The 257322-nt window shown below is 39.1% G+C and overlaps 19 protein-coding genes and 6 gene segments (V, D, J or C); 12 read left to right on the top strand and 13 right to left on the bottom strand.

Moving 5' to 3' along the window:
• Positions 1 to 12681: 12681 nt before the first annotated feature.
• On the bottom strand, positions 12682 to 23093 carry LOC310959773 (immunoglobulin heavy constant mu; the record flags this gene model as incomplete). The annotated part of the gene is made up of 9 exons (XM_083931231.1): positions 12682 to 12787; positions 13482 to 13636; positions 14242 to 14580; positions 14709 to 15008; positions 15148 to 15432; positions 15593 to 15883; positions 20386 to 20712; positions 22878 to 22949; positions 23051 to 23093. 9 exons carry the CDS (start codon positions 23091 to 23093, stop codon positions 12773 to 12775), a joined length of 1827 nt encoding a protein of 608 aa, XP_083787357.1. The 3' UTR covers positions 12682 to 12772.
• A 6972-nt stretch (positions 23094 to 30065) lies between these two features.
• On the bottom strand, positions 30066 to 30511 carry LOC310960272 (Ig heavy chain V region 5A-like). The segment is given in 2 exons: positions 30469 to 30511; positions 30066 to 30367 (listed from the first exon to the last, which is right to left on the bottom strand).
• A 6910-nt stretch (positions 30512 to 37421) lies between these two features.
• Positions 37422 to 37896, bottom strand: LOC310959568 (immunoglobulin heavy variable 3-23-like). The segment is given in 2 exons: positions 37831 to 37896; positions 37422 to 37729 (listed from the first exon to the last, which is right to left on the bottom strand).
• An 8582-nt stretch (positions 37897 to 46478) lies between these two features.
• LOC310960222 (Ig heavy chain V region XIG14-like) lies at positions 46479 to 46959 on the bottom strand. The segment is given in 2 exons: positions 46888 to 46959; positions 46479 to 46786 (listed from the first exon to the last, which is right to left on the bottom strand).
• An 8861-nt stretch (positions 46960 to 55820) lies between these two features.
• Positions 55821 to 56255, bottom strand: LOC310959863 (Ig heavy chain V region XIG14-like). The segment is given in 2 exons: positions 56216 to 56255; positions 55821 to 56125 (listed from the first exon to the last, which is right to left on the bottom strand).
• Positions 56256 to 58710: 2455 nt separating this feature from the next.
• Positions 58711 to 59246, bottom strand: LOC310959772 (immunoglobulin heavy variable 3-11-like). The segment is given in 2 exons: positions 59198 to 59246; positions 58711 to 59108 (listed from the first exon to the last, which is right to left on the bottom strand).
• Positions 59247 to 59909: 663 nt separating this feature from the next.
• Positions 59910 to 60347, bottom strand: LOC310959566 (Ig heavy chain V region XIG14-like). The segment is given in 2 exons: positions 60308 to 60347; positions 59910 to 60217 (listed from the first exon to the last, which is right to left on the bottom strand).
• Positions 60348 to 65484: 5137 nt separating this feature from the next.
• On the top strand, positions 65485 to 70502 carry cabp5b (calcium binding protein 5b; the record flags this gene model as incomplete). Its single annotated transcript, XM_083931609.1, has 6 exons — positions 65485 to 65535; positions 68235 to 68265; positions 68374 to 68517; positions 69360 to 69469; positions 69633 to 69780; positions 70474 to 70502. The coding sequence occupies 6 exons, from the start codon at positions 65485 to 65487 to the stop codon at positions 70500 to 70502; spliced, it is 513 nt and encodes a 170-aa protein (XP_083787735.1).
• A 3333-nt stretch (positions 70503 to 73835) lies between these two features.
• On the bottom strand, positions 73836 to 78565 carry asphd1 (aspartate beta-hydroxylase domain containing 1; the record flags this gene model as incomplete). Its single annotated transcript, XM_083931230.1, has 6 exons — positions 78538 to 78565; positions 76242 to 76721; positions 75806 to 76012; positions 74823 to 75030; positions 74384 to 74497; positions 73836 to 73945 (listed from the first exon to the last, which is right to left on the bottom strand). The coding sequence occupies exons 2-6, from the start codon at positions 76692 to 76694 to the stop codon at positions 73836 to 73838; spliced, it is 1092 nt and encodes a 363-aa protein (XP_083787356.1). The 5' UTR covers positions 76695 to 76721; positions 78538 to 78565.
• A 138-nt stretch (positions 78566 to 78703) lies between these two features.
• Positions 78704 to 95171, top strand: sez6l2 (seizure related 6 homolog (mouse)-like 2). Its single transcript, XM_083930902.1, has 19 exons — positions 78704 to 78829; positions 79588 to 79668; positions 79872 to 80000; positions 80112 to 80327; positions 85384 to 85520; positions 86530 to 86722; positions 87934 to 88119; positions 88220 to 88403; positions 88938 to 89101; positions 89734 to 89928; positions 91086 to 91224; positions 92516 to 92712; positions 92887 to 93081; positions 93390 to 93584; positions 93689 to 93880; positions 94139 to 94177; positions 94586 to 94703; positions 94849 to 94960; positions 95103 to 95171. The coding sequence occupies exons 2-19, from the start codon at positions 79611 to 79613 to the stop codon at positions 95130 to 95132; spliced, it is 2679 nt and encodes an 892-aa protein (XP_083787028.1). The 5' UTR covers positions 78704 to 78829; positions 79588 to 79610; the 3' UTR covers positions 95133 to 95171.
• Positions 95172 to 97728: 2557 nt separating this feature from the next.
• kctd13 (potassium channel tetramerization domain containing 13) lies at positions 97729 to 105025 on the top strand. Its single transcript, XM_083931982.1, has 7 exons — positions 97729 to 98072; positions 99857 to 100117; positions 100611 to 100780; positions 100976 to 101065; positions 102392 to 102444; positions 102630 to 102825; positions 103627 to 105025. Exons 2-7 carry the CDS (start codon positions 99880 to 99882, stop codon positions 103861 to 103863), a joined length of 984 nt encoding a protein of 327 aa, XP_083788108.1. The 5' UTR covers positions 97729 to 98072; positions 99857 to 99879; the 3' UTR covers positions 103864 to 105025.
• Positions 105026 to 106181: 1156 nt separating this feature from the next.
• On the top strand, positions 106182 to 114736 carry antkmt (adenine nucleotide translocase lysine methyltransferase). Its single transcript, XM_083931229.1, has 14 exons — positions 106182 to 106288; positions 107001 to 107121; positions 107230 to 107383; positions 107985 to 108374; positions 108511 to 108680; positions 108912 to 109062; positions 109298 to 109396; positions 110145 to 110327; positions 110676 to 110819; positions 111940 to 112103; positions 112189 to 112293; positions 112377 to 112517; positions 112914 to 112964; positions 113476 to 114736. The coding sequence occupies exons 1-14, from the start codon at positions 106212 to 106214 to the stop codon at positions 113635 to 113637; spliced, it is 2112 nt and encodes a 703-aa protein (XP_083787355.1). The 5' UTR covers positions 106182 to 106211; the 3' UTR covers positions 113638 to 114736.
• A 279-nt stretch (positions 114737 to 115015) lies between these two features.
• On the top strand, positions 115016 to 130179 carry xpo6 (exportin 6). Of its 2 annotated transcripts, XM_083930717.1 has the most exons (25): positions 115057 to 115102; positions 115614 to 115657; positions 116699 to 116789; positions 117356 to 117468; positions 117799 to 117996; positions 119088 to 119247; positions 119541 to 119618; positions 119796 to 120327; positions 121267 to 121393; positions 121509 to 121618; positions 121795 to 121903; positions 122700 to 122792; positions 123012 to 123081; positions 123179 to 123338; positions 124110 to 124202; positions 124590 to 124734; positions 125227 to 125376; positions 125875 to 126064; positions 126194 to 126349; positions 127248 to 127362; positions 127524 to 127695; positions 127896 to 128057; positions 128222 to 128320; positions 128560 to 128790; positions 129499 to 130179. In XM_083930717.1, exons 2-25 carry the CDS (start codon positions 115655 to 115657, stop codon positions 129598 to 129600), a joined length of 3459 nt encoding a protein of 1152 aa, XP_083786843.1. In that variant the 5' UTR covers positions 115057 to 115102; positions 115614 to 115654; the 3' UTR covers positions 129601 to 130179. The 2 variants fall into 2 exon arrangements, with proteins under 2 accessions (XP_083786842.1, XP_083786843.1); XM_083930716.1 differs by having other exon boundaries at positions 115016 to 115657.
• Positions 130180 to 131544: 1365 nt separating this feature from the next.
• nme4 (NME/NM23 nucleoside diphosphate kinase 4) lies at positions 131545 to 134258 on the top strand (the record flags this gene model as incomplete). The annotated part of the gene is made up of 5 exons (XM_083931228.1): positions 131545 to 131695; positions 133374 to 133504; positions 133584 to 133685; positions 133903 to 134015; positions 134138 to 134258. 5 exons carry the CDS (start codon positions 131545 to 131547, stop codon positions 134256 to 134258), a joined length of 618 nt encoding a protein of 205 aa, XP_083787354.1.
• Positions 134259 to 136178: 1920 nt separating this feature from the next.
• Positions 136179 to 144385, bottom strand: eps8l1a (EPS8 signaling adaptor L1a). Its single transcript, XM_083932111.1, has 14 exons — positions 144290 to 144385; positions 143286 to 143403; positions 143089 to 143147; positions 142733 to 142868; positions 141564 to 141652; positions 141374 to 141448; positions 141146 to 141294; positions 140860 to 141069; positions 140503 to 140611; positions 140268 to 140408; positions 139700 to 139844; positions 138999 to 139161; positions 138386 to 138518; positions 136179 to 137051 (listed from the first exon to the last, which is right to left on the bottom strand). The coding sequence occupies exons 2-14, from the start codon at positions 143401 to 143403 to the stop codon at positions 136965 to 136967; spliced, it is 1614 nt and encodes a 537-aa protein (XP_083788237.1). The 5' UTR covers positions 144290 to 144385; the 3' UTR covers positions 136179 to 136964.
• An 8400-nt stretch (positions 144386 to 152785) lies between these two features.
• slc6a16a (solute carrier family 6 member 16a) lies at positions 152786 to 167906 on the top strand. Its single transcript, XM_083931861.1, has 12 exons — positions 152786 to 153018; positions 158354 to 158579; positions 159163 to 159320; positions 159939 to 160065; positions 160157 to 160332; positions 161378 to 161488; positions 161678 to 161919; positions 162337 to 162514; positions 163980 to 164181; positions 166006 to 166165; positions 166270 to 166432; positions 166802 to 167906. The coding sequence occupies exons 1-12, from the start codon at positions 153016 to 153018 to the stop codon at positions 167147 to 167149; spliced, it is 2094 nt and encodes a 697-aa protein (XP_083787987.1). The 5' UTR covers positions 152786 to 153015; the 3' UTR covers positions 167150 to 167906.
• Positions 167907 to 168860: 954 nt separating this feature from the next.
• Positions 168861 to 185718, top strand: slc17a7a (solute carrier family 17 member 7a; the record flags this gene model as incomplete). Its single annotated transcript, XM_083931700.1, has 13 exons — positions 168861 to 168922; positions 179512 to 179764; positions 180192 to 180310; positions 180615 to 180729; positions 180818 to 180905; positions 181669 to 181759; positions 182102 to 182240; positions 182398 to 182547; positions 183573 to 183705; positions 184263 to 184373; positions 185043 to 185170; positions 185261 to 185330; positions 185417 to 185718. 13 exons carry the CDS (start codon positions 168861 to 168863, stop codon positions 185716 to 185718), a joined length of 1761 nt encoding a protein of 586 aa, XP_083787826.1.
• Positions 185719 to 191485: 5767 nt separating this feature from the next.
• Positions 191486 to 197075, top strand: LOC310960047 (GTPase KRas). Its single transcript, XM_083931642.1, has 5 exons — positions 191486 to 191758; positions 192026 to 192138; positions 193999 to 194177; positions 194563 to 194722; positions 195239 to 197075. Exons 2-5 carry the CDS (start codon positions 192028 to 192030, stop codon positions 195350 to 195352), a joined length of 564 nt encoding a protein of 187 aa, XP_083787768.1. The 5' UTR covers positions 191486 to 191758; positions 192026 to 192027; the 3' UTR covers positions 195353 to 197075.
• Positions 197076 to 197701: 626 nt separating this feature from the next.
• Positions 197702 to 209786, bottom strand: pold1 (polymerase (DNA directed), delta 1, catalytic subunit). The gene is made up of 27 exons (XM_083930607.1): positions 209651 to 209786; positions 208491 to 208679; positions 207823 to 207936; positions 207514 to 207654; positions 207157 to 207282; positions 206783 to 206951; positions 205614 to 205728; positions 205335 to 205464; positions 205022 to 205188; positions 204796 to 204900; positions 204481 to 204621; positions 204270 to 204380; positions 203965 to 204156; positions 203796 to 203884; positions 203564 to 203680; positions 203131 to 203244; positions 202663 to 202810; positions 201835 to 201930; positions 201164 to 201301; positions 200779 to 200954; positions 200334 to 200486; positions 200118 to 200220; positions 199880 to 200012; positions 198888 to 199001; positions 198708 to 198760; positions 198031 to 198128; positions 197702 to 197902 (listed from the first exon to the last, which is right to left on the bottom strand). The coding sequence occupies exons 2-27, from the start codon at positions 208675 to 208677 to the stop codon at positions 197815 to 197817; spliced, it is 3318 nt and encodes a 1105-aa protein (XP_083786733.1). The 5' UTR covers positions 208678 to 208679; positions 209651 to 209786; the 3' UTR covers positions 197702 to 197814.
• Positions 209787 to 213413: 3627 nt separating this feature from the next.
• gys1 (glycogen synthase 1 (muscle)) lies at positions 213414 to 224045 on the top strand. Its single transcript, XM_083930582.1, has 16 exons — positions 213414 to 213564; positions 216043 to 216161; positions 216516 to 216697; positions 218137 to 218328; positions 218594 to 218779; positions 219108 to 219252; positions 219470 to 219587; positions 219824 to 219944; positions 220030 to 220136; positions 220260 to 220319; positions 220530 to 220722; positions 221234 to 221360; positions 221459 to 221554; positions 221660 to 221823; positions 221917 to 221997; positions 222639 to 224045. Exons 2-16 carry the CDS (start codon positions 216044 to 216046, stop codon positions 222912 to 222914), a joined length of 2166 nt encoding a protein of 721 aa, XP_083786708.1. The 5' UTR covers positions 213414 to 213564; position 216043; the 3' UTR covers positions 222915 to 224045.
• An 11-nt stretch (positions 224046 to 224056) lies between these two features.
• On the bottom strand, positions 224057 to 226467 carry aspdh (aspartate dehydrogenase domain containing; the record flags this gene model as incomplete). The annotated part of the gene is made up of 7 exons (XM_083930583.1): positions 224057 to 224273; positions 225085 to 225224; positions 225303 to 225526; positions 225646 to 225795; positions 225947 to 226031; positions 226165 to 226309; positions 226413 to 226467. 7 exons carry the CDS (start codon positions 226465 to 226467, stop codon positions 224236 to 224238), a joined length of 837 nt encoding a protein of 278 aa, XP_083786709.1. The 3' UTR covers positions 224057 to 224235.
• A 928-nt stretch (positions 226468 to 227395) lies between these two features.
• Positions 227396 to 228577, top strand: tmem86b (transmembrane protein 86B; the record flags this gene model as incomplete). Its single annotated transcript, XM_083930560.1, has 3 exons — positions 227396 to 227446; positions 227622 to 227865; positions 228120 to 228577. The coding sequence occupies 3 exons, from the start codon at positions 227396 to 227398 to the stop codon at positions 228575 to 228577; spliced, it is 753 nt and encodes a 250-aa protein (XP_083786686.1).
• Positions 228578 to 229396: 819 nt separating this feature from the next.
• On the bottom strand, positions 229397 to 234678 carry hspbp1 (HSPA (heat shock 70kDa) binding protein, cytoplasmic cochaperone 1). Its single transcript, XM_083931156.1, has 8 exons — positions 234563 to 234678; positions 234226 to 234349; positions 232763 to 232979; positions 232161 to 232385; positions 231885 to 232040; positions 230591 to 230687; positions 230371 to 230482; positions 229397 to 229552 (listed from the first exon to the last, which is right to left on the bottom strand). The coding sequence occupies exons 2-8, from the start codon at positions 234343 to 234345 to the stop codon at positions 229472 to 229474; spliced, it is 1008 nt and encodes a 335-aa protein (XP_083787282.1). The 5' UTR covers positions 234346 to 234349; positions 234563 to 234678; the 3' UTR covers positions 229397 to 229471.
• Positions 234679 to 235898: 1220 nt separating this feature from the next.
• Positions 235899 to 240253, top strand: tufm (Tu translation elongation factor, mitochondrial). Its single transcript, XM_083932049.1, has 10 exons — positions 235899 to 235958; positions 237089 to 237135; positions 237217 to 237355; positions 237559 to 237725; positions 237890 to 238159; positions 238388 to 238520; positions 238758 to 238862; positions 239048 to 239199; positions 239510 to 239629; positions 239853 to 240253. Exons 1-10 carry the CDS (start codon positions 235922 to 235924, stop codon positions 240021 to 240023), a joined length of 1341 nt encoding a protein of 446 aa, XP_083788175.1. The 5' UTR covers positions 235899 to 235921; the 3' UTR covers positions 240024 to 240253.
• A 6013-nt stretch (positions 240254 to 246266) lies between these two features.
• kcnj12b (potassium inwardly rectifying channel subfamily J member 12b) lies at positions 246267 to 254297 on the bottom strand. Its single transcript, XM_083931143.1, has 2 exons — positions 253835 to 254297; positions 246267 to 250765 (listed from the first exon to the last, which is right to left on the bottom strand). The coding sequence occupies exon 2, from the start codon at positions 250623 to 250625 to the stop codon at positions 249345 to 249347; it is 1281 nt and encodes a 426-aa protein (XP_083787269.1). The 5' UTR covers positions 250626 to 250765; positions 253835 to 254297; the 3' UTR covers positions 246267 to 249344.
• Between the last annotated feature and the right edge of the window lie 3025 nt (positions 254298 to 257322).

Here is a 257322-nt window from a genome sequence, read left to right as displayed (position 1 = left end):
CTGAAGATTTTATATTAAACAGTGTGATTATTACATTTTCAATATGAAGACAAATAAAGCATGTTTTACCTGATGTGACGGTCACCATTGTCCCTTTTCCCCAGTAGTCAAAGTAGTAGTCACAGTGATAGGTTTCACTTGCTCGTTAGTACAAAAATGTTTTATAGCTTCTATCATCTAAAAAATTATTATTTTTATGGTTTACTTATTCAATAAACTACTGTATATACCTAACATTTACCCCGATGCTTTGCTGCAGATTACATCCTAGTGTACGTGCAGTTGGAATCAACATGAATGGGATATACAAACCAGAAAAATATTGAATATTGTATAACCTACAAATATATGTAATTATTACTCACCAGAAGTTACTGTGACTTGTGTCCCTTTCCCCCAGTAGTCAAAGTAGCCGTCACAGTGATATATTACAATCTACCTCTATTACAAATACTAAAAAATGTTGTCCAACAACGAAAAAGATCTTTCACTGACAACACACAATTCCCACTGTAGTCTTTGGTTAGCACTTCCCTTGAGATATCAATTTTCTGTGGTCTGGGTTATATAAAATTAAGTGTGTTTGCCAACAGTTACTGAACACTTCCTCTTTATCAGACCCACTGTCAGCTCCAGTTCCTGCAGCATAGACATGCCTCAGCTGAATTGCTAATAAGCTTGATTTATAAGTTAATGCTATAGAACTCTGATGTCCACATTTGCACCCCTGAGATTAGAAATGAAAAAAGTGGAATTACTTGTATACATGTTTACTTGATCAATCATAGCTACTACAGCCAGTCATACATTTAAGATTAAAGACTAAACACCACTCAACAGTCATACTGTAGCTAAAATATGCCATATACTGTATAATGTGTTTGCATCTAGGAGTCGTTAGCAGATTCCACAAGATGTATTCACAGGAAGGTATGTGATCAGTAAATATTTGAGGAAAAAGTAATTTGACTTAGTATCATTATACAATTTTGCTGTTGCATATATTTATGTTAATGTCCATGGATGCGTGTGTGGTATCAGCCTGTAGAGTGGCCCCTTGACGAGCGATGTCAACGTGATAAGGCAAGTTGCGATGGAGACGTCCTTGATTGGGTCCGAGTCAACAATCAACAAGTGTCTGTGAGAGGAAGGGAGGGAGGAAGTGACCACTGTCACTGACAGCTCGATCCAAGATGGTTCCCAGGTTACAGTGTGAAATAACCGTCAAAGTATCCACAGCTCTATCCACGGTGGTATCCAAATAGCGGTTAATAGCCACAGTCTGAGCGCTAACAGCTCCACTCATTCCATCAATCATGACGGACAGCTTCATGGGGCTTTGGACTGCTGTCACTGGCTTCCAAATTTGCTGATACACCAAGGCAATACCTAATCCAATCAGCAGAAAGCCTGTTATCATGGTTATGAATATACAGATATCCTCAATGCCCTCCACGGAGAAAATTGGCAGGCACACGACCGTCCACTGCTCCCACGAGTCGATTGTGTAACCAGCTGCAAACGGTCCATCAGGGCAGATAGGTACCCCTGAACCCGAGCTTCTCGTCGAGAAGATTCTGTCAATTGCGTTGAGAGACCAGTTGACCAATTCCATGATTTTAAATTGGAGCGCAATATGGAGGGAGGCTCCCAAAGTATGAGACAAGACAGGAGAAGCAAAGCAGGGAAGATAAGGGAGGGAGCAGAGAATAAGCAGGGCAATGACATTCTACCAGATTTTAGTTTTATTTTAGTATTATGGCTTCTTGGCTCAAGATCAGCACTGACAGGAGGACACCCCCTATGAATGTGCTTCATTACCACCAGCTTGAAGACACTAATAATTTCATTATAACTGCGTGTGGCTATTAGCGGTCATTTTTGTGAATTGGAGCATTTTTGCATTAAGGTTAATTTGCAGCTCTTTTGTATAGATCTGGAAATTTTGTGCCTGCGATTCACACACTGTTTTTGTCTTATTTGTGCAGGTTTAGTGGCCTCAAAGCTGCACAATCCTTTTGTGATTTGGCTCCTGAGTCTTTTATCATTGCCAAAGCCACACCCACATTTAGACAGAAGTCAGTAAGTTATTCCATATTCCAAAGTAGCCTCCCTTAGCGAGTCTTGTAGAATTTACCAAAACAAATAACAGAGCTTAAGCAGCCTAAAGAGTGGCGCCTGCCTTCAACGTCTAGTTATGTGAGAGCACGCTTTATCACAAACCTACGGATTGCAATTCTGTGATTTCATGTTTGTTGTAGCCACAAAAGCGGCGTGGTTCTATTGATGGCAATGATGGTCTTTTGTTCGTTTGGTCCATCACTTTGGTCCTGAAATATCTCATCAGCCATTGAATGCATTTTAACAGAATTTTGTAAAGACACTCATGGTTTCCAAAGGATCAATCCAATGTAATTCGGTGATGCCTTGACTTTACTTCTATAATTTGCGGTTTTGAGTGAACTGTCTCACCTGCAGTGATTTCCATTAAGTATGGTACAGATATTCTTTTAAATCTAAAATCTAATTTAATTCTAATGACCTTGGTGATCAATTTACCTTTTTTTTTTTTAGCATCTAGCAGGTCAAAGTTGCTATTTCTTCTACTTTTCTTGACCAAATACCTTCAGCCGAAGCTATTTTTTGTGTTCAGTGCTAATTAAGATAAGAGATGTTAGAAATGTATTGTCATCTATCTATATACAGCACATTACAGTCCCCGGTGCAAAACAAAAGAATGAACCAAAGGTGCAAACAACAATACAAAACAGGGAGAATAAGATACAACACAAGCTACAAATATAGAGCAACTAGTGCAATACAAGTATATTAGTAAATGTAAATAAATTTAAACAAATGTAAAGTGATGATTAATTTTAGCGATGAATGATCTTCAAAGAATGGTCAAACAGTTCCCAGTGAATATTGAAATGATTTTTTTCTTGAAATGCCCATCTCTAATTAGTTTACCATTCTGACACGCTAAATTAAGCATTCGTCACAAAACAATCTTTTTTCTCCTTTTTCTTAAAAAGTTTTCAGTACACAGAAGGTTCTCAAGAATATCTGCGTACACACAAAACCATTGAAACCATCTTAAAACGCTGTTGGACACGTGCCAGGTCATATGTGGCACTGTAACCCTGCCCCATGTATATATACACTGTATACGAACCAAGTGCAAGATGAAGAAGAACGAGAATGGCAACATTTGTGTTGTTGTTCCCTGATGTGGCGGGGTTAGAGGGTCGACGGCTAGAGGTCGAAGACTATAGGGTCGAGAGGTGGCGTGATGATACCCCCACTTCATAAAATATGTAGATTAGCTATCGCGACAAAAACGCAAGGGCAGCATTCTGAGATTCATCCACTCTGGGACCTTTCCATCCATCCATCCGGCCCCTAAGATGGTGACGACGTAAACATTATAAATGCATAACATCAGCATATTAACATTGTCACAGCTGTGTCAAAGTACATACTCACAGAGCCAGTGTGGCTGTAGGCCCATAAGGTTTTATATAAAAAAGGAAGTTAATATCTATGATAACCAGCCTCTGCAGGACAGCTCCTGTCTTTGCAACCTTACCTGAACTGTTCATAAAGCTCAACAAATTAAAGTTGATCATTAGTCCTTCTGTTAAAAATCGGTTAATAATTGATCTAGGCACAGCTGAGATTTCATTGTAGACAACAGTCAAATGCTGCTTCTTTCTGACTGTAGTTCGACAGCCTTCCAAAAGTTAGCTATCCATCAGTAACCATCATTAGCACAATTTAGAAATTTACCACATTGAATATATACGTCTTAAGAGCCTTAAATCTTATTGTGAAAGCCATAGCTAACCTGCTACACAACAGCTTGTCAGTGGAATTCTTTGTTGCAGTTGGCTTGTGTGACGTGATGCATGACTGGTCCATACTAAATTAATAACTTAACTTATCCTCCTATATGGATTACATTTAGACTTTAAAATCCTAAAAATCAATTCCTTTTGAAATGTATTTTTATAGATTCCACAAAGGCTGCGATTTGAAGTCTGAACTAATGCTGCTAACTCAACTTTTCATGGTACTGCTCACGTGTACAGAATTAGGTTTTTTTGTGATGTTATGTGACATAGTCCCTATGTCTATGTCGTAGTGTAATTCCCTTTCTGATAATATGCTGTGTATTAAGCCCTTCTGGTTAATTGATTGATTGATAATAAACATACTTTTAGTACTCCTTATACTCATTTTCAAACAGTATTAGTCAATGGCACTGTGTTGGGGTGTATAGAAAAATGTCATCCGTTAGAATGAAGTGTTTTATATTTTTAATTTTCACGTTTTTATGTAATGTATTATCATGTACTATCAGTGCTGGTGTCTGAGCCTTTGGCTTTCAGTCTTAAGTTCCAGTTTGTTAGTTGGATGCGGAAGCACCTGTTGTGGTGAAGATAGTTTCCTCTGTCTTACATAAATATTAACCAATAAGGATGTTGATAACCACAAGTCCAAAATGTACGCACATTTCCATTTCTCTTTTGATAGTAACTTAGGTCTAACTGTAGCCTTTTTGAAGTGTGTTAGTGTAGAAGTACATTTAAAGGTGTTTAGCAATCTGCGACTGTTTATGTGAGAATTAAAAAAATGTTACATTCGCTGGTACAAAGCAAGTGAAAGTGCGTTCTTGAGGTGATATGATTTTTCTGTTTTTTAAGGGTATCATAGACAAATAGAACGCTGCATGAATGCAATTTACAATTCCGCTATATTCCATCGAATAGCACCTTAGAGGTTAGGGATTTTGCGAAATACCTGCTCTTTTTTTTTTTCCTTGAGGCATATTGACTGTATGCCTTAGTTTGTGACAGGTTTTTGTATTACCATATATCACTGTGGTTCCCCCCGTATACACAGTGGAACATACCAATACAAAAACCTTTAGATGACATGGTGCATTGCTTGTTTAATTTATCGTATGTGACCTACTCAGCAGATGCAATCGTGAGATGAAATTCCACCTTTTCTCTATTATATTTTTTATTGTACACTTTGAACTGTAATAATTCTGTTTTTGAAAGCTACATATATTACACTTTTGTGATGCTGGCAATGCTAGAGCCATACTTATGATGGCAAAATTGGTCAGACTATTGGATGATTTAGAATGAAATGTTTAACAGATTCGTGGTCTCCAGATGATGAATTCTAATGACAACTGTATGCTGATTTCCAACCCTTGCCTGATATGGTGCATGGTCAGTATTTTACACCCTGTACAGGAGTATTTGCAGTACAAAGTACAACTATTCTAGTTTTTCTCCGTTATTTTTATTGCTGTTCTTTACTTAGTGAATATTTACATTATATCCTCTGTGAGAGAGACTGTATCACTTTTAAGCTCCTGATATCCTAACATGACCCTTTGTGTAAGGACGCAATATTGTCAGTCTTATATCTTTAGCAACAGGAAGCAGAAAGCTGTCTCAGCTTCTGACTTGTTTGCTGTATCGGCACCATACACAGTATTTCCTTCTCAGTGGAAGGAGGTTTTTGTTATAGGATGTATCACTGTGGCCGCTGCTATATGCTGCACTGTGATATAACTCCATACAAAAACTCCACCCTATGTGACACACAAATTTTGTTAACTCTATTATTTTATTAGTTTAACAAGTAATGTTAAAATTTAATCATGTAAGAGGAATCAGCAGTGCAATATATATATATATATATATATATATATATATTTATATATATATATATATATATATATATATATATATATATATAAAGTAATTGTTGATGTTGCACACTCCTGAAAAGGGCTTCACAATAATGATAATATAAACACCTAAATATTGACACTGTGCAGTAAAACCAACAAACAAAACTGCTGTACCATGAAATAAGAACAATAAGCTCCGACAAGATGATGTATATTCCATACGCATATCATCCAAAGGGTGGGTGATCTAACACAAATGGGTTGTCATCTTTTGTTTAACACTGTATGCCTTGGTATAAAAGTACATTTAAAAGTATGGGTTTAAAAAAATATGGGTAGCAATAGTTTTTTGATAACTAAATATGCATTTGTGACCATTAGTTCACTTTCAAATAACTTGACATTAGATCAACTTTTTTTTTCTTTGCTGATACAAAGCATGAGAAAATGTGTTTTTGAGTTTTCATGATTTTCTGTTTTTCTTTTCATGTAAAAAAAACAAACCCCAAAGAAATATAATTCCTCATAGGCTAAACGTGATTTACCCTTCCACTATTCCATTAATTATCACCTTTCTTAAAAGGTCTACTGATTTTACAAATTTACCTGGTCCTGTTTTCCTGAGGCACAGTGACCTTGTGTCAGTTCAGGAAAGGTTTTTGTATTAGCTTATATCACTGTGGCCAGCCCCCCATCCACAATGTCTCATACTCATACAAAAACCTTTGCCTGCTATGGTGCATGGTCAGTCTTCCGTACTCTTTGTCTTCTGCAGGACTTGTTTTTTTTTTTTTTTATTGTAACTCACCTTTTTTCAATAAAACCTTTTTTTTTAATCCAAGATGAGCTTTGTTGGACACATACAAGCAGAAAGCAGTCTCACCTTCGGACTTGTTTTCTATATTAACACCATACACAGTATGTCCTAAGTGTAAGGAAGTTTTTGTAACATGATATATCACTGTGGTAGCTGCACTGTGATTTGACTCCATACAAAAACTCCACCTTGCACTAGCTGTCACGACACACAGATGCTTTTACTGTAGTGTTCTTTTTATATCAGTTCAACACGCAATCTTTAGATCTAATCATGTCATAAAAATCAGTGCAAAAGTTCCCTGATCATTTTTTTAAATAGTTATGTATCTTTTCAGTTGGTCTTGTTGTACACACAATTATCATAATGACACAGTAAACAGGGGTTTTTCATTATGTAAAATATATTGTATTAAAAAACAATTTGAACTATTCTGAGCTTCTTAGGGTAAAACTGAAACAAACAAACAACATCTACGTTAACGCAATTTACCCTTCCACTATTCCGTGTCATATTACATTACTTCAGTGCCGCTATATTGCACTGTGATATAGCGGCAAACAAAAACTCCACGCTGCATACTGGCTGTCACATCACACATCGTCTTCCTTTAACTAGAGTGTTAACAAATAATGTTTAATCATACGAAAGGAACCAGCAGTGAAAATGTTCCTTTATGATTGTTGTTTTTTATTTATTATTTTGTCATGTTATATACACTGCTATACCCATACAATAAAACAAATGTTATTGAGTTACTTTATGCAGTAAAACCATGGACAAATCACATCCACCTAATCTAAATGAGAAACAAAAGTATTGTAGCATACAAAAAGATCAATAGGCTTTGACATGATGTCACATATTTCATATCCAGTATATTTGTTCAGACGTATCATGCGAAGGTTGGTTGACTCAATGCAAAAGGGTTGTTAGCTTTAGTTTAAGAGCCGTGACATAGAAGTACATTCAAATTAACATGTTTAAAAAGTATGGGTAACAATACTGGTTATTTTGTTAGCTAAATATGCATTGGATACTTCATTTGTGACCATTAGCTCACATTTGAAAAAAATTAAATGATCTAAGTATTCACAAATCCTTTTATGTCTTTTTTCCCAGTATGAAGAGTATATTATCTTTGCTGATACAAAGCATGAGAGAAAAGTGAAGCTTTTTTTTTAGATGTCATGATTTCCTGTTTTTCTTTTCATGGTAAAAGTGAAGAGAACTACATTTGGAACTATGGGCACTTGGAGAGTGCAGACCAAGGCATGCCCTATCTATAAATGCAGTGTGAATATGCCCTTTCAGGAGCTAGTTTTTCTGATTTATCCAACACCACACGGATGCAGCACAAATGCCCTGTATCGCAGTGTTAAAGAGATACTTTATCCATTTTAATCCAGGTCTGTGTCATGGCAATGTTTGCATTGTACTCACATGAACAGTACTTGGTTAGCCCTGGATTAAAACAGGTAAAGTATCTCTTTAAAAAAGATAAACACATATTTGTCTATCAGCCCTACAGACAGTGATACAAACCAACAGACAGTCAATTTCACAAACAAATCAATTTACCCTTCCACCTCTTTTCCTAAGGTACAGTGACTTTGTGGTTCAGTTCAGTTCAGGAGAGGTTTTTGTATTACCACATATCACTGTGGCCCCCACTCCATACACAGTGCCACACGCTCGTACAAAAACTGTTGCCTGATATGGTGCATTGTTAGTTGTTAGGAAACTGTATCACTTTTAAGCTCATGTTGCCTGACGCACCCCCCTGTGTAAGATCACATTTACATCGATCTTTTAACATCTGTGCTCTTCATAAAAAAAGTTTTGTTGGACACATATCTCGCTTCTTGTTTTTCTGTATCAGCAGCATCACATTTCCCTCTCAGTGGAAGGAGGTTTTTGTCACATGATGTATCACTGTGGTTGTTATAGTATACACAGTGATGTGACTCCATACAAAAACTCTGCCCTGCACACTGGCTGTCATGTCACACAAATGTTTTTACCTGAAACTAAAGATTTTTCATTTTAACTTAGTAATGGTGCGATCAAATCATGTACATAGAATATGCAGTGCAAATGTCTCCTGATGAATTTTAAACTTTTTGTGGTAATGTGAGTGGTCATTTTGTATATATTTATAAAAAGGACTTCACGGTCAATAAAAACAATTATGTATGAAAACTATTATTTATCTATTTATTTGTCTACATTGTGCCTTAAAACTGCAATAATGGACAAAAAGACATCCCGCTAATGTGAATGAGAAATAAAACTGCTGCAACAATGAACAAGATCAATATGCTTTGACAATTATTTCATACTCAGAATATATTTTCAGGTATATCAACCAAAGGCTTGAGGCTACAAGTGGTAGAACTGCATCAGTGATACAATCATTACGCAGTGATTCTTAAGGTCTAATTTAAAATACTGACTATCCAGTATTTTAATTTTATTTCTAGTGAACAGACCCTTACCTCTCTTGAGAGGTTTTTGTAACTGTGTGAATCACTGTGCCCCCCCACCCAGCTAGGTATACACAGTGAAACACCATGATGTAAAAACCTGTGCCAGAGTGCAGCTGTCATACCCTTCTCCGCAAGACACAACACAACAGCTATTTATATTTATTAATTTTTTATTATAATTACCATTGTAAGTACTTGTTTATTGTTTTTATGTTTCCAGTATGCAACTTGTTCAATGGCAGGAACAATTAGTTGGATTTTGACTTATTATGCAACATGTGCCAATGATGAAAGTCTTTCAATACGTTTCTTATCATAGGGAATATTTGTGTGCTTCTTTACAGTGGCCCCAGAGACATTATACTATATTTATGGGGCTTTGTTATGTGAATGGTAAACTACTGTATTGTATGCATCCCACTTTTTACTATACTGATCACATTTACTAACCTTTCGCTAACTAACCGATCAAACTTCATTTTCTTACATAATCGTAGATGAAGATGTATTTTGTAGTTAAAATTTACATACATAGGAATTTTTTCAATTTTTAATTTAATGAATATGTTATGACTGTTTTTTTTCATCAAACTCACATGAACAGTTTTGAAGAGATGTGGAAGTAATATATAAATATAAATATAAATATATCAGATCTTACATGCAGGGGATTACATATTTGAAACACCTCTCAGTACAACACCACCACTATTGCTTCATACATTTATCACTGAGTTAAATCAGCACTGTCACAAGATCAACAGCATCATATTGCAGATGAATTATATGGCATTTTGTATCTGTGATGTTGAATTTGCCGATTCAATTTGCTTAAGCAAAGAATTCTGGATAGAGACACAGCCAGTGATTTTTTTTACAGCGCATTAATCACTGTGCTATTTTCATAATTGTAAGAAATGTAATTTATTAATACCATACATCCTTTGACAGAATTATAATAGTCATGGATTGTTCGTCTGGAGCTTTGCTCACTGGTTTTTGTTATGATGTGTACCACAGTGCTGTAACTCCAGCTGCTAGTAGCTAGTACCATAGTGACTCGAGCGCTTACCAAAAGCTTCCCACACTTGCAAGAGATCACATGCAAAACAGTGACTGACATGATTCCCCATAATTTAAGCCTCTAACGCAGTAGCTTCTACTAATGAAGTGAACACCAACTATGAGCACAATATCTGAATATTTTGTAACATTTTATAACATAATATGTGGTCATTACAAGTGAACTTTACCTTCACTGAACTACTACTTTATTATAATTAGTGGACTATTTTCCACAAGGATGCATTTGGAGGCAGCTAACCTTGGAATCATGGGCCAAATCAGTCATCTGCTTCCAGGTCTTCTCTTTTTGGGTTGGGTGCATTTGAATGTCATTACTGGTATTATTTTTATGAGAAGGCGAGAAGATGCAGATTTATTTCCTCAGTGCTAGATGAATCCTGGCCTTAATAAATGTTTTGAGATTTAGCAACAGTGTAATTTTGATTCCTCTTCTGAATCTGGAGACTTCAGACAAATCCCACCCCTAAAATTAAGCTTTTAAAAGATAAAGCCCACATTTAATATTCCACGGTAGATGTGCATTTTTGCACTGACCTCTGAGGGCTCAAGTCTTTTGCACTTGGGACCTCACATAGCTGAGATGTAGTGCACTTCAGGGCCTGTAGATGGCAGCATAAGTATTATTTTCAACCTGTATAGTTCATCTTCATATTCACTGTCACTGCACAATGCACCTAGAGGGCAGCCTAGCACTTGGGTTGCTTGTTATCAACTGCTGCCTAAATGTACATTAGACATTTATCAGATACATTTAAAGGGTTTAAACCAGCAAAAAGTGGTCTTACAATACTCATACATTATAAACTTTTTGCTATTGTATGCAAGAGGCAAATCTATTTTTCCTCTGCACTTTCTCTTTACTGCATACTGTATTTCTGTAATGCCGCTGCTCATGACCACATTTGAATACACTCCCCTCAGTTTCACTCAGATTCTATTTAATTTTACACAATATATAATATAATATAACATAATATATATTTGTTTTGTGTTCCAAAACACATCTTTTCCATGTCCTTGCAAAACATTTGCCACTAGAGGGCAGTCTTCACTAACTTTTCTGACTTCTGACCAGCTGCTATGTACAACAAAATATCCCTCTATCACGTCAACAAGCTGACATGATGAAACATTTCATTTGACAGTGCAGCTAGTAGCTCAATATTATTTGCAATGACACATTTTAAAGTATATATTTTTTCAAGTGAGTCTGAGGGACATAAATAACCCATCTATTATTTATTAGAATAATTTTTCTGTATCATTCAATAGCACTACCAAATTAGATATAGTTTTTATTAACAACTGATGGATACATAACAAAAAACTATATTGAATGAATGAATAAATACATACAAAAATACATACATTTATTGAATTAGTTATTAGAAGTAGATAATTTGTTAGACCCTTAATTCAAAATGTGCGAAGCTCATTTCACATGTGCATTAAGAGTAACCTTGCATATATTGGTATGTTGGTGTAATTCTTTACAAAAGCAAGAAACAAAAAATCAGACAACCTTTCAAAATTGCTTATTTGAGGAGATATAATGGAGTGAGTCACCTATGTTATAATGCACTAACGTGAGTAATGTTCAAATACTAAGAGCAGCATTAACAGTTATTCATGTTTCAGGTATCGGTACTACTATAAATGTGCCTGGTGACGATGTTGAGGGCATTCAACATCAGGAATCATATTTTAACTTCAATCTACGAGCTCCCTCTGGTGTGATGATGCCATTATGTTTGAGATACCAAGAAGAACACTTATATAAATATATATCTACATTCCAACCATGAACTTACAACTCTGCAGCATACAGCAAAACAAACATCACAATAAACACAAATATACTTGTACTGTATTTGGTATTCTCTGTATGTCCTGCATTTGCGGTTATATTTGATGAGCTTATAAAATTGTATGTATTTGATATCTCTGTTCATTTATTCTGATTTGAGTCTGCTGTATGCATGTTAGCCGCTTCACACATGGATACACGCTAATATGCAAATATTTGGAGTTTGGTCTCTTGTTTCGAGGAAGTTTAGGGCTTTTTGTAGCTCTGACGGTTTCCACTAAGTACAGGTGGTGTCCCAGAGGTGCAGAGAGCGGGGGGAAGTGACTTTCTAAATATGATATGTTTAGAAACGGCAGGGAACTGAAAAACCTTCAGTGCTTAACTGATAACAGAAGTTTCCGGTATGCTGACTTGATGTGGTGTTATCTTAGCTCCCTGTGTTGTGACTCAAATTAAAACAAAATCCTCAAAAGCTTTTGAATTGTGTCACACGCACAGTCATCACTCATTTTCATACTCCCTTTACTTTTATTATATGGCTATTATATATTATATTGACACTAAAAGTGTGCAAGAAAAGTAGTCAGTGACTTCTGTCCTTAAATATAACAACAGTATGCGTGTGTAGTGATATAAATTACTATGAATTTCAATTGTATATTTATTTTTCAACAGTTTACAGAGAATTCAATTTTCAATAACTTTATCATTAAAGGTGAATGAGGAGGTGAAGATCATTAAATTGAGCAGATATAGGGTAGATTATCAATTATGTACATGTTTTTTTACAGTAGATTAAAAAGACAAAAAACATCATAAGACCTGATGTAGTCCATGCTATGCATCACTCTCATCCTTCATGATCTCTTCATCTGAAAAACAAAAACAAAACATTTAAAAAAATGTAATGTTATAAACACTTGTCTAAAGCAGATTGTGAAACAGTTGGACTGGATTATTGGTTCATCTTAATATATGTACTTTTACTAGTTTATCCCCATACACCAGGACATTATAACTGCCTATGATTTGTTACTTTATTTGTAGTGTGTTTGATTCAATAAACTGTGGATATATTAGTATGAGCCGTGAAGCATTTAAAAAACACAAACCAGCACATTTTATGTGGTAGGAGAGCCTCTTCACTCTACATCTTCTCAGTATTGATCAGTCACACCTGTGCTAGCTGGCTGTAATATATATGTTTTTTCACTCTAACATAAGGTTTGTTATAGCCAGATAGAACAATTTACCATTTTTTTTGTGTCTTTTATCTAATTTTATCAAACTAAATTGATGCATTAATTTGCATTTGTGTCTTCATCAAAACTTTCACATTAATATCTTTCTTGTCACACTCAAAGTATGTCAAAATGGTCTTCTCTTAATCTGTGTCATTATTTATTATTTAAATTGTCTTTTATTTTAGAATAATTTATTTTATAGCTACTAATTGCCATAACTTGTAACATAGTCTGTCTGTCTGTCACTGAATGTATGAATCCTGTATTATATCTTATACAGTCTTTAGCAGAACTGAAATGCAGAGAGAGCCTGCATATTTACCTTTACCAGGCTGAATGTGAAGCTATAGAGGAGGGAGAATATGAAGAGGAATATGAAGGAGGAGGCTGTGGACCAAAGGCTGCTGTACTCATCCTCCTCGATGGTATCCTCTGTGCAGCTCAGAGCAATACTCAGTTTTGACTCTGGAGAAAAATCTAAGAAGAGGAAGGTATAGGCAGTTAGATGTGCGTGTGTATATATATGTGTGTGTGTGTGTGTGTGTGTGTGTGTGTGTGTGTGTGTGTGTGTGTGTGTGTGTGTGTGTGTGTGTGTGTGTGTGTGTGTGTGTGTGTGTGTGTGTGTGTGTGTGTGTGTGTGTGTGTGTGTGTGTGTGTGTGTGTGTGTGTGTGTTAAGTGAAAAGTACAAATGCCTTTCTCTCTTGAATAGTGCTCATAAACTGGAATGTCAACGTTAATCCAGTTGAACGGTGCAGTATACTATTGTGAGGTATCACTGGAAAACTACTCATACAAAGTTGATTGAAAACAACAAGTAATTCATGAACATGTAACAAACGTGTCTTCATGCAACATTTATTTGAAACAGTCAGCACACTTCTCAAGCTGTTAGACAATGGGACAAAGACAGATTGACACACAATATGATGACAAACAAAAGTGAATTGACATGTTGACTGTTATTTTTACAATCACACAGACGTGTTCCACAGTAGTACACACAGAGACTGAACAACACATTAGCACAAAATGCCACATTTATAGCTGAACCTACGATTTCTCACATGCAGTTATGACTCACAGGAGTTATTCTGGGCCTTAGACACTACTCTGGGTTTCATAGGCCCTCCGCCACCAGCAGGCCAGACGTTGCAGGAGAACATGTTGTGCTTGTTCCACTTTTCCTTGGTTGTGGTGTAAATACTTGTAACCGAGTAGCCATGTTGGGTCTTCTGCTGTGGGAAGTCGATGCCATCGGTATAGATGATGGGGTTCTGTCCATTATGTTCTGCCCAAGCGATGTAGTAATCCTGCAACACTCGACTGGAGACCAGACAAACCAGAGTGAGCTCAGCGGAGTCTCCTTTGCCGATGTCCTCCTCCGGGAGGATGGGGACCGTCACTTTTGGCTCGCTGCCATCTGAAAGAGATACTCTGTTCATCAAGGAGGTTTATATATACGTTATACATTGGCTTTAAGTTAAGACATATTTGTGAGTTGACTGCCTCCCCAGATTACCAATCTCTCTCCAACACTCAGTAACATACCTCCTTTGTGGACAGTCAGATCTTGAATAAATGGTGTCATATTGTCTCTAATGGCAGAACAGCGCACATTGTTGACACTTTGCCACTCAGTTCGATTAAGAGTCATCGTGCTAATTTTGCTGCCTCCAGACTTTGGTGTTACAACGTCATTGGTCACAGTTTCTCCATTGATTTTCCAAGTGATTTGAATTTTATTCACAACGTTTCGGTCCTCTCCAGTAATGATACACTCCAACTTTGCCTGGTTGTTGTTGAAAATGTCTTTGGGACTCGGTTGGTTCAGCTTCACTGTGATAGGAGCTACATAAAAGAGAACAGAAAAAAGCCTATTTAGTACAACTCTTTTGATGTTTGAGCATACTGTATACATAATGTCACAACCAGTTAACTACAAGTTACAGTGCAACAATTTAATGCAATGACTGTAGTCGTCCTTTACCTTTAGAGGCTATCTTTGTATATGGTGTTCCTTGGTGTGTCACCTCACATGTGTAAACCGCTTTACTATCCCAGTCTGTATTCTTCACCTTCAGGACACTGACAGCTGAATATACCTCCCCAGTTATTTTGGGGTCCCACTTAGTGAAGTCAGTTATATAGTTTGCATTCTTTTTCCATTTAACTGACAATTCTGGCGTTTGAAAATCTTCACTTGTGCAGACCAGAACCTGAGTGTCTCCTTCTGGTACTGCTAGCAAAGTTACCTTTGGAGGGAATGAGGCCTCTAAGCATGTTGAGAAAGGAGCAGGAGTAGAAATATTGTGAATAATTTACATCAACCTGTAATAATAATTCTTTTTAGAATCATGAATGCAAAATACCAGATGTACATATGTGTAGACGTAAAGACAGAGAGCCATGATAGGTAGTTAGAAATTACATACTTTTCACTTTCACGCTTTTGGGGCCTCCAGGGTGAGTCACAGAACAATTGAAAGACTTCAAAGAATCCCAGTCAGATTTTGCTACTTGGAGCAAACTGACCCCTGTATATTTGTTGTTTTTCTCAGCTGGAGGATATTGTACAGAAGTCAGGGCAGTCCCACTGCCATCGGTCCACTGGAAAGTAAGACTCTTTGGGTAGAAGCTATGTGCAAGACAGCCAACAGTGATTGTACCTGTAGACCCAGGTTTGCACTGAACCAAAGGGAACAGAGTCGGCGACTCAGCTGTTTCTGTGAAATATATTTTGTTTTGTCAAAACATGTAAGTACAAATGTAGGTCGATTGAAGAACACACTTATAAATATTATTATAATATTGCACATCATTGCATGATGAAACTGAAGACATCTGCCCAAAAGATCATTTTAATGAATAATGTGTTTTAATAAATAAATGTCCTATTGCTTATCTTTGTCCATCCGTTCAGCACAAAGATGCACAGACTGGATCGGACTTTATACAGTGGCACTAGTATTAAATACAGCACTGTTTTGTAAAATATAATCATCTATTTAAAACATTTTTGTGTACCCCCTGGTAGTACTCTTTGTGTCCAACACAATTGACTGTGCCCCCCCCCCCCGCCCCCCCCTCCTCTCAGTGATAATCAATTGCTCATCTAAAATATGGTGATTGGTTAAATTGTTTAACCCCAGGATTAAGATATGGAGATCCAAAGGGTGTTATATAAATAAAGGAGACAATATCACTAATAATCTTACAATACATAAACCCATGGAAGTTAACTAGGTGCATGTTTAAAACCCAGCCCATGTTTCTATATTATTTAATTGCAACATATTTTTATCGTGTCATTTTTATTTATTCAATTTATTCAATGCATTTTGGGTGTAATAATAAAATACATAATGCTTTTTGTTATTTCTTATAACTCTGTAGACTTAAAGATTGTCACTACAAAATCAGCATCATTGAAATTTTTCAAAATGTCACTTTTTAAAGGATATGAGCATTTCATAAACTGAAACCTGAATCCATCTTTACTTTTTTTGCAAGAACAAAGCAGGATTGTCTTAAAAAAGCTTTTTGCTTGTTTGCCTGTTCAGCACACAAGAAAACAGACTGGAGCTGGGCGTGTTAAACAATGTATCAAATAATAAGTATTATTATTATTATTATTATTATTATTATTATTAATAATAATAATGATACATTATATTATTTTGCCAGTATCTAAAAGCCTAAAGACGTTGTTGGGAAGAATTATAAATCACTTGATATGATATGATTTCTCTAAAAAAAAAAAGACAAACAATTGAACCTGAAGTGCAAATGCATACGACTCTAAAGCCCAGTGGTCCCTGTGGTATTTCAAAAGAAACTCTTACACTGCATACTATCTAAAAGTATGCACTTTATTTTGTCTCTGTTCGGCTGATTATTTGGAACAGATATGATCCTGTATTTAAACACAAATATAAAATATATTCCTATCTTCAGATTTACAGGAACTTCTCATTTTATAAATATTCAGGCACAGTATGGTGTATAATTAATATTCACAGTTAAACAAAACGCATGATTAATAAAATATGCAAACATTCACCAGTACCAATTACATTTCACCTAAAGAACTTTTCAAATGCTTTCTAAGAAAAGGCTGCATTGAAAACATCTGCCTGCTCTGTCTGCTCTGCTAGACCTAAATAAGACCATAAAATCCTTCAGCACCAATAATACAATTTTAAAATAATAAAATAAATGAATAAAATATGCTTTTCACTAAAAATATAAGGTTTAAATGTGACTTACCTGCAGATACTGTGACTTCAGTTCCACTGCCCCAGTAGTCAAAAAACACACAGTGCTGCGTCTCCACTCACTGCCTGAACAAAAACCTGACATACCAGGAAAAATGCTTTAAAACCTCATCAAGTGACTAAAATATACAAAAATCCTGGTCATTATTACACCTGGATGTCATCCGATGTGCACACGTTTTGCGCTGATTCTTAATCCGTTATTAAAGTTAGGATTTACTGGAATATAGCATTTATGTCTGTGCACTAACTGCAGCTTGAAACCACTAATCACCACATTTTTATCGGCAAATCTACTTAATAGAAATTATAAACACAGTAGTTACCTCATATTCCAATGAGAAATATTTTGTCCTGTCATTTTGTGTCATGCCAAGAATAGGAGGGTATTAGTTTATTGCTCTTGGGTTTTTGTATGGATCTATATGTCAGTGCCACCCAGCCAATCACTGTGATAAACCCTTAAACAAAAACCAAACACTGTCTGCTGCTCTGTAGGACAGGAGACTCCGTCAGCAGTGGGTGAGAACAAAAACAAAATGGATATCCAAATCAACAAAACTGTACTTTAGGTTGTAAGTTGCATAATTAGCATTTTGTGTATTTTTAATTAGTTTATCACAGTTTTAATTCAAATTTCTCATTTCATTCTTATCTTTTTTTTATTAATTACTAATACTATTTAATAATTACTATTAACAATATACACCAACATGGCTTATGTATATATTTAAATCTTTAAAAAAAACTTAAATGAAAAATAACTGGAAATCTTTCTCAACATTTTTAAAAAATACAATATGCTTTTAACACAAGCCCACTATATGGTGGTAAACATTGTTCATAAAATAGTAGCATTGGAATCTGTTTAAATAGTTACATTTAATTTAATAGCTTTATTGGCAAAACAATTTCTTAGTTATTTTATTCAAAATATATTTTAGAACTACTAGGAGCTTTTAAACTCACTTGCTAAGGGACTTCAATGACATGTCTATGTTGTCGGACAGCTGACTGTGAATGTTTAAATGTAATTAGAGCTGTTTAATGTGGTCTTTTTTGGCAAACATCAGTAGATGAGGGGTGAAGAAAGATTTGAATATTTTTTTATATTGTTTTCACAGTTAAAGAGCAGCTCAACCTTTGTTTCTGTTCAGGACAAGTTGTGAAGAAGCATATTGTTGGGGAAATGCAAAAATAATCTGAAACAGGGGCTGTTTTAAAAAAACAACTGTATGAAGTGGTATAACAGCACTTTATTGACTGTCACACTGACATCTGAAGTGTTTTTTGTACAGCTCTGTGGCTTCCTGTATCACTGTGGCTCTCGAGCACAATAATAAACAGCAGAGTCTGCAGTCGTCAGGCTGTTCATCTGCAGAAACACTTGGTCCACGTTGTTGTCTCTGGAAATGGTGAAATGATTCTGGACTGACGCGGAATAAAGTTTAGTGCTTCCACTTGGAGCAGAAATGTGGGCAACCCACTCCAGTCCTTTTCCTTCAGCTTGTCTGATCCAGCTGATATCAGCATTGTCATCTGATATTCCTGCATATGTACAAGTGAGTTTGTGTGATTCTCCAGGGTGCTTTGTCACCGATTCAGACTCAGTCAGAGTCTGGCTGCAAACACCTTTAGAGAAAAGCAGTTAGATCAAAAAAGAGTTTAAAACACAGAAAGATGATAATAATAACATGGCATACCTTAATTAGCATTACAAGAATTATAGTGAAAATCTTCACCTGCCCAGTAGACAGTTAAAAGCAGCAGTCCTGTCCTATAGTCCATCATGTTAAACTGTGTGTCCACTGTTCTCTGTCCTCCTCTCTGCAGTCAGATAAGTAGAGGTGGAAGACATCTGAGTTTTGCATTGACTCCTCCTCACAGGGAGGAGAGAACATAGATCATAGTTGACGTTCAGTTTTTATTTGGTAAAAATGTAATGTGAATAAATCCTGTGATTGACTCGGGACCTGTTCGTAATGAACCCACCTCTCACCAAAAAGTCACAGTGGATTTTCTCCAGCAACCCTCGAGAATACATTTACATATGGATTTATGAATGCAGTGTTGCATACCTCTATGTTGCCACATTTATGTCATTTCAATTAAATGTGTCTTAAATGTTTTACAAACACGGCCATGTTTAAATAGTTATGGCAGAAAGGCAGAAAGGCAGAATTTTACTATTTATTCTATAGGCTTTATACAGGTACAATATGGTATGAATTATTCAAGTCCATTCTTGCACCCCAGAAAATTATACATTTCCAAAAGATAGGATCTTTGTATTCCTTTTTTATTTAACTTTGATGGAGAGCTCCTTTGAGACCTGGTCAAGACAGGCAGCAGCACAAATGCAAACAGACAGTCACAGACAGAAAACAGAAAAAGAGACACAATCCATAGGAAGCAACCTGCAGCAAAGAGGAAACAAAAGAGTTAATTAGAATACTAGTTGAATTTAAAAAACAGACATATCAATAAAACTGCCTCCACATCTTTCATTTTGGATTTAAAAAGCATTTATAGCAGGACTTATTCCCCGAGTTTCAAAGCCCAGGGCAGACAAATGCCCTCTTTCCAATTGCTGCATGTGCATTTATGAGAGAAAGCAAGTCCTGAGAACACAAAGACCACAGGCCATCTGACACGAGAGTATAACTCACAGGCCAATAGAAATGAATATGAATACAGAAACGTAAATATCTCATTATTTATCTCTCAAATTACCATTTTTGTTTTACTTGTAAATTGTATGGTGAATGTCAAATGGCAGACGTTGAAATACTTTTGTCTTTCTTTGACTGAAGTATCTATAAATACAGTAAATAATTACAGACGATGTATATTTAAGTATAACTCTAACTATGCTTAAATGATTAACTCTCAGTATAAGCTGATCCCATTGCTGTTTGTTGTCTGTGGAGGTTTTTGTGCAGCTGCTTCACTGTCTTCAGTCACTGTGCTTTCTCGAGCACAGAAATAAACAGCAGAATCTTCTGCTGTCAGGCTCTTGACCTCCAGGTACTGAGTGCTGCTGGGAACATCTTCAGTCATGATGAAACGGCTTTGAAAGGAGCTGCCATAGCTAGCAGAGTTTGAACCTGCGTTCATCCACCCAATCCACTCCAGAGCTTTCCCTGGTCTCTGTCGTATCCAGGCAATATAGTAGCTTGTCATGTCAAAGCCTGATATGATACATGACATCTTCACTGTGTCTCCAGGTCTTTTGACCTCAGAGGGAGACTGGTCCATCTTTTCCTCGCTCCAAACGCCTGTAAATAAAGAAATTGTGATCACCATCCTTCACACTTATACAGTATACCACAGGTTAGATATTTTCAAAGAAGTGTCTTTGGTGTGTTAAAGCAGAAATTACGCTCACCGTGAAAAGTAACTATTAAGAATAAAATCCAGGAAATCATCTTTTCCATTCTGTTATAAACACTGTAATCAATTTCTTTCTGGATTGAATGTAAGATTTATGAAGTGCTCCCGCTGTTGTGCCATAAATGTTCTGAGGGCTGTTGATGGCGTCATTATAAGGAAGACAGAGTTTGCATGGACCGTCCTCCACAGGTTTAAAACACAGCATGGAAAGTAGATCACAAGAACAGGATGGAAATGTAAACATTCCTGTAAACTATTTATATTTTATTGTTTTAATATATTGTAAAATATACTTAGTAAAATAGTTGATACGGGGAGAGACAAAATATATATTTTTATTAAATTCAACTGAGAAATATTTCATGTACTATTGTTAAAGTGTAAATCAAAATGTTTATCTTCTTGGGTTCTAGTTTTGAAATCTCGAGAAAGCAGATAAGTTTTATTTTTCAGATATGTCACATGCACACTATAAGTTACGATGGTGTTTTAGGGCCAAGTATGAAAAAAAGAAATTATGGACCCGGTGGAGGGGGGTAATATTTAGAGAAAATACTTACACTACCTGTTGAATCGCTTCAGGATCAACACAGACGCTGCTGTATGCCGTGTAGGCTACATATTAGCAGCAAACTCTAAAAAAAATAATGTGATTTGAAGTTTAGACAGAATGAAGAACGCTACAAGGTCCGATGACATCATGTATAATACTGAAGTGGATGAGAGACTGTATTGTGGCGCTTATACCAAATTATTATTATTATTACCGTACAAAACAACCTGTACACATCTATAATTTTTTTAATTTGTGATTAATGCTGAAGTGAGCCGCAGCACACACTGCATGTAGACAGAGCAGCTGCAGTGTAAATGAAATGAGATCTACACAGATAAACATTAAAATACTCAACTCTCTCTCCCTGAACAAAATTCAATGAATTCCATAAACATACATTTTTTATCATCGTATCAGAAGGTGATGTCTCTATTAATGTTCAAATTTAGAATGTGTGTGTGTGTGTGGTAGGTTGAATCTTGCTCTTTGCTGGGTATTTGTGCAGATGTGTTGGTGGTTTGTGTCACTGCGGGCTGACGTACACAGTAATACACAGGTGTGTCCTCTGGCTGCAGATTCAGTTCTGTTAGTGTAACAGAGCTTGTAGAAGTGTGTGTTTGTGTGTGGGATAAAGGAACTTGTCATCTGACTGTTCAGTGTTTCTAATGTGTTTATTAGTGTGAATCCACTGAAAGTTCCTGAAAGGATCCAGCTGCCAGCAGCAACAGCAGAGCTACAGAGAACATGGTTGATGTTGAGCTCTTCTGCCCTCTCACAAAAACACACACACACACACACACACACACACACACAATTCAATTTCTTATGAGGCAACACACAAGGAGAGAAATTTACATACTGATGATAGTAAATCAGCTGACTGGAGTTTATTCAAATTAATATAAATGAAGATGAAATGTTCAGGTGTTTTTCTTCATCTCACACAAAGAGAAGGTGGAAGTGAAATCTCTGACAAACACTTTAGTTTGGTAATGAAAACCATGTTTAATTAACATCACTAATAAGTTGGTTGAAGTCTTTTGATCGAGCCACTAATGCCATCATGATTCAGATAATGATCCTTATGGAAGAGAAATAATTTAATTTTGATGATTAATTTAACTATATCCAAAAAAATATATAGAAATCAGTGAGCTGGTGTTGAAATCCTTAGTGGTCTGAGGGCTCCTCCTCTGGTGGCTTCATGTTACAAGTGTTCAGGCACTGAGGGGTTTTTGTTCAGGTCTACTGATGGTTTGTGTTATTGTGTCTGTCTGGCACAGTAATACACAGCAGTGTCTTCAGGCTGCACATTCTGTCCGTTTAGAGTCACTGTTTTACTGGAAGAGTCTAAGTCGATACTGAACTTGTTCTTGAGTGAATCTTTGTATTATGATGCTCCAGTATATTTCATTCCAATCCACTCCAGTCCTTTCCCTGCAGGCTGTCTGATCCAAGCTGTGTAGTAGCTGCCAAGATCATAAGAGACCTGACAGGTGATGGTCAGACGTTGACCTGGCTGCACAGTCACAGACGCTGGCTGTGTCAGTTGTTCACACTTCACACCTATGGAGGAAAACATGTTGAATGTTGAGTTAGTGTAATAACAGTGAACAGTCAGTGTGCTGTGATCATACTGTCAGTGTCTCTGCCTCAGTGAGACTCACAGGATCCAGCAGCCAGCAGCAGCAGCAGAGCTACAGAGAACATGGTTGGTATTGAAGGTGATCTGATGGGAGCTTCTCTTCTTCTGCTGCAACTGACAGCATGATATCAAGTCTTTATAGCAGACTGTGAGGAAGTTCACTTTGCATAGAGAAGGACACTGACAGGCTATAAAAGAGGGACGGACTCTCCTGTCACAAGGAGTCAAAGCTCCGAATTATGTTTTGACACATAGAAGAAAATATTTGTTATTTCATATATATATATGTATATATATATATATATATATATATATTTATATATATATATATATATATATATATATAGAAACTTGTCATCAGACAAATCAGACATGTCAGATTAACAGATTATTTAATGTCAGCTTCAACTACATATGGGGGAGCTGCATTAAAAACTTTATTGACACTATCTTTCTCTTAGTGTTTTGCTGATTTTGAACTGAAGTTTATTTTTTGAATGTGAAAAGCAGAAGTAAAGCTCTGACTTGTTTTGATATGTTGAGTTTTTGTACAGCGTTGCTGCTTCCTGTTTCACTGTGGCTCTCGAGCACAATAATAAACAGCAGAATCTTCCGTCTTCAGACTGTTCATCTGCAGATACACCTGCTTTCTGCTGTTGTCTCTGGAGATGGTGAACCGGCCTTTGACTGACTGAGAGTAGTAGATGCTGCCACTGCTATCACTGATAGTAGCGATCCACTCCAGTCCTTTTCCAGCAGCCTGTCTGATCCAAGCGTTCCAGTAATCACCACCAAACCCAGAATATGTGCAGGTCAGGCTGTGGGATTCTCCAGGCCTTTTAACCACTGGTTCAGACTGAGTCAGTGTTTGACCCTCAGTACCTGCAGAGATTTAAACAGCTCATTAGTTACTGTAATGAAGCCAGGTTGTCTTTGTAGCAGGAGGTTTAACAGAAAAACAGTCATTGTTCTGACCTGTCCAGTTAATTGACAGGATGAGAAAAACAACCAAACAGTCAGATGTGATCATTGTAAAAGCCAGTTGTTTCTGTCCAGTCTAGAGTGTGTGTGTCAGTGAGTCAGTGTCTGTCCTTCACTCTGCAACACATATGTAGAGATGGAAGAGTGGAGAGATTTGCATGGACTCCTCCTCAAAGAGAAACACGCCACAACTCACATCTCTGGGTAAAAATGGTTAACATGATCATATTACCTTTTTTATCAAAATTCTAAATATTATTCCTAAAATTATGGTAAATGTATTCAACCACCATATTTACTCATACTCAAATTAAGTGTTTTCTTTTTATCTGATCAGATGAATTTCGTGGGACATCCATATACGGGATACATCATGCATGAATGTCCAAATATATTTAAAAACAGTGATGATATTAGAACTTATTTAAATATAACACAAGAGAACAGGAAGTCAAAAACCAGAGCATTAGTTGTTTATTGTGTGTGTGTGTGTGTGTGTGTGTGTGTGTGTGTGTGTGTGTGTGTGTGTGTGTGTGTGTGTGTGTGTGTGTGTGTGTGTGTGTGTGTGTGTGTGTGTGTGTGTGTGTGCGTGTGCGTGCGTGTGTCTGTCTGTGTCTGTGTGTGTCTGTGTCTGTGTGTCTTCAGATTCTATGTCATGCCCTCCTTAGTGTGATCTGACTTCTTATGTTCTACTGCCGCCTGTAGGTGTAGCTGTCGTTGTGAAAAAAAAGTTTGATGTTTTTGTAAAGCCTCTCTGCTTCCTTTAACCAGTGTGTCTTTAGCACAGTAATACACAGCAGAGTCCTCTGGCTTTAAGTTGGACAGTCTCAGATACACCATGCTGTTGCTATCATCTCTACTGATTTCTGCACGTCCTTGCACACTGCTGGCATAAGTGTTACGACTTGCACTAGAGAAGCCTACTCCGATCCATTCCAGAGCTTTTCCTGCAGGTTGTCTGATCCAGTGCATAGTACAGCAGCTAAATGTGAAGCCAGATCCCCTGCAGGAGAGACTGAGAGTCTCCCCAGGCTTTTTCAACACTGAACTGGAAGGAATGGACTCCATTCTCTGACCTGTACAACCTGATGAGATGAAAGGAGAGAGGAACCACAGAAGAAAGTAAGTCAGTCATCTTGGAAGATTTCTGGTTTCACTGCCTGACCATCAGTCCATGTTGTCTGATAAAAGATAAAACAACAAGAAAGCAGGAGAACTCACAGAGCAGAGAGAGAGCAACCAGCAGAAGAGTGAGCGTGTTCATCATCGTGAGGCTGGAGATGTGACCTCTGATGCTCCACACAAAGTATAAGAGCAGTCAGCAGGACAGAAGTAACCTGCACACACTGAATATTTGCATCAGTATGTCATGGGGAGGGAGTGACTACTGCACAGGCAGTCTGTTGGAGTTTAATTTAGTTTACTTATGTATTATTATGTTATAGTTGCTTATTCTTCTATGTGAAATACAATATCACACGCAGAACACTTTTTCTATGTTGTGATGTTTTATCATGGAAATAACTATTAAACTATTAAAAATGTAAAGTTTGTGTTGTTGGGTGGTGGAGGGTGCCGGGATGGTTGGGAATTAAGGAGCTGAACAGCTGGGGACAAAGGTTGCCCTTCTCCTCTGAGTCCTGAGAGGAGCCATTCAAACACAGGAAACAGCATGTGAGGGGTCCTGTCCTGCTCACTGTCCTCAGATCTCAGGTCTGTTGGTGGTTTGTACCACTGTGGAGCGACACTGTGCTATTAATGCTAAAAATGTGTCTTATGCATGGTGTTGAGGGAAAAACCAGATACTTTACATATAGAGTAGGTATAGACCACACTCTATGACATAGTTATGATTTACAGAGACCCAAAAATTCCTCCATGAGTAGCAACAGCAATCTTGTGCACACAGTGTCAGTGAAAACCTTCCCTTCAACAGGCAGGAACGTTGAACAAACCCAGCTCTCTGGAGGACTGACATCTGTTGTTTGACCTGTTGGGGAGGAAGAAAAGAAGATAGAAATAGAGAAAAAACAGACAGACAGACTGACAGTGTGAGACAAAGACAGACAGTCTCAGAGATGCAAGCAACCACAAATGTCTATAGTAATGTTAATGTCACAGGGCTTGTTTAAGTGTGTGTGTGTGTGTGTGTGTGTGTGTGTGTGTGTGTGTGTGTGTGTGTGTGTGTGTGTGTGTGTGTGTGTGTGTGTGTGTGTGTGTGTGTGTGTCTGTGTGTGATGAAGGAACTTGTTCTTCAGAGCATCATTTTGTGAAAACTATCTTTCTGTTGATGAGAATACATTCTTTAACTACACAAATACTGTTGATTTTTCAGCTGATGTCTTCTATGAGAAGTTGTTTCAATGAAGCTGTGATGGAGAAATGACACAAATGACCTATTTAGTAATATGATTTCTATATTCATATCTTTGTTCAGAAATATATATATATATATATATATATAATTGATTTTTTTAACATTAGTGGTTGTCGTAAAGTGTTCACTGTATCTGTATTACATCTTTTCTTTGCCTGAAGTAAAGACGTTAATCATATGATTTAATTGTGATGAGAATGAATACTGTAGGATTTTGTACAGCTGCTCAACCAACTCCAGTCACTGTGAGTCTCGAGCACAATAATAAACAGCAGAATCTTCAGTCTTCAGACTGTTCATCTGCAGATACAGCTGCTCTCTGCTGTTGTCTCTGGAGACAGTGAACCGTCCTTGGACTGACTGAGAGTAGTATTTGCTGCTGCCAGTATCAGCAGCAGCGATCCACTCCAGTCCTTTTCCAGGAGCCTGTCTGATCCAGGCCATAGCATAGCTGCTGAACGTCAATCCAGAGGTTGTACAGGTCAATTTGTGGGTTTCTCCAGGTTTTTTAACTGCTGGTTCAGATTCTGTCAGAGTCTGACCATCAACACCTGCAAAAACAAGGAAAATAATTAGTTTCTTAAAGTTAAGTTGTTACATTTGACTTCAACTTGGGATCAGAGAAAATCTTCACCTGCCCAGCAGACAGTTAAAAGCAGCAGTCCTGTCCTATAGTCCATCATGTTAAACCGTGTGTCCACTGTTCTCTGTCCTCCTCTCTGCAGTCAGATAAGTAGAGGTGGAGGACATCTGAGTTTTGCATTGACTCCTCCTCATGGGGAGAATACAACCAGACTGGAGATAATGTCTAGCAGTCAACCCTCCAATTCAGTTGTTTTAATGTTTCTCTAGACGTGTTTTATTTAGTATAAAATATTTCATACACAAATATTTTTGTTAGGACAGACATCTGCTACATTAACATACAAACTTTATACAGATGTGTTAAATAATAATTCATCTTCGTCACTACGTCACTTTCAGCATAATGTGCTGTAAAGGAGATCAGTTGTAATCATAGTCTTATTCTGATCAACATCAAATATGATCAATTTATTATCTCACCATGTTTATCATAAACCAATGTTTTTATTTTTTGAATCAGGACAGTTCAACTTTTTTAATTCTCTTCTGATCCAGCTCAGTTCACTTGGATCAAATGTTTTCAAGCATGTTTCTCTTTTCTCACTAAATAAGTATAATTTATAATGTGTACCTGTGAGTGTGATTTCTCAATGTATTATTAAATAGTGGCGTGACAATTGAAAGTACTCTATAACTGTGAGGGATTATGATTAAAATACATAGAAATGTAATGTTGATATATGAAAGTGCTTTTGCAGGTGGTGAGAAAACTCAGATGTCTTTAAGATCACATTGCTGTTTGTTGTCTGTGGAGGTTTTTGTGCAGCTGCTTCACTGTCTTCAGTCACTGTGCTTTCTCGAGCACAGAAGTAAACAGCAGAATCTTCTGCTGTCAGGCTCTTGACCTCCAGGTACTGAGTGCTGCTGGGAACATCTTCAGTCATGATGAAACGGCTTTGAAAGGAGCTGCCATAGCTAGCAGAGTTTGAACCTGCGTTCATCCTCCCAATCCACTCCAGAGCTTTCCCTGGTCTCTGTCGTATCCACGCAATATAGTAGCTTGTCATGTCAAAGCCTGATATGATACATGACATCTTCACTGTGTCTCCAGGTCTTTTGACCTCAGAGGGAGACTGGTCCATCTTTTCCTCGCTCCAAACGCCTGTAAATAAAGAAATTGTGATCACCATCCTTCACACTTATACAGTATACCACAGGTTAGATATTTTCAAAAAAGTGTCTTTGGTGTGTTAAAGCAGAAATTACGCTCACCGTGAAAAGTAACTATTAAGAATAAAATCCAGGAAATCATCTTTTCCATTCTGTTATAAACACTGTAATCAATTTCTTTCTGGATTGAATGTAAGATTTATGAAGTGCTCCCGCTGTTGTGCCATAAATGTTCTGAGGGCTGTTGATGGCGTCATTATAAGGAAGACAGAGTTTGCATGGACCGTCCTCCACAGGTTTAAAACACAGCATGGAAAGTAGATCACAAGAACAGGATGGAAATGTAAACATTCCTGTAAACTATTTATATTTTATTGTTTTAATATATTGTAAAATATACTTAGTAAAATAGTTGATACGGGGAGAGACAAAATATATATTTTTATTAAATTCAACTGAGAAATATTTCATGTACTATTGTTAAAGTGTAAATCAAAATGTTTATCTTCTTGGGTTCTAGTTTTGAAATCTCGAGAAAGCAGATAAGTTTTATTTTTCAGATATGTTACATGCACACTATAAGTTACGATGGTGTTTTAGGGCCAAGTATGAAAAAAAGAAATTATGGACCCGGTGGAGGGGGGTAATATTTAGAGAAAACACTTACACTACCTGTTGAATCGCTTCAGGATCAACACAGACGCTGCTGTATGCCGTGTAGGCTACATATTAGCAGCAAACTCTAAAAAAAATAATGTGATTTGAAGTTTAGACAGAATGAAGAACGCTACAAGGTCCGATGACATCATGTATAATACTGAAGTGGATGAGAGACTGTATTGTGGCGCTTATACCAAATTATTATTATTATTACCGTACAAAACAACCTGTACACATCTATAATTTTTTTAATTTGTGATTAATGCTGAAGTGAGCCGCAGCACACACTGCATGTAGACAGAGCAGCTGCAGTGTAAATGAAATGAGATCTACACAGATAAACATTAAAATACTCAACTCTCTCTCCCTGAACAAAATTCAATGAATTCCATAAACATACATTTTTTATCATCGTATCAGAAGGTGATGTCTCTATTAATGTTCAAATTTAGAATGTGTGTGTGTGTGTGGTTGGTTGAATCTTGCTCTTTGCTGGGTATTTGTGCAGATGTGTTGGTGGTTTGTGTCACTGCGGGCTGACGTACACAGTAATACACAGGTGTGTCCTCTGGCTGCAGATTCAGTTCTGTTAGTGTAACAGAGCTTGTAGAAGTGTGTGTTTGTGTGTGGGATAAAGGAACTTGTCATCTGACTGTTCAGTGTTTCTAATGTGTTTATTAGTGTGAATCCACTGAAAGTTCCTGAAAGGATCCAGCTGCCAGCAGCAACAGCAGAGCTACAGAGAACATGGTTGATGTTGAGCTCTTCTGCCCTCTCACAAAAACACACACACACACACACACACACACACACACAATTCAATTTCTTATGAGGCAACACACAAGGAGAGAAATTTACATACTGATGATAGTAAATCAGCTGACTGGAGTTTATTCAAATTAATATAAATGAAGATGAAATGTTCAGGTGTTTTTCTTCATCTCACACAAAGAGAAGGTGGAAGTGAAATCTCTGACAAACACTTTAGTTTGGTAATGAAAACCATGTTTAATTAACATCACTAATAAGTTGGTTGAAGTCTTTTGATCGAGCCACTAATGCCATCATGATTCAGATAATGATCCTTATGGAAGAGAAATAATTTAATTTTGATGATTAATTTAACTATATCAAAAAAAATATATAGAAATCAGTGAGCTGGTGTTGAAATCATTAGTGGTCTGAGGGCTCCTCCTCTGGTGGCTTCATGTTACAAGTGTTCAGGCACTGAGGGGTTTTTGTTCAGGTCTCCTGATGGTTTGTGTTATTGTGTCTGTCTGGCACAGTAATACACAGCAGTGTCTTCAGGCTGCACATTCTGTCCGTTTAGAGTCACTGTTTTGCTGGAAGAGTCTAAGTCGATACTGAACTTGTTCTTGAGTGAATCTTTGTATTATGATGCTCCAGTATATTTCATTCCAATCCACTCCAGTCCTTTCCCTGCAGGCTGTCTGATCCAAGCTGTGTAGCTGCCAAGAGAATAAGAGACCTGACAGGTGATGGTCAGACGTTGACCTGGCTGCACGGTCACAGATGCTGGCTGTGTCAGCTGTTCACACTTCACACCTGTGGAGGAAAACATGTTGAATGTTGAGTTAATGTTATAACAGTGAACAGTCAGTGTGCTGTGATCATACTGTCAGTGTCTCTGCCTCAGTGAGACTCACAGGATCCAGCAGCCAGCAGCAGCAGCAGAGCTACAGAGAACATGGTTGGTATTGAAGGTGATCTGATGGGAGCTTCTCTTCTTCTGCTGCAACTGACAGCATGATATCAAGTCTTTATAGCAGACTGTGAGGAAGTTCACTTTGCATAGAGAAGGACACTGACAGGCTATAAAAGAGGGACGGACTGTCCTGTCACAAGGAGTCAAAGCTCCGAATTATGTTTTGACACATAGAAGAAAATATATATATATATATATATTTATATATATATATATATATATATATATAGAAACTTGTCATCAGACAAATCAGACATGTCAGATTAACAGATTATTTAATGTCAGCTTCAACTACATATGGGGGAGCTGCATTAAAAACTTTATTGACACTATCTTTCTCTTAGTGTTTTGCTGATTTTGAACTGAAGTTTATTTTTTGAATGTGAAAAGCAGAAGTAAAGCTCTGACTTGTTTTGATATGTTGAGTTTTTGTACAGCGTTGCTGCTTCCTGTTTCAGTGTGGCTCTCGAGCACAATAATAAACAGCAGAATCTTCCGTCTTCAGACTGTTCATCTGCAGATACACCTGCTTTCTGCTGTTGTCTCTGGAGATGGTGAACCGGCCTTTGACTGACTGAGAGTAGTAGATGCTGCCACTGCTATCACTGATAGTAGCGATCCACTCCAGTCCTTTTCCAGCAGCCTGTCTGATCCAAGCGTTCCAGTAATCGCCACCAAACCCAGAATATGTGCAGGTCAGGCTGTGGGATTCTCCAGGCCTTTTAACCACTGGTTCAGACTGAGTCAGTGTTTGACCCTCAGTACCTGCAGAGATTTAAACAGCTCATTAGTTACTGTAATGAAGCCAGGTTGTCTTTGTAGCAGGAGGTTTAACAGAAAAACATGAATTGTTCTGACCTGTCCAGTTAATTGACAGGATGAGAAAAACAACCAAACAGTCAGATGTGATCATTGTAAAAGCCACTTGTCTCTGTCCAGTCTAGAGTGTGTGTGTCAGTGAGTCAGTGTCTGTCCTTCACTCTGCAACACATATGTAGAGATGGAAGAGTGGAGAGATTTGCATGGACTCCTCCTCCTCAAAGAGAAACACGCCACAACTCACATCTCTGGGTAAAAATGGTTAACATGATCATATTACCTTTTTTATCAAAATTCTAAATATTATTCCTAAAATTATGGTAAATGTATTCAACCACCATATTTACTCATACTCAAATTAAGTGTTTTCTTTTTTTCTGATCAGATGAATTTCGTGGGACATCCATATACGGGATACATCATGCATGAATGTCCAAATATATTTAAAAACAGTGATGATATTAGAACTTATTTAAATATAACACAAGAGAACAGGAAGTCAAAAACCAGAGCATTAGTTGTTTATTTCATAGTGTGCGTGTGTGTGTGTGTGTGTGTGTGTGTGTGTGTGTGTGTGTGTGTGTGTGTGTGTGTGTGTGCGTGCGTGTGTCTGTGTGTGTCTGTGTGTGTCTGTGTCTGTGTGTCTTCAGATTCTATGTCATGCCCTCCTTAGTGTGATCTGACTTCTTATGTTCTACTGCCGCCTGTAGGTGTAGCTGTCGTGAAAAAAAAGTTTGATGGTTTTTGTAAAGCCTCTCTGCTTCCTTTAACCAGTGTGTCTTTAGCACAGTAATACACAGCAGAGTCCTCTGGCTTTAAGTTGGACAGTTTCAGATACACCATGCTGTTGCTATCATCTCTACTGATTTCTGCACGTCCTTGCACACTGCTGGCATAAGTGTTACGACTTGCACTAGAGAAGCCTTCTCCGATCCATTCCAGAGCTTTTCCTGCAGGTTGTCTGATCCAGTGCATAGTACAGCAGCTAAATGTGAAGCCAGATCCCCTGCAGGAGAGACTGAGAGTCTCCCCAGGCTTTTTCAACACTGAACTGGAAGGAATGGACTCCATTCTCTGACCTGTACAACCTGATGAGATGAAAGGAGAGAGGAACCACAGAAGAAAGTAAGTCAGTCATCTTGGAAGATTTCTGGTTTCACTGCCTGACCATCAGTCCATGTTGTCTGATAAAAGATAAAACAACAAGAAAGCAGGAGAACTCACAGAGCAGAGAGAGAGCAACCAGCAGAAGAGTGAGCGTGTTCATCATCGTGAGGCTGGAGATGTGACCTCTGATGCTCCACACAAAGTATAAGAGCAGTCAGCAGGACAGAAGTTACCTGCACACACTGAATATTTGCATCAGTATGTCATGGGGAGGGAGTGACTACTGCACAGGCAGTCTGTTGGAGTTTAATTTAGTTTACTTATGTATTATTATGTTATAGTTGCTTATTCTTCTATGTGAAATACAATATCACACGCAGAACACTTTTTCTATGTTGTGATGTTTTATCATGGAAATAACTATTAAACTATTAAAAATGTAAAGTTTGTGTTGTTGGGTGGTGGAGGGTGCCGGGATGGTTGGGAATTAAGGAGCTGAACAGCTGGGGACAAAGGTTGCCCTTCTCCTCTGAGTCCTGAGAGGAGCCACTCAAACACAGTAAACAGCATGTGAGGGGTCCTGTCCTGCTCACTGTCCTCAGATCTCAGGTCTGTTGGTGGTTTGTACCACTGTGGAGCGACACTGTGCTATTAATGCTAAAAATGTGTCTTATGCATGGTGTTGAGGGAAAAACCAGATACTTTACATATAGAGTAGGTATAGACATACACATACACTAACTATGACATATTTATGATTTACAGAAACCCAAAAATTCCTCCATGAGTAGCAACAGCAATCTTGTGCACACAGTGTCAGTGAAAACCTTCCCTTCAACAGGCAGGAACGTTGAACAAACCCAGCTCTCTGGAGGACTGACATCTGTCATTTGACCCGTTGGGGAGGAAGAAAAGAAGATAGAAATAGAGAAAAAACAGACAGACAGAATGACAGAGTCTCAGAGATGCAAGCAACCACAAATGTCTATAGTAATGTTAATGTCACAGGGCTTGTTTAAGTGTGTGTGTGTGTGTGTGTGTGTGTGTGTGTGTGTGTGTGTGTGTGTGTGTGTGTGTGTGTGTGTGTGTGTGTGTGTGTGTGTGTGTGTGTGTGTGTGTGTGTGTGTGTGTGTGTGTGTGTGTGTGTGTGTGTGTGTGTGTGATGAAGGAACTTGTTCTTCAGAGCATCATTTTGTGAAAACTATCTTTCTGTTGATGAGAATACATTCTTTAACTACACAAATACTGTTGATTTTTCAGCTGATGTCTTCTATGAGGAGTTGTTTCAATGAAGCTGTAATGGAGAAATGACACAAATGACCTATTTAGTAATATGATTTCTATATTCATATCTTTGTTCAGAAATATATATATATATATATATATTCTTTTTTTAACATTAGTGGTTGTCGTAAAGTGTTCACTGTATCTGTATTACATCTTTTCTTTGCCTCAAGTAAAGACGTTAATCATATGATTTAATTGTGATGAGAATGAATACTGTAGGATTTTGTACAGCTGCTCAACCAACTCCAGTCACTGTGAGTCTCGAGCACAATAATAAACAGCAGAATCTTCAGTCTTCAGACTGTTCATCTGCAGATACAGCTGCTCTCTGCTGTTGTCTCTGGAGACAGTGAACCGTCCTTGGACTGACTGAGAGTAGTAGATGCTGCTACTGCCACTGCTGATAGAAGCGATCCACTCCAGTCCTTTTCCAGGAGCCTGTCTGATCCAGGCCATATAGTAGCTACTGAATGACAATCCAGAGGTTGTACAGGTCAATTTGTGGGATTCTCCAGGTTTTTTAGCTGCTGGTTCAGATTCTGTCAGAGTCTGACCATCAACACCTGCAAAAACAAGGAAAATAATTAGTTTCTTAAAGCTATGTTGTTACATTTGACTTCAACTTGAGATCAGAGAAAATCTTCACCTGCCCAGCAGACAGTTAAAAGCAGCAGTCCTGTCCTATAGTCCATCATGTTAAACCGTGTGTCCACTGTTCTCTGTCCTCCTCTCTGAAGTCAGATAAGTAGAGGTGGAGGACATCTGAGTTTTGCATTGACTCCTCCTCATGGGGAGAATACAACCAGACTGGAGATAATGTCCAGCGGTCAACCCTCCAATTCAGTTGTTTTAATGTTTCTCTAGACGTGTTTTATTTAGTATAAAATATTTCATACACAAATATTTTTGTTAGGACAGACATCTGCTACATTAACATACAAACTTTATACAGATGTGTTAAATAATAATTCATCTTCGTCACTACGTCACTTTCAGCATAATGTGCTGTAAAGGAGATCAGTTGTAATCATAGTCTTATTCTGATCAACATCAAATATGATCAATTTATTATCTCACCATGTTTATCATAAACCAATGTTTTTATTTTTTGAATCAGGACAGTTCAACTTTTTTAATTCTCTTCTGATCCAGCTCAGTTCACTTGGATCAAATGTTTTCAAGCATGTTTCTCTTTTCTCACTAAATAAGTATAATTTATAATGTGTACCTGTGAGTGTGATTTCTCAATGTATTATTAAATAGTGGCGTGACAATTGAAAGTACTCTATAACTGTGAGGGATTATGATTAAAATACATAGAAATGTAATGTTGATATATGAAAGTGCTTTTGCAGGTGGTGAGAAAACTCAGATGTCTTTAAGATCACATTGCTGTTTGTTGTCTGTGGAGGTTTTTGTGCAGCTGCTTCACTGTCTTCAGTCACTGTGCTTTCTCGAGCACAGAAGTAAACAGCAGAATCTTCTGCTGTCAGGCTCTTGACCTCCAGGTACTGAGTGCTGCTGGGAACATCTTCAGTCATGATGAAACGGCTTTGAAAGGAGCTGCCATAGCTAGCAGAGTTTGAACCTGTTATCATCCACCCAATCCACTCCAGAGCTTTCCCTGGTCTCTGTCGTATCCAGGCAATATTGTAGCTTGTCATGCTATAACCGGATATGATACATGACATCTTCACTGTGTCTCCAGGTCTTTTGACCTCAGAGGAAGACTGGTCCAGTTTGATCTCACTCCAAACTCCTGTAAGCAAAATAAAATTGTGATCATTATCCAACACACTTGTAAATAACAGGTTGAACCTTTACAAAAGCAGTTAAGCAGAATAGATTTCCTCACCGTGAATAGTAATCACAAATAATAAACTCCAGATAACTATATTTTCCATTCTGTGAAAAACTGTAGTTCCGTGTTTAGGATCTAAGTGTTTCAGGAACGTTTAAAACTGTCCCAGTCTTCTGCCACAAGTTGCTGTTGGTGTGTTTATAAGAGAGGGAGAGTTTGCATAGACCTTCCTCTACAGGCTTAATAAGGGAATGACAGATACATTTCCATAAGTAGAATATCTAAAACTCTAAACGTCTGGGCTCATGGAGAATAATAAATGTTACGCAGCGTTCCAGAAATTAAACCTTTATGTTTCAAAGGTAGAATATTTAACTCTAGTGTAGCAGTTTAGAGATTGTTTTCATCTTGTAAAATAACAAATTAGAAATGCACATCCTATCTGTGAAGAGATTGCTCCTGTTAAAATTTAGTTAGTTATATGTTATTTTCTATCCCATTGCATAAAAACAGGCAAAATGTTTTCTTTATCTTTTATGGGCATTACATTGTTAAAAAAAACAAAAAAACTATACGCATTTATGTCTCTTATGCATAATGTGTTGAGGGAAAACAATCCTCTCTCAGTCTCTTTAGTACACATGTCAGCTGCAGTAGAAATCCACACAGATCTACACAGATTCATTAAAATACTCAACTGTCTTTACCTGAACAAAACCCTCCTATAACATTCAGTCAATTCCATAAACATTGTTTTTTTTAATCACCTGTGATGTCTTTTTTAATTTTGACAATGTGTGGTTGAATCTTGCTCGTTGCTGAGTATTTGTGCAGTTGTGTTGGTGGTTTGTGTCACTGTGGGCTGACGTACACAGTAATACACAGCTGTGTCCTCGGGCTGCAGATTCAGTCCTGTTAATGTGACAGAGCTTGTAGAAGTGTGTGTGTGATAAAGGAACTTGTTCTTCAGAGCGTTTTTTTGAGAAAAGCCACCTCCTCCCCACCGATGTAAAATCCAGTCCATCGGTTTTCCTTCACACTGTCTGATCCAACCTGTTGCATAGCTGTTATCAGTTAAAGAATAACCAGAGAGCTGACAGGTGATGGTCAACGACTGTCCAGGCTGCACAACCATTGAGTCTGGCTGGATGAGATCAATACTGTTCACACCTGTGGAAAAACAAATCAACATTATCTCCATCATTCATCTGACTGTTCAGTGTTTCTAATGTGTTTATTAGTGTGAATCCACTGAAAGTCCCTCACAGGATCCAGCAGCCAGCAGCAACAGCACAGCTACAGAGAACATGGTTGATGTTGAGCTGATGTGAGCTCTTCTGCCCTCTCACTGACACACACACACACACACACACACTTCACTTTCTTATGAGGCAACACTCTAGGAGAGAAATTTACATACTGATGATAGTAAATCAGCTGACTGGAGTTTATTCAAATAAATCAAAATGAAGATGAAATGTTCAGGTGTTTTTCTTCATCTCACACAAAGAGAAGGTGGAAGTGAAATCTCTGAAGAAACACTTTAGTTTGTTAATGAAAACCATATTTTATACTAATTAACATCACTAATAAGTTGGTTGAAGACTTTTGATCGAGCCACTAATTCCATCATGATTCAGATAATAATTGTTATGGAAGAGAAATTGACTTTTCATTATTCATTTTACTAGATCAAAAAAAAAAAATATATATATATATATATATATATATATATATATATATAAAAAGGCACTCTCTTTCCTGTAACAGTGATCTGGTGTTGAAATCATTAGTGGTCTGAGGGCTCCTCCTCTGGTGGCTTCATGTTACAAGTGTTCAGGCACTGAGGGGTTTTTGTTCAGGTCTCCTGATGGTTTGTGTTATTGTGTGTCTCTGGCACAGTAATACACAGCAGTGTCTTCAGGCTGCACATTCTGTCCGTTTAGAGTCACTGTTTTACTGGAAGATTCAAAGCTGATACTGAACTTGTTCTTCAGTGAATCTTTGATGTATGTGCTGTATCCAACACCTCCTCTTATAATCCACTCCAGTCCTTTCCCTGCAGGCTGTCTGATCCAAGCTGTAGGATAGCTGCCAAGACCATAAGAGACCTGACAGGTGATGGTTAGACGTTGACCTGGCTGCACGGTCACAGACGCTGGCTGTGTCAGTTGTTCACACTTCACACCTATGGAGGAAAACATGTTGAATGTTGAGTTAGTGTAATAACAGTGAACAGTCAGTGTGCTGTGATCATACTGTCAGTGTCTCTGCCTCAGTGAGACTCACAGGATCCAGCAGCCAGCAGCAGCAGCAGAGCTACAGAGAACATGGTTGGTATTGAAGGTGATCTGATGGGAGCTTCTCTTCTTCTGCTGCAACTGACAGCATGATATCAAGTCTTTATAGCAGACTGTGAGGAAGTTCACTTTGCATAGAGAAGGACACTGACAGGCTATAAAAGAGGGACGGACTGTCCTGTCACAAGGAGTCAAAGTTCAGAATTATGTATTGACTCATGAAAGAAAATATTTATTATATAAAACATTAACTTGAATTTTTTAACATTATTCTTGAAAACACAAATCAGACATGTCAGATGAACAGGTTATTTAATGTCAGCTTCAACTACATATAGGGCAGATGCAATAAAACCTTTTATTGAGACTTTGTTTTTCTGAATGTGATGATGTTGAACTGAAGTTTATTCTGTGAATGTGAAAAGCAGAAGCACTTTACATGGAGAAAAACACAGACAGACTTTAAAAGGATGAACTGTCCTGTCACAAGAAGTTCCTGATTTGAATTTTGTTTTGACACGTGGAAGAAATTGAATTCATTAACTAAAGTTTGTATTATTAATATTATTATTTATCTTCACAAAACGAACCCACGTCAGACATATTCATATACTGTATATATTCAGATCAATGGCATATTTAATGTCTGTTTCAGCTAAATGTGGGCGAGCTGAAATTAAACTTGTCTTGTTTTTTATTCAGTGAAACTGAGAGAACTGGATGTTCCCACTGGTGGAAAATAGAGGAAGTAGTTTTTGAATGACTCTCCTGTTACTGTCTGTCACTGTGTTTCTCTGGCACAGTAATACACTGCTGTGTCCTCGGTCTTCAGACTGTTCATCTGTAGGTAGACTTTACTGATGGAGTCATCTCTGGAGATGGTGAATCTACCCTGGACCGACTGGGAGTAATAAAAATGACTACTGCCTGTGTGTACAAAAGAGATCCACTCCAGTCCTTTTCCAGGAGCCTGTCTGACCCAGTTCATATGGTAGCTGCTGAGAGTGAATCCAGAGGTTGTACAGGTCAATCTGTGGGATTCTCCAGGTTTTTTAACGGCTGGTTCAGATTCTGTCAGAGTCTGACCATCAACACCTGTCAAGAGAACAAACAACATACAGTGAAATAAGCTAGTGACACAAATGAAGGAAATGTAATATTAACATCTGTGAATGTGAATGTTTCTACCTGCCCAGCAGACAGTTAAAAGCAGCAGTCCTGTCCTATAGTCCATCATGTTAAACTGAGTGTCCACTGTTCTCTGTCCTCCTCTCTGCAGTCAGATAAGTAGAGGTGGAAGACATCTGAGTTTTGCATTGGCTCCTCCTCACAGTGTGGAACTGGATCTGTTTTGGATCTCAGTTACTGTTTGATGAAGCTCAAGGATGAATGTTTATTGTACATGAGTCATTTCTCCAATAATCTCTGTTGCTTTTAAATCAGGAAAACAACAACAACAATAATAATCCTTAAAAACTGTTGTAATCCTGTTGATTTTCTCACATTGTTCAGAAGTCATAACTTTTTTCGTAAATCCCATGGATGACATGAACACCCATACTTTTCAGTCAATACAAAGAAATTCCATTATTAATGTTTAATGTCTTGATTGATGAAGAGCTTTTTAAAATACAGTTGTGATCTGAAATAATGTTGCCATTAATTTACACTAATATTTAAATTGAAACACAGAAGACAGTTTTTGGAAAATGTCTCCACTGTATTTTTGATCATATCATTATTATATATTCTAATTAAACTAAAGTGTATATTCACTTCACTTTTCATTTGTGGGTTTTTGTTAAATTATGCACTGGTAATGAAATCATTAGTGGTCTGAGGGCTCCTCCTCTGGTGGCTTCATGTTACAAGTGTTCAGGCACTGAGGGGTTTTTGTTCAGGTCTACTGATGGTTTGTGTTATTGTGTGTCTCTGGCACAGTAATACACAGCAGTGTCTTCAGGCTGCACATTCTGTCCGTTTAGAGTCACTGTTTTACTGGAAGAGTCTAAGTCGATACTGAACTTGTTCTTGAGTGAATCTTTGTAGTATGATGCTCCAGTATTTTTCATCCCAATCCACTCCAGTCCTTTCCCTGCAGGTTGTCTGATCCAAGCTGTGTAGTAGCCAAGATCATAAGAGACCTGACAGGTGATGGTCAGACGTTGACCTGGCTGCACATTCACGTAGGCTGGCTGTGTCAGCTGTTCACACTTCACACCTGTTAAAAAAAAGAAAAAGGTTTAAACAAGTGACCAAGGTATACTGCAATAGAAGACCTGTTGACTGTGACAGATCCAGAGAGACTCACATCCAGCTGCCAACAGCAGCAGCAGAGCTACAGAGAACATGGTTGATGTTGAAACTGATGAGCTGTGAACTCCACTGACAGCCTGATGTGATGTTTTTATAGCTGAGGAAAAAAGGAGTTTGCATAAAATCAAACATGTGGAACATCAATCTTAGTCTAACTGGAGCCAATAGAAGAGTCTGTTCAGTGTTATTATACCTGCAGAGTGAAAACGTGCCTGGAAATCACCTCTGCTTTATATTGATTTTAACCATATTACACTATTAATTGTAATGTTTAGAAACCATCCCTGCATTTACAGAATGAATTTGTTAACTTTGTTTTACTGTAAACTTAACTATTAAAGCCTAAATTATTGTAATAACCTTGATTAACTGCACTTATTGCATTTATTAATTCATTCATATGCTTACTTACTGTATTTACTGCTGTATTTGATGCCAATGGAATTACAGTGACAGTCGCAGGGTCATGAAGATACTTTGAACACTTGAGACTGATGCTGCTGTTCTGCAGGTTTGAATCCAAGACTCTTAAAGGTTTCAGTGTTTGCAGATGTTTGAGGAGACGGACATACAGAGAAACTTGGAGCCTCCCGAGGAAAACAGCTGCTCAGAAAATGTGACTATTTACAAAACTAAATTATTTAGCTAGACTTTTTATTTTCATAACATGTTTTATGCGTTATGGCACTTATATGTTACCTTTGGTTATAATTAACATGTTCTATCTCCATCTGTCAACGGTTGTGTCTGAAATGTTTCATACTTTTAAGCGAGTCATTCATCAGTGTTCCTCAGATTTCTTTGTGTTGTATCACTTTGAATGTTTCGATCTAAAGACATTAATTCTGTGGGACAGAGCAGAGTTCATCAGCCCAGGGAGGATGAGAAAGAAAATGTTTCTCACTGAAGGATTCGGAGTAATTTAATTTAAGCATCAAGACTGTTGTTTGGTCAGTGATCTTCATTTTTATCTGTTTAATATGATAATATTTCTCTGCTTTCTGATCTTTATATAATGGAGAGACAAATGTCAATTTATGATCTAAACATGTATATTTAATGTAATATTGTAGAATACAAATCAACGTAGAAAAATGTAATATGACTACATAAAACAGAACATATAATATAATTATGATGTTCATATGTCATCTCAACGTATTGATGAAAAGTTATGCACAAACTCTGTATGATATCTTATGACTTATGGCAGTTAAACAACAACCAGAAACAGAACAAGACGGTTACTTTTAGGAAACAAAAGGTGACGGTTAGGGAAAGGAATTAAAACGACTTGATGGGGTTCAGTAAATAAGTCGTGGTTTGCTTTAGTATTTCCGGGACATGTTCACCACCACGACTACGTCACCTAATTTCCTACTTTGCTCAGGACATATTTTCAACTGTGATAAATAGTTGAAATATTTATGAATTTTTGTGCATTACTTTGTATATGAATGAACAGATGCTAAGGACAGCCTGGTTATCTTCATGCTTTGGCTCTACCAGTCCAGTAAAAAGGAGTAGAGTAGGATTTTGTACAGCTGCTCAACCAACTCCAGTCACTGTGAGTTTCGAGCACAATAATAAACAGCAGAATCTTCAGTCTTCAGACTGTTCATCTGCAGATACAGCTGCTCTCTGCTGTTGTCTCTGGAGACAGTGAACCGTCCTTGGACTGACTGAGAGTAGTATTTGCCGCTGCCAGTATCAGCAGCAGCGATCCACTCCAGTCCTTTTCCAGGAGCCTGTCTGATCCAGTTCATATAGTAGCTACTGAATGTGAATCCAGAGGTTGTACAGGTCAATTTGTGGGATTCTCCAGGTTTTTTAACTGCTGGTTCAGATTCTGTCAGAGTCTGACCATCAACACCTGCAAAAACAAGGAAAATAATTAGTTTCTTAAAGTTAAGTTGTTACATCTGACTTAATCTTGAGATCAGAGAAGATTTTCACCTGCCCAGCAGACAGTTAAAAGCAGCAGTCCTGTCCTATAGTCCATCATGTTAAACTGTGTGTCCACTGTTCTCTGTCCTCCTCTCTGCAGTCAGATATGTAGAGGTGGAAGACAACGGTTTTACATTGACTCCTCCTTTTTGATTGAACAGTGTCCTCTGTTCTCTCCTCAAAACTTTTTTCTATGTTATGGCTTCCTCCTGACTGATCATTTTATGTTTTATTCTTTTAAAAAAACATCTCATATGTCTCTCTTACAATTTTGATTGTGTTTATATATTTACGTGGTGTTGATAATGTTCTAAAGTTAGTCACTTTGAACACCTCAGATGCTTTTGTCCAATGCAACTTACACATAACAGAATATTGCTACTGTTAATAAATGGAAGTTTCTAATATTATTATGACTTGGCAAACTGCTTTAATTTGCTCTAGTATGAAAATCACCTTGTTATTTAGGGCATCATTTTGACAAAGAGTACCTCCACTTCACTGATGGAAAATCCAGTCCATTGATTATCTCCATCAGTCACCTGACTACTACTCAGTGCTTCTATTGTGTTTATTAATGTGAAACACTTTAGATTGTTAAATGAAAACAAAGTTTTCGGTAGTTTGACTTTTTACAGCAACACCATCATCATGCTGGCTAATGACTTTTGATCAAGTGACTGATGTCGTTTTTATTCTGATTACTTTGGTTTGTTTTGTTATAATGAGAAACGGGCTTTTGAGGATTCATTCCTGTAGTTTGATCACTGAATTTAATCAGGGTCTTCTCATTCACTGTTCATACATATAACTATAAAAAGTAATGCTCAAATTTCTTTCATATGTAATCCACATATGAAAATCAGCGGACGTTTAAAACCTGTAATCTACACTTATGGAGGTAGGTTAATGACTTTTACCCGCGGACCGGAGTTCATGTCACAGCAGTGGTCCTGTCTCAGAAGTACTAACCCAAATAACAACCTTTATTTCTCATCCCATCTAAGTCGCTTTGATGCTTATGTTGTAAAAACTTCAACGTTCATGTACCTCTAGTTTTGGTTCCTAAACCAAACCAACAGCTTTTGTTTCCTACGCGTTACCATTGAGGTCCACCATTTCATGGCTTTAACAAGAGCTTCATCTGTCCTAAGATGTTATAGGAATTGGATGTATAATTTTTCGTTAAATATCATACAAACCTGTTGGTGAGAATATGTTGATTTATTCCATCAACTGAAAGGTTATATATACATTCAATGATGTCAATGATTGTAATTTCAAAGTATTTAAATGGAAGTAGAAAATGTAATCTCTCTCTTCTGTAACAGTGAGCTGGTGTTGAAATCATTAGTGGTCTGAGGGCTCCTCCTCTGGTGGCTTCATGTTACAAGTGTTCAGGCACTGAGGGGTTTTTGTTCAGGTCTACTGATGGTTTGTGTTATTGTGTCTCTCTCTGGCACAGTAATACACAGAAGTGTCTTCAGGCTGCACATTCTGTCCGTTTAGAGTCACTGTTTTGCTGGAAGAGTCTAAGTCGATACTGAACTTGCTCTTCAATGAATCTTTAAAGAATGAATCTCCAGTATATTTCATTCCAATCCACTCCAGTCCTTTCCCTGCAGGCTGTCTGATCCAAGCTGTGCGATAGCTGCCAAGAGAATAAGAGACCTGACATGTGATGGTCAGACGTTGACCTGGCTGCACAGTCACAGAGGCTGGCTGTGTCAGCTGTTCACACTTCACACCTGTTAAAAAAAAAAAAAAGGTTTAAACAAGTGACCAAGGTATACTGCAATAGAAGACCTGTTGACTGTGACAGATCCAGAGAGACTCACATCCAGCTGCCAACAGCAGCAGCAGAGCTACAGAGAACATGGTTGATGTTGAAACTGATGAGCTGTGAACTCCACTGACAGCCTGATGTGATGTTTTTATAGCTGAGGAAAAAAGGAGTTTGCATAAAATCAAACATATGAAGCACCATTGTTTTTTAACTGGAGCCAATAGAAGAGTCACTTTAAATATGATGTGTTTTTCTGAGAGAATATCTTCACTGTCATCACCTACATCACAGTCATGATCATCTTTACATGTATAAGAAAAATTTAAAAAATGAAAATAATAAGAATAACCTTTATACATTTTTATCACAGGTATGTGGTGATGTAAGGCATCAACACCTGCATGACAAGAAAGAACAGAACTTTAAATATTATTATTATTAATGTTTTAAATCTAGGCTTTCCCAGATTGTCTGCTGGTGTTTTGCTGATTTTAATTAAACAAGTAATAATTTCAGTGTTTGCAAATATTTAAATTGGAAAGTGGGGCAAAAAAGTGTAGTTTTAGTGGAATAGTGTAGTTTAGAAATTCATATAATTCTGGATTAATGCATGACAGAAAATCATTGGGTGTTGCAATTTTTGATCATACGATTTTAAGATCAGCAGCTGGATATAATAGTTTTATAGAGGTGGTTTTATTGCACTTCAATGGTCACTATGTGAAGGTAGCCCTATGCATAAAATGATGAGGGCCTCGAGTGTGGGAAAACAAAACGGCACATGCCCAAAGCCTTTGGCAATGAAAGTGGATTACATTCATTTGATGCCATGTGAGGCTGATTGCCTATTTCCCTGCAGCAAATCCACTAGCTATTTACCAAATACTGTTGTTGTCATTTGCTAGTAGTTAACAGACATTAATATTTTTTTTGAAAAAGAAGATAGTAGCTGACGTCACCGTGAACGATGTGGATTATTTTATTCTGAACAAATTTGAGCTCAAACCCCTCTGTGCCCACCAGACCGTGGGGTATTGTTAGCCAACTACTAGCTCTGGAGTGAAGACACTTGTCGTGTGTTATTTGTAATGGATGGTGCCTTGTCCAGAACAGGTTTTCAGGATCAAAATCATCTTTCTGAGAGGACTTTTAATAATGAAAGGACAACAGTATTTTGGGGCTTGCTGTGCAGACAAACAGAGCTACCCAAAAGAACAGTCCATGTACACAAGGAGTTAAGCAGTAGAGAGTCGAAGAGAACAAATATGTTCCCAGTGGGATTATCACCTGTGTGGGAAATGTGAAATAAAGAACTATGTCATACTGTAAAGTTCTACCTAAAACACTAATTAATAAAATGTAAGATATAAATAGTATGAAAAATAATACTTGGGCTCTACCAGTGTGGAAAATGAGCACTATAGATTTTGTACAGCTGCTCAACCGACTCCAGTCACTGTGAGTCTCGAGCACAATAATAAACAGCAGAATCTTCAGTCTTCAGACTGTTCATCTGCAGATACAGCTGCTCTCTGTTGTTGTCTCTGGAGACAGTGAACCGTCCTTGGACTGACTGAGAGTAGTAGATGCTGCTACTGCCACTGCTGATATAAGCGATCCACTCCAGTCCTTTTCCAGGAGCCTGTCTGATCCAGTTCATAGGATAGCTACTGAATGACAATCCAGAGGTTGTACAGGTCAATTTGTGGGATTCTCCAGGTTTTTTAACTGCTGGTTCAGATTCTGTCAGAGTCTGACCATCAACACCTGTCAAGAGAAACAAGAAGAAAGTCAGTTGCTGTGAGATGGCAAATTTTAAAAGACACATTCATCTATTGATCAGAGAATATCTTGACCTGCCCAGCAGACAGTTAAAAGCAGCAGTCCTGTCCTATAGTCCATCATGTTAAACTGAGTGTCCACTGTTCTCTGTCCTCCTCTCTGCAGTCAGATAAGTAGAGGTGGAAGACATCAGAGTTTTGCATTGACTCCTCCTCACAGTGTGGAACTGGATCTGATTTGGATCTCAGTAACTGTTTGATGAAGCTCAAGGATGAATGTTTATTGTACATGAGTCATTTCTCCAATAATCTCTGTTGCTTTTAAATCAGGAAAACAACAACAAATAATAATCCTTAAAAACTGTTGTGATGTAATCCTTTGATTTTCTCACATTGTTCAGAAGTCATAACTTTTTTCGTAGAACCCATGGATCACATGAACACCCATACTTTTCAGTCAATACAAAGTAATTCCATTATTAATGTTTAATGTCTTGATAGATGAAGAGCTTTTAAAATACAGCTGTGATCTGAAATAATGCTGCCATTAATTTACACTAAAATTTAAATTGAAACACAGAAGACAGTTTTTGGAAAATGTCTCCACTGTATTTTTGATCATATCATTATTATATATTCTAATTAAACTAAAGTGTATATTCACTTCACTTTTCATGTGTGGGTTTTTGTTAAATTATGCACTGGTAATGAAATCATCAGTGGTCTGAGAGCTCCTCCTCTGGTGGCTTCATGTTACAAGTGTTCAGGCACTGAGGGGTTTTTGTTCAGGTCTACTGATGGTTTGTGTTATTGTGTGTCTCTGGCACAGTAATACACAGCAGTGTCTTCAGGCTGCACATTCTGTCCGTTTAGAGTCACTGTTTTACTGGAAGAGTCTAAGTTGATACTGAACTTGTTCTTGAGTGAATCTTTGATGTATGTGGTGCATCCATCACAGCCGTACAAAATCCACTCCAGTCCTTTCCCTGCAGGCTGTCTGATCCAAGCTGTGTTGTAGCTGCTAAGACCATAAGAGACCTGACAGGTGATGGTTAGACGTTGTCCTGGCTGCACAGTCACAGATGCTGGCTGTGTCAGCTGTTCACACTTCACACCTATGGAGGAAAACATGTTGAATATAGAGTGAGTGTAATAACAGTGAACAGTCAGTGTGCTGTGATCATACTGTCAGCGTCTCTGCCTCAGTCAGACTCACAGGATCCAGCAGCCAGCAGCAGCAGCAGAGCTACAGAGAACATGGTTGGTATTGAAGGTGATCTGATGGGAGCTTCTCTTCTTCTGCTGCAACTGACAGCATGATATCAAGTCTTTATAGCAGACTGTGAGGAAGTTCACTTTGCATAGAGCAGGACACTGACAGGCTATAAAAGAGGGACGGGTCCTGTCACAAGGACTCAAAGTTCAGAATTATGTTTTGACACATGAAAGAAAATGTTCATTATTTAAAACATTAACTTGAATTTTTTTACATTATTCTTGAAAACACAAATCAGACATGTCAGATAAACAGGTTATTTAATGTCAACTTCAACTACACATGGGGCAGATGCAATAAAACCTTTTATTGAGACTTTGTTTTTCTGAATGTGATGATGTTGAACTGAAGTTTATTCTGTGAATGTGAAAAGCAGAAGCACTTTACATGGAGAAAAACACAGACAGACTTTAAAAGGATGAACTGTCCTGTCACAACAAGTTCATGATTTGAATTTTGTTTTGACACGTGGAAGAAATTGAATTCATTAACTAAAGTTTGTATTATTAATATTATTATTTATCTTCACAAAACGAACCCACGTCAGACATATTCATATACTGTATATATTCAGATCAATGGCATATTTAATGTCTGTTTCAGCTAAATGTGGGCGAGCTGAAATTAAACTTGTCTTGTTTTTTATTCAGTGAAACTGAGAGAACTGGATGTTCCCACTGGTGGAAAATAGAGGAAGTAGTTTTTGAATGACTCTCTTATTACTGTCTGTCACTGTGTTTCTCTGGCACAGTAATACACTGCTGTGTCCTCGGTCTTCAGACTGTTCATCTGTAGGTAGACTTTACTGATGGAGTCATCTCTGGAGATGGTGAATCTACCCTGGACCGACTGGGAGTAATAAAAATGACTACTGCCTGTGTGTACAAAAGAGATCCACTCCAGTCCTCTTCCAGGAGCCTGTCTGATCCAGTTCATATGGTAGCTGCTGAGAGTGAATCCAGAGGCTGTACAGGTCAATCTGTGGGATTCTCCAGGTTTTTTAACGGCTGGTTCAGATTCTGTCAGAGTCTGACCATCAACACCTGTGAAGAGAACAAACAACATACAGTGAAATAAGCTAGTGACACAAATGAAGGAAATGTAATATTAACATCTGTGAATGTGAATGTTTCTACCTGCCCAGCAGACAGTTAAAAGCAGCAGTCCTGTCCTATAGTCCATCATGTTAAACTGAGTGTCCACTGTTCTCTGTCCTCCTCTCTGCAGTCAGATAAGTAGAGGTGGAAGACATCTGAGTTTTGCATTGGCTCCTCCTCACAGTGTGGAACTGGATCTGATTTGGATCTCAGTTACTGTTTGATGAAGCTCAAGGATGAATGTTTATTGTACATGAGTCATTTCTCCAATAATCTCTCTTGCTTTTTAATCAGGAAAACAACAACAACAAATAATAATCCTTAAAAACTGTTGTAATCCTGTTGATTTTCTCAGATTGTTGAGAAGTCATAACATTTTTCGTAGAACCCATGGATGACATGAACACCCATACTTTTTGGTCATGTACAAAGTAATTCCATTATTCATGTTTAATGTCTTGATAGATGAAGAGCTTTTTAAAATACAGCTGTGATCTGAAATAATGCTGCTATTAATTTACACTAAAATTTTAATTGAAACACAGAAGACAGTTTTTGGAAAATGTCTCCACTGTATATTTGATCATATGATTATTATATATTTTAATTAACTAAAGTGTATATTCTGTTTACTTTTCATATGTGTTTCTTTTAAATTATGCACTGGTGTTGAAATCATTAGTGGTCTGAGGGCTCCTCCTCTGGTGGCTTCATGTTACAAGTGTTCAGGCACTGAGGGGTTTTTGTTCAGGTCTACTGATGGTTTGTGTTATTGTGTCTCTCTCTGGCACAGTAATACACAGCAGTGTCTTCAGGCTGCACATTCTGTCCGTTTAGAGTCACTGTTTTACTGGAAGAGTCTAAGTCGATACTGAACTTGTTCTTGAGTGAATCTTTGTAGTATGATGCTGAAGTATGTTTCATCCCAATCCACTCCAGTCCTTTCCCTGCAGGCTGTCTGATCCAAGCTGTGTGATAGCTGCCAAGAGAATAAGAGACCTGACATGTGATGGTCAGACGTTGACCTGGCTGCACAGTCACAGAGGCTGGCTGTGTCAGCTGTTCACACTTCACACCTGTTAAAAAAAGAAAAAGGTTTAAACAAGTGACCAAGGTATACTGCAATAGAAGACCTGTTGACTGTGACAGATCCAGAGAGACTCACATCCAGCTGCCAACAGCAGCAGCAGAGCTACAGAGAACATGGTTGATGTTGAAACTGATGAGCTGTGAACTCCACTGACAGCCTGATGTGATGTTTTTATAGCTGAGGAAAAAAGGAGTTTGCATGAAATCAAACATGTGGAGCATCATTGTTTTTTTCACTGGAGCCAATAGAAGAGTCACTTTAAATATGATGTGTTTTTCTGAGAGAATATCTTCACTGTTATCACCTACATCACAGTCATGATCATCTTTACATGTATAAGAAAAATTTAAAAATGAAAAGAATAAGAATAACCTTTATACATTTTTATCACAGGTGTGTGGTGATGTAAGGCATCAACACCTGCATGACAAGAAAAAACAGAACTTTAAATATTATCATTATTAATATTTTAAATCGAGGCTTTACCAGATTGTCTGCTGGTGTTTTGCTGATTTTAATTAAACAAGTAATAATTTCAGTGTTTGCAAATATTTAAATTGGAAAGTGGGGCAAAAAAGGGTAGTTTTAGGGGAATAGTGTAGTTTAGAAATTCATATAATTCTGGATTAATGCATGACAGAAAACAATCGGTTGTTGCAATTTTTGATCATACGATTTTAAGATCAGCAGCTGGATATAATAGTTTTATAGAGGTGGTTTTATTGCACTTCAATGGTCACTATGTGAAGGTAGCCCTATGCATAAAATGATGAGGGCCTCGAGTGTGGGAAAACAAAACGGCACATGCCCAAAGCCTTTGGCAATGAAAGTGGATTACGTTCATTTGATGCCATGTGGGGCTGATTGCCTATTTCCCTGCAGCATATCCACTAGCTATTTACCAAATACTGTTGTTGTCATTTGCTATTAGTTAGCAGACATTAATATTTTTTTTGAAAAAGAAGATAGTAGCTGACGTCACCGTGAACGATGTGGATTATTTTATTCTGAACAAATTTGAGCTCAAACCCCTCTGTGCCCACCAGACCGTGGGGTATTGTTAGCCAACTACTAGCTCTGGAGTGAAGACACTTGTCGTGTGTTATTTGTAATGGATGGTGCCTTGTCCAGAACAGGTTTTCAGGATCAAAATCATCTTTCTGAGAGGACTTTCAATAATGAAAGGACAACAGTATTTTAGAGCTTGCTCTGCAGACAAACAGAGCTACCCAAAAGAACAGTCCATGTACACAAGGAGTTAAGCAGTAGAGAGTCGAAGAGAACAAACATGTTCCCAGTGGGATTATCACCTGTGTGGGAAATGTGAAATAAAGTTATATGTCAAACTGTAAAGTTCTACCTAAAACACTGATTAATAAAATGTATGATATAAATAGTATGAAAAATAATGCTTGGGCTCTACCAGTGTGAAACATGAGCACTATAGATTTTGAAACATAACCTGTATCTGCATATTGAATAATCTCCTAAATTGTATTTGAATTAGTTCAAGGTGTAAACAGTGAGTTTCCTCAAGTGACCAAATTATATGGATGAATATGTTTTTATTCAAAGAACATAATTTTATGAGACCTTATATGGAAGTTAATGCCACCATCTATATGGTTGATTTAATTACATTTTAATTGAATGATATGAGGTTATTTCAAAGTATTTACAAGTTGTATTAATGTTGTAATCACAGTTAGGTTGTTTTGTTAGAAATGCAGACGTTTGAGTGCGTTTTGATAAAATTCCCCAACACAAATACATTGTTATCAATTAAATATGTTTCATTGTTAGTTGACCATCATTCAATGGAACATGTGTTTGGTCATGCTTTGGTGCTTTTCATCAAACCTCAGTGTTGTTCAGTTTTTGTACGGCTTTTTACTCTCCTGTGTCACTGTGGCTCTCGTGCACAATAATAAACTGCAGAGTCTTCCTGTTTCAGACTCTTCACCTCTAGGTACACAAGATTTGTGGAAGTGTCTTTGGTGATGGAAAACTGGCCTTGGAGACTTTGGGCAAATATCGTGCCAGTTCCGCTATCAATGCGTCCAATCCATTCCAGTCTGCTCCCTGGTTTCTGACGAATCCAGTGCAGCCAAGCTAAGGACAGTCCTTCCACCTTGCAGGACAGAGTGACTGATTCTCCGGGCCTGCTGACCACTGGCTCTGAGGAGGTGAGGGATTGGCCCTTCACAGCTGAAAGAGACACAGAGTTTAGATGACGGGGAGCCAGCCGATATCCAATGCTCCTTTTCTCCTCTTCCTCTGGACACCGACTTCACTCACCTGAAATGAGAGACAAGAGGAGGATACTTTGTACAACTGTCATGGTGGAAACTTGACTGAGTCTGGAACTGCAGTGGCTGTTATAAGGATATAATACAGGCAGAATGGGTGGGGCTTGTCCATCATAGTCTGAATTTGCATTCTCTCAGAGATATTGGAGATACAGTATTGATACATAAAGATTAAATCTGTCAGAGGAGTTAGAGACTCTGAGAGAGAGAGTGGGAACAAACTGACACACCAACAATAAAGTTGTTTAGTATTTCTCATTTTTTCAGTGTGTTTGGACAGTTTTTCACATGTGTGCATTTGTTGGAGACAGTAACTAAGACAACAGCTTCTCTGATCAAGGCCATATTATAGCTACTAAATTAAAATTATTTTTCATATCTGGTTCTGATTCTGTCGGAGTTTGACCATCAAACCAAAATTAAATCGCATTAAATTGAAAGGATAAATGAACTGATGTAAAAGTGAGCTGGTGTTGAAATCATTGGTGGTCTGAGGGCTCCTCCTCTGGTGGCTTCATGTTACAAGTGTTCAGGCACTGAGGGGTTTTTGTTCAGGTCTACTGATGGTTTGTGTTATTGTGTGTCTCTGGCACAGTAATACACAGCAGTGTCTTCAGGCTGCACATTCTGTCCGTTTAGAGTCACTGTTTTACTGGAAGAGTCTAAGTCGATACTGAACTTGTTCTTGAGTGAATCTTTGTAGTATGATGCTCCAGTATATTTCATCCCAATCCACTCCAGTCCTTTCCCTGCAGGCTGTCTGATCCAAGCTGTGTGATAGCTGCCAAGAGAATAAGAGACCTGACAGGTGATGGTCAGACGTTGACCTGGCTGCACAGTCAAAGAGGCTGGCTGTGTCAGCTGTTCACACTTCACACCTGTTAAAAAAAGAAAAAGGTTTAAACAAGTGACCAAGGTATACTGCAATAGAAGACCTGTTGACTGTGACAGATCCAGAGAGACTCACATCCAGCTGCCAACAGCAGCAGCAGAGCTACAGAGAACATGGTTGATGTTGAAACTGATGAGCTGTGAACTCCACTGACAGCCCGATGTGATGTTTTTATAGCTGAGGAAAAAAGGAGTTTGCATAAATCAAACATATGAAGCATCAATCTTGGTCTAACTGGAGCCAATAGAAGAGTCTGTTCAGTGTTATTATACCTGCAGAGTGAAAACGTGCCTGGAAATCACCTCTGCTTTATATTGATTTTAACTATATTACACTATTAATTGTAATGTTTAGAAACCATCCCTGCATTTACAGAATGAAATTGTTAACTTTGTTTTACTGTAAACTTAACTATTAATGTCTGAATTATTGAAACCTTGATTAACTGCACTTATTGCATTTATTAATTCATTTATATGCTTACTTACTGTATTTACTGCTGTATTTGATGCCAATGGAATTACAGTGACAGACGCAGGGTCATGAAGATACTTTGAACACTTGAGACTGATGCTGCTGGTCTGCAGGTTTGAATCCAAGACTCTTAAAGGTTTCAGTGTTTGCAGATGTTTGAGGAGACGGACATACAGAGAAACTTGGAGCCTCCCGAGGAAAACAGCTGCTCAGAAAATGTGACTATTTACAAAACTAAATTATTTAGTTAGACTTTTATTTTCATAACATGTTTTATGTGTTATAGCACTTATATGTTACCTTTGGTTATAATTAACATGTTCTATCTCCATCTGTCAACGGTTGTGTCTGAAATGTTTCATACTTTTTGAAGCGAGTCATTTTATCACTGGTACTTAGATTTCTTTGTGTTGTATCAATTTGAATGTTTCGATCTAAAGACATTAATTCTGTGGGACAGAGCACAGTTCATCAGCCCAGGGAGCATGAGAAAGAAAATGTTTCTCACTGAAGGATTCGGACTAATTTAATTTAAGCATCAAGACTGTTGTTTGGTCAGTGATCTTCATTTTTATCTGTTTAATATGATAATATTTCTCTGCTTTCAGATCTTTATATAATGGAGAGACAAATGTCAATTTATGATCTAAACATGTATATTTAATGTAATATTGTAGAATACAAATCAACGTAGAAAAATGTAATATGACTACATAAAACAGAACATATAATATAATTATGATGTTCATATGTCATCTCAACGTATTGATGAAAGGTTATGCACAAACTCTGTATGATATCTTATGACTTATGGCAGTTAAACAACAACCAGAAACAGAACAAGACGGTTACTTTTAGGAAACAAAAGGTGACGATTAGGGAAAGGAATTAAAACGACTTGATGGGGTTCAGTAAATAAGTCGTGGTTTGCTTTAGTATTTCCGGGACATGTTCACCACCACGACTACGTCACCTAATTTCCTGCTTTGCTCAGGACATATTTTCGACTGTGATAAATATTTGAAATATTTATGAATTTTTGTGCATTACTTTGTATATGAATGAACAGAAGCTAAGGACAGCCTGGTTATCTTCATGCTTTGGCTCTACCAGTCCAGTAAAAAGGAGTAGAGTAGGATTTTGTACAGCTGCTCAACCAACTCCAGTCACTGTGAGTCTCGAGCACAATAATAAACAGCAGAATCTTCAGTCTTCAGACTGTTCATCTGCAGATACAGCTGCTCTCTGCTGTTGTCTCTGGAGACAGTGAACCGTCCTTGGACTGACTGAGAGTAGTATTTGCTGCTGCCAGTATCAGCAGCAGCGATCCACTCCAGTCCTTTTCCAGGAGCCTGTCTGATCCAGTTCATATAGTAGCTACTGAATGTGAATCCAGAGGTTGTACAGGTCAATTTGTGGGATTCTCCAGGTTTTTTAACTGCTGGTTCAGATTCTGTCAGAGTCTGACCATCAACACCTGCAAAAAACAAAGGAAAATAATTAGTTTCTTAAAGTTACGTTGTTACATTTGACTTAATCTTGAGATCAGAGAAGATTTTCACCTGCCCAGCAGACAGTTAAAAGCAGCAGTCCTGTCCTATAGTCCATCATGTTAAACTGTGTGTCCACTGTTCTCTGTCCTCCTCTCTGCAGTCAGATAAGTAGAGGTGGAAGACAACGGTTTTACATTGACTCCTCCTTTTTGATTGAACAGTGTCCTCTGTTCGCTCCTCAAAACTTTTTCTATGTTATAGCTTCCTCCTGACTGATCATTTTATGTTTTATTCTTTTAAAAAAACATCTCATACGTCTCTCTTACAATTTTGATTGTGTTTATGTATTTACGTTGTGTTGATAATGTTCTAAAGTTAGTCACTTTGAACACCTCAGATGCTTTTGTCCAATGCAACTTACACTTAACAGAATATTGCTACTGTTAATAAATGTTTTCTAATATTATTATGAATTGGCAAACTGCTTTAATTTGCTCTAGTAAGAAAATCACCTTGTTATTTAGGGCATCATTTTGACAAAGAGTACCTCCACTTCACTGATGGAAAATCCAGTCCATTGATTATCTCCATCAGTCACCTGAGTACTACTCAGTGCTTCTAATGTGTTTATTAATGTGAAACACTTTAGATTGTTAAATGAAAACAAACTTTTCTGTAGTTTGACTTTTTACAGCAACACCATCATCATGCTGGCTAATGACTTTTGATCAAGTGACTGATGTTGTTTTTATGCTGATTACTTAGGTTTGTTTTGTTATAATGAGAAACAGGCTTTTGAGGATTCATTCCTGTAGTTTGATCACTGAATTTAATCAGGGTCTTCTCATTCACTGTTCATACATATAACTATAAAAAGTAATGCTCAGTAATTCATGTGTATCGCTCAAATTTCTTTCATATGTAATCCACATATGAAAATCAGTGGCCGTTTAAAACCTGTAATCTACACTTATGGAGGTAGGTTAATGACTTTTACCCGATGACCGAAGTTCATGTCACAGCAGTGTTCCTGTCTCAGAAGTACTAACCCAAATAACAACCTTTAATTCTAATCCCATCTGAGTCGTTTTGATGCTTATGTTGTAAAAACTTCACCGTTCATGTACCTCTAGTTTTGGTTCCTAAACCAAACCAACAGCTTTTGTTTCCTACGCGTTGCCATTGAGGTCCACCATTTCATGGCTTTAAAAAGAGCTTCATCTGTCCTAAGATGTTATAGGAAATGGGTGTATAATTTTTCGTTAAATATCATACAAACCTGTTGGTGAGAATATGTTGATTTATTCAATCACCTGAAAGGTTATATATACATTCAATGATGTCAATGATTGTAATTTCAAAGTATTTAAATGGAAGTAGAAAATGTAATCTCTCTCTTCTGTAACAGTGAGCTGGTGTTGAAATCATTGGTGGTCTGAGGGCTCCTCCTCTGGTGGCTTCATGTTACAAGTGTTCAGGCACTGAGGGGTTTTTGTTCAGGTCTACTGATGGTTTGTGTTATTGTGTCTCTCTGGCACAGTAATACACAGCAGTGTCTTCAGGCTGCACATTCTGTCCGTTTAGAGTCACTGTTTTGCTGGAAGAGTCTAAGTCGATACTGAACTTGCTCTTCAATGAATCTTTAAAGAATGAATCTCCAGTATATTTCATTCCAATCCACTCCAGTCCTTTCCCTGCAGGCTGTCTGATCCAAGCTGTGTGATAGCTGCCAAGAGAATAAGAGACCTGACATGTGATGGTCAGACGTTGACCTGGCTGCACAGTCACAGAGGCTGGCTGTGTCAGCTGTTCACACTTCACACCTGTTAAAAAAAAGAAAAAGGTTTAAACAAGTGACCAAGGTATACTGCAATAGAAGACCTGTTGACTGTGACAGATCCAGAGAGACTCACATCCAGCTGCCAACAGCAGCAGCAGAGCTACAGAGAACATGGTTGATGTTGAAACTGATAAGCTGTGAACTCCACTGACAGCCTGATGTGATGTTTTTATAGCTGAGGAAAAAAGGAGTTTGCATAAAATCAAACATATGAAGCACCATTGTTTTTTAACTGGAGCCAATAGAAGAGTCACTTTAAATATGATGTGTTTTTCTGAGAGAATATCTTCACTGTCATCACCTACATCACAGTCATTATCATCTTTACAGGTATAAGAAAAATTTAAAAAATGAAAAGAATAAGAATAACCTTTATACATTTTTATCACAGGTGTGTGGTGATGTAAGGCATCAACACCTGCATGACAAGAAAGAACAGAACTTTAAATATTATTATTATTAATGTTTTAAATCAAGGCTTTCCCAGATTGGCTGCTGGTGTTTTGCTGATTTTAATTAAACAAGTAATAATTTCAGTGTTTGCAAATATTTAAATTGGAAAGTGGGGCAAAAAAGTGTAGTTTTAGTGGAATAGTGTAGTTTAGAAATTCATATAATTCTGGATTAATGCATGACAGAAAATCATTGGGTGTTGCAATTTTTGATCATACGATTTGAAGATCAGCAGCTGGATATAATAGTTTTATAGAGGTGGTTTTATTGCACTTCAATGGTCACTATGTGAAGGTAGCCCTATGCATAAAATGATGAGGGCCTCGAGTGTGGGAAAACAAAACGGCACATGCCCAAAGCCTTTGGCAATGAAAGTGAATTACATAAAGTTGATGCCATGTGGGGCTGATTGCCTATTTCCCCGCAGCATATCCACTAGCTATTTGCCAAATACTGTTGTTTTCATTTGCTATTAGTTAGCAGACATTAATAATTTTTGAAGGAGAAGAGAGTAGCTGACGTCACCGTGAACGATGTGGATTATTTTATTCTGAACAAATTTGAGCTCAAACCCCTCTGTGCCCACCAGACCGTGGGGTATTGTTAGCCAGCTACTAGCTTTGGAGTGAAGACACTTGTCCTGTGTGTGTTATTTGTAATGGATGGTGCCTTGTCCAGAACAGGTTTTCAGGATCAAAATCATCTTTCTGAGAGGACTTTCAATAATGAAAGGACAACAGTATTTCGGGGCTTGCTCTGCAGACAAACAGAGCTACCCAAAAGAACAGACCATGTACACAAGGAGTTAAGCAGTAGAGAGTCGAAGAGAACAAACATGTTCCCAGTGGGATTATCACCTGTGTGGGAAATGTGAAATAAAGAACTATGTCATACTGTAAAGTTCTACCTAAAACACTGATTAATAAAATGTATGATATAAATAGTATGAAAATAATGCTTGGGCTCTACCAGTGTGAAACATGAGCACTATAGATTTTGTACAGCTGCTCAACCGACTCCAGTCACTGTGAGTCTCGAGCACAATAATAAACAGCAGAATCTTCAGTCTTCAGACTGTTCATCTGCAGATACAGCTGCTCTCTGCTGTTGTCTCTGGAGACAGTGAACCGTCCTTGGACTGACTGAGAGTAGTAGATGCTGCTACTGCCACTGCTGATATAAGCGATCCACTCCAGTCCTTTTCCAGGAGCCAGTCTGATCCAGTTCATATAGTAGCTACTGAATGTGAATCCAGAGGTTGTGCAGGTCAATTTGTGGGATTCTCCAGGTTTTTTAACTGCTGGTTCAGATTCTGTCAGAGTCTGACCATCAACACCTGTGAAGAGAACAAACAACATAAAGTGAAATAAGCTAGTGACACAAATGAAGGAAATGTAATATTAAGATCTGTGAATGTGAATGTTTCCACCTGCCCAGCAGACAGTTAAAAGCAGCAGTCCTGTCCTATAGTCCATCATGTTAAACCGTGTGTCCACTGTTCTCTCTTCTCTGCTGCAACTGACAGCATGATATCAAGTCTTTATAGCAGACTGTGAGGAAGTTCACTTTGCATAGAGGACACTGACAGACTGTCCTGTCACAAGGACTCAAAATTCAGAATTATGTTTTGACACATGAAAGAAAATGTTCATTATTTAAAACATTAACTTGAATTTTTTTTACATTATTCTTGAAAACACAAATCAGACATGTCAGATAAACAGGTTATTTAATGTCAGCTTCAACTACATATGGGGCAGATGCAATAAAACCTTTTATTGAGACTTTGTTTTTCTGAATGTGATGATGTTGAACTGAAGTTTATTCTGTGAATGTGAAAAGCAGAAGCACTTTACATGGAGAAAAACACAGACAGACTTTAAAAGGATGAACTGTCCTGTCACAAGAAGTTCCTGATTTGAATTTTGTTTTGACACGTGGAAGAAATTGAATTCATTAACTAAAGTTTGTATTATTAATATTATTATTTATCTTCACAAAACGAACCCACGTCAGACATATTCATATACTGTATATATTCAGATCAATGGCATATTTAATGTCTGTTTCAGCTAAATGTGGGCGAGCTGAAATTAAACTTGTCTTGTTTTTTTTTCAGTGAAACTGAGAGAACTGGATGTTCCCACTGGTGGAAAATAGAGGGAGTAGTTTTTGTATGACTCTCCTGTTACTGTCTGTCACTGTGTCTCTCCTGGCACAGTAATACACTGCTGTGTCATCGGTCTTCAGACTGTTCATCTGTAGGTAGATTTTACTGATGGAGTCATCTCTGGAGACGGTGAATCTACCCTGGACTGACTGGGAGTAATAGATAGGAGAACTTGATGTGCCTATGTAAGCAATCCACTCCAGTCCTTTTCCAGGAGCCTGTCTGATCCAGGCCATATAGTAGCTGCTGAGTGTGAATCCAGAGGTTGTACAGGTCAATCTGTGGGATTCTCCAGGCCTTTTGATCGTTGGTTCAGATTCTTTCAGAGTCTGACCATCAACACCTGTCAAGAGAAACAAGAAGAAAGTCAGTTGCTGTGAGATGGCAAATTTTAAAAGACACATTCATCTATTGATCAGAGAAAATCTTCACCTGCCCAGCAGACAGTTAAAAGCAGCAGTCCTGTCCTATAGTCCATCATGTTAAACTGAGTGTCCACTGTTCTCTGTCCTCCTCTCTGCAGTCAGATAAGTAGAGGTGGAAGACATCAGAGTTTTGCATTGACTCCTCCTCACAGTGTTCTCAGTAACTGTTTGATGAAGCTCAAGGATGAATGTTTATTGTACATGAGTCATTTCTCCAATAATCTCTGTTGCTTTTAAATCAGGAAAACAACAACAACAATAATAATCCTTAAAAACTGTTGTAATCCTGTTGATTTTCTCACATTGTTCAGAAGTCATAACTTTTTTCGTAGAACCCATGGATGACATGAACACCCATACTTTTTGGTCATGTACAAATTAATTCCATTATTAATGTTTAATGTCTTGATAGATGAAGAGCTTTTTAAAATACAGTTGTGATCTGAAATAATGTTGCCATTAATTTACACTAAAATTTAAATTGAAACGCAGAAGACAGTTTTTGGAAAATGTCTCCACTGTATTTTTGATCATATCATTATTATATATTCTAATTAAACTAAAGTGTATATTCACTTCACTTTTCATGTGTGGGTTTTTGTTAAATTATGCACTGGTAATGAAATCATTAGTGGTCTGAGAGCTCCTCCTCTGGTGGCTTCATGTTACAAGTGTTCAGGCACTGAGGGGTTTTTGTTCAGGTCTACTGATGGTTTGTGTTATTGTGTGTCTCTGGCACAGTAATACACAGCAGTGTCTTCAGGCTGCACATTCTGTCCGTTTAGAGTCACTGTTTTACTGGAAGAGTCTAAGTCGATACTGAACTTGTTCTTCAGTGAATCTTTGATGTATGTGCTGTATCCAACACGTCCTCTTATAATCCACTCCAGTCCTTTCCCTGCAGGCTGTCTGATCCAAGCTGTACCATAGCTGCCAAGAGAATAAGAGACCTGACAGGTGATGGTCAGACGTTGACCTGGCTGCACGGTAACTGAGGCTGGCTGTGTCAGCTGTTCACACTTCACACCTGTTAAAAAAAAGAAAAAGGTTTAAACAAGTGACCAAGGTATACTGCAATAGAAGACCTGTTGATTGTGACAGATCCAGAGAGACTCACATCCAGCTGCCAACAGCAGCAGCAGAGCTACAGAGAACATGGTTGATGTTGAAACTGATGAGCTGTGAACTCCACTGACAGCCTGATGTGATGTTTTTATAGCTGAGGAAAAAAGGAGTTTGCATAAAATCAAACATATGAAGCACCATTTTTTTTTTAACTGGAGCCAATAGAAGAGTCACTTTAAATATGATGTTCACTGTCATCACCTACATCACAGTCATTATTATCTTTACATGTATAAGAAAAATTAAAAAAAGAAAAGAACAAGAATAACCTTTATACATTTTTATCACAGGTGTGTGGTGATGTAAGGCATCAACACCTGCATGACAAGAAAGAACAGAACTTTAAATATTATTATTATTAATGTTTTAAATCTAGGCTTTCCCAGATTGTCTGCTGGTGTTTTGCTGATTTTAATTAAACAAGTAATAATTTCAGTGTTTGCAAATATTTAAATTGGAAAGTTGGGCAAAAAAGTGTAGTTTTAGTGGAATAGTGTAGTTTAGAAATTCATATAATTCTGGATTAATGCATGACAGAAAATCATTGGGTGTTGCAGTTATTGATCATTGTTCTACGATTTGAAGATCAGCAGCTGGATATAATAATTTTATAGAGGTGTTTTTATTGCACTTCAATGGTCACTATGTGAAGGTAGCCCTATGCATGAAATGACGAGGGCCTCGAGTGTGGAAAAACAAAACGGCACATGCCCAAAGCCTTTGGCAATGAAAGTGAATTACATAAAGTTGATGCCATGTGGGGCTGATTGCCTATTTCCCTGCAGCAAATTCACTAGCTATTTACCAAATACTGTTGTTTTCATTTGCTATTAGTTAGCAGACATTAATAATTTTTGAAGGAGAAGAGAGTAGCTGACGTCACCGTGAACGATGTGGATTATTTTATTCTGAACAAATTTGAGCTCAAACCCCTCTGTGCCCACCAGACCGTGGGGTATTGTTAGCCACCTACTAGCTTTGGAGTGAAGACACTTGTCCTGTGTGTGTTATTTGTAATGGATGGTGCCTTGTCCAGAACAGGTTTTCAGGATCAAAATCATCTTTCTGAGAGGACTTTTAATAATGAAAGGACAACAGTATTTTGGGGCTTGCTCTGCAGACAAACAGAGCTACCCAAAAGAACAGTCCATGTACACAAGGAGTTAAGCAGTAGAGAGTCGAAGAGAACAAATATGTTCCCAGTGGGATTATCACCTGTGTGGGAAATGTGAAATAAAGAACTATGTCAAACTGTAACGTTCTACCTAAAACACTAATTAATAAAATGTAAGATATAAATAGTATGAAAAATAATACTTGGGCTCTACCACAGTGAAAAATGAGCACTATAGATTTTGTACAGCTGCTCAACCGACTCCAGTCACTGTGAGTCTCGAGCACAATAATAAACAGCAGAATCTTCAGTCTTCAGACTGTTCATCTGCAGATACAGCTGCTCTCTGCTGTTGTCTCTGGAGACAGTGAACCGTCCTTGGACTGACTGAGAGTAGTATTTGCTGCTGCCACTGCCAGTATCAGCAGCGATCCACTCCAGTCCTTTTCCAGGAGCCTGTCTGATCCAGTGCATCCAGTAGCTGCTGAGTGAAAATCCAGATGTTGTACAGGTCAATTTGTGAGATTCTCCAGGTTTTTTAACTGCTGGTTCAGATTCTGTCAGAGTCTGACCATCAACACCTGCAAAAACAGGGAAAATAATTAGTTTCTTAAAGTTAAGTTGTTACATTTGACTTTAACTTGAGATCAGAGAAAATCTCCACCTGCCCAGCAGACAGTTAAAAGCAGCAGTCCTGTCCTATAGTCCATCATGTTAAACTGTGTGTCCACTGTTCTCTGTCCTCCTCTCTGCAGTCAGATAAGTAGAGGTGGAAGACATCAGAGTTTTGCATTGACTCCTCCTTTTTGAATAAACAGTGTTTTCTGTTCAGTCTCCTTATTTTCATGTCATGGCTTTCTCCTAACTACTCGTGTTGTGTTGTGTTTGTTTGTTTGTGTTTTTAAAGAATCATATCACCATATCTTAATTTTTTTTTTGGTTACATATTTAACCTATGCAATCTATAAATAGCGTCATATTGCTATTACTATAGATAAAGTCATTAATATTATCATCAACATCTTGTGTTTCCTAAAGTCATTATTTCAGTAAAACTTTGATCGTTTTTGTCACAATAATAAGATCAGAAAAAAATCCATCACATATTCAGTGTTTCAAAATTATTGGACCCTAAATGTATTTTGAAACAATTGAAATGAAGCGTAGAAATTTAAGTTCTGAAGACAATTCAGCCAAATTTATTTCATTATGGGGCGGCCTGTGGATGTGTGGTTAAAGCAGTCGCCCCTTGTAAAGAGGCTGAATGTCCTTGAGGCATCAGCCGCTGGTTTAAGTCCAACCTGCGGACCTTTGCTGCATGTCATCTGCCCTCTCTCTCACCCCATTTCCTGTCTGTCCTTTATAATTAAAAGGCTTGGAAAACTGCCAAAAAAGTATCAGCGCTACAGAGAACATGGTTGATGTTGAAGCTGATGTGATGAGAGCTTCTCTTCTTCAGCTGCAACTGACAGCATGATATCAAGTCTTTATAGCTGACTTTATATAAATTATTTAAAACATTATCTTAAAGCCTTTAACATAATAAGAAGACTTCCAACATATAATATTAGACCATATATATAGTATATATACAGTATATCCTCAAACCTGTGGAAAACAAGTAGGCTATAAATCCACATTTAATATAATATATATATATATATATATATATATATATATATATATATATATATATACTGTATATATATATGTATTATTCATACAATCAGTTATGTCCTTAACACCTGTTTTTCATTCATCATGTGTTAATTTGGGTCCTTTTAATCATTATTTAGCTAAAACATTTTCTTCTTTTTAAATTTTAAACATAACAATTACAGATGGGGATATTATTAACCAGTAATTTTTTGTAGAAAAATACGTTGGTAGAAACCATAAAAAGAGGAAGTTACAGACCAGCTGCTGCTTTCACGTTGTGTTTTTTTTCTCTTTGTATGATTCCAGACTTCTTTATCATAATATTTTACATTTAATATATTTTTGTCGCCCCCTCTTGGTGATTGTAAAAATAAGCAGTTTAATGTTTTTGTAAAGCCTCTCTGCTTCCTTTAACCAGTGTGTCTCTGGCACAGTAATACACAGCAGAGTCCTCTGGCTTTAAGTTGGACAGTCTCAGATACACCATGCTGTTGCTATTATCTCTGGTGATTCCTATACGTCCTTGCACACTGCTGGCATAATATGTTTTACTGGCATCATAGTAAATAAGCCCCATCCATTCCAGTGTTTTTCCTGCAGGTTGTCTGATCCAGTGCATTCCATACTGAGTGAAATCAAATCCAGTTCCCCTACAGGAGAGACTGAGGGCTTCCTCAGGCTTTTTCAACACTGTTGTAGAGGGAATGGACTCCAGAGCCTGGCCATTCAAACCTGCCAAAAAAACACAAGTAAAAAGATATGAGAACATGAGACCGAATGAATGACAATATGCATTTGTATTGCAGCATTAAGTAACATACAGGGTAGACAGAGCGCTGTCAGCAGAACAGACAGTTTGTCCATCATCTTGGGAATGAAGATACGCACTAACCAAGAAGTTGGTGGGAGGAGAGAAGTATACCCTCTGAAAACTCTAGATTTGCATCTGGATAAGGTGAGGGAGGGGCCAATACATTATTTGGCTCCGATATTGTTACAATACTGTCTATGGGCATTCTTTTAAAGCACCACTAACAAACAGATTGATTTGCTACAATCCTTTGAAGCGCTTATGATTCACGAGAATAAAAAAATTATATAATGTTTGACAAACTCAAGATATATGCATGCTTTTCACAGTTTTGTTTGGTTAGTATGCACTCCAGATTCTCATGTGTATGTGAACAAGCACTGGAAGAGTGAGTTTTTAATAATATGCCCCCTTTAAATGGACAAAGCCATTCAGCACTTTTTGAATAGTCCACGGATAAGGATGAGGCCAGAACATAAGATGCCACTTTCATGAACACTTGTTTTACAAAAGATGTCTGTAACTTACATAGCAAGAGAAATCCAATCTGTCTGCACGCAGTGTATGTATGAACAGGATCAATGCAGTTATGTAAAAAGATATAAAAAGTGATTTCATGGCATTATCTGGCACCCCGCTCATGATGTCAGATAATGCCATGTGTCGCTGTGTCATTCATGTGCTTCTCATGCAATGAACAAAGAATTCAGCTCTTAATGTGATCATTGCGTGTAGATTAAGAAAGTGTACTTTAATTGCACAGAACCTTTTTTTTTTTTACCAATGCATAAATGGTTATGTAAGAGGCTGAGAGTCTAATTTTCATATGGAAATTCAGAGAACAATAATCCTAAATGCTGCAAGGCGTTTAACCTTAATTGATAATCACATAACTTGCATGCTGAGATTTTTAAACATCATAATAAGAATATATATTTAGATTAATATTACATTTCAGAAGAATTAAAAAAAAATGACTGCATGTATTCAGTGGCATATGATTCACAATCATTATAATACTAGATTTCCCCCCTCTGCAATTTCCCATCTGTTCTGTTCTGCTTGGTTTCATTAAGTGATAATGGAAAGCTTGATCCAGACAGTGATTTACTTAACTACCAAAGTGTTGAAGGAGTCAACTGCAAACAATAGGCAAACACTTGATGATATACAGTATATTATACATGTTTCCTTTTCCCCTAATGAATAGGGATTGAAATCCAAAGACGAGGCTAGATACATATTTGGATCATGAAACAGTGTGGAATTACAAACATTTTTGTTTATGACATTTAGATGCATTTATTCTTTTGGGGGGGGGGCTTTTAAAATAACAGTAATGTTTGACTTTGTATATGGAATTCTGTATCTGTACACCATTAATCTTTCTTTTCTAGACCAAAGACCAAAGCTGCAGAGATAATCCATATGAGACCTCATCCCTACTCTCCGGCAGATCACTGCTTATCACTGTTTACAGACACATGCTGGCACAGAAAAAAAGGAAACTGAATAACATTATTTTTTAACAAAGATTTAGTAAATTTAGCAAAAGTAGCCCAGGATCTTGACTAAGGCTGTCATCATGAGTATTAAACAAGCCTGCATCTTTCTCAGGGGAGGAACTAGGAGACAGGTAAGAAAGCATGTTTTTATAGCTACAGCACAGTTTTTGATTTCATCTTTTTACTTTAACTCGACAGTTTTCTTAATGTCAAAATAATTAATTACATCTATATATCATTATCATCTTTTTCATTGGTTTGCCAGGAAGATACATCTTATCATCATCTGTTGATCATTCATGAAACAAATATTGTTTGTAAGAAGCATCAAAAAATATTCCTATAGTAGAGTAGAGGAGGGAGGGCAATTTTTTTAGCTGGTGCATTAGGTGGATGCTCAAAATCTTAATATTTTATATAAAAATTAAAACATATTTATACATGCTGCATTCTGTACTCCTCACTTACATACATTGTAGTTTTACCAGTAATTGCATTTGTTGTAATCTGAAAATTAAAACATAGTTGATCGATCAGATACTGTAAGATTTTTTTTTTAAATGTTTGGATATAAAAGGTTTTCAGTGACGATTTAACAAATGACATGTTTACAGATGTTAGACTCACACAAACAGAAATGTGCCCGGACATTATTGTTGACCCGTATTCACAGCACGTGTGTAAGCAGTGATCCAGCTTACAAATATAATAGATGAAAATGCATATTCAATCATCTGATAACATTTGAATCAGGTGTTCACAGAGTGTACAGAAATACACATTCAGAAGCAGAAGTTTGATTTATATATATATATATATATATATATATATATATATATGTATATATAAATACATACATATGATTTCATTTATAATTGTGTATCTAAAACGTGGATGCAAAAGTAAAAAGCTACTCAGATATTCAGAATTGTTCTTTGCTTTTCACTATTTTTCAATATTAAAGTATAATCCTCCTTTGGCAGGCATCAGTATAAAAGTATGTAAGTAACTTATTAGGCACTGAAAATTATATTCATGACACGTGCAAAACAACACTGCAGGGACACAAAAAAAATTATGAATCCATTGTGGATGGCGATGATACATCAGAGATGGTACATCAGAGAACTTTGAGGCAAGAATTTGTAATCCTAAAAAAAGAGGTGCAATTAAGTGCATTACTCTTGAACAAAAAAAAATAGCTCTGACATCTGTTGTGCAATATTAATTTGAGTGTGTGGTTTAATAAAACTGGTGAGAAAGAAATCATGTTAAACTCCCAACATATAATATTAGACAGTTATTTCCCTTTTTAAACTAGCTCCTGTCTTCAAAACAATCTAATGCATTAATATTTAGACTGCAATAAATGGGCAGTTCAACTGATTGCATATACATGTAAAACTCTCATTGACGTAGAGCACATAACTTCTTATTTCACAGCGACTTTATTTTTAATCTGAAATATATTTTATATGTGTGTGTGTGTGTGTGTGTGTGTGTGTGTGTGTGTGTGTGTGTGTGTGTGTGTGTGTGTGTGTGTGTGTGTGTGTGTGTGTGTGTGTTATACAATATACCACTGTTGTCCTAGTATGTTTCTTTAAATAATCAAGGCACTTCAACATAAACCTTTATTTTGTGAAAAAAAACAGTGAGCAAAATTAGACAGCTACCTTCCAGTTATTGGTTTTCATCTGGCACTTGGTACTTACTTAATTGTTGGAGTTGCTCGCCACTTCAGTGCTGGACAGGGCAACGATCTATCTCTGCACACAGTGTCTCGTCATTTAAGACTTTTTGGACTGAAAGCCCACTCTGCAGTGACCAAACCTCTCATCAGCAGAAAGAATAAAAAGGCAAGACTTGCCTTTGCTGAGGAGCATGTTGTGTGGACAGAGGAGAACTGGTCCAGAGTGACTTCACTGATGAGAGGACGTTTAATTTATTTGTGTCTGATGGGAAACATTATGTTCAGTGTAGGACGGGGAAAGACTGAACCCAAAGTGTGTGAAGAAGTCAGTTAAATTTGGAGGAGGAAAGGTCATGGTTTTGGGGATGTATTCTGCAGCAGGAGTTGGGCCTCTTGTACAGCTACATGGCTGAGTGAATGCAAATGTTTGTGTGAACCTCCTTCGGCAACATGCAATACATTCCCTGCAAATGTCTCGCAGTCAGCCGCAATTTTCATGCAAGACAATGGCCCCTGTCACACTGCAAAACAGGTTAAGCAGTTCCTTGAAGCTATTGAAACAATGAAAGGGCCGGCCCAGAGTCCAGATCTAAACCCCATAGAGAATCTCTGGAAAATCCATGGAGACAAAGTTATGTCTAAGAAACCAACTATATTTACTGAACTATAGAAGAGACTGTAAGAAGAATGGACGCATATGAAACCAGAGCAGTGTGAGAAACTAGTAATGTCCTGTGGGCGCAGATGTGCTGAAGATATTCAAAGCTGTGGCCTCTACACTTCCTGTTCATTTTTGAATCCTCTAGCCTGAAGACATCAGTGTTTAAATCTTCTCTTCTGACACAATAGTTACTGTTCTCTAATTTTGCTCACTGTTTTTTTTTCACAAAATAAAGGTTTTTGATGAAGTGCTTTGGTTATTTAAAAAAAAAAAGAATATAAAATATAATACAAAAATAACAGTATTTCAGAATAAATCAAATATTTCTAATTTGTACTTCAATTTTGATCTCCAGTGTATATGCATGTAACTCATGGGAGGCCATTGCTTTCACAAAATGTATAACAATAGCTATACATTGTATATAAATCATACTTACACCATGTCATATTTTCATTTATGCCATTATTATTTTGCAGACAAGAGCTCTTACACACGATGAGATTGACGGTAACTGATATTTTCATGCTTTCAGATATATTTGTGACAGTGCTGTATAATATTTTTCACCACAATTTTGGTCACACCATCTCAATGGTTTGTCTGTACGCTCTCTAGAATTACGTGAAGCTTTTGTAGAGTTTGATAAAGACAAGGATGGTTTCATAAGCTGTAAGGACTTGGGGAACCTGATGAGGACCATGGGTTACATGCCGACTGAGATGGAGCTCATAGAACTGAGTCAGAACATCAACATGAATTGTGAGTAATGTTCTCTAATTTATTGAGTAAAAAGTTCTGTTAATGCAGTCATGTTGGGCTGATGAACTGACAATATACTGTATAATTCATTGTTTTAAAAATCTCCCTTTGTTAATGCATTATGAAGACAAATGTAACAAAATCATTTTTGGATGCCTTGTTTTGGAGAATTTTCAATTCCTCTGTGCTGTGGGTTTAAAAACTTGAACATGTTAATCTTTTTTCTTTTTTTGTTTAGCAAGAACATGTTTCACAATATAGTTTCGGGAAATCTGTCTTTCACCCTCTACTTCACAATGGTCTCCTGAGACACAGAGCATATTTGAATGTTTCTATAAATTCAGTTCACTTAAGCCGCTACTCCTGTGACGAAGTGAAGCGTAACAGTGTAATTTAAAGAAAATAAAAATTGTTTTTAGGGAAAGTAGCCAGCCCAAGTGTGGGTAGGAACAATCCTGTTCTATATATAAAGTGTGCCATCGTATTTCACACAGCACAGGTAACATAGTTATACTATAACTTCACTCCACTGAGATTTTGAATGAAGTCAGTCATTTAAAGCAAGAGGACATGGCATATGTGCGCTTGTATGTGGAATCAAAATTGTTTTCCCCAACTAATGACATAACTGTTGAAGCAAAGTAGAATATGATGTTTGACAGAGCATCATTTATTGCGAAAGATAAATCTCTCTCACAACAAGCTAAGAGCCAGACAGACACATACAGTCATATTTGGGCAACTCAAATTGGTGTTTTAGCACTCAAACTTTGCTTAAGCTGTGTTCACTGACTACTGCCTGCTTAAAGTTATATTAGTTAAATCGTTTGTCTCTTTCACAGTGGGGGGACGGGTAGACTTTGACGATTTTGTGGAACTAATGACCCCCAAGCTCCTGGCTGAAACTGCAGGAATGATTGGGTTGAAGGAGCTAAAAGAAGCATTTCGAGAGGTGAGCTCATACCTATTCTCTCTTTCTGGTCTTTGGCACCCCATGGTGGATATTAAATGAACATACTGAAATCTGGCAAAACAGTATTTTAAGATTGCAATATGAGACCAAAATGGCCTAAATCTTTGCAATGTTTTGATTTCTTCTTCCACCTCCCCTTCAGTTTGATATAGATGGTGATGGTTCAATCACATCTGAGGAGCTCAGACGTGCCATGATAAAGTTACTAGGAGAACATACCAGTAAAAATGAAATTGATGCAGTGGTCAGAGAAGCTGACAACAATGGGGATGGAACAGTTGACTTTGAGGGTGAGAGACAAGTGTGTACACACACACACACACACACACACACACACAAACTAATTTAGTCTTTTTATCAGCCTTACATTAACCTCTGCTGTCTAAATGTTGAGTTAGTTGAGTGATTCTATGAGACACAGAAGTTGAATTACATGAATTAATCAACATGAATTTGTACCTTCAAAAAGTTAAAATGTCTGCCTTGAAAATAAATCTACTGTTAAAATAATCGGTTGAGGCACAGTTCATTTGATTGTTGTTCACACATGCAGCCATTTCGATACCATGTGCTTAAAAGGATATATCCACTATTTATACATTTGATTGTATCAAAAGTGCCAAAGCTAGAAAAAAAAAATTATTTAAAAAAGATCTATAATCAGATGTTCAGCCCAAGGCTGCATAGATGAAAAAACAGGGGGAAAAAAAAACTGGTCCGCAACCTGTGGTGGTTACAACATTTTCTCCAGTCGGGAACCTACCGCGTGACTGGAGGCAGGAAAGAAAAAAAGAACAAACCCTACTATCTGTGTCTTTGTCGCTGTTTTAAAAAGGGAAATCGAGTATATATTTTTTTCATCCTAGTATTGTATTTAAGATTAAAATTCTGGTTTTGTGACAATGTGGAGTACTAGCCAGTTGTTCTCAGTTTGCTCCAAACCTACTAAATAATCATCAGTACCTTGTCTTTTCTCTTTTCAGAGTTTGTGAAAATGATGTCGCAGAAATGAGGACAACAGAATGAGTGGATGGTTGGGAATGGAGAGGAAGGATTTTTATTTCATTTTTTGCTGATAGCCTACTTCTTATAAATAATGTTATTTTATGTCCCTGCTATTTAAGTGGAATTCACCTCATAGTCATGTGGAGCTCATTATTTGAGTGAGCAGAGACATTTTATTCTTTTTGTTCAAATCTACAGATACAAAATGGTTCAAATCTGAATGGTAGCTTAAACAACCGCCCTCACGTTTTTTGGATATTTCAGTTCAGCAAATTTAAGAATACTGTTGTCATCTAATTTGAATCCCCCAGCGTGCACACGTCATTTTCAGATGTTAAAAAAGTAAGAACCAATAAATGTGTTGAATTATAGGTGTCTGTGATGTTAAGCCAAGCATGTGGGCAGAAGCAGAGTACAGAGAGCAAGAGATGCCGTGGGCTGGCCTTGGAGAACTAAGAATAAATCAAATAGTGTAAACAGTCTGTGCTATTCAAAGATGACGTGACTGATATTAGTGTATGTGTTCACGTCTCAGTCATAGCTGTTGGCGTGAACACTATTAAATCTGAAACTTGTAAATACAGCAAATGTTACATGAACATAGCGGTAGTCAACAGAAACCAGTAGAAAAACAAGGGTACGGTTGCAGGCTGAGCATCGACCTCTCATGAATAGTCTGCTGCTGTCATCTTCAGCTTTTCTTTATAGATAGCATAGGCCCACCCACCCACCCACCCACTGTTATTCACATTGGGAGGAAACATAACATGGAGGAGTAGCCCATAGTATTTCATGACACCTTGAAGTAGATATAAATTGGTATTTTTCCCAGGGTTTATTGGCTGGGGATGATGACAACAGCTCCTCCTTAATGCAGCTCCTCGCCTGCCGTAGGGTGTCTGCAGCCATTTGAATCAGATCCAGAGGACGTTATTAATCAGCTGAGAATGTTTAGCACTGACCTTCCAAAAGTAATGGTTGACCCTGCCTTTAGCGTAACTGCAGCTTCCACACGGGCACAAAAACCATTTGTCCGTCCACAGAAAGACACCACATGATCTCAGCAGGGCGTCCTCCACTTCGCCTCCCATACTTCTGTCTCACTACTGTAAAGGCAGTCCATCTGCTTGAAGTGTCTTTAGCAATGGTATCAGTGGTGTAACGAATGTAACTAAGTATCTTTACTGAAGTTCTGTACCGCAATTTTGAGGTACTTCTGCTTTACTTTACTTTACTTTACTTTACTTTACTTTACTTTACTTTACTTTACTTTACTTTACTCTAGTAATTATGCACTTCTACTCCTCTACATTTTGGAAGCCAATATAGTACTTTTACTCCACTACATTTATCTGTTACTTTGCAGATTCAGATTATAAACACAAAATATAAATCAACAAATAAATATTGATGTATTAACAGGTTAAGCAAGCCAGCATTTTGAAAAAAACATGCTTATTAAGTGCATGTGTGAATTTTTATTTTTTTGTAGGACAGTTGTGTCCGCAAAGAACATTCCACAATAAACCTTCTGAATCGACTTGTGTCTTGTGAGACTGAATAGAGTATTGATCTGTCCTTTTGTGGGATGTGCATAGTGTTGAAGTCCAGGCCTTACATGAGACCTTACTTGACTAAATCTGAATATATCAAGCGGATAAATTCACATTTCAACAAGTATGACTAATATTATCTCTGAATGGCAGATTGCCAACTACAATAATAATAACAGATTTATTTTTCAACCACTTTGTTCATTTGGCATTTTTCACTGAACATAATCCCTCTTAGGTTGCTAATGCTGTTGCATAACAAAAGGCCAGCATGCAAATTGGTGAGTGTGAAAAAATCTATATATTGTCCTCTAAGAAATGTGCTGGTCATAAACACAAAATAATATTGCTTCATGAACCTATGCAGTGACTAATACTAATGCACGAATAAAACAACATCATGGTCAAGATTGGCATATGCAATCACTGGTTTATAAACAATGCAGCACGTTGTATAAACTGTGATGATGCTGTGATTGATTAACAAATTTGAGACTGTCTAATACTAACCTTTGACAGTATACAATGACGTTTAGCTTCACATTCAATCCCACTCAGCTCATAGAATACATTTCCAGTTGAAAGGAATCACACATCATGAAACATACATACAACTACATAAAAATAACAATCTCAGGAATAATCTCTGTCTCTGTGGGCTGGATTAGGTCAGTCTCTGTAATCCTCATCATGGGCGCCTCAGATGAACAGATGGCAGATAAGACAAAATCACTACTCTAATTCTCATCTATTGAGTGAAAAAAGTAACACAAAAAAAGCTTCAGGATCTCAATGAACCAAAATTTGTTTTCAAAATGGTATTTTAGTGTGTCTAAATCAAAATATATGTTTACTACAGGCTAAGACTTGTTGCTTTTCCCCAAAAAACAATAATACTGGCCATTTCTGCCAAGTTCCTTGGAGAATAAATTACATTTGCCTTTGCACTCAATACAAATGATGTGTTCCCCCATACAAGTTAGTTACATATATAGAGAGCCCTTCAAAGCGCTGTTCCATGCATATTTAACAGAAGTGTACATACAAGATTATCATTATATTAATCTATGCACTGAGTCATTCATTTATTTGCTGTTTATTTTTTATTTGGATTCCAAAAAAACATAAATCACAAGCGAACCATCAATAATAACAATAAACAGAGGAAAAATAAATTTATATATTTATAGATAGAAACATATACAAGCATATGTAGAGCTAATAAGAAGATGAATAATAAGCACAATAAAGTTAATATAAGTTTGAAATTAATTTGGTAAAACAAAAATAAATAGAAATTTACATATGATTCTCATGTCTTCACAGTTCTTTGGTTAACTACCTAAATTTCAAAATAAAGCAACCCGGACTGACTCGTGGGCTCATACACATGCATCAGCAGCTCAATACAGAGTCCAGTAATCAGGTTTCACATGCAAATAGCATTCAATAGGATATTATATGATGTTGAGATAAGATGTACAATTGTTAACACCAGACTGCTCTTCTCAGATTGGATGTTTTTGTGCTTTCATTCTGTTGTTTGCAGTCAAATAGTTTAGCATTTAGCGTTTTCTAACATCATCCATAATAATGCTATATTGTGGCACTTCCTAATGTAGACCATACATCTAACACCACTTGAAAGTGTGGCTAATGGCTTGTGTAATTCTTAGGGCAAATTCACACAGTGATTATTTGACTGGAATGAGACGCATGACCCACAACAAGCAGGGCTAAGGTAAGGCATCCCTGCATGTTGTATATTGGTTTTGGCAGGTGCAAATTCAGAAGTCAGGGCTGAACATGAAGTCCAAAGCTTGTCTCTCTGCTGCAGCCACATTTGGATGCCAGAGGTCCACACTTAAAATGACTCTGGGTCCAGAATCTGGAGGCCCTTTAGAAATAGACACAAATACAATTCCGTTTAGCGTTGGAAACAACTCAAGAAATGGAGCAAAAACTTGACCACTGTTGAAAGTGGTGAAAACATTCTAAATATAACGTACACATTGATTTTTTTAAGTGGGCCTTGTTTAAATGCCCATATCCACAGCTGTACATTTCTTTCCTCCTCCCTGCTTCTCCAAACTGGGTGACATGCCGACTGTCATATGTAATACGCTGACTATGGAAGTACCTCAACAACCCCCCTTCAAAAAATCTGAACCATCCCTTAAAGTAAAGAGAGCTGCTTGTTTTTACACAAAGATCATGTACTATATTCCATTTTTATTTTTGATTGTGAGTTTAATAATGAGAATACAATTAGAAGTAAATATTTGAGTAAAATAAATGTAAGAAGCATATTTTTAGTTGTACGTGATTTACCAACCCTTGTGAGAAACAGTGTGGAGGAATGAGTCATCAACCAGGAGGCAGTGTCCCTCTGACCAGCACTGAGGCTCCCCTCCCACCACCAGCTCACACAGGGGTGGAGTCTGCAGACCTGCAAAAGGGATGTCTGTTTTAAAGCTTTGGGAACAAACATTATGGTTTGCCTTAGCTAAGAAGGCCATGCACTCCAACTCTGTCTGTGTTTTAAATTGAGAGGATTACAGCTAGACGGATCACAATACAAAATGGGCTAAGGGGGAAAACACCCTCAACCCTGCCCCATAAAGCATCACATTATGCAATGGTTAAGTGTTTTATCAGGTCATTTTTTTCTTTTTCTTTTTTTGGTGCAGTTTACTGGAGTCAGCGATGGGTAGATTTGTTTAAAGATGCAGTTAAAGCAGATAAACCTTTATGAATGCATTTCTTTTACTCACCAAGATGACAACGTAGACGCGTATTGGTAGGTCCATAGGAGCTACCCAACGTAGCTCCGGGACCCAACAGCCAAAAGCCAGCAGATCCTAATGAGTTGCTGCTTATGAATGTACGCAGCGAGAGAAGTGTCCGGTAGGTGCAGGGACATGAGCGACAGTTTCTTGCCACAGAGACACCTGCACTGTACAAAGGAAACACTGTCTGGCCCTGAAAGAGACAATGACCTGCCATTAACATAGGATCGAGCCAATACGTATCATAAAAAAAGCTTACTTTAAACAAATATACTTTTGTTAAGATTTTGTTTTTGTCTATTTGGCTCAATTAACGATGATTTAAGCATCCTTATTGTATGTGTATGAAAAATATAAATCAATTGCATATAACTAAAATATTTCTCCTTTTATTGCATAAATTCAACTCAATTGTATTTATAGTGCCAAATCATAACAAAAGTTATCTTAGGTAACTTTACACATAGAGTAGGTCCAGACCACACTCTGACTCATTTATGATTTATAGAGACCCAACAAGTCAGCAGCAAATCTCACTTTCTATGAGAATAATAATAATATCTATATATAGTATTTATCAAGCAACCTTGTGCACACAGTGGCAATGAAAACCTTCCCTTTAACAGGAAGGAACGTCGAACAGACCCAGCTCTCTGGAGGACGGCCATCTGTCTTGACCAGTTGGGGGACAGAGGGGGAAACTCATTCCATAAGTCACAAACAAGCTTAATTAAAGTGCAAAACAAATGTTGTTATAGAAATTAATGATTTTTATCTATTTTGACGAGATAAATGGCCATCTTTCTCAACCACATAATGCTACTGCATTTTGTTAATACGTATGTCACCTCTGTAACTGTGTTTCCACTGATAGTATTATGCCAGCTTGCATTTAATGATTTTCATAGAGAAGTGTTTTTTGTGCCGTTCTTTGACTCCCAGTTTGTCTGAAATACTTTATTGTGTACCTTTGGTCCCAGATAGGTCCAGCCTAGTTTTGAGTCGATGCCACGCTGGTATACAACCTTGAATTCGGCCAAGATTACAGAGTAGTTGGCTTCCAGGACCTCAATGTCATGTCGATGAGCATCTCGTGGGAAGAAAGGGATGCTTGGGACATCTGGCAAGAAGAAGAGATGAGGCTTCTGTATAGCAGAGTGATCATTCAGTCTGACCTAAAGTGAGAACATGGAAAAATCAATGATCCATTCTTGACAATGTTTCCTTTCGCCGTTTAACCTTTAACCAAAGTAGTTCTAAATGAGGTGTTAGATTTTGCAGTTATATATGCTGTGAAAACACTCCTTTAACCAAAATGGAATTTGTTTTAATAAATGATTGAATAGCAGATTCACAAGATTTACTGCAAGTAGCAAGTATGGCCTGCATGGAATAAACTTGTACCTGCTCACGGAGGCCCTTATGAATGCGACCCATGCCCACCCAACTGTAGCGCTTGGCATACTCTTGTAGTGCTGCATACAGTTTCTTGGCTTCTGCAGATGCCTGGGCTGGGAACAAGGCATGACTCAGCACTGGAGTGAGGTAGCTCTGTCCCTGCTCCTCATCCTCCTCTGTTTCCATCGAAATAAAGGGAGTAATTTGATCGCTTCTCGACAGCTTTGATCGTGCACTACACTTTTTTCCAGCACAGCTACCACCACGGGATATCATGGACCGCCTTGAGCCTGACTTGTGCTTTCCAGCGTGCGCGTGGCCTGGGATTGGCAGGTCGGAGCCCATCCGATAACAGTGCCACAGAAAGAGTAGGAGTAGAGTCCACAGAAGGCCACACAGGGAATGGACACCCAGCTCAACAAATGGAGGCAAGGGCAGTGTGTTCATTGACCAGTGCATCCTTTAAATTTGTGAGACACTAAAATACTGAAATAGAAACAGATTGAGAGATTATGGTTGTGTTTATTAGTACTGTAAAATATTTCAGATACCAGTAAAATACCAAATTAAAATGTTTTTACTGGCCTATAACTAGACTTTCTCCAGACTTTCTGAAACCCAAATGGTGATGTTTTTACTAGTGTGTTTTTTCTCAATTAACATAATAAAAACAACAGTAGTCAGAGGTCTTTCCTATAATCTAAAGACATTTTTTGGCTTGTCAAAGTCTGTACAAATCACTGTAAGGGTGGGGGCTCAGTGTGCCAACAAGCACAGCCTAAAGGGGATGATGACTTTCCTTATTCAAACAGCCCACTCATTCATTCATTTATTTTCTTTACTTTAATCCCCTTCAGGGTCAAAGGGAGCTGAGGCCTATCCCAGCATGCACTTGGAAGAAATTAGTGAAGCAGTCAGGACATGTTATCAGTCCGTCACAGAGCCACTGACCCTTAAGTTAAGTTGCCTCAGACATTGACTTCATGGTGTTATATAAGTCCTGATTTAGGGCCTCACTGAGCAAACTAGCCATGGATGTAGCTAAAGATTTCACTAAAGGGGATATTCTGAAGTCATACCGAGGGTTTCCATCTATGGCTGCTAATACTGTGATTGCCTGTTTCTTCCCTTAAATTCTTAAAAATATGTGTTTTTTCCTTTGCAACTGTGGGGTCTACAAAGTAAAAAACAAAAAAGGTTGCAGTTACACCACTTTTGAAAAGTCAGACTTTCGACCTTTAATAACTTCAAAATTTTTCTCCCTATGAGCCACTACATCTATGATCATGTATTATGAACAGTCATTTTAATGGACTGTATTGCTCTCTCCCTCTCTCTCTCTCTCTCTTTCTCTCTCTCTCTCTCTCTCTCTCTCTCTCTCTCACTCTCTCTCTCTCTCTGTGTGTGTGTGTGTGTGTCTTTCTCTCTGTGTGTGTGTGTGTGTCTCTCTCTCTCTCTGTGTGTGTGTGTGTGTGTCTCTCTCTCTCTCTGTGTGTGTCTCTCTCTCTCTCTCTATCTCTCCCAGTTCACTTTCTTTCTGCTGTTGATGTTGCTGACATAACTCATATGTGTCACTTACTACTGACTTTTGGATCAATTGATGTAATTTACGATGATGAGTGTTAAAATGAATGCATATCACAGATATTAGCATCACATGGGCTTTAAACAATCTATTTAAATGTAAAGTGTACTCAAAATCTGCAGAGAGCACCCATGACAGGGACATTTATTCATCCTTGCCACCAGTGCCAAAGTGGACCAAATATTGCATTTTGGGTTGATACAGCTGTGATTCTATGAATGGAAGAAAAAAAAATCAACATAACAGAGCAGGTCGCTACTGTTACCCACAAGAAAACAGTGTCACAGAGTCCCATAACGATTGTGTGCGCGTGTGTGCATGTGTGCGCGCGTATCGGTTTGTTTTAAGTGGGAGGACTCTTTCCTAATAGGCTTATTCCAACGAATTCGTTTTGTAGTTGCATCAATTACATGCTATGGGATGACACTGCCCAAGGGGAACATCATAAAGGTATTCCATATTGTGGACTTGGATGTTTTGTTATTTTGCACTCGCTTCAGCATTCATTTTGTTTTGCTCTGCACCAGCCCTCACAGCTCAGTTGGCTCATGTTTAATGCCCGCATTCCATGTTAGCGTAAACATCCACCCGTTATAGAAAACCACGGCGCAAAAAATGTTCGCCATGCATTCCGTATGGCACATGCAGGACTTTTAAATGAGCAAACATTCACTATTTACCCACTGCGTGCCGCACCTCACATCTCTGTCTGATTACCTTGAAATACCGTGCAGCGCTGTGTCGGACACACTTCAGCACCGTGCTGGTGGACAGCTCCTCCAGCGCTCACAGACAAAATGTGGCTGTCTCCCGCGCGCCGCTGCAGTTACCGCGTAAGCCCGCTAGAGCGCACCTGAAGCTTCAACACAAATGCCCTCACATCATAGCCGAATGCGTCAACCACACGGTAACCAGCTAGTGGCACCTCACCACCAGCACAAACCCCGCCGTGTTCTCGGGGCCTAAAGCAACAGGATACAGTCCGAGTAGAAGAACACAGGAGACAAAGGTAAGCGGCAGGCACCTTTCAACGTTGCTGAGATGGCTGTTGGTCTCACAGTAGGGATGACTGATGCCAAAAATCATCCTCCGCACAAAGAGGGCCGGGGGAGGTGCGAGTGATGCTGCCTCCTATTAGCCCCATCATTTTGTCACACACCAGGCTGACATTTTCACCGAGGAAACGCCTCGATTAACAGTGGACGTGTTTTTGGACACATTACCATTAACAGTTTGATAATAGAATAAGGTTTAGAGGGTACCTGCGCTGAGGGTGGGCTTCGTTGGGGAATTTTTGAATAGCGCATTTTCATGTTGTTGCAGATTTGGGTGAGAAAATGCAGGGGAAAGCTGGATATTTAACCTTACACCGTGTGTACGATGCGTACCTGGCTCTTTTTCCTATACGAGTTACTTTTATGTCATTGTCATTTATGCTTCTACATCTATGAACTGAATTGATATTTTCCAGATTGATGGAGCTGAGCTCAGTATCACATCGCAATGATCCTCTAATCCGAGTCATTGTGGCCTATGTGATGTAAACATATGCTCTGTACCTGGATTGCAAGAGTGTTGTAAATGAGATCACTAATAACTTGATATTAATTAGCACTCCAGTCACCAGGGATTATGTCTATGCCTCTATTCAGTAATTACAAGCTTCTAATAAGCAATTACATTACAGTATACAAGATACAGTAATTGTTCTGTTTACATTATGATATAATAGTTGCCTAATCCATCTGCTCTCTTTCACCTGCTCAGGTCATTCAGTTTCATCCAAAGCCATGGGGTTCACACGCCTTGCTGTGATGCTTTCTGTCACCATGATCCACATAGTTTCAGGTAACTGTATGTGTGTGTGCATGTTCTCTTAGCATGCACCTTTGTTGTTCCACCATAAACATGGACTATGCAGAGTTTATTTATCTGAAATCAAGAGAAACGTGATATAATCTATGCACTTGCTTTCCCCGCCCTGCTAATTAGGTTTGTTTTTATTTATGTTTGCAAATAACAAAAGCAGTAATTATTCCTGACTATTTCAGGTATGAGCTTTATGACTCCTGAGCCCGATACACCACCAACATCAACCCCAGATTCTTACCCTCTGGGCGACCTGATCCATGCCGCCCTGCAGAGTAAGGAAAACTTAGGAGAAGCTTCCGCTAGCACAGGTACATTAACACAGGCCTTTATGCTTTTTAAGCTTAATGCACCTGATGAACTATATAGGTGACTGATCACTGGAAATTACACACATTGATTTGAACCTTTGGACTCTGCAGGTACCACCACCAACCCGACACAGGCTGTGCCTGGGCTTGGGCAGGCCGAGTCGACAGCGACAGTCATATCACCAGGCCTGCTCACCACAGCTTTCAGCTCCTCTTCTGCTGCAAGCCAGACAGGATCAAGGAATATCATGTCCTCTCTACCCATAGAGGAGGAAACAACCACCACGCTTATTACCACGACCACCATAACCACAATGCACATGCCAGGTACCTGCATGCCACCACTTGACTTTCCTTGAGTCTGTATTGTTTGCTGATGCCGAATCACTTTGGTTCCCGTCGCAACTTCAGTCGTTTCTCTTCTATGTCTCTCTTTGAAGAAAGAGTAACAAGGACATCTTGACGGACAAGGAAACATGAACAGCTATAAAATATTAATGATGAAGCAGCAACAGGTTACTGTACAGTGTGACTTACTGGTTAAAAAAAAGAGGTGTACATGTAGGCTACCTAATATTTTTTTAGATAACCGCAACACTTTAACATAACCACTCTATAGTGACTTATTGTTCATTTTTAAGATCGCTATAGAGTCAAAATAGCTACATGCTAATAATACCATATTCAATATCAAGTAATGCTTTTAGATTCTTAGCTTACTAAAAACGGACTTTGGAACATTAATGTTTCGAAACAATATGAGTTGAGAACACCTAAAGTACGTAAATGCGTGCATACACTTCTAGTCTTGTTTCTGCAGGAATAATGCTTCTTGTGCTTTCAGAATTCATGCTTTAAATGTTTGGAGGGACAAAGAGAAATTGCACTACATGCTGATGAGGATGATGAAGTTCACTGCTTTATTCTTGTTTAAAGTAGTCTGTGAAACCATCTTTTCTCCCCTGTCTCTCCACAACCTAAAGCAGGAAAGCACATTGGCCTACCAGCCTGAACTGCATGCATTGTACAGAATAAGTCTTACATAGACATGTGCATCTTTGATTTAGATCATTGTGAGGTTGGCTGGCACGTAAATTAGATACACATTTGGTGTACCCAGAAAATACAGCACAGTGTTATCATCCTTTTGAATGAAATCTGGAAATTCTAGGATCTTTATATCTGCGGGCACCTAAGTGGCCAACTGAACCGTATGCAATTTGCACTTTTGCCTGTACTGTATACAGTAGCTCTTTTTATGAAGTACACTGATGGTCCCTTATGTATTAATTCAGTAAGGTCTATATCAATTACAACAGGCACGATGTGTGGAGATGAACAGAAGCAAGTGACTTATTTTGATGCTTTTAAAATGTGAGATATGAAGCATACAAGGGGGCTTGGACTCTATTGGGTTTTGTTTATCATCACATGACACCTTTGCTATTAGTGTCCTCTTCATTCCCATTGTCATGTTAAATGAAAAAGAATAAAATAATAAAGTCTTTGTCTTTTAGCAATTATCACAACAAACAAATTGAACTTAATCAGTGAGCATGAAAACAACTTATTGACTGAATTCAGATAAATACTCATATCAGCACTGTTATTGTCCTAATATCATACAAAGAATAGAAGAATTAATATGACAAATCACTCAGTCAACAATGCCATCATGACCAGAATACTAATAGGGAGTGGTGAAGAACTGAATAGCATCCCTGTCAAAAATGGACTCAAGTGAAACAACAGTATGCCGTCTCCATTGGCTGGGGTACCTTTGCAGCTCTCACTGCAGGTGGATGAGAGCTGTTACTCATTATGGTCATGAAATAAAAGACACCATTACAGCAACGGGGGTGGGGTCTGATTGACACCAGATGTGGGGAGAGAAATGTAATGCGAGAAGATGAATGATCAGTGAGGTTTATGTGTGTGCGTGCCTTCTTATTCTGTGATTCCATTGAGTTTATTGTGTTTTTACTGGGAATTGTAATTTCAACAACAGATTTACATTGGGCTATATGTGCTGGCCTATGTCCAGTTATATGGCAGAATTTCAGGAAGTTATTGGTCCAAGCCAAGAACTATTCCAGCATATCACCCCCACAAGGTAATCTGTTAATTAGTGAGTTTTATAAGTCCTGGTCGTCAAACGTTTTATGTTCGGACAGAGCAGGCTGTTTCCCACTGTTTCCAACCTTAATGCTGTGCTAAGCTAATGCTAATCGTCTGCTGGCTCCAACTACATATTTACTGCACAGAAATAAGAGTGGTGTCAATCTGCACAACTATTTTTCAGCAAGACAGATACTTTAAAATGCACATTGTGTGTTGTCAACACAGCTTATTATCCATTTTCTGGCCTGAAAGAATTAGGAAAGTACACAAATGCAGTCTTAAACTCAAATCCTGTTTGTTTCAATTGCAGAGAAGTGCTGCATCTCAGTGGCCAGAATTTTCAGCTGATTCGTCAGCTGAATTATTTAATTATTGAGTGAAAAGTGTTAGGTTGCTTTTCTCTTTCTGTTTATTGTTAGCCAAATGGACTGTAAAGCCCTTTCCTCTCCCAATAAGATGCCATTTGTATTACAACCGGTGGTCAATAATTTGATTCTACCGAAGCATAGCAGCAGTTTCAGTCATGCAGTCAATAAAATAATTCAATGTAGGGCAACCCAATACACCACAGCTTCACCCAAGGCAGCGCTCACGGGTAGGAATTCCTTTACCCATTTTAATTGGTGTTGCCTGTTACTGACAATTGCATACTGCCACTTAGTGATTATAAGCCAAGTTGTTATCATCAGGATCAGATTGTATTTCCCTGCCCCACTGGCCCAAAGACGAGGTAGAAATGTGCTGCACCTGGACTTGTCTGAGATTCAATATGATTAACAATAGTAGTTGGTGGTTATTGTGAGAATAAATATACAATTAGCCTCACACAAATAATATGTGAATATTTTTGACAATTTCAGTGAAGTAGAAAAAGTAGAAGAGACCCCTGTGGTACACAAAGTCCTATTGATGACTGGCTAGAGTTTTGCTCTCTGGTCCCCATTACACAATAGTACCAATATGTAGACAGCACGCAGGACCAGTCTAAGGTGGGTGTGGTCCAGCCAACTCACTTTAAGGTCCCATATTGTAGAAAATTATAATCCCATGTCTTTTTCGATTATAAAGCAGGTCAAGTTGCTATACAAAGTATTGAAGAAAGTATTAAATTGCCCAATCCAAAGAGTAATGCACACAGCCTCAGAAACTGTGCCTTTAAACAAGCCGCCAAGACTTCTGTATGTTTGTGATGTCACAACTATATACATGGGTAAAAAGTTACCGTCATTCCCAGCTACAATGACAGTGCAGAGACTAAGACTGAGCGTTTCAGGCAGAAGGTGAATACCGGTATATTCACACAGACAGTATGAGAAAAGTTAAGTGTTTTGTGAACATTAAAGCTTTGTAGAAATGTTCTAGTAAAAACCCAAAATACAAGTGTGGACCTGGAAATAAGCTTAATACAGGGCCTTTGAAGCATTTTGCATCAAAAACAGTATCCAGACTTTTTTGCTGTTTCTCTATACAGAGAAATATGTATGAGTCTTTTTAAAAGGCCTTGCTGGTCATTTCATCTAGAACCAATAAACCCAACAATAACATGTCCTACCAATAACACACAAATGTCCTACAGTTGCTAGTTCACAGTTATGTTACCTTTTTTATTCTCATTCGAAAGCACTAACCCAAACTACAGTAATGGATGCAATTACCATGTGATACAGTTTTCATAAAACTAGTAAATGTCCAGAGCAGGAACAGAAATTCTATCCTGTAGATGTTTTCAGCGTTTGCTTACCACAGAGGTTTGCACTGGAGTTGAGATTTTCCTGGAGTTGTTACCTTTTATTCATCTGGCATTTTTGTTGATTTGCACTGTAGGGGGTGTGTCATTGGCTATCCAGCAATACACAGCTATTTTGGTGTCAAGGATGACTATAATTTGCATCTCTCACCACTGACCTTGAAATAGCACAGGTTGTGTTTTGTTGAAGGATGCATGTTGCACAAGTAGACCTTTCCAAAATCACAAAAAAGCTCTTCTGTTCACAATATTATTGTCTGTTTTTATAAAATCCTTAGCCAGTAAATGCATGTATACGCACACTAGAAATACATGTATAATTTGATGATAACAACAATGGCAGCCAAGCAGAGACCGACCTGGATGGTTATAATTCTTGTCAGCATCAGTCAGATGATGTTTGCTTGCAAGATCAAGGTCTTTAAGTTTACTAAATCACTACAGCATCACCCTACATCTGACAGCAGCAAGAGAGGTATGTGTGGCCTGTCACCCTCTAATTTGAGTAACCATTTAATTCCAGCACAAATTCACAAGCCTCAGTTAATGCAGAACCTTGAATAAATCGTGAGCAACCAGCACCGGGTATTATGCTTCCTACGCGCTTCTGTACACATCTAAAGATTTTCTGATAACCACGAATTCTTCTAGATCATCAGGAGTGTAGGAGGCATCTTCGTGGACAAATAGTGCACAGAGTTCAATAAAAGACATTGTAACTTCTCTCTCATCTTCACATCACTGAAGGCTCACAGCAGCAACGGCTCCCATCATTTCTCATCCAAAAAACAAGGTTACCGGGAAGCAACAGCATTATGCTTCATCTGCTTCTGTCTGTGTAATGTTAATGCCCGCAGAAATGTTAGTGGCAAAATATAGTGGCAGTGTTGTGCCAAATGTATATTTTTACAGCTTTAATTATCACAACCAACACAAGTGATTATTAGCATACTAGAGTAGTTATTCTGGACTCTCCGTTACAAAACTCTGCCTACATCATAGTAAGCCATAAAATATATATATACTATTATATGCTATTATACTAATAATAAACTTATTCATCAAGACAGTTTTTTTTGTGTAACAACTATTAACGGAGAGTCGCTAACAGCCGGACTTGGCTAACACTTATTAGCTCGGGGCATTACGGTGATGGCATTAAAGCCGCAAGTTTAGTAGATATAAAAGCCGTTTGAATGCCTTCACCGTAATGCCCGAGCTAATCAGTGTTAGCCCGTTCATACACGTAACAAGTGTTTCGATGGCTTATTTGACGTATGTAAGTGCCAAAAAAGACCATGGGATGATTTTGCGCCAGAATTTCACTTTAAGGGGGTGAGAACAGTTGATTTGATTTAGATGTGGATTGGCGTATGCATGTTGACTTCTCTTTTCACAGTGCATCTTGAGTCCAGAAAATCAATTTCACTGGCTGTGACAATATCAGTTAGGTAAAAAAGAGAGACACATTTTAAAAGTTTGCTGTCTTCTTCTGCCCTTTCCCACTTTTCACAGTGCAATGCAATGAAACTTTGTCAGCAATGGAAGATGTTGTCGAGTCACCAGAGCCTGCATCATCATCCTCATCCTTTTCCCCTCTGGAATGTACCTACAGCATCACTGTGTATGCAGGTTATGGTGTGGAAATTCAGGTAAAATGCGTTATGTCCTATAGGGATCCATAATCATTCACCTTTAAATAAGCTTCGTAATACTTTTTTTTTTGTCATAGTGAAAATTTGCATAGAAAAATAGAGCCACAAGAACCTAATTCGATTTTTTTATATATGTGATCTCAAATATCTGTTAGATTAGATGCAAATTTTGAAATATACTGTAGCGACTTTCCCAACCAGCATTTGGTCACTCAGCTGAGCAGGAGACCATTTTTTGACACGCTGTTGGGTGAGTTTCCCGTTTAATCGACAGCTACCTAACAGCAAACATTACCATTATACTGAACAGACGTTGTGGTGATGTGATGACCGGCTCAGCTGTGTGGTGTAGCTGTAAGCATGCAAGCGAGCGAGAGAGCGAATGGTAAAAACCGTGCAATCTCCCCATCACCCATGAGTAATAGGCACTCTGTTGCACCTGTGCACCATACAGGCTTTTACCTGCCACCCTAATTTGCACTGCCACCTGTGGCCAAACTGACATGAGCTGTAAATGAACAAACATACCAACATAATGAATGGCTCTTACACATACTCAAAAATGCGTGTTAAATAATAAATCGTGGCAGAGTTGGGGGTTTACGTTGAGAAGATATATCATCTGTAATTGGATGCATAGAAAAAATGTAGCAGTGACCACATGGGAGTGCAGTATAATTCTAATTGTAACATTGTTGCAGCAGCAGAATGGTCAAGTACACTGTATTAACTTTTAGCTAATCAAGGCCCAAGTGGAACAACATAATACCTCTTATTATTAGATTAAACTAAGACCATTCCACACAACTCACTATTTAAGTTTTTCATTTGTTCATCTTAACAGGGAAATATTACTATGATTAGATATAATAGGTAAGTCATGAGCTGGATAAGGCTGAAGAGTGTGTTGTTGAATTCTCTGGCAAGTTTATTCATAAAAGACAGTTGCCAGGACATGCTGCATATTATGACTTTGATTTACATAACATTTATTTTCTCCCTCTAGGTGAGGAAGGTTAACCTTTCAAAGAAAGAGTCTCTGACGATCATGGGCTACGGAGGTTTAGGGCCAGAGCTCTTAGCCAATGAGACCCTGATGAGAGAGGGGCAGGTGATTCGCAGTACAACCAATCAGGTGTACATACACTATCGCAGTCTCCGACAGACCAACCATGGTGTGTTCAGCCTCCACTATCAAGGTAAATAACTACAAATAGCATTTTTTTCCCCTTAGTACATTGGATTTATTTTCTCATTGAATAGTAAGATGATTTTTACTGATTAATGTTTTCCTCTATAAATGTAGGAGTTTTATAGGTCCCATACTGCAAAAAGTGAGATCTCCATGTCTATGTTGTTTATAAAGCATGTCGAGGTGCTACATAATTACTGTGAAAGTATTAAAGCACTCAATTCACGAAAGGTAGCAAGTGTCGCTACAGAGCCATCACAGTCATTTCCCGGCTGCAATGGTAGTACAGAGATGCCGAAACCACGGATGTGGAAGACCCGGAAAGACTGACCAATCACAGCAGACTGGGTTGTTGTTTTTTCGGAGGGGGGATTAAAGAGACAGGCGCAAAAACAGAGCGTTTTAGACAGCGTACAGGTATATTCAGACTGACAGTATGAGAAAAGTAATGTTTTTTTGAACATCAGCGTGGAGTCATGTTTTAGTGGAAATCCAAATTCCAATTATGAACCTGAAAACTAACGTAATCTGTCCCCATAATATGTGGCTGGAATGAACACCTAGTTGTGGGGCAAATGAAAAATAATCAAGAAACTGAACAAACACGGATAGGTATCCCAGTACTCTACTTCACATTTTTCAACTCATGAATTTCTTTATTTTTTAATGAGCCATTATCCTTTGAGATAAAAAGCTAGTGGAATTTCTGAGCAGCACTTTCTTCTGCTTGTTCTCTATACCCTCCTTTGTTTATCCAAGCAACGCTGAGCTTTATACTGTGGGTTCAGTTAGGAGAAATGATTTAGATGTTAATAACAACATTCATCAGGAATAAAGAAAGCAACAGAGGACGCTCTTGGAGATTAGACTCATAAAATGACGAGCCGTGATGATAGATGATACGTGTGTCGGTGGAGAGACAGCCGGTGGAAGACGGCTCCTACTCGACCGAATCACCTGGGACAATCTGTCGATCATGGTGGTGATGGGGGAGGTGGATGGAAAAATAGAATGACAGCATCACAGAGATCACGAGCTCAACGTCCAAATGTAGATGACAGGTGCTAAAAATGTATGCTCCATGTGCACAGAGTAGACATCCACCAGTAGAAGAATATATTGAAAATGTGACAGAAAATGTCCCTTTTGAACTATGGGACATTAGTTCTTCTTCCGTTTTAAAAAATTAATTAATTTTCCTTCCGGTATCATCAACAGCCTTTCTACTGTCCTGCCCGTTTCCTAAGTCTCCTGAGGGCGGCGGAGTGACAGTGACGGACATCCATCCCGGAGGTCAGGCACACTTCCACTGTGATCCAGGTTTCCAGGTTCGCGGCCATGAGGTGGCTTCTTGTGTCAACACAACACAACCACACTGGAGCACTCCTGAGCCACAATGTGTCGGTCAGTGAAACTCACGTAGATCCAATACTGGCTAGTCTTTGGCAACAGCGTAATTGTTACTTCGGTGGAAAATAATGCGTGGGATATTATTTTTCCTTAGCTGTGTCTTGTGGAGGGTGGATTCGTAATGCAACAGTGGGCCGGATACTGTCTCCACCTCCTCCATCCGTCAGCAACCACAGTAATGGAAATAACTTGAGCTGCCACTGGTTAATCGAAGCCAAAGAAGGACACAGACTCCACCTTCACTTTGAGAGGATTGCGCTTGATGAAGATGATGATAAGTAAGTTTGTGTTTCATGGAATCGTTTTTTTTCTGACTCTGGTTTTAGAGAGCAACCCTATACAAAAAACTAAAACTGAAAAAAAACTCCAAACCGTAATCCTAAAATATATATATTTAAAATTTCACATCCCTAAAGCGACCGGATTTGATAGACAGATAGACAAGTAGATGTGTTTTTATTCCTAATATTTTTCTTTCCAGGAAAATTCTGGTTCATACATAACCCATAATGCAAAGAATGTTTTTTTCCTAAACCCTCCCCTTGCAGGCTTTTACAAACATCACAGATCATTACCAGCTGTTTATCTTGTATGTACAATTGTAAAATATACCCTTATAATTACCGTAATAGATACAGTACTGACCAAAGTCAAATGTTTTTACTCTACACTTCTGTCCTTTATGTTACATCTGACTTGCTGAAGTTGATATTTGAAGGCAAATTCACGCAATACGTATTCAAACACTGATCATATCATGCACCGATCTTCTCAAGCGTACATTGCCGATCTCTGTGCTTTGTTCCTCTCAGGTTGATCGTGCGCGGTGGAAACAGTTCCCTGTCTCCACCGCTCTTTGACTCAGACCTGGATGATGTCCCAGAACGTGGGTTGCTGAGTGAGAGCTCCACACTGTACCTGGAGCTCACAGCGGATTCTTCCTCCATCCCTCTGCTTCTGGCACTGCGATACGAGGGTGAGCAGACACACTTTGGATAATCAGCGTCACATGAGGTCTTTATGGTATAATATTTAATACAGTATTCTGCCTAGAAACAAGTTAGATATGATTCATTATAGAATCACCAGAATTCACCAATCTTAAGAATTCGAAAGCCTCAAAGTCACTTGTTACAGGTTATTTTAATCAGAAAAAAAACTCTTGGAAGGTTAACCGTTCTAATCATCATAAAACATAGGTAATTTATTTAGATAATTAATATATTATATAATACATCTAAATTGGGTATGGGGTTTCATGGGTCATCTAGAAAAAAGCAAGACTTTCATCTCATTGATCTGTTGTTGTGTTAAAGAGGGCCATAATGAGCCACGTAAGTGCTTATAGTCTGCTCACACTTCAGTGGGATTTATTTTAGGCTTTGGAGACGTTCACTGCTTAAGATTTTTCTAACCAAGAGGATTTGAGATTCTTGGTCATCCTATGTGACACTGCTCTCTCCTCAATTAACTGGGTATGGTTGCTCGATTCCATCGAGCAGGAGAACAACCACAGAGAATACAAAAAAGAATCAAGGGAACAAGAAAATACTTTTTTTCTACACACATACGCACTTCATTGATTTTTCTCTCTCTCTCTTTTTTTAGCTTTCGATGATGAACACTGCTGGGAGCCCTACATGCCCCATGGAAATTTCAGCAGCAGTGACATCACATATCAGCTGGGCACCACGGTCACCTTCACCTGCTCTCCAGGGTTTGTCATGGAGCAAGGTTCAGGGACGATTGAGTGTATCGACCCTAGCAATCCCCACTGGAATGACAGCGAGCCAGTGTGCAGAGGTAAAGTTCAGGATTGAGCATCTGTTATTTCATCAGAAATACAACCTTCTGTTGTTTCTGGGCTTCATTTTCTGCATTTAGCTAAACCCGAAATCGTCCTCTAATACATATTTCCAAAACATACTGAGCTTCAGAAGTTTTTGCATGAAGCGAAAGAGTCATTAGATTCATAAATATTCAAATTGTATTGTGTTGGGATTGAAGACTAGCCACGCTGACTGTGTCATCTGCTGAACTGCTGGCATGCTGTGAAAAGTGAGAGCAACAGAGAGACCGCTCTAGATATAAAACTGGCAGAGACGTTGCACCGGGTCAGGGCACTGACTGAAAAAACAGGTGTTATAGTTTCAACCAAACAAAAAGCATGCTGAAAGCCATATGTTGTGTGGTGTGTCTGCTTGTAGCTCATACACAGTGAAGTACAGAGTGGTGAATGGTGGGAGGTCGGAGTTGTCATGGTTGTCTCGAGCATCCATGTATGGCAGAGAACTGTCTCCCTCAGAGTGGAGACTGATCCAATGGCTTAAAAAACGGGGGATCAGTTGGTGGTTGGGAGCACTTGTGATACTGTATCATGTATATTCTGCTCATATCTGCCCGTTACGCTCTCACTGAAATATATTTGACAAATGCTATGGTTAAAATGTCCCGAGCAAGTGTGTGCGCGATGCCACTGTTTACATGCAATGTTTTATTCCATCACATTTTGCTGCAATCAAGCCTTACTTAATCCACAATCGATGACCACTTGTGCGTGTGTGTGTGTCTGTGTGTGGCTTTGCAGTTTCCTGCCTCAGTTTTAATAGGACATACGTATGAGAGCAAGTCCTGGCATCGTTTGTGAAGTCGTCAGCGTCCTCCAAACAAAATCAAACTGAATGGAGATAGAAGTGCCACATTTGGCTCCTTTCATTACAATGCAAGCTGTTGTTTACTATTCAGCACATCTCTCTTCTTTATGGGCCCTCTCTGAAATCTTTATCATCTCTGCTTGATTGTGTCTTTAATTTATTTTCTCTGGACCCATTCATAATTCATTTTCCTCCTCTTCTTTTTCCAGCTTCTGTTGATATTTGATCGCCCTTTTAATCATTTTCTCTCTCTCTCGCCCAGTCCACATCTTCACTTCACTTTCTAACCTCTCTTCTGTTCTGAAGCTCTGTGTGGAGGGGAGTTGACTGAGCCGTCGGGTACCATCCTCTCTCCTGATTGGCCCCAGAGCTACTCCAAGGGGTTAGACTGTGTGTGGCAGATCCATGGCAATGAGGAGAAACGCATTGAGCTAGATGTCCAGATGTGAGTATTGCTACTTTAAGTTGTTGGAAATTAAAAAGTTACAAATTACGTAATTTAATAATGTTTAAAGTTTTTCACACAGTCGGCAATCTGCCTGATTTATATGTATATATAGTATATGTTTTAATACCACATTATACAACATTTTGTATTATTGCTATTCCTGCTATTCAGAGTCAGCACAAATATCTTACAGATTTTACACCAGATGTTTTGCCTTTATTTTTGTGATGTTTCAGCAAGATATACCTTCATTCTCTGAGCACAAAATGTAAAGAGGATCATAGTGTCATTTAATGTGTAGGATCTCCTCATACTACCATATGAGATAACATTTTACATGCCAACAGCCAAAAATGCTTTGAAGGGCAATGGTAACACAGAAACACAGAAACATTGTTCAATAAATTTGCTCACAATGTAATTTATTGCCCTTAAAGCAACCCCGGATTATTTTTTCAGTCAAGGACCCCTTACAAGATAGAGAATATACTCGAGACCCCTTCATGTATGTCCCTAGTAATAATTTGACATTATTTACTTTCATAGTCTTAGTTGTGTGAAAGAACAACTAGATAAAAGTATAAATACATTAAAGAGCACATGGGATAAGTTGGCCATCAGGGCTTTTTGTCAGAAATCTTAGGTTGAGGAAACAAAGCTACTTGGTTAAGTTTATGTAAAGATCATGGTATGTGTGAAAACAAACCTATTCTGACTGACTAACTTCTCCCTTGTGCTAATAAACAGATTTGCAGATTCTCAGAGTTATAGACTTGTTAGATTTCAATGTGATCTATGAAGTATTATAGATAATTTAAATTATTGAATCTTAAAAAAAAATTGACATGGCAAAGTGCCATGGACCACTGGCCCAGACACAGCAAACCAACATCAAAGAACAGGTGACTGTCGCCTCACTTTGCTTTTGCCGGGTCAAGCTGCACTTGAACACACCAAGCTGCACTTGAACACACACAAAAATCTATTTACAATTTCAAAACAATTTCAACTCTTGCCATTATGTTTTATTTCCCTCTCATAGCAAGTTTGCATTGGGATAAATGTGTATTTACAGATTGTACATGCTGAAGAGCCTTTGCACATATTTAAATTGTATCTGGAAGAGAAAGTCAGATAACATCTTGGAGGTTTATCTAATCTTCTGCCTCTCCTGCCCTTTCCTCTCTGTCCTGTGTCCTGACTAATAAAAAGGAAAAGTTGGGTGGACGGCTCGTCTCTGAAGTGAAACCTTTCTCTCTTTTTTTATTCTTGTCTTCCCTTCTTAAAGTTTAAATATTCGCCAAACGGATGTGGTGACCGTTTTTGACGGACGTGACCTCATGTCCCATGTGATCGGACAATACATGGGGTCCAGAGAGCGTTTCCAGGTTGTGTCTGGGGGATCGGAAGTCACCATTCAGTTTCAGAGCGATCCAGATGATTCCAGTTTCATCCTGAGTCAGGGATTCCTCATTCATTATCGTGGTAAGTGACTCGATTTATGGCTCAAAGTGTAAACAGCTTGAACCCATACATTTAAAATATACAGTAAGTCTGTTGAAACATCTATCACGACAAGTGAGATCTGCCGCAGCTGAAGAAGAGATCATGAACAACCTATTTTAATCTCTTTCTTTGCACTCTGTCTGTGTCGTGCAGAGGTTGAGCCAAACGACACCTGCCCTATCCTTCCTCAAATTGACTTCGGCTGGATCAGCTCGTCCCACTCCTCCCCTGTGAGAGGCAGTGTGCTGACCTATCAATGCCAACCGGGATATGACATCAGTGGCTCTGACATCATTACCTGCCAGTGGGACCTTTCCTGGAGCAGCAGTCCACCCACATGTGTCAAAGGTGAGAGAAGTAATGGGACATACATTAAAGGACCCGCAAGTGTAAAAATTGAGATTTCAATAAATCATAAATTGTGGTCTAGACCTACTCTATAGGTAAAGTGTCTTCAGATAACTTTTGGTATTATTTGGCACTATAAGGAAATTGAATTGAACCGATTTCCATGCAGTTTTGTATCTTTTGTCCAAGGCATTCAATGCGATCGTCGACCATGTTGCCTTTGCTCCTCTGTTCTTTGGACTGATCTATTTTTGATGAAGTCTAATAGCGAGATCAAGTTGAAAGCTGTCCCACTGTGTCCCCCACAGTCCAGCAGTGTCCTGACCCAGGAGAGGTGGTCAACGGAGCACGCTCAGTGCGCCCCGAAGCAGGTTTTGCAGTTGGAACAGTCGTTCGTTTCTCTTGTAACCAGGGTTATCAGCTGGAAGGTCCAAGCCAAATCTCTTGCCACGGACGAGACACTGGCACCCCCAAATGGAGCGACCGCAGCCCAAAATGTGTCTGTAAGTCCCTCTCCTGCACTCTGTTTTTTGATTTGTCTGTCTGTCTATTGCTGCAAGTTAACAGCAAGTATGTGACTGTGTGTGTTTTTGTGTGCTCTGAACAGTAAAATATGATCCATGCCCAAACCCTGGGGTCCCTGACAATGGTTACCAAACCTTGTATAAGCACAGCTACCAGGCAGGAGAAACTCTGCGTTTCTTCTGCTATGAGGGCTACGAACTCATCGGTGAGGTCATTATCAGCTGTGTTCCCGGCCATCCCTCTCAGTGGAACAGCCCACCGCCGTTTTGCAAAGGTACAGTAGAGCATATCATTGTCTCGGGACCTTCTTTGAACACAGTTTTCGATCGAGAAAAAGAACAGGAAAATGGCTCACAACATCTCATTCCCTGTGTCCAGATTTGTACAGGTTTTCAAGATTAGCTGTTCTTTAAGGGTATAGATCTGATAGAAAATACAGTAATGAGATCCTGCAAGGTGCATTTAGGACTTCTGGGTGTCAATTATTTTTAATTTATTTGACTTCTCTTTCTCTTTTCTTCATTTCACACAGTGGCATATGAGGAGCTTTTGGATGATCACAAATTAGAAGGTGATTTCTTTTCTCTTTTCCTTTAGAAATGATATTTAAGTCGTGTAGGAATTGAATGCCCTACATTGGCACTATCTAGTGGTGGTATTATGAACAACACTAGGATCCACACCTACAATAATAAACATGTTTTTTGTATTTTTGCACACTGGAACACATGGGACATACAACAGATTTTACAACCAACATTTTACAGACTTCACTATAGTGCAATTAATGCACGTAAAGTACTAAAATATTACATCAGACAATTCATACCTAGCAAAGGAAATGTAAGAGCTGTTCTGCTAAGATGAAGAGTTTTCTCCAGATGTAGCAGCATTTTTAAAAAATGTGTTTGACGTTTTATATTAATAAGCATCACAGCTGACAAAGTTTGTTTTTGTGATGACACATTGACTATTTCAGTGTCCCAGTCATTCGAGCCGTCCCATCAGATCCTGAGTGAGAACATTGCTTTGGCAATAATTCTGCCAATCATCCTGGTCATCCTCCTGATTGGAGGAATTTACATGTACTATACAAAGTAAGTACCCTGGGTAACCAAGGTGACATTTAAATCCTTTATTTGTAACTCTGTTTGTACTTTCCTTCATCTCAGTGCACCACGATGCATAAACTGTAGCTTTTGTCCACGTGCTCATGTGTTATTTGTATTTTATTACTCACAGCATCTGCAGACTAGAATGGAAGCCGCTCTTCTGGAAGTCTCTCTCTCACACACACTCCTACAGTCCCATTACAGTCGAGTCCGACTTTAACAACCCTCTTTATGAGGCAGGGGTATGTATAACATTGATACTGTTTTTTTTACTGTAATTCATATTTGTTTTAATTGAGACTTTGGACTATTTTATATGTAGTAGTTAATATTGAAATAGTCTTAAATGTTTTTTTACTGATTGATTTCTAACTTTTCCCACAGGATACGCGGGAGTATGAAGTATCCATTTAGAGGAGAAGATTTCTTGGTGAGAATTGAAACTACAGAAAAATGCAGTTCTTTTGGAAGATAAATTCCTTAGTATTATAAGGCCTCATTGCCCTTTTATCATTCATTTCTAATTATGTTTATTTTTTATCATCACTGTATCTCTGACTTATTAATTTTTGGAAGTGCTTTATTTTGACTTGTTACACTGATATGGTGGTTTGCCAAATGTGGGTCCTACTTCATGGTCCAACTGTCTGTATCATTAGGACTGGTGCCTTATGAAGGGTAAGAAATTGATAATTCAAAAAAAAATTAGTGTGAGAGGCATTAAACAGGAGAGAACTGGATTTATTTAATGAGTTAAATTATTATGAGGCCAAAACCTTAGAGAACGTTGCAATACTTGATTTGCAACCATCAAAAGTCACGGTCATCAGCATACGGTACACACTGAATGTTTACCATTTTTAAAGTGGCTCATGTTACATTTTACAAAATGTTCAAGTAAAAGGGAAGAATACTTTCATTTAAATCATGAGAAAATGTTTCAACACGAGATCAACACAGTCATTTTCTCTCTTCCTCACGTTGTCTCTCTCTGTGTAACACACACACACATACACACACACACCACACACACGCACACACACACACACACACACACACACACACATACACACATACAAATTGAATGTAAATATCTGACTTAATATTGATTGAGGTTGATATATATACTAAATTATATATATATACATATATATATAAGCCTCATATATACACTTATACATGGTGGCGGGGGGTTATATATTTTCATTATATATGTAATGAAAATTCAGTGCCAAAATATAATGTTAAATAATTTAATGTCCCTAAGTGTTTCATCTGTTGTTGCAATGCTGTTTACAAAGGCAGTTTATTTTATTCTTCGCTGTTTCTGGAGTGCATCGTCACCCAGTGTCACAACATGACCTATAAGGGAAAGGTGAGGACATGAATGTCATTATGCTTAGAGCATGCACTGATTGTAAATTATATTGCTTCTGCTCACTCTTGCCATTATCATTATAGTTATTGACAATTATCAAATTTGATGTTGTATGCACTATGTTGATGAAAATTACAAAACTTGGCTGCTTGCTGTGATGCATTATGTGTTTATTTAAAACTGATTGTTTGAACAGTGAATGTAGTCCCATTCACTGTGCCAAATGAAGGATTCAGAGACTGTTGCTTTGTAGATTTGATTATTCTCTTCTCATCAGTAGCATTTCTTTGCTTCATATATGACTACACTCTTTTGAAGGCAGTAAATTATTTGCTGAACTGGAAATAAAGTCTCTGTTGAATGGTGTATAAATTGTAGAAATTAGCTTTTTTTTTCAAATATGTAAGCTATCTATCTTTTGTTTATGAAAAAAAACATGCACCTTAATATATAACTTGGCTAATGTGGGGAAAATATCACAATGGGAAAGTAACACTTTATTATTTAGAGATGATTTTGAACTTTTATGGCTTTTTTCTTCATAGCTCACAGATAAGGGCTAAAGGAAATATAAAATGCAGAGTATTAACAAACATTAGAACATACAAGATTTTGAAAGCCAGTATTGATACTACTAAATCATAATAATAATCGCTATAAATATCTGTATTATTATTATTAGTAGTAGTAGTAGTCGTAGTAGTAGTAATAGTAGTAGTATTTTTATTATTATTATAATAATAATTATTATTATTATTATTATCATCATCATTATTATGAGTTGTTGTCTCTACAGTGATCAGTTAATTTCATTATCATATCTGTAAATTGGTTTCCGATTGATTAAGTTTGGCTACTTTATTTTGAAAGTATGTAGCGGAAGTGATCGCATGCTCTTATTTTGCAGTTCCTCACCTTGACCACTAGAGGGTAGTAAATATGCACGATTAGCATTCAGGTCGCTGTCGTCCCGCTTGATGCTTAATGAATATCATTATAGTGATTAGACTGATCCCCACATCAGAAAACCGTCGATTAAATGTTACTTTATTTATTCGCACTATAAATACAATTGAATTGAACCAGAGTATTGTGAAAGAATAAACAGGCCTCTAAAAGAAAACTGGCAAAAGTCTTGGGAGAAGGAAAGGAAAGGAAGGGCATATTTTTCTGTGCAGGAAAGCGTAAGTAAAGAAAAGTGCACTTACAGGTGCAGTAGAAAAGACATGGCAGTAATCTCAAGATTGAGACTTGGACACTGTGGGCTGAGGAGTGGGCTGGCTCTCATTGATAAACATCCTGATGGCAAATGTGTGTGTGGAAGAAGTGAGACGGTTAAACATGTACTACTCAAAAATATGCAAAACATACTCCAGTCAAAGAAGGACTCTTAATAGGCGCACACTTCTAAACCTGGATTACTGGGTTCATACAAAGAAATCGGTGGATGTAGTTTTTAATAACAAACGGTAGGGGCAGCAAAACGCCGGAGCTGCGTCTAGTCTGCCTAACTAAAGAAGAAGAAGAAGAAGAAGAAGACGAAGAAGAAGAAACCAGCGGAAGAAGATGCTCGAGTTTCGTTTCCTGAGTGACCCACTTAGCTTCTCCTGTTAGCATCAGTTAATAATCTTTATGTCCAACAATGGAATTGGTTGTACTTAATTTAGCAGTTAGCGTTTGTTTGATAGCCAGTTTCTGATTTTCCACCCATGCAAAACAAAGGAGCGTCGCTATCTTAAACCGTAGCTGAACATACTAACGTTAGTCGTTGCTAGCTCTTTGATTTAGCCAACGTCAGGCTGGATTAAAATGGGTTGTCAAACGTTAGCTTCGTTGTAACCTCGCTGTTGTGGTCTGCTTTCCTGTTAGCTAAGTATCGATTGCTGACTGATTAACGCTCACACATTTACCGTAGTTGTTATCCTGACTTGGCTACTAAAGGTTCACTCTTGAAGCTCCCTTTGATGTGCAGTGTGGTAAGTAGTATTTGTTGGCTAACTTAATATTACGTGATTGTATTAACGTTTGGCATGATATGTATGCATCTATCATCTCAACAACTAGAAGGACAACACTTGTTTAAACGGGCTTTTATCTCATGTTTTCTGTTTTTAAATCTTTTTAATTTTATTTTTATTTAGTTTTATTTAGTTTATTTTTTTGCTTGCTAATTTTTACTGTTTGGGTTTTATTTTAACAATTTTATCATGTGGAGCACTTAATGACTTTGTCTGTAAAAGCAATTAAAAGAATTGTAAAAATATTATTATTTTATTATTAAGGATATTTTTATATTAACAATTATATCATGTGAAGGACTTTGACTGTAAAAGTTATTTTAAAAATAGTTCAAATACTGGTATTTTTATCACTAAGGATTACTTGATGCTGATAAGCATTTTACTTTGGTGATAGCTATGTTCAGCTGTAATGTTACATTGATGTAACACTGCTGAGGGACAACAGACGCCTCAGTCAGTTGACAGGACAGTGAACGTGCATGCTCTGTACAGGAAAACGTGTTTCATTAAGGAATAAGGCTGTAATGATACAGTACTTCCTGCATCCCACTGACATGAGGTGTGGTAAAAGCTTGGCAGTAAACTGATGCACTTTAAGTAAGTGCAGATGGAAACAATGGTAATTTGATGTCCATTAAGGGTATTTCCACATACTTGTTTTGTCCAATCAGTTGAGAACGAAATAAGTTGTTTAGAAGTACAGGACACAGTGGGTGAGGTTGAATGTTTTGATGAAGAGTAATTGATCTTTGAGCACCCCGAAAAGAAGCTCTCCATTTCTCTAACGCTAAAATCTGAAAAATTAGGTGCTTCATGCCTCATCTTTGCTTAGGATAAACAGAACCACCATATTTTATAATAGCAATATTGTGATCTCTCCCACCTCTTGCTCCAGCAGTATTCAACTTCCCAGTACATTTATTTAGTTTGCTTGTTGGCTACACGCCAGGAGTATTATTGACATACTGCATGTATGAAGAAATGTCCCAGAATTATAGCATTTATCCTGACTCACACAGTGGGGGAGGGGGACATGTATGTCCACACCCATCATAAATACTTTCTATATTTCTCATTGTACCCTGCCCTGCTTTTTAGCTATTTAAATATTTCATGCTGGATGTTGTACCACATCTGTGCTGCTTTCACTAATACAAATAATCATGTCGTCAACAAAAGAGTACTTCAGAGTCAGCCATTATAAACGGTTTACTCTCACAGTTGTAAACTAACAGACAACTTAAATTGTGACTATGCACTTTTTACATTAAGAAACAGTCGTTTATCACTTGCTCTTGTTCAAAACTGCAGTGACAAATAGCGCTGTTTATTAGCAAGAATCCGGCAGTGTAATACATGTCATTATACAGAGGTAATAATTCAATATATCGAGATACTGTTTAAACCTCATTAGACTGTTAGAAAGGCAATACACTGCAATTTTAAAAACAATATAACTTTAGTAAAACTATCATAGTATAAAGAACACACCACCATATGCATATGTCGTTACGTTGGAGTGGAAAAGTCAAATAGCTGAAGATATTGCAACACTGCGATGCTGTCAAGGGTTCAAACAACACTCAATGAACCACTGCCACAAATCTTTATATGTAAACTATTAATTCAAAATGAATAGATTATTAAAAATAGTGTTTTTGAGAATATCACGATACTCAAGTTTCTTGATATTGTCTTGGACTCCTACTAACACGCCATCATATGCTTTTGTATTACAGTCAGGAAGTGACTCTTCAGCCCCATGTCTGCTGAGGCTTCAGTAGGCAGTCATGCTGCTGACTCTGCCCAGTCTGCTGTTTCCCAGCCTGCCTTCCACAACACAGACGAGCTCAGAAATCAGGGTCTGCTGGGGAGCAAGTATGTCAAATTAAATGTGGGTGGCTCACTGCATTATACAACGGTCCAGACATTAAGCAAGGAAGACAGTCTGTTGCGGAGCATATGCAATGGTGGAACAGAGGTTTCCATAGACTCAGAAGGTGAGTGGATGTGCCTCTCTGGTGAGCACTAACCTTTTTACTGGATCCACATTGTCATTGTTTAATGTCTCGAAGGCTGTGCTGTTGATATCAGGATATCAGTGCTCTGAATTTATAGGACTTTTCATTCTAAATGACTAAATTTACTAAATACAATGACATAGCTTTAGTTTTACATCAATATCCCCTTTTAAGTCATTCGCATTCATCTTACAGTGTATTTCATTCAGATGTAAAACATGATTTCTACAGTGGAGGGCAATACCACAACTTTTGTAAACTTGGACAGCAAGTCTCAGACTTCTTTGGTTTCATTCAGTTGTGTGCTGAAAGAGATTAAATGTCTAAAATACTATAATGAAAACAAATTGTTTCACTCTCACACACTACATGATGGTCTGCACTGGCTGTTATAGGACTAACTTTATGATTACTACTACAAAGATTGCCAAAGAATGCAAATGACTCCAACTATTTTCCCCTTCTGTCCCAGGTTGGGTAGTTTTGGATCGATGTGGCCGACATTTTGGACTGGTTTTGAACTTCCTGCGAGATGGCTCAGTACCACTTCCTGAGGAGCACAGAGAACTGGATGAGGTTCTGAAGGAGGCCCAGTACTATCGGGTCCAGGGACTTGTCCAGCACTGCCTCACTGCCATGCAGGTAAATAGCTATTTGTCAGCTAAACAAGAAACTTAAAGGCATTATTTTGGACCCTGATGTTTTGTGATGGCCGCTCACATTATTTGTGACATAAATTTTTATTATTTTATTTATGTTTTGAATCCAGTTAGTTGATTCATTGATTAGTGTTACTTGCAGAATGTGTTTTGATGAACTACCTTTGTTTACCTTCAGAAACAAAAGGATGTCTTTGAAACTGTGTGTCGCATCCCCATGATCACCTCGGCCAAAGAAGAACAGAAGATGATTGCTACTTGTAGAAAGGTAAATTGCATTTTATCTCAATCAAATGGACCACTGACAAAAGTGTGTATCGAGTTTGCAGCTGACCCTAATTGTCCTGTGGACTCTTATTTACCAAGGGTTTGACTCTTTCTCTTTACAGAATTGGGAAAAAAACGTAGATAGTTTGAAGAATGCCTGGCCGATAATGCAATATGATAATTCGTCTTCTTTAAATGGAATCGTGTCCCGGTGAAATAATGTATCGGGATATTGTCATACACAATTACATCACGTGAATTGATAATAACAAGTACATACTAACTCAAATTTATCTGAAATTCTGATGAGAAAAAATTTGTGGGAAGATTTGTGTGCATTATTGTAGACATGTCGATTTTTCTTCTCTTTTATTTAACTTGAAACTGCTCATATTGCTCTAAAGTTCTTAATAAAATGAGAGAATAATCAATACTTGTAATTTTTCAAGTATCTAATTCACACAGGAGCACAAATATAGGCTTTATTGTGGGGTTATTTCATATAGACGAGTCATGTATTGACTTAGATATAAGATCCGAAATGACCCATATTGGGATAGAAGATGTTGGCCATATCACCCAGCACTCGTTGTCTCAAGTACATTTTTTTATCAGTATTTTTCAACAGTTAACTACAGTATGTAAGAGTTCATTTCTTTCTCAAATTATAACTCTTAAGCCCAGTTCAGACCAAAGATTCAGAACGAGACGAGTTAAAACTTGCAAAACCTGCCCGTTCACACTAGTGAGACAAGAGGAGACGGTGTATCATCTCCATAGCAACGCCTCTCTGTACTTATGCTCTAAGCTCTGACTTTTTAGGCTTTTTTTCCATTGCTGGATATGTATTGTAGCATTATAAAATATAAATGAGAACAGAGAGATACTTGCTACAGCCACATTTCTAGTCGTAATGAAACAGAGAAAATTACGCGATTCACTGCTTTGTTCTGGATTACGGCCGGCACTCCCTCTCCTTATTCATATTATTGCTTGCTCGACCCCCTCTCTCTCTCTTTTTTTTCCCTCGTTCTTTCACAAACGCTCGTTGAGCCTCCATCTGAAACGGCCTTTTCAACCAGCTGACAGTTTGTTAGTGACTTGACCAGTGCACTTTGCTAAGACTTAATTAGCTGTTGAAACGGGTCAGTTCACACATCTGCAAATTTCACCCGCAACGTTCGAAAACAGTTTTGTCGCGTTGCGAGTCATTGGTCTGAACTGGGCTTTACAGGAATCTGAAGTTGGTTGTCTTTGTATGTATATTAAAAACAGTTTTCTCCTTATCGACATTACCTGCATGTATTCCTGTTTCTTGTCTCTACAGCCGGTAGTAAAACTGCAGAACAACAGAGGAAACAACAAATACTCTTACACCAGGTAGGAAAAAACTGTGCATGCGTCCTACAAAGTATTAACTTCTTTTTGACAAGCCAGATGCTGCCACGACAAACTATTAGTGTTGCATGTGTTCACTGGACCATCACTTTTTGGATTTTTAATAGAAAGTGCTCATTAATCTTCTCAGTTGATACTCACTTACTCTTTGTCTCTCCCTGTGACAGCAACTCTGATGACAACCTGCTGAAGAACATTGAACTGTTTGACAAACTCGTGCTCCGATTTAATGGCCGTGTCCTGTTTGTCAAAGATGTGCTTGGCGATGAGATCTGCTGTTGGTCTTTCTATGGCGAAGGCCGCAAGATTGCTGAAGTATGCTGCACTTCCATTGTCTATGCCACAGAGAAGAAGCAAACCAAAGTAAGCGTGACATAGTGTGTACAACAAGTCCTTAAAGCAACAGTTTTATAGGTATTTAGCACGAAGATGGGAAGCACCTCTAAAGGTTACTAATTAACACATATCCTGGACAGAGCAAGGCTAGCTGTTTCCAGTCTATATTCAAAGATAAGCTAACCTTCTGTAGTTTGAATTTTTACAGAAAGCAAATAAGTGTATATTCCAACATGTGGAACTATTCCTTTAAGCTGTTGATGGCGTTGTTGAATTCAAAGTAGGTTACTTTGTTATGGCAAATCAAATGTTTTGTTTTAAGTATTATATAAAAAGTATTAAAGGGGACGTATTATGCTTTTTCTACAGTGTGTATATATATACACAGTATATATTTACATATACATACTGTGTGTATATATATATATATTTACATTACATACACTGTTACATGTAGCTACAAACCAACATTAGGGAAACCTGGAATCTTGGTTGCCAGTATTTTCCTAGGGAGAAATGAACAAAAATGAAAACTTTTATTAGGGATTTTCACGGTACAAAGTGCCCCTGTACTCTGTTACCATCAGAGACATGGATGTAGACAATGAGAGCACAGATGTGAGCATATTTAAACTTTCTTTGGTCAGATACTATAATAAATGTAAATACATGTGCAGCAGCGATGGGCGGCAAGTAAAATAAAGGTTTTAGGATAGGAGGTCTGAAGAGTCCCCTTTAATGTTACAACTTTGACCAGGGTGGGAAATGTATTTTATTGATTAAAGCTCACGCAAAAATACCAAGTCTAACACCAAACTGATTGTTTAGGTTGAGTTTCCTGAGGCTCGAATCTTTGAAGAAACCCTCAATATCCTCATTTATGAGAATGGCAGATTTGGTCCAGGAGGCTTACACCTTTTAGACTCAAGAGGCTCCGGTTCATCGCTGGGAGCTGAGGAAGAAGGTGCTACAGGAGGCGACAGGAGAGTAAGACGGATCCACGTAAGGAGGCATATTATGCATGATGAAAGAGGGCCCGGTCAGCAGACTGTGTATAAGGACTAATAATGTGAAATCATGAGGCACAGAAGAGTGACTCCATGCATGTTCATTTTGTCTTGGATGCTAGAATGAAAGAGTTGTCCTTGATCATAGCAATAGCTCAGTAGGTAGTTATTTCCTTAAATGTCTTTAGATGTCACTGCACAGAGCTGTAGGAGTTGATGACTGATCTGTAACCGAAGTACGAGTAGTGTGGACGTGAAAAAATGCTTCCGTTTACAACAAAATGATGTACATTATTTAAATAGGAAATGTGTTAAAATGACCTGGGACATGAAACTGGCATAAAAATCACTTTACAAATGTTTTCCAGCAAGTTACTGAATGGGCCAGAAAACCCAAAAGTCCCGACCCAGCTGTTAATGCGGGTGTTCATGATATGCACTGGCACCCTCCTCTGTGTTTGACTTCTAGGAAACACTGTCAGTCTGTTTATTCAGGTTGTCAAACATCTGTTGCCTTTTTTTAAGTTGGACTGACGGTGATGAACAGAGGATGGTCAAGTTTAGCCTAGACATGTTAACACTGGAATAAAACTGATTAGCCATCTTTAGGGAGGTTGTCTATGAATGAGATTGTTGAGCAGCTCCATTTTCTTTATTTAAATTCTTACTGCTGTTGCTTCAAGATGTTTTTATTAATTTATGAACCTAATTTATTGTTTGGTATTTAACTTTTGTATTGTATGCAATCTTTGTGTTAACTAGTGCTCAAGTGAGTTTTAATTTTGTTTTTAATGATACCATGCACTCTATAGCACACACCAGATTTTGAATTTACTCCTGTAAATGACTAAATAGTGAACTTACATTTCAGTTTAATGTTTCAAGAGGAACCGTGACCATTTCTTTGATATTGTATGTTATTCTGAGCCATGTTCATTCACTTTTGCTTTATGTCTTATACCAAACCACTGAAATTTGCTCAAGTAATTGGCCATACAGTGATTATAAGAGGTCATGAATACTGGGTTGTATTTTGATATCCCTCAGGGAGAGGATACACATTTTCTTTCTGATATTCACCAGTGTTTCGTGTAAACCTAATCACTTTGAATTTTTGAAAAAAAATATTGAATGAGAGCAATATGTATCTCGGACCCTGTATAGACTCACCTTGGAATACCTTAAAATATGCACTAATATGACATCCGTCCAATAGTGGTCATGGGAATGTTATGAATAAATTACTTATGAAATCCAACTTTAGCCTCTTTGTCTTATTTTCCCCTTCTTTCCTAATGTATAATGATGAATGGATTCAACCATAAATGTTACAGAAAATAAATGGACATGGGGATTTTTTTTGTTGAGTTTACTTGATATACTCTAAAGCATACCCCAGTGCTGGTCTTTCAAGGAGGGGAAGCTCATTATTCTGGCCCACATCATAAATGTGTTTGTTTATTTATATTTCAATTCTAATTCAATTAAATTCAATTTTATTTATAGTGCCAAATAATAAAAAAGTTATCTCAGGACACTTTACAGAGTAGATGTAGACCACACTGACTTATTTATGGTTTACATAGACCCAACAATTCCCCCGTATAGTACGGTGGCAACGAAACCTTGCCTGTAACAGGCAGGATCGTTGCACAGACTCAGCTCTGTGGACGACGGCCATCTGTATTTCATCCCTTTTCAAGAAAATTATCTGTGACCTTGTCGTACCAACTAGGCGTCTTTTCCAGGGACTTGACCAGTGTCCTCACAATGGCCAGCAGAGCTAGGCTGCTTAAACGGCCTTGGCCCAGCTGGAGCTGCTGCGCCAGGCTACTGTGAAATGTGACCGCCTGTGAGTGTGAGTGATCGTGACGGGGGAGAAGCTCCACAGCGGCCGCCGCTCGTTGGGGAAAGAAACCTCAGAGTGACAGAACAGAGTCAGGGATCTGTAACGTCTCTGGATCAGTTCAGAACAACTGAATAAAAGACTTGGAAAATGCTCCGGTGGATATTTATTCTTCAAGGTCGCTGATTCGCTCGTTTAGCTGTCAATCAAAAAAGGATTCCATCTCAGGCAGCTCATCCAACCATCATGCAGAAGCTGAGCGTCCGATGGGTGGGACAAAGCCCAGCATTTATCCAATGAGCGTCTAGTTTCGTCTAGTTTGTTTTTTTCTGGTGACAATTTATGGGAAGATAAGCTTCCTCCCCCTGTATAGATTGTATAAAAATTCAGATTAATTCACACTGCTGGTTCACAGCAGGTTACAAGGGCCAATGCACACACTGAATTCAAGTACATCACTTATATCTTGTATTTTGAAAGGGCGTGGCGCCGGTCAGACGTCACTTCCAGTGACTTCCGGAGGTCCCAGAGCCGCCAAAAAGAAACCACCGTCGCTTAAAATGAAGGCGTCCGAGAAGGAGAAAGCAGGCATCCGTAAGTTTGTGTGTGGTCAACTCCGTGATGGGCCAGACCTCAGGTATTGTTGCAGCATTCAAACACTTTTTTATCAAGTCCTGTTTGTACCGAAAGTCCAAAGGCCTGTAATGTTACATTTTGATTGTTTGAGTATGTGTGAGAGTACTTTGGTGTTGACATGCTAAGGGAAGTAACGTTACACAATTATGTATACCTGTTTAAACAACATTGCTATTGAATGGCCATTTAACTCCTCAACGAAGCTACATTTTCCGTATTTAACGCCAACATTGCAGTTGGTTTAACTTTAATGCGCCGTTTACCATCAAGGTAACTCCAAGGCTAATGGAAGAAGGCTGCGAAACCAAAAACAAGCCAATAACGCATGCGCACTGCAACTGCCGTTTCCAGCAGTTTCAGTCTGACCTAACTTTCAAATGGATGGCGGATCTATACATATAGTTAAAGTACATTGAAATCAGTCAATCACCCCATGGTCTATGTTGGTTTTTTCCCCCACATTTTATTGAAAACATTCAAGACATACATTATTTTTCTTATATGTTCCAGAGTTAAACACAATGCTGAAACCCGCCGCCCTAGTTGAGTCAATATTTGACACAGCCGTTGTGAAGAAATACCAAAATAATAGTTACATCAACTTTGCATTTGATAGTCACTCTTCAGTGTAGTATTCATCTGTTTCAAATCAGCCATTCAGTATACCTCCTCCCTCACACATCATAGATTTTCTTTCTGATGTCTTTTTCCAGCACACTGACCATAAGAATTTTAAAAAGACGATATCTGGCACATGTGCGATGTGAATCATTAAATCCAGAGGCCAAGACTTTCATGAAACGGGTGGTTCAAGAGGAACTGGTGAAAATGCAGGTACCTGACTTCTTCCTGGACTGAATTTACTTGTTCTAAGTTTTTAGTGTTTTATATTTTAAGTGCTGTAAGTAATACTGTCATCATCGTCAATCTCTTTCCTGCTAGGAAAATGATGACAATGGAAGTGAGGTGGAGACCACAAAGCCCCAAAACAAAAGGAAGAGAGAAAAGGAAAATGATGAGGTGAAAAGTGGGAGAAAAGATCATGATGATGAATCCAGGGCAAAGAAATCCCGTCGTCAGATGAGCTCATCATCAGGTAGTTTATAATCGTTTTATATATGAAATGCATTTAGATGCCTGTAGTTTTGATCATTTATAGCATGTTCCATTTTGCAGTTACTCACAGCTGTGGCTCAATAGGTAGAGCAGGTCATCCACTGATCAGAGGATCAGTGGGCTCAACCCCCGACTCCTCCTGTTCACATATCGAAGTGTCCTTGGACAAGACACTGACCCAAACTGCACCTGATTGTATATCAGCATCTCATTAGTCCATCATAAACAGTAGGACTAGGATTGCAAGTAATGATTATTTTCAATATCAATTAATTTGCAGAAGATTGTCGTGATCGTTTGGTCTGAAAAAGGTCTTATTTTATTCAACCAACTGTCCAAATCCCCCATATGTTCAGTCTACAGTTAAATTCAAAAATTAAAATTATTTGATAAGCTAAAAGCAACAAATGTTTGGCATTTGTCTTTTAAACATTGCATTGATTAGTATAGTAGTATTGATTATTTCAGATAATCTAACTCTCTCAGCACCTACATTAATCCTACCATGTCATATTTGTTCAGGGAGTTTTGTTGCTCAATTGCAAACCTTTAATTATTTTCTCTTGTGTGGTTAATGACAGAATCGGAGGACAACAAGGACTGCAAAACAGGAAGTGAGGAGAGTGAAGGGGAAGAGCCAATTAAATCTGAATCTGAGGATGAAGAACAAGAGGTGAAAAAACCCCAGCAAAAGACAAACGGAATTAGTAAACAGCGGGAAAACAGTGAAGACTCAACAGATGATGAAATTGATGAGTCAGAAAAAAAGGGGAATGAGAGCAACAGTGATGACAGTTCTGAAGAAATTGTGATAAAGAGAGCAAATGCTAGAAAGAACAAAGAGACAAGAAGCAGCAGTACAAGTAAAGGAAAGAAAACGCCACCGAGTGATGAGGAGAATGAAACGGATAGCAAGTCAGAAAAGAGTGACACCATCAACGGCAATGGCTCCTCGGATGACAGCGAAAAGGGTGACTGAAAACTTTATACTTGCAAAATAATTTCCCCCTGGGATTATGAAAGTATTTCTGATTCTGATCCCATACATATGTTTATTCACTTCACATTTCTTTATGACTGGATGTCACTTTTTGTTGTGTTATGCAGAAGAAAAAGTCTTGGTGGAGACGAAGGATAGTGACCGAGACTCAGATTCATCATCACTCCCCTCATTGGATGATGAGCAGCATAGTGAAAAAGAGAATGCAAAAGATGATAAAAAGAAGAAAACTGTGAAACAAGATGAGAGAAAAAAGAAGAGTGCCACAGGCAGCAATGTGAGACTATGTTGGTTATTGTTATCAATCAGAATAAGAATAGAATATGTTTTTATTAAGTCTGTAAGTGTCCACCCCTTTGTGCTGACTCTTCATGTTGAGTAAATTCCTTTGATCGCCCTCAGTGCTTTGTGTGGCGCCGAGAGACAAAGTGTAAGAGGAATGAGGAAAATAAAATGGATGGTTAATGCATCTTCTCTTCACAACATGTCTGTCCTCTGATTCATCCAGCAGGAAATCCACAAAGCCGTTGTGAGGCTCAAGCGCTACATTTCTCTCTGTGGTCTGAGGCCGAATTACAAGAAGCTCCTCGATGGCTGTCGATCTGTTCGCTCCCAGGTGGCTGTTCTGAAGAAAGAGCTGGAAGATCTTGGTGTTCATGGTCAGTGGGAATATATTTGCCTTTTAACCGCACATTCTTCTGCTACTTTTTTTATATATATATTTTTTACATGCCATCTTCTGCAGTGTCGCCAGGAGAGCTGCAGTGTGATATTCGTACATTTGTAAACACCATCATTTTTTGTTGTTCATAATTGACTGAATTGATTAACTCAGGGAACAATAGGTTAAAATACTGATGCATGTATGTTGTTGTTTTGTTTTTTTTCACACAGGTCAGCCATCTCTTAAGAAATGCAAAACAGTCAGAATGAAAAGAGAGGAAACAAAGGAACTAGCCGATCTTGATGTCAGTAACATCATTGCCACAAAAGGTAACTGTCTTCTTTCTTTCTACACATTAGACTGTGTGATTTTAAGTATTCCAGGTAGCCAAACAGTTTATTACAATGATTCACTGGGAAAGGAAAGTACATCATTCTGCTGTCTGTTATCTTCAGTTTGAGTTTCAGAAAACCAAACCAGTATAAATGCATTGTGCTTGGCAATTATCATAGTATTTATGCTAACGTCATTAATGTGATGTGTATGCTCACTTGATGTAAAAAAAAAAATAGTTAGCACTGAAAAAAATTCTTCAATTAAAGGGGAGAAATTAAGCTCATTATTTTGGGTTGTTACTAGAACATGTTTACACGCTTCAATGTTCAAAAAACACATTCTTTCTGTCATTCTTTCTGTCTAAATATACCTGTATTTACCATCAATATGAAAGCTCCATTTAGCGCCTGTTTTTAAGCCTCCTCCCCAAAGAGTACAGTTTTATCTGTTTGGTCATAACGCCTGATGGCTTGTTTAAAGGCACAGTTTGTGAATTTCTCTGTGGATTGAGCATTTTTAATACTTAAGCAGTGGCACCTCTCCCTGCTTTTATATTCAAAAAAGACATGGAAGATAAAGGTGTGATTTATATCCTTGTTGGATCAAAAGGTGCACCTATTATGTTATTGTTGCAACATTGTCTATAATTTTGAAGAGATTCATTCAGTCAATTATATTCTTTTATTGCTCTTGCAAAAACTGAAATTGATTGAGACTCACTAATGTGGATACTTTTTTCAGGTCGACCTAAACGCAGAGCAGCCTTAGCATGGCAGGAACAACAGGACCCTCCATCCTCTCCATATCTGCGTACTCTGGGCTCCGGCTCTGATAGTGATGAGGAAAACAACACACACAGAGGGCGCAGGAGAGCAACAGACTGGGCCAACCTGCAGGGGATCATCAGTGATGATGCCGACGACAGCAACTGACAGTTGACTTCAGACACTTTTTTTTGCAAGTGTTCAGATGCCATTTGTATTGGGCATTCAGTTTTGTAAAAGTTCTTTATTCCTTACACATTGTTTTGATTTTTTCTAAAAAAATATTTTAAATTGTAATGTATATATGTTATATTTCAAATAAAAATGACTGCTCTTATGGACCAACAATTGTATTTTAACCTGGGGATTAACACAAAATGTGATTAACCCTTTTTTTAAGGCGAATAGTAAACATATAAAACAGGCGAAAAGGAACAGGAAAGCCATTGCATGGACCGGACGGCATAGTAATACACTACCCATAAAAGTACCAGGGAGCAAATCGCAGCAACCGTGATCTACTGTAGTAAGGAAGTCCCTGGAAATGTCTGCGTCACCTTCCCGGAACGGATGGAAGTGGCTCATGGATATACGGAATATTTCACTGACGGACCGGTCCAGCGGGCTAACGTGTCCGCACGCACTACTACAGGTCAAAGAGCTATTAACTTGTTTATCGCTTTACTACAAGTACCGTTGTTAATAACTTTTTACCGTGTGTGTGTTCATGTTGCTGTCGATGAATGTGTCGGTGTGTATTCTCATCAGACAGCGTCATAACTGTCTGACCCTCAACCTGCTGCACACAACCGCAGCGACGGAACAAGTCGTTTACGAGTGTTTACTTAAGTACAAGTACAAAAGGAATGGCACGGAAATGTAATTAACTCAACAAATAAAAGTACTTATAATGCAGATGTGCATGTTTCAGAATATTATTAGAGTATAATAACTTATACTGTAAATACCAAATGTTGCAGCTGATACAGGTGGGGCTAATTTAATTTACTTTACATACCGCTGTGTAACTTCATCCATAACAATGTATCCCATTTGTTAATATTTTGAACTAATAATCAGAAGATGTGAAGTTACCAAATAAATCTAGTGTAGTAAAAAAAAGCACAATATTTCCTCTGAAATGTAGTGGAGTATGATTGTGATATAAAATTGAATTACTCAAAGTACCTCAAAATTGTACTTAAATACAGTACTTGAGTAAATGTACATAGTTATTTCCACCACTGCAGAAAAGTAACGCAAAGTAATTACATTTCAAGAATAGGCTACATTTATTGGCTTAAACCAAATTTTAATAATTAAATATATGGATATACATACATATACTCTTGAGATGAATACATTCTGACCACCTAATGTTACTGCAGTATACCAATATGGGGCGGCCATATGTAACGTTGTCTAAAGGGCTCATTCACTAACTATGTAGTAGGCCTACATCCTTCAGTTGAAGAAGTTGCACCAACTCATTTATCAAAATTACATCCATGGTCTGTAAAACTGTTTTGGTGTAGAAGGGGAAAACGCCTGTAAACAAAGTGGAGGAAAACAAGTCAAGCAAAAATAAACATGGGACATATGTAATAATACATTTAGGTAGTCTGCATTATAGATATTGATCTTTCGAGGTCCCTGTGCCACAGAATATACTTTTTTCATAAACAAAAAGAAGAAATTACACAATACCCTTTCCCTGTGGGTTTTGGTATATTCCCCAACATTATTAAGCCTACTCTATACATTTAATGCAGGAATGGATGATGATGCACCAGACCAGGTCTTTGCTGAGCTCAAGGACAGGAACCTTGGAGGATGGGGTGTTGCTCAGATAGCTGCTGGCACTGGGCTTGCTGTATATGCTATGTGGGTGGGAATCCTCCAGCCAGGCTTCAGAAAAGTCCCCTTGAAGCTACAGGTATGGTCTGGTTATTTTGAATAACTACTGATGTAACTCATCTTGTAGCAACTCTTTATCAGAAGCTCTTTATAATGTCTTCCAGGTCCCGTACATTCCTGCCAGCAAAGCTCAAGTAGATCATGTAATGACATTGCTGAGAGGTCGAAAGGGAGGACTTGTGGATTTGGGATCTGGTGATGGACGCATTGTAAGTAGAAGCAAGATATTTGTCTCCTTTTTCTTGCAATGGTGAACAATGTGTTTTGACTGTGGTCATTTTTCACCCTCAAGGTCTTGGAAGCCCATCGGCGGGGTTTCTCTCCTGCTGTTGGTTATGAGCTCAACCCCTATCTTGTTCGCCTGGCCCGCTTTCATGCATGGAGAGCAGGCCATCATAAAAAAGTGTCGTACCGACGTGAAGATCTGTGGAAGGTTTGACATTTATCACTTGTATTATGGCATTATTAACACTCCTGTTCAAATTTGCAAACAGTTGCTACACTTAGGTTTTGCTATTGAGATGACACAATATTATTGTTTTTGGAAAAAAAATTGGTTAACACAGACTCCCTCCATCTAAATTGCTGACAAAACAGTTTCTTATTAGCAAACGAAAATGTGATTTGACCAAACTTCTTCATGAATAATACACATACGTTTTTCCATGTGGTCCAGGTTGTCCGTCCTTCTTTTGCTTTATTCTTGCCATTTGAATTCTAAAAATACATTGTTGGGTTTTTTTTGCATGTGATTTCTTTATTAATGTTATTTAAAGCTGAACTGTTAATAAAGCTGCCCATTTACCACCTGTGTTGTATCTCATCACAGGTCGACTTGACAGAATGCAAGAATATCACAGTGTTTTTGGCTCCTAGCGTGGTGAGTAATATAACGTACCTGTATGTTCCTATAAACTGAAAGAAAGACCATTAATGGAGGATACAGCCGAGCAAATAATACAGAAATAAAGAAACAATGAAAGTGAGCTCATTAAAAGCCAGTTGAGATGAGGAGTGGTGAGTCACATATACGGTAGGTATTACACAAACTCTTGTCTCTGTCTTGAAACAGGAAGCCCTTATTCCCGGTTGCATTGTTGCAATGTTTTTTACTTGTTTTTTTAAACATTTTACCATCTTGATGTTCTTCCACTCTGAGAACTTGCTTCTCAGTTGTTTGCAATACCGTTTCAGTGCTGGTGGCTGCAAGTTGTTAAAAGGAACCACAACCTTACTACATTTTTTAAATTTCTAAAACCAGAAAACAATCTAGGAAGAATCTGTCACCTCAGGGTGGAGGTGCTGTTGCATTCAGATGCATTATTATGGGTACATTTTATGTTAGGGTATTGCATTGTCATTTTTTTTAAATTGTGCTTCTGTGTTCCTAGCTTTCATTATTGCAGCAGAAGTTGCAGAATGAGCTTCCAGATGACGCTTTAGTGGTAGCTGGTCGTTTTCCCTTCCCTGACTGGACACCGTGCAGGATTGAGGGACATGGTGTGGACAGAGCCTGGGCATATAACATGGAAGCACAAAGGCAGAAAAAGTAAAAGCTCCCAGTCATGGATAGCAACCTCAACAATGAACTCACCAAGGATAGTGGATCCACTTGAAGCCATGTGGATGTACCTAGTATTTCACCCCTTGTTTTGAATCTATAATATATATATATATATATATATATATACAGTAATTGTGCTTTTTGAAGTATGCCTACAATCGGATGTTTCTCACTAACTGTTGTTGCTTTCCTCTTCACTGTGGCGCTGAAATGATTGAATGACAAGTGCTCTATTCTACAGTTCGGATTAGATGGATTTTTTAATTTGTTGTGAGCAAAGTTTGAACCATTTTTAAACCAGAAATTCCTGAGCAAGGGTTTCTGTCACACCTTTGCCTCAAGAAGGGCAGGGGTTGAACGATCTTATAAATGTTGTATATCAGCATTCTACTGCTGTGTATATGCTGCACAATTGAAGGTTATTTAATGTTCTAAGTGTATATTGAGTATTAGTCATTATTTATATTACTTGATATTTATTGTTCATGCCTACATGCAATTAGACAACGTTAAAGGAAATGTTGAATTCCATTGTACAGCTAGTTTTCTATATGTACAACATCTCAGCAAGGGTGGCTCTTCAGGCTCTTGACTTCAAAAGTGGCTAGTGTGTTTCCCCCAATCTCCCAAACAGGTTGTAACACTTCCACGGTGTTTAAAGGGTACATACAGCGATAATATTTTCTATCTGGGTTTGTTTGTGGCAGATTTTTGGTTTTTATTTATCTTGCTGTGATAGTTTCTTCTATAAAGTAATTGCTCTAATATATACATGGGCTATAAATTGACGTTTTTTCTTGCACCATGTGCTGAACACTTAATTTGCCACATTAATTTGGTGTATAAATACATGAATATGTTAATTATGATCATTGTAATAGTATTGTATGTGCAATAAAAAAAACTGTGTATAGGCTTTAGGCCCCCCCATGCTGTTAGGCCCAATTTAACATGCAACTGAATTTAATACAATATTTTAGTAGGGGGCTCCTGCTTCATCTCTCTTTCAGCTAAGGGGTCCTTGGACTAAAAAGACCCCTGCCTTAGAATTTATAACATGTAAAATACCTTTTGAGTAAGCTGATTTTCTGTCATTTATGAATCATTGCTCTTTATTTTTAAAACATATTTGCACACCGATACACTGTTATTAAAGACACTTTGTCTTTACTTATTCTCCCTTCCCAATGTGTGGTTTTTAACATATATAAGAGGAGATATCGTGCTTTTATTATTGTGACTGACTTGATACAAGCTGATTGGTTTGGTTGACTTTTACAGCAAAAGAGGAAGTTGCGAAGCCCAGCAAACCTTGTACACCAGTCAGCAGCGGGCTAGCTGTACTCTTGAGCCGCCCTGTTGAGAAAGGGAATAGCAGGAACAAGCGCGCATAGTATTATATATTAAGCGTTATTACAGATGTTTAACTTAAGTGTGCATATTCTTTCCAAAAGGTAAAATAGTCGTGGCTAACAGCCATTAGAAAGCATGTCTAAGGTTTGACAGTTAGCTTCATCCTTCCAGAAGAGCTCGCGAGTTAGCCACCCGCTGCAATGTTAGCAACTGTAGCTTAGAAACGATTGAACATAGAAAAGCTAATTAAACGTTGCACATACTCAGAACTGGAGTTACATCCAGGTGACTACTATTTCTATATTTAACGGTAACGGTTAATGTAATTATCAAGACAATGCAGCCAGTTAACTGACCAATCTTAAGCATATATGATCGGTAAGCGAACACGCGTTTTATTCGGTAAAATTAACTCAAACGTTGTTATTGTCAGCAAAGTCAACGACGCCAGCCTTGTGCTAGCTAACGTTAGTCGTGTGTGTGTGAGAGGAGTATATCGACCACGATGAGCCCCCTGTGCGGTTACGTTAGCCAGCAACACCTCAGCTAACGTTAGCCACAGAATTGGCTAAGCTAGAGCGCTAATGTTGGTGTATTTCTATAATTAATCAGAGAACAAGAAAACTGAAGAAAGCATATGAGCCAGCCTAAACATGGTAAGTATAATGTAAAGCTCGTTGCTAACCTAACGTGAGTTATTGTCTTCCTGTCTTATTTGCTAACAGCTAACGTGTGTGCACGAGCTTCTTGCTTCTTTGAACAGGAAGACCCCAATTATATGTTTTAACATGTATTTAAATTGATTTGCATAATAGTCAACCGTGTGTGATTGTATGCATTACGTTCCCCGGTGTCTGTTAATCCATATAACGGTTTGTGAGAGGCCAGGTATTTCACGGGATGTGACAGCTCGTTGACGTTAAAGCCATTTCACGGGGCAAGACGCCCATCTTGCAAAACCGAATATTTGTTGTGAGTTGAGCGTTGAGCCTCGGCAAGTTGTGGCTTATTTGAGGAATTCAGACCTGCCTGCCCTTTAAAGGGCTGCTCTTTAAAAATCTCAATTTTGCTATCTTGTTTATGCTAAGGCAGGGCCCAAGTCCCTTCGACTGCCAAAGCGTGGTATTACAATTGATCGAAATTGTTTTAATGGCAGCTTTTGATTTGACTTGTATGACCAAGACTGGGCGTCTCATGCCATCATCAATGCTGAACTGTATGAGCAAGTCAGATTGCAGTTGAGAAATGTATAATTTCCAATCTGTGTGAACTAATTAGCCTATATTGTCATGAGACTGTGTCAAAAAACGTACATAAAACTCTTTGATGCGTGTGCAGTGACCCACTATAGCTATGTGCAGGCATGGACATGTAAAGATACGTTGTAAAGATCTCCCCTTTAAGCAGCCTCCAGTTGAAGCTGAAGTTGCACAGGCATTCCGGCCTTCTTTGTTCATAAATTCATGGATATAACTTGTACAAACATTAAATGCATAAATGAGCAAGACATTTAAATGGTGATGCATTTTTCTTTTCACTGTGAGGATGGGTGTCTTATGATTGTCTTCAGTTTGGGCATCTGCTGTGCATGCATGTTCCGCACGACAAGCACACCACTCAGTTGTATCCAATAAACAGACAGATACATGTTTAAATGTGCTTTTTGACTTGACTTTACCTTTTTTATTGTCCACTAGGCTTCAGAGGAGGAATCACTGCGTGCACTGGAGAGCCTTATGACTGAATTCTTTCACAGCTGCACAACCAATGAGCGAAAGAGAGAAATAGGTTTGTGTGGCATTTTTATTATACCTACTACTACACATTAGACCCAAGTTATTTTCAGTTGTGTATTTCCACCCAGCAGCTTTGTAATGGAACCAACAAATGACCCATCTGTAAAGCAATGAAGTGTGAAATTTAGTTGGAAAAACTTTGATCAATCAGTTTAATTTCACATGGTCTTGTAGTTTGAAGGCTTGTTTAATTCAAAGTAGAAATAGATCACTTTGTGTATCTCATCTTGTTCTTTGATATAAAAAAGTATCTTTGAATATAGATTTGTCAAATGGTAAAGGTGTTTAAATATTCTGGTAAAGGTGTTTAAATATTCTCCCTAAATTGTTTTAGCAGTTGACAGATAGCCAGTCTCGATCCCCATATGCAGTGTACTGTATACTGCAATACACTATAGTGTAAGTTGAGTTGTCACTATGACCTGAACACACATGCTTTCTATTAAAAGTATTTTTTACACACTTCCTGTGTTGTGACGCAGTACTTTCAGACTGTCTGCAAGTGAACTACTTCATTGTCATGTAAGAGATCGTGCCTACTTCCTTTTCTTTCTGCAGAAGAGCTGCTGAATAACTTTGCACAGCAGACTGGAGCGTGGCGCCACTGCTTGTTCTTTCTCTCCAATACTCGGAATGAGTACGTAATGATGTACAGCCTCACAGTTTTTGAAGTAAGTCCTGTGGGTGGGATATTACATTTTTAGGTCCCAGTACTGTCTAGAGTCTTCTTCATCTTTGCAGTGCTTTGAAAATAAGGCAGTGCACAGAGAAAAGTATTTTTTTATAGGCACTTGGTATATGTGTGTTTAATTTCCAGCATTATGTTTGTAGTAAAGTTTGTGTTAGTAAAATTGTTTTTCAGTCGTGATAAATGAATCATCACACAAATGAAATACTGATTACACAGATTATTGAAAACTTTAAGAAAACATTTGTCAGTAAAAATGTGTAGTCTCCTTCAGACACAGCTTTAACAACTGATTGTTCCCTTTTACTACCAGAACCTGGTTAACAAGATGTGGATCGGTGTTGCTTCACAAGACAAGATGGAGATTCGCAGCTGTCTGCCCAAACTCCTACTCGCTCAGCACAAATCGGTGCCCTATTTCATCCGTAACAAACTGTGCAAAGTCATTGTGGACATTGGTCGCCAGGACTGGCCAATGTTCTACCATGATTTCTTTACAAACACCCTACAGGTAAGCCCTGCTGATGTCTATTGAAAGGTTTAGCACAAGTTTTAATCATAAGTAACATGTGGTTTATGGGTTGTACAACGTTACAACAAAATAAAAAAAAAACAGCTTGTGCAACTCTGAACATGTGCTTTGGTGATGTGAAGATGCTCTAGAAAGTGTACCTCTCTTTTATCTGTTGCTTATCTGTCAAATTTATTCAAACTGCATTTCAGATTGACTTTATTTTTTAATTCAATTCTGTACATTTGGAACAATTTAGTCTAGATACTTGTGCAGTGGCCGTTCAAAACGTACCTGTCTAGAACGGGCCGATTAGCAGCAAGCAATTGATAGTGAGCTGTACCCAGCATGCCATTTGCTGGCATACCAGTTAATAGGGGTCCCCTCTCAATACCCTACTTCTGGCGGTAGTAACGTATTACTAATAAATATGTAGGGCTGCCCCCAACCAAGGATTTTCTTGGTCCACCAGTGGTCTTCATTTAGAGCGATCAGTATCAGTATATATATATATATATATATATATATATATATATATATATATATATACACACACACACACACACACGGGCAGCCCTATAAATATGTCACGTAGCTCTCAAGAGCTTGCGCTCAACACTGCACTTCCTTGGTCCTCAGCAATACATCCACCAAGTGTGAAGTCGATCATATGAACACTCAAAACTAAAATGACAGACATACTTAAAAATAGACAAACACATTTTAGTTAGATCTTTTTCTTTTTTGTACACAGAAAACTAAGTATTCATTGTATGTTATGAGGATGTGGCTGGATGTGAACAAGTGCAGAAGCTACGTTATGACCCACAAAAAAATTGCTAAATGTTCGTTTTTATTATAATTATCCCTACAAGATTGTAATATTTGCCTGAAGGTTGAAGCTACTATAGGTTGGAATTTTGCTCCAGAGCACAGTAATGAAAAAGGTCTTTGCTGTTTGCAGGCAATGTATTATATAATTGTATTAGATAGCAGCCGAAATGGTCGTAATGGTCTTGCTGAGGCAAAATTCAGAAATATTTATCTTTATTGATAGAGCTTTTGTTTGTCAATCTGTTTTTGAACTGCAGTTGATCCAGTCTCCAGCTCTGGCTCCTTTGGGGTTGATGATGTTGAAAACCACTTCAGAGGAGCTTGCGTGTCCTCGAGAAGACCTGAGTGTCGCCAGGAAAGATGAGCTGCGTAAACTGCTGCTGGAGCAGGTACCGACAGTGCTTGGACTGTTGACAGGTGAGAACAACCTTAATACTTTGTGCAAAGTGATGCCCTAATGTAAATCAATTTTTATTTTTTATTTTTTGAGAGGGAGTTTCTGGTAGCTCAATGGTAGTGCATTTTTCAGTATATAAGCAAAATAACATGTTTCAGGCAAGAAGTAGTGTTTAATTTATAGCACTATCTAGTTATGGTTAATTATGGACTAAAGATAAAAATATGTCAGGCTGCCAATCAGAACCAATGTTTTTGTGGGAAACCTTCAGTATGTGTGGATAATTGGGTTCTCGTCACTTCTTGTTTTTCAGGTATTCTGGAGACCTATTGGGACAAGCATAGTGTCATAGCCTCCACCCCACCTCCTTCACCCACCTCAGGGGAAAGTGGTGAGTGAATTGGCCTTTAGTTACATAAAACTGGAAAGACTCGCTGGTAATGTGGTGATAATCATGCAATAGTTAGTAGTCGCTTGTTCCTAAGATTGATGACAGCAAGCGTTTTATCGACCGTTTTTGTTGTTGTGTGTTAACCAGATTGTGTTTTTTTTCTCTTCAATCTATTAGTGGAATTGCTGGGCAGTTTGTTTCAGGGCAGCCAGTACTCAAAGCTGCTTTGCCAGCCCATGGCCACATTGGACAATGAGAGTCAGCAGCTCTGTTGTCTCGTTTTGGAGTGTTTGGCTCACCTGTTCAGCTGGATCCCCCTGTCCACAAGCATCACACCCACCCTGCTGGCATCCATTTTTCATTTTGCAAGGTTTGGTTGTGATCTTCGGACAAAGGCCAAGACGGGACCCTTCATCTCCTCAAACTCCTCCTCTTCTAATGGTCAGCTTAACCCTGGGACAATGCCACCAACATCAAATGGAGGTGGGCGAAACGGACAGCAGAGTGAGGGCAACAAGGTGGATCGTGCCCGGCTTGGTGTACTCGCTATGACCTGTGTCAATGAGCTTGTGTCAAAGAACTGTGTGCCAATGGATTTTGAGGAGTACTTGCTGCGCATGTTCCAGCAGACCTTCTTTCTCCTGCAGAGGCTGACACGAGAGAATAACGCTCATACAGTCAAGAACCGCCTACAGGAACTTGATGAGAGGTATGGCACTAGAGTTTATTCTACCATGATAATTTCACCATGAGGTCTGTAACTGGTCATATACTTTTTTTTGCCCTCAAAGCTAATTTGCAGTCAGTAGTTGCACTGTGGTATGTCTTAGAAGTCCATCTCTCAAAAAGGCCTTTGTTTTCATCAATACTGCTCTTTACACCAGCTCCATCACATGCGTCATTGTGATCTGTTCTTTCTGCCTTTGCTTACAAACTGTACAACAAACTTTAAAACTTTTTCAGTTTACTATATATGTAAGTGCAGATACGCAGTCCCCATTGTCACTGCCCCTTGTCAAGATGGAAAGTAGGACCTGAAAAGTCCAGACCTATTATTATCGATAGGGCCGGGTATTGGTACCCAAAATAACCCAACACCAAGTAGAACTGAAACTTCTCCATTCAAACGGTTCCTGTATTTGATCCTTTTTGTACCCATATCCTAAAAAAGAAGACTCTTCATATGATTTTGCTCGGGCCATAACCGCAAAAGAGATGTGCGGATCAGCTCATTAGTCATTTGAATCCGTGTATACCTTTAAATAATCCACTCGCCACCCAACCAAATTAAGAACTTTCTCTGCTTTAGAGACCTGCACTCACATGGCCATTTCACCCTTCTCCACCACTGCCTGATTTAGTGTTTGCTGCTCACTACTGCAGCAGCTACAGCCCATACAGTCTGTGGTGTGCAGAAATTGAGCATGATGTATTTGAGGACTGGTGGTACCATTTTTTGCAACTTAAAGCTACCATTCACAAGATGGTTACTGGTATGTGAATGAAAGCATTCCATTGGTACTGGTATCGTCATTGTTTTAACGATTTCCTGTCACAATTATCGGCCAGCATAGACCATACTGAGTGCAAGATGTTTAAGGTGACTTAAATGTTTTGTGTGGTTAATGTTTTCTCTTTCAACTTGCAGCTACTTGGAAAAGTTCACAGATTTTCTGCGCCTGTTTGTCAGTGTTCACTTGAGGCGGATTGAGTCCAGTCCTCAGTTTCCAATTGTAGAATTTCTTGGCCTGCTTTTCAAGTACACCTTCAACCAGGTAATGAGAATTGCGGCAGGCGGTCATTTGCTTTTGCAGTACAGCAAGTTATTGATTTCTACAGCTTTTCCTGCAAGAATGTGTTCTGACAGATTACAAAAACTTGGTTTCACAGCCTACCCATGAAGGTTACTTTGCCTGTTTGGATATATGGAGTGTCTTTTTGGATTTTTTAACAACCAAAATCAAAAGCAGACTCCCTGACAGAGAAAGTGTTCTAAATAGGTAAGTTGCTCAGACTTCAACTCCAAGTGATATCGAAATAATCACTCAATCTCAAATGAAAGCAACCATATAAAATATAGGGACAAATGTGTATAACATACCAGATGTATTGTTAAGTTGTTTTTGCTTTTGTTTAAAATGTTCTTTTTTTAATATATTTGTGTATGATTGGACAGGTACAAAGATGCCTTAGTTCTTCTGTTAAGGGAAGTCCTTAATCGCATCCAGTTCAGGTACAATCAGGCCCAGTTAGAAGAGCTGGATGATGAGACTCTGGATGATGATGTAAGAACAATTTTGATATATTTCTTTCAGTTGCACATTTTTGTTTAATGCTTTATGTCCTGTGGATCTCTATAATAAGTGTATTATATTATGAGGTTCAGTATACCATCACGACCTCAAGTGTCATATTGCTTTTATACAACAGTTCTACTAAGCACGATTTATAAGTTAACAGAAATAAGTGACAACAGATTAGGATTTGCTTGTTTATTTAGGCATCGAGTGCATTTACATGGACATGAATATCCCATTTATGAGTTAATCATGTTAACAACATGTCCCGATTACTGCGTTCGATTTGTGCAGGCGCTGTGTTTACAGAAACAAACCAGCGACAGGACATATGAAACACTACACTCTACATTTACTACCAATTTACAACTTTATTCCTAATTTCTTCTCTGCTCTGATCACCAACTACAGCTTTCTGCTGTGAGTTCATCCCCCGACTCTTTCTTCCTCGGCAGACACACACACACACACACACACACATACACACACACACACACACACACACACACACACACACACACACACACACACACACACATCATATCCAGTTTCGTTTATTAGGGCTTATCCAGGTTTCTGAAAACGGGATATGGTGTTTACATGATTAAACTCAAATGGATAACCCACATGAGATAATTTGTCCATTTACGCACATTTACGTAGTGTATATCAGCACTCATGAATGCCTCTTGTCCAATCACATTACTTTGTCGGAGATAACTGTTGTATAAAAGCCTATATCATCACTTCAAAATCTGATTATTCTCCTTCATTGTAACCATAGCAACAGACAGAGTGGCAAAGGTATCTGCGTCAGAGTCTGGAGGTGGTTGCCAAGGTGATGGAGCTTCTCCCATCCCATGCATTCTCTACTTTGGTAAGAAAACATTGTTGGTGTCACCTTGATATTCTGTACAGTCTTTAGGCATCTTCAATTGGACTTGACTGGAGTAGTACAATTTAATTTAATTTCTTAAGTAAATCACATCAAGGAACTTGCTATAGCATAAGCATCATGTATAAATCCAGTACCATTATATGGTGATTTATCCCAGTCAGTGGCAGCCTCCTCCTTATTCCTCTTTTCTCTCTCAAGTTTCCAGTCCTCCAAGATAATTTGGACGTATACCTGGGTTTGCAGCAGTTTATTGTCACCACTAACACAAGTAAGTATTTCTTGTTTTATAACTACATTCACATCGGGTGATATTATTTCAATATAGTGAACTGTTTCGATTACCTATCGTTGTATCCTTCTTTCAGGTCGGAGGCTTAATATCTCTGCAGAGAATGATTGCCGTCGACTTCACTGTTCTCTCAGGGACCTCAGCTCCCTACTTCAAGCTGTCGGACGCTTGGCTGAGCATTTCATCGGGGAAGTTTTTGCTGCACGTTTCAGTGACGCCTTGGCAGTGGTGGAGAGGTCAGTGCTCGAAAACTCTTTCAAAGCGTAAAATAATTATCCTCAGGCGCACATCATGAGGTCATATTTATGTTTGAACATGTTTTTAATACTGCACATTCTAAAGTCAATATTATCAAATCTTAACTCACTCTTAAGTTGATTAGTTTCTGTTTTGGCATTCTTTTTATATAATAATAATAATTCATTTTATTATATACACTGAATAAACTGACTTTTTGGAATAGTAAAAAAAACATAAACATGATATATTACTGTGTGTATGTGTCTATGTTACTGTCTTGATATCAGCTGTCCTTAGACAGCGATGTGCTGGCTGTGATGAAAATACTAATCTTAAGCATCATTGCAGTCCAAAAAACAGGATTGTGTTACTTAGAATTTATACAACTAATTAACTGAATTTTTTTAAATAAAAGTACCAAAATCTACCTTTAACAACAATTTCCTTTCTATGAAAAACTTTATAGACTTTACTTAATTAATTTAGATAAATATAAATTATAAGTTGAACAGAGATTAGTGACATTTACTCAATTTCTTCATATTGTTACACTGAAGGACAAGTACATTACACTTGATATTGGTGAGTGACTTGTACTTGATATTCAGTGCAAGGATTTTATTAAGTTAATTCTAGTGGGAAAACCACTATACTGTGAGGGGGGATTTTTATGTATGAGTATGTATTGTTGTGCTTTTACAAATGGTAAGTGGTGGTGTTTTTAAATTGCAAAACATCACAATAAACCATGTGTTTCTTTTTTCTAGGTTGGTGGAAGTGACTTGCTACGGCTCTCAGACCAGCCTTTACGACCTGGAGACCGCCGTGCCTTCTGTGCTCAAGCCAGACCTCACTGATGTGTGAGTATCACGTTTGAAGCACAACCCAACCACTTGACATGGGTGTCACACTACTTGTATATAAGAACAATAGTTTATAAAAGTTTCAGTTACAATTTACAAGACTACACTGCCCAGTTATGAAATGCTCTTTGTGGAATCGCTGACAAAATAATAAGGGAACTGAGTGTGTGAACAGACTGCTTGTGTGAATTTAGGCCCTCTACAGAATTTAGGCCCAGCGTCTGGGCTGTCATACGTATTAAATGAATACTACCAATGACATTGTAAATTAAATTTGGAACAGATAAGGTTAAGCTGTGTAAAAAGAAGCATGTATGTTTTCTTGAGTTCATTGTGTCATCACATTTTGACTTTGGGTGTGTGGTGTTGTTTTTTTTATTACAGACATGCTCAGTCCCTTGCTGCTTTGCAAGCCTACTCACATTGGCTTGCACAGTTCTACAGTGAGGTCCACAGTCAAAACCAGAGCCAGTTCATGAACCTCATCACATCAACAGTAGATGCCAGTAGCCCACTCATCAGAGAAAAGGTAGATCCCCTTATACGTATGCTTAAATGGGATGTAAGCAGAATATCTTATTTGGATCAATAAAGACATTAATGCTGAGTATTGGTCAAATATATCAAAGTACATGGATACTAAAAACAATCTTGGGTTCTTGTTCACACAGTAGTTCATTAAGGAGGAACTGTAATATGGGAACTATTAACCAACACCTAAAACCTCTAGCTTATATTCACATGAACTTCTTTTTGTGTTTATTTATTACAAAAAGAAGCCCTCCTTAATATTCCCCCTTGAGTTATTCTAATAAAATGGTGCAATTTCATCCATTCACATCAGTGCATAACTGACTAATTAGCTGTGATAGTACTGCGTTATTTTTAAAACTCCTTTTAAATGCAAGCAAATATTCAGAAAAATGGTAGAGGAAGATGTTTATGGTTGGGCTGAGAAAAAAGAGCCAATAGTATTGTTACCAGATGGTTCTTTTAACACTTATACTGTCTTTATCTCCAGGTACCTGACAAGTTGCTGCTGTCAGCATGCCATCTGATGGTTTCCATAACCTCTACAGTGCGGCCTGTGTTCTTGGTCACTTTGCCAGCTGTTCGCAACATCTTCAACCTCATTACCACAGAGAATCAGACCCGCAGACTTCCCCAAGAGGTAAATGTTTGTTGCTTTTGTTTTGCATATAATATGTTATGAGTATGACCTAATTTTTTAATGGATCTATCCATTTGTGAAAGTGAGTTTACCTTCATAGTAGTGCTGAGCTCTATTCTGGATGAACAGGATTCCCGTTTGAATTTTTCATATACCACCACATCGATACATAGCTGAAGCAATGTCTGTAACTCATCAATGGGCAGCAAGTTATATGATATTGTTTTCCTTGAAGATTGCTACGGTGGGCGAAAGCTGTGAGTTTGTTGAGAGGGGACCTTTATTAACTACATACTCTTCTGTTAGTATCGGTTCAGTTCTAAATTTTAATTCAACAATTAATTACCCACAACACACTGTCCAGGACTTTCATAGTTTATGAGATGGATAACTGGAAATCCCTATCTTTTTTGATCTGACCTTATTTTTTTTCAAAGTTTAAAGTTCTTAAAATGTCCTCCATACATGAAGTAATTACTCTTTTGTGTGTGCATACAGGCTCACATGTTGGTGTGTAGAGCTTTGTCCAACATGCTTCTGCTCCCGTGGCCGAATTTACCAGAGAATGAGCAGCAGTGGCAAACACGCTCCAGCAACCATGCCAGCCTACTGGCAGCTCTCACTCGAGAATATAAGGGAATAAGAGGGACAGTGAACAATACTCCACGGCAACCCGATCTGGATAACAGTCAGTATTCTTTCTTTCTTTTGTTTTGTTAGTCTTCATTAGTCTTTAAAATTGCACCAACAGCCCTTTTTACACCCTGTCATTCTTTGTCCTGGTCTAATTGATTTCTCTGAATATGTTCTACTCCAGTGAAAGCAGTGATACAGCAGACGCTGCCTGTGCTCAGAGACATCGTGGACAGCATATCTGGAGAATCCACAAAATCACGTCAGATCTGTTACCAGAGTCTTCAGGAGTCTGTCCAAGTGTCCCTCAGTCTTTTCCCAGTATTTATTCAGCAGCAAGGTCAGTGTCTCTCATCCACAGTTTTGCTATTCATCTAGAGTTTCTACTCATACATGCATGATGCTAATGTCACATGAAACAAAATTTCAGATCCACACCCTCTCTGCTGTAGCAACTGGTAGATTCAACTACTTAAATAGCATAACAAATAGGTTTGTTTTAAATATAGGAATCTGTATTGTGCAAACATCAGCTTGGTTCTCTTTGTTTGTATCTTTAATTTCCTTACTATAGACCCGTCTTTCATCAGCAAAGCAATGCCAAAGTCACGAAAAAGAAAAAATTAGGATATCACTTTTAAGAAGAGCTCTTGCTAGGTTCATTACAAAACCATACTCTGTTTACATAGAAATCATAGATAGCTGTTTTGACTATATAGGATTTAAGTGTAAGTCTGGTCTTTTTCGGCATGAAAATACATCAAATAAAACCATTGAGACAGTTTTTTTCGTTGATCAACCATGAGAATGCCCTAACACTGATTAGCTTTTGGGGGGGGCTGATTGCATCCAAAACTGCATTTTTTTAACCAATAATATTGATAAAAATAGCAAGTAGCATACACATAAAACAAAGCACTAACTACGTAGTTAGAGAACCAGAGTTTATTAAAAACGTTCTTCCTTGAACTGAACTCCAGTGCATTCAGTTATCGATTTGTATGGACTACCTGTCAACATTGACCTACTGGTAAGGCACAGACTGTAAAACAGTCTTTTTTAATAAACTCCAGGTTCGCTAACTATGTCGTGTAGGGACTGTTATCATGTTACTGCAGAGGTTTGGTACTATTTTGAGCAATCTAAGTGTTTTTTTTATCCTGAAGACTTCAACAAACTCTGTGACAAAAGTTTGTATGACTGGCCAGGTTTTTTAATTGATCGTTTCTCTTTTCCAGATGTGACGGATGAGATGTTGGCCTTCTTCTTAACGCTGTTGCAGGCGTTGCGAGTCCAGATGGGTGTTGCCTTCACAGGACAGATCATCCAGACTTTCCTCGGCATGTTCACCAGGTTAAAAAGAAACTTTTAAATTACAATATTTTTCACAAGCAATAGCTACTTTTATTAGTTATAGTCAGAGTAGTATTACACCCTGTCTAGGCGGACAATGGTTTAAATGTCACACTAACACTAAACACTAATTAATGTAATGTCACTTGTATGTTCTTCAGGGAACAGCTGGCAGCCAGTATTTTGCAAGAGGGCAGTGCAGGGTGTAAAGTGGTCCAGAAGTTCCTGAAAATCCTGCAGGTGGTGGTTCAAGAGCCCGGTCAAGCTTTCAAGCCCTTCCTACCCAGCATCCTCTCTCTGTGCATGGAACAGGTTTACCCGGTTGTGGCAGAGGTCAGTTGGTGTACACCTTAGTATCTGTATTACAAAAAACAATCAAAATTAATAATTTGTGTGGAATTGAGACATCAATGTCAAATCGGATAATTTAAGAAGTCTTAAAATTATCAGGTGCTTAACAGTGATCTAATTTATAATGCATTCATCACGTTTCCTGGATAACAGATGGCCGTTCACTCTCTTGTCTTTAATAGCGGTCTTCCCCAGACGTCAAGGCAGAGATGTTTGAGTTGCTATACCAAATACTTCACCAAAACTGGAGGTACTTTTTTAAAACGTCAGTCTTAACAAGTGTCCAAAGAGGAGCTTCTGAAGATACCATGGAGAATGAGGCCCAGTTCACAGCTGCCATGCAGGTTTGTGTATGCATGTCGCCTTTGTAATGGAAGAATAAAATCCAGGCTTTGGTCTTTGTTTGAGTTTATATGAAATTATACTGTATAATTAGCTAATGGATAAAGTAATTTTTAAATCTCTCTCATCTACATTTCCTGACTTGTGCTAAAAATGTATTTTCCAGGCTTTTGGACAGTCGTTCCTGCAGCCTGACATCCACATCTTCAAGCAGAATCTCTCCTATTTGGAGTCACTCAACAGCAAGCACAAGTTGTATCACAGAGTACGTTGAGCTTTTGTCAGTATCTTTGTTTCTAGAGGTGAAGCATGTCACAGAACGGAGTGATTGACTCATTTTCAAATTAGTAGCAGTAATAGAAAAAACTCTTGATGAAAGGACTCACCTGTAATTAAGACAACATGTGTTCCCTCATCCACACACTGTGATTGACTGAGTGCTCCAGTGCTTTTAACCCATATATAGACTCCATTGTCCTTACTTTGGTATTATTGTGCTTTTAGAAGCTTTTCCGGACCTCGATGCTCTTCCACTTCATCAACGTGCTGCTGCAGGTCCTTCTCCACAAAAGTCATGATCTTCTCCAGGAGGAAATCACCCTTGCTATTTACAACATGGCCTCTGTCGACTTTGATGCCTTCTACTCTGCCTTCATGCCAGAGTTCCTCAATGGCTGTCAGGGTGTAGACACCAGCCAACGAGCTGTTCTCGCACGCAACTTCAAGCTTGAACGGGTAAGAATTACATTTTGCCCAACATCGTTTTTCTCAAGACCCAAAAAACAAAATTTGGTCCGTCCCCAAATTTACAAAAATACATAATGAATTCACACTATCAAGAGAAGGAGAATCACAGTCCCACTCAACGTAACCTTAGCCAGAGAGCTTCAACTGGTATAGACGCTAATATTGTAAAGCACTGTCCCCCACGGGCCACCAAGCCACTACATTTTTGGTGGCCAAAATGTCAAATTATTTTAAAAACAATACAGAAAAGGCAATTTAATGCAACTTAAAACAACCTTCCTAAACGGTGACATTTCTATAAAAAAAAAAAGACATTAACAGAATAAAAATGAATTATACTTCATTTCAATTTCAAACTCACTGAACAAAGTTATTTCTAAACATATGGTACATGTATTATATTCTCTTAGAGTCTCAAGTCTCCTATTCCTAATTGATGGTGACATACTGGGGATAACATCTACTATCATGTACGCATGTACGGTTGTGTTTCATCCCTACTGACCACCAGAAATCAAGGCTAAGCGCTACCTTCAGCGGCCATCCAGGATTCATAGAACCGTAGTTATATTCGTAACTTTCATTTAAATGTTGATTTTGAACACGTTTGGTATGTGGTGAATGTTTTCTTCTTTTCGACACTCTAAACAGTCAACTCCTGTGAATTACTGTTCAACTTTTCTCTTCTTTTTCAAGGACTTGCCTTCGTTCACTCAAAGTGTGCAGCGGCTGGTGAATGACCTTCGCTACTACAGACTGTGTAATAGTAGCCTGCCGACTGGCACCATCAAGCTATAGCACAATGACTGCTTGAACCACTCCACACATCAACTATGATCTTCAAGGACTGCCTGTGCTGACCACTTTGCCCAACACTCCTTCTCCAATCCAGCTTTGCTCCGCCTATTCAAAGTAATGGGAAGGAACAACACACTTTGTATTGTTGAGTAATTGGAGTTTGAGGATGCTGCTGATGATTCTCTTTGATCTCTACTGTAGAAGGTTGGCGCTTTTATTTTTTTTTATTTTTAAAAGCAGCGCCCTCCTCATGTGTTGCCAATGATAATTTGGCAAGAAATGTAATCCTGGTCTGCAGTTGGCTTTTGCCCAGACCTGGAGCAGTCTGAGCCAGGCCTTCTTTCCCACGTGCCCGCAACAAAGCTGGGCTGGGACTGAGCACTTTCGACTCATTTTGAGTTTTTAAAATGTCTGCTTTTATTCATTTTGCCTTCAATTTTTTTTCATCTCCAAAGGAGACGGACTCTCAACTTAAGATCTTTCATATCATTCCATTCTGAAAAAGAGAAAACCTGCTAAATAATAAAGTGCTTTTTTAGTAAAACTCAGGTTTACTCCTTGACTTTACTGATGATCTAGGTACCCAGCTCTTGCAATGTTGTCACAGGATTGTTTGTGAGAATTATGATTGTATTAAGAGATTCAAGACTTTTCTGTGTGTTCACACTGTTTTGCTTTATATTTGTCAATGGCATCTTTTTAAAATCCATTTTAACTAAAATGAATTTACTCCCAACTGAATTCATGATTCTGATTCACTCCAAAATCAAATGGGTTCTTCTTTGGCCCATGCTACACCACTGAGTTTTCATGAGGCTAGTCGTCCTCCTTGGCTGAAGTAATAATCCGATAATTGGTTTGGGTCTGTTTCGGAGCTAATGGATAATACAGGGCAGTTTTTAATTTGGGGAATTGTTAAAGCCTTTGACAGATATGAAGCATCAACAGACAGAGCTTTAATGTGAGACATGTGACTCACCGCATGTGACAAATGCTGTGTGAGGATGCAGGATGTAGATAGGAATGTTCAGCACAATAAGAATAAACAAATGCACAGTAATGACAAAGTGAAACCACTTCACAAAGTCAACACGACATGATGCATCATCTTTTCTCTATGTTGTTAGGGCTTCAGATATTACAATCTTCCAGCAGCTCCAACTCTTCTCAGCTGTCTAAATACTGAAGGCAAATGCTTGTTCACTTAAGCCGTTAGCTGAACATGTATAGTGGAGCTATGCAATTGTAGGATATTAGAAACGGTCTGCAGGTTCATGAGACTCTGCACAACTTAACCGGTGAACAGAACTGGATTACCCAATTTGCCTAATTTGATTAGAGCTTGTTTTAAGCTCAAAATTTCATTTTTATACCAATTTTATAGCTATTAGTTATGTCTTCAATGTAAAAACAATATACTCTAGATGTTATAAGATGTGAGACTTCCATTTAGTGCCAATGGAGCTCTTACAGACTTTAACTGCATCAAAAATGAACCTTGAAATTGTGAAATATTTTCATGTAGTTTTATTTAAAGGGAATTTTACACATTTACACCGCGAGATGACTTTTATTATTATTGGATATTTTATACAACCCGTCTGTGCTTCATGAACATACTTGAGTTGCTGTAAAACTTGAATAATTGTTCTCAAACTTCGACAGTAGAAGGTGGAGTGCAGGATCAGTGTTTTTATTGCTAGATGATGGAACAAGACAGAGGTGAGGAATTTCTGAATTCTCGCTCAGTGCTGGAATTGTATTTCTTTTTGCACAATAAGAGAAACAACAGATGCGTCTGGCATCACTGGAGTTAAATATGTCCCCGTTTGAGCGACAGTCAGTCAGGTGGGGAGGTCAGACGGAGATGACTCGTGAGTTTTGGTTGAGGAGGATTTACTTCTCATTCTCTACGGGCTGACCAAAAAAAACACACGTCAAAACATGGTCCTGTTGCAGCGGTGTGTGTTTAAACGGTTCCTCCAACAGTTTTATTCAGGGAATCAAGAACCTACGAGACGCTTCCCATCAGCTGGGCTTCCCACTGCGCTTCTGGGTGGACACGGAGCTGCTGCTGGATACAGGAGCAAATCAAGTAAGTGACTTTATTCACATCAGTTTTACTTTTGTACATTTCTTCTGGGTTTTTTTTTTGTTTTTGTGTTTTTTACGCGCTGACTTTTACGCACGGGAATAAACGGCACTCATTCAGGACTTATTGATTAATTCGGGAATTGACCGATTCACTTAAGAAATGTGTATTGCAAATGTGATCACGACATAGATATATGCCTATATTTCTTGAGATGGAAACATTATTGGCAGCGAGTCAAAGAGACCTTTACCTCCGAGGCGCAATGTTTATTTGTTCCAAACTTTACTGGGGCGTTTGCGAAAACAAATCCGCTTGCCAAACTTCACGGGGTCATGAACTGGAAGTAGGTTAGAGACACACACACAGATAGTGGTGATGATGATGATGATGATGATGATTTAAGTAAGGGCGATGTTGGGAGAAAGAGTGAGCTGCGATGGCCAAGACGTGCGTAAAGTTAAAGCGCAGACGGACAGTCTTCAAGTTAAATGCCAGCAGATTAAGTTTCTCCCGTGGCGCGTCACGTGTGTGTGTAATTGATCGCGTGCAGTCGTTCATAAGTTTCCTACGTGTTGCAGCTGTTGCTCTGTGCGTACAACTACAACCATCTAAATACAATATCTGATGTGCCTCTATTTCATTCGGTTTCCCTGCACTTTGGGTGCAGACTTTGACTAAATACTGTATTTGTCCTCTTGTAGGTTACTAATATTGGCAGTGTATGAGGGTCACTGGTGGAATGTAACTAAGTACATTTACTTATGCTACTTTATACTTGTACTTTTTACCCCATTGCATTTATTTTCAGCTTTAGTTACTTTGCAGTTTCAAATTGTTAATGCAACATATAAATCAACTAACAAATTAGGATACATTTGTAAGATTATCCCCAACTTTACCAGCTGTAACATTAGCAGTTCTTACTAATTAATGCATCAAAAATCAGTACTCAGGGATATTTCTCAAGTCCAACATTTTGCTTAATGACTACTTTAAGTAGTTTTTTTTAATGTAAATATATATGTACTTTTAATGTTTTAGATGCAGGACGTTTTACTTGTAACAGAGTCATTTTACACTAAGCTGCCAATTCAAGTTACTTTATTAGTACCTGAGGCAGATTTTGTTTGCAGTAGAGTTCACGTACACATATCGGAAAATCACATAGAGGCACATACTGTATCACACTTCATCCAACTTAAGACAGTGGGAATTTAAAGGGAAAGGGCAAATTAAAAAGTTCTCACTGGTCCAGAAGTGTCTTATACCTAAAACTAAATAAATCAGTAACAATCGTTTAGGTTGTTAAAACATAATGGGTAAAAATCATAATAATAATAATACAATAAAAATGTAAAAGACATAAACACAGCACTGATTATTAAATCTATTTTCAGACTTTACATGCCTGAGACCCTTAAAATTATGATTGACTAATATACCACTTAAGTAAGCGGTGATACATGCTGTTGGCTGTTTAGGACACATAAACAAGAAAGGTAAGCACAGTATGTTATTTCCCGTGAAGTACTTTTTGAATGATATGACGAGTCTCTATGAAGTTGTGAGTTATGGTGGCATGGTATGAGTTGCATACGAACAAAAGAAATCTTATCTACACCCCTGAAAACAGCAATAAATAATCACTAAGGTGTTGCTACTCTGTCTTTCCTGCCAGGTGCTCCAGATGTAAAGGAGCGGACTCTCATTGCTGTGAAGCCAGATGGAGTTCAACGTCGTCTCGTGGGACAAATAATTCAGAGGTTTGAGCAGCGGGGCTTCAAGATGGTTGGCCTGAAAATGCTGCAGGTAAAGAAGTCAGAAATAGATGTGTTTTAAATGCTTGTGGGATGTTCAAGTTCTAACTGTAGATGTCTCTGTCGTGAAGGTGTCGGACGATCTCCTGTCTCAGCACTACTGTGAACTGAGGACTAAGCCCTTCTATCCCAGTCTGGTGCATTACATGACCTCAGGGCCTGTTGTTGTCATGGTGAGGGGCCCCTCTCTCTGCCTCCTTGTGGGATGCTCCTGCATTCTACATTATCTCTGCTTCTTTTAAAAAATATATTTTTACCTTTAACATTAGGTTGACAGACATGAAAGGTGTGTTTTAAAATGAATTCCTAGAAAATCAGCTATAAACCTGCTACAGATCTCTAGAAGTATTGAATATCTTGTTTTTGTTGCATATGTTGTTGTTTGCTTAGGTGTGGGAAGGACACAAAGTAGTCCAGACATCACGTACGATGGTGGGACACACTAACCCAGCGGAGGCCCAGGCAGGCACCGTCAGAGGAGATTTCAGCTTTCATGTCAGCAGGTAACACCACGTCATTTCACCTCTTTATGCGTAGAGTAGATTTCAGGAATAAACTATCATGAGACCGACACCTTCCAGGAATTGCATCTTGTGAAGCTATTGCATGTTTTGGTCATTTGAAGGAATGTGGTCCATGCCAGTGATTCACCAGAGGGGGCACAGAGGGAGATCCAGCTGTGGTTTCAGAAAAAGGAGATCCTGAACTGGGACAGCTGCGACCACACCATCACCTGTGAGGAGTGAAGACGCCGAGAGCTGGACGCAGTGAGGATTACTAATTCTACCTCTTCTCCTGCGGCTCAAAGGTCTGTATCTTGTGACCACAGTGATTAAAAAAGAGTAGTTTTCCTACCAAATAATTTACCTCAGTAAGCGCACTTACTTACAGATTTTTGTTGAAACAAATGTGAGTTTTTTTTTATATAAATCAAGCTAAAATAGCAACTACACATACATTTAATAGCTGCTACATCTTTCATTGAACAGCCATAATAGGAGAAGTTTTCTTGAGTCTCAGGGTGAGACATGTGTTGGCTCCTTGCCGCGGAAATATACATTTTTTTATCGATATGTGTGAAACATTGAGGTGCAGTGTGAGTGCATCTAAAAAGGTCTGGATAGTCCAAACTGCTATAAAGTCAATTCATGTCAAAATCAAATCAAATTAAAAGTAAGATCTAATTTGATTTTTGTCGATGTTTTAATTGCCATATGCGTATAGGTCTACTGTAAAAATGCCAGAAGTGACTTATAGCTGCTCCAGCAGGCGAATAGATTCACAAAATATTGCACAACATTTTTTATCATAATGAGAAAAAAATCAGAAGTCTGAATGGGGTTTTTTTTGGTGCATTTTATGACATATTTTGAAAGCCTTGCTATGAAGTAATATGTGAAATATTGTATGCTTTCTTTGTCGTATAACAAATTATATGCAGAAGTGTTGTTTTGGGAGTAATAAGCAAACTAAAAACGCTTTTAGATACGTGTTTACTTGAATTGTTTCCTCAAATATTTAAAGTGTAATTACTTTAAATTGTTACCAAGTAAATTTTTGTAACTGAAATTGTTAAAGGGATGGTTTGGCTTTTTTGAAGTGTGGTTGTATGAGGAACTTATCTATTATCAGTGTATTACCTACAGTAGATTGAGAAGCAGGCAGAAGTCCTGACACGTAGGCTAAGCAATGTGTTGCTGTGGACGGGGGCAGCAGATAAACGTTTTTTGGACACCTAAACAAAATCCATTTCAGTTTAAGTGTTTACTATAGTTTCTCTCTCTTTCAGCTGTTCAGTCTCACTCAAAAGTTCTTCTTCGATATATACTGGTTCATAAAGGGATGCTCTTATCTCCACAGTGAAAGGCATTTCATCATTGCTGTCATAATCACTCATTTCTATTTTCTTGTATTTCTGGAGAGTCCACCCCAAACAGCTGACCTGCAGCATAATACAGTGTGCGGCACAGTTAGGCTTTATGTGTAGAAATATGTTGGAAAAATGCAGGAGCTAAAGGAAAGGACTGTCTGACAGCATGGTAAAGCAGTAAAATATTCCAAATATAATCTACTTTTGAAACTGATATTGATTTCTTTTTAGATGGGACTTCTTTTTATGGTGAATAAAGTTCTTATGTGTCATGAATCCTGACTGCTTCTCCAAACTGGCAGCGTGCCAACAGTCATCTTCCGCAGATATAACACCTTGACTGTTTAATTACCTCATGCAACCCGGCTTCAGGAAAGCCGAATGATCCCTTTAAACTGCCTACCTCTATTAAAAAAAATAAATAAAGAAATAAAATGAGAGGATGGACAATTTCAGGTGCAAATAATCACTGTTTACACTAGAACATTTGCGCTCTGGTGAATGTCATCTGTAAAATTTGTGCTGGTGCTGTCAGTGTAAAAATGTACTGAAGTAGCATGACCGTGAATGAATCCGATTGTATGTATGTCGACATCTTTGGTGTCACTTTTTAATTCTCCATACAGCTGAAAAAATGACTGCAGTCTATCAAACACAAGATCCATTACGAAATGACTTAACTAGAACTCGTCACTTTTTTTAGACGTGTATATTTTGATCATGTAACGTATGGAAAGAAGGGTTGCCGTAAACACATAGACACAGAAAACACATCATTTAAGTTTTATTGAAGCCAAAATATTGACTACTATTGATCCCCTGTGTTACTGTGTTGTACATTATGTCATGATATTAAGTCACAATAAAAAGCACAGAATCAGAAACATGTGGTCTCTATAAAACATCCTAGAAAGAGTCAGGATTCAAATAGTGTGTGTGTCATTTGAATGTGTATTTGGTCTAAAACAGCATCTGACTGCGACGAGCAACATTGTCACTTTCTATGGCTCGTTTTAAAGGCACATTTTCTGAATATGGGCTGTGTGTATTTCTCTGTTGATTGAGCATTTTGATACTTTCACAGTATTTATAGAGCACCTCAATCTACTTTTATAATCAACAGAGACATGTAAATTATATATTACACAATGGGCATTTTTATTTTGTATAATTCTAAAAAGCAGTTTCAGTCCATCGTTGTTAACACATCAACTCATCAGTATTTGATTGAATTTATTGTATTGCATCTTTAAGATATTGCCTAAACAAAGGATGACAGGAATGTTCAAATTGTAAAAAATATAATGTTAATCAACAGTAAGAATAGTCAAAGTAAAACTCCGGAGAGAAGTTGAAGTTTAAAATCATGTAAAAATCCAAAAAAAGTCCCAAAGTCAATTAAGAGTATAAGTGAGTGAGCTTTTTTTTCTTTTTTCTTTTCTATACACAGCTTGCCTTTATTGAGGAACCTATAGTACATAAATACAACAGCATGTGTGATTAAGTTAAAGTTAAATTAAAATCCATCTGCAACATTACTCCAGCTGTATATGTTGGCTCCAGTGGATGTTCAAGAGCCCCATCACACTACGCCACTCTCTGATTTCAGGTCAATCTTCAGCTTTTGCTTCTCCATCACAGTTTCTAGTTCTGTGGCTTTGCGGACATCCTGAGGAGGACACATATTTAATGTTATTTAACAACCTTTAAATCGTTTAAGACACTGTCCTTTGAAAATAACATAGGCACTTAAATTGTAGTCCTATTTGGTCACAATGTTTGTGCAATGAAGGTCAAATTAAAACACACCCCTGAAGACACCCATTATGACATTACTTTAGTACCAGACCAAGAACAAGAAGGCGCTCTAGTAATTCAAGCTGAAGTTGTTAACTTTCTGTAAATAAAATCAAATGTAAACAAATGTTTTTATGCATATATGCTGAAACTGTCACTATATCCTGACAGCACTATGAAACAGACCATCTGTGAAAAATCTTCTGTTCCTGTTCATGCTCCCAGAGCCCCCTCAGTGCCAACACTAGAGCAAAGAGGCTGAGTCACCAAGAAAATAAATATCTGAGCTTTGAGGTTTGACACGTGCCGTAAAATCTGTTCTGCCATTGCAGAGAGGCTCAATAGGTGGTGCACTATCATAGAACATGGCATGATTATTGTTCTGTAAAGTAATCATACTTGATTTGTATAGAACTATTTGTTTCACTGTAGTTAACAGTATTTTTGTTATTAACAAAGATGCAAAAAAAATAAGCCAGAAAGAAAAAATGAAAGAAACAGCCCAGTGCATCCAAAGAGCACCTGAGCCGAAACCATCACTTTATTTCTAGCGCCATCTGTTGGAACCAACAATGCTGCACCGTTCCATACCCCATAGCTGGCTATGTGCTCCTAATGACACCCGCTAGTTTCCGCCACACCTAAAAAAACAAAACACTCTGAGCCGAGGAGTCAATGACTGCTCATGAACTCAGATTACACTATGGAGCTATGCAGCAAACATGTTTTAGTGTACTGTTTAGCTGTAAAAATGAGTAACGGTACAGTAAAGTAAGTTTCTGAAAGTACTTTATGCAAAAAATATGCAACACAGTAACAGTGTAGGCTATAGAGTCCTATTTGATTGTTGATTTGTTTCACAGATTGATCTGAGTTCATGAGCTGTCATTGGCAGATGACATAAAAAGCAGACAGAGAGGTAGAGCGACCTGACTTTTCACAGATCGTCTGTCTCAATGTGCTGTCGAAATATAGTGACAGTCTCAGCACATATGAAAAAAAACTTTTTTTACAATACAGCAACAGTAAAATCTACCGTCTGCAAATATTGGCTTATCAGGTTTGTAGCACCTAATATGAATTTGGTGGTTTTGTAAATTGAAAGGTATCTAATCTTTGGTCAGTGTAGGTCAGTAGCAGTGTAATGACGTAAGTCTGTGCATAAGTCAAGGCTGAGCAAACACCCAAAATAAACACTGGACAAACCTCTAGAAGGGCCTTCTGCACCATAATTTGGCTGTAGACTCGTGCACCTTCCTCTGGGGACACGGTGCGGAGCTCCTCCTTATTCAGGGAAAAAAGCTGAGCCCCGTTCAAAATGCCCAGACTCTGAACTGTCCTAACAGAGGACAAAGGAGCAACAAAAACAGTGTTGGTCTCTGTTCACCTTTCATTGTTAAATTTCCCATTTTGATTCTCCACTTGGCTTTCTTGTAGTAATAGTGTCCTAAATGTCCACCTAGCTAACTGTTTATGCTCAACTCCACCTCACCTCACCTCACCTCACCTCAGTTCAGTTAAGTTGCACTACATAAACATGGGCAGGGAGGACATTTTAACATTTGAGGGCGCTATTGTGCACTAAATGAAACCGGGAAGTGTGCCTTTGAAAGCTGCATGTGCTGCAACTGGAACAAACTGGAGATCCTTGTATACGGTAGAGTCAATGTCCTGTCCATTTTGACTATTCCTTTTATATCACTTGATATTCCTGGTGGATCTTGACAAGGTGTTGCTCTAAATTAACTAAAACATTCTACAAACTAGCCTCGTTCTGAATTTGTCAGATCTGGAGTTTCCTCCAAGAGTACACACTCACGGCTGACTGAAGCCCTTGGCGGTGAGCCAGGCCTCCACCTCTGCAGACGGTGAGTGGTAGTTCAGGGGAGTAGAAGTGTCAGCTGCCCGGGGGACCACCAGCGGACGGGCTGAGCCTCTTCTCCCAGCCAGTCGTTGAAGAAGCTCGTCATTTATTACCTGGACTGCAAATACCATACACAAGACACACATTTCTCCAGTTTAAATGTAATTCTAGTGCTCCAAATCAAGATTAGTGCTCAAATACCAGGGTTGTTTTGTGTTTAATGTTCATGGAAGGTGAATGATTTTTAGGTCCGTTGACCAGTCATCTCTGCACTTGCAATCAACATTATCCCAGTGTTCTGTAGGACTGAGATATTTAAACATCTGACTGACAACAGATCTAATGCAATTCACTAACCAAAAGACTATTGTGTCCATGATGTACCATGGGTTTACACAGGATATAGAGAACCAGCAGAGGAAGCATGACACTCAGCTTCTTCCTCTTAGATATGGATACAACAAAGGATGAGAAGGATTTTTTTGAACTATCTGTCTACTGGAGATAGGACTTTAGAAGCACTGAAGTGACAGATGTGAAACAGTGCCAACTCCTACTGCTGTTGAAAGAACATAAAACGCTCCAGTGAATATGTTTGGGAACTTGATATCCCAACAAGCCTCTCTTATGTTCGTCTACATGATTCAACACGTTACCTCGGTCACTGTCTTCTGTCTGCAGTGTTGTAGATGGTAAAACCATGCTCTGTGGTCGCATTGGGCTTGTAGCGGTGGGACTGGTCCCAACCGGGCTTGGTGGAGCATATGAGAAGTACTTTGTCCGAGGGGAAATGGGGGTCTTCTGTTGTGGAAAAGGAGGAATAAATAAAAACTGGAGAAAAGGCATGAGACAGAAAGCAAAATATTCTATTTGAGGCACTGACACAACACAACAGCAAAACTGTGTGTTAATAACTGTATTAAGTTATATAACTAATAAGTAAATATGGAACTTAATATTATTATTATTATTTTCTTTTTTCTTTTTTACTGTATATATATATATATATACTGTATATATATATATATATATATACTGTATATATATATATATATATATATATATATATATATATATATATATATATATATATATATATACAGTATATATATATATATATATATATATATGTGTGTATTTTGATTTTGGATATGTCAAAGCACTTTGTAAACTGCTGTTTTTACAGGTGCTATACAAATAAAGCTATTATTATTATTAATGTACCTTTGACTCTCTGCGAACCACGGGGCTGTCTCTGCCAGTGTTATTCAGAGCAGACAGAGGCTCCAGGATGTTAGAGGGGACAAATCCGATCTGATCAAAGCGGTTCCGGCACTTCCACCATCGCTTCGATGACTCGAGGGCCTAAAGCAAGATCAGTCACGTTTTTTGATACAGTCCAAGAACACGTTTACTTTCACAGGTGGGTCAACACTTCTTATTCTATTTATGGATGTACCTCTAGTGTTTCTCCTTGTAGTACAGAGAGTTCACTGCTGTTTCTAGCCACAAAGTCGTAACTGCAGCAGTAAAGTCTCTCACCCTCTGGTGGGAGCCCATTTTCAACTCTGAAATAGAGAAAAAGATTTGCAACAAAAAAAAAAACCTATTCATCAAAGTAGAGTCAGATTACTTAATCTCTAATGTGAGACATTGACATAAGTTATTCTTAGACTTTATAACCTCCAGACTGATTTTATTAGGCAATAACCTGATTTCTGCAGCCATTAGTAATTTATTGGGCATCGTCACTCCTGTTCTAAAAATATCATTGGTCCTTCTTCTGCAACAGTTTTTGTGATGCCTGCAGACTTACATTTCATAAGTGTCTTCACCAGGGCCATCCGCTGCCTGTCGAGCTTGGTCCTGTAGAGTGTGTGTCTTCCTACTTTCCCTAAAAGCATCTTGTTTGTGCTGCAACTCGATGGGATCTTCAAAAAGCTGGCCAGTCGAGTCATAGGCCTGAGGCTGCCACCCATCCATGAAGACAGGCGAGTATGGAGGAACAGACACCGTAAGTTGGGAACTGGGGAAAACAGCCAAAGGATCTTGTTAGCGCAACTCGTAAACCAAGATCTACACACATACATAAACACACAGACCAGGGTGAAATCCAGTTGGGCCCCAATGAAGTCCACAGCTCCTTTTCTTCTTCAGTCAGATGCTCCTGGAGCAGTGACACGGCACCACTGGTCATAGCAGGACTGACCACCGACGCTCCTAACGCTGGCCCTCCGGTGGTGTTCACCATCTGTGAAAGAGTGGGTTGCAACTGTCAATTTCACAAAGAGAGCAATAGAGAAGCGAAGTGAAACATTATAAAGACTCACCAGTCTAAGAGGCACAAGGATAGAGTGCAGCAGCTGTGGTGCATCAGGCTGTGCGATGGATGACTTGAGACGGTCCTAAATAAACCAGCAAATTCGGCCAGTTACATTTCAATTTGCAGTAGTGTTATCGAAATGTATATGTTCATTTACCAGCTTATTCACTACTCAGTTATGGCCAGTCTTATCTCACCAGCAGACTAAGGGAGTACTTGATTTTCTGAAAGATGTCCACAAATTCTTTCTCTGGTGGAGGGCAAGCTTTCAGGGTCAACAAATCATCTGCACACAGAAGAGCACATTCACAGTTTAACATGATACAAAAGTCCTCCACAATCACTGTTGCTATTATTCAAACTTGTACATTGTCATTTGTTAAGTATTTTAATGATCTAGAACAATTTGCAAGCTGCCAAATGCAAGTTATATTAAATAGCAAGCTTTTCACACTTGCTATGTAGCAAAATAAAAGAAACACTACAGTAAAAGGCTTCAAATAAAGGTGTGGAGTGCTTGTTCTGGCTTGTTCCAAGTACTCCTACAAACCAAAGCCAGTGGTAGTGACTAATAACAAACTTCTATTTAATTATTAATATAATATGTTGATGGCCTATAGCCCTATCAAGGGTCACACCTATCTCAGTGTCTCATACACTGGCCACAAAATATACTTGAAACCTCAAACCTGGGAAACACCCGGGACATGTTGCCAGGACAACACAGGGTGAAGACAGATTGACACAAATTCCTATTCACAGGTATTTGCAGTTTTTAGTGACCGATAATGGGGAGACCAAATGGTTTTAGTGTTCTTTCTAATATCTTCACGTCACAGTGGAAAATGCCCTTAAGGTTATTTATTCACTCATAATCAAACAGGATATTGAAAATTTCTGGTATGAACCCAACAGAATAAACGGGTGAATGAAGCTTATTTAAAATAAGTTTACATTTAAAGAAAAAAATATTGTTGCTTCTTTATGTCCCTGGATTGACCTGGCCCCAGCTTCAGTAACTGCTTTGTCATGTTTCTCGTCCATGCTTTCTGTAGGCAAGAATTATAATGACTTGTTGTTACCTTGTTGACCTTCTTCCAGCGTGCAAAATACTGTGCCAATATTCAGCCTTTGTCTCCAGTTTCCTGCCTTTACTCTGCTTCTCCTGCCAAGCATCTCTAACGTCTGTCCTTCCCTGCCCCCAGCGGATCTAAACTTCTTCAGACGTCCTACCTAAGATCCATCATCTAACTACATATTGTTATTTGGGTCTGTTTCTGAAGATATGCAAACCGTTTTTGGCAGGGTATTTCATTTATTTTGACCATCCTAGTCGTAATTAATAGGGTGGGAGAATAACTCTCACCATCTTTTTCCTTCCCCTTCTTGCTCTTTCTGTTTCTCTTCTTCCTGCGTTGGTTGAGAACACTCTGGGCCTCCGCTGTCTGCTGCAAGCGCGCCATGAATCGCTCCACGTCGTCAAAGCAGTGGTTCATAATCTCCTGGAGAAAAATAATGTATGTTAAGGAAGATATAATGTGTACATTTTCAGGTTCATACTTTACATTGGGTTTCTTTCAGAACATGTTTACGTGCTTTAATGTTCAAAAAACATTTTATATTTTTCAGTGTGTTTGTATTGATTATTTCTATGCTTTTTTCACAAACGCATTTGCCCACACATGAAAAAATAATAACAAAATGTTTTATGCAAGCACATACCACGTCTCTCTGTGCAATCAACAGAGATGTTTGATTTGACTCCCCACTGGCACCATTTTCTGAGGAAGAACAAAGCCATGAAAGCAAACAAAAACCTCCAGCTTGCTGTATTAGCTCATGTGCAGAGGATGGAAATACATCTTTGTGGCAAGATACACATGCTCGCACATACATACACACTCTGCAGATGACTATACCTTTGCCCAAATCTGTGTAGTTGAGTCGGCTACCAGAAGGAGGCTGCTCTCCTGGAAGTATCATGACCCGGACACCTGAATGCCTTCTAGGTGCCACCTGAGGCGGTGGTGCAGCCATCTGATGTGAATGTAGACAGAGTGAAATCAGGCATACACATACAATATCCGGTACTATAACAAGCATGTTTTTTCTAGGCAGATGTTAACCAGTATTTCACCTTTTATGTGAAGTCACCAACACCTCATTTACTGTTTACCGAGAAATGCATTATCCAGCTATACTGTACATCATCTCATTATTACCTAATGTGAATCATACCTTCTACCTCAGCTGTGATATGTTTTTACTTTTCTAGCTTGACAAGTCTATACATGTAATGTGAAAGCCTTTGATAGTCCTGATCAAAAACAAGCTCATTTTGACATCATCAAAACATATTAAAAAAATGATGAATATCGAAACATTCCTCAAGCTGATTGTAAGAATGCTGAGTATTCACACTGGTATATTTGCGTGCATGTAAGTGACAGATGCTCACTACAGGAAAAACCACTGTCACAGGTGCATGGTATGCAGATGACACAACACCACCACAACTTGATAAAGAAAATGAATATAAAAGGTTGTCGCTCCGACATCTCTTTTCCTCTTTTCTTCTGTCATCCCTCCTCTTCCAAGACAAAGCAGCATAACATAATGCAGATAAAGCCTTTAATGCAATTATAAATTATAAAATAATCTTATGTATCGAGATAAAGAGAAGCTTCTTCAAACGTGTCCTCTGAGCAACATATTACTGACACAAGCTGTCGGTTATATGACAGGTGTATCTGCTTCTCAAACACACACATATACACACTCTCTTTCTTTCTTTCTCTGACACACACACGCACACACACACACACATACACACACACACACACACACACACACACACACACACACACACACACTGTTTGCACAAAGTTTACACATAGAATTTACTGTAGATGCATCACTGTACCTTTTAGTTTGATTTTTTAAATCCAAGGTGCAGAGAACAATCCTCGTGCTGAGTTGTATGAGCACTGAGCTGTTTACACGAGGACGTCCCACCTTCTTGAGATATGCAGAAACAAGAAAAACTGGTCTGGCTTTCCTTTCGCAGGTAATCTATGTTGCTTTCACTCTCTTCTGACTCTCTGTCACACTCACACATGCTCCCTCCCTTGTTCCATTTCTTGTCTCTGCATCTTTCTGAGCCTCTCCTTTCTTATGACAGGCATTTCTGTCAGCAGCTGCCTGTGGCTGGTGCCAAGGGGCTAATGTGATCCGCAACACATGCTATTCCAGAAATGTAATACAGTCTTCAAACTCCCCACCTCCACAAATTCACATAAAACATAAAAAGTTGACATAAAAGTTTCATTTGACACCAGGCCAAGATAAGGTTCAGAGGTTAAAAGGATAATTAGTGCCAATAAAAAGAGAAATGAAAGATTTAAATGTGATTAATTCAAAGAAGAAATGGTAATAGTCAGCTTCAGTAACTGGATTTGAACATTTATTCCCTTTATACCCACACACAACCACATACCAATCACAGAATCAATTCATAATTCATATATTATTTTCTTATAGTTGTCTTGCAATTGTCTGTTTTGAAAATGGTCTCATTGGCGATGTGAAATTAATTCTGAAACATTTCCTAATCTTAGAATCTGTCAAGGCAAGGCAAGTTTATTTGTATAGCACAATTCAACAATAAGTTAATTTTAAGAGCTTTCCATAAAACATTAAAAGCATTTGGGGGAAAACATCTAATTACATTTAAAACATATAAAAGTTCATTTAAAACATAAAAAGATCTTTTAAAACATAAAAAAGATCATTCAAAACATAAAAAAGATCTTTTAAAACATATAAAAGTTCATTTAAAACATAAAAAATATATTTTTAAAAATAAAAAAGATCATTCAAAACATAAAAAGGATCATTCAAAACATAAAAAAGATCTTTTAAAACATAAAAAAGATCATTAAAACATAAAAAAGATAATTTGAAACATATTAAATATTTAAAACATAAAAAATATAATTTAAAACATAAAAGATACTTTGAAACATATTAAATATTTAAAACGTATAAAAGATCATTAAAGAATTTTTTTAAAGATTTAAAACATATAAAAGATCATTAAAACATTTTTTAAAGATTTAAAACATATAAAAGATCGGCAAACGCAAGAGAAAAGAAATTAAAGTGCCGTTTGAAAAGCAGTAGCAAACAGAAAAGTCTAGAAGTAGCAGCAGACCTGCAGTTTTCTGGATGTTTGTTCCAGATGTGTGGTGCATAATAACTGAATGCTGCATCTCCATGTTTAGTTCTGACTCTGGGGAGACAGAGCAGACTTGTCCCAGACCATCTGTCAAATAACAAGTAGTGAATGAAATAGATTACAGTGACCAATGTGGTGGTTAAACTGCAGGACATAATTATTTTAAGTAAGAAAGAGTAAAATAAGATCAGTGTGAGGGCTCTGATTCAGCCTTTAGGTTCTTCAAGAATACATGTAGATTTGGTAACAATAAGTGTGTTTGCAATAACATACAGTACAGAAAGACGCGTATTACATGATATGTGAGAAGGCGTGGGAATGGATGTTGTCAAAACAATAGATATCTGGTTTCTGATATGGGGACGTTTTTTTCTGCTGGCTCATTTAATCATCAGCAGTTTGATGTACTTATGTGGAATAATCAAATGTTCAGTAGAGAAAGTGTGTGTGTGTGTGTGTGTGTGTGTGTGTGTGTGTGTGTGTGTGTGTGTGTGTGTGTGTGTGTGTGTGTGTGTGTGTGTGTGTGTGTGTGTGTGTGTGTGTGTGTGTGTGTGTGTGTGTGTGTGTGTGTGTGTGTGTGTGTGTGTGTGTGTGTGTGTGTGTGTGTGTGTGTGTGTGTGTGTGTGTGTGTGTGTGTGTGTGTGTGTGTGTGTGTGTGTGTGTGTGTGTGTGTGTGTGTGTGTGAAAATACAGCAAGTTCAACATGTTACCGCAGAGTGTTTGCATCACAGGGCATTAAAAATCAATTGCGTCCCACCGTCAGAGTGTTTTCAGAATCAGAATCAGAATCAGAATCAGAAAACCTTTAATGTCCCACAGACGGGGAAATTCTTTTGTCACAGCAGCAACAGAATATGACAAAATAAGATAAAAAATAGCAAAAATAGATAATAAGCAATAAAGTTAAATTTAAAAAGGGAAGAAATAGAAATAGACATATGTACATATTCACATGATGTAGTGCAGTTGTTCTTGTTTTGTTTGTTTGTAAAAATGTGATATGGAGTGAATAAATATGATTAAATAAGTCCAAATAGTGCAAAAAGCAGAAGTGCCCATAGTACAGGCATATTGCACAGTGCAGGATACAGGATGAGGTCAGTAGTCTATTGGGAGCAGTGCTGATTGTAAAGTCTGACAGCAGCAGGAAGGTTTTGCTTACTGATGGGAGCAAGGGCCCACCTGAGTTCACACAGCTTGAAAAGGTACCTTCAACATTCAACATCACGTTCAATATTGTCCGTTTCATCATGAAAACCAGCGTACACAACCTTTTCCTGCGTGTGCATCGTTCTCCCCACTGCTTTGTCTGCCGTAGAGCTGGGATTTCATATAAAATAAATAGCTTCACAATATACAGGGTTTTTTTTAATCAAAGTCATTCTTGGCATAAAAAATACATCTCTTTTCCTAAAAAATATATTTGAACCAGTCGATGTCTTAAGAAATATTCCATATCAAACCAAAATGATTTAACACATAAACATTCAAGGCCGTGTGCACAACACAGATGACGTCATGCGATATTTGTATATCAAATAAGCACCGCACATGTCCTCTGCTGCGCTCCTCCCCTTGTGTCTGTTATTCGTCTCAGCTTGTGTGTGCAACGGTTCCCATCGTTCATGTTAAAAACCCATTTAGTGTATTTGCAGTCTGTTACCTAACTATTGGTGCTGCCTTGCATCTAAGCTTACCTCTTCAGGAGCTGTCAATGATGTTTTGAACGAGCAGTCGCCTCTAGTGTCATCGTCACCATCAGTTAATCCCTCTATATACTGTACTGCACTGTGCATCGCTCGCCCTCGTCGTGGGGGTCACCAACGGATGATTAAACTCATGGACTTTCAGGGGGCATCTCTGCCCAGGTCTAGTCTTTATTCAATGGAGGGCACAATGTTCCTATTGTGAAGTATCAGCTGCAGTAAATTCTTCACAATCACCTCATTTTGTGTTAAGGTAAAATTTTAAAAACCCTCTTACCTCATCAAGGTGAATCTGTGAAACCTTTGCTGTCAAATTGTCACGGTCAAAGGCATTTCATTAGATCCATTTAAAAAATAAAAATGGGCACACAAGAGAAAACTTTTTCACTTTTATTTTGTTTTTAATCGAAATTATTTTGCAGTATGGGAGAAAACCGGCGCACCCGGAGTAAAAACCCACACTTTATATCCTCAAAGCCTCAAAGGTCCCAGGACCAGTCCCAGCCTGGTCAGATGCGTACATGAACTGATGAAGCCTCTTGGATGAGAGGTGAAACGTCTTCCTAGACAAACAACCAGTCCAGTTGTTTTTGACTGAAATTGCTTTGAGGATAACGATGACCTGGACGAATGAGAACATTCACAGGCCCACACTTTATATCTATTCCAATTAGATTAACCTGTATGTTTTTTCACCCAGAGTCCCCCTCATTTCCGAGCCGCCATGTCACCATGATTAGCTGCAGTACGACTCTCAGACATTTACTGCACTGAGCCGCCATGTCACCATGATTAGCTGCAGTACGACTCTCAGACATTTACTGCACTGAGCCACCATGTCACTATGTTACCGTTAACGTAATATGCGAAGCCACCCAAGCCCCTATTTTCAATACTAACCAACACCCAATCAATTCACAGCCAGTCTGTATAACTGTGGTCGTGATGGATTCGTCCCAGAAGTACCCTCTTTTCTTGCGTAACTCCAACTTGAGATTCTTAATTTCCTCCTGGAGAGCGGCTATTTCCAGACTCCTGATTTTACTGTCTGTGTCGGCAGTTTTTAAACTTTGAGTGAGAGAGGATATTTTATCCATTTTTTTCTCACTGTCTAACTTGGTGGAGTTAAGGTTTTTCTTGATTTCCTCTATTTCCTTCTTCAGAAAGGCCATTTCGTCACTTTTGCTTTTCCTGTCTGAGTTGGCCATTTGCAATTCGCCCTGGAGGGAGACTATTTGGTAGGTTCTTGACTCAATCAGCCGCTGGCATTTCTCCAGGCGTTCAAAGAAATCGTCTCCGTCGGAGTCCTGTGCCATTGTTTGTCCTGTTTAACTTCAAATTATAACTTAAATTATACTCAACTGGCTGTTGGACAGTTTACTGTCTGACAGAGTCATAGATTGTGGTGTCATCAACATGGAGTATGATGTCATCACATTCAAAACCTTTGATGCTGAGAGCAGAACTAATTTAGGCCCCGCCCACAGGAAGACAAATTTCAAAGATAAACAATCTTTCTATTGCGTCTGCACACCTAAACTGTGTTTCTTTATACTTAACATTTAGGGGAAAACCACTTAAATTAAGAATTCCAATATGTTACTCCCGTGTCCTACTTGTGATGTCATTAAGTATAAAGTGTAGAGCTGTTTCACAGACAATTAATGTGAGACTGATTTTGTTTGTTTTCATTTTGTTTTTTTATACCCAAATCATATTTATTCTATTGTTGTCAGTTCTGAAACAGAAAATGTTCCCATATACTCAGAACATCCCCCTGGGTACATCTCGTCGATGAAGCAGCTCCAAACTTTATACTTGATAACATCACAAATTTAGGTTTTAGTGTTTTAGTTTTGGGATTTGGGAGAGAGTTGTTCATGTGTTGTTGTGTTTTTGGACAGTCTCAGACCATATGAATATCATTTATCGATTTTTTTAAATGGGCATAGTTTTCTTTTAAGTTAGGTTGGTCTCCATCATGATTTAAACAACGTACTGCCTAAAGTCACTAAGATACTGTACAGTATGTAAGATACTCCTGGACACAAGGAAAGCGAGTAGGAACATGGTGTTGGGGGAAGCTGAGCTGCTGGTGAACAGTGACACCAACTGGATGTTACAAGTCAGACTCCATCTGTCCCTGCAGCTGTCCTCCTGTGTGACTGTTGCAGGTGGGGAGGTTGGAAACAGGCGCTCGAACTGAAAATCAAAGAGTTGATGGTAATAGCCAGCGTAGAGGAGAACAGGGCTGCCACACATAACCGCAAGCATCATATTTTCCCCTCCATGCTTCATGCTTTCAGTACGTTGTTCCAAACATAATCAAGTTTTGGCGACGTATATTGTAAACATTATACTATGATAAATATATTGTGGCACTGTTAGCAATTTATATGTTTTGTAATAATAGAGCATGCGACTTTGCAGCAGTTGCCGCATCTATCTCTTTCTCTTGATTTTTGGTTGTTGTTCTGGATGTGTCTTGACTTTGGGAAATTTTGAAGATACAGTATAATAGCAGAAATAATAAACTGGTGGTGTGAAACCATATTTGTATTTAGCCTCTCCTGCTTTGGGTCTGTTTACTTCAGTTTAGCTGCTTCACTGCTTAGGAGAAACGAATGAAAGATGCCAAACTACTAAATGAGTCAAGTAGTATTCTGAATGCTTCTGACATGTTCAACTTAATCTAATAATTTGTATTACTGTTGATATGACACATAATGTTGAACAATAACAGGTCTCATCTCAGCCTAAGAGCTTTTAAGTTGATTTCTACAATTAGTTTAGGATTTACTCTGCTTGTGTGAACCTTGAGTTCATTTCTAGCTTTGACTTGTAGAAGGACACTTATAATCTGCATCCCAACAGAAGGAGTAAAGCTGTTGCAGTGACGTACACAAGAGGAATTAGGGAACGCCCCCGTGCTTGCCCCTTTTTCATTTAGTTGAGAAGTGTCATTTTCATATGGCAGGTAAATCATTTATTCATAATAAACTGCCAATATCATCTGGCTGTGAAAAGGGTATAAGCTATGCGTGCAACACAAATACAGGGCCTAGAGAAAGTCGTGATGCCCTTTTGAAATAGTCCCTTTTTTTGTTTTACAGCCTGAAATAATAATATTTTTTTTAAATTCCACTGTGATTTACACATTTTGCCTTACAACATTCGCGTGAATTTTTCTTTTCAAACTTTCTGAAAATTAATAAAAAATTAAAAACTAGAATAGCAGGGTTGCAAAATGGATGAGTCCATTTAGAATAACCATTATAAACATTCTCAGGTTTAACAAATCACCTTACAGATTACACACCAAGTTAATTGGTCTCCACCTGACATCAACAGTAGTGTTTTTGAATACTTATAATAAAAGTAGTAGGAGTAGTAGTAGTAGTAGTAGTAGTAGTAGTATTTTCATTTCAGGCTGTAAAACAAAAAAGTGTCTATTTCAAAAGGATATCATTACTTTCTGCACTGTAAGCAAAGACACACAACAGAGGACTCATGTTTCAGACTTATCCTTTTTCCACGCTTCCACATGTCTAATCTTCCTTTATGAGCTTCTGAATATGATTCATGTTAACCCCAGGGATTCCCTCGGCCACTGTAAATACACTGACATGAAGACGGAAAAACCTGACCTACAGAGAACATAAGCTTTAACACGTGCACATTGTGGATTCCTGAATTAATTCATTTGTGCCAGCGAGTAGCCTAATGCACTCATTTTGGCACATTTTTTCCACCAGAGGCTGTATACATTTTGGCATTCAGCCAACAGGTGGCTGAAAATGTACTGACTTGTTAAGCTCAGCTGTGTGACCACAGAGGCTTGCTTTTTATGTCCTTGTTTTACAACATTATTTAATGCTTGTATTATATTTGTGTGCCAATATAAAACGTTACCAAGCCAAGAGTATGTAGGGAGCAATGAGAAGTTTGTGAAAAGAGTGCCAGGTACACAGAAAGTAGATGTTGAATCTACACCAGGGGTGGGCAATTCCAGTCCTGGGGGGCCACTGTCCTGCATGTTTTAGGTTTCTCCCTACCCTAACACCTGAGTCTAACAATAATCAAACTGTGACAAGCATCAGCTGCTTGATAACAAGCAAATCATTTGAATCAGGTGTGTTAGAGCAGAGAGAAACCTAAAACATGCAGGACAGTGGACCTCCAGGACCGTAATTTCCCACCCCTGCTCTACAACAAACGTCACAGCTACCTAAACAAAGACAAAAAAAAGACATAAGATTCACCAGTACAAGAGTGGGTAACAACCAGAGAGGAGGAGCTTGGACATATATTTCTGTAGGGAGGGCTCTGAACCACTGACATAGAGCATCTCTTTTCTCCACTACTTTTGTTCGACAGCTTCTTAGTGAGAGTATAACCATTTTCACACCACACTTAGCCCCAGGTTAAGAGAGCTGTTCGCTCACACTGGCCTATGGTTTGTTGGACCTGTTCCGGATAAAAAAAAAAGCTAAAAGTCGCCAGTGTGAAATGTACATTGCTGGTTGCTGCAGAGTCACATCATGACTGTTAACGTTTGAATGTTAACCTTTTACATTTTACAACTGACACGTATCCCAGGAAAATTAGAATTGCAGCGTGAATCCTATCCCTGGGCCCTGGGCGAAGAAAAGGCACTGTGAAAAGGGGCTATTTTGGAAACGTGTTATAGATGAGTTTATGGGTGTTCTGAGTACAGTATATGGGTACAGCATCGGTTTCAGACCTGAAACACTTCCTAGGCAATGGAAATACTGACATGCTTAATTTAGGTGGTTTCTCCTTAAAACTCCTTTTTTTTAAAGTTTTGATATTTAAATAGACAATATTTTGTTTTTGATTGTTTTTGTTTTTTTATTGTAGCTTACATTATCAGGTTATGCATATATATGTATATATACAGTATTTATATATATATATATAATCTCCTCTCTCTCTATATATATATATATAATTTTTTTTTTCTTTCTCCTGTAACTATTAGTCCATTCAGGGCGCTGATTGCTTGAGCTGGTCATGGGAGGTATTTGTGATTTAATTGGGAGTTAATTGAGCGCTAATTAGTCAGAGCCTTGAATTGAGCTGCGCAGATGCAGTTAGTGCCTGTACCGTAACTGCACAAATATACACGCAATTATACTTTTCTTTTTATAGATATACTTTTTTTTAAATGTTGTATTTAATTTCAGTATGAAGCAGTTCAGTGAGTACAACCATAGTCGGGGCACACAGCTGTCTTCGGTGTTGATGTTTTTTAAACCTACAGGTTTTACAGGCGGTTCTCCTCTGACACCAGGGGGGGCTCCGTAGCTCCGTACAGCTGCACCCAGCAGTGTGTTCTCTTGTGTTGTCCGGCCCCGTTGAACGTTTTTGGGGAAGGGCAGTTCAGCCCCCTCTGTAATCCCATTGGCTCCATCTGCAGTAACTTCTCCTTCATGTCGTCTCGGGTGGTCGACGACAGAGTTTGTTCCAGCACAAGAAACGTGGCCGCAAGTTGACAACAAAATTACCTTGTCAGGACTTTCCTCCCTTAGTTGATTTATATTTGTTAGCCTGACTGTTGGTGAAAACCAAAACAAAGGCAGAGTTTAAAAGTAACCTTGTGAGAAAGGGACAAAGTGGCGAGCAGAGAAAACCAACACCAGGACTTCTGGAAACTTTACTCTTCTCTTGGACCGTGCTGTCAGCATGGTATGTCCACAACACATCACACAACATGTTCTGCTTTAACACATCATTCCCGTGACTTCATCGTTTCATTTTTCTCTCTCTTAGTGTTCACTTCTTTCTTGTTGCTTTACTGTCTTTGCCTTATTTTTCTCCTTGTACGTGTTGCACTCATAGGTTGTATGCACCGTTACTCCTTTGTTACTTAACCACTCATGAATAGGCTTTAAAGTTTGCTTCACTGTGGATAATCTCTGCTGTGCAGCCGATTTTCTTTGCATTTGTTCTCAGGAATCCCCACGCTGCTCAATAGGTTTCAAAAACCCACAACAACTATCAATGTACCAGCATGAAAGATATTTGCATAGACATTTGAAATAAAATATTACTCATTTACTAAATTACTATACAGGCTACCAGACTACTGTATGGCTACAGCAGCACAAACCAAATATATTATTATTATTGTTATTATTATTATTACGGTCCCTTCATTTTGACGTAGTGAAACATTCCACCTCATTAGATGTAAACATCCTCAAAATGTAAGTTTAAAGGCAAAAACTTTATCTCATAATCGTTGTTTCATTCTCAGTCAAATGTGACACAGCAGTAATGTGGAACTGTTCACAAACCGACACAAAATATCTGAATGATTTGCATACTGCACACATTAGGAATTGACCGATATGGATCTTTTTAGGGCTGATACCGATATTGAATTTTGCTCCCTCAATTTACATCATAAAATTATACAATGATAACAAATGTTACGAGTCTCAATTAAAAAAAAAAAAAGAAAGAAAAAAAGCAACATTTATCGAACTTTAAAAAGGCGTCTCAAGCAACACAGAGCTGCCTGTGGACGCCTGTCTGTAAATAATGACGGAAAAAACTATCACCAAACGCAGCAGCCTGCATCGGCCCGATACCGATACAGGTAAAAACCACAAATATCGGCCTATCACTAGTGCACACAAGATCTTTAACAAACGTATAGGTAAACATACTCTATGTCGAAGTATTCTTCATGGCAATAAAAAGAAAAAGGGATTGACAGCTACTCAGATTGTGTGCTTGCGTGCGTGTGCGTGTGTGTGTGTGTGTGTGTGTGTGTGTGTGTATTGGGGGGAGTGTACTATGTATATTTGCTCATGTATACCTGTGCAGGGTGTGGGTACTTTTTCTTTACATAAACGTAATCTATACTGGGATGAATTCCAACGTTGAAACATGGTGAGGCAGGTAGAGAAAGTGTCTAAACAAACTTTGTTGCAATAAATTTCAGTACTGGTGGATTATAGCTGATGTTATAGATCCTGTTCTGCCCAGCTGTGATTCATTTGATAGCAGACTGCCTTGTTAGTATTCTGCCTCTTTAAATCCATCATATGTAATCCACAGGATTATTTTTCTGTATTGTGGGTTGCAGACATGTTGACACACAGTCGTGGTGTTTTTTTTGGGGGGGCGGGGGGTTGCACAGCAAAAGATCTTGTAAGCTACTCATTTTGAATACTGTCACAACATTATAAATGTTGACAAGACGTTGCGGTGAGGATTTGGCTTCACTCCTCTTTTTCCTGTAAGTCAGTTATCGGATCTTTATCCCGAAGCAGCTGTCTTCAGGATAAATCTTCCTGCTCGTCCTGAGCTAAAGACATTGCTTAAGAGACTTTCGAACATGCCGTTGACATGTCAAATTGCATGCATGAAAGGGTCGTTATTCTGGTTTGTGGAGGGCTGGGGTCGAACATGTGTGTTATGCTGTTTAAAGCATCCATCAATTTAATGTGTAAACGTATAAAACAAAGTGTTTTACGTTCTGAACATGATGGCTACCTAGATGACTGAGACCTGACACCACTCTGCTCCCCGGGACTCTTCAGAGCTTATTTAAATACCAAAAGAGAAAGAAGCCAAATTCCCCTTCCCCTTTTTGCATTTGTTCATAAAAATGGTATATTGTCACGTATAATAACGTATTGCCCCTTTTATGTTCTCCTCCTAAACTTTTTCTGAATCCTGAAACACGTTCAGTAATATGTATCACTTCTCAGTTTTGGTAATAGTAACTGCACAGCCAGATTAAGGCTACATTTGACTCCAGTGAGTTAACAGAAGTAGAAATCTCTGTAGGTTGTGTAATCCAATATAGGCATGCAATCAATACTTAGTGAAGCCTTATTTTAAATTAACTCAATGGTCATTTTTAAGGTTGTAGTTAGTGTTTTGGTGTGAAATGGCATAATATTGATAATTTATATGTGGATTTTTTATTCATTTTGATGTAATGCAGTCGAATACACAATATATAAAGTATCAGTTTCAACAAAATTGAACTGAATTAAAGTGTTTATTTTAGTATTTTGGTCACTTTGTGTAAAAAAAAAAGCGGTACTTATTCTAATATTATGGAGTACAGTATAGCAACAAACTTGCGTTTAGAAGGAATTGAAAGAGAAAACATAATGAAAGTTTAAGTATGTAATATAATGCGATATTATAATAATAGACATAAAGGTATAATAACATGCTTATTTTGTTTTGGATACCAGTTATGGTGCAAAATGCCCTGGTCTTGATTAACTTAAACAACACACCAAACTTTTTTTTTGTGTTTATGTCTATATGTATAATTTGCACATTAGAACAAATCAAAACCATAGAGATATGATCCAGTCTAATTATATTTGCACAAAATGCTTTTGAAAAATCCCAACCCATTTCTAATAATGTTTCCGTTTTCTATAAATATAAAAACAAAACACAGGTGTTTTGAGAGATAAGTTAGGCGTGCCTGTCACTATTGCCTGTTTTCCAACTGTACCCAGAGATAGACCCTGCTGACCAACAGGCGTGCTAGTGCGTGCGTGCGTGTGCGTGTGTGTGTGTGTGTGTGCGTGTGCGTGTCAAGGGGACTTGGGGGCAATAAGACGATTTATGTTTATAGAAAATGAGAGAAAAAAAAGTAAAAAAAATTGTAGTCCTTTCGCATAAGCATGCAGTATTTTTCCGCTTCTTCTGAGGAGGTTTTAAGAGTCTTCTTTGTTAATAAATACGATATACATCAGCTTCTCACTTTAAAACAAATAACACGTGTGTAAATTTGTTCAAAACTAAAAGAAGACCTGATACATTTGAGGATAAATTGAAATCTCCAAACTCGTAAATCTGAGTTGAACTACATCTGTAGTTTTGAAGGGCTTTTTGTTTTTCTTTGAAAGGAAAGAGCTACACCACCAAGGTTACTCACACACCTGATAGCCAGACGTTATCAGTTAAAGAAATACTGAATCAAATTCAGATAACCTACTTCAATCCCTTTTCAAGGTTAGTGAGGGCTGCAGGTAGCAATTATTTTCATCGATTAATTCAAGTCTTTAAGAATCTAAAAATAGCATCTTCAATTGTCCAAACCCAGATGCTGGAACCAGTCAATTCTTGGTTAATTTTCTTAATAAATAGCATCCGATTATTTGACTATCAAAATTGTTGCAGTTAAATCTTTTGAATCGGTGACTTATGTATGAATCAACTAATAGTTTCAGCCCTAGATGGAGCATTTGATGTGACACCACTACTACAACAAAAGCCTGTATTTGTTCTTGATAAATGGGTCCTCAAAATGTTGACACACTCCTGCTTTGTTACCAACTATATCCACCACATGGTGCACCCATGCGCCTCAACACCACCCACAGTGTGAACCAATGTAAACCCAACACCTCCCACTTGTCCCTCCTCTATCCAGAGATATGGCCACTACTGCTCTTCCCACTTCCCCTCCTCTCTATTTGTGTGTGCATGCATATTTTTGTCGCTCTCCCACTCTCTTCTATGCATGTGTGTATACATACTTCTGAAATCACCTGACGTTTCTGGCCATGTGTCCAGGCCAGCCACGTACTTCTCTGGGTCAAACACCTCCCTGTAATTTTCCATTCTCACCAGCTGATACCAGCAGTGGTACAGCCAGGTCATGTTCTGGAGCCAGTTTGGCTCACGTTAAGCCATTTTGGATCCTACCCATTCATCTGAGCCATGTTTTTTGGTGAGCGTGTGTAGTAAAAGTGAAGTCTGATGTTATGATGTCCTTATATACACAATTGGTGTTTTATGTGCCTGTTGGTTAGTTAAATGGCAGATAATTCAGATTAACTAATCACTTTTTATTTGGATTATTTTCACATAAGATACAGTAGATAACATAGAAAAATATATTCCTTGGAAATGTTGCCTACAGTAATGGTACACCCCTTGACAGTGTAATCATACTGCATACATATTGCTCTTGTTATCCTTAATATTGCAGTCTTGGTTTGAAGCGTGAAAAAGACTATTTTTTTTGTACATGAATTTTTCTGTGACTGTTTCACAATAAAAGTCAGCCAGAATTTTGCCAGTTGAATGATTTAAATGTAAGGTATAATAATAGGTAGGAAGTGTTGTGTTTCCATGCAGCAGCATTCAACACAGTTCTGGGATCGGCTGTGGGAAAGCGAGCAGTAAACAGTGAGACTGCTGAGTGACATTAAAAACAGTAACGTTGGACGAGATACGTGCATCATTTCCTGTGAATCCCTTGTGCATATAAAGGGAATTTTAATCCAGCACGGGAATAGCGGACTGCACCTTTAACAATAAAAGCTACTGTTTAGAGAGATAATTACATAATGCAAATAGACTGAATGCAAATTGTTCAAAAATGAAGACCATAAAAAGTATCAAAAATGTGATGTCGTGAAATGATTGTTTTTATCTGTTGCAGATGATGAATGGATGGATGGATAATATATATTTGACAGGATATTTGTGTGGTTACTGCCCAGTGTACAGACAAAATCTTTCTCAGACTTTTCCACACGGAGTATTTCTTCTTTGTTTATTTATGAAATTGGAGTGCCGCATGAGTTGGAGCACATAGTCTTACAATTTGAGTTTTCACATGGCAGCCACGTGAGGGGCTGAGGTCACACATGTTCTCGTTCCCTCCTCTGGACTCTCAGTGGTCTTTAGTCTTTCCCCCCAGACACTCATGTTATTATAGACTGTCGTGGTCTCTGATAAATGAAAAGCTGGACTTGTCGGCATCGGCAGACAGGCGCTCAAACACATTCAGTGTTGCATATGGTGCAGAACTTAGATTTTTATAATCCAGTCTTTTTGTTTAAAGGTTTTGGTCGTGATATTAGAGAGAGAGAGAGAGAGAGAGAGAGAGAGAGAGAGAGAGAGAGAGAGGAAAATATAATATCATGTTCACTTTAGTCCAGACTGTCTCTTGTCGATATGTAACTTTCTATAAACTGATTAACATAAAAGTTCATAATTCTTCTTCCTTTTCTTTCTTTATGACAAGACGGAGAAACCTCCACTGGACAGCAACGAGGATAGTGCCTGGCTAGGGGAGGGTCAGTCGGAAACTCAGCTTGCAACTGGTAACGGTCCAGATGGCGTTGAGACAAGTGATGCAGACCGACCAGCATGGGACTCTAAGATCCAGTATGTGTTGGCCCAGGTGGGGTTCAGTGTGGGCCTAGGGAATGTGTGGAGGTTCCCATATCTTTGCCACCAAAATGGAGGAGGTGAGATTTTACATTTCAACTCAGTTGTTTTGACCAATCATAACGGTAGCTATGAAACCAGCTGACAACTTTAACTTTTCTATATGGGCATTTTGATGCTGGAAAACATGAGATTAAGGATGGGACAATTATTGTTTTTGTCGAAATAAAAAAACATTTGTAAAGAAGTTAACCCTAGTGAATTTCCATTATTGTGATAATTGCAAATATCCTCACAAGTGACTTGACTGCATTTTTCTACAGTTTTTCCTCTAACCATAAGATTCATTTGGCCACTGGCCATAAGTAACAGTTGAAATCATGTAGAAGTCCTGAGATGTTCATTAAAACAACAATGTGTGTCATATCTCTGATGCACTGAAAATATTTGTTTCTTGACAGGGTTTAAGATCAGTATAAGTGTATATGTTGATTAGCCACTTAATATGATGAATCCCAATTATTTTGGACAGGATAATCGTGATACGAAATGTGTATATCTCTCTTTGCCTATATGACACATGCATGATACAACACATAATAAAGAAAATTTGTTCCAAAAGGAACCCCTTCGTGTTTTAATACCTCCATTTTCTCTTTACAGGCGCCTTTATGCTGCTGTATGTTTTTCTTTTACTGATTGTGGGGGTTCCACTTTTTTTTATGGAGTTGGCAGCTGGCCAGTGCATTCGCCAGGGCAGCATCGGTGTATGGAAGCACATCTCCCCAAAGCTGGAAGGGATCGGTTACTCCAGCTGCATAGTAAGGACCTTGTTTAAACTTTGGGGAAGCAAATAGGGAAGTAATATAATACATACTCCATCCTATATAGTATTCTGAGCATGTTTACACACACGTTATTCGTAGTATCATCTTCCCCCACTTGCCTCATTGAAAAGCCATAGCATGTACGTTCTCATTTATCAACTCTCTGTAAACAACTTTCCTTTTATCACTTTCCACACTGAATGTATACTTAAACAAGGACGCTGATGACATCCTGCCCTGCTGTAACGTGAGAGAGGCAGTACGCTGCAGTGCTGGCAGTTTGTTGCGTAACACTTTTCTCTAAAGACGAGACACGGCAAACAGAGTGGGCAAGAAATTTCTGTGCACAGACGGCACATAGAAGTACTTGTATGCTTAGTCGCCCATGTTTAAAAAAACAAACAAACTGGTTTCTCCTCTAAAAAGCCATATTGCTGTTTGTCCCAGTCAGTGTCACAATGAATTAATGATTTAAAAAAAGGATCAAATGATTGACCTTGAAAGAACAGACTGCACAATATTACAGCACACACTGTATCCTATATTGCAAAGGACTTTTTATGTAAATATTTCTAATTTATTAAGTATTAAGCAACCTTTCTTCTCCCCTAGGTCTGCTTTTACGTGGCTCTTTACTACAACGTAATTATTGCATGGAGCCTGTTTTACATGGGTAATTCTTTTCAGTACCCTCTTCCCTGGGAGCATTGTCCAATTGACGTAACCACCAATGCCACAGGTATACTGACATAACTGAGAAGTTGATCAGAATGAGGTGTGACGTAGATGCCGGTCTCAGGTCTATAATGTTGTCTGTCCTCAATCAACAGTTAAAGAATGTGCAGCTTCTTCCCCAACGTCATATTTCTGGTTTCGTAAAGCCCTTAACATCACAAATTCCATTGAAGAATCAGGAGAGTTCAACCCCATCATGACGGGCTGTTTATTGGCTGCTTGGGCAATTGTCTCCTTGGCTATGATCAAGGGCATCAAGTCTTCTGCAAGGGTACGTTAACCTCTCTTCTCTTTGTCACCTCAGCCCCAGGGATCCCTCTATCCAACAACCAACACATATACTCAGTTGTGCATTGTGTCATTGTTAAAGGAATAAGGCAATATTATGGGATGGGGGTGAGGTTTGGGCGGGGCATTTTCTGGCAGAGAGTTAAATTAGAAGATCCATACCGCTTTCATTTGTCTGTTGAATATAAGCGACAACCGGTTAGACTGGAAACAAGGGAGAAACCGCTCGCCTGGCTCTGTGCAAAAGCAACTAGAGCCAAAGCACTCCTAAAGATCAGCCTTTGGGACAAGTATGTAAAAGCCAAGACCCACCAAGCCTAACTAGTGGCGAAACATTCCACCTCACGTTGCTTGTGTCTCAATCAGAAAGTTGCTCTCAAACACACCGCAAAGACTACAACCAACTGCAGACTAGCATGTAAGCTCTGCGTCTGAGCGAGAGGCAATAACTCTCCCTACCAGCAGGCAGCGGTAGTCTGAATTCATCATTCAAGACTCTAGTTAGCCAGTTAGTGCATTAACACAACCAGATGTTGGAAGAAGAAATTATATTCAAATTATGAGTGAACGATGACAATTAATAACCGTTTCTCTTCAACAAATATAAAATAATTTTACCTGCTATGGCAAGTTTGTTTTCAATCTCACAGCCTCGTGACTTCACTCATTTGTTTACTTTTTCACACTTTCGTTTCTCTTCTCGTGTTCTGTCCTGAATTACAGGACAAGGGCTGAGCAGTGCTGCATTGATGGTGCATCAGGGCTTTGAAATTGTCAGTTTTGCATGTTGACGTGTACATGTTTTAAAAGGCTAGAATAGCCATGTACCCTTTTTTATATTCTAAATTTACTAACTAGTTGTACATTACAACATATGTGATGGACAGACATGAGAGCGGTAACAGTCTTTTCATTTAACCCTCCACCAGAAAGCAAATACCCAGTAAGCATATTTCCCTAAATGTCGAAGCATTGCTGAAGATTTTCTGGCACAGAAATCATCTTCCATTTTTTCCCCCAAATCTTAGGTGATGTACTTTTCCTCAGTCTTCCCCTATGTGGTGCTTGTTATTTTCCTGATCAGAGGGTTGATGTTGGACGGTGCGATGGAAGGCATCACCTATATGTTTTATCCTAAAGTAAGCACGGAACCCACCATGTTTTTAAACATATTCTTGTTTAGATTTGTATCTAATAAATGTCGATTGAAAAGTGTTTAGAGAGGATTATTTATAACTTAATTTATAACTTAAGAGAATGTTTTGAAAGTTTTGTAGCCTTGACATTAATTTAGACTTAATGAGTCTTTCTACGGTGGTATTTTTCAGCTGGAAATCTGGGGTAATGTGCAGGTGTGGCGCCAGGCTGCTACACAAGTGTTTTTTGCCCTGGGACTGGGCTACGGCTCCGTTATTGCATATTCCTCCTACAATCCAGTCAACAACAACTGCCACAGGGACGCGATTATGGTCTCCGGCATCAACTTCATGACTTCTGTGTTGGCCTCGCTGGTGGTTTTTGTTGTGCTGGGTTTCCGTGCCAAGAACATCGCACTACACTGCGTGGCTGAGTACGGATGTGTGTGTGTGTGTGTCTGTGTATACATGGGTATTGACTTCCCTCAGTCCATTATTAACCACATAATTCCTAACGCTGCTGAACCAATACAAGCCCACGAGGTTGTATGTATAATTGCAACGTACATGAAACAAAAAGTACAGTTTTACTGTTTAATTAGAAGAAGTAACTTGTTTTGCCTAAAAGTCAGTAGAAAATGTCTTCTTGTTTTAAATATATATCCAATCCAGGCACTTTTTTGTTAATGAATTACTCAACTGGTTGAAAAGAGTATTGAAGGCAAGCACTTTCATGCATTGGCTTGTGCAATAATTTTAAGTGTTCTTAATGAATATTCATAACTAAAAATAATTTCACAGCAGATATTGCTGACATCTTGTTTTTATTTATTTATTCTAATCTCTTCCAGAAATCTTGGTCTTCTAAGCCGTATATCCTCCAACGGATCTGACCAGCTTTTGGTTGGCCTCAACATGACAGATCCCAGCTCTGTGTCTATAGCTGAATACAGAGAGTGGTACAGTCACCACAGCTCCATGGTGGGTCCTAACATCACTGACTGCAGTCTGGAAGAGGAGATGAATAAGGTATGCTTTAGACGAATTCAATTTTTTTTTAAACCAGTTATTGGTGTTTAGTGTCTTTGCTGCAACCAACAACGAAGTGCCAAGAAACTGCACCTCCTAAAACGGCCACTTCAGGCTGGCTCCAATCAATTCAATACTGTTGATTATTTTACAACTCACCCGTTTAATGCTTAAAGTTCTGCGTGATTAAGGGACGTTTTGAGCCACAGGTGGGTGCTGTCACGGGAGACTGTTGGCTTCTTTCGGCCCGCATCAGTTCCATCCAAGCTCCACCTCTTCGCCCATTTTTGGATTAGCCGCAAGTTAGGCAAAATCATGTTTGTCCTTTTTGTTTCTAAACCCACGTAATTTATTTTTCCTGCCTCTGTATTCATGTTTCTAACATAAAAAAGGTGGAACTAACCATTTGGCATCCTGTGATTTATGCCTGGGCACTGCCAAGGTGGCAACAGCCGGAGCAACCGGGAACCGCCCACTTTGACCTTCATTTTGGCTCTTCAGAAATTTATGGCTGATATCACAGAGACTGCATCCATGTTTTATCGATGCTTTGATCATCCCTAATAGATGGTTTAAGTGGATGTTAAGTGAGGTGCATTTGAAAGAGTTGTTATAGTGGCTTTGTGGAAATGTACAGTTTGGATGCACTATATTTCATGAAGTACCCACCCAATAATATCCAGTTTTATGGAACGACGATTAGTATCAAATCAGGCCTGTTGTGCAGCACTAAAATGTAGTCTAAATCTGTTTTGCGTCACTGGTGGAAATCGCAATTTCAAGGAGCTGTTTCATCCAGAGAGCAGCACGAAAAGTTCTGATGAGACAACCTCTTCATGAACGCATTTTTGAGAGAGGGAGAGAAGGATCACCACAGGTTGCTTCAAGAGTTACAGCCTGGCTTGCTTAAAAAAAAAAAATCAGGGATTCAAACTGAGGTGAAGATTTCAATCACAATAGTAAGAAGGCGTGGTGATGAGGTTCCCATGACCCCTGAAGAATCTGTCAGATATTGTAAAATATCCAGCTGGCAAGAGGAAGAAAACATATAGGACTCAGTATCTAGGATGTGGCTACGAGAGATGGAAGCAAGCTGTGATAGAGGAGTGAAAGGAGAAACTAAAGAAACAGAGGAAGGGGTTCTAACAGTCATCTTATCTAATAGTGTTTATTTTACTAAAAAGATTACTCACCCCCTACTACAGAGACCACTACAGCAGTGCTTCAGGTATGGTGCTATCAAATTATAAATACAAATAGGGGTCCAAATACTGACTTATAAGATTAGGTAATGTACTTACATAGGAGGCTGCTGGTAATACCAATCCCATGTCACATATTTGTTTTCTCCGAGTGTGCATGGAGCCACCTAATACTTGTTTGTAAACTTCAGTCAACATTTATAAGATTCTTGTTCAGACTTATTCCCCCTACCTTTTCTGTCTTCCCTTTTGTATGAGTGCAGGGTGTTGAGGGGACAGGCCTGGCATTCATAGCATTCACTGAGGTGATGGCCCTTTTCCCTGCCAGCCCCTTCTGGTCCACACTGTTTTTCCTAATGCTGCTCAACCTGGGCCTCAGCACCATGTTTGGGACCATGCAGGGAATCCTCACACCTCTCATGGACAATTTTAGAATCTTGGGCCGCCACCGGACCCTACTCACTGGTAATGTTCACAAGTTCAAACAATGCTCTGCTTTAACGTCACTTGTAATTTGTGTTTGAAGTAACTACATTCGAGGCATTAATGGTTACATTGAAGCTTAACACAGTTAAAATGTAAATATTCCTCCTAAGACAGGACATTTGGATGTCTGACTATGAAAAGGCCTGTCAGAGTTTTCTTGCTTTTTGTTAAGAATTCAGCCATCTGTTGCCCTATGGAAGCCCAGAAAAAATGTTTGGATGACACATGATCTAAATAGTTTTTTTTCTCCTGTTTATGACTTAAATATATAATCTGTAAGATTTGAAATGAGTTAATTGTCTTTTAAGTTACTATCAATCAAAGAGTGAGTTAAAACAATGGTGATTGATCATATGACCCAGTAATGAGAGGAATTGTACTCGTCTTTTTACCCATCTGTGTGTCGGTGGCGACATTCCTTCTCTAAATGCAAATATGTCGCCATGGTCTGTTGGCCCAGATCGTCACAGCCGATTATGTTATTTCACTTGTTATCGGAAATCGTGAACTTCCAACTTCTGAGTCAGGCTTGTAGTAAGGGCAGAAGTGTATTAGAAACGTGTGTGTGTATGGATTTAAGAGGGTAACATATATGGGACGGACTGGAAGTAGAGCGGTGAATGTGTCAATAAAGTTTATAAAAGAGCCGGAGTTTCCAGTTTCCATTGGGGTAAAATGTGCGTGTGTGTGTATGTGTGTGCGTGTGCCTGCGTGCGTGTGAATGGGAGAGAGAGAGGGAACATGCAGCAGAGGGCTGCACCCGGCCGATGCAGCACTTATTTTAACAAGCCTGTGCAAAGATGCGCGTACACAGATCATTTTCTGTGTTGCGTTCTACACACCACTGGATAAAAGTGGCTACTCTACTTCACCGTTTTGTTTTGGGTGTCAAGTACTGCAACATGTCACATCCCGCTTAGAGTTTTATCCAATCAGCAACCAGGCTTCTCTCAGGGGAGAAAAAAGGCCCAGCTCTGTAACAGGGTAATCAAACGGCCTTTCGAGAGACTCCCATTTAAATAAGGGGCGTTTGGGCCAGGAAAACCTGCCTTATTCCGGGTATTTGACCCTAATTGAAACGCACCTATAGCGACCGCGAACGTGAAAGATGGACGGCTCTGAAAGAACAGGCTCATCTGCAATTATAGCTTACTGCCAAATTGGCTGCTAGCAAGGTAAACAAGGTATCTCAAATACTTGCAGATTATGACTTTAAGAACAGGTGGGAGTAAAAGGTTTTGGTAGAAATAGGATCTTGATGAAAAACATCTATTCACCTAAGTGTGTGTTGCTGTAGTGCTCATTTTGGCCATAAGAGGCTAACGTGCACCACTACCCCATGCTCTAAATAGGACTAAAAGCATTGATGCGTTCTTCAGATGAGTTTTAATTTCTCCGTGCACTCTAAATCCTGGCGACCACCTTCAGTTGCACTTGCAAAATCAAACCAAAGCGCTGTTGATACATTATAATGTTACTATTAAAATTACAATACGTCAACTTAGAAAATATTATCCTGGCAAAACTTTTTTTCCCCACCTGTGTCACAGATGGAAAAAAATCACCTATTTTAATGAATAAAAGAATGTAACTTACAAAATTGATTCTGGCAAACATTTCTTTTTTTAACTTGTTCTGAAGTCATAAACACAGTAAAGAAAACAATTTAGATCAGAGTTAGAAAATAGATTCTTTTGTAATTGCTTCTATAGACAGTTGTCTGTTTTCTGTTATTAAAAGAATATTACAGGGTTCAGATAGCTGCTATTGTCCAACACTGTCTGTCTTCTTATTTGTTTTCAGTGTCCAGCTGTGCTTTGGGGTTCTTAATAGGATTGTTGTTCACTCAGCGCTCTGGCAACTATTTTGTGGCTATGTTTGACGACTACTCTGCGACTCTACCTTTAGTCATTGTAGTAATCTTTGAAACCTTTAGTGTGGCGTGGGTTTATGGAACAGATCGGTAAGAAACCAATATTTCTGACACTTTTAACTATTTAATTATTTATATGTACTGTTTCTGTTGTCTTTTTATTTCTTCTCATGTAAATGTTTCCATCACTGCAGCTTCCTGGATGACATTGAAGTCATGCTCCACTGGCGCCCTCCAGTGGTGTACAAATATCTTTGGAAATATGTGTGTTTGCTGGCCATGGTTGGTCTTCTGGCTGCAAGTTTGTTGCGCATGGTCTTCAAAAACCCCACATACACCGCCTGGAACCAAACCACAGTAAGATATGGGACTACTTTTTGCACCACATAGAATAATTGAATCTAAGCATCCTCAGTTAAAACTTACAATATATACCTTGCTGTATAATTGTTCTGACAACTGCACTCAATAACTACGATAATAATAATGTTTCACGCTGTTGAGGCATATTGTATTGTAATAAATTCAGTTTTCCTTAATTGTACATTTTCATCATTGTGGTTTGATGTTGTGATTATTTAATTTTAAGTCTTAGTTTTGATTTGCAGGAATAATTTAATCTTAACTTTTGCATTTTTTTCAAAAATATTTAGGGATGAAGTCATTTGTTAACTCTTGAGCTTTGTGCTTTCTCTTATTTCTCTCCCTGTCTCCTCCTCTTTTCAGGGGTCTGAGATGAGTCTTGAGTACCCTGGCTGGGCCCTTGCTATGATTATCATACTGATAGTCTTTGCCAGCTCGCCTGTTCCTATTGGCTACATCCATTCCATGATGAAAAACCGCAGGCTCCACAACACTCGCCCTGAGGAGGGAGGAGGCCAGGAGATGCACCGTGAGTTGTACACCAAGTGTAGCTCAACTGAGCTGCTGGATTCCAACTCCCACCACAGAGTCCTTTCTGAGGAAGACGAGGTTCACCCCAGAACTGCCTTCCTGCCGATGGGCAACGAACACTACCGGCTCCTGCCCCAGCAGGAGGAGGATGATGGTGATGAACAAGATACAGTGGTGTGAGCATGTTGAACCTCAAAGAGTGTACGAACAAGACCTTGCCACAGAGATTGTGAAGTGAGAGGAGGACATTCACAAACAGAATTATTTTTAACATGAGGAAAAGTTGTTGGGTTTCACCCATTTATCATCAAGCCAAAGTTATTTTAACTATTTATATGACTGATGAGACATTACCAGTCAAACGCTTTTTAGATTCTGTAGGTATGAAGCTACTCCTCCTTGTACCTCCCTCCATCTATTTTCTGAACCACTCATACTGTTCAGAAAATAAAAACACTCCCAGATACATGAAAAAGGAATACGCTGCTATATTTGGTGAAACTGAATTTATGGAAGGTTTTAGAGTAGGAGATTGACAAGCAAACATGTCAAATTAGGTTTGTCTGTTGTTTCCGCTTGCCTTGTTTCATGTGAGAGTCATAACGGAGTTGGCCGTTGTATCGAGGAAGGCAGCAACAGGCAAAAATATGCTTTATGAGTATTTTTAGTGAAATGCCAAGTATCACTTTGCATGAAAACATTCTACCTTTTATGCAGCTGTGATGTATATGTGTGTATGCCCGTGTGTGTATCTGTTTGAACATGTTGTGAATCAGTCTGAATGTGAAATGACAGATGTTAATATGTTATTGAAATAACTTTATTCTACATTATATTTGTATCATTTTACCTCATGAGACAACAGCAATGTTTTTACATGTGTTCACAAAGTGCTCAGTGTAGCAGTAATGTACTGTAGACGAGGACTTTAATAAACCTCTAGATGGCAGCAAACCTGACCGGAGTATGTCTGATTTACACATCACCACTCAAACCTGTTAACACCATAACAATATCGATAAGGACGTTGAGTATGGGCGTGTTTTTTTAATTTATTTTGGTTAAGAAAGGGTAAACAAGACTAAAAAAAATTTAACTTTCAACAATTTAGGATTTGTTTTTGCTGTGCAATGTTGATCAAATTAGTCTTCAAATCACATCCATGTGCTTTTTACAGTCTGGGGTTTTTGGTGGGATTGAACATCATAAATCAAAACATTTTGCCTGACAATAACTGCAGCTCAAATTCTCTCAACACCAATGTTATCGCTTTGTTATATTACTTATATTTGCTGCACATCACATGGGCTTTAAATCAAGTGAGGCTTCTGAATGATCGATTCTTTAAAAAACATTTTTTTATCAAAATGTACTCATTCTTTATGTTTACATCTCAGTTACAGTCATTTTTACAAAAAGATAACTGAAATAGAGAGGCTGCATGGCCAATAGGCCTTTAATGGCAAAAACGTTCTCCCCCCTCAGACACTTGCAGAGAAATACCCTAAATATTCCAGGAAAAAAATCATAATAGAAGCCATTTGTGAGAAATATATATTGTTAGTGCCATACTGGGGTTAGCTTACTGGTCCTGTGAAGTTTTTCCTGTATCTATGTTTCTTTTTGCTTTCTCGGGATGATGACATAATTAATCATAGATTCAGACACACATGAGTATTAAATATAATTTCCATATGTCCAATAAAGACCTGCTGCATGTCATTTTCTGCACCTATCTTTGGCCCATCTGAGCGAAATGCATGCGTGTAGGGAGGGATGAGAGAGGGAGGGAAAGAGAGAGAGAGAGAGAGAGAGAGGACTGTGCGTGTTCAGGCAGGACAGGAGGGCGCGCGGGACATCAGCACACCGGCCGGGTCAAGAAGCTGCAAGGATGGAGATCCGACCAGACAGGTTTAAGGCGGTCGCGGGCAAAACTCTGGGGAAAATTCACAGGTACACCCCTATTTCAAATATTCCTAAGTCCACCTCTGACTTTTCCCCATTTTCACGCGCTTGCTGATTTTTGTTCTGCGGCACAAAGCAGTTCATCCAGCTGTGGCTTTCCATCCTCTCTCTCCTCCTAACAGTAGCTCTCCGGTGGAGAAAAAAGTTTGTTCGATATTGATTTTAAACTGGGAAGAGAGGCGGCTGCTGGGTTTAAGTCGCTAACATCATATAGCGGCAAAAGTCCAGCTTTGCGCAGCGCACAGTGCAGTGATTGGATGGACAGAAGTGGGTGGAAAAAAGCGATGGTCAGCGATGGAGAAAATGTTTGGCTGTCTTTTAATGGATAGTTATTTTGGGGAAAACAAACAAATGTTGTCAGAAACCACCATAGCGAAAACTGAAGTCCATATATGGGATGTCATCGGGATAAAAGTGTTAATGTGGAACAAAAGGGAGGTTTTCTCGTTGGCCTGAGGCTTTATTGCAAACATTTCCTCTAAAATCATGAATGTTTTTTCCCGTTTGTTTGTTTGTTTGTTTGTTTGTTTGTTTGTCAGATTTGGATTTGGCCGAGCTCAAAGTGGATAGAGTATTTTGGTGTGTAAGTGTGGTTACATAATGATTCCGTGCATAGGGTATCGATCGATCTATCTATCTATCTATCTATCTATCTATCTATCTATCTGTCTATCTATCTATCTATCTATCTATCTATCTATCTATCTATCTATCTATCTATCTATCTATCTATCTATCTATCTATCTATCTATCTATCTGTCTATCTAACTATCTATCTTTAGTCTATAGTTACACAGGTTCAAACTTCATTTACATTAAGTAAAATTATACCATTATCTATGATATTTCCCAAGAAAAATAATTTTATGAAACTTAATTTTGTACAACAAAGCCAAACTCGTATCTGGTTGGTTGATCAAATAAATAAACCACAATTATAATTGTTATAGTAATGAAAAGCTGAAATGATTAGTCAGTAAGTCGATTAGTCGGGCAACAGAAACTTAATTGTCTGGTTTCCCCCTTGAGTGTTGGTTCGACAAAACCAGCAAGTGGAAGTTGAAGAAGAAACTGTGATTGACATTTTTTGACATTTTCTGAAATAATTGGAGCTCCATCATAATAAAAAAGGGAATCTGCACATCTCTATCACCTCTACAGCCTTTACATAATATACACAGTGGCTCTTTGAGATGGTTAAAGAAGATGCTGACCTTGACCAGTTCATGTTTGTGGCAGTGTCATTTTTAAAGAAAAGAACAACACATATCACTGCAGACTCTTGTTTAGAAACTTGCTGATTGCTGTACATGTGTAAATAAACTGCACAGCAATACAAAAGTTGCAACACAGATTGGTGTCTGACAATATTTCAGTCAAAAAAGAGAGATTAGGTCACTGATAGAACCTCATGCAATAACCGTTGCTTTAAGCTTTCGCTCTCTCAGGATTTGAGGTAGCAACCAAACGTATAAATCCCGTCCTGAAATAGCCTGTTTTTCAGTCCAGCTGTCGAGCCACGCAAATCCCTAAACTCTCCCCTCCCACTCACTCCATCCCTGCCCATGTCACTTCCTCCAGCCGCTCCCTCCTCCATCCTGCATCCTGCATCCTCCATCCTCCATCCATCCAGCCATTGAGAACCCAGCACAGATAACTTTCAGCCTATCGGGGTCTCCCAGATTAACAGACATGCAAATCTCAGGCTATTTCTCTCTTACTGGTCGTGAGCCATGCATGTGCACGACCACAGCTGATGCTGTGAGAGATGTGATGTATAAGATTTGATCCAGATTGGGTTTAGTGGGCGTTTCCTCGGCTTAGCCAGTGAACTCTGGCTGTATGTGGCCACAGTGTAACGGTTTCAAAAGAAAAAGTGAACATTTCTGTCCAATTAGTGTGGAAAATGGCTGTGTATATGTGGGAATATGTTGCATCCTGAAGACAGCGCTGCACTGTGTGAATATGAGTGTGTCTGTGTGCAATCTCACCCTCCCAGACAAAATCCCTCCTGATGAAAGCAGCCAGGAGTTCATCTATTATTTAAACAATTTTTCCATCAGAATGCATCTCCTGTGTCTATATTAAACTCCACTAGGTAAGCATAAACTTCATCACTGTAAGGTCAAGCACACTCTACGTTTCCCTCTTTGAACATCTTCAAATTAATTCCTAAATATCATCTATTTACCTCCACGTGCCAAGGATCTACTCCACAACACTACACATGACATATAATCACAGTACAACAGCCTTCTCATCACTATTTTGACTGTCAAACTCTCTAATAGCATCCCGTTTTGCATCTAATAAAAATGCCACATAGGTTTGTTAAAAGACTTTTAAATGACTCAGGAGTTTGTTTGCATCTGCAGGATCGCATGGCCACACAAGGAGAGTGTTTATTTCACCACGCACAATAGAGTATAACAAGTTATCCATTTTTAATCCATTTCACTTGCAGTGGAGTGCTACATTTTCAGTTACTTTACACAGTGGTCTGAAAAGTGGTCTAAATAAAATATTGAAATAATGATGACATGAACATTTGCTTTTATACCATTCAGGCTTACTGCAAGAACTGCAAATGTTTTGCCATCATTTTAATCGTAGAAATTGTATCTATTTAATAGTTATTGTCAATCATTGTATTATATTTTGCATTATGTTCTTGACATTTATACTTTAAGTACACCCAGAGAAAGTTAAGCTTTTCTACTTGACTTCACACCTCTGTGTACAGTTAGAGGGGTTTCTTGATGATTGAGGAGTTTGTATGGCATTTTTTTTAAATATTGCATTTACATTACTATGGTCACTTTGGAACCAGAGGTATGTCTTCTCAAATGGAAAAAGGTCTGTTTTAAAGTCTTGACGGATGCAGTGCTGTGAAAAATTTGAAAAAAAAAATGTTTTTGAATACATTGCTTCTTCATCAGTCCAGGGATTGGGATGGTTTCAGTATAATCAATGTGTTTATGACGATGGCAGTGATCATGTTAAAGTTATTGGGACTGGAAGTCAAGCGTAAAGAGGGTTACTGTGCCTCAGTCGTTGTAGTTGAGGCTGTAAAACATCACTGATCACTGGTCACTGAATTCTGGGATGCAAACATGCTACATTTGAGACACTTCTGCTTGTGTTCTCTATCTCGACCTTTTGTCCTTTTCTTTCTGTCTACGCCAGTGTGTCGCTTTCTCTACCTGTATCGTTGTGCGTGTGGAAGTGTGCGCACAGGTTTACTGAAGGGTCCCCTCAGATGATGGATCTGTCTGAGCTGAGCAGTTTGGAAAGTCAGCTGCATCCGCTCAGCATGCCCGGTTATTGGCAGCAATGCGGTTTGTGTGATGTCAGTAATGCTTTATTATTGCATATTAACTTTGCCTAAACGGGTTATTGCGTTTGAGTTTAAAAACAGTGTCAAACAACAGAGCTGAGAAGCAAATAAACAATAAGAGATCGACTTAAGGTAAAGGTAGTTGGGTTAAATATGTGCATCAAGCGTGTGTGTGTGTGTGTGTGTGTGTGTGTGTGTGTGTGTGTGTGTGTGTGTGTGTGTGTGTGTGTGTGTGTGTGTGTGTGTGTGTGTGTGTGTGTGTGTGTGTGTGTGTGTGTGTGTGTGTGTGTGTGTGTGTGTGTGTGTGTGTGTGTGTCCACAGGAGAGAGAAAAAAAATGGTGTGACAGGATGGGGAGGAGGGTGTCTCCCTGGGTGACACAGTCCCACAGAGACCCAATCTGTTCACTTCAGGGAGAGTGAGAGGCTCTCAGAGGAAGGGGGAGACACCACTATCGAAATGACTACATAACTGCAATTTAAGTAATGAAACATTCCTCAAGCTTCCGTCCATACTTCTAAATACCTGACCTACAAATAGGAGGTGAATAAGTGGGAAACCATTTTTAGACAAGAGGACTGGAGTGGGTGTGGTGACACGAGGAGAGAAAGGTTTACATAGTTTACATACAGAACAGCGGATGATCAATTCAACACACCGACGTGGACAAATTATGAGCAGGACGTCTGGCGTTATATAATATTTTTTACTGTCAACCTTCCTCGCTGTCTATCTCTCCCTCTCTATCATCCTCTTATCAGAGGATTACGCAGAACGCTCTGTGAATTGGTGAATTTAATATACAGGGTAACAAAAGTCCCAGGTCACCAATCAGCCAGGCTGAACCAGCATGTGAGGGTAACAACATTATTTTGTCATAGCTGATATTTTATTAAAAACATTTAAAATGACAAATAAGGCACATTTATGAATATTTTTGCACAATTTAACAGCAAATCTGAAAAGAAATATTTAGTTGAGGATTATCACTCCTTTCACCTCCTAATGAAAATTAAATAATGATTGTCTAAAACTGGCTGTAAATAGAAATATTTAAGGTGTTTCACATTTCATATGACTAAATATTCATTTGTTGGTGGGAAAATGTGTGTGTGTGTGTGTGTGTGTGTGTGTGTGTGTGTGTGTGTGTGTGTGTGTGTGTGTGTGTGTGTGTGTGTGTGTGTGTGTGTGTGTGTGTGGGCTCAGGGGGTGGGGGTTGCACATTAATGCTTAAGTCGTCTGGCTTACCGGATGTACAGTGTGGATATAAAGCCTGACAACCACAGGACGTGGCTCACACGCTGGATGTCAGACCCCGCCGATATCTCCACTTTCTCTTTTGCAAGGGCGGCATCACTGCATCCGGGTCTTAGTGCCACCCAAGAAAATTGTGATTGTGTTTATAGAAATTTAGCCCAGAGTGTTTGTCCCAACCATACTGCAGTGCTGGAGTATGATCTGACAAGCAAGGCTAATGCTTAAGAGCTACAACAATTAGTTGATTATAGTTTTTGTCATTTTTTTAAGCAAAAATGCAAAAGACATGTATAAAAAAAAATCTTTGAACTGTTGATTTTATAAACTAAGGTGCATAACTCTGGCTGTGGGAATATATAACGTGCATTATTCACACATTTTCTGAAATAATTAATCTATTATTAGTTATGTTAATTGAATCATAGAGTTCAGATCCATTGTGTAAAGGCATTGAGGTTTATTCATTTCTTAGACTGATTTGCTGCGATTGACCCTGTCAGGTTGACTTTGTACAGTTCATGTCAGATTTTAATTCAGGTTTTATGTTGTGGTTGAACTTTGCTTCATGTGCTCAGGTGAAAACCACAGATATGAGCTCACTTTGAGGTGTTACTGAGTCTCCACTGAGCCTGTTACTATCGTAATTATGATATTCCAGAGAGCCTGAGGTCACAGGGCTCCTGCCTGCTCATGCTCTCTCGCTCATTAATTGTTGCCAGCTGAGACCAGTCAGGTCCTCGCTATGGTAAAGAGAGAAGCTACATCAGCTCACAGTGTTGCGAGCCTCACACAAAGTCATATGTCCAGGGACAAAGTTTACTCTTTCTGTGTTTCATAGCTCTAATTTTTACATGTTTTATGCTGGCTCTGAGGCATAGGGAAAATGCTGATTTATGATTATGATTTATGATTGAATTACTGCATTTGTTTTTAAACTGAAAGTCAAAGCAAACACCTTCATTTCCACATTAAAAACACCATATTAGTACAGGGAGACCCTCAGCTATAGTCAGCTATTTTGAGACACTTACACACGAGAGCAAGATTGCCCTTTAGAGGGAAGCATCTGTAATTAACGGTAATTTTTGCTGTGGGCTAGCCTCGTTAATAGGTAGCGTATGTGCTGGTGTCAGGCTGCAATCTGTCGTGAGGTTTAATGAGGATCCTCCTGCAACCTTCACTAACTCTGAAGTAGGATGCTGAGCTCCACTCAGGGAGCGAGTCAGCACGTTTGTTTAGCACAGAGGACAGCAGTCTGTGTGTGTGTGTGTGTGTGTGTGTGTGTGTGTGTGTGTGTGTGTGTGTGTGTGTGTGTGTGTGTGTGTGTGTGTGTGTGTGTGTGTGTGTGTGTGTGTGCGTGTGCGTGTGTGTGTGTGTGTGTGTGTGTGTGTGTGTGTGTACGGCCAACCGATTCAACAGAAAAAAATGTGCACACCTTCCTTTGTGCACATCAGCTTTTTGATTAGCTTTTTGCTTTGATTTAGAGAATCAGTAACAATTTCATCTCTCTGTTTCCTGTGTTCATGCTAAAGCTCCTTGTGCCTTTAGAAATCTGATTGGCTCATAGCCGTGGTATAATAACCACACATGGCGATGACGTTTTATTCCTTTGCATAATTCAGTATCACTCCGCATCAGACAGCCCATTCCAACAAGGCGATGTGCAGGCATCCAGCCCAGAAGGGCCTGATTTATTGTGAACGTTATTAAAATCTATTGAAATTTGAATGTGTCTAACGTATTGCCACATGATGACCTTTTTGTTAAAACAATAGCTTTAATAGCTGTGGCATGTTGTAATAATGTCACAGCTCAGGGGTGGTGGCGCGACGAGGCCTGTCGAGCTATTGCCTAAATATATCACGTGCCAGCATGTGTTGTAGCTGATTTCTCAGAGAAATCTAAAATATTTACCTCTTTAAATACACAGAAACACATGATGTGTTTGGCAAAGAATTAGACATTTTAGAAATCATTAAATTGTTTGACTTAAAACATAAAATGACTACATGTAAAAGGAGAACAAAGAGGAATCAAAGGCCAGCATGAACTCAACAGCGTGCCATGATAGAGGGAAAGAGGCATGCTGAACCACACCCAGCCCGAGTCTGTCTTTCCATATTCATTTCCGGAAGTAAATCATTTTTGTAATCCTAATCTGAATGTTGTGACAGATTAAGAGAGAGAAAGAGAGAGAGAGAGAGAGAGAGAGAGAGAGAGAGAGAGAGAGAGAGAGAGAGAGAGAGAGAGAGAGGGAGGGAGAGAGAGAGAGCGAGAGAAAGAGAGAGAGAGAGAGAGAGAGAGAGAGAGAGAGAGAGAGAGAGAGGGAGGGAGAGAGAGAGAGCGAGAGAAAGAGAGAGAGAGAGAGAGAGAGAGAGAGAGAGGGCAGACTCTCTAATCTCTTACAAATTCCAAAATGTTGCTTTACAATTACTTCTCTGTTGTCCATTGTGTTTTACTTAGCAAGCAGAATATCTCATGATGGAACCGGTTTCAATTGACTCATCATTGTACTGGCATATCTGTTATTTTTGTTTGTTTGTTTATTGGCGTATTGCAAAGAGATTATGCAGAGCTGCTGTTTGAAAATGGGGGAGGGAGTGAGATATATAACGACTGGCTGGATGAGGCCGTGTATATGAAGACAAGCTAACAGATAGATGGATAGTGACAGATCATGGTGTAAAAGCTAGAGTGAATTATTTATCTCACCCAAAAACCCATTAATAATTTAGCAGCGTCAGAGTCTGACTTGTGTTAGCATGAGTGAATAAGTTATCTTGGACTTTGGGTGTGTGGAGAGCCAGAGAGAAATGAATTGTCTGGAAACGCAGAATTGCGTTCAATGCAGTAAACTCTTGTTTTGGGGAATTTATTAAAGCTCAAATCTGAAACAAGTATTTTTTTTTTATATGCAACCATCCTAATCACATGGCATAAATCCTTGTGGTGATTTTGCCCGTTTCTGTGCATAATTCTCCAGCTCACTGACTAACTGGATCAGCTCGATGGAAAGTGGACGGCTGACAGATGAGTGCGTTTCGCTGTTAACTCACATATAGTCAAACACATACACACACAAACACTTAGGTTAAAACATATACACTAGAAAGTCTGACCCTATGTCTGATTTAATTTGAGAAAAGTGTAGGTCTATCTGCAAAAAAACATGTGTTTAATTATGTGTGTGTATATGTGTGTGCATGTGGAGGGGGTTCGATTGAGAGTATGGAGGTTATGATACACAGATGGCTGCTCTCCTGACTTCTCTGTTTGACTCTGAAAAAAAGTGACATTCGCCATCTGACAAAAAATGTTCACCCTTGCTGCCTCCAATAACAAATGTTGGCCTTCTTAAAACCTACTAACAAAGCCTCTGTGACCAACTTTTACTAAGGAGTGGGAGGGACTCCTAAACTAAGACTGAAGGGCGGGGTTGACCTTGTTACTTTGGATGAGTCATGTTCATACCTTCTATGTCCACAGTGATTGGCTGAGAGGGAATGAGTCTCTTAGAGCAAATTTATGATAGAATGAACTGCCGCACTGTGTGCGTTCCTGAAGTGACTCGCATGCGCAGTTGATCATTGATGACATCACGCCACAACGGTGTTTACGGAAGTTGGCAACGGCAACCGGAAACCAGATTGGTTATGATAAGACCCTTCAAGTCTAGCTTGCACCGAAGTCTATCCCCAAATACTAATGAGGTCTAAAACTTACAGATTTCTTGCTGTCCTACATGTTTGTTTTGATTCTGTTCCTGGCTCTCGCCTGTGGCACACTTTTTTTTTTTTATAGAAATTTAGCCCAGAGTGTTTGTCCCAACCATACTGCAGTGCTGGAGTATGATCGGACAAGGCAAGACTAATGCTTAAGAGCTACAATAATTAGTTGATTATAGTTTTTGTCATTTTTTTAAGCAAAAATGCAAAAGACATGTATAAAAAAAAATCTTTGAACTGTTGATTGTATAAACTAAGGTGCATAACTCTGGCTGTGGGAATATATAACGTGCATTATTCACACATTTTCTATAATAATAAATCTATTATTAGTTATGTTAATTGAATCATAGAGTGTAAAGGCATTGAGGTTTATTCATTTCTTAGACTGATTTGCTGCGATTGACCCTGTCAGGTTGACTTTGTACAGTTCATGTCAGATTTTAATTCAGGTTTTATGTTGTGGTTGAACTTTGCTTCATGTGCTCAGGTGAAAACCACAGATATTCGCCATCTGACAAAAAATGTTCACCCTTGCTGCCTCCAGTTTTTATTTCAACTTTATTTTCCATTAATTTACAAAACAGTGCAGCGCGGGTCAGAATGATGTCACAGTCGCATTAAACGCGACCTGGCTGTTCATAATGAGGTCGCAATCAAAAAAATCCCAGAAAGTGCCCTTTTTCTGATTCGAAAATGTCAGATTAAATGTGACTTGTGCTGTTCACACTGTCAAAAGCAAATCAGATATGGTTTCACATATGAGCGAAAAAATCGGATTCAGGTCACTTGTAACTGCAGTGAAAACGACTAAGGAGCCTCTAAAATTAGGAGTAAACCGGCCCTTATTTTTAAGAGTTACTCCGAAATCAGCAAGTTAGGACCTACTCTTAGCCCTAAGGTGTTTTGTGAATACGGCCCCTGATGATCAACTCAAATCATATAAAGGTAAACTCAGAAGCGTCCACCCCCCTGGGTCCCGCCCCAGTTCAGAAAAGAAAACAGCAAAAGTGGATGCTAGTAAAACAAAACAGTGGCTTCCAATAGAGAAAACATCTTGCAGTACCATATAAGGGCTGAAGGCTGCCACGGTGCAGAAGACAAACATAACAACATTTAGATGAAATAAAACTGGTTGGAAATAACACTTCAAATATTGGTAGCTCATATTCTCTAGTGAATTGGCAATCTCAAAGATGTCAGACTATTTGTATTACCTCTGTTCACCGTCTGAATAACCTCACAGTATAAACCCATTCTACGATTTTGTGGTCAGATGTCGGTCTCTAGAGAGCTCCGGTTTGTGTCTGAGAGAGTGGACATCTTGAACAGCACCAGTATGGCAGCAGTTCCAAGGCGTCCTGAAAGAGCGGACACTGGGGAAATGTGCTGTCGTGGCCTAACTCTGCTTGTGACAGCTGCTTCCACACACTGGGACGTGCTGAGTCAGACACGACCCCGGCACGGTGCATTTGGTCTGCACGGAGGTGTGTGTGCAATAGAGAGAAAGACAGAGAGTAGGAAACAAACACAAATCTTACAAAATCCATGCAGTGAAGGAGCACGTAAATACTCCTTGCCAAACCTTCAAAATAACAAAAATATACCTTCCACACAAATTGTGACAGTGTCTGGAAGATGTAGTACATGGAAAATTGAATGAAGCATATTCTGCCTTAATTTTTGCTAATTCCCACATTTCAAGCTTTTAAATGCAAACAGATTTCTTTTTAAAGCATCACCTGATCCAGAAATGTTCGCCTGCTCCCAGGAAATCCCCCTTTAAGCCACAGTTTCCATATTGTGCAAGTTCTTGTCCCCTGAGGAGGTGTGCATCAGCATGTTACCTCTCCATAACCTCTCCTTTTTTTTAAATAAGGAATATCTTGTTTTCTGGAAAGTACTGAATTGAGCAGCAAGACCATTTGCATGTATCAGCAAATTAGAAATGACAACAAATAGAATAGTGTCCATAATATAATCTTGCAGTGTTGCAGAGCAGATCATCTCAATCAGGCTATGTAAAGGAACAGTAAAGATGCAAAACGTCAGTGTTATTTCACCTGTTACACTGTGTTCGACTCTTACATTAAACGGTTGTCGAAACCAATGGAACAAAATAAGTTTTACTTCAATGTTAAATCCAGTGAAAATAGATTAGATATTGGAAGCCTGTTGATCCACCTTTTTTTCTAAAGTGCACAGACTGACTTGTAGCTCTGCTTTCCTGCACACTCTGTCTCTGTGTCTCCCCTCAGACTGATTGAGAAGCGACAGCCCAATGGAGAAACCATTGAATTATCAGCAGAGGGCCGTCCTGAGCTGGTGGAGGAGAAGGAGATGCCGGTGGTGGACTGTACGTGCTTCGGCTTGCCGAGGCGGTACATCATCGCCATCCTGTCTGGCCTGGGATTCTGCATCTCTTTCGGCATCCGATGCAACCTGGGTGTGGCCATTGTAAGCATGGTGAATGACCACACTGTCTACAAAGGTAACAAGGAAGTGCTTGTGGTAAGTGGCAAAACAGATGCTCTCTGTCTTAGTAATGGTTTATTTTTTGTAAAATAAAGACATTTTTGAAAAAACACTAATATCAGACATGGACTTAGAAAGGGAACATGGACATTTGTGTCTTCTTTTCTAATCACCACTTTACTTCCTCATTATGGAACCAAAAAGCTTTTTTAATTAAAAATAATAATTAACTATTGTAGGCCTACTAACTTGTTTACCAAATGTATATAGAAAGCTAAGAGAACATCAAAATAATGCATTTTTTTTGAAAAAAAAAAAAGATTAATGTCTGGGTTAGACTCCCTCTAAGAATGTAACTGCGTCTGTGAACCATGGAAACTCTGCTAACCGTTAGCTCTTCTGTTTTGAAGTGAGTTCATTTCAAATCTAATGAAGTTAAAGTCATATACCTCCTTGTGTCCAGGCTGCTCAGTTCACCTGGGATCCTGAGACAGTGGGGATGATCCACGGATCCTTCTTCTGGGGCTACATAGTTACACAGATCCCAGGAGGCTTTATATGTCGAAAATTTGCAGCCAACAGGTGAATGTCTTCACATTTACAATATCTTCCTCAACATGGGTATTATTGTGATCTGGTCTACAGTAAACCGGTTGATTGGATAACTATTGTGCTGGGTATGAAAAAAGAGAATCGATTACCAAGCATCAAACCACACAAGCATTCTGAAAAAAATCTATGTCCAACATTATATAGGCGGCTAACAACTCCACTCATATGAAGGACCAAGACCATGAAGCTTCTTCTCATCGTTCTTGTGCTGCTGCTGTTACTGTTGAAATTCAATCTGATGCAGCTCTGAGGTTTGTTTTTTTGTGTGTTCAAGAGTGTTTGGCTTTGCCATAGTGGCCACGTCGACCCTCAACATGTTGATTCCATCTGCTGCTCGCTGCCATTACAGCTGCGTCATACTGGTCAGGATATGCCAGGGCCTTGTTGAGGTACAGTATGGGTCTATGTGTGAATGCTCTTTGTGTAAGGCTTTTCCTAAATGAATGAGTGTTTCCCTCACTGTATTTGGTCCTTCAGGGTGTATCATACCCAGCCTGCCACGGGATATGGGCCAAGTGGGCGCCTCCTCTTGAGAGAAGTCGATTAGCCACAACAGCCTTTTGTGGTATGTTTCTCACTTCGCTGACACATTTTTTCATCTGCAGAAACTTTGGGATCTCTGCTAGACTTAACTTCTGTGTGTTTAAACACGATGTTGTGAGGATGGAGCTGCCACAGGTTTCTGTAAGGCTTAAGTATTGGCCATGTTATGTGGATTTCTACGGCCACTGAATATAATAACATACAGTATATTAAAGGTCCCATATTACACTACTTTCCAGGTTCATATTTGTATTTTGAACATGTTCACATGCTTTAATGTTCCAAAAACACGTTTTTTTTTTCATACTGTCTGTCTGAATATACCTGTTTTCACCCTCACCCTCGTTTTAGCGCCTGTCTCTTTAAGACCTCTCCTGAAAAAGGCCAGTCTGCTCTGATTGGTCAGAATTTCAAGGTCGAGAAATGAGGGTAACAGCACTGTAGAAGCAATCTCTACATACACACTATATAGTTGTGACATCACAACCGTACACTGATGGCTCGTTTAAAGGCGGGGTTTCTAAATACTAGCTGAGTGCATATCTGTGTTTTGATACTTTCACAGTATTTACATATTACCTTGAACTGCTTTATAATAAAAAGAATAACTAGAAATTTCACTTTTTACAATATGGGACCTATAAAATAGCGGTTCTGCTTGATATACTTTTGATATTTGATACATTTGGTATCAAATTCACTTTATGTTATGTTCAGAGATTATTATATAATTATTAGGGGAAGTTAATGATTTGTTACTTTTCTGTATGTTTGATCCTGCTTAGGATCCTATGCAGGGGCGGTGGTGGCAATGCCTTTAGCTGGGATACTGGTGCAATACACTGGATGGCCTTCAGTATTCTATGTATATGGTAAGTATCCCTATATTCATATTTATTTATATTTGTTTCCTTACTGCAGTACTTTGACTGTTCAGTGTGTTTCTGACTGATGGCAGAGCTTTTATTTAACCTAAATGATTTATATGTGTCTGCATCAGGTGTTCAAAACCCACATTTCTCCCCAGCCGTCTCTGATGTTGTAAAACTTGACACAGTTGAGCTTCACATTAGCAGCAACCTGGAAGGATGACTGAGCAGCTACTTCTAGATTTGATTTTTCTCTCCCACTTCTGCACCCTTAATTCACTCGCTCTTTCTCTTCTGTACCCATGTATGTCAGTGTCTTCTGTTTTCTCGCTCTTCCTCTCCCAGGCAGCTTTGGGATATTCTGGTATTTGTTCTGGGTTCTGGTGTCGTATGAGAGCCCCGCAGCCCATCCCACCATCACAGCAGAGGAGAGGAAGTACATTGAAGATGCAATCGGAGAGTCTGCAACATTTCTTAACCCTCTGCATGTATGGCTCTATATGATGTCCATGTGTAGCCTATCAATAACACTGTGATCTCTGAGTCCTGCACATAAACACAGATTTACACAAATATGTATAGACTCAGCTGACTCTGTGGTTCTTGATCCAACTCCCATTAATATCTCATTCCTTTTCGTGGCAGAAATTTAAAACCCCATGGAAACACTTCTTCACCTCCATGCCAGTCTACGCCATCATTGTGGCCAACTTCTGCAGGAGCTGGACCTTCTACCTGCTGCTCATCAGCCAGCCCGCCTACTTTGAAGAAGTCTTTGGCTTTGAAATCAGCAAGGTGAGATTATATCAGCTATAGAGACTTCCTTTACAGGAATTCTACCTACAGTATAGTTACTATACACTATAGTTGTGATATCACAACCGTACAAAAGTGCTGACCGCACAGTTTCTGAATACTTACAACTTAATTACAATATTGGACCTTTAAAAGGAAGTTTTTCAACCTCATAATTTTGGCTTGGTCATAATAACTTTACCCTCCTCACCTTAAGCATCTTAAATGAGTTATGCAAATTGCAACTTTATTTGGAAATCTTTATCCAGAGTGCAGAGTTTTGTTTCCAAAATCTCTACAATAGAGTTTACAAGTGGAGCCACAATTAAGGAACAAAACCTAGTTTGAAAAATACCAGAATTCATCTTTAAGCTGACCCATACCCAAATTTTATTAGCAGTCTCTATTCAATTATCAGTAGAGTCCCAGACTCATCAGCTACAAAACCCCTAATGAAGAGTTCAGTAACACAGTAGGTTGTATAAGCTGGTGTAGTCTTATTTATATGTGGTGTTTTCCATATTTAATCAAAACTAAACTGATAATGAGAGTCTAGGGGTGGCATGACAAAGCCATCGGTATTTTTGGCGGTATTTTACTTTTATTTGATAGCAGACACTGTAGAGGTGATAGCATCTTAAATCCATCATAACTCATCTCTGTTCTTTGATATTATGCGCTAAAACAGCATAAACACAAACTATTATCGAGAGCAATCTGTCAGTACTTATGAAAACAATCAAATCTAAATTCAATGAATGGTTTATTTATTTATTTATTTATTTATAAAGATTATTTTTTTGGCAGTTTTCAAGCCCTTTCAAGCCATATAGGACAGACAGGAAATGGGGTGAGAGAGAGAAGGGGGAGACATGCAGCAAAGGGCCGCTGCCCCGAGGACCTTCAGCCTCTTTACATGGGGCGACTGCTCTAACCACTGTGCCACCGTCGCTCCTGATTTATTGAGTTTTTATTCTTCAAATGATCTTTTTCACACTTTCTCACTCTCCCCTTTACTCTTTCAGGTGGGCATGGTGTCAGCTTTGCCCCATCTGGTGATGACAATCATCGTGCCTATTGGAGGCCAGTTGGCAGACTACCTGAGAACCCACAACCTGATGTCCACCACCAATGTCAGGAAGCTCATGAACTGTGGAGGTGAGAGTGTCAAACAGGAAAGGGTGATAGTTGGAGGAGGGTGAAGAGGAATGAAAACAAAGGGCGGAAAGAAAGATCAAGATAATGCAAGAGAAGTGTCTGAATAACACACTGAAACACTGAGTCTGCGTAAGACAGCTCAAAAGATAGCGCTTAAGATGGTGTCTGCTGTACAGTGAAAGCAACATAAAGAAAAATCACCAACTATCTATTACAAACCAAGCAACATATGAGCTGAGTTCAACATCCTCCCCAGTCTCCAGAAACCATTGATATTATTAAATTTAGCAGCATTGCTGAAAAAAAGTACACTTTCAGAGTGTTTGGAGTGCAGTGCTGCCAGCACTGAAACCATATGAATATTTTAGCACAACTCAAAGGTTGAATCAGCGTTTCTTCTGCATGTGTAGAAACACACTTTTCTGACATAAATAAAATGCACTAGTGTATAACAAGTGATCAGTGCTTGTTGAGACAATACTGTAGTGTAAAGTTGTGGATGGTTTCCCTCATTCAACCCTTGTTGTATTAGCTCTTCATGTGTTTACGTGTTTCAGGTTTTGGGATGGAGGCCACCCTCCTGCTGGTGGTAGGATACTCTCACTCAAAAGGTGTTGCCATTTCCTTCTTGGTCCTTGCTGTGGGTTTCAGTGGATTTGCTATCTCAGGTAAGAGATAGAGATAGAGCGGAGAAATAGTCTGGCACACAACCCCTGTAAAACCATTTACCAGCACCTGTGTTGTGTGTTTTACCTTGTTTGATTAATCTAAAAAAAAAGTGTAGGAAAGAACATTGTGCCATTTTACGTCGGGGTCATGTACAGGACCATTTTTTGTCTGGTACTAGTTGCCAGGCAACCAGTGGAGAAACAAGGAAGTTCCCGGTCCCGGCCAAGAAATCAGTTTTTGAACAAATTAAACTATCAAGACACACTGAGTAAAATAGTAAACTTTAGTGGTGCTGATGGGTGGATTTTGTTACTTTTAGGCACTTAACTGTTTCCTACTGTTTGCCGTCTTTATGCCAAGCTTAGAAAACCAGCCGGTGCCTTTAACAACATATTTACTGTACAGACACGTGTGGAGTGTTGTCGATTTGCTCATATAAACACTCAACAAGAAAGCGTATTTCCCAAAATATCGAACTCTTCCTCTAACCGTGATGAGGAAGAAAGATTACAACCAGAACAGTAAATATCTTCCCTAATTAATATATTTTTACTCTGTTGCTGTGAGAAATGTCTTTATTTCTAACCCTAACTGTGAAAAACTGCTTAACTAACTACATTTTTTAGAAACTGGGGGAAATTATAGACTGTTTTTGTTCTTTCACTCAGGGTTTAATGTCAATCACTTGGATATCGCCCCTCGATATGCCAGCATACTGATGGGCATCTCAAACGGCGTGGGAACATTATCTGGAATGGTGTGTCCTCTCATAGTGGGAGCCATGACCAAACATAAGGTAAAGACCCTTCATTTGTATCGACTTTATAATGTCGTATTTAAAAATGTTGAACTAGCCTACGCTCCATAACTTTTTACATCATTTCAGACGCGTGAAGAGTGGCAGGGTGTCTTCCTTATAGCTTCACTCGTACATTACGGAGGAGTGATTTTCTACGGTACGACTTGACTTTGAATATCATGTTTTGTGAGGCATGTGCAGAAGACCTCAGTCTAAATGCTGATCTCATTCTTTTCTCACTAGGACTCTTTGCATCAGGAGAACAGCAGGCGTGGGCAGACATAGAGGACACCAGTGAGGAGAAGTGCGGTATTATTGCTGAGGATGAACTGGCCAATGAAACAGAAGAGCTGTACCACGGAGGTGGGCAGTACGGGGCCATGAGCCAACCAGTTGCTGGATCCAACGGAGGAGGGACCGGAGGAGGAGGAGGAGGAGCCGGGCCTGGATGGGTGTCGGACTGGGATAAGTCTGAGGAGTATGTGCAGCCACCTGGATATAACTCTTACATGTATGGGGGAGAAGAGGAGAGGGAGCTGACATAGAAGATCCACATGATACAAGTGTAAAAACGAAACAAGAAACAAGATTAAGAAAAGAGGAAGATTGTTTTTGGAAAGGGATTGTAAGAGAGTCTCTGCTGTACTGAATGGACCTGCTGTGTGATTTTCAATATTTACAATTGCACATATCAAACGTATGAGTCTGATTCATGTCAGTGTGTGTGTGTATGTGTGTGTGTGTGCGTGTGCGTGTGCGTGTGCGTGTTTGTGTGTGTGTGTGTGTGTGTGGGGGGGGGGGGTACGTGCATGCAGGTGGTCAATGTACACAAACACATCAGTATTCATTTGCAAAAAAAAAATCAGATCCAAGACATCCTTCCTGCTCCTGAGCTCATTGTGATTGGTCAGGAGTTTGTTTTTTTTCTGTGTGTGTGTGTGTGTGTGTGTGTGTGTGTGTGTGTGTGTGTGTGTGTGTGTAGTTGGCTTTTTGCCTGAACAGCAACTCTTTAAAGCCACTGGCATTGTGTTGTATTTAAATTTTTATGTCTGAGCCACACATTTACTTATTTTTTTTGCCGGGAAAGCACGTTTGGGGCCTCAGTTTTGAAACGTAAAACTTTTGAGCTTACGACACTGTCCAAATTACTAAATACAAAATGAGATGCCACACACACTTGCTCACACTTTCTAGTCTACAGTATATTACTCTCAAGGCTCTCAGCCTTAATAGAAATCATATTGAGCATGCGATAAAATAAATAAATAAATCAATCAATACCCAAACTAAAAGCTAATGTGTTTTTATAAGCGAGGCCCCTTGTGAACAATCAGATGCTGGTGATGCATCCAGTTAATTCTCCTTTGCAACTGCAACATTATTAGCACAGCAACGAATAATTACAGTATGCATGCACGAGGCGACTACGTTCAAACTACTGAATCAAAGAGGAGAAGGTGCTTAGGTGTTGTATCAGTCTGTGTTTGTGTGTGTGTGTGTAAAGCTGTAGAGCTTATATTATATTATGTGTGTGCGTTTGAGTGTAAGGTATGTGCTTGGGCTCGCATGTGGTGTCTAGCTGAATCTCACCTGGGTCTGACCTAACTAGGTCACGTCCAGCCAGGCTTATGGGTCACATGAGTAATCATCTGACATTTGTGACTTTCCATGTGGTGTGTACACTCCCATTAGAGAGGTTGCCCAGAATGACAAGTAGAGTGTGATAGTTGCTTAACTGTTCCACTGCGTAACCAGCGAGGAACAACAGTTATAATATTCCCAGGCATCACAGCACGTGCTGCTTCTGTTTCTGCCTTTTTCTGTCCCTGTGGCTGCCTCTCCTCCTCCTCCCCGTATTTAACAGGACTCTTCTCTGTTAGTGCTCTTCCTGTTTCTTTAGTACCTACATTTTAGTCATATTTGAGTTGGAGGGTCAGTGTGTGTGTGTGTGTGTGTGTGTGTGTGTGTGTGTGTGTGTGTGTGTGTGTGTGTGTGTGTGTGTGTGTGTGTGTGTGTGTGTGTGTGTGTGTGTGTGTGTGTGTGTGTGTGTGTGTTGGGTGCAGGTGCTGAAACATTGTGCGGTGAGCATGTTGTAATGAGCACAGCAGCGCAGTACCCTGCCATCTCCCTCTTCCTTTTATACACACACGCAGGGAGCTTACTTTATGCAAGTGCACCATGCACAGTATGCAGACGGAGTGGTGGCACACTACTTCGTATTTACATGACTTTAATCGGGAAGCACCCATGGAAACAAGGTGGGGTTAGGAATTATTGTCATACATTTTCAGATGGTTTGGTAACAATCGTGGCCAATCACATCAGCTCCTCTCATGTCCTTTAAGCAGCACCCTCTCTATTTTGACGCACTGACAGCTGGGTAATGGAGTCCAGAGGCTTCTCCTGAGGGGACACTGACATGCTGATACAGGAGAGGAACTGTATTGTACATCTCTCATTGTACATCTCTCTGCACCTGCACATACAGGCGATATACATGAAACAACATGTGCATGTACAAACATACGCACATGGACACACAAACACAACTTCAGCCCTCTGCGTGTACTCACAGATCATGCCAATACACAATGTTTTGTTTTGTTTTTTATGTTTAATTTAAAAGTACATTCGCAGACAGGACTCTATGAAATTTAGAATCTAATTCCATTTAACTTATTTTGATTTGAGCTCATGTGAGAAAGAAATACACTGCTGGAATGTTAAAGAGAATTTATTTGATTGAAATGAGGGTTTAATGGTAAAACGTGTTGTTACATTAATAAATGATTTTAAAAAGTGTTGAAGGGAAATTTTGTTTTGAGTGAAATGTCTTAAAGACATGAATGATTATTCCTGTGAAAAATTTCATTTTAAATGTTGTATCGGTGTATTTTCAATCAACGTTCTCTTTGTCTGAGTTTATGGCTGTTCCGATGTTGTCCTCCTCCTTCTTGATGAAATGTGTGGTGGGAATCAGTGTAAAAATTTTAAAAAAGAAAATAAATGATCATATTTAAACAGGCAAAAATGTGGAAATATTCTATGTATAAAAGATGTGTATGTGAGATATCCTTGTGTATAATAAAACGTAAGCAATTTATGAAGATGTCACTATTTCAGCACAATGATGCATTGAATTAGTGTTGGATATTTTTTTTTTGTACATCATGAGCACAATGTTAGTTCTCTGTCTTTCTCTGAGGACAGATGGATGCAGGATTATCTCTGTGATTTTAGGCAAAGATTAGATGGGAGAGCAGATGCACTCAGTGGGAGAGTGAGGGAGAAACACCCACGTCACAGAGCAGGGAAGTGAGGATGACCGACCAGAGGGTGGGGCGTGTGTGTGTGTGTGTGTGTGTGTGTGTGTGTGTGTGTGTGTGTGTGTGTGTGTGTGTGTGTGTGTGTGTGTGTGTGTGTGTGTGTGTGCGCGTGTGTGTGCGCGTGTGTGTGCGCGTGTGTGCAGTGTTGTGCGGTTTCAAAGTTTCCTTTTAGAAGAAAAATAAGCAATTGCATTGAGTTGCAATATTCTAAAAAAAAAAAAAAAACTCTAATTTTGGTGGTTTATGTCCCAGGGAGCTAGGATTTCGTCCTTAGCCATTTCTAAAATCATCCCATCATAATAGTTTTATTATAATTTCTGTGGGATTGTTTTTGAGTTTGGTCTTTATTTTGAATTCACCGGAAGTATTAGTGTTGCAGTTCATAGCTGTGGCCATTAGATGGCACCAAACACACAGCTGCACACTGTTACCTACTGATGCTGTAGAGAAGACTAGATACGACCTTTTTTATACAGTTTATGGATACGACACGCGCCTCTCAGCCTCGGCACACGAATCTTGTGCAGATCCCCTCTCATTTCATAAATTCACACTGGAAGAGTTGGAGATGAAACAACAGTCTCATTTGAAAGTGTTGATGACTTTCCACAGGTGAGATGCATTTTCCAAAATGTCAAAAAGGCCATGGTAAAGTTTGTCTAAAAAGGTCATAGAAAATTGATTGATCAACTGTCAGTTGAAATACCAAAAACTGTTCATAAATTCAGGTGAACATTGTTTGTTGATGAGGGGCCAATTGCTCATAGTAAGAAGCTGGTGTCTGCAGGACCATCACGGATCTGAGTACTTCACTTTGTGATCCACACTGATAAGAGCTCACCATCACTCTTTACCCGTAGGTTTAATACACAGCCACATCAAAAACCAGGAGAAATCTTAGTGCATTTGCATCTCACTTCAACACTTTACAGAGCAAAGTTTGGGAGCTGTAGCTGCTTCCTTTGGCATAGCTGCCATTCACTATAGGTGTGTGGAGTGGGTTTGGGTTCGGATCCCAGTTTGAGTTTGGGTCCCGGTTTGGGTTGTGTTCGTGTTGAATCCTGGTTCGGATTCGGGTCCCGGCTTGAGTTCAGGTCGGGTCCCAGTTCGGGTTCGGTTCCCCGTTCGGGTTCGAGTTCGGGTTGGGTCCTGGTTTGGGTTCGGGTTTCGGTCCGATTTGTTAAATGTTCATTGTCTATCTGTTGAGCCATAGTTTGAATTTGTGCAGTTATTTTGTTTTTGAAATTTTGATTTGATTTATTCTTATTCTTTATTATTATTATTTATTTATAAGGAGAAGAAGATAAGTCATATTACGTCCCTGCCTCTGGCTGTATTATTCAGTTAGATACCAATATCTACACCATTACCACGTGCAATATCAGAAAAAAAAGAAAAAGACACAGACTCCAACATAATTCATCTTTTCCCTTTGTCTTTCACAAGTTCTTATATTCCTATTTTAACATATTCGCAAAATGAGGAATACTAGTACAATTTCTGAACTTAACACTTGCAACTGAAGTCCACATTTGTTTAAAAGGACCAACCTATGCGTTAAAAATAAATGAATAAATAAATAAATAACATCTCTTAAACCAATAACAATAACCCACTTTTCTTATCACTTGGGAGCAGCAAAAACAAGCTTACCATTACTTATATAACTTGTTTTTGTAAGAGATATACCGACCACACTGATATTTAAAACCATTGTACTACCATTACAGTAAAGTAGTCATACATTGAATGTGTTGTAGTTAAGTTGTAGTGACCATTTAAACCATAGACCGTATGTTTTAACTTTTTATAGTCTATGGTTTTAACTCACTCCAGTCAACCGTAAACTGCCTTGACTCTGGTGTGAGCATCTCTAGAAGGGTAACTACTACAGTGAACTAAACTCGACTTAGGTCTCACTGAATAAATGCATAAGTAAATAAATGAATGCTTGAATAAATTAACAAATAAATGTTTTAAAAAATAAAATAATAAATTAGTTAATACATGCTCTACATTTATTTCTACATTTTTGTTAACCTACATTTATTTATTACTGTATTTCTGTGTCCATATGTTAATGAGGTAGGAGGTCCCATTTATCCATGCATTTATTTATTTATTTCAGCATTATTTTTGTTCATTTATATCTGTATGCATTTATTTATTTATTTCAGCATTATTTTTGTTCATTTATATCTGTATTCATTTATTTATTTATTTCAGCATTATTTTTGTTCATTTATATCTGTATTCATTTATTTATTTATTTCAGCATTATTTTTGTTCATTTATATCTGTATTCATTTATTTATTTATTTCAGCATTATTTTTGTTCATTTATATCTGTATTCATTTATTTATTTCAGCATTATTTTTGTTCATTTATATCTGTATTCATTTATTTATTTCAGCATTATTTTTGTTCATTTATATCTGTATTCATTTATTTATTCAGACTTAAGTCATGTTTAGCCCTCCATAAACTACAGCATCATCAATACAGCCATGGTTAAGTCAGAGCCAGACCATAGACTGTACAGGACAGACACAAAACCACAAGGACACTTCCGGTGGTAACTACCACAATAAAAGGTGGGTAAAACAGTCACAAAAAATGGCAGTTACTGCAGAGTTGTTTATTGAATTGAGTTGCATAAAATGACACATAAACGTCGACGTTCACAAAGTTTGGACTTGTTTGGTGAGTTCATGAGTATGAATAGCCTACCCTCATGATATTGATCAGGATATCTGTGAGTTGAGAAGAACCATCTGAGAGAGGAAAAAAAGTTTGTCAGAGAAGCCACGCCCTCTTAGGGCTACTCCTGCTCATGATTGGACGGATTTGCTCTATGTGGGCGGGGCTATGAACTAAAACTCCTCTGTTATTGGGCCGTTGCGACGTCTGTCTGTATACTGTCTGTTCATTGGCTGCTTGACGACGGGGATTAACGTGACAACGCTCTGCTTTCAATGGGCCACAATGGAGACTTATTAGGAACTCGTACGGCTCTTAATTTATTCATTATATGAAGTTAGATTTTTTCACTCGGAGCCAGTTTCACGAATCCGCGGTGCATATTTTGACACGTAATTCTAGTGAAGAGGAAACAACTTACGGACAGATCCTGAAGTTGGTCTACAAGTGTTTTTGAAATAAGGAAATCGTCTCCGGCTAACGTTATGTAGCGAGCTAATCTCATTTCTCCACTCGTAAAGTTTCATTTCACAGGCTGATCTAAACCTCTACATAAAGGTAAGTGCGTTTAAAGAGAGCACACTTATATCACCAGCGCTCATTCACATGGATTATATAATTATATGGAAGATCGTAACGTCAACCCTAAATCTGGGTCAGTCTCTGTGTGTGTGCGTGCGTGCGTGTGTGTGTGCGTGTGTGTGTGTGTGTGTGTGTGCGCGCGTGTGTGTGTAAGAAGAAGAGAGCTGATCTGATCATGTTCACCCAATCACTCATAATCCGATCTGAAATCACGGCTGCCTGCTGGTTTGAATCCTCTTCCAGGCATGACCGAGTACAAACTTGTGGTGGTCGGGGCAGGAGGTGTGGGGAAGAGCGCTCTCACCATCCAGCTCATCCAGAACCACTTCGTAGATGAATATGATCCAACCATCGAGGTGAGAGAGTGACACTAACCATTCAACCAGTGGTGGAAGAAGTACTCGGGGCTTTTACCAAAGTAAAAGTAGGAATATCACACTGTAGAAATACTCTGTTACAAGTTAAAGTCCTGCCTTCAAAATGTTACTATATAAGTACATGTTGATGCTGATACTTTTGTACTTTGGTAAAAGTACTTTTTATGCAGAATGGCCCATTCCAGAATAATCTTACATTACAATTATTGATATCACTTTAATGTTGCAGCTGATAAAGGTGGGCTTGATTGTATTTACTTTACACCAGTACACTGAAACGTTTTAAAAAGATACATGGGGTCACACTGCATTCTCCTCTGTAGCTTAATCTGTCACAGTATATTTCATTTCATTTGTTTATATTTTGTATTAATAATCTGAATCTGTAAAGTAACTAAAATTACCAAATAAATGTAGTGGAGTAAAAAGTACAATATTTCCTCTTAAATGTAGCGGAGTATAAGTATAAATTAGATTCAAATGGAATTACTCAAGTTAAGTACAAATACCTCAAAATTGCACTTAAGTACAGTACTTTAGTAAATGTACTTTCCTCAACTTTCCACCACTGGGATGAAGTACAATATAGTACACAAGATTGCTGAAAAAAATACTGTGCATAAATACTATTATTATTATTATTAATATTATTATTATTATAGATAGTGTGACTTGCTGCTCATGGATGAATAGTTGGGTCTCTGTAAATCATAAATAACTCAGAGTAAGGTATAGATCTTCTCTATATCTAAAGAGTCTTGAGAAAACTTTTATTATGATTTAAATACAATTTAAGGGAATAGTTAAATGTAATATATATTGGCTATATAATCTAGTTTAACTAACTGACGGCACATGGTCGATTTCATATGTTCAATCAATGTGAATTGCTGTTGTTATCGTTATTACTATTGTTATTATGTGGTTTTAAAGGTTTGAATAGTTTTAAGCATCACTGCAAAGTAATTTCTGCTCTGTTAGTGGACATTAACCAAAGCGCAGGGCATTATTTTACTCTCCCTTATTCCTTAATAAGTCATAGAAGTACTCATATCCTTACCTTTTACAATGTTTTATGTTTAAATCATGGGGGTCTTTGTTTGCATTTTAATTTTACAACTAAGGTTTTGTGTTGGTTTTTTTCTGTGCAACAGTATTTTCTCATCTCATAAGTCAAAGTTGGCTGTGTGTACTAAATAACTAACTAACTTCAGTAAATTTAGAAATAAATGCATTAAAAGTCTTACACCTAAAACTATGAAAGTATTAGCATTACAATGTACTTAAATATCAAAAGTAGTATTCATGCAATGCAGCAAAATGGCCCAAGTTGGAGTCATTATTACATTATAGGATTATTATTACTAACCTTAAACACGAATGAAGCAGTTTAATATTTAGCTTTATCAAGGTCAAAGCTCCCTTTAAGTGTTTCATATACTAATATCTACATATCTGAAATCTTACAGAACAACAATACACCTGTGGAAAAAGTACCAGAACCCTCTATATGTTTGTTTTAACTTGGTAAAACCCATTAAAGCAACAAACTCTCCTGTAAACCCTCATTTGTTTCAAATCATTGCGACTAACAGATGTAAACCAACACTGGGAACTCTGTGCTCTCGTTTTTGTTTCCTATACACTGTTGCCTAAAAAACAAATCACACATTTTCCGGCATTGTTAAATATGTTTCTGCAAGTTAACACAATTTTCTTGTTGCTACACGACGCAGCGGTGAAAAAAACATGGGGATGAACATGATGCAATCCATTATCAGAGTTCTTGGCAGACGCGTTCGTTGCTGCCTGCATGATCATGTCAATGCTCTGTTACAGGACTCGTACAGAAAACAGGTGGTGATTGATGGAGAGACCTGTCTGTTGGACATCCTGGACACTGCAGGTCAGGAGGAGTACAGCGCCATGAGGGACCAGTATATGAGGACAGGAGAGGGCTTCCTCTGCGTGTTTGCCATCAACAACAGCAAGTCCTTTGAGGACGTTCACCTCTACAGGTACAAGAGGCTTCATGGCTCGAGTACACACCGACTGGTATCGGTGACAAATCGCAGCCGCAGAAAGAGTCAATAGTCAAAGGACTAATAGTCTGCTTCAATAGTCTGTGTTTAACCCGACACAGCTGTGTTGAATGTACTGTGTTGGTTCAGACAGTCAAGCACTACAAAGGCTGCTTCCTGATCAGCAGGAACTGCGCTTGTAATTATCTGCACCACATATCTATAGACGTGTTGAGTGGTTAAAAGTTCTGTGGTGCCATTTCGTTCACACGTTTGAACTGATCCAAATACATAATGCAATACAGAATGAAAATATTGGGTATTGCAAATATTAAAGGGCGGCTTCAAGTCTCTTAAGCGCTGCCGCATGTCTCCTCCGCAGAGAGCAGATCAACAGGGTGAAGGACAGTGACAGCGTTCCCATGGTGCTCGTGGGGAACAAGAGCGACCTAGGAACCCGCACGGTGGAGTCGCGACAGGCGCAGGAGCTGGCACGGAGCTACGGAGTACCATTTGTGGAGACCTCTGCCAAAACCAGACAGGTAGGATACACCTGTGTTCAGTTTGCAATGATGCATGCATGAGCCTCGTTTGAGCAAATAAGATGTCTGCAAATCAGTGTCTGTAATAAAACTTTTACATACCTAAATACCATATCATTACATACATTTAAATATTTAAGGCCCCACACTGTAAGAAGTGCGATGTCTTTTTTTATGAAGCATGTTGAGGTGCTATATAAATAATGTGTAAGTATCAAAATGCTCAATCCACACCTATACATATATGTATATACTTATATGAATAAAGTGGAAATATTGACCAATCAGAGCAGACTGGGCTTTTTCAGGAGAGGGGCTTAAAAAAGAGGCGCTAAAACAGAGTGTTTCAGACAAAGGGTGAATTCAGGTATATTCAGACAGACAGCATGAGAAAAATGATATGTTTTTGGAACATTAAAGCATGTGAACATGTTCTAGACGAATCCCAAACTAGAAACATGAACCTGAAAATCAGCATACTATTTTCATGTGTGATAAATATTATTCTGTCTGCAGGGTGTGGAGGAAGCTTTCTATTCACTAGTGCGGGAGATAAGAAGATATAAGGAGACCAACCGCAGCAACAAGAAGAGCAAGAAGAGCACTCAGAGACGTTGCACAATACTATAGCCACACACACACACACACACACACACACACACACACACACACACACACACACACACACACACACACACACACACACACACACACACACACACACACACACACACACACACACACACACACACACACACACACACACACACACACACACACACACACACACACACACACACACACAGCACTTGTTTCACGCTCCTAGCCCTCACACACTGCACCACCTCCGTCATGTTGGAGTCCAGCACCGCTCTGGACAAGGAAGCAGGTGTGGCAAAATCTTTTTTTTTTTTTTTTTTTAATCATAGTTTCCACTTTACAGTACGTCACTACAAGATCTGCCATTTTGTTCATCCAACGTGCAGAGTCTGTTGAATACTGTGAATTCAGTTTTTCTTTGCTTGGTGACCAAACAACAAGAAGCATTTGTGCAAACTTAAATAATGGATTTATCTGTAAAGATAATTCTCTCTGACTAATTATAATCTTGTCCAGACAGTGTTTTTTTAATTACACTGTTCAGCTCCTGTTGACTATTTTAGGGGTCAGGGTTCACGGTGGTGCGTCATTGCTCTTTGCACTGTCACATTAGACATTCATTCCAGATCTCTGAAGTTGTTGTACTCAACATGTCGAGGGATGTGACATTTGTGACAAGCTCGGTATAAGGTTGTCAAAATACCAGAATTTTATGCTCCATACTTCTTTAGATACCATGGCCAAAAGAAGTCCTTTTTTGAATTAACATCCTGCACACATTGATGGTACAGTCACTGAACACATACCAACATATTTGTGATTATGTGATTGTAGATGTCTTTTTTATATAGCTTTGATACTTTTGGGACTATCAAAAGTATAACTAAAGGAGGTCGTGACGTTTTACAAAGCTTAGCTCGTGGATTAGTGTGTCCTCTGGGGATTGAAACACAAAAGAAATTTAGATTTTTTTTTTCTCTGCTTAAGCAGGGTAGTATCTTTACAGTAACTAAGCCTCACATTTGTGTTCCAGACTCCAAGGTGCACTTTATTCATTTCCTGTCATTTGTTTATTGTATAATTTACGATTAGTTAGTGCCATTTAAAAAAAAGTTTACTCAGGAATATGGTGGGGGGGCTTTTTTATCAGGGACTGAATGACCGAATATCAGACTTGAGAGCTGTGTCAAATGATTGGTTGAGATATGATGCCAGTGTTCACTTCACGCCATCATTAACTTATTGTTTGAAGGGTCGGCGCTGCTGTTTGTTCCACGCAGTCGCACTGTATTCCAAAGTCCACCTTTAATGCAGGTTTTTACTTTAGTCACAGTGATGGTGGTTGTTAAACACAGCGGGGAAACCTCCAGCGCTCAGATGCAGCCACAATCATGTTGTCCGATCATACTCTATCAAGATATTCAATAGGGCATCGTTATTTCTTTTTTATAGCAGTGTTTTTCCTTTTTGATAAATACCGTCATCCTCAATGTGATGGATTGTTAAATGTATATTTTTTTAGCATTACAAACAGCATTCCCCAATCAAAAACCTGCTGTCCATATTTAATAAAAATGATAAAGTTCAGTGAGCTAACTTGAGTTACAGAAGTGAATCCATCAATAAAGGGTTCCTTACTTTGCTATGGCGTCAAACCAGCAGCTTCCAAATGCTTGCCTCCTTATCTGAACTTAACGTAGTTCCTTTGTTATATGGAGTTACTCAAAAATGTTCAAACAAGTCTCTCACTGACAGCTATGTAATCTCTTCAATACACTCTGCTGTAATGAACAAGTAAATGTTTTCAGCTTTTACGTCTCGTGTTTTGTTGGGTCTTTACTGGTAACGGCTTTTAAAAGAGGTTACATGCATTTCCAGGAAAGAGATGCAGGACAGGAGAACTTGTCTCAAACACACAAATTAAGTAGAGTGTGTTTCCACCAGTTCTGATTTGTAATTACTGTCTTTCAAAGAGAGAAGGACCAACACTACATCCAGTGTCCTCCCTCAGTTTGTGCCATTCAAGTTAACAATCAGGGTTTTTGTTCAGAGGTACCAAATCAATGGAGGGGAAGAGCTGCGGTTTGAGGTTTGACTCATACAATGACGCTGAGGAAGACGGACATGAAGTTCCTCTTTTCATTTCCGAAAACGTTACACTTTTACTATGCACACTCCCTAATGTAAATGTGACATCAAAGACTTTAAACGTGTACATTTACGGTCTGTTGTGGTTCAGCATCCTGTATGTACTGTTGCACTGATTTATAAGTAAGGAATGATACATGACAGCCCAAAAGGAATATATTGCCTTTTGATTTTATTTTACAAAAAAATACTACATAATGTCATATTAGAAAACATAGAAATAGTGTGATATAAATATATGCATTTTTACAAGCCCCAAAAGACAAACAAGAAACATACAGTGAGACACTACGAGTCCTTGGACATCTGGAATGAGGCACATAAGGAATGAGTGTGCGCGCCTCTCACCATCCAAAACGATTCACCAGCTTGCTCTGGTCATCCAAATCTTTCTGAACCTTCTTCCTCATGTAAAAGATGGGACAATCCCGGCTGCAGAGGAGTCAGGAGAGACAGTGTTACTGGTTGCTCAGCCATAATACTGCAGTTAACACACACACACACACACACACACACACACACACACAGTTATAATAAATACACATGTACTATATATGTACCTGGTACAGAGCACATCCTCATGGAGGGAGCCCTGACAACGCTGACACTGAGTCCACAGGCGAGAGAAACGCTCCTCCAATGTGTTCAGGTGAAAGATCTGTAATTTGCCTAAATGTTAGAAACTCATTGGACATTTCTAACATTAAAAAGGTCCCATATAACGGATATATGTATTTTGGGTTTCTAGTAGAACATGTTAGCATGCTTTAATGTTCAAAAAACAAATTTTTCTAATACTGAATATACTTGTATTCGTCCCCTGTCTGAAATGCTCTGTTTTAATGCCTGTCTCTTTGAGACCCCCCTCCTGAAAAAAGCCCAGTCTGCTCTGATTGGTCAGCGTAGGAGTCTTCAACATCTGTGGTTCAAGCGTTTTCATACTTTACAAGTATTTATATAGACCTCAATCTGCATGGAAATCTCACTTTTTACAATATGTGATCTTTAGAATGCACTTAAATACATTTCATATCAAATTCCCTTTAATGAATTAACTTTAATCAGCCACCAGAGGGCATTGTGATGATTAACACCAGATAACCCATTGAAATAAAGTAAGACATTAAAGCTTTTCTTCAAATATAGTCAGAGCTGGGACTTTAATCAAATATACTCGGCCGTGTTAGAGACAAAAACCAACATATCAAAGTCTGAAGTCATCGGGCATCTTGCCTACCTCTTTTTGGTACAGTTCAGACTCCTTCTTCTTACAGAAATCACACACAGCCGCTGCAATGACACACGCACATACGTTAAATGACACATATGTAAAGCTTTTTTAAGACAGATCCCACCTGAAAAGTGGCACCTAATCTCCCCATGTAGAAAAAATAACTTAAATTCTGAACACACACACCGTCCGTCTTGAGCACGGCTTTGCAGCCGATACAGGTGCTCCTCTTCTGAGCAAACGCCATGAGGCCCCCAATCTTCGAGGTCAACACAGTCTTACAGCGAGTGTGGTCACCCTCTGAAAGACACCAGAAAATCAACAGTTACGTTTTAACGCTCACGACAATAACGCATAACTAGCACATCTATATTAAAGATTTTGGCACAAGAGTATTTAACTGTGCAGCTTCGACACTTGCTTGGGTTGCAATAATGCTGGTAATGTTACATTTCACCCATTAGCCTTCAGCATGACACACAGAAAGATGAAAAAAAAAAAAACTGTTTTACTAAGATTTTATTTCAGTTTCAGCAACTCATACTCACAATTTTGTCTACTGTTCTATTTATTTCTGCTGTATCTATATGGTTTATGGATAATTAACAAAATAAATAATATAATTTAAAAAACGTCACTTCAGCGTGAAGTATTAAGTAAACGGGTACAAATGAGAAAAAAATGAATTCAAATCAACAAAAAAATAAGGGTCGGGGAAAGGAGTTGTGTGAATGTGTGATGGTTTAAGCGTGTGTATGCATAAAGAGATAAGCTGCATTAGATGCTGATTGTTTTAATAATTCAATCCATTAATCACAGCTTTTTTTAAGTCACGCTTTAAAATATCAAAAATAATGACAATGCCCAAATTGGTATCTTAAAGTCGTGTCTGTAAGAGCCATTTTCCCTTTATTTGCCTCTGTGTTTATTTTGGTGTAATGTATTTGTTTGTACGCTGGGTGGCAGTCACAATGTGACTCTATATATATAGAGGATGGCTAGTTGCGGCAGGTGCGTTGCATAAAAAGCAAACCGTTTCTCGACCGTGAGCATGATCATAGCAGGCAGCATTAACTAAAGGTTGTTAACCCACTAACACATATTATGTACCAAAAGAAAAGCTATGTAAATAAAAATCCAACAATTAGCAATATATAGATGTGTGTGCGTAGACTTACTGAGCAGGACGTTCTCTGCCTTGCTCTCTCCCAGGATGGGCTCAAATATTCTCAGCAGGGGTTTGGACAGCTGCTGCTCCAGGTAGTATTGTGTGTCGATGGGAATGTTGTTCTCCAGCACAAAGATCGGGTCCTAAAAGCAATACAGGAAGAATCAGGATTATCATTGGGCTTAAACGTGCATTATAAGAAAATTACATCAAATGATTTACAGCCAATGAGAGATGACACCACAGACCTCTGACTTCATGTATGCTGCTACTCCCTTTGCAGCCCTAATAATGACGTATGGAACTCGGTCTCCCAGGTTCGGGGCGCTGCCAGCATCTCTTTTCTTCATCCTGTACAACATCACATATTAAATGGGTCAGTTTACCCCTATCACACACACGCAAAAAAAACTTCCCTTGGGGTATTATTTGAAATGAGACGTCTCAGTTGTGCGGTCACAGACCTCTCAGCCAGCTCCACGTGCGCCTGTTTGCCAGCGTACTCCTGTGCCGTGCGTGTTAGCTCCTTGGTGATGACCAGCTGGCTGATGTCGATGCGGTTGCACAGTAGGTCTGAGATCACTTCTTTAGCATGAGCCACAGCACCCTGGGGATCCCTGGCAAAACATCACATCAGCTGTGATTACTTTCATATCCAATTTACAGCTCATAATGTAGTTAGGATTAAAGGTTTTGAGGATACCAAAAATTCGATAAAACAGATGCAGGATCATGAAGTTTGAAAATATTCTACTGTCACAATTTGACATGACATCATGAATTATGAAGACTTCAGTCAGTATGTACAAATAAAATAAAAGATACAATTATTAAAATAGATGAAATCACTAGATGATATCTATCAGATGAACTGATAATACATTATGCACAGATTATGTGTGCATGTACCGGTCTATGAGGATCCTCTGCAGACAGGTGTTGATAAGGTTAGCCACCAGAGGGCAGTTGTCTCTGCGGACAGTCTCAATGCCTTTACAGTCCATCTTGTCATGCGTGTCTGCGCTGGCGGAGAAATAGAGGCCTGCGTAGCGCTTCTTGTTGATCAGCAGGTATGGGTAGTAGACCTGTGGAAGTGAACAATATAAGCTCTCATTAGCTGAGAGGACGTTCCGACTCTTTGTGGTCCCAAATCGAGGCTCTTACATTTTTGAAACAGCTGACTGATTTTCAAAGACACGCTTGGACCAGAAGTGCTCAATCAAAAACTTTTCACAGATGATGAAATTACTGGGACAAATGCTTTGAAAAAAATCATGCGGATATCAAATGGTACCTTCTCGAACTCCAGTTTGATGGGTGGTGTGAAATGGGAAGATACCCACTCTGCTGCCTCTGTCCCGACAGCCATAGCCTCCTTCACTGTGGCAACGCCAAGCTTAACCATGACGGAGTCTGTGTCCCCGTAAATTACCTTTAAAAGATCAAAAAACAATATTTTAAAAAAACATACACAAAGAGGTCCATCGAAAACGTCAGACAGTAAGGGCCATATCTTTAGGCCGAGACACATACATAAATCTATGAAATCTCTGTAATGGAAAGAATCAGCTTCTCCATGAGACCTCAGGAAATTTAATTTGATAAAATTTGGAAGAAGTGGAAAATGAATATTTACCTCGATAAATGCCCTTACTTTGTTTAAATTAGTTTATTTCATTTCATTATGATCTCAAATGAAGAGCATCCAATGTTCTATTTTTGTGTTACATTTTAAAAGGCTTTAAAAAAGGATAATTCTGGAAAATAATCCAACTAAAGATGAACTGCTGCTTCCATGTGATCCCAAATAAAGGAAAAGAAATGTTAAAAATAAACAAGTAAAGCTGATATGTTAGCTCATAGGGTTAACGGGCAAAGAGGGGGGGGGGAATAAAATAAAAAGATAAGTGAGGAGAGTTTGGGTCAGTATGGATGGGGTGCAGCTACATGTACAGTATTACTCACCTTGGCATCACCTTGGTAACCATTTGAAATGGTGTACTTGGACTCCACCAATTGTTTGGTTTGCTCAATCATCTGTCTTCCAAAACCTGTGACGCTCTAAATGAGAAAAAACAAACAATTCAAATAAGTTCATCACTAAATGATCTGTGGAGTTTGAACAAGCTTTCTTTGGCCGTAGAGCAAAATCATCATCAGACACATTACAGACTGTGACTCAACGCCTGGGTAAATATTTACCATTAAGCAAAGCATTTAATCTCAACTAAATAAGTCAACCTTCCAGAAAACAGTGAGAAACAGCCTGTTGTGGTTCTTTACACTTACAGTAGGTCTGTTTGGCTTCCACCTGTTCTGTGGTTTCTATCTCAACACTAATCTTTGCTCTACATCTTTGTTGTTTGCCGTCTGTGCTCTGAATGAACATCTGTGCAGAACAGTGGTAAGAGTGACAACTTCATTTAGCATCTAGACAAACTAGACAATACCAAAATAATCGATGAGTGGTGGAACAGACAGTGTTCAGACAGTGTACAGACAGTGTTGTCACAGCAGAGCACGCACTAATGCGATAGTCATATTTCTTATTCTGCTGAGGTCGAATGGCTGTATCGAAACAAGGCACCCATATACACAGAGCTATACTTAAATGGTACTGCCAGGCAGCAACCTCAGCAATTGCAGTTCTATGAATCGCAACTTGCGGCTGAGGAGGAGAACACGGGCCATTAAAGTTACAGAACAGATATGCTGTTCCAGGCAAAAAAGAAAACGCCAAGTACATTCATTTGGATTTCAACACCGGCATGAGACCCAGAGTCATGTGCTCACCTGTGAGATCTCTAGGCAGGGCAGCTTGCCCACCTGAGCACCTGTGAACCCATAGACGGAGTTTGCACTGATTTTGAGGGCCAGCTGTCGGCCGTCCAGTACCTGCCTCTTAAAAGGGTCCGTCTCCTTCTTCAGCTCTGTTTTAGCCCTGTGTGGACAGACAGTGAGATAAACTGAGAAGCAAGCCACATCTGATTGAGTTCTGGGCACACAAGATCATCAGTTTTATAACATGTGTTGAGACTAAAATATAATATCTAAATTAATTGAGTTTTCGGTACACGTGTTGTATTTTTAAATCTGAACGTTATCAAAAAAAGAGGAAAAACATTAAATATTAGTTTTGAATCTGAGGATCAAAAAATTACCAGGCTAGTTTGAAGGTACAGTGAAGCCATGTCTGAAGAGCTAACTTTTCACTCCAGTTCAGGTCAGTTTGATTTTATGATTTATTTGAAAAATTCAAACCTTTTCCTGGCTGACAGCAAATTCTCCAGGATCTCAGGTAGAAGTCCTTTCCTTACAGAGCTCTTTACGAACATATCACCCGTCGGAGTCTTGATGAAGTCTGCTGGTGAGAGGCTGAACAGTCCAACAGATATTAGCCCGTAGCTCATTAAGAAAGAATGAATCGATCAGGTCAAATGTAACAACCAAAATAAGCCGTAGATCGGTTCAGAGCATATGACATTATTCAGCTCATAAGGCTAACTAAAAGAAAGTGACATATATTCAGAGTTACAATTCATAAAGCATCATTCAGATGCAAGAAGACAAATTCTAGGGAAACTAAAGCTGATCAGAGCCCTTTGAAACTACCTAACACATTCCACTTGTCAGACAAAACAAACACTAATTTCTTTTGCATTTTCAATTTAACCATATAAAAAGAACTGCTCACCCCAGTTTGTCCGCTGAGCCTTTCTGCAGCAGGGTGGTGTAACACAGATTGTGAGCCATCATGATGGACGGATACAAGGATGAGAAATCCAGGGTGGCAATAGGAACGCTGTAATATCTACACAGTGAAGAAGGTGGTGATGGAAAGGTATATGAGAAGCTGTCCATACCAAACCATTAACATCAAGAGCAGAGGGGAGTCATACACACACACCGCCAGAAGATATACATACCCTTTCTCTGGCTCAATGACAGTCGCTCCAGTGTAGTCTTCTCCTCCTCCCGACTTTACAACGGGCATGACCAGGTCCTGTTTCATAGCCTAAACATGCACAGACACTTTATGGTTACCATCCTCAAATCTGTTCATAAAGTAACTGCCCATGTGGTCGTCTTTGTTACCTGTCGCAGCAGCTGAGAAACGACTTTGATCTGCTGTCCTCTGGAGAGCAGGTAGGTGAGTGGCACACCTGTGACTCTGGCCATCTCCATGTAGTTAATCACACACATCAGCTTCTGCAGCAAGCGCAGTGGTAGGTAGGCGTCTTTCAGGCAGTACACTGCCAAACGACGACGTGTCTGTTCGTTGCCATTCTGTGATCAGAGGTAAAAAAAAAAGAAGAAGGTGGGGGCAGGAGGCAATTTGAATCTGCAGAGCTTTTCATGATGTCTTCTAGGTGCAACAAGGTTTCTAGTTTGTGCTTTACCTGCAGATCAGTGATGATGGAGTGCTGCACATCCTCTTTCTGCTCTTGCAGGAAGTGGAAACTCACAGCGTTCAGTGTGTATGAGCGCAGTTTGTAGTCCCTGAGGAGAACCTGAGAGAAACAAATAAAAGTTCTTACCCAAGCAGTGTGCCAAAAACTGTGTTTAAATAATGGTAAAGTTATGACTGATGTTACTGCCGTTGAAGCTAACCTGCAGTAGGTCAAATTGAACCCGGCCCTCGATGTTAATGGTCTTGTTTTCTCGGCGGCCCATCTGCTTGCTCTGGAAGTTTAGTTCTCGCAAGACTGATTTGATCCCTCGCACTCGGCCGAGGTAAGGGAAGAGATTGACCTGAACACAAACGAATATGTTTTAATGAGTAAAATCTAGGAAACAGGAATGTCTTGCATCAAATAGAGAAGGGAACCCGAAGTATACGCATACATTCTTCTGTGCTAAAGTATTTGTGTGCATTACAGCCTTGGTGGTGCATAGAAGTAGTAGACAAATGTGTCTGCATCTCACCTTTAAAGCAGCTGCCCTGTCGATCAAGTAGGGAAAGTCAAAGTTTTGGATGTTGTACCCAGTGATGATGTCTGGGTCCACTGTCCTCAAAAACTCCGCCCAGCTCTGCTCACAGAAACACAATGACATGACAGGTGATCAACAGCACATTTGAAAAGGGGGGAAGGGGGTCACGAGGAAAATATATCAGAATATTTCAGTGCACTAATCGAGCCAGTGTATATACCTGCAGTAGCTGTTTCTCCTGTGTAAAGCACAGTATCTGAGAGCCCACGATGCTGGCGCAGGACTGGAGAGTAAACACGGTGCGAATGAAGGGTTCCGTCTCACCCTGCCGCTGGACCATAGACGCTATCTGAATCACAGGGTCTTTGTCTGCTTCTGGGAAGATTCCTGGAAAGAAATGAGTTGACAACAGAGTCAAATCTTCATCTTAATTTGCATATGATCAGGCCTCAGAGACAAAACGTACTGTATGTTAGGTGTAATAGTTTGCATGCTGTTTAGTAAGAATGTGAGAGAGAGATAGAAACCCCCACCTTTTCTTCCTGCACACTCAATGTCAAAACTGAGGACTCTGAGCGGTGCAATCCTCTGCCAGTCTCCCTCTGCAGGGTGACTTATCAAATCTGTCCAACCCACATCCACCTCATACTGACACAAGGACGCCTAAGGGAAAAAAACAGGGGGAGAAAGTTCATAAACACCATTGGTAAAAGCCTCTCAGAAAACTATGAAGGGACCTGTGTAGCGTCAAAGCCACTGGTTCTCCTGACAGGCCAGATTGTGTCAACATATCAGATGTGAAATTGACCTACCTTGCCAGGGTACCGAGAATCCCTGTCCTCCATGCTCTTCTCTTTACGCACTCTGTACTTGTTTTTGGGAAGTTCAATCCAGCAGCATCCCACCACTTCGCTGTCCACCATGAACCTGTTAATACAGAGAGGCTCATTGAGCTTTGGAGTTGCTTTTACTCATCAGTTGCTTAGTGAGAAAGCAGTTAACATCTTCATCTGCAACAAGTCCCCCTGACCAACGTCTTCATGACCTGGAGCCACATTTAAGTGTCAAATGTCAATGGTACCCTGTGCATGTAAACAGACAAATAATATATAAAAATCCAACAATATAAGAATATGGCTTTGAAATTACTTCGAGGACTAAAAACTAAACAGACAGTTTGTGCTCACAAGAGCAAGAATACCGCAGTCAACGCAAACACCATTTTTAACTTTATAAAAAATACATAAATAAATCTTGATGAATATATTGTGAGGTACATACAACGCATAACTGAAATAATAACATAAATGAGATGTATCACCACATTTCTCTTTCTTTGGTCATCTTAACAGTATGAACACAGGCAGTTAGCCAGACTATTCGTCCGTTGGGTAGAAGTGGGTTTTCAGTTTTGGGATTTGGATGTTCATTTTTGTTTTTATTTTCAATAATGTAGAATAACAGTATCCTCAAAAGGTCCTAGACTCAACATTTGCAGCATTAATAACAAGCATTCAAACAAATATCTGCTACATAAAGATGTAGTGCAGTTATTGCGCCCTGAGCAGAGAATGAAGTCACTATCCCTCCGGGCGTGTTGGGATTCGAGTTTCTTGTAATTCTAGTTTGTTGCTTTGATAGCGGGTCCGGCCATGCTTACATGTTAGTGCATGTGGCCATGACAACACGTCGGTATTTCACACACTGCTGGGGCTGGTTACACAGCAGGGAGAAAGGCGCAGTGATGTCTCGGCAGTCCCCTAACTTGTTGCTCCTGCTAGCCATATTAGCTGCTAGGTTTCAACAATGTTGGGCTTAAAAAGGGCGGCTACGCTAATTTATACAGTGTACACTCAAACACTGCAGCCGTTCGTCTCAGCTGAGAACAGAAAAATGTAAAAAAAAATAATAATAATTTAAAAGGCGCAATGCTCCCATCTGACTTTCTATTTCACCTTTACTGTTTACAGCACAAACACACCTTATTTCAAAATCTATGTTGGCCTCATAGGCTTGGTAACCCTGGATGGGGAATGGCCCGAACTTGAAGCCTTGCTCCAGCAGTCTTTTTGCTGGGGCGATGAGACGAGGCATCGCCATGGTTATCCGCAAAAAATCCATAATGTGTTTTCCATGGTAACCGTACATATCTGCAGGGAAAAAGAAAATAAGACGTGACTCACAATCACAATGTGAACATTCACTTTATCACTTTGCAAGCACATTTATTATCAAATGTTTTGTAAGTAGGATCAGTCGTCTCGGTTGACAATAATTTGATCAAAGAACAAAGATTTTTCATACACTTATCTTTAGTGAACAACAAATGCACATTTGCACACCACTTGTACTCACTCTCTTTACGGGTGATGTCCACAGCCAACACTGTGACGGAGATGTTGTCCTTATTGGATCGCATGTCCTTCAGGACAACAGAGTTTAATTCTCTTTGAAATTCACCCAGGTAATCAGATTTGAACCCTTTTCAAAAGAAAAGCAGAAAGAGGAAAACACTTAGAGCAATAAGAACAATAAGAACTATTTAAATCCAGCTATTGGGGCCTAATTCAGAAAAGTCACATGTTGAAAATATAAAAAATGTGTAACTGACTGAAATCTACTGTACTGAGCAAATGTGTCATAAAATGCAAAGAGTCCATATTCACATATTGAATGTATTGATAAAGTAATGACTAAGTACTAAGTACTCACCACTTGGTGCAGGGACATAGAAGTACGGCGCGAAACCGTGGATGTTGCAACACACACTGTTGCCACTGTCTGTCACCCCAAACATTCGAATGATCGGGACTTTTCCTTGTGACTGGCCAGGCATGCCAGCCACTGTAGGACCTGCATGACACAAAAGTGTAAACAACTTAAATTTCTTCTCACAAACAGCAACGGCATTTGAGCAGGTGAACATGGTCTACACTCTCAATTAGATCCAAAAAACAAAGAAGCCAAGATAAGTCGCCATTATCGTGTTTCTGACTTCAACAAAAGTAATTTGATAATTACCTAAATAATAGTCGAGATCAATCTGCTGAAAAACCAAAGTATCAGATGATGGGTCCAGTGGCGGGGCCTGAGGCCGCCGCCAACGAGGGTTAAGGTCCGCTGAGAAGAGGTCACCTAAACAAAGGTGAAAGCAGCAAATGAAACCAAAGTGCATTATTTATTATCTCAACAGGAATAGCCAATAACTGTTTCAGTACAGTCAGAAATCAAACCAATACAGTAAGAACAATTTCTAGGAATGCTGGTTATTGTAAGCACACAGCTGCATTAGTCACAATGCAAAGCTATCCATGCAGCCATTAGGCATACCTACATATCCCTGAGGGTCATGGGAAAGTCGACCATCTAAATAAGGCATGGCTGGATTACCAACTAAACCATTCAGGCCAATTTCTTAGAGCTACCGACCACACAAATGACTTACCTAAGTTTAGGGGAAATCACACTGTAAAATAAACATCGTTATTTTTCTACAGGTAGCTAGGTTCTTCAGAATAAATAGGATGTGTAGCTGTGCTTGTTTAAGAAAATGATAAGCATGTGACATATAGACTTTACATAGGTCAGTTTTAAAACAAGTTTGCAGGTTATTTACATAACTCAGTAATCTCTACCTACACCAGGAAAAGACATTTTACAGACACCTATAATTGTCGTTTATCACTCACCTACGGGAATAACATCATGCCCTGCCTGGCCCTCCATCTCCTCTACCTCCATCTCCGCATCGTCAAACATTGACAATTCCTCTTCAAACTGCGATGGAGTGTCCTCCCATTCACCATTTGCTTTACCCCGTTTGGCCTGGGATGCACCACCCATATAAGGGCCACCGTTGCGCTTTTTAAAATCCATGCCTGTAGGAAACATTGGAGGCAAAAGACACATTAAGGAAGATTATTACAGAGAAAGAAACCGCTTAACTCAAGTTAAGTAGGCACCGATGACAGCATAGCAATAAAGAAGTAAACAAATATATTCAGAATGATTGAACTATTAAAATCAACACATTTTATGTAGCCTAATAGTTTCTCCTCCACCTGTAAAGAGGGCTACAACTCAGATGGAGACTTTACTATGCATATGAAAGGTTAGACAGAAGAGAAGCAATTGTATGACCATGCTTGTTACGATTTTTATATATATATATATATATATATATCAGGGTAGATCTGACAATGTAACGTTAGTGCATATGCTTTGAAGTTGCGTGTCCTATGGTGGGCTGTAAATCATAAGTCAAAGAAATGCAGTGCTGTAAGTATAGGGTGTTTTTTTCAGTGGATTGGTTATCGTACAATAAAATACAATAACAAGATAAAGCAGAGCACCTTAAGTACACATGGTTTGTTAAATACGGCTTTGTTAAAGTCATAAACAGGGAAGGCGAAATGTAACAAACTGGATGACATGTGGTTGGTAACGTGCACCAACAAATGAGAGAGAACCTTCCGTACTGCACATAACTTAGCCTATTAGCCACATGACTGTTGGTGTAACGATAATGCTAGCCTTCCCAACTGCACACTTGGCATCACAACTAGCCCAGGTGCTAAGTTAGTTAACGCCTCTCAATTATATTTCAGTTAAGTGCACGCGAGGTTAAAATTGATAACCTGTGACGTTACCCGTGTTTATGCTGTGCTTTCACATTCAACATTTCCGACACAACACACACAACACGTGTTCCAGCGGTCACTTTAAGGTTTATCTCAAGTTATTCTTCGTGCTAACCAGGAAAGCTGTTTTCTTTTGTAACGAGCTAAAGCAGCGAGCTAGCACGCGCTGGTGTAAACACAGAACAGTCCAGCGCCAAAGCTGATCTTACCCAAAAATGTCGGACTAAAGTCACTGCGAGGACAACTGATGGTCAACCGATGAAGATCAGCGGCTGGTGCGTTCAGGACAAATGTACAAATACTTTATCAACGTTACTTCTTCACAACAGCCCCAGGTTGACAACAGCTCCCGCCAGTCTGCTTCAATTTGAGGAGCGAAAGCGCGGAAAATTATATTCTACTTCCGTTTTGTTGCTATGACGACACTGACGGGGCGGAAGCTTGACCCAACACGGTACGCCCCCGCGGTCGCCCCTTTGTTACCATGACAACGAGGACAAGTCTCTAATTCATGTGGTAACTTTATAATTTTACTGGGGAACTTTTTCATTCATGAACAAAGATTTTTAGGTTCTCAACACTTATTCCTTCTCGTTTTAGTTGAATTTAAGTTGCTTCTGAAATCCCCTTCACTGATCATTTTAAAAGAAGAAGAATGTATTTGATGAACTCCCTTGAAGTCATATCGGTTATTTCACTCTATCTAATATTTATTCTTATTGTATCGTGCATTTATGTCTTGTGTGATTTATTCTGCTCGATGAAATTGTATTGTGTATTTGTATGTCTGCCTTTGATTGTTGATGAATAAATAAAAAATAAAAACTTGCATGGTGCCCAATTAACGTTACTCTGGGGAAAAATGTATTGTTTGGATTCACTGAAAATAACAGAAATGTATGTTCAGAGTATTACATCGTAAATTTTGTCATTATTTGAATCAACTTTTTTTTTTTTTTAAGCCAAGCTGGAGCTGGAGCTGGCTGCCAATATCTCATCTCATCTCATCTCATCTCATCTTCAGCCTCTTACCCGGGGTCGGGTCGCGGGGGCAGCAGCTTTAGCAGGGGAGCCCAAACTTCCCTTTCCCGGGCCACATTAAGCAGCTTTAACTGGGGGATCCCGAGGCGTTCCCAGGCCAGTGTGGAGATATAATCTCTCCACCTAGTCCTGGGTCTTCCCAGAGGCCTCCTCCCAGCTCGACGTGCCTGGAACACCTCCCTAGGGAGGCACCCAGGGGGCATCCTTACCAGATGCCCGAACCACCTCAACTGGCTCGTTTCAAGGCAAAGGAGCAGCGGCTCTACTCCGAGTTCCTCACGGATGGCTGAACTTCTCACCCTATCTCTAAGGGAGACTCCAGCCACCCTCCTGAGAAAACCCATTTCGGCCATTAGGCAAATAAATGTTTTTCCATATCTCGATACAAACAATAAAGGTGTTAAAACATATGACCCCTGTAAGCTTTACAACATATTTATTTGGATCTTCTTTGCTTTTGTTTTGGCTATATTTTCTTTTTGGTAACCCCTTGACCTCCCTGGCTTGTTTGTGATTGTAGACTCAAAGATGTACAGAAGATGTTGTTTACCTGCTGTATATCCATTTATGTGACTAGAGAGTGATTTAAAAAACACACATGGTCCGCAGCAGCAAGGGAGGAGAAACGGCTCAACATAAGGAAAAATCTTCTCAATAGGGAAAAATTCTGGGGAATTTGATATTGTTTTTTGTATACAGGGATAAACAAATTTCTGAAACTAAAGCCATTTTGTATGTGTAATTGAATATGTATTTATGTTTGAATTTGTATTTGTAGATCAATTTGTATTTTATTTAAGGCGTGATATTGTACACCAAACCACCCATTATGATTATTTTGAGTTGTTTTATTGTTGAAAATTCTATGTTTTTATAGTATATCCTTTGATACATTTGTTTTGAAACATTATAGGTTTGGATATTAATGATGATGCAGTGAGAAGTTAAAGGCCACTGTGTTGTTTTGCACAGGTACGACTGCAGCCCTCTAAAGGCAATGTTTACATTGGGCAATGATAAACTCAGTGTGCAACCTTGGACTGAAGGGATAGTCACACAAATGTAGTCTAAAAATCCTGATGATGGGATTACTGGTTGTCCATTCATATTTCAGAGTTGACTTAACTTGAACGTTGGTCGCTTTATTTATTCAGGCTGAGATCAAGATGTCCTTTACAAAAGAGTAGATAACAAATTACACAAGATCACAACAAGACAGTTCATTCACACACAAAAGACCCTGCACACACTGACACACTAATCAAAACTATAACTATTACACATATCACCAAGTAAACTTTAAAGTGCCTCAGCAGAACATGTGTCCCTATCCAGGTTTAGAGCTGCAAAGATTAGTCGATGAATTTGTTATTTATACAGTGTACACTCAAACACTGCAGCCATTCGTCTCACCTGAGAACAGAGAAATGTAAAAAAATAAATAAAAAAAGGCTCAATGCTTCCATCTGACTATCAAGTTATCAGATCACCTTTACTGTTTTTATGAAGTACAAACACACCTTATATCAAAATCTATGTTGGCCTCATAGGCTTGGTAACCCTGGATGGGGAATGGCCCGGAACTTGAAGCCTTGCTCGAGTCGATCAACAGATAAATGATTGGCAACTTATTTTTATCATCATTTAATCATTTGGAGTCAATTTTTAAGCAAAAATATTAAATATCTAATGGCTCTGAGTCTTCAATGTGAGAATTTGCTGTAATAAATTACATGTCTTTGGCTCTTGATCAGATAAAATGAGACCTTTGATGATGATATTACCTTGGGCTCTTGGACATTTTTTACCATGTATATTTTTGGTGTTTTATTGACCAAACCACTTATCAATTAATCAAGTAAATAATCATCAGAGCAAGATAATCCGACTTGTCTAGTTCAGAATTCATGAAGCTAACTAAAAAATGTCTTTAGTCTTTATAAATGAAAATACAGGCATGTTAATTCCTTAATCATCAATCTGATATATGATATATGTCATCAAAATGATATTAAAATGTCTATTGTATATATTTCTCTATATCATTTCTATAATGATGTTGCAACGCTTTATGTTCTGTTCCATGTACATTATGTTCATTTTGACTTGAATTCACAAAGACACAGGAATACACACAAAAGTGTTTATTTCATATAGACTAGCTATTCATTTATTTATAGAATTACCAGAGAAATGCTGTATTGTGATATATAGGCCTGTTGTTACGGAGATATGAAATGACCTATATCCCAATAGAAGATTTTGTCCATATCGACCAACTGTGGGCCTTTACTTATCCCTGAAAGTCATTGGGTGCTTCCAGACACACAGAGGTCAGAGGTCACACAACAAACCAACACCTCAGAAACTGGACAGGAGGACAGCGCCGTGCTCAGTGACGCATCGGCAGTGCAGGTTTTCTCCTGAAATCCGGACTCTGTGACCACAGGGCCCCTAGCAGCTTTCAACCAATATAGACCCTGTGGTCAGGCCTATGGAGGGTGGACGGTGGTGAGGTTAGACAGATGGAAAAGGGCAGGGATGGATCACAGAGATATGTAGAGGTGTTGGGTGTCTTAATGTCACTGGTCACGTTGTATTCTCAAAACTATGCTCTGCATGACTCTTAGAAGATTTTATAAATAGGCTGGCTCTCCCCCTCCACTTTAGAGAGGGGGAAAAAAAGAAAGTTGCCTGGTTTCCCATGACTCCCCTCTTTTGTATGAAGAGATAATTCACCAACCACTGCGACTCCTTTTACCTCTGCCCAGCCAATTGCGTCTCTCTGCTGAGGAAAACGCCCAGCTCCCGTCGTGTTGTGTGCAGAGGCGGAGACTGAGGCCAATAGAAGTGCAGCTCATGAATAATGTGGCACAAACCCATCCTTCTTCCTGCATCGCAGACGGGACTGTTCCTCAATCTGACAGCGAACGCACCAGACCAATGTGAATCGCTGCCATTTAACCAAAGCCGCCGCCCCCTTTTTCCATACTCTCCGCTGGTTTCCTCTTTTTTTTTGGATTGACCGCGACAGCTGCCAATGTGTTGTTCATCTGCGTGAAGTTGGGACAAAAAACGAAGGGTGAGTAATATACGTGCATCTTTTTTATTATTATTATTCCCCCACAATGTCTACTTCCTCAACAGGCGGGCGCGCGCACCGGGACGCTGTGTCCTTTGCGCGCGTCCGCAGTTGCAGTAGGTGCCTGATGTCACGTTCGCATCTCACCTCACGAGAAATCACACGATACATACTGTACAACTGCAGCATGCCTGTTCAGTCAGGGGGTCTGCTGTTGGTTTTACACCGATGCAGTCCTTTAGACGTGCAGCGCGTCCTCTGTTGCCGGATTTGGGTCAGAGCCTGATATGGGTCTTGTTCTTTGCCAGACCTGTAGGCCCACTGGGCAGTTCAAATCAATATATCCGTACAAGGGTATGGCATTGACAAGTGCATGATGGTGATCATTGTTATTGCATTTCCATGTGAGTGTCAGTAATTCATTATAATGCATCATGTGTACGTTTACCTTTGTTCAGTTTGTCAGAGTAACAAAAAGCCAGAGTCAAATTCCTTGTATGTGTTCATACTTACTAGGCCAGTACAGCTGATTCTGATTCTGATCCATAAAGTGGTGGCAGGGTTCCCAGTGGGTCCCCTAATATAGGATATGTGCAGCAGTTTAGTTCCAGCATTGTGGTCCGATGGTCAGTTGTTTGACTATATGTTCATGTGTTTCTCCCTCCATATCACACCAAACTAATTCTATTCTATTATATTCTTAAAAACACATCCCTCTTTAAAAATGATGTGCTCATTGTTCCTGGGATGTTTCAGCCTCACTGTGCACATGAATGTCCTCACATTGAAAAGCAAAATATTTGGGTGTTCATAGATTCTAGATTTTTTAGTCAGGTAGAAGGAGTAGATAACACTTGAAGGATTTTTATTATTATTATTATTATTATTATTTTTATTATTATTATTATTTTTGTCAGTTTTCCAAGCCTTTATTCAGTAGGACAGACAGGAAATGGGGTGAGAGAGACAGGGGGGACATGCAGCAAAGGGCCACAGGTCGGAGTCGAACCCGTGGCCACTACCTCGAGGACCTTCAGCCTCTATAGATGGGGTGACTGCTCTAACCGCCCCTTTGAAGGATTTTTACCAAGGTAATTTAACATATTTAATAGGGTTGGGACATCAAACACAAATAAAAATTCCAGGCTTGAAGTTCTCTTTAAGGTGGTCTAATGTGAACATCTGATGTACATGTGAATGAAGTAATATTTATTTCAGAAGGAGTCTGTGTTCAGTTTGGACAGCATGCTTTAATCTAATTTATCAGGCTCGGACAGTGACAGAATGTATGTCACCAAACTCCCTTTTGTCCACTGGCATCAGTAGCAATTCAACTCAATCACTTAAGAATTTGCGATCAGCTCGTCTGTAGTATACAGATTGAATTTCTGGTGAGTTCAGTAAAAAAACACCACCAAACACAAGCTATAGACAGGATTGTTGTACTGTACAGGTGGAAGAGTATTTCCTCTCTTTCCCAGTGTTTGTGCATTAGGCAGTTTTGGTAGTTTTTCTGTGTCTCCACTTGTCTTCAACACCATTTTTAAATTCCATAGGAGCATATCAACGGCTGGATCAAGTTTTTACCTGATCCGTGCCCATGCCTGTGCCTTCCTGCGTCCTTTTTTCACACCACTCATTTGTTGAAGGGGTTGCACAAAGAATGGAACACAAGTTGCATCTCACACTTGGTCAGCAGTTTTGCACTCCTCCCTTTTATTATGCATTTTTAAATGTTTCCACTGCTAACAAGAAGACATACAATTAAACTTCTTCCGCTGCAGTACAGTGTATTGACAGGATGGATGGCCTTTATAGTGTAACCCACTTAGGATTGAAATTTCACAGAGCAAATACATTACAAAAAGCATGTAATCTGTGATATGCATGACTGTACGTGTGTGTGCTGGGTAGTTAAAAGTGGTGGCAGACAGAAGAAGCCCTTTGACCATCTCAGATTATAGACAGAGCAAACACTGTAGACACACTACGCACATCAATGTACCAGTTCACTTTGGTGTGTTTGCACAGTTTCCTATAAGCACAGCCAAAGGTTAAGGTTATTACGTTACAAAAAACCCAGAAGAAACGGTTGTGATGGCATCACAAAAGTGTAATGAAATACTGTTGTGAAATAGGAGGCGGGCTGCTGTGATGGCAGACTTGTAGGTGTGTCAAGAGAAAGTTACATTGGTTAAAAAATGTGTCATTTACACTTACCGGATACTGTTATCCAAAGAAACTTGCATTGATAAATTATTAAAAAATAAAATCCTTAACGGTTTAGAGTCTGCCGATAGCAAATGTAACAAATCTGAATTAATGTCTTTGGAAAGAAATAAAAACAAAGAACAGGTTTTGACGTAAACACCTTGTTTTCTTATTTACCTCAATAGGCTTTTGGTAAATAAGTTCAATAAGTGACAATCATGTAGGTGCTCCCATGTCAGCTGAGTGTGTTCTTCTGTGTTTACCCAGCATGCCGCTGGCCCGCAGCCTCTCTGTCACGTCCCTCTCAGGACTGGAGGAGTGGGACGAGGAGTTTGATTTGGAAGACGCTGTTCTTTTTGAGATTGCATGGGAGGTCGCTAACAAAGGCAAGTGCGTGTTCGGTGCTTGCTTGTGTGAACTGATGTCTTCACTTATTTTTAAAAGGTCCCTTATTGAAGAATAAACCTGAAAATTTGCATAATATTGGACCTTTTTAGAATTTGCTAAAATAAATAGTTTGTTTATATAAGTGTGTATTAAAATACATGTTGAATCCACTTATTGTAGGAAGCTTTGGGCTTTGAGGTTTTTTTCTCTTTTCGTGTGTTTTCATGTCTTATCTTGTTCCTAGTTGTGAAACAGACCTACCACCATAATGCCCCATATACAGCAGGTTGAATCACATCATATCTTTGTCTCAACTTGTGTGTACGTGTGGCATGTTTGCTGCATCTGTGAAGTTGGAGGGATCTACACCGTCATCCAGACCAAAGCCCGTCTGACCGCAGAGGAATGGGGGGAGAACTATTTCCTGGTGGGTCCCTACGTGGAGAGCAACGTGCGCACTCAGGTGGAGCTGATCGAGCCCACCAACCCGGTGCTGAAGAGAACCATTGACAAGATGAACTCCTGTGGGTGTAAGGTACTACCACATGTTCACAGTAGACAAATACACCCCTGAGTTAAATTTGTACATTCCACTCAAGGGCAGGCATTCTCACGTGAGATTTGTGAGTGTCAAGTACACTTTATAAAAAACTCTGTTACAGATCATCCTTAGCTCTTCTTTCATATCTGTCCCACTCGCTCTCTGCCCAGCCTTCAGTCACTGACCACGTCTCTAAACCCAGTGACATTTCCTCGCAAAGGTTAGAGGTTGTATCAGTGTCTCTCTGTCTCTTTCTGAAAAACACACTCCAGAAATAGACGACTGTCAGTGTGTGTGTGAAACTACGCTTTATGCTGTGTCACTCTTGGGAGCTCTGTGGAATTATGGGTCAAGGCTACGAGCGGTGCTTCTTTTTTTTTTTTAAAGGGATAGTGCAGCCTTTTATCAGGTATAGCTTGAATCAGTTCATTTCAGTTCAAGGGGGCTTTATTGGCGTGGGAAACAAGTTAACTTTGCCAAAGCAGTTGATCAATACAAAAAAACAATAATACAATAAATGTACAAACACAGAAGAATTTAACATTTGCCATAACAAATATGTACTTGCATAAGAAACATATGACCTTTAAGCACATGACAGATCAGCATCAGAGCACAGTTAGTTTCTTAAAGGTCCCATATAGTTAAAAGTGAGATTACCATATTTTATTTTTTTTTAAAGCATGTTAAGGGGGCATTATAAATACTCTGAGTAACTTTTAAACGAGCCATCAGGATCTCTGTATGGTTGTGATGTCACAACTAAATTATATATAGGTGTGTATGTATATTATATATAATATATATTTATATGACAGTGCAAAGATGCCGAGAGCGCAGATGCAGAATACCCAGAGATGCTGACAAATCAGAGAAGACTGGGCTTTTTCGAGGGGCCTGAAAGAGACAGGTGCTGAAACAGAGCGTTTCAGTCCGAGGGTGAATGCATTCACACAAACAGTATGAGAAAAATATTAAATAAATAGTAAATGTGTAAATGTGTTCGAGTCGAAACCCAAAATACGTTGGCATTTAAGTATGAGCCTGAAGATGAGCGTAATAGGTCCCCTTTGAAAGATATTTAGGTCCTCATTTAGAACATGTCCTGCATTCCAGTTTACTCATACTTGAAGAGACATACTGTGAAGGCTATTCTTGAGGTTGGAAAATGTATTTGTCAGTTGAATGAATGCCTTGCAAATAAAGTACTTTTAGATTAGAGACAGAAGGACTTACCTATCTATCCACATGTTTAAAAAAAACATGGTAAATAGCTGATAATGCATGGAACAACAACTAGAAGTTGCTGTTGCAGCTGCTAAAGTAAATACACTCAAGATTTGAGTGGTTTATACTATTTCCGGTGGTGTGTGCAGCATAAAGAATTAAAGTTATTTTTACTTCACTCACCCTTTTCTCCATTTTACCCACAGGTCTACTTTGGGAGGTGGCTTATCGAGGGCAGTCCTTATGTTATTCTGATTGATGTTGCGTTCACCGCCTGGTCTCTGGACACCTGGAAGAGCGAGCTGTGGGAGCTTTGTGACATAGGCGTGCCTTGGTTCGACCGTGAGGCGAACGATGCCGTGCTGTTTGGCTTCCTGACAGCCTGGCTTCTGGGAGAGGTCAGAATAGAGCGAGAACTGTCAATTGTCAAGTGAATTTCTATCAAATGAAATGTAAAATGTTTTAACTACGTGTTCATGTCCGGAAAGAAGACTATTATTATCACTAGTAACATCTGTAGGTTCTTGAAATGTCTAAAAAGGTGTTACAATAGATATCCAAATAACTTGAAGGCTTGAAATGTTAAAACCCTGGAAGATGTATGCAAAATAAGTTGTGTAAGTTGGTGTGTCCATATTAATTCTGTTTTTTCCCATATCACAGTACGTAGCCCAGAGTGAGGGAACTCCGCATATTGTGGCCCATTTCCATGAGTGGTTGGCCGGCCTGGGCCTGGTGTTGTGTAGACATAGACAGCTGTCTGTTGCAACCATCTTCACCACTCACGCCACACTGCTGGGACGATACTTGTGTGCTGGAAATGTGGACTTCTATAACAAACTTGCAGATGTAAGTGTGTGTACATTTTGTTACGCAGGATTGTAATAAGAAAAAAACACAAAATATAAAGAGAGAGGCGATTTAGCAGTCAAGTTGACTGGAAGAGGAGAGGAAGGCGCTGCAAGGGTGAATAGAGGTGCAGCAGCCATGGGCAGTATGAGAAAAATACAGTTGTCTTTTTTTTAACTTTAAAGAATGTAAATGTGTTCTAGTAGAAACCCAAAATATACGTATGAATCTGAAAATGAGCGTAATATGGGGTCTTTAATATATAATCAGACTGATATTCAAGATATGTACTTCATCACACTCTCTGTCCTGTTTGTGTCTCGCTCAGTTCAACGTGGATAAGGAAGCAGGCGATAGGCAGATCTACCACCGCTACTGTTTGGAGCGGGCGGCAGCTCACTGCGCCCACGTCTTCACCACTGTGTCACAGATCACAGCCATTGAGGCAGAGTATCTGCTCAAGAGGAAACCAGGTGTGTGGAGGTGAATTGAAGAAACTTCCTATCCTGGGCAAGCAGGTCTTAGTACGAGGATAGGATGTATTTCTCACTGCTTTCTTACTTATTGTTTCAATGTATCGTCAGCTTAAATTAACAGAGTTAGCTACCTGGATACTTAAATAAAGTTGGACTGATTTCTCTGCCTCTATGTTTTGCATTGAGTGCCCTTAATCTCTCCTATCCCACGCAGACATTGTCACTCCCAACGGGCTAAACGTGAAGAAGTTCTCAGCCGTACATGAGTTTCAAAACCTCCACGCTCAGAGCAAGAATCGGATTCAGGAGTTCGTCAGGGGACACTTCTACGGGTCAGACTCTCCACGCAACACAACTCTCACAGCACAGTCAAAACTTAAGAATTGAAAGTGAAACTTGTTGACTTGTTAGTTACATTCTTTTCATCAAATGGATTGTGTCAAAGAAAGAAACTAATCAAATTCTGAAGAATATAGTACTTTTTATGCTTTTATAGTGAAAATAAAAGCATTGTAAATGCTACGCTCATCCAGCTCTTTCGACACATTTTGGTTTGTTTGAACATCAGGCATATGGACTTCAACCTGGACAAGTGTTTGTTCCTCTTCATTGCTGGAAGGTATGAGTTCTCTAACAAAGGAGCTGACATCTTCTTAGAGGCTTTGGCCAGACTCAACTATCTACTGAGGGTAAGTGCGTCTGTGTGTGCATCTGTGTGTGTGTCTGTGTGTTAAAAATGTAACCCTGTATTTTTGTATGGTCTCCATGTTGCAGGTCAATCACAGTGATGTGACCGTCATTGCATTCTTCATCATGCCGGCCCGAACAAACAATTTCAATGTGGAGACCTTGAAGGGCCAAGCAGTCAGGAAACAGCTCTGGTGAGTTTCCTCTTCTGTTAAACAAGGAGATAAAGTATCTAACTAAAAGTGTAAACTGTGAGCCAGACAGCCTGTGCTACACTCATCCATTATATTTGTATTCTTTGTTTTTGCCCCTGACAGGGATACTGCTCAGACTGTGAAGGAACGTTTTGGAAAGAAACTTTATGAGTCACTTCTAGTGTGAGTTGACCATTTTCAGTCTACTTCATGAAACCTGTATGACCTGGGTTGTCTTGTTACACCATCAAATGAAAAGTGTGTAGGGTTAGAAACAAACCACCTAATATAAATGAATAAATAAGTCTGTTTAGTATCAGTATCCGTCAGTATGCTGATAAATATACTATTGTAAAAGTTTCCTTGAAGTCTGAAACAAGCTGTTTTCATCAGTGGTCAGCTGCCAGATGTGTCGAAGATGGTGGACAAAGAGGATTTCACCATAATGAAACGGGCCATCTTTGCAACTCAGAGACAATGCCAGCCTCCGATCTGCACCCATAACATGCTGGAGGACAGCGGCGACCCCATCCTTAACTGTGTACGCCGTATCGGACTTTTCAACAGCTCTGCTGACCGTGTCAAGGTAAGGTCAGCTGTCAGCCCCCAAAAAAGATCTCTCTCAGACCTTCTCCTCACCTTTGTACGTGTTGTTGTCCAGCCAGGGTGTAGACAACAAAAAAGACTGCACACAAAGTTGAATTTTTTTTGTTTTTGAGGCAGCGTAAACATAAATGAATATTGCATTTAAAGGTCCCATATTGTAGAAAGTGAGATTTCCATGTCTTTATTTTATTATAAAGCAGATTGAGATGCTATATGAATACTGTGAAAGTGTCAAAACTCGCAGTGATTATCATTCCACACTGTGACTTCTTACTGGCAATCCACACCAGACGCGAGAGACTGTCTCACGGAGACCCCTTGCGTCTGGTGCGGATCGATGCATTCATTAATATGGAATTCTATTTGTTCCGTGAGACGGCTGCCAAAAAACGCTTCTAAAAACCCATCCGGTGCTTCTTAGAATGACACTTTGCTGCTCGCACTGTTTGTTATTTTAAATACTGATACTGAATGGCTTCTCCCTCCTTTAGATTATCTTCCATCCAGAGTTCCTTTCCTCCACTTCTCCTCTGCTTCCAATGGATTATGAGGAGTTTGTTAGAGGCTGCCACCTCGGCGTCTTCCCCTCTTACTACGAGCCTTGGGGCTACACACCAGGTATAACTCACGTATGCTGACAAGGTGTATTTATATGTGTAGGTATATCATATATTATTTAAATGTTAACCAAGCCTTACTGTTTCTGTCACCGTCAGCCGAGTGCACAGTCATGGGAATTCCATCGATCTCCACTAACCTGTCAGGCTTTGGCTGTTTTATGGAGGAACACATAGCAGACCCCTCGGCGTATGGTGCGTTTTTCATACTTTATCTATTAAATTCATAAAGTTTGTCTTTTGAAACATACACAGGGAAAACTGATGTTTTGTGTCACATCATGCTGTTACTTTTTTCAGGTATTTACATCCTGGACCGGCGGTATCGGGGGGTTGACGAGTCGTGTAACCAGCTCACGTCCTTCCTGTTTCAGTTTTGCAAGCAAAGCCGGCGCCAGCGGATCATCCAGCGGAACCGGACTGAGCGTCTGAGTGAACTCTTGGACTGGAGATACCTCGGCAGGGTGAGAAACCAAATATCAAGGACTCATTTTTTCATGTGATAATTTAAAGAGGAATTAAAGTTGTTGTTGTTGTTTTTTTGTTTTCTGCTCTAGTATTATATATCTGCACGTCATATGGCCCTGGCTAAAGCCTTCCCTGACACCTACATGTATGAACTTCATGAGCCCACCTCAGTAAGTTAACGTGTGTTTGAATGTAAGATGTTCTGAGCTTTCACCCGCCTTAAAGGGCCCATATTGTGAAAAGTGAGATTTTCATGCCTTTATGATTATAAAGCAGGTGGAGGTGATATATAAATACTGTGAAAGTATCAAAATGCTCAATCATCAGAGAAATCCTGTATTCAGAAACTGTGTCTTTAAACAAGCTGTCAGGACTTCTGTACTTCGTGATGTCACAACTAGACTATATATAGGTAGAAAGTGCTGTTACAGTCATTCCCCGACTGCAATGACAATGCAGAGCGCTGAGGAAATAGTTGCGGAAGACCCATAAATGCTGACCAATCAGAGCAGACTGGGCTTTTTCAGGAGGGGGGGGCTTAAAGAGACAGGCGCTAAAACTGAGCGTTTCAGTCAGAGGGTGAATCTGGTATATTCAGACAGACAGCATGGGCAAAATAATGTGTTTTTAAACATCAAAGCATGTAAACATATTCTAGTAGAAGCACAAAATATAAGTATGAACCTGAAAATGAGCATAAAATGGGACTTTTTAATTGCTATTTATAGTTATTTATGCAATCATCAAGGTGAAATCTTTACACTTCCACCCACTGATTGAGATTCTGATGCCTATTGGTTCTCGTCCTCAGACCTTGGGTTTCCGTTACCCTCGACCAGCCTCTGTGCCGCCATCTCCAGCTCTGTCTCGCCACTCCTCCCCCCACCACAGCGAGGCTGAGGACAACGATGAAGATGAACGCTACGACGAAGATCTGGAGGCCGAAAAGGACCGGGTGAACATCCGCCAGCCCTACGCCCTGCCATTCAAAAACAAGTATTCTCCTGTCCAGGGGGCCAATGGAAACAGCAGTGGAGGCAGCAGTGTAAACAGTGATAGTGTCAGTGTCACAAGTGATAAAAACTGAGGAGACACACCCACACACACATACAGTACATGCTAAACCTCACCAGTGAAGCTTTATCAGTGGCAATCGTTAAAAGTCATCCATGTACTTGAGTGCAGTTGTGTGAATGGGAGTGATAAATGTAAATTCGGCTCGATGTGAAAAATTGTCAGTTTTCCCAACCTGTTCGTACCTCAGAATTTTTAGAAATATCTGTCTGTTGGATATGTTTTGGTATTGTTTCAGTTACACCAGCAGTGCGACCGATGGTTTGCTTTGTGGAGTAAATGCAGCAGTAAGGACGGGCTCAACGCAGAAAACAATTCGGGATTGCTGGATTTTGTAGTGTACTAACACTCAATAACATACAGTAGGCCTAAAGCATTGAAAAAAACATTATTTTGAGTCTCTGGAGGGCTTTTATACTTGATTCTAAGGTGGGTCAGAGCAGAGGAAAGAACAGAACCCTCCTTTTAACATATTCATCTTTACACATTTTAAGCTATTTTCCTGGTTTAAAAAAAAGGCTCATGTAAAGTCAGTTGCTGTGAGTACTCACAAAGAGCTCCTGTTCTTTTTACTTGTGTTGGGCTCAAAACTGGCATGATGATACTACGCTTCGATCAATTGTCCACCTCGTAGCATCTTTTTCTTTCTCTCAGATGCCTTGTTTCTTACAAAACGACCCAAATAAAAATAAAATGTAGAACATGCACATTCACAACAACAAGTATCATCAGAAAACAAAAAAAAGTTTATAGTCTTCTCACTTTGAGGGGATAATATGTGTGGGTTTTTCTGCGCCTTATTTTATCACAGCCGTTCAGTGATGATCACCAATGAATAACCCCACACTCTTCTTTATCTGTGTGCCCTTGTGTGGATTATCCCATGATTTACCTGTTTCCACAAGTATTTATTTGTGAAGGGAATGGAGGTGAGACGCACAGAGGAAAAAAAGGGGACTGTGCCCTGAGACAACAACAGTGTTTTCAGATGAAAAGGTGGGAAAGAGGTAGACTTGACTGTAAGTCTGTAATAGAAGGAAAATGGTTTTATCAGGCGCATACGCACTCACTGAAAGAGTTTTATCCTTTGTTAAAGTCTTGCACCAGATTAACTAATAATAAAGTTTAAATATATACAAACCTATGAGTGTTTTACAAAACAAAGTCTCTTCTTTTTTCTATGCATGTAGTTTATTGGAACACGAATATCTCAGTATTCTCAGTAACATACTGATCCAGTGACAACATCCACACCACTTATCCACCGTAAACCTTCTCATTTAAATGGATTTTCTCGCTTCGCTGTAGTTACTCCTGCAGAGTTCTCATCTTCTTCAGCACAAGTAAACTCGGCCCCCATGACCTTTGCAAACTATTAGAGAAAAAGAAATTGACAACAATTCAGCACACAAACAAACACCTTCATATTTTATGACAAAGACTGGTGGAAAGTATCTAAATATACACTGGAGAACATATGATAAACAATGAAATACTGTTATTAATAACCCCATACAGAATCTCTGGACATTTCTTGACAATAAAGTAATGCCTAAAAAAAAAACACCACAGTTACTGAACTGTGGAAGAGACTAAAGAAGAACGGACCAAGATCAAACCAGAGCAGTGTGAGAAACTAGTGATGTCCTGTGGGCGCAGATGAGCTGAAGTCATTCAAAGCTGCGGCCTCTACACTTCCTGTTCATTTTTGAATCCTCTAGCCCGAAGCAAACATTGTTTAAATCTTCTCTCCTGACACAGAGAAGGTTACTGTTCTCTAGTTTTTCTCACTGTTTTTTTTAACAAAATAAAGGTTTTTGTTGAAGTGCCTTGGTTATTTAAATAAACATGCTAGTACAGCAGAGGTATGGCCACAGCGGATATTCTATCAAATTCTGAACAGTAAAAAAAAAACTGCATGTTTGAAGGAAATACTGTGCTTTTCTAAAGTATGTTTAAGGCCCAAAGAGGTCAAATTTACATCCCCATTATTCATCTCACAAAACCTCAGATGTTTCTTCTGACCCTTTTGTTACAGGTTCAGAACCCCTGCACTAAACTATACTGGATATACAGTAATTGCAATAAACCTTGTCCCTCCTCACCCAGGTAAGACTAGGAATTTGAGTGTAGGTCTTTTACTTGTAATGGAGTATTGAAGGGTCTGACCATGCTGGACTCACCTATTAAACTATTCCAGAAGGAGTTGTAGGTTGCACTGCCAGTTACAGCTCCTAGTTTGGCTGGATTCCTCCTCACTGTCTTAACTGAGAAGCCACCAAGCCCAGTCACCTCCACCTCCACCACATGATAGTCACTTAACCTGGGGGCATGAAGAGGTATGAAAACTGTGCAGACATGAAAGGGTGCCTCAGGTTAGTCGGATTTTTTGGAGACTCACGCTGTGTCAGAAACGATCTCTCCCTGTACACCGGTAAAGCCGAGTGTTCCTGCCGCCACTGCTGCTGCTGCCATGGTGTTAACATTGTTTGGAGCCAGTGGGCACAGTTCTGCCACTGAGCCTCTAAATAAAACACGCCTGCCCTCTTCCTCCGTCCAATCAGAGAGGATGTCTCCTGTCAGCCTGAAGCAGGACGGATGCTTGGACATTCTTATAAACAAAGCCTGAAAAAAAATAGGAAGAAAGGGAATTTAATACGTTTTACCACAAGGCACTCATAAAATAATATTTTATTTGCCATTCTTAACGTCTAAACACCACACCTTCACTATCCCTGTGTTACCTTCAGAGCTCCACTATCATTCAGCCTCTGGATGTCCTGGCCTCCCCATAATGCACCGCTGGGGACGTAGAGCGTCTTACCATACTGGTGAGCTGCCTGACGCAGCTTCTGGTTCAGGTCAGGATCAGAGAGGGCGGAGGGAGAGCCCACCTGAGAGGAGGAGAAATAAAAGCACAAAAGAAGATGTTATACATCTGTGATTTACAAAATGGCTAAAAATCTTTATCAGCTTATGTGTTAAAATAGCTACAAAAAAAGCCCTGAAAAGTGCACTTGCAACCACAGCAACAGAGAACCTCACCATGAAATGAGACTGAGACAGGAAGTGAAGCCCAAATTCTTTCACTATCTGTGGATGGCACACCTCTACTATCACATCACATCGCCTGTAAAACACACAGTTTGAGAAAAGGTTTTAAAAATATGTAATGCAACATTAGGTGCATGTTGTCTATGGTAGCACGGCAAATACTGTTGTTTTGCGTAATGGATTTATATTGCTTATGTGTGTTTTTGCACCTGTCTGCAAAGGACGACAGATCCTCAAGTATGAGTTTGTCAGGAACTAAACCTTTGAGCTTGTCAGAATTTCTGTTCCAAATAAAAGCCAGCTTTAGACCGAGAGCAGCTCCATCTTTAAGGATCCTCTCCACCAGGTACTGCCCTGAAACACACACACACACACACACACACACAGACAGATCTAAGCAAAAGACTCATAAAGATGTACATCAGAAAGTGTGTCTAGAGTTTAGAAGTGTTCAGACCTAGATGTCCATATCCTACAACTCCAATCCGTTGGGGTGAAGAGCTGGTTGCCATGTCCTGTGCTGACAAAAGGAAACCTGCTGAGAAAAGCCCAGATCATTCACATGCAACTTGACAATACACACTAACACACATATACATGCCTGCTTTTGACCTTGCTCATTATCTTGACCTGTATAATACTTGCTATTACTCACCAGATAATCCCACCACTCTGCAGAGCGGTGTTTCTTCCAAGCACAGCACAACTCCAGGAATTGTGGGCAGGCACAGTACAAAGTTTGACTCAGAGAGGCCGTAGTTAATCATTGTTTGTTCTTCGATGTGTGGGATTATCTCACATGGAGCTCCTCCTCCGTGCATTTAAACAATTTTGATTTCAGGTGCACTCAGAATCTCTTGTAAGTGCAACAAATAACAAAACCGTGTAACAGATGAGACAGAAACTGATTCTCACGTCACATGTAGCCTTCTGTACATGAAGTCTACGTATTTCAATCTAGTTTTTATTATTCCCACACGCGCAATGTCACTATGTGTTTCATTTATCACTTATAGGGCTTTTACATCTATGCTCTGCTGCTTTTTTGTTACAACATCAAGTTGTGTGGCTCTACGTTTTTCAGAGAAATCGAAAGCAGCAATGAATTTTCTACTAGTTCAACTTTGCCCTTCATGTGTCGATGTCACCAATATATTCCAGGTGAAGACGTCAAAGGTCAGCTGTTCGTCCGTGAGAACTCAAAACAGGGAGAGCATTGATTATCAGCGTGCAATCAGACAGCGATGATCAGTCCAAAGGTCATTGCTGTGAAACGCCAACAGACTGAGGGACAAAGCAGATATTTGAGACGGAGGAACGAGACGAGAACATCTGAGGATTATATGTGTTGGTAGCAAAGACGATAAAGGTAGAATATAAGACAAAAACAGGGCAGGTTCATCCAACTGAGACATCCACAGCAGTGCTGACTCTGAGACGATGGACATCCTTGAGACAGCTGCCTATGACAGACGGCAGAGGAGAAACATGGTACTATTATTTGCTCTTATTTACAGTCATCGGTCAGTAACTGTTTATGTTAGTTACAAACACTTTTTCCATGTGATATGGATCAAATGTCTAAAATAATAATTTCAGCCAACTCTTGAAAATTCATGCTGTGAATTGTCTCCCCATTTATTTCTCTTCCTCCCTCTCTTGTCAGTCCTGTGCTCTCCTTTCTTCTCTCTTGCCTTTCTTTTTGTCCACAGCTGTGTACTTCTACCTGTGGACACCTGACTCACCCGCGTCCATCATGTCTGCAGGTATCAAATCAGCACCAACGCTCCTATTGGCTGCAGCAGTGCTGAGCTGGAATGGAGGGCAGAGTGTCTTGGGTGTGGCGGGAGGACTGATCTTCTCCGCCGTTGGTGACTGCTGCCTGGTATGGCCTGAGTTTTTTCTGCATGGTGAGTTTTTACATTAAATAAAGCCCAAATTAGGCATTTTCAAGGTAGAATTGAAGCTGCAGGTTGGCCTTATAGTTAGAGAATATACAGTATGTGCATTGTGTAAATGTAATTATAAGAATAAATATCAACATCTATTCTTTTCTTTTCATTGGGATAAAAAAAAATAACCCTCTAAATTCAATCTGCAAAGATGCGCACATTGTAAAATATTTATTTACCTACGATGCTTTTACATCTCACATCTGTTTCAGGAATGGCTGCATTTGCTGTGGCTCATCTGCTGTACTCCCTCACCTTCCTCTCCAGTCGTTATGCGGCATATTCCGCTTCCTCTTCCTTCTGGACCAGTTTTCCATCTCTGATCCTGTTCCTGTTTGGAGGAGGTTTCTACATCTACATGTATCCATTCCTGCAGAAGGCGCCAGACTCTGAACTACTGCTTCCAGCTGTGGGGGTCTACATTGCCTTAATTGCTTTAATGGCAGCATTAGCCATCAGAACTCGCCACACAGCAACACTGTTAGGAAGTTTGTCCTTCATGGTGTCTGACATGTCGCTGGCTCTGCAAGTTTTCAAGGTCACGGCACCGATGGAGCATGGTAACGCTGTTGTTATGGTGACATATTATTTGGCACAGCTACTAATAGCTGTGGGCGATGTAAAGGCAGTGGAGAACAAGGGCGACTTTGCAAAATGGAAGAGTTCCTAAACAGCATCTGTGTGGCATCCCCAGAGTAGGGCATATTGGTAAAATCCTAAAACGGCCTATAAATATTTCTTGTAGTTCTTAAGAGTTTTTTTTTTTAATATCAATTCCATCAAATACAGGCACAGAGGAAAACGGAAGGACAGTTATCCTACCGATCAGCACTTGACAGCTACTTGCTGAATTCAAAAGATTAAGAAGTTAAAAGGGTAAAGATATTTCATGTGTTTCCAGTTTGCATTTGAATAATCAAGTCATGACATTTTAAAATACCAGTCTAACAAGCAAAATTGAAAAAAAAACCTCCACAAATATACGTTTAGAGTAATATCTGTACTATGTGATTTGTGCCAAAATATTTTAAGTAAATGGTTATGTGTGGGTTGTGCATGTGGTCGCAATGATTTCCACTTGTGAACTGGCCATTATATGTATATAAATACTCCAATTTGTTTTGGTCATAATAAATGCATAAATATGGTGTAAAAAATTAAACAATGATGTCGCTGACGTAATTGTGAGTCATGTTTTAAGAGACAGTTGACTAAAAAGAAATGAATTACTTCAGACAAGCCTAAATTGTAACACTTAAAAACGAGTTGCACATATAAGTTTGAGATGTAAAGATAAAAATTCAAATACTTTACATCTGACCTACGATGGAGATTGGTATTTGGTCAGGTATTAAATTTAAAATATAAAGAACTGAAAACACTGGACTTAAAACAGCGGGCTTGAAAAGTATTTTATACATTAGTTATTTACACAGTAAAATCCATGCAAAATATGGACAGTATCTGTCGTAACAGACGAAAACATTACTTAACATCCACAAACCAGATCATGAATGTTACATCTTTGCACACTGGCACCAAAACAGGTGACGTAAATAAAATTTCAGCGATCCATCCCGTTGTCATCTGACTGCAGTCCGCAGAAACAAATGGCCCTCAAACGCTCACAGTGGTCCAGCTCTTCCTGTTGGAAAGAAAATTGTGACATTAAAAGCTGTTTCCTGGATAAAGGATTAAGGCCATTCTTACCTTTCTTGCATGTCTCACAGCGCTTCCCTCCAAAGTCCCACCCTCTTCCACCTGCCTGATCTCTGACGCTCCCACCTCCCCCTCACGTGCAGTGAGAGTGAAATGCTGCATTCCAGTGCCATGGGAAGTCCGAAGTTTCAGACCTCCAACTAGTGAAAGTGCACTGGAATGCCTGTCAAAGTGGAGCCTCCTACTAGCGAATTCGGGGGAGATTGACCCTGAATTTGATAGTAGGAGGTTCCACTATGACAGGTCACGTTGACAACGCACTGGAACGCAGCATGAGCAGCGCAAGTGAAACGGATCGACAGATGACAGGCAGGAAGCTCAGCAACTCATTTAATCCAGACCGAATAAAATGATTGGTCAGACTTGATAATTAAATATATTTGAGTTTTAACACCTGGTAGATGTCTTTTACATTTTAGTGTGCCATACACTTATTAGGAGCATTTTAAGATTACAGAAGAAAAGTGTTAAAATGCCAGAAAAGTATGTTTTAAGCCTAGTGCTAGAGACTACTATCAGAGACAATCTGATATTTTCATTGGCCTAAAACTAAAATTCAGTCATGTACATGTTGCCATTGCAAAATGTTTTTGCTTTTAACCAAATGCAGTAGTAGTTCTGTACATGAGAAAAGACAGCTGTCCAATCACCATCTCCGTTGCTTGCTTTAGAAAGAAAATAAATACGGTCAGAATCCGGTTTCCCCTTTTTTTTAACCATTAGAACCAAAGACATAAGAATTACCTGACTCTCTTCTTTTCCTTTGAGCTCTCTGCATCGCTGCCTGAGGAACTCCTCCAGACGCAGAGCAGGATTCCTGCAGTCTTTGAGACCCTGTGGACAGTCTTCCACCAGACTAGATAGACATCAGACACACAAAAAGGGTATAATTCCTAATGAGAACCAATGAATTCATGTCAACTGTGAGTGTTAGGGAGACAGAGAGGTAGAGAGTGTTTCCTACCAGCAAAGGGCGCCAAGCACATGTTCATGGAACGGGGAGTGTGGTGTGCGGAGAACAGATACCAGCTGCTGTACCATACCCATGGAGACGACTGTGTCTGCAGGAAGGAGCGAAAACGGATATGAGGGACCAGACCCAAAAAGAAAGAAGCAACCGTGTACAGTCAGTACTAACATGCTTAACAGGGCGGAGGTTGACTCAGAGGATGAACATCACTCACTCCAACTGTACTGAATAATCTGAGACCAAACAAGAGCATGTGTAATTCTAAATAGATGAAATGATCCAAACTCATTATAATTAGGCTTAGTTTGTCCAATGAGAGGTGCAGTACACAACTAGTGTAAGCAATGTCTCTGCCTGCTGTAAGTGGCTGTAAAGCGTCTGCGTAGTGTCGGTGATGAGAGCAGAAAGTGTGCATAGGGAAGGCTGGTTCCAGGTTTCCCTAATTTAACAATCAAACTACTCATTTTGCACCGTGCCTAAGACATATGAATGTAAAAACAAAGTGGAGACAATCTGGACTAGCCGACACAAAGGACGGGACAGGGTGCTGTAATTTATCAGTGCAGTGCTTGTGTCCTGCAAAAGCAGTGCATGAAGTAATATCGCCAAGGAGACTGATTCATCTACCAGTGATTATGTTAGAATGCCGGGTCAGAACTCGTTTACTAATGCACGAAGATAAAACGATGTTCATCACACTAAATGAGTGCCAAATAGCTAGGTCGTTCTATGGCTGTGTTATAAATGTTATTGTTTTAATGGATTTCAAATTTTATTTCAAACATGTTAAAAAAGAAAACATAAAAAGTCATACAGCGAATAAAAACATTACACAACTAGAAAGAATAGAGATACGAAAAATAAAAAATACTTGACTATTTTTCTTTTCGACATATACATTCGAAGTATGCACTTAAATGTATATACCAGTGTTTTCAATGTACTCGATCTATGGTACGCACTGATGTCATTGTCAGCTCTTTATTGGCCTTGAGTAGTTTAAATCAATAACATAACATACTTAGGGGCGGCCGGTGGCACGGTTGTTGGAGCAGTCGCCCCATGTAAAGAGGCTGAAGGTCCCGGAGGCAGCGGCGACAGGTTGACTCTGACCTGCATGTCCCCCCATCCCTCTCTCTTTCACCCCGTTTCCTGTCTGTCCTATCTAATAAAAGGCTTGAAAACTGACAAAAAAATAATCTTAAAAAAATATATACTTCATAGTTACATACTACAACTTGTCCCAGCTAATGCCGCTGTCATGTTTCGAGGCCTCTCTCGTTTGTACCTTTCTGTTCAGGATGCGACGACAGCAGGTTGAGTAGAAGGAAAGCAGACTTGGTCCTGAGCTTCTCGTTGTCCGACTGCATGCCTCGCATCAGCACTGAGAAGCCATCATGGGACAAGAACGCCTGGAGTCCTGCCTCCAGCTCTCGAACCAGACCTAAGTCATAACAGGATGCAGTTACAGTTTTGTTCCGAGGTGTACTGTATCCTAAAACCTCAACGATGACGATGAATGCAGACAGCATTACAATCGAGCAGCTCTGTCTGAGATACTCACACGACACAGCGTAAAGGGCTTTTACTTTGACGGTGGGGTTGGGGTCTGAGTCTGTCAGCTGCAGCAGTTTTGGCAGCGCCCCTATGCTAAACAAGTGGACCTGCACCTGCGGCATATTCTGGGCACAGGAAGCGATGAGCTGGGCAGCACGCCACCTCAGTCCACTTTGGGAATGACACAGATACTGGGAGACGCACAATTCCAGTCCACCAAGAGTCATTAAGTCTGTGAGGCACAGGAACCAGGGACACAGTCAGGAAAAGAGCAGACAAATTGTTTTCTTTATCCATCCCCTCTATGCAGCTAGTGTTTCCAGGTCCATGCTAGCATCTGTGGCTGGTTTCACAAAGATAGACTTTAACTTTGGCTAAAACGTAACTTTAGATAGACGTCTAAACTCATCCGAATACCATGGCTTCGTCTACAGTTAGCCTGGGGGCAGGGTAGCTAACTTTTTACGATTAAAATAGTTTAAAATATCTAATCTAGCAGCAAATGTACTGTAAAACTGTAACTCTGAAGACCAGTCTAGGATATCTCTTTGAAACCTGCCCCTGATCTATAGACTGCTTGGAATAGATCAACTACAATTTAATACAAACCTCTAGCATTGTCCAGATTCTCACACAACTCTGACAGCATCTCAAAGATTGATTCCCGCTCATCTTCAGCCTCTTCATCCCTCTCATCCTCTCCTTCTCTCTCCCTTTCGCTCATTCCCTCTTGACGCAAGACTGTCAAGCACTGCTTCATCTGCTCCACTTCATCCATCTGCCCTTTGCAGACATCTGCAAGAGCATCTCTCAGCCATATTTGCCTCTGTGACAAAGAAAGAGTACAAGAATGTTTTCTCAGTTACCTCTTAATGTTTTGTGGGTCCGAATAAAACTATGTATGGACTGGCCTTTTAAAATGACCCAAATAGACCTGTCCTAAGCCCAAAACTGATTTGATACAGGGATTTAGTTTCAGAAGAACCCATGGGGTGCTGGGAGTCATTTAGGTTTGGTTCTGATAGAGACGTTTACAAAGGCTAAACACATATGACCAATGCAAATAGTTTGGAGCCCTTCAAGAGCGCTTGAGTTAAGGGCTAAAAGTAAAAGATTATTTTTAGTATCAGATAAATGTCAGTAAACTAAACTTTTAAAATTGCCCACATCCCAAGGTGCCATATTCAAATTGCTGGTTTTGTTCAACCATCTGTCCAAAACTCAACAAAAAAAAGATGATGTTTTAGAAACTTACGAAACAAATATTTAACATTTAGGAAAATGAAACCAAAATAGCTGCTTATTATTTGTACTTCCATCGACATACTTGTTAATCAAATCCTTTCAGCTGTGCTTGGGTCAAAACTATGATCATATTTACCACCATAATTATTATCATGGTCATATTCTATCACCTTAGCTGTGCTTGTTTGTTACCATTCTGCTATATTAACTGCCTTAACACATAAGTCATTTTCAGATTAGTTACTGTTACTTTTTGGTTGCTTGCATCTCTGGAAGAGTGTCTCTGTCTGTCTTTGTGTCTGTCTCTCTGTCCATCTAGCTTTCTTTTCTCTTTCTCTCTTCTTTTCTTCCTCCCCAACCGGTGCAGACAGATGTCCGTCCTCCACAGACCTGGGTCTGTTTGACATTCCCGTTAAAGGGAAGGTTTTCGTTGCCACTGTACTCAATGGGGGAATTGTTGGGTCTATGCAAATCATAAATAAGTCATAGATTGTGGTCTATACCTACTCTGTAAAGTGTCCTGAGATAACTTTTGTTATGATTTGACACTGTAAATAAAATTGGATTGAATTTACATAAGGCACCATAATAAGATTTATGAACACATACACCTGTTCTTAGGTCCTATGTGGGCTATATGAGGTGAACTAGGAAGTCTAGCCCCAACCAGGTGTGTGTCTGTGTGTGTGTGTGTGTGTGTGTGTGTGTGTGTGTGTGTGTGTGTGTGTGTGTGTGTGTGTGTGTGTGTGTGTGTGTGTGTGTGTGTGTGTAAGGGTTTCTGCCCAAAGCCTTCTCAGGTTTGAAATGTATAATTAATAAGCCTTTACCTCCTCTGACATGGGCTCAACAGGGGCAGGTCCCTCCGCGGCTGATCCAGCATCCACCGCCAGCTGCAGGACCCCCTGAAGGTTGGGTGGATATCTCCTGGTCTGTCTGTCTTCTGCCATGATGCTGAGGAGGAAAACAGTAAACATCAGTATGACAAGGACACCTGGATAGTAGATAATAGATAGAGCCAGATCATATGAATCCCAAACACAACAGTCAGTGTATAACTTTTAACTTGATTATAAAGATGCTAGGTTGATCCAGTTACCGCTCATTAGCTAGCTTAATAAAATCGATAAGAGAAACTCGGTACCCTCATATGCAATTTTAACTTACCTTTACAAGAGTCCTGTTAGACGGCGTTGGATAAATGGACACTTTTCAAGTTGACTCGCCTTTAAACAGAGACGCATGAAGGCGCTAGAACATTCTGGCTAACGTTGGCTGATCCCGTCATCATGGGGCGCAAGGGGGCTGCCATGCTGTACCGTAAACCTTGAACCAAAGTGGCAAGCAAAGATTGTTTTTGCCGAACTCTTTCTTCGCCTGAAAGTCATTTCAGTCGTGCATATTCACATTGTCTACGCTAATGCAGTCATTTGAAATGATAATACAGTAACAGCAATGCAACCTTGGCATTGGAAAGACACAACCATAGATTCCACCGTATTAGCGTATTTAAGGTAAATCAGTGACGTTTGTACGCTCGACGTTCAGAGAGTTTCAGTAAGAGAGCCGAGCTCGTGAGAAGTCCCTCAAACAGAGGAACAGTGGCAAACGTGAAATGCCGGCATTACAACATATAATTATAAAATATATAATGTTGAAATATATATGATTTACTGACTGATGGATTGCCTAAAATACTGGATTTATATTAAGATACTAACACTTATTTGTTAAAAGTAGGGCTGCCCCCTCCAAGGCGATTAATTTACAAATTGGTCGTTTTAGTCTTAGTCAGATACGGTTTATTATGTCAATGATTCATTTTAATCTTGAAATCATACACAGACAACATTTATCTGCTTCTACATGGACTTGTTTTCTGTTTTTGAAAGTAAAGAAACTTCACACAGCCTCCTTTGCGCAGCTTCACTTGGGACAGTTAGACAGAAATTTAAATTACAGTCTAATCCTTTTTATCTTTATTCATGCTTTTTTGCAGTGAACATATGAGCACATGCACATTTATGGTAAACACAACATTTAAAGCCCCTGAACACCCTAAAAACACACCTGTGTGGGTGTTCAGGGGCTTTAAAGTGGTGATTTTGCAGGATTATGTGTGGAGAAACTCGGTTTTACACATCTGTTGATTACATGACTAATCGATAAGTCGACAAAATGTATTGAATTGAGGAAAGTCCAAGTGACGAATATGGAAAAAAATAAAACATGTCTCCACAAATGTAACAGCTAAATAAACGAATTAGAGAAATACAGTTTTTACAATAACTTAAAAAACGATCTTCTTAAACTGTATCCTAAAACGTGCAGTTTTACACTTTCTGTTATTATATGACTTTAACAGGTACTTACTTGAAGTGTATGATTATCATTAGTGGTAGTATCTACCTAAGAAACCGTTTTAACCGGTAAAACGCTACTCAGGGCGACATTTTTTGAGCTGGTGAGGTACTATCTTGACTTTTGGATCGTCTTTGATTAGCTGGCCTCTTCTAACCATCCAACATGGCGGCGCTTGTGGGACTGCGAGCGTGTTTCTCTGGTAAAATCGGTTAATTCTCTAGTAGCAGCTAACTCCACATGTTTTTCTAACAGTTTGTTGATTCACAAAACCATATGTTTTTCTGCACTTAAGAGAATTTGTTTTTAAGGTTGTGGAAACGTATTCTGTCAGGAAAAAGAGATGCTGTTGTGTCTTCGACAGCGACGCAAGGTCACGTTACCAATGAGTGTTAGCTAACGATACAACCAGGCGAGGATAATGACTGACTGATGAATGACGATCGACACTAGCTTATATTGTAGACAGTTATATGGGAATCAAGGCCTGTTGGTTAAACAACTAACAGAAGTTTCTCTGGAGGAGAATGACTCAGTCCAGTCTTCTGGTTCAAAGCGTTTGTAAGCTTATGTCAGCTGCTGCAGAGCTACTTTTAGTTAACGATGTAACCTGTAAATCGGAACCAAAAACCCTCACGCGCAGCCCCATTCGTTTGATCTTTGTAAATGCAAAACAGAATAAATACATTTCAATATTTGAATGTTTTTTTTTTGTAAATCAAATGATAGTGGTGCTTTACTCTGTTGCTTATTTGACATTTGTATTATGTCGCATTTGACTGGACAGTCGACAAATATGCGAGAGACACGCAACACAACAGGGTATGAGAAAGTACTTACTGATGTAATCAGAGATGTATGAACAGCTTGGAAATACATGGATGGATACATTTTGCAGTGAGATTGCAAAAAAGTAATAGTTTTGTCATGCAGTACCTTTTTTTGTAAGGATCTTCACACTTCACTCAGTAAGATGTCACAACAAGACTAATGTCAAACATAAAAAGAGTTAGTTTACATTGCATGGCTTCAAACATTTAATGCACAGGGGCAGGACACGTCTACACTGTGTCCTGTAAAATACAATATGATTCACCGCAGTAGCTGGAGCAACTACGACCACAGTGGAGCTTAAAATGTTCCAGGGTGTTTACTTTTCCCATGTAATACCTTTACAAAGTATCAGTGCTTGTACAGTCTTAAATGTGAGATAGATTTTACTGGAACACAGTGGTGGAGTTACAGGATGAACTACACTGGATTATCCTGTCAAATGTTCAGCCAATTTCTAAGTTCTGCTGTTCGTTCTCACGTTTTGGTCCCTCTTCTCAGCCCTTCAGCTGTCTTCGCCAAGACTCCTGAACAGCTCCTTCAAATTGGTGAGCATGCACACAAACTGCAGTTCACAGACGGTTTAGCATCTACTCTGCAACTGTATAATTCTTGGGTTTATCTTCTAGTGTCCTGTGCCTCTGAGTCGGCGGACCTTTGCTGCAGAGGCTAAAAAGACATACAGCAGAGACAAGCCACATGTGAACATTGGAACAATTGGACATGTTGATCACGGAAAGACGACCCTGACTGCAGCCATCACAAAAGGTTGAATCACTGATGTCCTAGCCTTTAGCTTTCTCTTACAGTGGCCCGGATGACCGTAAATCCAATACACTGATATATTTCATTTGATCTTGGTTCTGAACTTGCTCCACTGACCATAGATGAAAAGTTTATGCATCGTTTTCTTCTAGTTTTGTGAAACAAGAAATCAGAGTTGTGACTTTGGTGTGTTTTTGGGTTCTCAGTGCTAGCTGATGCTGGTGGTGCTAACTATAAAAAGTATGAGGACATTGACAATGCCCCCGAGGAGAAGGCCAGAGGAATCACCATCAACGCCTCTCACGTAGAATACACCACTGCAAACAGACATTACGCTCACACAGACTGTCCTGGTCATGCTGACTACGTCAAGGTAATCTGCTTTTCTGCTACTCAGCACCTGCAACCAACATGCTTTAGTGCTGAACATGTTGCAGCTTTGTCGTTATCTTAGCTCATGAGAATCCTTAAAGGTTAATTAATAACAGTATAAATAACTCTATAATAATGAATTCCCCCAACTCTTTCCTCTTTCAGAACATGATTACAGGCACAGCTCAGATGGATGGCTGCATCCTGGTGGTGGCAGCCACCGACGGCCAGATGCCTCAGACACGAGAGCACCTCTTGCTGGCGAGGCAGATAGGCGTTGAGTATGTGGTGGTTTTCATCAACAAGGCCGACGTCGTGGAGGACAAGGAAATGGTGGAGCTGGTGGAGATCGAGATCCGCGAGCTGCTCACAGAGTTCGGCTACGATGGCGACAACACACCTGTTGTGGTCGGCTCAGCCCTCTGCGCTCTGGAGGTCAGAGGAACACCAGCAGTCACTTTTCTTGCAATTTAAAACAATAGTGTGCTAATCTGCTGATCTCATCCACTCATAGTGTACGGCTCTTCCCGCTGCTGTGTGGTTTTATCAGTTAGCTACAGTAAAAACTAATGATTGTGTACTGATTGCAGTACATTTTGAGTCGCTAATGTAAGGCATCTAGACGTGATCTGACTGAATGTTTTTTGCTTTGCTCCATCTCAGAACAGAGAGCCCGAACTTGGTCAGAAAGCAGTGCTCAATTTGCTCGAGATCGTGGATTCTTATGTTCCCCTGCCCAAAAGAGAGCTGGAAAAACCTTTTCTTCTGCCCATTGAAGGGGCTTGTTCAATCCCAGGTATGAAAAGACTGCAAGAAATCCAGCACTGAACTGTTAGACTTAAAGGAGGAATATTTGCGGTATTAGTTTCTTGTAATGACCTCATAACTCTTATGTCGTTTAATGTTTTTAGTGGTGAAGTATTGTGACTGATTTGCACTTCTAGCTGTGAAATGTAGCATCTCAAAAACGAGTCAGATGGTAGTGATGAGAAAAAGTTACTCAATTGTGCATATTATTGTCTGTGTCCTTCAGGCAGAGGGACGGTGGTGACCGGCACTGTGGAGAGGGGTATTATCAAGAAAGGAGAAGACTGTGAGTTTGTGGGCTACAATCGCAACTTCAAGTCCGTGGTTACAGGTGAGTGAGAGGAAAAAGTGACAGGAAGTTAGAGGAGGAGCTCACATGCTGTTTACAAAGCACACGGACCCAAACATGACAAATGTGCAGACAGGTGACAAATAAAAGGAAAAACCTGAATAAACAAAACTTTTTTTCATGTGTGTAGATGATGAGTTTCTCTGTGTTGTGTGTGTTTTGCTCAGGTATTGAGATGTTCCACAAGTCTCTGGATCGGGCAGAGGCAGGAGATAACCTGGGCGCTCTGGTCCGAGGACTGAAGAGGGAGGATGTAAGGAGAGGGATGGTGATGTGCAAACCAGGATCCATCAAGCCTTACCAGAAAGTCAAGGCCCAGGTCTGACAGCACAGAGTTATAGTTATTAGAAATATTTCCTAACTGTCAATTCATCTAACAGGCTCATTTTTAAGTGTTGACAGGCCAATAGTCACATCTATTACATGACTAATGGCCAAGGAACCGTTTAAACAGTAGGAGACCGGCCAGATGCCATAGTAACGACTCTGAGGTCATTCACTGAGTTACAGACACGACGGACACTGGTTATGTGATTTCTTTTTTTGTAGTTGTTGCTATTTGAAAATGAAATGCATAACTAACTGAAACGCTGATGTACGTGGACTTGTTTGTGCTTCCTGTGCTACAGGTGTATATTCTGAGTAAGGAGGAGGGTGGCAGACACAAACCCTTTGTCTCCAACTTCATGCCAGTCATGTTCTCTTTAACCTGGGACATGGCTTGCAGAGTCACTCTGCCCGAGGGCAAGGTTTGTGTGTGTGTGCGTGTGTGTGAACTGTCAGTAATTAGATGATTTGAATCCCATCCACAACAGCTCAGCTAGTGCACGTAATAAACATCTCATCCTTTTTCATCTGAAAAAAAGCAGCATGACAGCCTCTGTTGAGTCATTGAAACAATACTCTAGTACAACAACAGGATTATGAAGGACAGTCACCACTCTCCTCTTTGCTGTTTTTGTCCCTGTACAGGAAATGGTGATGCCAGGGGAGGACACCTCCTTGATGCTCACGCTCCGCCAGCCAATGATTCTAGAAAAAGGCCAGAGGTTCACTCTGAGAGACGGAAACCGAACCATCGGCACCGGCCTGGTCACAGAAATCCTGTCGATTAAAGAGGATGACCAGATCAAATGGGGCTGAAGACAAACTCTGAGTGTGTGGTTGCCTGTGTCTGGACAAACCAATATACAAATGCAGCACACAAACCCCATGTACAAACCTGAAACAGGAAAGGAATTGAATGAATGCTGAATGCATGGTTCTGTTGTGGAAATACACCCAAACAAAATACCTAAAATGTTTAGCACTGTCATTATGTTTAAAGGCCAGACTGTCAGAATTATGTCATTTATGTAATAAAATGTATTTAACAATAAAAAGGCCCCCTTTATTTTGTGGTATTGGCTGTTGCTAGTCAGTTCATCTTTACAAAAACAAAATATAAATGAACAAGAAATATATTCCTATGTTAGTCTTTATGCATAAATCTGTAGCTAAAGGCTGACAAACATTTTGACTCATCACCAGTATTAAAAGCAGAGGCGTTAATTATAATCCTAATAATGGCCCCGTTATATTCAAGTGAGCCAACGTGTACAATAACAGCAAGCTGAAACCAGACAGCTAAATGGATTTCAGCGTCATTCATTTCATTATTTACACCTGATTTTCCCACTGTGACGGATCCAAATGTCTTTTGTGACAAAGGTCTATGAGATTTGCACGCGACAAGATTAAAACACCACATGAGGGCAGCAAAGAGGTGCTTCAAGAGTCTGCAGATCTGTTGTGATAGTCTTGATGTCAAAATGATTATTAATTATACTCCTCAGTATTAGGACGTGAGTTACAGTATGTTTCTCAACCAAAGCTTCTGTAAAAATCCAAATTAGTCAATTTAGAGTTACCTTAAATCTACAGTTTGTCAGTATATAGATCCTCCAACTCCGTTAGTTTACTAGATGTTTAGAAATGTGATGAAATAACAAAATAATATATTATGTGATGGATTCAAAGCTTGACCGGTGTGACGTGTTACATGTCAGGTCAGATTTTCTAAAATAAACGTAAACAAGTGTGGAAAGTATGGCGCCAATAATGATATACTGAAATTAAACAGTTTTGTTTTGACACCTTTACAAACTGTTGTTTGCTGCGTTTACAGTCTTTTGCAGTGAAAGTTGTTAAATCAAATAATGCAATTAAGAAATAAATATGCAGTTAAGGCAATTTAATCCACCATCTCTGTTAGAGACAAACAGCATCAGCCTGAGAGAAAAGTGCACGGTTGAGATCTTAATAGTTTTCTTTAATCATCCTTTGGCAGATCATTTCACTGTGATAATCCAGGCTGACCCTGTCGGTGTTTGTGTGCACTGAATAGCTGGTGTCCTCTCTGCTCGTTCATCCCCAGCAGGAAGTTCTCTAGTTCGCTCTGTGTTTGCTGCAGGTATTTGAGTCAGTGCCTCCCGTAATCCAATCAGCCTGTTGCTGTAATCAAATACTGTACATCTGCGGTAGTCGAGGCTGGAGCAGCTCGTACTGCTGAGTGATGTGATCAGCTGGAAGAAGAAGGTCTCCATAAGCAAAATAACTTTAAGAGATATATGATCAGACAGTAAACACTAGTGTATACTGGTGGTCAGTGATACTGGCCTTAACTTTCTCTGAGGAATCAGATAAATGTCATTCAAATAAGCGTTCACCTGTGGCTGATGTTTGCTGAATCATTTTGAGACACGTGTTGTTCACGTTGGCAACAACTTCACAGTTTATAGACACCTGAAATACTTTACACTGTCGGCTTTCAATATTATTAGTTTGATTGTCTGAATAATAGAATAAAAGGTAACACTTTATTGAGCAATTGTAAAAATTACGCATGTACAATTACTGGTTTATTACACACTATAATGTAGTTGTATGGACCTTTTAAGTGTTTATATACTATACGGAAAGGATGAAATGGTTTGTTTGGGAAAATCATTTTTGATCAGGAGTTTTTTCAATGTTATGATGATAATGAACAATCCAGATATTGCTGTTCCATTATGTGTCCATATACTGTATACTGTGCTCCTTTTTAGCACCTTTAGAGACAAGCCCATATTGAGAAGATCCTTTACTTAAGTCAAAGTACCGAAACAACATTGAAAAAGCACTCAACTGTGAGAGTCCTTCATTCGAAACACTTTATTTAGTAAAAGTGCATAACTATTATTAGCAAAATAGACTCAAAAATGAAGGTACTAATTTTGCAGAAATATAGCCCCTCTGGGTGATATATCATTATGCATTTCATTATTAGATTATTAACACTGATGCATTATTTATGCAGCATTTTACTGTTGTAGCTTTCTAATGTAGAACTAGGTTTGGCCATACAATAAAAACTGGCTCGTCTAGAGATTAAGTGGAGAATAATATAAAAGAATAAAGTTGCAGAAAATGGAAAAACTCCAGTAAAAGACAGGAGTAAAGGCACGTTTTTTTGCACCACTTAATATAGTAAAGCATAGCTGTGGTGGAATACAATATCAGTATTTATCGCATTTCTTCCTTTTATTACTCTTATTCATTCAGGAAGAATCTGTTTAATTATAATTATTCTCTGTTAAACTCAGCACACTCCATAAACTGAAGGGATCAGAAAACTAGTAAGTAGACATTTATAAAACAGTTTTAAGCTGCCTGTGAATAATTTAATATATAGTTAATAAATGTATTTTTACAACACACTGTAAGGATTTGTTGAAGTGTGTAATCATCATACATCATTAAATATGATTACTGATCCTTTATTGACTGCTTATGCGCCACTTTCATACGAGAAGATAATATAGCTGAGAAATACATGAATAAAACTTCCAATGTCCTTAGATTTTCACATGACTACATCATAGCGTGTTATGAAATGAAGTCATTATACGGTATTATGTTTATAATACTTTTTATAGGATATTTCATACCGAATCATAAACAAACAACATTTGTCTGTTTGTATATTGATTTTTCTTTTAGTTTTGAAAGTAAAGAAAAGTCACACGGTCGCCTTTGCGCGGCTTCACTTGGGACAATTAGACAGAAGTTTAGATTACAGTCTAATCCACCCATATTTCTAAAACCAGTTTCCTCTATCACATTTTCCCAGTCGGGGCGGGTTTTCCAACCAGCAATCTTCCATTCTTAAGCCCACTTTCTAACCTTTAAGCTGTAAACACCCCTCAAAAGAATAACACACAGCTGCCTGAGCTATCTCATTTTGCTGTGGATGGAAAGGGAAAGTGCAATATAATATCATAAGATGCTAAGAATGCTTCCATGACTTGTTTTGTTCTGATGAGATATCACGTCCCTGCGCCAAGGATGACAAGAATAAGGCTTATTTCCAGCCAAACTTCAACATGGATGCTCAATTCCCAACACACTGACCGACTCTGACCAAAAGCTCAGTCTTGCCTCGATGCTTATATTACGGTCAGAAACAGATCAAGTCAAAAAGCACCCAAAACATCCAACTGACACTTTTTATTTAATGCTGCAGTCGGCAAGTCTGGCAGATCGAGCTAACTCAGTCAAATTTTGAATGTTTACAACTCTCACGCCCCTCCCCCTCCACCATTGAGCTCCTCCACTCCCTCCCATCGAGTGCTCGTCAGCGCGTGTGCACCAGATTCCTGTGAACGTGCCTGTGTCTTCTCTCATCAATAAACGTTAAACATTAGCATTAGTACACACTACATGGCGGTAACCTGTCTAACTTACTCATAGATAGCAATTGCTAGCATCATTTTGCGCATGCCTAGCTTGAGGCATGTGTGTGATATTTTAACATGCCGGGAGAGGATGTGAGGCGTTTGCACGAACTGCTCCTGACAGTCAGCTCTCACACAGCCCTGCGCTGAGTGGACAGGTGGATATGGGCAAAGGCTTAAGGTGCAAGTAGATGCACGTTTTTTTTTTAATCTAAAACCGGATGATTTATGTTGTTCTATCAGAGCATAGCGTCAGCGTAGGTTTCAGTGAATGTGATCAAAAGAATGTTGCAGACTGCGACTTTAATCCATAACAATAATCAACCACAACAGAGCATGTAGACTGTATTAAGCAATAGCCAAGTTATATATCAAAACTACACCAGAAGACATCGACAGCTTTTCATCTACGTCTTTTATTACAGAGAGGGCGATCGACCGGTTGAAAAAAGGACTTTGCTCAGGGTGATTTGGGGATTTTTGGGAGTCTCAATGTGATGCTCATTATTATTATATCATTAAACTTCAGTAAGTAAGTAAGTCAAACCCGACACAATTGTTGTAGCTCTAAAGTGAAGAAGCTGAAATGGTCTAAGTCAGAATTGACAGTTCATTAAAAAAAAAAAAAAATTCAGGAGTTATGGCTCAAGGAAAGGAAATGCAGCTGTTGCATCATGTTACTTTTTTTTCCCACCCCTCCACCTCCCTCCGGCAGCTGAGGGAAACCAGCGTGGAAAACAAACTGCTGCAATTAGGGCCAAATTTGCCTTTCAACAACCCACTCTGCATGTTGGAAGACTGACCCTTCACGGCTCCTTCATCCTCCAACACTGCTGAGTGGGTGGGAAGCATCCCGGTTTATTCTCGGTGCTCCTTCCATCACACAGCACCTCTCAAAGGATACAGCACTCTTAAAGTAAGAAATTAGTCTTTCATTTGGCACTCAAGATAACTTCCTGAAAGTGAAATGCATGAAAGGGTAGAACAGTTTATTCTGTTAAATGTTACTGTGATGGGACTTGGTGCCAGGATAAAAGGTTAATACCTCCCACCCACTCTTTAACTTACGGGTCGTATTAAATTATAATTGAATAACACGCGATCTGGGTCACACTATGCTTGGATAGATGTACCACCAACACATAGACACAATTACATCCCACTCATATTTCTATCCTACATTTTACAGGACTTTTAAAGGTCCCATATTATGCTCATTTTCAGGTTTATACGTATTTGGGGTTTTTACAACGTGCTTGATGTTCAGAAAACACCTTTTTCAAATTTTTTCATAATTTCTGTCTGAATATACCTGTATTTCCCCTCTCTCTCAAACGCTTTGTTTCTGTCTCTTTAAACCCTCATCCTGAAAAAGCTCAGTCTGCTCTGATTGTTCAGTGGTTTTGGGTCTTTCACATCTGTTTCTCTGCATTGTCATTGCATCCGGGGAATGACTATAACGGCACTGTGGGGACACTTTCTACCTAAATATATAGTTGTGACATCGCAACATTACAGAAGTCCTGACGGCTTGTTCAAAGGCTTTGTGTATTTCTCTGGGGATTGAGTGTTTTGATACTTTTACACTTTTATTTAGCACCTCGACCTGCTTTATAATTTAAAAAAAGACATGGCAATCTCACTTTTTACAATATTTTAAAGATTTTCATCTATTTAATTGTCTCTAATTTACTATCTATCAAAGAGTGAGTTAAAACAATGGTGATTGATCATATGACCCATTAATAAAAGCATCTCTCCTTGCCTTTTTACTGAGTTTTTCAATATCTGTGTCTGTGGCGACATTCCCTCCCTAAATGTAAATAGGCCGCCATGTTAGTGACGTTGCTGAACAGTTATGCTGCGTTCACTTGTAATCAGAAATCAGAAACGTCCAACTTCCGAGTCAGGCTTGTAGTAAGGGCAGAAGTATAATAAGAACATGTATGTGTGTGGGTTTAAGAGGGTAATATATAGGGGACAGACTGGAAGTAGAGAGGTGAATGTGAGTCAATAAAGCTTACATAAAGAGAAAAAAAACAAGTCAACACCAATAGTGACCATGAAGGTGACATAATGGAGGACTGTGAAAAAACAGGCTCACCTGAAGTTACATCTTACCACCAAAGAGGCCGCTAGAAACCAGGTATCTCAACTCTTACCGTGTACAACTTTAAGCACTTAATATCAGTAGAAACTGTAATTAGGCCTTTGTGATGTATCTGGGCAAGTATTTCAGTTATTGATCATGTGTTTTTACATCAACTAAAACCGTCAGCTGATTGACTTACGTTTCTGTGGTTGTGTGTGCTCGTGTGCATGTGATCTCTTTTCCAGTGTTCAAGGTTACACGGCACTCATCAAGCCGAACTGCCAAGTCTTGTTTGTACATATGCAAAGACATGCCTGATTGGTTGCATAAGAGTGAAAGAAGAAACCTCTGACCCCAACCAGTTACCGTCCCACCAAATCACAGCCATAAACTAGAGTCCATTCCTCCGTGTTTATCAAACAGCCCCCGCTTTCTCGTCCCACTTAAATGTGTTCAGCTCATTGTAAAACAATCCCTCTACCTTGTGTCTGTCTGTCAACCTTGAAGGAAAAAGAAAACAGTTGGCTTTGTGAGATATATTTTATTTTGGTGATCAACAGAAGATTTTTTTTTTTTTTTAATGTTTCTTTCAATTTATATATTGTTGTCTCACACAACAAACTAAAAACCCGGTGACAAGAAAGGAGAGGGACTAAGGTGAAAAGTGCAGAAAAGATTGCTTTAAATGCAAGTAGTGGAAGACAAGGAGAGGTTGACATTAAATCCATTCCATCAAGCAAAGAAAGTATTTCCAGTGTCTTGCTTTGATCAAGAAATGTATGATATTAACAGCCTTTTTAATACTCAGTGTCTATTCAGCCAGAAAGATCATAAAACCAATAACAACAATAATATATTTACAATAGCGGCCTGACAAATGTTCACCCTTACTAAGAGTTCTTCCCTCTTAGTAACACATGCAGGAAGTCCTGGGCCCCGCTCTTGGTTCAAATGGCATTGCAACCACCATTTATTTTGTGGAGCCCTTTGTGATATTTTCAGCACAAGTTGGCAGGATATAAATACAAATGTGTTGAAATGTGCTGAAATGGCAGTCAGGTGTATAAGTTAACCCACATGGAGCATTTAGTTTGAGAAATGTGCAGGGGGAACTAATTCATCCCACTTGGGAAAAAGTGAAGCAGTGGTACACAGTCTGACCTATTATTACCTGTCCTATTAATAATAAAAGAAAAAGATGAACACTTCTGGCCAAGAACATAGAAAAATAACATAAACCCTCATAGGGCATCAGTGGATTCAATACTAAATGATGATATAATACATCTGAATCTGATTTAGAGCTCTAGAAAAGATATTCTCACTACATGTCGTGTGTCAGGGTTTCCCTTTGGTTAATATTTTGCCTATTTGGCATTTTAATTTAAGTTAATTACAGTATTGCTCCAAGTGGTCTTCAACTAGTCATGCATTGACAGGGATTAATTTTTTGATGACTTTAATTACACTCTTCTAAGAGCCTGTGGGGGCCCTCAAAAATAATTTGTTATATTTGTTGTTGCAGTTAGATTCTCCTGTTCTCACTGTGTTTTGTGTCCTGAGGGTTACAGAAAGGGCAGGACTTTGAGGTGCTTGTTATTTGTCTTCAGATATTTTTAATTTTGTCTTTATGTATATTCAAACAGATTATCGTGATGACTTTTTGACCCGCCGTCCATAAAATATGTATGTATTGCATCTGAGAATAACTGACAAACTGATTTCTACTGATCATTTACTAAACCCATCAATTGTGGGATCATAGCTTAGCAACTGTAACTATGCACAGTAGGCTTGGTAGTAGGTTTCTTCAAATGTTCTGCATTTAAAGACTGTGGAGGGTGGTGTCTTTTTTTACCCACTCTAAAACCAAAAATACTAGGGCAAGTGTGTAAGGAATAGATTAACCAGTGTCTGGTCTAAAGTGAGCTGCAAACGTTAGCATGTCTGGGGAGTGTACCTATGTTCCCCGGGTCCTATGTTCCCTGGGTTCTATGTTCCCCGGGTCCTATGTTCCCCGGGTCCTATGTTCCCCGGGTCCTATGTCCTCCGGGTACTATGTTCCCCGCTTTGTTTGTTACATTGTTTTGAACATCGGACCCTTATTTTGAAAAAAGGTCTGATGCTCCCACTTGTCACAGAAAGGGTCCTAGGGTCTCCTTTCTGTTATTTTTTCCATAATCGGTGCCGAATTCCCTGGAAAAAATGCATTTGTTGACCTTAACACTACCCCCTGACCCTGACCCCAACCATAACCTTTAACCCTAACAAAATGCCAAATTAAATCAGCCTGGCCTGCTACCTTTACCAATAGTTACGTTGGTGGTTGCACTGTCACCTCACTGCAAGAGGGTTGCTGGTTTGAATCTGGGCTGGGGCCCTTCTGTGTGGAGTTTGCATGTTTTCCCCGTTTCTGCGTGGGTTTTCTCCAGGTTCTCCAGTTTCCTCCCACAGTCCAAAGACATGAACGTGTTAGGTTAATTGATGACTCTAAATTGCCCGTAGGTGTGGATGGTACAAATCCATTCAGTCACTAAGCTCGGCAAAATAAGCTTAACAGGGTTATGTTAAACTTCTTACTTCCACATAGTTGTACTACTAGGACTAACTATCTCTATACTGCGGCAGAAGAAGAATGCTGTTTCTTTATCTCCAAGGTTTATACATGGATAATCAACTAATAATGCTGAGTTAGCTTTAGCATTTTAGCAGATATCATAATGTGGCCATAAGTGCATATTTAAGACCTTTTGTCTCCTTTAAAAAAAAAAAAAAAGTCAGCTTCAAAAATTAAAGAGTTAGCTGGGCTGGAGAGGATCTTTGCAACCAACTCATGGAAATAAAATTAGCTTAATAAACTAGTAGTCTTTGTGACAGTGACAGTGAAATAAAAATGAGGCTCGACTGCCTGAAATTAAGGATCCTTTGTTTCGTAAAAATACTATCTTTCCAGTGTAAAATCTGCCTCGCTTATTATATGTGTAAACTGCATGCTGTGAAGTTTCTGGTAAACCTAAATTACATCTTTAAATTCTATCCAGGTCAAATGTTTCCCTCTGGTTGAAATGTAAAGACAGAGATTAATAGTTTCCCTGTCAGTATGCATACACACACACATGATGCACCATCAAGTCTCCAGTTACGTGCAGTCCATACTTTGTATGTATATCAACTAACCCAGTTTGTATAATGTCGAATGTAAAATAAAACGTAATAATAAGTAATGTGGAGAAATATTCCCAAGGTTTGGTTTTATAAACATCATCTGCAAAGTGTTGATTTCACTGCACACTAAGGTGCATATCATATATTCAAGGTCTGTGAACAGCACCTATAGTCCCATCAAAACTACGCAATTGCCATGCACTTTATTACTAGCATCATCATGACACTTTTGTTTCCATTTGATAAAGCTCCATAACCATTTTAGGGAAGCAAAAGAGTTAATCCAATGACAAATGTGATGAGGTTCATCCTTGCTTGTCTGATGGAGATCAGTGCTGCTGTTTCTCCACCTTTACTGGCATCCTCATGTCAGTGAGTGACAGTCATAGGGCTCTTCATACAACGCTTGCATTGCACTGCATCAGAAAACCAACACAACAAGCTACAATATTAAATCTCTGATTCTCTACGGGAGGACTTTTGATCACGTCCAGGAGTGGCTTGCTCATTCAGTAGCTCTGATGAACACTTCCTGTCTTCCTCTATCTCCACGTCTCCCCCCTCTTCCTCATCCCTGCTGATGAAGGCCAGCTCATTCTCATAGCAGAAGGAATTAGCACCAGATGTTGGAAATTTTCTCTCCTCCATGTCCTTTGCACTGCATCTGGGGGTGGATGGTACTTCGAATGTTTTGTGAAAGTAGGAGTAATCTATTCTGTACTGGTTCTTTTCCTCAAAGATGACGGGCTCAAAGCGGTGACCCCACAGGATCTCTGAGGACAGGTAGGAGCTACGTGCCTGGGTCGTCATGGCTGTGGCCTCCACCATCCCTTCAAGTATAATTACTATTTCAAAATCAGATGTTTCAAGATCTTGCTTACTGATTCCAAACAGTGGACTCTCTTCATCAATCTCATGTATGACAGTGAGGGGTGCAACCAGAAACAGGCGGTCTGTGCCTTTGTCATAACCTACATTCATGTCAATCTGATCCAACGGGATGTATTCGCCTTCCTCTGTGTAACGGGGCTTGACGAGCTGGGCTCGCAGATGAGCTTCTACAATGTGGCTCTTTCTTAGATTAGCAACCCTAAAGATGAGGCACAGTTTTCCATCACGCATAGCGATGACTGCATTGTGGCTGAACAGTAGAGTCTCTGCACGCTTTTTGGGCCTCGCCATCTTGGCCATGATGGCACCAATCATAAAGGCATCAATGATACAGCCTAGGATGGACTGAAAGACCACCATGAAGACAGCAACCGGACATTCCTCCGTTACACAACGAGCACCATACCCAATGGTTGTCTGGGTCTCAACAGAGAACAGAAAAGCTGCCACAAAGGTGTTAACCTGCGTGACACAAGGAACAAAGCTGTCATCCCCTTCGCGATGGTCCATGTCACCGTGTAGGTGGCCAATGACAAAGTATGCCAGGCCGAATGTTAGCCAGGACACCACAAACGCCAGGCTGAATAGCAGGAACATGTATCGCCAGCGGATGTCCACACAGGTTGTGAAAATGTCCGATATGTACCGCTGTGACTTCTCATCCATGTTTGAGAAATGGATGTTGCATTGGCCAGCCTTTGTGACAAACCGGCTGTGGTATCTGCGCCTCGTCTGAATCTTGCCATTGCCGAAGCTGCCCACTGCAGGCATGGTGCTTAATCTCAGGCCTTCTTCTTCACAGGACACAGAGCTATAATGGTGGGCACTTCCAACACTCATGCCTCAGTGGGGCACGACCACGTGACGTCACACCAATCAGCCGGCTCATACAAAACTGACCGGGCTCACAGGTGCTCAGCTCCGCCCAGAACAGAGTCAGTGTCAACTGGACTTCAGAGGTGAGGCACAAAAGTAGTTTCCTGTAAAGGAAGAACAGGTAAACTATTAGTTTACAACACTATGTATTATCTGCCCACAATTTTCTTTTCATAAAGTGACTTGATATCAACTGAAAAGTGGAATATGAATGCATTTTCCTTTGTTTGAAAAGAACATTAAGAATAACCACACAGTAATGTTTGCAATAGTACTTTAACATGTTACTGCTTCGGACCATAGCAGAAACATTGTGCATTGTGTACATTGGACAAAGCCAGTGTACATGATGAACATGTTTACTTAATTTTCATTTAAGTGTTTGATTACTACTGCTACTTGATTAGGACAGACTTTTTACAATATTTAGACTTCTTTAATGAGTCACTTACTGTCAACTCAGCTTTAGGAGCCGTTTTCTAATAATAGCTGATGATTTACAAAGCCTTCATAGCCAAAGCTTGTTGTAATTCACTTAAATCGTTTTCCTCTCATTATAGTCAAAACGTCACTAAAGAATGTCATTAACAATCATCTGTGTTTCGAAGTGATGTCAATTTTGATTTGTTTATGCTGCATAATTGAGTACAACATGGAAATTATATAGTTATACATTTTCATTCGAAATGTATCCCTACACACATTTGATGTTCTGTCCTTCCTCTCTTTTCCCTCTACTCTTTTGGGAATACTCTGGTGTATACAATACATGTTTCTCTGATCAACAAGGTACAGAAATAGCAACTAATCTAATGCCCTGCCATTTTATATGACGTATCTTCTGTTTCCTCCAGCTGGCACAACCAGAGTGGAGAACTGTGATGAGGCTGTGTGATTCCCCTGTGAGGCTGAACTGGAAAATAATATGGGCTTAAAAAGACGGGGCAGTTCACTGGATACCATAGAAGACGTAGCCTTAAATACAAATGGTTTGATGGTAGGAATCAATTGAATCACTTCAAGCTCATTAATGAAAAAAAAGAACATTGTCCTGATCAGTCCCAACTGCAGCCTTCTGCACGTACAGCCAGGACAGGGCAGGATTTGCTGACCTAGATATACAATTTGTTACATCTTCCATATGATTTCCAGCTAAATGTGTGCTATGAAGTTTTTTGAAGCCTGTATTTAGAGCGCAAGTATCATTACACAGTAAATTCAACCAAAATCCTTCAGAACATCCTGTTTCACACAGAAACACCCTGCACCACCAAGGAAGACAACTGTGAGCTCACTGGGGGCATTATCAGCAACAGGGTCATGGACGTATAACACATACGTCATCAGGGAACGCTCAACATAGCACATCCTCAACAATGTTTATATATATATACTGTATATATGTTGACATTTTTCTGCCTTAATAATTTAAACAATAAAAAAAAGAACACAGTCCTAAATTAGGTGATGTAAGGACTTTCATGGTTTTTCCCTTTTTCTTCCATTGGATTTCCTTAAACTGAAACTCCGGCGTAAAAATCATCCAAGGCAAATACACTCATCAAATAAGCCAGACAATTCTTTTTCGTGTAACAATTATTAACGGAAATATCCCGGAGAGTCGCTAACAGGTGAATGCAGCTAACACTGATTGACTTACTAAAACGAAGCACTAATGGCGCCTTTCTCTTGGATTGCATTTGATAATCAACTTGAATGGACTACGAGAGGAGCTGGTACCGGGGCCAGTTGGTACATAAGTCTTTCAAAACACTCTTTTAATAAACTCCAGGTTCACTAACTACATTGTTGGTGCTTCGTTTTATGTTGCTTGTTGCTTTGAGCTAAATGCTAACATCAACATACTCGCAGTGTTTAGGTATAATGTTTACCATGTTTATGTCCTTAGTTTAGCATGTTGGTATGCTGACATTTGCAAATTAGCACAACACTCAACTAGGTGAGTATTTCAAGGTCAAGTACAGTGAAATGATTGTGCCCCAGCTTGTTCATCCTTTGAAAGAACGAGTTGAAAGCAACTCGTGGCAAGTTGCCATAGTTTGGCGCCATTTTGAAAGTTCTGTCAATTTGTCACATTTCACCCAAAACCCCAAAAATCAACCTCATGTTGGTGTTTGAGGAAAAGTCCAGGATCATCAATCATTAGGATACACAGGGCCTGCGAATGTCTGATTGAAACTTATTAGCAACCAGTCAAGTCGTTTTTGGGATATTTCAGTCTGGAGGTGAGGACCAACAGACGGATGGACAGACATCGGCGTCCCTAGAGACAAACCACTGCATCATTTTGTATCCCGCAGTAGGACCAAAGGCATGCTTCTGTTAGTTTAGATCCTCAGTCTACGATATTCATGTCACTCACTTGAATGATGTTCAGCTGCTCTGATTCTTTATGATCATTTTATTATCATGGGTTTAATTCACTCATAAGTCATAAAATAAGATTGACTGCAGATTCAAAGGACGCAGAGGGAAGCACATCAACTGCAGGTCACCAACTGGCTGTGACATGTTTACAGTTGCCTCTTAGAGAATTATAATAATAATAATGATAATACATTTCCATATATTGTAATGATTGTTTTTTGTTTTAATTCTTCAGGGGACAAGATGGAGTCAAACATCAAATAACAGCCCTTTAAGAACGTGCCGTTATAAAGCAACCGGGATTTAATCCGTAACAAAACTTTCAAATGGGGTCACAAAGGCTGTGCAGGTGTACCGGCCATGGATACTCTAAACAGACATTAGTACCCTGTATGTACAACAGAACAGGTATGTGACACAAAGTAGATTAAGAGTTAAGAGTCTGTACAAATTCAAGCCGAGGTGTATTTCAAACCCTCAGCTTGGGTTGTAAGAGTACTCCAGGATGACAAATGCTTAAGTTTGACATTTTTTTGTGTGTTTGAGTAGTTTCTGTTCCTCGGTGCTCTAGTTGCTAGGATGCAAGATATTAATATCTAATAATAATGTATTATGTGAGACTGCTCACAGGAGCCACACTCTGCCATCTGGGCTGTGATCTCAGTGCAGAGATGAGTTCATTTCTCTGCCGAGACTGAAAGTATATTTGATTTGAACAATGAGACAGTCAACATGTTGGAAGAGTGTTGGCTATGTTTTTCTGTCTAAAATCCCAAGCAGCTTACCTTGTGTGCAAGTGTTCCCGATAAAGGTTTCCAGATCTCCCCCTCTTTTAGCCAAACTTCTGCATTTTTCCCCTCTGGCTTCCTTCAACTCTTCTCTTCTGTTACGGGTAGAACCACTCTATCCTCCTGAGGCAGAAAAGTAAAAAGCCACAGTCTACCATCATGTCTGCGCCTCCTAGTTGTAACGTGTCTCTTTCTCTACTCAATAAGCAGAGCATTACAATCCCTCCCACCGTCAAGTGCAAAGTTGCTGCTCGATTGGTATCCAGTTGATCGGAAACAGACAAGAAATGAGAAAATGACTTTAGTGAAGTCAAAATAGCACAACCACTTGATCACAGCTTTCACAAATTCAATGTCTGTAAGGCTTGCGTGGCCTATAGGGTCCAATCCAATCAAAAAAATCAATCTCTCGCAGCTTATTTCAGAATCAAGGGCAGTCGACAGTCTCACACTTTCTTGGTGTATCTGCTATCTGATCTTGTTCTGCAGCAGATCCCACTCTGTATCCCACATCCAGTGAACTATTGCTCACTGCACAGCTCTCGTCCTCCCCCTCCCTTCCACCGTGTCACTGTAGATTCTTGGCATTTGGAGACTACATGCTCTTCCCCTACCAAGTGTTGCATCGGCGCTGGTCAGCAATGCTAAGAGTTGAAAGAACAAACTGGTTTATTCAGCACTGATGGGCACTAGCGAGATCATAACCAGAATGTAAACATACACAATGTGATTTATCTTGGTTTGGTTGGGTTAAATTGTTTTCCTAGCCAATATTACTTATTTTGTGACAGTATTGCTTTAAACGCCACTTCTGTGTAGGGTGAAATTTCTTTTGAGCCTCTCTGTCTTTCTCTCAGAAAGGTCAGAAAAAAGACACACTTCTGGCACACTGGGTGGGTGGTTTGGTCTCCATTTTGACTCATTGAGAGTGCAGAGCAGCTCCTGTTGAACAAGCTGGACTTTGAAAAGCCAATGTAGGCAGTTCCTTGCTGAACATCACTCATTTGTCTTCAGTAGATTTATCTGTGGGTGCATGCCTGCATGAAGGAGAAAAATCAGCGAGTAACAGTTAATAAGCAACTGTTCCCTTTATTATAGAGTTATATTATGGGAAGACCCCATTGAATCTGTCTGCAAAAGGACAAAAGAAAAAAATCAAGGTCTTTTGACACATTGTTCTATTGGTTTTTACCATTTTACCATCAAATCGGAGGTACAGTGTTCCATGTTTTATCAAGGTTACACTAAAGCACTCTTTTGAGCACCAGTTAATCCTCAAACTAAATATGGAGCTTAATCCGAGATCAAATGTACTTTGGTTCAACACAACCTCATGCCTAACGAACAGACTAGGTTAAGTGCCAGTGACTCCAAAAACGACATATCGTCGACCGCTATATTTCAAGTTACAAAAACGTGGAGTTTGGGGCTATGCCACCGCATGCTTCCTCGTTTGCTCACGCGATAATGACTATGGACCCGAAAGGTCACAACAAACGTAACTATTGGCCGTAATGAGCTGCTTGAATAATCGCCTTACACAGCCATTTTTTTTGTGCTGATGGTCTGTAATGCTATGGTAAATGTATGTACCCTTGTTTCTTGTCTTAAATTTTTGTCTTTGTCTTTCTTGATGCTGGAAATGGAGCTCCTGGGATGTAAGAAAAATCACAAACAAAAAGTACCATCATAATCATAAAACAAGACTATGAGTCTACAGCCATGCCAGAAACACTGTGAGACTGCACCGTGGCACAGTGTGCTTTGAGAAAAATGTATGCTGACATTAAGCAGGTGTTATGTTTACCATGTTCACCTAACTGCATTAGATCACCCTCACCTAGAAAATGTCCATATAGGTCAATTTCACATGCAGCTTATATCGACCCATATTTAGGTTTGTTGTTAGGCGGCAACCTCTAGTGGCTGTATTAATTATCGTTGGAGCAAACGAGGAAGTAAGACGACGTAGGAGCCCAAAACTTCACCCGGGACACTCAAGTTTGTGTCCTGTGTGAAACCAAGTGACATTTTTTAATAACAAAATAACAAACTTCCGTCTGTGACATTTTAAACCATTCTATGATCTTTTTCTACCTTTGTTTGTTGCCTAAACCAAACCAAGTGTTTTTGTTGCTTAAACCTAACCACACAGTTTTGTTTCCTTTTTAGTTTCCTTTCCAGGACAGAAAGAGGATCAGTACTCACACTACTGGCCAGACCCAGATCCAAAGGCCTGGTTCTGAGCTGAGCAGACTAGAAACCTCTCCCCATAATAATACAACTATACTATACAATTCAAGCCTTTTCGAATGAGGGGATATTTTTTATGTGCTTTTATTTCAGTTTTAATAAGGAATAAAGATCAATTACATTTACTTATTCAAGATGTCTGAATGCTAAATGCTAAATAAAAAAAAAATTAAAATTTTGAGACACTTGAATATCCGTGGCTGAAGATAAGTAGGACTATATCTTTCCACAATGATTTTGAGAACCATCAATAATAAAATGGCTAATATTCAGTTTTATATTCAAAGAAGGAAGGCTTTCTGTAGCCTCGGTAACTGATTTGGATGAAGGTTACTCCAGGACCCCCTTTACCTCCAGTAACCTCTCCTCTAAACTGAGTTATTTAAGGTTCCCAAGCTGAATATCCCTGAGTTCCTTGAGGCCCTCCCTAATGCTGAGGGTGTAGAGGTCGTCACAGGGCGGAGAGATGGAAAGTGTGTGACACTGTGACTGTAGCAGCCTCCAAGGAACCCCAGGAAGTGTGAGTATCAGTTTTCTAACTCTAATAGGATATAATATTTGACCTTTAGGAGTATCGGTGCTGTTGGATCTGTTTTCACTAAAGCAGTAAGACTAGTGTATCATCATTTCAGATTTTACACATGTTCAACAGGAAGAACTCTGTTAAGCAGACATTTATTGAGTGAACTCAACTTTAGCAGATGTACAGAATGTAACATTTGGCAGGCTATAACTGTGATCAAATGATGGACCTTTTCACACAGCACATTTCAAAACCTTAAACTACAAGGTGCTTCGGGTGTGTGTGCTCCTGTGTGTTGATGAGTTGTAGATCTGCATCCACAGAACTGATACTGTACTGTTACTATGACATCAGGCCTGTAAATGGGTTATGGGTCCAGTTATGAGATGGCAGGCCAGATGGTGATGTGAAGTATGCTATAGGGATGGTGAGAGCCTGGCCGATACCTCGTTCCCAGCGAGTTATTTAAAGGCCGCCTCAATGCGGCAGGACAAAGTGGGCCAGGCTCGAGCACGCTGCGGTTTGATCACCTATCAGATAATCAGCACAAACTCTCCTGATTCATATCAAGTGTTCTTTCATGTTGTGGTACACAAGACCCAGGATGTTTACTCAAAGCGCGGCCAGACATGAGTGTAACTGGTTCTGGCAGGATACTCAGGATCAGGAGCGTGGCAACGTCTGTTTACTTGGGTCTCAGCAGCACCCC

This window comes from Echiichthys vipera (assembly GCF_963691815.1).
Source record: "Echiichthys vipera genome assembly, chromosome: 17".
NCBI classification, from domain to species: Eukaryota; Metazoa; Chordata; class Actinopteri; order Perciformes; family Trachinidae; genus Echiichthys; species Echiichthys vipera.
This window is presented reverse-complemented; position numbering and strand designations above follow the sequence as displayed.

Bases quoted from the DNA above. Each gene is read 5' to 3' on its own strand.
- sez6l2 (XM_083930902.1), top strand. From the start codon at position 79,611: ATGGGGTTCACACGCCTTGCTGTGATGCTTTCTGTCACCATGATCCAC. The intron at 89,929-91,085 runs GTAAAGTTCAGG...TCTGTTCTGAAG, and splicing joins CAGCGAGCCAGTGTGCAGAG to CTCTGTGTGGAGGGGAGTTG. The intron at 92,713-92,886 runs GTAAGTGACTCG...TGTGTCGTGCAG, and splicing joins ATTCCTCATTCATTATCGTG to AGGTTGAGCCAAACGACACC.
- kctd13 (XM_083931982.1), top strand. From the start codon at position 99,880: ATGTCTGCTGAGGCTTCAGTAGGCAGTCATGCTGCTGACTCTGCCCAG. The intron at 100,781-100,975 runs GTAAATAGCTAT...GTTTACCTTCAG, and splicing joins ACTGCCTCACTGCCATGCAG to AAACAAAAGGATGTCTTTGA. The intron at 101,066-102,391 runs GTAAATTGCATT...TTGTCTCTACAG, and splicing joins TGATTGCTACTTGTAGAAAG to CCGGTAGTAAAACTGCAGAA.
- antkmt (XM_083931229.1), top strand. From the start codon at position 106,212: ATGAAGGCGTCCGAGAAGGAGAAAGCAGGCATCCGTAAGTTTGTGTGT. The intron at 109,397-110,144 runs GTAACTGTCTTC...TACTTTTTTCAG, and splicing joins TAACATCATTGCCACAAAAG to GTCGACCTAAACGCAGAGCA. The intron at 110,820-111,939 runs GTCAAAGAGCTA...CATTTAATGCAG, and splicing joins GTCCGCACGCACTACTACAG to GAATGGATGATGATGCACCA.
- xpo6 (XM_083930716.1), top strand. The intron at 121,619-121,794 runs GTAAGTTGCTCA...ATGATTGGACAG, and splicing joins AGAGAAAGTGTTCTAAATAG to GTACAAAGATGCCTTAGTTC. The intron at 123,339-124,109 runs GTCAGTGCTCGA...TCTTTTTTCTAG, and splicing joins GCCTTGGCAGTGGTGGAGAG to GTTGGTGGAAGTGACTTGCT.
- eps8l1a (XM_083932111.1), bottom strand. From the start codon at position 143,403: ATGGCTGCACCACCGCCTCAGGTGGCACCTAGAAGGCATTCAGGTGTC. The intron at 141,653-142,732 runs GTGAGAGTTATT...TTCTGTGTGCAG, and splicing joins GAAGGGGAAGGAAAAAGATG to ATGATTTGTTGACCCTGAAA. The intron at 140,612-140,859 runs GTAAGTCTGCAG...TCTCTATTTCAG, and splicing joins GGTGAAGACACTTATGAAAT to AGTTGAAAATGGGCTCCCAC.
- slc6a16a (XM_083931861.1), top strand. The intron at 160,066-160,156 runs GTATACTGACAT...CTCAATCAACAG, and splicing joins CGTAACCACCAATGCCACAG to TTAAAGAATGTGCAGCTTCT. The intron at 164,182-166,005 runs GTAATGTTCACA...ATTTGTTTTCAG, and splicing joins CCACCGGACCCTACTCACTG to TGTCCAGCTGTGCTTTGGGG.
- LOC310960047 (XM_083931642.1), top strand. From the start codon at position 192,028: ATGACCGAGTACAAACTTGTGGTGGTCGGGGCAGGAGGTGTGGGGAAG. The intron at 192,139-193,998 runs GTGAGAGAGTGA...GCTCTGTTACAG, and splicing joins AATATGATCCAACCATCGAG to GACTCGTACAGAAAACAGGT. The intron at 194,723-195,238 runs GTAGGATACACC...TTCTGTCTGCAG, and splicing joins CCTCTGCCAAAACCAGACAG to GGTGTGGAGGAAGCTTTCTA.
- pold1 (XM_083930607.1), bottom strand. From the start codon at position 208,677: ATGGATTTTAAAAAGCGCAACGGTGGCCCTTATATGGGTGGTGCATCC. The intron at 203,245-203,563 runs GTGAGCAGTTCT...TGGACTGTTCAG, and splicing joins GGCTCAGCGGACAAACTGGG to CCTCTCACCAGCAGACTTCA. The intron at 200,013-200,117 runs GTCTGTGGTGTC...TATTGCTTTTAG, and splicing joins CAGCATACATGAAGTCAGAG to GACCCGATCTTTGTGCTGGA.
- gys1 (XM_083930582.1), top strand. From the start codon at position 216,044: ATGCCGCTGGCCCGCAGCCTCTCTGTCACGTCCCTCTCAGGACTGGAG. The intron at 219,588-219,823 runs GTCAGACTCTCC...TTTGAACATCAG, and splicing joins GTCAGGGGACACTTCTACGG to GCATATGGACTTCAACCTGG. The intron at 220,137-220,259 runs GTGAGTTTCCTC...TGCCCCTGACAG, and splicing joins GCAGTCAGGAAACAGCTCTG to GGATACTGCTCAGACTGTGA.
- hspbp1 (XM_083931156.1), bottom strand. From the start codon at position 234,345: ATGGCAGAAGACAGACAGACCAGGAGATATCCACCCAACCTTCAGGGG. The intron at 232,980-234,225 runs GTAAAGGCTTAT...TCTTTGTCACAG, and splicing joins TTGAGCCCATGTCAGAGGAG to AGGCAAATATGGCTGAGAGA. The intron at 230,688-231,884 runs GTACAAACGAGA...TCCTTCCTGCAG, and splicing joins GTCGCATCCTGAACAGAAAG to ACACAGTCGTCTCCATGGGT.
- tufm (XM_083932049.1), top strand. From the start codon at position 235,922: ATGGCGGCGCTTGTGGGACTGCGAGCGTGTTTCTCTG. The intron at 237,726-237,889 runs GTAATCTGCTTT...TTCCTCTTTCAG, and splicing joins GTCATGCTGACTACGTCAAG to AACATGATTACAGGCACAGC. The intron at 238,160-238,387 runs GTCAGAGGAACA...GCTCCATCTCAG, and splicing joins CAGCCCTCTGCGCTCTGGAG to AACAGAGAGCCCGAACTTGG.
- kcnj12b (XM_083931143.1), bottom strand. From the start codon at position 250,625: ATGAGTGTTGGAAGTGCCCACCATTATAGCTCTGTGTCCTGTGAAGAA.